The sequence below is a fragment of the Urocampus carinirostris genome, chromosome 16 (assembly GCF_059441175.1).
Source record: "Urocampus carinirostris isolate Australia breed hairy pipefish chromosome 16, RoL_Ucar_1.0, whole genome shotgun sequence".
Lineage (NCBI taxonomy): Eukaryota > Metazoa > Chordata > Actinopteri > Syngnathiformes > Syngnathidae > Urocampus > Urocampus carinirostris.
In genome coordinates this window covers 23,586,700-23,848,865 of record NC_142364.1, presented here as the reverse complement: position 1 = coordinate 23,848,865, position 262,166 = coordinate 23,586,700, and the positions used below count along the sequence as shown (strand labels likewise).

At 38.7% G+C, this 262,166-nt stretch overlaps 1 protein-coding gene and 2 long non-coding RNA genes across 4 annotated transcripts; 2 read left to right on the top strand and 1 right to left on the bottom strand.

Annotated features, from left to right (window-relative positions):
- The first annotated feature begins 19,549 nt into the window (after positions 1-19,549).
- Positions 19,550-20,726, top strand: LOC148350747 (uncharacterized). Its single transcript, XR_015847107.1, has 2 exons — positions 19,550-19,932; positions 20,351-20,726. It is a non-coding gene; the product is annotated as an uncharacterized LOC148350747 (long non-coding RNA).
- An 83-nt stretch (positions 20,727-20,809) lies between these two features.
- On the bottom strand, positions 20,810-22,106 carry LOC148350746 (uncharacterized). The gene is made up of 2 exons (XR_015847106.1): positions 22,039-22,106; positions 20,810-21,276 (listed from the first exon to the last, which is right to left on the bottom strand). It is a non-coding gene; the product is annotated as an uncharacterized LOC148350746 (long non-coding RNA).
- Positions 22,107-29,682: 7,576 nt separating this feature from the next.
- rgs3a (regulator of G protein signaling 3a) lies at positions 29,683-212,815 on the top strand. Of its 2 annotated transcripts, XM_088320165.1 has the most exons (17): positions 29,683-29,852; positions 43,351-43,418; positions 63,075-63,156; positions 65,470-65,575; positions 68,535-68,955; positions 73,183-73,222; positions 73,335-73,645; positions 73,731-73,808; positions 74,754-74,865; positions 88,919-88,962; positions 123,724-123,858; positions 161,944-162,897; positions 185,427-185,497; positions 207,504-207,605; positions 209,418-209,479; positions 210,968-211,134; positions 211,207-212,815. In XM_088320165.1, exons 2-17 carry the CDS (start codon positions 43,404-43,406, stop codon positions 211,405-211,407), a joined length of 2,901 nt encoding a protein of 966 aa, XP_088176291.1. In that variant the 5' UTR covers positions 29,683-29,852; positions 43,351-43,403; the 3' UTR covers positions 211,408-212,815. The 2 variants fall into 2 exon arrangements, with proteins under 2 accessions (XP_088176291.1, XP_088176292.1); XM_088320166.1 differs by lacking the exons at positions 29,683-29,852; positions 43,351-43,418 and adding an exon at positions 55,758-56,163.
- The last annotated feature ends 49,351 nt before the right edge of the window (positions 212,816-262,166 follow it).

The following is a 262,166-nucleotide window of genomic DNA, read 5'->3' as shown; positions in this document are numbered from 1 at the left end:
GAAGGAATTATCCACAAATGTTGGAAAGAAGACTGTGACGAATTTGTTCAGTGACTTTATTCGGAAGATCGATCGTGCCGGGAAAGCGCTTTGCATTTGATGCCATGATACCATTGTCTATGGTGGGAGAGGTTTCAAAGCTCTTGAAAGTCACGCAAAGATCAAAAAACACGTGAAAGAACTCCAGTCAAGAACAACAAATTATTCCATCGCTGGTAGTTTCGGTGCCCAAACGAAAACTCCAAAACTTTAAGGCCTCCATCCCTTATTGACACCACAAACGGAAGCGGTAATAGAGAGACGTGATCCACCCCAAAAACCTGTACCAGTTGCTGATAGAGTCGTGAATTTTGAGGTAGGTGGTAAACTTTTCAAATTTATTTGACAGTTTTCCCCTTTTTTTCGAAAATATTATAACGTAATAAAAATGGCCATAAATATTTAACAATTACAATAATAGATTTTCATGTGTACATTACACCAACACTTTACTGTAGGGCCTATACTTATTGTACTTTCATTTATAGATAACATCTTCTGCTATAACAAAGACATTTGTGGTATGTTCTAATATGAGTTACTTTTCATTTGGTCATGATACAATTATTTCTTCATGAAATTTGAACATGATTTATGTGTTAACTTAGTAATCACATGAGTTAGATATGATGATATTCTCAGTGATAGTTTTTAAAAGCAAAGGCAGTCCAATGTTTTTTAATGTGACTGATTTTGAGTTGACTTAAACTGTAATTTTATATGGGATAGTTCAAAATACATTGAAAATTGATGCTGTTGTTTTGTCTATTTCTTTGTCATCTGAGTGCATTGAAAGTACTTAAAAAAACGTAAAACCCATGAGCTCCGGGGGGCTTCGCCCCACTTGTCCCCCCACCAGGGCACTGCCCTGGACCTAGCTGGGTGCCCGCGGCCCCCAGACCCCCGCCTAATTTTCAGATAATTTCACTTTGGTCAAATCACATCCCTGTTAATAGAAAATCTACTTTTAAATTGGTTGCGTATAAACAGTCGGTTATTCAGATATACTTTAAAACTTAAAGACATAATATATGCAAATTCCTGAAAATGACATATCGGTAATGGCTTGAAAGACTGAGAAATGTAATATATTGTAAACAATGACCTACCCTGGGTAAGTTCATTTATACTTGACTTAATGCTTTTAAGTGGTACAAACACTGCTGTTATTAAAAGATGGATTGATTTAAATAAAAGGCAAAAATACTCGTAGGTCGAGAAATTCATATTTATTTTACATAACATATGGCTTACCTATTGAGAGGGCGGACATGATTGTCCACCATCTTGCTGCTATAGGTACCCCTTGAATCCCAAAACTTTGTGAAAGTCTTAGCAAAAAAATGGAAATAAAAATGTGCGGTCTTGTCCCTTTGAGTCTCCGTAGTTCGTATTCTTACTTGTTCTATTCATCACTCGTTTTTGGTTGCATTAACGTAGTACAGGGATCAAATATTACACACTGTCCCTTGAAATACGAGGGCTGGGTTTCCTTTTCCTTCATTTTTGATGCGACTGCTGCCTATTTTGTTTTCAAGACATAATTTAAATCACACATTCAAAGAAAAACGACTTATTTTATCTATCTCTAGGGAAAGCTGTCGTATGACGATGACATCACAGTTGCTCAGGTTTTGCCAATCACTAAAATGGCCATCGCCTGATAAGGATAAAAACGGAAGGTGTTGTTTTTAACCCATATTCTGCTAATACAATAATATTAAAAATGTTGTCTTTGGACTAAAGAGTGACAACACATTATACAAATATGTTTGAACAGTTTTTGGAACATTTGAAGTCCCCATATTTCCTTCACTATGAATGGTAGTAAAACAAAAGTTGTGCCCTTTTAAAGCTATAAACATTAAATTTTTTATAAGGCAATTTACTTTTAATTTCTTTTCAGAACCATTAATAGTGTTCACTCAACCAGAAAAGGCATTGTGTGTGCTTGAATTGGCAAAATGAATCATGGACTGTGGTACAATGTTAATTTTGCTGGAAATTCGGAAAGGAGCCACTAGAAATCAACCACAAAGTGGGATGGCATGGTAAATTCATAACGGATGGATGCTTATGCCTAGCTAAAAGAATGAGATGCTCCTCAACTTTAAAAAATGTGATTGAACAAGTCCAAACTGCTTTTCGGCAGTTGCCCCGTAAATCTTATCACAATTGTGTCCTACAACAACTGTTTAGCGTGTCTTAAGAAGATGACTGCACTTTACGCCTTCCAAGCTACAATTAATCCAACAGTTGAATAACACTGATAAAACAGCTTGTCGTGGCTTTTGCATTGCAAGGCAAAAGAAGATGGAAGATGATGAATATGACGACCGGCTTGTTAGAGTTGAGGTAACTTACCACGTGAATGGCTAAATTGACAAGCATAACACTGGCATTTACTGAGAATCAACATGAAACCCCTTGAGCTTCAGCAGGATTCCCCCAAGGACGATTCTTCTTTGAAAAAGCAACAGTCAAAGGTGAGACGTACCCTGCACTGCAGGAAAACTGGTTAATGGCTATATTGAGCAAGACACGATGGGGCACCACCACACTGGAGCTTCAGGGTAAGACAGTTTCTGAACACAACACTGCCCAACAGATGACTTGGACAGTCTGTGCAGAATGATCACATCAAGCGATTTCTTTTTGTCGGGATTTGTGAAAGGATTGGTCCATGTGCCCCTCTTTTCCAACATGGGTGAGTTTAAGGCCCAAATAACAGTGAGTGTCGTGTGACCAATGGTGCTCACATTAAACACCTTTGACCATTCAATGTATTAATTGAGATCACAAGTTTTCTGAATTTACCAAATATTTAATGTCAAAATGTGCCCAGGACTTTTGGAACACCGTGTATTACGTATTTGAAATCCTTTAGCTCGGGTCGTTTGAATACGTAATTGTTTTGGATGTATTACCTCATTGAATATCAGTTACCTCAAAATAAATGGAATATTGTTGACAATCATATTGGATTCTTGCTGCGAGCAAGTGAGTGCTATCAAATCCCTGGCAGGTAACCATAGACACACACACACATAGCATGCATATAACTAGTATCAAATTTCTCAGAGAACTGTTGGCAGCGGTATTCCATCTATGATGTCTTTCAAAGTTTTCCTGCGAAGGCCGTCCGGGACATCGTCTAAAGCGCCGTCTTTCCTGCTAAGGACTCACGGTGAGGACATTCATGTGTAGGTTTTAGTTTATTTTATTCTAATAGTGATGTCTTCTTTTTCTGAAAAGGCATAATGGAGGCTTGGCCATTCAAGGAGCGCATCCTCGGGTGGCCTATTGAATCTTTTATAATGGGTAATATCTGCACCGGGGCTGTTTATCCAAAGAGCAAAACCTCATTCATTATCCAGTCTTAACTGTTGCCACTAATCAATATGGATGGGATCTTACAAGGGTGCGGCCGTATTTTTTCGATTTTGAGAAGTTATGACGGGCTGGCATCAAAGGCTTCTTTCTGTTTGAGAGGATTATAAAAATATAAATACAAGTGTACTAACGATTGTCAGTTAAGATACAACCGAACAGTAAAAAACTTCCTATTTGCTCAATGTTTTTGCACAATTGTATTACCTTTTGTTGTGCATGACTTTGGATTATTCCCCTCTTTTAATATTCTATACCATGCTGACTAAATTCGAATGAAGATGAATAAGAATGCAAAACTTTGGAAAACAATGTGTATCTTGAGCAAGTACAGGCTGGTGATGCCCATCCCTCTCCAAGCCCATATACAAAACACAAAATGAACTGATAGGCAAGCATTAATAAAAGAAATCGGATCAGTTCAAATATCAGCTTTTTTTTCAACATATTGGTACAACGGTGGGCAAAAAATAAAGTAGACTTGGGGGGGAAAATAAATGATGCATATATATATATATATATATATATATTTATTTTTATTTTTTTAATAGGGATTGATGAACACTGATACCACAAATCGTTATAAGTTTAAATATCAGTTTCACTTAAAGGTTTTGTACTCACGACTGGGGCTAAATCTGTGCTGGCTGCCCTGTTGTGGTTACTCTATAATCTGCAATCAGAAATTACAGATGTGTTTTTGGTAATACTTTCTCCCTTTAGTATAGTATTGCAATCCGTTTTGGTAAATAAATTATATTGGAATATTTTTTAAATGAATAGACATTTATTTTCTGCGCCATTTTTTTCAGACCATTATAATACCTGAATTTTGAATAATTAACAAAACTGTTGCCACATACTCAACGCTTTATTGCATAAAATTGTAATATTTTTGAAGTAATAGTTTTAAATGGCAGTATAGTAGTTTTTGTCAAATTTGAATTGATTCAAAGTCAAGATCTTAAGGTTTTTAAGTCTTTCCTTACCCTCACGTAGGTTCCTGAACAGGGGATGCGGTAATGCCGGTCTCTGCAGTCCTGTGAAAGCTTTAGTGATTAGGGGCTATGCAAATAAATGTGACTTGACCTAAAGGGACATTGTGTATTATTTGACCACTCAATGGTGCTGCATTGTGTCGTGCCACCGGAAACATGTGCTAAAATGCAAACGCAAGACTACAAACTACAGAGCCTCAAAGTGATCAAACCACTGTCTTTATTGTCATTTTTTAAACAAGGTTTTATTTTTTTCAGCTAGCAGCAAGATGGCGGAAAATGATGGAAATGATGTACTCTACGTGTTATGTAAAAACTCACGAGTATTTAAAAAAAAACTCCGCGTTTATATGATGGCTCAAGTTTTTTTTTTGCCCCTAATGAAATTAGTTTTTTTTTTATAAATTAAGGTGTTTTTTTATTATTATATATATATATATATATTATATATATTATAATTATAATGATCATGGACTGTTCACTCTGCTAGCCTCTGGGAAGAGGTACTGCAGTGTGCGGTGCAGGACCACCAGGCTCCGCAATAGTCTAGTCCCCCTGGCCATTAGACTGTTAAATGGTCAATCTAACATATAGTTAACTTAAATCTAAACAGCTGCTAATCTGACTTTTTGCACTACTGGCAATTTTTTTATAGCTTGCCACTCCTTGCACATTGCTCTCTGCACTATTGTAATTACAGCGTTATTGTTACAGTGTTAATGTTACTGTGTACCTGACTTGTTAACCTGACTGCCCATTTTGCACATCTGGTTAGCTACTCTTCTTGCACTATCGGCACTATGGTAAAATACTATACGTAGCCAAAATACAATACAACTTTATTATATCTGTACATTCAAGGAAACTGTAGGGGTCAGATGCATCGACATTTCGTTCTGTATACACGTGTACTAGAATGACAATAAAGTAGATCTGAATCTGAATCTGAGGCACTGACCATTACACACTGTCCCTTTGACACTCGCATTGGCTACCACAGTGTGGACAAATATCAAAAAACATTCTGGTTAAATCACCAATAAAAAAGAGAGAAATTGATTAGCACCTATAAAGTACCCATAAAAACCGTCAAAATGATATACTTTTTACGTTTTGGGGGGAATTCTTCTAAACAGCTTGGATGTCCAGATAACTTTTTCTTTTCCCGGGAAAAATCTTCACTCTCTAAAATGGATAGACAATGGAATGATTTCACTTTTTTAAAGTAATATATCAGTACCGCCATAATCACCATATTTCGACACTTGATGCAGTTGTACAAAGGACTTTATATGTTTTAATTAATATTACAAGAAATCCCCTTTGTGCCTCCCTTTAACTCCAACTTTGGATTCAACACAGAAATAAATTATGCAAAGTCCTTTAGGTTGAACTTCCCCAAATTAGTTTGGTTCTCACAGACAACACAGATGCAGCCCACTCTTTCTCGATGCTTCCGGCTGCTGAAAAGGCATTTTTTTCTGGTTTGTCACATAAAAGCTGTCAGTGTCTGCTCGGCATGGAGTTATTGGGTACCAGTAGGGAGCTTTCTTTTTAAATGTAAATGTGACAAATAAGCAGGAAAGGCAAATTAAAAGCCAAGGTGGAGAAAGAGGGGAAAAAGCACTCCCCCTTCTTTTTGTTGATGTAAATGGTTCATCCCATTTCCGACCGGCCCAATAAGAGAAACCACAGGTGGGCTGAGAAGAATTGCTCGTCCTTTAAGTTTTAAATTCATAGCTGGTCATTTAGTATTCATTTTATCCTATTTTTGGCAGTTCAAATTGAACATTTATGATCTGCTTGCACCACAGAATTTGTTGGTGTCTACCCTTGTTAATATTACCAAAACATTATATTTATATTTTGGGAGAAAATATTTCTTATTGATAGTTCAAATTCTTGTTTTCGTATATTTTACCTTAGCTGAAGTTAGAAACAATAGTTAAGTGATTGAATGAAAAACCCCGTGTTGTCTAGTGTATCATGAAAATGGTGAAAGTAATAAAAGGCCTGTTTCAAATACAGTCAAAACCCCAACCCAACAAAAAAAAAGATGAATAAAAAGAAGAGTTTATTTAAGTGAATGTATGAAAAGCACGTACTGCATGATACACAATAGGTGCTTGATAGAGGCTGCAATGATGATGCCAGAAGATGGCATCAGTGAGTAGAACATTTCCAAATTACGGAGTGTGCTTGGGCAATAAAATCAACTGACTTGTTAACAACTAATTTGATTTTCCACATGGCCTTTTTACTAACTTATCAGCAGTCTTTGAGGCAGTTTCCTAGCTTTAAAACGATCAAAAGTAGTCCACTTAAGCAATACTCGTTACTCACTAGTAATTAACCAGTTTTCTTTGCTACATAGCCATCTTGCTAACTTACTAGTAGTGTTGCAGGCAGCTTCCTACCTAAAAGTTGTCTGGTAAAGGAAAATTTGTGAATGACTGGTCAACGGCTTTTTTTCTTCATTACGTGGCCATTTTGTTTTGCTAGCTTACTAGCGGCATTGGCAGCTTCCTAACAAGAAAAAAAAGTTGTCAGCTTAAGCACGAAGAGTTACTGATTCATTAACAACTGATTTGATTTGCCACATAGCCCTTTTACAAATTTACTATCAGCCTTTGAGGCAGCTTCCTTGCTTCAAAAAATAAAGTTGTCCGCTGAAGCAATAATTGTAAATAACTGGTTAATAACAAGTTTGGTTCACTACTTAGCCATTTTGCTAGCTGATCAGCAGTCTTCGATGTAGATTCCTAAATTAAAGGGGTAAAAAGTAGTCGGTTATGAATATCCTTTGTGTTTTACGCTAACCTTTGTAAGCAAGTTAATTGTGACTGAGTCTACTCAGTCCTGACCACCAAAAAGAAAGGGGTATCGCTCATTGTAGTTAACTTAACAACATACTGTACTAACAAGTATATGTATATGCATCCATAATCACGTATTCCCATTGTAATTCTATTTTAGGGCCCCTGAGACACATCAGTTATTTCATTTTCTAACCTTGAAACAAACAGGTCACTGGAGACCCTAACACAACATAAGGGTTAGTTACTTACTCTTTATCAACTAGTTCGCTTCCCTACGTAGCAAATGGTCTTTGATTTGTCTTTGAGGCAACTTTAGCTTCCTTTTGTGTGGAGCAAGTTCAGATGTACCAGGAAGACATTTGAAACGGCGTCTCCGCATGCCAGAGTCAGTGTGGGAACGACAAACATATCCCGGACTCAGCGTGCTAGCCATGTTATCAGCGCTCCTCTTAGTGAAATACAAAGCGGCACAATAGCAAGTGTTAGCAGTAGACGACATAGTCAACATGGCTTGGAGCGGGAATTTTTTTTTTCAGTCACATTGGGCTAAAAAAAAAAATAAGAAAAGGTTCAGGGGGCCAATCCTGGAAACGTATGTATTTTTTCTTAATTGTGAATACATATACATGCATAAATCTACATATTGTATTCTTTTTTAAATTTGTTTTTAACAAGTATTATCAAATTGGTTTTGAAACCTTCTGAATTAAAGCATAAAATATTAATAAGGTCCCTGTTTTAAACAATCAATTTGATATTTAGTTTTGCAATATTACTGTAGTCATGTTTTTTTAGTATTTCTGTAGTATATCTGTATTATCTATCTATAATAAAACAATTGTTATAGTTTTTTTGCAGTATTCCAAGAGTAGTCAAGTCGAGTCATGTTTATTTGTATGGCTCTTAATCACAAAAAGCCTCGAAAGGATGCGGAGACCAGTAGTAATTTTGTAGTATTTATGTAATATTTTTTTCCAGTATTTCTGTTCTAGCATTTCTGTAGTAGTATTTATTTATTTCTGTAGTATTTCTAATTTAGTACCTTTTTGTTATAGTTTTACCTTAGTAATATTTTTGTAAGGGCAGCACGGCGGCGCAGTGGTTAACGCTTGTGCGGCACAGTTCATGTCATGGGAACCTGTCGTGGGTTCAAATCCAGCTCCAGACTTCCTGTGCGGAGTTTGGATGTTCTCCCCGTGGGTTTCCTCCGGGCACTCCGGTTTCCTCCCACGTTCCAAAAACATGCATTTCAGGTGAATTGGCCGGTCCAGATTGTCCCTAGGTGTGAATAAGCGAATGAGTTGTCTGTCCCTGTGTGCCCTGCGATTGGCTGGCAACCAATTCAGGGTGTCCCCTGCCCACTGCCCGGAGATGGCTGGGATGGGCTCCAGCCCCCCTGCGACCCTAATGAGGATAAGCGGTACGGCTGATGAGATGAGATGAGATATTTTTGTAACATTTCTGTGTTTTTTCATTTTCAGAGTGTAAGCAAAATAAAATTTTTGGTGCCTGTAAATATATTTTCAAATTTTTACCATTTTTGTTTGGCCGGATTAAAAAGTCTGCCAGGCAGCCAGTTGCCCGCGGGCCATTGTTTGCCTACCCCTGCGTTAGATAGTTATTAACAGTGCTGAGAGACTAACATAAGTAGGGTGAGATCTTTGACACGCTGGTTCGTTCCCTCACGGATTTTGAATTGAAATGATTTTGTCTTTATTGTCATTTATTTTATTGTATTGTGCATTGTGTTCTGTTAGACAGCAGGGACAGATCAGGGAGGGTGCTCTGTGTTGGGTGAGTTTGCGCGACTGTGATTCAAAGATTCAAAGTGTTTATTGTCATATGCACAGTAAAGAACCACAATTCCCTGCACAATGAAATTCTTACTTTGCTGTCCAAACAGTTGCCAGCGTAATAAATGTAAGAAACTATATACATGTATACATAAAATAATATTTTGAATATCAAAAGTTGAAAAGATAAAAATACAAGATTATAGGCTGGTGTGACTGTGTGCGTAACTGTGATAGGCGAATCATAGTGTATGCTGTGAGTCAAACGACGGGCAGGCACGGACTCCGTGAACAAACTGGGAAGCATTGTGACTGCTAGCTTTTAGCTGTTTTCTACCCTGAAAATAAATTAGTCAATCAAATTGGATTCTGGTGAAAGTCAGAAGAGTGCAACGGAATGGCCATCACCAGCACGTGCTCTGGGGATTATTATTGGGTTCCAGAAGCAACTGGGGTATCGTCTGTGAGAAGGCAAGAGCGGTGCTGCTGTTCAGGCCTATTACTGACAACTAGGTTAAACTTCTACAGAGCCACCAGTGAGGACCCTGTATCTTCCCAACGCAAGTTCCATCAGCCATGGAGCGAATGATCTGGAGCTACAATTCATGGGAAACAGCTACGTTCTGGATGGTTTTATTTTAATCATCATAGATCTGGCTCAACTCTAGGACACCCGTTGCTAGCGCGCAGCCAACCAGCCGGTCTTTTAATTGCTTTCTTACACTGAAGTGAGAAGCCATCCAATTTAGTATTACTTTTGTATAATGAAAATAAAACCATTCATTCACCTGCATCTCTGTGTTATGCGTTGTCATTTGTAGATCTAAGATTGTTATTTTGTAAGTCGTTTACTCTTAGTCAGCGTTGCCTCTAAGCTGCGCGTGTGTGCAATTGCGTACTGCTCGAATATTCTCAGCGCACAAGAAAATCTAGCCAGCGCACAAAAATGAGGGCTCAAAATTACTTATTAAGAAGCGACTTAAGTCAAAGTTACAGTGCATGAAGGTAAAAATACACGGATTCCCCTGACGTTGTGTCCTAAATGCGGTATTTTGAAGTCGAGTCGAAGTAGAACAAAGTTGAGTAAAGTTAGTAGAGTTTGTCGAGAACCGGCTTCTTCGGCTCGGCTCACTAAAAGGAACCGGCTCTTTTTGGGTCCTAAACGGCTCTTCAGGTTGTTTTTGCTTCTTTAATCCCAACATGACCAAATATTATGTAAAACTATGCACAAAATGGCTAAAAGGAAGGGGGAATAGAACAAAAAAGAAAAAAAAATACCAAAATGAAAAACTAGTGAAAAGCTGGGAAAAAAGGAAACAAAAGGAAGAGAAAAAAAGAAGGAAAAATTTAGAAAAAAAAACAGAAAAAAAGAAAAGGAAATTTAGGAAAAAAGTAAACAGAGAACAAAAAGAAAAAAGTAACAGCTCAACACAATGAGATTTTTTTTAAAGGAATTAAAAAAAAGTAGAAAAAAAAACACGGAAAAAAGAAGAAAAAGTTTGCGTTGCATTCAAATAATTTCCAATGATATCAAGTGAATCTTGTTGCCAACATTGTACTTCCACTAAAAAATGTGATTAAGTACAGTTCTGTATCTTACAACCGACTAAATAAGCCCCCAAAAATGTTAATATTATGCGACAAAATATATCAGGAAATAAAAAGAAATGGATATCTTGTGAAAGAATTGTAAGAACAAACGACATTTTTAGGCCGTACAACCTTTGCAATAGTAGATGAGTCGATTCATTCAAAAGAGAAAAATAATTTTGCATTGCCGGAAACTCAGCAAAATGTAACTTGAAGTTCAAGTTTTTGACATGTTTGACAATTAATTATCTTGCCACACTTGGGATTATGGTTGCTCACTGCTGTTTCAAGCGTTGCTCACCGACTTTCTTTCGCTCAGACCTGTGGAAAATTAGAGGGAACATTGCTCTTACTTGGTAATTACATCATCTCGAGGTAGGTTAAACCCTTTGAGGGCGTTTATGAAGGTCCAACGTTACTTCGCGTATTTTCACTTTTCATGGGTGCATGTTTCTGATCCCCAATAACCGCGAAAAATGAGAGATGTCTGTATAATGCATGCACGACAACACAAGTTCAAATAAATGACATTCATTAGGAGCCGGGGGTCTTCACACTCTCTTCTTGTTCTGCAGGTCAACTGAAGCTGTCAATCACCCAGGAAGAGGAAGTTCTTGCTGTAAGCGGTGAGGTTACAGTATATGGACTACACTAGGATGCTTTATGGCCTGGAAAAACGTGTCTTTGGGGCGGCAGTAGCTCAGGAGGTAGAGCGATCGTTTTAGGATTAAGGGATCCCAGTTCGAATCCCGGCTTGTCCGTGTTACATGTCGAAGTGTCCTTGGGTAAGACATTGAACCCCCAATTACCCCCAATAAGCAGGTTAGCGCCTTACATGGCTGCACACATCACGGCCGCTATTGGGAAATGTGAAGCACAATGTAAAGCGCTTTGGGAAGTCACTGACTTGAAAAGCGCTATATAAATGCAGATCATTTCATTTCATTTCATTTCATTTCATTTCATGTCTTCTTTGGCCACAACATAAGTCGCCTCTGCAGAATTTAATATGAAAGTAAAACAAGGTCATAATACAGCTCTATTTTTATTACCTTTTCTAACTTTATCATTTAATGGAGTTTAAAATGTTGCACATTGTTTTGAACGTTTACCCCTCATAAAAAAAATTCCCATAATTCATGTTTTTGGATTATTTCAAATTGAATAAGCCATATGTGACATGATTGCCCATTGCCCTCATCTGTGCCTGCTCGTTTGATGCTAGCTGCTGCTCGTTGCCTGATTGGTTCCCCTCCTATTTAAACTCAACGCTTCTATTCACTCCTTGTCAGTCCGTCAGCGAACCTCCGCACATGCAAAGCATGCACTATTTGACTCTGGCTCCCTTCTGTCCCGTCCTTACCTGTATCCTGCTCGTCTTCCCCTGGCTTCCCGATCGTCTCCGGCTCCCTGACTTTTTCTTTCCTTTGACCATGCTCCGATCTCCCGCCCCGGCTACTCGACCCGTGTTTGCCCACCGACCATGCTCTGATCTCCCATCCTGGCTACTCAACTCATTTCCGCCCATCGACCACGCTCCGATCGCCCGTCCCGGGTACTCAACTCGTTTCCGCCTTCCGACCCCACTCCGATCCCGTGAGCACCCTGCTCCTCCTGCCCAGCAATCACTGGACTGCTGGCACTTGCTTTCCTGTACCTGATTTATCAGCTTCCGCAATAAAGTTTGTTGTGAAACGTCTCGCGTTTGGGTCTATCATCTGTTCTGGTTGTGACAATATGACAATTTTTGCACGGGTTTTTGTTTTAAAATGTAATGCTAAGAATAATAAACAACACAAAATTTACTGCACGTGGGGAAATAACTCAGAAAGATTTATAAATAAATGTTTTGTTGTTTATTTGGTAAACAAATTAAACTTGTTTTGCAAAGATGGTCATTTTTATATTCAGTTATGTTTGTAAGGTGTATTATTGCTTAACAAGGGGAGATACGATCATTAATAAAGGGGAGGAATTGGCTGAGGTGGACAGGTATATTATAAAAACATTTTAACCATGCAGACTACGTTAAAAACATGCTTAAGGGGACATTGTGTATTATTTGACCACTAGATATCCCTTTACAGTCTAGTGCGATCAAAAATGAGTGCCATAAAGCACAAGGGAGGTTGTAAATAACAGAGACTCAAATGGCCAAAATGCTCCATTTGACTTCTCAGTTTATTCGGGTACCTTTAGCAGCAAGATGTTAGTGTCAGAAACCAGAACAGGACCCAAACGCGTGACGTATATATTTTATGGGAAATGGGGAGTCATGCATGTTAGATAGCGGTCTGGCGTGGAAAGACAGGAAGCCAGAGACGGCGAGATCAATACCAATTGCCAGAGTTGATATCGGACAGATGGGGTCGATACCGGACAGGACGGGACAAACAAGATAGATAATGAAACAGGATATCGAAAATAAACAGGACAAACGAGACGGGAACGAAAACTGGAGAAAATAATAAACAGGACGAAAATAGACGGAAACAAAGCTGGAAGCTGAAATTAAACAGGACAAAATAAATGGGAACAATACCGGACAGGAAATACCAACAGGAACAGGACCGAGTCGAAATCCAAGTCTTGCGGGGCAGAAGTTTGTTGACCGGCTGACAAAGGAAGCATGAAAGCGCAGCTGGCACCACACGGGCGGGGCCAATTGGGCGCCATGGCAACCGTGACAGTTAGACAATCATGTGAGCTCCCTCTAGGTGAGCCCCATGTTATATAAAATAAATTAAATATAATGTTTTTCACTTCTAGTCTCTAAATTATATATATATGATACAAAATATCCCTTTTAAGTTCCATGCTCTGGAAAAAAATGTATGAATTGTATACAATTTGTATAAAATTGATAGTGACTTGATGTTCTGTATCATTTTCTCAGACCTATACGTGTAAGAATATGCAACTCTTAAGTTTTTGCTAATATAATACCAAATGCATGTAGCACTTGTACATACAATTTCACCAAAAAATATTTAAATCAATCTTCAATAAAGACAAGAAAATGTTTTTACTCCGATCTTATTTTAAGGCATAGTTCCTAATGTTAAATAGCCACAAGGGGCCAATACTCTCGCATGAGTTGAAATACTTACTTTTCTCACAGTACTTCAATTAATGTTTGGGGGGTAAAAATGTAAAAATAATATTTCATAATTTTGGACTATTTTGTATTTACAGTTTTGGAGGCACGAGGTTTTTTGCATGATCACTCTGGGTCATGTAACTCCTATGTAAAGGTAAGCCATTGCTCAGTTTTAGAATTGTAAATCAAATAATATGTGGAGAGAATATCGCAATACAATAGACCCCTTATGTCCTTTTCACTTGGCAGTGCGAAATAAGACCTTTTTTTTTGGCATTTTCCCCACTTTTATGATATCAAGAAAAAAATGTTAATTGTACCCAGAAACTTGCAGCACGTGCGTTAGAGGTATGTATCTAAGATAGCTGTCTGCTTTTGGTCGGTGGCAGATAAAAAGCTGGTCTGTTATTAGTTTGCTTTACAGCACCATTAAAATGCTGATATGCTATTGGCTGAACTCTGTCCCACAATGCCTTTTCCGTTCATTTAGTTTCAAAACTTGTGAGATTTGTTAAGATGTTACTAGTTGAAGATACAATACTGTATCTCTTTGTACTGTATTAATTTGCTATGAGTCCAAGGCTTGCAGATATGCTCAAACAAGAAGAAAACCTTGATAACCATGGAAACGAAGCTTGGGATTATCACTAAGTGTGAAGGGGGATGCATTAAAGGCTACCCTTGCTAAGAATCGTGACCAGGACTGATTTTAAAAATAAAGAGACAAATAAAGTGAGGAAATCGTTTAAGGTCATGACAACCCCTCTCAAGTTCAAGTTTTAAAATCAGTCACCATTTTCTTCCCTCTGCATCCACCCGCTACTCAACTTAGCCAGCATAAGTCATGTCACACCAAAGTTATATTGAATGTATTTTTTTACATATCCATTCATTTAAAATAGTTTTTAATAATATGCATGTATATTATACAAAAGTAGTACTTACTGTATAGTATTTTATTATTTCATGTTTCTATCTGGCCTACTGGGAGTATGAAGCTAATTTATAGGTATTCATCTCTTCTGTATAGCAACTTTCACTTCAACTTTCACTTTACAATCCCCCTCAGAACGGATTGTTTTTTATTAGGCTACCACTATCACATTGTCAATCATATATTTGTGTTTTATGGCAGTTTCGATATTCAGAAATTTACAACTTATTAAGAATTTACTTTTACATTTATCAGGTGGGCATGTTTCCAGGTCGCGACCCTAAAGAGCGGCAAAAGACGGCAAAGGTCCCTCAATGCAAAAATCCTGTCTTTCTGCACACCTTTTACTTGTAAGCGCACAATCATTTTGTATAGGAACTTTTATGAAGGTAAAGATGAATTTCTGTTATTCAACAGTGAGATATGTGAAAAGGACCTTCACAAGCGACTACTCCTCACAGTGTGGAACTCAGACCGTGCCTACAGGTAGAGTATCTGCTCAGGTTACAAAAAAAGTGCAAGATCCGCAGTTTTTACTCATCATCACATTGAGATGTCATTTTTCAAAATATAACAACGTTACTCACATCTCTACGCACGGTTAAAAATGTAAAATTCCTGAATGTTCAAACTCACAATATACATGCATGTCGGAGCATGTGTGTGCTCTTGATGAATGAGATCCTTGATTTGGACTGTTTCTGGGGCACAGATTAAGAGCGATTTACTCATCTTTGGGACACTATTAAGCCCTATTTAGATCAAATGCCTGCTGCTATTTATTAGAAGAAGGAACAGCCAGCAATTCAAATAAGGAACATTTTCTTCTCTTTTTTGTAGGAATGTGTCATAATGTTTTTATAATGTATCTTTAATTGACAGAGTATATTTAGTGTTGCGGTGGTTCTAGTATTATCAAGTCATTTTTTAAAAATACCATTGAACAGTAGACCCCTAGGATACCACATTAACACTTGCCAAGGTGGCATTTGCAAAGTAAAATTGTTGTGTAGTAGGGGGATGGAAACATGTGGTAATGTGTAGCTAATGCGTTTCCAATCCTCCGGTACCCGAAATAAAACACTATGATAACAAAATAATACGGACTAAGCTAATTTAGGTTGAATATACCTCTATATCAATGGCTCCCAAACGTTTGCAGGCTGGCGCCCCCTTGGCTCCCCAGTGTATTACTAGCGCCTACGTGAAAGTAAATTCTGCAACGGGCGTTTTCTTCTGTTCCACGTTCGCTTTGTCAAAACCCAAATAGGTCCGAACAAGTGATGTACCGCCATTCTTCGGTGCAAGCTTCGTTTCCTTCACGTTTGTTGACTCTGGGACTATGTTTACGGAGTCCACCATGACACTCAATGAGCTCACACGGTAAGTGTGGCATAGTGCCGTGCTTGCAAACTTTGAATTGCGTTTATTGGCTTGTGCTATTATTAAAACTTGCCTCTGATTGGTCGGCGCTTTTAAAACTCGAACAGTAACAATTGTGGTTGGCCAAAACTCCATCACTCACTACAACACCTTGAAAAAAACGCAGTGCTTTGCGGTTTCACATCCACACTACGTTCAAACTTCTGACTTCGACTTCAGACTGCCGCCCCCCTACCGCCCCCTACCGCCTTCTTCTTCCTCACCGCCCCCTCAGCTCTTTCCACCGCCTACTTTGGGAACCACTGCTCTATATGAATAAATAACATGAGAAATAAATATACATGACAAGGGAAAATGTTTGCCCTTTGGTGTGATGTGTCTTAAATAAAACGGACTTTAAAGGATTGTCACGTCTTTAGAAAATTTCATTTATTTTCTCTCTTTTTTTTTTTTTAAACTACTTCCGATCAACAATTGGTTTTGGCCATGCAACCGACTGCGGGTATTGATATGTGCGCCTTCTATATATTCTTGAGAACCGCGAGCTAGTTTAGTTATTATATCTTGCTTCTTCTAGCATCACAGCACAGCAGTACATCCATGGCTAATAAGACAAAAATACAGTATTGTATTGCCGACTCGTTGAATCTTTACGAAGATTTTCAACTGAGATGAGCGACAGAAAAGGCATTGTGGGAGATAGGTCAGCCAATAGCACATCGGCATTTTGTTGTGCAAACCGATAACAGACCAGCTTTTATATGTCATCACACCGGTGTTTCAAAGACACATTTTAAAGTTTTGGGCAGACATAATAAGTTATTTTTGATGTTATGGGAAAAAAACTTTAAAGAGGGGCCGAAAAATGCCATCTTATTCCACACTGTAAGGTAAAAATGTTATAAGGCGTGGTTTCTGTATCCCGTGGGTCTGCTGTCATTTGAAGGCACTCTACGATCACGTCGTTGTTCGATTTTAATCAAATTAACTCGGCCTTTGAATGTGATATAACTTGTATGCTCTAGCAGGGAATGAAATAAGCATCATCCTAGATCGCCATTACTCTGCCACATTTAATAGAACACCAAATGGCAAAATTTGAGCATCACTAACAGTAACATTATTGAAATTGTAATCTTTATAAAGAAATTGGCGATGCATCAACTGTTACCTTTGGTATTTGATGTTGAATCTTGAATATGAGCTTACATATTCATATTTTACATCTATGACTTATTCATCGCTTACTCATAAGTAATAAATGTGCAAGCACTAAAGGTATGTAATAAAGGCTGTAATGCATTCAATAGAGACGTTTCCAAACAGAAAATTAATTGCCACCCTAAACAGAAAAGCATGATTCTACTTAATAGATTTTTTTTCTTCTTAAAGTAACAGTGTTTATTATCGGACTACTCCATGTCGCTGTAGTGACACTGAAAATAAGTACCACAATGCAAAAGGAAAAATACAAACTACATAGATTCAAAGTGACCAAAGCACACCATTTGTCTTCTCATCTTTTATCCCAAAGTTTTTAGGTAGCTCATTCTAGGTCAGGTTTATGTTATGTAAAATAGATACAAATTTCCTAACCTACGACTATTTTAAAAGACACACACTTTGACACGATAGTTCATGTATTTTTGCTTATTGTCTAAATCAAAATTGTTTTTTTTTAATAGATTACATTTCTTCAACACTACAAGCCGCTAAGTAATACTTACTGTCCAGTTAACAAACCAAAGAGAGGATAAAGGGGTGAAAAGGAGTAATTTCACTCATACAAGGATATCACATATAGACAAGCCACTTTGAAAATAAACTAAGATCTTCTCTCTGGTTGCATTTGGCACCCAAATATGCAGCTTTTCTTTGAGTGAATTCAATGGCACCAAGGTTTGTTTTAGGTATTCAAAGGAAAATGACACCATCCTTACTTTTCTAATCATATTCCTTATTTAAGTTCCTGAAAACATACTTCTTTGATAAATATGTTTTCTAAGAAGTTCCTGTGTTCGTTGTTTATCAGGGTGAGCACGCTTCTGGGATGTATGAGCTTCGGCATTCGCTCACTTTTACAACGGCAGCAGGTGGGCAAAATGATTACATTCTTATTTCTTTTAATTGAAATGAATATACGCATACGATATACAAGCATAACAATTTTGCTACGCTCATTCATTGTATTGCACTGCCAACTTATGACCAAATGTGACAAAGGTGACTATAAGCATTAAGAGATTCAGATTCAGATTCAGATATACTTTATTGTCATTCTTGTACACATGTATACAGAACGAAATGTCGATACATCTGACCCGCACAGTTTCCTTGAATGTACATATATAAATATGTAGTATTGAAAATACTAAATAATATACTAAATAATTATAGCTATGAGTACTATACAGTAGTGCAAAGGGTGCAAGAGGAGCAGCTGAACAGATGTGCAAAATGAGCAGTCAGGTAAACAAGTCACTATACAATAACAATGACAATGGAGTACAGTAGTGCAGAGGAGAACAGATGTGCAAAGGAGTGGCTAGGTACAAGAGAATTGCCATTCATTCATCATCTGCACCGCTTATCCTCAGTCAGGTCGGGGGGGTGCCAGAGCCCATCACAGCTATCTTCAGGCAGTGGGCAAGGGACACCCTAAACTGGTTGCCAGCCAGCTGCAGGGCACACCGGGACAGACTCACGCGCTCAATCAAAACTTAGGGACAATTTGCACCGTCCACTTAACCTGACATGCATGTTTTGGAACATGGGAGGAAACCGGAGTGCCTGGAGGAAACCCACGCAGGCACGGGGAGAACATGCAAAGTCCAAACGGAGAAGCTGCGGTACCTGCACGTGAACCCTGAACCTCTGCACCGTGGGGCTGCGCGCAAACGACCCAGCCGCCGTGCCGCCCATCATAATAATTATTTTAGGTATTCATAATGTAAAAAGTTGAAGGATTCTAAGTGTGAAAAAGCACATTTAGGAGACTGGGATGGAATCTCCCTTTTTTCCTTTGTTTAAGAGGAAAAATGATTTATAACGCTGATGTTTTGAGCTTTGATTTTGTCACAAAACGTAAAGCCCTACTGTTAAGTTTAATTAAACTTTAGTAGACACTCAAAATAAGAAGAGAAAACATCTATTATTTTAGAACTTGCAAGGAGGACCGGGAGAGGAGAGTTCAGTTATGAGAATCGGATCTCATCCAAAAACCCACATCGAATAGCGTTGATGATGTAATAGTAAAAACAATAAAAACGACAGTGGACAATAATCAAATAGTCAAAATAGGGAACTGGCATCATCAGAAATCTCTTTTGCAATATTAAATACAAAATCAAATTATCACCTACTATAAACGAAGATCATATTGTAAGTATGTAGCAGTCTCTAATTCTTGTCATCGTTCATATTTTACTGTTCTCGTATGCTAATAATGGGACTACTTTGACTTTGACCTTGACCTTGTCCTTCATGCTTGGAAGTCAAAGGCCCAATCCCATTTCTCTCACTCGGCCCTGAGGACCCTCCAGTGAGGTCCCTCGATAGAGGAGTGCCCTCCGCCGGTGGAGTGCAAAGCGGAGATGGTTTGGACAAGACTTGCAAGGTTCCACCCCTGTCCAGGAGATGGCGGTAATATTAATTGGCTGTAGACCTCAGTGACGTATTGGTCTACGTCACATGTAAACAACTCGAGTCTCAACCTGTAGTGTGTCAGTTGGAGAGTTCGTGCAACGTTAAAAATGCCCGCTACTGCTGTGTTATTACCGATTGCCTGAAAGCTAATCATCTTTTCCGTGTCTCCAATCAACGGAGGAGAAATGTGCTATACTGAAGACAGCTTCGGCGCTATGTAGTGCTGATTCATCTTTACAAGGTACGTACACTCATTAAAAAAAATTGACCCGTTCGGTCAAATACAGTAAGAGTTAACATACAATGCACGTTCACATAATACCCTATGTTTGTGTAGACATAAATGGCAATCTACTTATTAGTATCTTAATGCCATTTTATGACATATAGTAGGGGTCTTGAATCTGTGACATGACGAAACGTAAACAAACACAAGAACAGTCCACCTGACCCTTTAGCTGACATAATATCGTCACCAAACTTCCCTGTACGACCCAAAAACCTTAGTTCATAAGGAATTTAATTCAAAAGAGTTGTCATTGAATATAAAAAGGTCATTTCAACATTTTTTCATGATGCTTACATCACAGTTAAAGCGGTCTTTTTCTTTGCTATGCCCACATTTATGTCTAAATTGTTTGTTATCTATTGTGTTCCAGAGTGGCTGTCCCATAAGCGTGGACAGGTTGGACAGGAATGTTCCCATCCTGTGCTTATGGTTGGATGTGGAGTCAGAACTCATTCAGGACTTAAGGTTGAGCAAGAAGGTTATGTGGGCCCTGCAGGAGCTGCTAAAGAGGGAACAGGGCCGTGGCTGGAGGTCCTGATCTACGTGTACTGGCTGGCCCACGCTCTGTCCTACCGTGTGGTGTCACGGGTCTTCAGGGTTCCCAGGTCCACCGTACAAAGAATTGTCCACAGTTAATATGGAATAAATTGCCCAAAAGCCATATTTTAGGCTCTTTAAGTCAGACCCACATTTGCATTATGTGCTTTTCTGCATTACTATTCAATAAACATCTTCATTTTGAGTAACACCTTGGTGGTTTATTTCATAATGATGTGAGATACTGTGTGTGAACTATGTGACTGTTGGACAGAAAACAACTACAAATCACTCCAGCTTAAATAATAGTTTACTTTCAGAAAAACAAACTCACATTGGGCCAAAATACATAATAGTAAATAAATAATGTGTCACAAATTTTAACAAAAATATACCAATACTTCCATGAAGCTGGGAAACACAAACTGGAACTTCATTGAGTTCTTAATAAAAAAAAATATTTTCCTTTTATAAAACAAAGGGAAACATTGCAGAGATGTCACTGTTCTGGAAATTTGTCCACGAGCTTCCCAAAAAGGACAGGAACCGCTCAGTTTTGGCCACAGTTTCTTCGAGCCTTTTCCTCACTCCGGCAGACTCCACTTTCAAAAAGTCAAGGAGTGTATTGTGCTTCCTTTTTTTTCTGGGTGATTTGGGGTTTGGCGCCGGATTAGAAGGTGCCAACGACGTGCCCGGTGGTGTGGATGGCGTGGTAGCTGTGATGGTGACCAGCTCTTCCACGGGACGTTCTACAGTGGCCTTTAGGTTGGGTGGAAAAAACAAGAATTACTTAATGCTGATGTATTATACAAAAACAACTGTGTATAGGGTGCTCAACAAGTTGATGTGAGACAGGAAATTATAGGATGTGTTCTGGATAAGTATTTGATAGTGAATAGATACACAAAATTGACATGTTATTCTTATGGCTGTATGAGCCTTCTATTGGCCAGCATCACATATGCTTTAGAATTGTCTCCACATTTGGACAACATTTTGAGAAGGTAATTAATTTACTTAATATATGTTTACAGAGAAGGCAGTGGACTATGTGATAGTAGTTTGTTTCAACTGTATTTCCACGTGAAATTCGGAGACATTACTCATAATGCATGATGAAAACTAATGCATTCTGATCTCACATGAAAGAATCATATTGTAAATAAAACACGACACCCGAAATTGTGTGCAGTAAACAAGCGCTTATGTCCAGAACGGTATTCTGACTATGCTCCTTTAGCGACTGGCCATGTACAGTAGATGTAAAAGGACGACTCGTTTAAGATAAAAACAGGGATGGGCTGAACCGTGATTTTCTGCACAGTTATCCTACTTTACAGTTTGTAGCGTGAAGATTTTTTTGCCAGCTCCCTTGGTAGATTAGTGCACTTCGTAAAGTAGCGATTTTGCAATGTTCGTGTTTTAACGCGAAAATACGATTTTCTATTGCATTTACGTCTAACTAAGATATCTCAATACATTTTGTTGCAAATACATGCGTGGTTGTGGAAAACTACTTACATTTGTGCGGTTCCTTTTCGGGCATGTTTGTTGATATTGAGAATTCGCAAAGCCTTCTGGGTAGTCACAGTGAGGTCGAGAGCCCCCTCGGTCTTGAAGTGGCTACGACATGGTTTGAGGGCACTTCTGCCTCGGTCTTGAGAGTATCGGGACACACCCCATTTTCACGTGAACGCGCAAACCGAGTGACTAGGGCACATAGCGAGTGAAAGTGCGAAGAATGGGACTCAGCCAAAATTTATCTTGTTGTTGCCGCCTATGCTTAATGGCCCAAAATATAACTTCATCTTTTTTTTCTTTTTGATACAAGACACAAAAATAAAACTATATAAAATAATAATAGACATATTTTTGTAATAATTACTTACTGTCAAATCAAATAAAAAGACTTTAAAAGAAAAAAAAATGAAATACTAGACCAGAAAAAAGTATAAAAAAACTTGAAATAAATAAATATGAAAAAACTCCTTTGAATATCAGCCCTCTAAGATATCAAATCTAATATTTTATATCAACAGTGTCCAAACTACGGCCTGAGGTTTCTAATGTAGTCCCCTGACCATTTTTCAGTACCCTCAACTTATGCTGAAATGATACTGAAACTTCTTTTACACCACGTAACTTAAAAAACCTTTGAGAAATACATATATTGTTACAATTGATCATTTTGTAAGATTATAATCTGAGTACTGTACACTGAAAACTATTTGTTTTCTTTTTAGAAAATAAACAAATCTAAGAAAGGAGTTTTGTATGCTTGCTAAATTAATTACAATTAAAAAAACAGCGTCCATTGGAAAAAGAGCTCTACATTTGTAGCCAAAAAGGTCATATCTATCTATCTATCTATCTATCTATCTATCTATCTATCTATCTATCTATCTATCTATCTATCTATCTATCTATCTATCTATCTATCTATCTATCTATCTATCTATCTATCTATCTATCTATCTATCTATCTATCTATCTATCTATCTATCTATCTATCTATTATACATGCAATACATACATACGTACATATACTGTATATACATATTTGTTTTGAGGAAACACAACTGTCAGTGTCTAATACTTTAAAGGGAAAGTGTGTAATATTTGACCACCACATGTGGCTGTGTTGTGTCACTGAAAAGGAGTTCCACGAAGCACAAGAAGGAGTTCAAACTACAGAGATTCAAAATTACCAAAACGCAAGATCTTCTTTTTGCCCAGCCTTTTACGCCAAAAGTTGGAAAAAAGAAAAGGAAAAATAGTAAGAAAAAAGGGGAAGTATATTACTTGAAAAAAATCTTTGAATCTATCTATCTATCTATCTATCTATCTATCTATCTATCTATCTATCTATCTATCTATCTATCTATCTATCTATCTATCTATCTATCTATCTATTATATATATATATATATATATATATATATATATATATATATATACAGGGAGTGCAGAATTATTAGGCAAATGAGTATTTTGACCACATCATCCTCTTTATGCATGTTGTCTTACTCCAAGCTGTATAGGCTCGAAAGCCTACTACCAATTAAGCATATCAGGTGATGTGCATCTCTGTAATGAGAAGGGGTGTGGTCTAATGACATCAACACCCTATATCAGGTGTGCATAATTATTAGGCAACTTCCTTTCCTTTGGCAAAATGGGTCAGAAGAGGGACTTGACAGGCTCTGAAAAGTCAAAAATAGTGAGATATCTTGCAGAGGGATGCAGCACTCTTAAAATTGCCAAGCTTCTGAAGCGTGATCATCGAACAATCAAGCTTTACATTCAAAATAGTCAACAGGGTCGCAAGAAGCGTGTAGAAAAACCAAGGCGCAAAATAACTGCCCGTGAACTGAGAAAAGTCAAGCGTACAGCTGCCAAGATGCCACTTGCCACCAGTTTTGCCATATTTCAGAGCTGCGACATCACTGGAGTACCCAAAAGCACAAGGTGTGAAATACTCAGAGACATGGCCAAGGTAAGAAAGGCTGAAAAACGACCACCACTGAACAAGACACACAAGCTGAAACGTCAAGACTGGGCCAAGAAAAATCTCAAGACGGATTTTTCTAAGGTTTTATGGACTGATGAAATGAGAGTGAGTCTTGATGGGCCAGATGGATGGGCCCGTGGCTGGATCGGTAAAGGGCAGAGAGCTCCAGTCCGCCTCAGACGCCAGCAAGGTGGAGGTGGGGTACTGGTATGGGCTGGTATCATCAAAGATGAGCTTGTGGGGCCTTTTCGGGTTGAGGATGGACTCAAACTCAACTCCCAGTCCTACTGCCAGTTTCTGGAAGACACCTTCTTCAAGCAGTGGTACAGGAAGAAGTCCGCATCCTTCAAGAAAAACATGATTTTCATGCAGGACAACGCTTCATCACACGCATCCAAGTACTCCACAGCGTGGCTAGCAAGAAAGGGTCTAAAAGAAGAAAAACTAATGACATGGCCTCCTTGTTCACCTGATCTGAACCCCATAGAGAACCTGTGGTCCCTCATCAAATGTGAGATTTACAAGGAGGGAAAACAGTACACCTCTCTGAACAGTGTCTGGGAGGCTGTGGTTGCTGCTGCACGCAATGTTGATCGTGAACAGATCAAAGCACTGACAGAATCCATGGATGGCAGGCTTTTGAGTGTCCTTGCAGAGAAAGGTGGCTATATTGGTCACTGATTTGTTTTTGTTTTGTTTTTGAATGTCAGAAATGTATATTTGTGAATGTTGAGCTGTTATATTGGTTTCCCTGATGAAAATAAATAATTGAAATGGGTATACATTTGTTTTTTGTTAAGTTGCCTAATAATTATGCACAGTAATAGTCACCTGCACACACAGATATCCTCCTAAAATAGCTAAAACTAAAAAAGCCCCACTCCAACTTCCAAAATATTCAGCTTTGATATTAATGAGACTTTTGGGTTCATTAAAAACATGGTTGTTGTTCAATAATAAAATTAATCCTCAAAAATACAACTTGCCTAATAATTCTGCACTCCCTGTATATATATATATATATATATATATATATATATATATATATATATATATGCAAACATATATAAACTTCATTTGTTATATATTTTTTTGTTTAACTTAATATTTTTTTATTTCTATTTGAGTCATAATTAGTTTCAGTAATATAATACAAACAATACCTTGTTGAGAACAAAAAGTTAAATACCATAAATAATGAACGAAGAAAAAAGTTTGCCTCAGCAAGATATTTTTAGGTACCCATTAAAAAAACGTGATCTTAGATGAGCTTAAATCCTGATTCTCACTGAATACTGTACCGTTTCCTCCCCTCCCCCCTTACGCTGTGTCCCACTGCCTGCAGAAATCTGTCCACTCAGATAAGATGCTTTTAAAGCAGAGATTATTGTTACTGTCCACAGCATGACATTATTCAGTACAATAAGACTGTGCCCGAGCTTGTTTGTGTGTCCGTGTGTGTGTCCTGTCCATTTGTGTGTGAGTGTCAAATGGCGTATGCACTAGTGACGGCAATGTCCTTGTTTTTTGCATGAGTGTGTCCACATCATTCACATTACAAATCAGACGCCCACTGCCTCGGCCTGGCATAGCTTTATGTAACACGCACATAAACCATCTGGCTCACAGGGCAAAGTGCAGAAGGTAGATGTGGGGGGGTCGAGGGGTGGAGATCAGCTCCTGGAATAAGATAAAGTACAGTGGTTACTAGTGACTCTGTGGCCCTTTACGTATATGTAGAAATACAAATATAAATTAATACATGAATAAATAACTGCGAATAAATGCCATAAAAATAAAGATCAACACAAAAAGAAATCATGTAATACCTAAATGTATGATGTTAATGTAATTTCTTCATTTAGCTATGTGAATACGTCGTCAGTATTTATTTTGTCATGTATTTTGTCGTGTAACTTTAATGTTTTTTCATGAATTTTGTCTTGTATTATTTCGTGTATTATGTTCTGTACTTTTTCATGTATTTTCTTGAGTATTTGTTCATTTATTTTGTCGTATATGTTGTCGTGTTTTTTGTGGTTTTGTCATGAATTTTGCCATGTATTATGTTGTGTATTATGTTGTGTGTCACGATTACCCATTGCCCTCACCTGGTTCCGCTCGTTCGGTGCCAGCTGTTGCTCGTTGCCTGATTGGTTCCCCTCCTATCTAAACTCGGTACTGTACTCCATTCACTCCTAGTCAGTCCGTCAATGAACCTCTGCACTTGCAAGGCAAGCATTTTGACACAGTCCGGTATCCTGCTCGTGTATCCAGTATCCGGTATCGATCCTGTCTGTCCCATTCTGTCCGGTATCCTGCTCGTATATCCAGTATCCGGTATCGATCCTGTCTGTCTCGTCCTGTCCGGTGTCCTGCTCCTGTTTCCAGTATCAGGAATTGATCCCGTCTGTCCCATCCTGTCTGGTATCTTGCTCATGCATCCTGTATCCAGTATTGATCCTGTCTGTCCCGTCCTGTCCCGTATCTTGCTCTTGCATCGTGTATCCGGTGTCGGTCTCGTCTGCCCCTGGCTTCCTGTTTTCCCACGCCTTACTTCTCTGCCCCACTTCTTCTGCCCAGCAATCGCCGGATCGCTGCCGTTTGTGTTCCCGGACATGAATGCCCCGTTTCCGTAAAATAATGCTTGGTGTAATAACGTCATACGTTGGGTCCACCGTCTGTTGGGGTTCTGACACTTGTGTATTTTATGGTGTATTACGTCATGTATTACGTTGTGTATTTTATCGTGTATTTTGTTTTATATTTTCTTGTGTATTTTGTCACGTAGTTTGTCACGTTTTTTGTCATGTTTTTTTTTCATGTATTATGTTGTGTATTTTATCGTGTACTTTGTCATGTTTTGTATTGTGTATTTTATCCTGTATTTATTGCATATTTTGTTGAGTATTTTGTCGTGTATTTTGTCATACATTGTATTGTTTTTGCCCATTTTGCACATCTGGTTAGCTACTCTTCTTGCACTATCGGCACTATGGTAAAATACTATACGTAGCCAAAATACAATACAACATTATTTATATCTGTACATTCAAGGAAACTGTGGGGGTCAGATGCATCGACATTTCGTTCTGTATACACGTGTACTAGAATGACAATAAAGTAGATCTGAATCTGAATCTGAATCTGTTTTTGTTGTCTGTTTTTGTCATGTGTTTTGTTGCAAATTTTGTCACATATTTTTTGTGTGTATTTTGATGCGTATTGTGTCGCGTAATTTGTCATGTATTTTGCCATGTATTTTGTCATATATATGTCGTGTTTTTTGTTGTGTGATTTGTTGCCTGTTTTGTCATATACTTTGTCAATGCGTTTTTTGTGTATTTTTTCGCGTGTTTTTTCGCGTATTTTGTCTCATTATGTGTCATGTATTTTGTCATGTATTATGTTGTGTATTTCATCGTGTATTTTTTCATGTTTCATATTGTGTATTTTATCCTGTATTTTGTTGCATATTTTGTTGCATACATTGTGGTATTTTTTGTTGTCTTTTTGTCTTGTCGCAAATTTTGTTGCGTAATTCGTCATGTATTATGCCGTTTATTTTATTGTGTATTTTGTCATATATTCTGTTGTGTATTTATCATGTATTATGTTACATATTTTGTTGGGTATTTTGTCGTATCTGTCATGTTTTTGGTCATGTGTTTTGTGTGGTATTTTATCGGGTCGTTTGTTATTTATTTTGTTATGTATTTTGTCGAGTAGTTTGACATGTATTTGGTCATGGATTTTGTCATATATTTTTTTGTGGATTTTGTCTTGGATTCAACAAGGATTTTGTCGTGGATTTTGTCGTGGATTTTGATTTGTAATAGTTGTGCGTTTTGTCTGATATTTTTTTGCGTATTTAGTTGTGTCTTTAGTTGTGTATTATGGTTGCATTTTGTCTTGTGTTTTGTCACATAATTGGTGGTGTATTTTGTTCCTCCAAAATGTTTTTCAAATGAGGGAGCAGGTCAGCCGATTCGTTCATTACTGATCAACCAACAGGTGAAAGCTCAGGCAACTGTGCCGCCTCGTCCTTAAATAACATTTTGTTGTGACGAAATACTTGACAAAATACACGACATTACAAAATAAATGACAAAATAAATGACAAATAAAACACATAAGTAATAATTTGCATGTATATCATGTATGTGGGTATTACGTGATATATGTATGTGTTCATTAATTTGTATATCATATATTTATTGGTATTTGTTTCATTATACGTTTATTCTACATATGCAAGAATCAGTCCTTCATATTGGGTTAAATTCAACATCCGTGTGTGTTTCTATACATGTTTAATGCTTTGAATATTATAACATGTTGCTGACACAAGCGTTTTTCATATTTGCTGCTCTAGGAGATCCGAGGATGGTACTACTTGCTTGGGGAAGAAGTCGGCCTGCGCAAGCATCTTCGAGTGTCTGGAGTACAAAAGTCACAAAAATCTGGTAAGAGTTTTCCTTGTATTGAAATATACAGTTTGAGGAAAAAAAAGAAAATATATTTTAATAAATTTAGGCCACAGCAAGCAACACATACATTGGGAATTCCACTGACTTTAGCTTTTATTAAATTATTGTATTGTACTGATTTGAAGTATTACATTTTTATGATTTGCATCAGTTGTTGAGTTTATAGTTTAGTAGACACTCAAAATAAGGAAAGAAGACTTCAAATAATTTTGACCCTGGAGAACAGAAGGGATTTACTTATTACTTTTTAATTTGTATGACTATTCATATTATATTTTTACTCTTATCTTTACATAAGTTTTAGTTATTTGTAATTATTTTCATTTATTTTATTTTGTATCCATTTTCTTTTATAATTACAATAATATATTTCTTTATTATATTTCCATCCATCCATTATCTGCACCGCTTATCCTTAAATAATTGAATCTGTTGTCTATACCTTCTTAGAACATTAGAAAAACTATAAAGAAATAACGCCTTTGAAATTTTAAGGTGGTCTCCGTAAGTCGAAAAGTCTACTTGCTGTTGCTACCTTCTGGCTTAAATCATCATTGCAGCCTCTGTCAAGCTGCTTTTGTGGTGCTTTCACCTACGGGTCTCTCTTACACTTGCTTGAATAAATGCTTATTTTTTCTCATTTTGGGGGGTTTAGGTTGGCATTTGGACTGTATTTTAAACAGTCCTTTTCTTACTTTCACCATTTGCATCCTGGAATAAAAGAAAACCGGAACCACACGCGTGTACTCACTACCGCGCCCCCTGCCTCCTTTCTTCTAGCCTGATGTGTTTTGTGGCCTGAACACGATGAAACAAAGATAAAAGCCACTGTCAAAAAAAAATATATATAAAGGCTCTTTTAACCCAGTTGGGCATTGTTAACATATACTTGACATAAAAATATATGTGATTTTAAACTTTTTATGAATACCTGTAACTCTGCACCCCACTTTTAAACAATGTCAATAATATACAAAAAAAAATCCTTCGCACCATCAAAAAGATATACACATTCATAACAGGCACGTGTACAAATACCCCGATGCTTGTTTGTGTGCCGATCTTCTTTGCACTGTGTTTAAGCGAGGGATTAAACAGGGAAGAAAGCAAGGAAGCGTTTGGAGAGTGACATTCGAGAGAGAGTAAGCGAATGGGGAGGGGGAACGGAGGGCTTTCTGGACCCAAACGCACCTCCTTGTCACAATCGCCATCCAGACACAAGTCCCGTGCTTCTCCGATACTAGCGTGGATTTCTCTTTTTTGTATACCTTTATGTGGTTGCGTATGTATGTGTGTATGAAATGAGCCTCCACAGTGACGGCAGCCTACTCTAGGTGAGTACGGTTTGTGTTATCTCTTTTAGTTGCAAAGTCTTCTTAGATCTTCCTCCTGAGTCTTCCCCTTCATCCATCTTTTGTATTTCAATTATTTCCCTAAACGCGACCCCCGCTACCCTCTGTCCCTTTTTAAGAAGCTTAGCTTACCTATGCTCAATGGCTGCTGTCACAACATCTAGATAACTGCTTTCAGCAACAGTATCTTACCATAAAGAGACAGCGTGTAATAATTGACCCCTAAATGTCACTTTACTGTGTAGTGCTGGGGTGTGAAACTGATTTTAGCACAAGGGCCACATGGTAAAAAAAACATTATCTCGAGGGGGGCCAAACTTGTAAATTAATCGTGTAAGTGTGCCTTAACTAAAATGATGTGGGTCTTTTCTGAAGCATTACTAAATCATGATTCAGGGATGTAAAATTTGATTATACAGTTCTGTGTACATTGTTACAAAGAATGACAATACAAAGGAAATTATTATTATTATTATTATTTTTTTTTTCTTTTCTCAATATTTTCTTACCTTCACTGCGATCTATTCTTTTGAACTTTTTATCAACTGCACACAAAAACAAACGCATTTACAACAATACAATTCATATCTACAACAGTTATTTAACTCATGGAAGCTCATGTAGACTAGAAAAGGACATAAATAGCTTACAAACACCAATTTAAATGATTTATTATTGTTTTAAAAGCCTTTCTGATATGTATTTTTTATGAAAATGTTTACCTCATAATGGTATCTTCACTGTTAGATTTATATTATGAAAAGAAGCTAAAGCTTACAAAAACCTTTGCAAAGACACCCAGGTTCTATCATTTTTAGTTTTGTACTTTTTGTATTGCGTACAACAGTGCATCCGTGACTTATGTTTTAAGTAGAAGAACATCAGGATGGGTTTCCTGGATGTTCTCGGGTTGATTAATGGTAGTCAGAAAATACAGCTTTGGGGATTGGTGCTTAGCTTTGGTGAAACCCAGTGGATATATGAAAAACTGCAGGTCATTGTTTGTTGCTGTCTCTTTCTCTTGTGCTTCTCTCAGGATTGTCTCGCAGGCCACACAAAATGATGTTGCGGGCCACAGTTGGCCCGCGGGCCAATTAGTTCAAGATATGTGGTGTAGTGCAACCAAAAACGAGTTTCAAAAAGCAAAAGGGAAAAAAACAAACTAGAGAAACTTAAAGTGACCAAACTGCACCATTTGTCTTTTAAGTTTTTGGGGGTTCTAACTAAATGGTAGTTATTAATTTGAATGGTGATATGATTTGAAAAGACGTGACGTACACAACTTAGAGAAGAGCCAAGCTCAACGCTTTTGACTGTCTGTAACGGTAATGGCGAAAAAAAAACCTGTTACGTGACGGCGTTATTCCCAACATCTCCTATAGATACCTACTTACAGTTATTTCAGTACGTTCCTTACCATGCAGACTGTTTGTCTATCAGGACTGAATTGAAATAAGCGGAGCCACTTCGATCAGATGAGAGTCTGCTGCATTCGCTACTACAGTAGCTCAAAACTTTATTTGGGCGTAAGGTTTTCCAACTAAAAAGTTTTGAGGGTTAGAGTATTTGATACCAACAAAATATGAAAAAACTCCATATAAATACATCCCACCCGAGCATGACGAGAATTTGATATCCAACAAGAACTTTCCAAATTCTCTGATGACAATTTGGCCTCCTGCGATGCAATGATCAACTTTATGACATTTTCGAAGAAACATCTCCTTAAAGACTCATGTACTTAAGCGAATCAAACAACTGTCAAATATTATGCACTTTTGGCCTGACACTGGCAACTATTTCTACTTGTTATGTCGCCTGCATGAGCTACTCCCACGTCATGCAAGTTTAAAAGCAGTTCCCCTCCGTCCGCCTGTGGAGGACCGGACGAGGCAGAAACAGCAAACTGACTCGGCCACGCTAAGCCATTTTAAATAATGCAGGTTGCAATTGGTAGAGGAAGTCGTTTTTAGTCAATCGTGAGCACATCTGGCTCCGGATTGTGATCATCTCATGCAGTGGTAATACTTGCCCCACTACTGTCTCATCGGATTCATATGGCGCTGTGTTGTCTCTGTCTCTCTGTAGTGTCGAAGGGGGGGCTTTGCATGCTCATGCACTTGAATGTTGCCAGGCCAGCTGGCAGAATGTAGGCCAGGGCACTGCTGCACAATGACGTGCACAAACACGGCAATGATCAAAAGCCAGTTTAGTACGATGCAACTCTTTGAGTGAATGTGTGTACGCTCTCCTTGTTCATTTTTGGGATAACGCTCCCGGTAACATCAAGTCTGGTGCGTTCTTGTGACACTGTTTAGAGAAAAGCTATCAGTCTACCTCTGTCATGTTTATAAAAGTGACATTTTGGAGTCTAAACAGTTTAGCAACAGGAGAAAACTTATTCCAGAGCATATTTAGACAGTGTCGCAACAACACAAAATAAGTGTGGAATTTTTATCAAGATACATTGTCAAAAAATATTCCATTGCAATTACAAAAACACACATACAGTGCCTTGAAAAATATTTGGCCCCTTCCTAATTTCTGATTTTTTTTGCATATTTATCACTCACAAAGGTTCCAGATCATCAAACTAAATTTTAATATCACACAGAGCCTATCTACCCTGGTCATATCCTACGAGCAAGACAAACACATACGCAAAAACAAAGAAAAGAAAATAGGAAAAAAGTATCAAAAACACAAAAAAATTGACCATGGCCAACCCAAATGCCCAAACACCCAAAATAGGTAAAGCACCTCAGCACCCAAGTTGGTCATGCTTTCGTCCCTACAGAGCCAAAGCAAGGAAATAGAAAATGCGGTTTTTGGGTGGGTGATTAATAATGTGTTCTTTCATATCAATTCCAGTACTAAACATATTTCAGTATATCTCTTAATTTGACCCTTTTTTTGGATGTCAACTACTATTGAAATAAAAAGAAAACTACAGAAAATAAAATAATAAATTTTAAATAAAAATAAACGTAAAAATCAAATCATAATGAATATAATTGTCATTTATTATTATCGTTTCTCATTATGTCTTTTTCGACTCTGTTGTTGTTATCATTACTATTATTGTTGTTTATTTAATTTTTTTGTTATAATTATTAAATACGTTGGTGGGTGATCAATACCAAGTTCCTTCATATTGATACCAAACAGTTTAGTTTCCTGATGTGCTATATTCTAGTGAATGTCAAATAGTATTTTAATTGTAATTTAAAATGAGTAAACCAATTTAAAAATATGAATAAAAATACATATCATTATCATTATCAATTATTATCATTCTTTTTTGTCTTTTTCATTTCTGTCTTCCTTATTATTATACATATTGTTTAATTGATTCTAGGGTTGGTGATCAATACCCCATTCTTTCGTATTGATGCAGTTACTAAACTCTTTTGCAAACATCATTTTCAATATATGCTGCGTGCCATTGAAAATTGTTAACCTTTTTGCTTAAAACTTACGTTGGTATAACCACCGATACTGATACCAGTTTAAGTACCTGTGTTTGTTTAAGGTTGAAAATAAAGTAAAGTAGATAAACAGGAATAAAATATTTGCAGATACGATTTATATGCAGAGAACCAGTTAAGAGTGATTAAAATTGCATTTCTCAGAATGAGATATTTTTCAATGGATTTTTCAACTTAAGAAGGATGGAATTAAATATCATATTTTCACCCTGAATACACAGATGTTCATTGGGAAAAAAACATTTTTTTTTTATCCTTTGTCTCAGTCAAACTCATTCTGTCCACAAGGTTTCTTATCTTCCAGACGATGACAGTTAATTACACCCTTCAAGCCTTCTTACCGCCTATCAAGCTTGTGGCAAGAGGCGGAACCCTAAAAACGGAACTTGAGTGGCAGCCAAACATTCTTTAAAGCAGAAAATGACAAAGAGATTTTTTTCCTGGTCAAAAAAACGTTTTTTTTGTTTTTTAAAGAAAAGCTAACTCATAGCTGAATTTATTGGTGGATTTCTCACATTAAAATGAAGCTTTTGTACAGCAATGATGCATAGAAATAACAAGACACTTGATTTCACAGCGGTGACACGTATCAGTGGAGTGCTCTTTATAGTGTAAATAATTAATCGACCAGGTGCTCCCTTTACTTGCCAGTTTAGCGTGGGAACTTAAAGTACTCATCCGTGCTTTCCGCTGTGTGAGCAGATCTTCCCTCTTGTTGCTCCTGATATTAAAATGCCGTCACACTTTCTCAAATGGACAAATGCTTTCTTAGATGTATTATCCACGGTGTGAAATGGAATGCTGGGGCTGGGAAAACAGCATGATCACTTCAATTTTGTTTTGGTCAAGTGGAGCTAGTGGTGGTCTTTCTGTTTCGCGTTACAGTTTTGGCCTGGATTGCTGGTTTGGACTTAATGTCCTTGTTTTGTTTTCATGCTTTTTGGTGCACCCTCCTGGAACTCATCAGTTATGGTATACTCCTTGTTTTTATTACAGTCGTTTGTATGCTGCAAGGAAACATCTAGACTAGATTTTTGACCAACTAAAAGCAGGTCTAAGTTGTGGCTCAAGTGAGCGGCATAGTCCTGACTCTTTTCAATGACGTCCAACTCAGTTGCGGCATATAAGCAAGGGATACATCGTATATAAGCAAGCTTGTGGCTATTGAGATACCCTAAACCTGTTCTAGTGAATTTGATCACATAAATCATCATAAGTGTTGTTGTTTTTTTTTTTTTTACCTTTTTTTTTGTTTTTTTTTTAACCTTTTTTTGAGCCAAGCCACTTTTTTCATTAAAAAATCCACTGTATGTCAAAAATATCTAAAAATAAATTCATTTTAAACAATTATTAATAGCTTTAACTGACATTAAGTGTTTCCTATCATTTGTGTGCACCGTATCCCAGGAGGTAATACAGGTTATTCATTTTGGTTTATTATTTTGCTAATAAATTCCTAACCGGTTTTTCTAATTTTACTATAGTAGTATCTTGTTTTTCTGCAAAAATAACATACACTTAAAAATAAAAATGAAAAAGGTTTTATAACATTCATTTTCAGTTGTTTTCTTAATAACAAAATTATAATTAAAATTATTTGCAAGTTTTTTACTTTATTCTATTACTTATATTTTTTCGGCAATTTTAATCAGCTTCATCAAACTAAATGAGTTATTAAGTGTATGTCCTTGTAATACCTCCTGAGCAGATAATTAGTATCCATCAACCTTTTTTAAAAAGTAATGTGTTGCCACGTACTGATAAGGGTGAAAGTTATAGTTACTTGGTTGATCACTAGGAGAAAGCAATGGCATAGTTTATGTTTGCAAATATAAAATTGAGCGATTTCCTGGGTCATTAATTTACATGTAGATAACTTCTTACAGTTTACTTGATAAGTATTTTTTTTACCATATTCAACAGGGGTCACTTACCTTTTTGAAGCTGAGAGCTACTTTTTTGTTACTAACGATCACAAAGGCTACATGTTTCATATGCATTCCTTGAATAACTTATGACTTTATTACTTTGTCATTACTAAATTATAATTATGTTATTACCAGGTTGTAATTGTTTGTGGGTTTAAAATAGGCTGAGTCAACCACTAATACATCATGCCAGTTAGAAGTCAAAATTCCTAGAAAATCACACTGGTATATTGCTATTGAGCTATTTTCAAAACCAGTCAGTGGACTACCCAGGTGTTCTTGGGGCTTACCTGCATACACCACGCCAGTGACACATGATGTGGACTATCAAGACTCAATTTAAAAAAGCCATTTCCTTTGGATGGTAGTCAGCTGCATTCCTTGCCAAAATAGCTAACATGTCCACTTAATTTAGTTGAATTGTCTTTATTGTTATTGATAAAAAAATTGAAACATTGTATGCAGCAGGATTAGACATGGCAACAAGGTAAACATGTAATAAAGACTGAAATCAAGATAAAAGACTTTCATCATAATTAGGCAAGAATATTCACAACGTAGTGCTTACACACTGGTCCAAGTTAAAATAGAGTAATGAAAAAATAGTACTTTGAAATTACAAAAAAAAAGTCCCTCCAACCTCAAACACACATTAGTCACATATTTTGGCTTTAGTTGGGGCCATTATAAATACTATTCTGGGCTCTACATATCCTGCATGAGCTAAAAACATGTTTGAAGCTTCGCAGCAAGGTTTTAGGGCTAGGACCTTAGCTTGGCCTTTTGGCTGAGAGTAAGTGTTCCGGCTCCTAGGCTTTGTAGCGTATTATGAACTGACCGATAACGGATAATGGATAATGAATAACGAAGATAGATCAATAACCCTTAAAACCCCCCCCCCCTCATGTTCTTTGACTTTAATGATACTTTTAATTGTGTTTCTCTTTAACATTTGATCATCTATCCCTCTCCCAAAATTTAATGATATCCTTCTCAAATCTACCCAGAGCACACACATTGCCTTCGACTTGTTTTGTGAAACCCATCGTGACATGGTTGACATGATGCTCCCCGGCTGTCTCAGCACTGGAAGTGAAATGTGTGAAGCGTGGGCCGGCTGCACACGGCATGCCCGAGAGAGTCAAGGCGTCGTCATGTGATAAATGAGTCATTTGTGTAGTGGGCACTGGGGTCATACACAATTCAAGGCAACAAAACAACCGACAGACTGAATATGGGTTAACTTGTGGGTTCAGACCCAAGTCTGTATATTTTTGGGGGAATTTTGAAAAAGAAAGCTTAGACTTAACATCACGCATGTCCGTTCTCCTAAAAGTGCTCAGAAAGCTCGGTCAACTTGAGCCACTCCTCCTAAATATTAAAAGGTGTCAGCTGAGGTGGCACCGGAATATCTTTATGATGCCTCCTTTAGTCAGAAGGTTGGTTGTTGTCGTCTTAGTTAAGCAGCTGGTCCTCTATGTTTTGAGGTGCCGGTTAAGGCAGCTAGGGTATCTGTTTAGGATGCCTCACTAAATGCCATTCTGGGCTGGCTCCTCAAAGAGTGGGTCTGGTGGATCATGTCCTTTAGCTGGCTTAGGAACTATTCAGAGCAGTCTGATGAAATTGCAGGAAAGAATATTGGTTTGGGTTTCTTTTTCAAACATCTGCTGATCCCCCACCCTGACCCCAAGGTGCCATAAATTGATTTTATTGAATCCATGTCATATTGTATCCTTTTTTTGATTCTTAGTATTAATAAAGCATTAGCTTTCAAGTTTTTATATATTAAGTACTCACAAACCTGTTATTATTGAGTTGAAGTCGAACCACTGCTCCACTATGTTTAAAAGTGTCAACAGAGGTGTCTCGAGAATCTCTATAGGAGAGCTCATTTAGACACTTATGTGTCAGAAGCTCGGTCATCAATAGCTTAGCTGAGCAGCTGTTACTCTATGTAGAGAGTTGTCAGCTGAGGCGGCTTGGGCATCTGTTTAGGATGCCTCCCTAGATGCCCCTCCCTGCCCCCTCGGGAGTATGTCTGACGGATAAACCAGGAGAATCTTGAGAGATCATGCCCCTTAGCTGCCTTAAAAAATATTCAGAGCAGTCTGACAAAGTTGCAGGAAATAAAAATGTTTTGGGTTCTTCTCTCGAAGATTTGCTGATCCCACACTCTGACCCTAAGGTACCGTAAATAGATATCATTGCATCCGTCTCATGTTTGGTCTGTTCTTGTATTTTGAGTAATAATAAAGCATTAGCATAATGCTTTCAAGTTTTCACAAACCATGGGCATCATTGACTTAAAGTTGAGCCACTGCTCCTCCAGCCAAAGTGGCTCGGGAATCTCCTTATGGGCCCTCCTTTAGATAATTCTGGGTCAGAAGCTCGGTCATCAATAGCTCAGTCGAGCAGATGTTCCTCCATTACAAGAGTGGCCAGTTGAGGCTGCTTGGGCATGTTTTAGATGCCTCCCTAGACACCTCTATGGGCCGGTCCCACAGGGAGTTGATCTGATGGATAAACCAGGAGACCAGGATCATGTCCCTCAGTTAGCTCAGAAACTATTTAGAGCAGTCTGACATAGTGGCTGGGAAGAATAATGTTTTTTTTTTTTTTCCCCCCTCTAAGGTCGGTCACCAAGGCTGTTACAAATAGATACATTTTGTTGCATCCATGTCATGTTTTGAATGTTATTGTATTTTTAATAGTATAAATAAAGCATTAGATTTATATCACACAACTCCGTTTACCAGAAGTGCTCAAATCAGTGACTGGAATTCAAGCCACTACTCTTTGATGTTGAAAGGTGTCAGCTGAGGTGGCTCTGGAATATCTTCCGGAGGCCTTTTTAGACACTTCCTGGTTTTAAGCTTGCTCATCACTGACTTAGTCAAGAAGCAGCTCCTCTATATTGAGAGATGGCAGCTAAGGAAGTTCAGGCATTTGTTTAGGATGCCTCTCTAGAAGCTTTTCTGGGCCTATTCCCCAGGAAGCAGGTGTGACGGAAGGACTCAGCTGGCTTGGAAACCATTCTGACGAAGTGGATAGAAAGGTTTAGGGTTCCACCCTCAAAGAGCTGTTCATTCCACACCCTGACCCCAAGCCGTTGTAAACAGATTCCATTGCATCCATCCGATTATCTAGGGTCTGGTGGTAGGGGTAACAGCCTTAGGAAGGAAGCCTAGACCCCTCTGTCCCCAGCCACTTTGTTGACCTCACCCGATGGAATCTTGAGGAAGAAGAAGGCGGTACGGGCAGTCCTAAGTCGAAGTCAGAAGTTTGAACGTAGTACGGTTGTGAAACCGCAAAGCACTGCGTTTTTTTTCAAGGTTTTGTGGTGAGTGATGATGTTTTGGCCAACCACAATTGTTACTGTTTGAGTTTTAAAAACGCTGACCAATCAGAGGCAAGTTTTGATAATAGCAATAAGCCAATAAACGCGATTCAAAGTTTGCAAGCACCACACTATGCCACGCCTAACATTTGAGCCCATTGAGTGTTATGGCGTACTCCGCAAACATAGTCGCAGAGTTAACGAACATGAAGGAAACGAATCTTGCACCTAAGTCGGGTGGTACATCACTTGGTACACACCTATTTTAGTTTTGACGAAGCGGACGTGGAATGGAAGAAAACGAGTGTTGAAAAAATACACGTTGATACAATAATTGATGTATTCTTGCTTATTTAAATCTTTTTTTTAAATGCATTACTTACAAGTTGGGGGCAGCACGGCGGCACAGTGGTTAGCGCGTGTGCGGCACAGTTCTGAGGTCGTTGGAACCTCCTGCGTGGGTTCAAACCCAGCTCCAGACTTCCTGTGCGGAGTTTGTATGTTCTCCCCGTGCTTGCGTGGGTTTCCTCCGGGCACTCCGGTTTCCTCCCACATTCCAAAGACATGCATTTCAGTTGAATTGGCTGGTCCAAATTGTCCCTAGGTATGACTGAGCGAGTGAGTTGTCTGTCCCTGTGTGCCCTGCGATTGGCTGGCAACCAGTTCAGGGTGTCCCCTGCCCACTGCCCGATGATTGCTTGGATGGGCTCCAGCACCCCCGCGACCCTACTGAGGATAAGCGGTGCAGCTGATGAGATGAGAGATGAGACTTACAAGTAGGCACTAAATAATACACGTTGTACCTTTAAATTTATCTGTATTTTAAGACTGCATTTTTATCCCTGCCCCCTTGTTTGAAATTCAAGAGTTTAAATCACTCGTTTGCAATAATCCGCTAATTGATGTCAAACGGTGTCGTGCTACAAGCTTTCTCCCTCAAGTGTTTGTTTGTTTGTGGTTGCCGGAAGCTGAAAAGCTGATGCGGGTTCAAGTGGACGAGTGGTCTTGACAAGACTCGAGTCGACTTGTTCAAACTGAAAGACTGCCAGGGTCTTTTTCTTCCCCCTTTCTTTGTTTATCTTTCTCTAATCTTCCCTTTCCCCCCTTTATACCCTCCCGTGTATACTTTTCCCACTGGATGCTGCCTCCACCGTTTATTTTCTCTCTTTTTTTATGTCATTCACGCCTCCAGCTGCTTCCACGCCATCATGCCCGAAGTCCTGAACGGACAAAAGGTTTCACTCCTGGGCCTGACGCCAGCCAGGTTGCCCCCCTATGCTCTTCCCCTGCCGGACCCCTAAAGTTTTTTGATTCAGACGGAATCTTCTTATTTTTTTCTTGTTTAATCTTCTGCGTTTCCATGGGGACTGCAGCCCGGAGACCGGACCATGTACTGTGGACTTTGGCCAAAACATGTCAGAAAGTGATGGGTGTAATTTTCTTTTGTTAGTGTACACGACTTTTGAATTTAATATGTACTGCACAACTTAGTATTGGACCCCACTTTTATCTACTATATTGCCTTTTTTAAATTACTTACTGTATGTATATTAGATATGGTGACAAACTTGTTCTCATTAAGACAGTATATATATGCTATATATATCAGGGGTCAGGAGTCATAATAGCAATATGATTTTTTTTTGAGAGAGTGCCATACAATATATTTTAAGATACATTTCAGCAAAACTACCTAAATCACTATCTAGACAAATTAAATTTCCAGTGAATTTTATTTCACTGTGTGATCTTAGTTGATTTGATTCAAAACAAGGTGCAAGCAGAGTTCTTTTGTAAAAATGTCACAAAATACAGCTGAGGAAGCTACAGATGTATTTACCTTCGGTACAGATAGTGTGTGCATAGCTTCGCCCAACCCTACCGCTTGCCCAATCAAATTGCCTTGAGTGCTTGGCTGGCGTTACTAGCGGTTCACAGTTGTTCTGTAGGTTCTGATCATAAAGTGTCTCAACATTGAACCTAAATTGTTCAATTAGCTTCCATATAAAGGATTCCTGAGCGACATATAGCCAAAACGGTTTCTGTGGGTTTGACACCTTGACTGTTCTCCGAGCCATATGTATTCATGAAAGAGTCATATATGGCTCGTGAGGCATAGGTTTCCGACCCTTGCTTTATATGTTTTGATATATATATATATATATACGTTTTGATCTCCAGCTAAAGGATTTGGAGAAGTGGCAGAACAACCTTCTGCCTTCAAGACAGTTCGGATACATTGTACTGACCACCTCAGCTGGCATCATGGACCACGAAGAGGCCAGACGGAAACATACAGGAGGCAAAATCCTTGGATTCTTTTTCTCAAATGTCAACTGAAAATAAATAAAAATATGTGAAAAATATTCACACAGTAGTCCAATAAGAACATTTAAGAATATAATTGTCTTTATTGTCATTGATTACAACATAGAATAGCAGTATTGTGAGCCAGCAATGTCTTCCAGACTGGAAACAGGACAGATGATGATTTTCTGGACTATGTTGATGACTTTTTGTAAGTCAGGTTGATTCTGATAATTTTGTTTCTCTAAATTACTATTTATTTATTGTTTCCTATCTTTATATACTTTTTCTTACATTCTTATATTGTCCCCAGTGTCAATGAAATGTTTGCACTGAAAAAAATAAGAGAACAAGAAAACAAGTGAAACATATTCACTGTCAAATAACTATAATACGGTGTTCGATACCAATATTTCAAAGTACTTCAAATTTCAAATGACTTTGTCGCATCATTATTGTCAGAAATTGTTGCTCATTATAAATATTCTTTTTTGTCTTCTTGCAATTTTTCAAACTTGTTTTTCCTGCAAAATGAAAAAAAAATATACACAAAATATGCAAAGATAATTTTGCCTGTATAAAACCTTAATAATAATCAACAAAGATGTTTTTTAGGCGATATGAGCTAATTTTGTGTAAGGGTCATTTTTTTGTGGTCTTTTTCTCTTCTTAAAATGATCAAAAATATAAACCATCTATATCAGTTGGCTTATTTCAATGATGCTTTCAGTTTTATTTTACTATTGAAATAAATTGAAAATAATATCTTACAATCAGAAAAAGTGTACTTAAAATAAACAAGTTTGCGTGCCAATATATAAGATCTTTTTTTTGGTAAACTTTGAAGATTGATTATAATTAAGTATTAAACAGCATTTTGAATTCATTTGGACTAGAATTCAAATTTCAAAAGTTATATTAGGCTATGTCAAAATGGTCAGAATATAGAATATTTTTATAGCTAGTAAAGCAGTGTTTTTTAAAATTTATAATACATCTGAACTACCAAGCTTTTTAATTGTATTACTACTCATCTAAAAACATTAAAAAAGTTTGGCTGATCCTTTTTGCTCATTTTATGTACAATCTTTGTTATTTTTTCAGGAAATCATGACAAAATAAGCTGAAACATGGTAAACAAATTAAAAATATACCGTAGTAAAATTCAAAATTACATCCATTTTGTGCACCGCTTATCCTCAGGCTGGTCGCGGAGATGATGGAGCCCATCGCAGCTGTCTTCGAGTAGCGGGCAGGGGATACCCTGAACTGGTTTTTAGACAGTCACAGGACAAACCGACATAGGACCCACTCATTCATTCACAACTAGGTGACATTTGTACTTGCCAATCAACTTGACATGCATGTCTTTGGAATATTGGAGGAGTGCCCGGAGGAAACCCACGTAAGCACGGGGAGATCATGCAAACTCTGCATGGAGGCTGGTAACTGTAATTGAACATCAGACCTCCGCACCGTGGGGCTGCGCACTAACCACCCAGCGGCCGTGCTGCCCAAATTGCAGCAACATTTATTAAACACATTGAAAAGCCCTGTATTACCTCCATAGCCACGATGTCACCACACATGATAAGAAACACCTTATCGTGCCAATTTATGAAACATGATAATTTCACTTAAAAAAATACGAAAAACACTAAAAACCAAAACCTTTATTTTGAAAGATTTTCAGCGGATGGTGTGCATCGAGATTTTTTTTATGAAAAAATTGTACTTTGGCTCTAAAAAGGTTGGAAACAGTGCACTTTGACAAAATCAAAAGTTTGATGAGGAGTTTCAATCTTATCTGACTGTCACTGATGAAGCCTTGACCGAAAAAGGGCGTGGCACTTTTCGAAAGATGGTTCAAGTGGGTTTGCTTTTTTTTCTCGGGAAATCAACTCCAAGCTTCACGATGAGCCAGACAAAGCGTCGAGAAGGGCCGCAAACACGCGGAGGCCGAAAAAACACACATTGTTACCCGTGCGCTGAATGCAGCCATTATGAGCGTTCGTTAAAAGGGACACATGAGGCGGGAGTCTCCCGTAACCATGACAACTCTCCCAGGAGCCTGTGACGGACGGATAATAGAGTGAGAGAGGAGTTCCTTTTCTCTTCGTTTGCCTTCTCTCTCACTTGTTCTCCTTGCACTCCTCCTCTCTTGGTCACTTTAGTGAGATCTTCTCATCTTAGTGGATTTTCTAAAAGCAACTAAAGCAAACTTTTTGTTGTTGTTATTTTTAGAGCGCTGCTCGCAAGTTTCAATCCCAATCACCCTCTACTTTTCTCAGCCACTTTTTATGGACTCTGAGAACTGTTTAGGACTTTTGCGCTTTTGCATCCAGAAGGTGGTTTTGCGGGAGAGGGAATGTGCTCCAAAGGCACAGTGTCAGCCCGTGATTCCTTTGTCTACATTTCAGAGGCCGTGCTGTCGAACCATGGTGCTGCCCCTGATACACAGCGACCCGAGAATATGCAATGCCTAACGGTGAGTAAGCCAGTTTACCTACTTTTCTCCTCACTGTCTACACCACGGGTGTCAAATTCACATAGAAAAAGACTCTTGTGGGCATCAAAGGAGTACATTGATGGTAAAAAAGTGTGTCTTGCTGTTGGGGTGGGGATCTTTTAGAGGCTCACATTTAAGATTATGATTCAGAGGTGTCGGATATGATTAAAACGATTACTGAGGGTTTTTTTTTTAAATCACAGGTATGTTCATTTTCCTTCATTTCATCTCTTCTCATGTTTATCAACTGCATTTGTAGAAAAAGCAAGACAAGAATTGAATTAATTTCCACTAAAGTTTATTTGACTTTGGGAAACTCATGCAAACTGTAAAGTGACAAAAAAAGCACTCAAACACTAATTTAAGTGCAAATGATGATTAAATGATTGATTAAAAGGTAGGGTGCTTTGTTTGAGGTTTTTGAGTTCAAATATAATATTTTCTCTATTAATTATGTGTTAACAATGTCCAACTGAATTCAAAGAGCTTTTATCTTATTTTTTTCCACTGTGCCTATCTGCTTTTTATAATTTTAGCAAAATTGTTCCAGGGCACGCACTATTTGGTGAAGGGAAAACGGAGGAGGGAGGTTAAAGAATGACTTGCCCGTGATCACAAGTTTTTGTTAGTGTAGCTTGAAAAATGTAAAAGTAAGAAAACGCCAACCCGAACCCCAAAAAAATATGTTTTGAAAAGAAAGAAAGAGTTTATTCGAGTGTGTTTAATAATGCACCATGACATGGCGGCAGAGAGGAACAAAGTTTCAAATTCCGTACAGCACCTTTAAGGATTAAGCCTTTTTCTGCTTTTTTTTTATTTAATTCAAACAAAAATGTTTACCTGAATTTGGTACCTTCACTGTTAGATTTTATATTATAGAAATTAGAAATTATATAAAGTTTCTTTAAAGCACTGCAACACAGGTGCTATTTTTTAAAGTGTTTTTTTTTTTAAATCCAGGTGCCAACAATAATTTTCAATCACAGGGGATGGAGCGCAGTTTTTTTTTAGCAATTGTTGCAGACAAGAGAGACATCCACACATTGTAATGTATTGCCTTGTACAGCACATTAGTGACTTGTATTTTACATAAGATATAATTGGGGTTTCCTCTCGTTGATAAATGGTAGTCAGAAAAGACAGCGATTGAGTGGTTTGCTTTAGGAGTGGCACCTAGACTTGGCGACATCCAGTAGACATTCAAAACTGCTTGTCATTGTTTTACATGATGCGGCTCATTTTTCTCTTGTGCTCACCATTGTCTCCGTTAAATCTGTTGGCGGGCCTGATCTGATCTGCTTGAGGTCCGTTTGTTTGACACCACTAACACCCTCTAGTTTAACCCTGCACTGCTATGACAGGTGACCCCTGAGGGGGCTGCTTGTTCCACAAATTCATCATGCATAAACGCACCCTTACTAAGTTATATGTTGCGTGAGTTCCGTGTCGTACATTCCCAGCTGCCATGGCAAGTAATCGAATTGGGTCTGCGGGGCTTGAACTAAGAACGACAGAAAAAACAAGAAAAAAAAGAGAAAATGGGAAAAAAGATGAGTCTCCGTGCTTGACTTAAGATGTATGTCGAGATGCGTGTTTACATGTAAGTGAAGCGAAAAGCTGGCGTGTCATGGGAGAGAAGTTGAGTTCATGATGACGCTACAAAATTAAGCCCCATTTTTATTTGGATATATCGAAAAAGTTTCTGGGCAGACAACTATTCTTACTTTAAATGATGTGACGTGCATGTCAAGTAAACGATTCCTGGTTTATGGTTGCTGCAACATGTACAGCAAAAAAATATATATTAATAATTTTCTTGTGTACATTTTTAGTATTACATTTTTTATAAAACTATATTTAAACTTTTTTTGCTTTTACCTTTTTAATTTTTAGAATATTTTTCATTGAGGCATTTTGGGATATATTTTAAATTGCTTTCCCAAACAAAATAAGAAAAACAAATGCTAAAAGTAACACTATGAAATAAGCATTATTTTCTATATTTTAATAACAATAATTTCTCATTATTTAAATAACAAACAATATCTGCTACGCCGTTTTTTTCTCTATTTTTAAGTATTATTTTTTCTTATTTTTCTGGGAAAAAAGCTAAAAATAAAGTTCTATATCGGCTGCTATTCCAAAAAAGAAATAGCTCAATTTTTTTGTGGGTGTTTGCAATGAAAAATAGAGCAAAAAAAGCCCAACATTTATTTGGGATGAAAACAATTATAATGGTAGCAACAAGGTGTTAGCAAAAATAGGTAGCAAATAAATACAATAACTGATTATATACTTACAATAAGCAGAAATTTCTGATGATAGATCATTTTACACATTTTAAGATTTTTTTAGGCTATTCAGTCACCAGAAAAATAAGTTCAAAATATACCTAAATAAGAAAATCAATGGATGAAACAAGCAAAATTATCTTACCAATTAATTTTAGTGTGTGCAATAATTATACATGAACATAAGATTCATAAAATATACCTTAAAAATATTTTTTACCTCTCCTAAAAAAGTTTAAAATATTTTTCTTTAACAAATATTTCTAATTATTATCACTAGTTAGTGATTTCTAAGGTCTGACTTGCGGCCAGTAAATAACTAAAAATCACATTAGGATAAGTACAAAAATAGGAATTTACAAAATGCAATAATCGGTAAACATGTGATAAAGGCTTTAAGGAGAAAACTAGGATAAAAGACTGTCAGAATAAATAGGCAAAATATTTACAAAGTAGTGCTTAGAGACTAGCAGCATGGCGGCGCAGTGGTTAGCGCATGTGCGGCACAGTTCTGAGGTCATGAAATCGAAACTTCCTGTGTGGAGTTTGCATGTTCTCCCCATGCTTGGTGGGTTTCCTACGGGCACTCCGGTTTCCTCCCACATTCCCAAAATATGCATGTCAGGTTAATCGGCCGGTCCAAATTGTCCCTAGGTGTGAATCAGCGAGTGAGTTGTCTGTCTCTGTGTGCCCTGCAACTGGCTGGCAACCAGTTCAGGGTGTCCCCTGCCCACTGCTCGAAGATAGCTGGGATGGGCTCCAGCACCCTTGCGACCCTAATGAGGATAAGCGGTGCAGATAATGGATGTATGGATGGATGGATACCTAGAGACTGGCCTGACTTGTAATAATTGCCAGTGCAATGAAAGAAAATGGCATCGTATTGGCAGTCCAATGAAAAGTAGTGCAATAACATTTAGCAGCCGCCAAAATGGTCAAAAAAGTTGCAAGATATATATTTCAATATTTTGCTCGCTTGTTTAGGGTGGGTAAACTATTTACTACTATTTATGCTGGGACTGCCAAAATCAAACACACTGATTTTAATATTGTAACACAGAAACACAATCTTAACAATTTCAGAATTCAAAGATTCTGATACGGTTGTTTGTGTGAAATCACAATCAATGCATATATTATGTTCTTAGAGTTTTTGGTGATTTGACTAAAATTTTACTCTGTGATCCATTTTAGGTGCCTTACTTCAGATTGATTTTAGAAGTTTTACTGTTTAATTCATTTTTGACCCATTAACATGCAACACAGGTTAGACCCAGAGGACAAATGCTAAATGCCCTTCTGCTTGTTGTGGTTCTCCCTCCGGGTTTTTCCGTGTTCCAAAGACGATTGTATGTGGTTAATTGAATGGCATGCTTTCCAGAGAGCTTTAAACCCTATGGATGGTGGATCATTACGGTCAATCAGGCTGAAACTAACAAGCATTAGACCATTAGCGGCGTAAATCCGGTTGCCAGTACTCGACTTTAACCTTTGCACTATTAAGACTAACGTGCCTTGGATCCCGGGTCTTTTGTTGGTAACATTTAGACCTTAAGTACTTGGTCATAGATAATTTTTCATAGGGGTGATTGTTTGACCTATGAATCATTTATCTTAGCATTACTAAGTAAGCAGCTAATGCTAGTGACCCTTTATGTGAGAATGGAGGCTTTAACAGCAATTCAAACACACAACTTTAGAGTTGTGAAAAAAATAAGTATAAACCACTTAGCTACAGTGCTACCTCTGATTTTTACACCATTTTGATTTTTGACTATTTAAATCCTAAAAGTATTGAAGCCGTATTTGCAGGGATAAGCCACCTTCTTTAGTTATCTCTCCTTAATCACGTCCGTGCAACAGATGAGGGTGGCATTTGTGTCAGAATGGTCTCACGGGAGATTGGACCGAGGACCATGGCACCTTTATGAGCAAATTGAGGGAATGTAAAACTGTTTTTGAATTCCTGTCTGTGTTTTGTCTGTTTCCTTGTCCATTAACATCCAATGACTACTCAATGACTACTCTGTCCTTTTATTATTGAGGACGCCCAGTTATTTCAGAGATTCACCCAGCGCTTTGGGCACTTGAGATTTTGGTCTTGGTAGCCTTGAGTGTGCTTTGTAAAATCACAAGGTTTTTTATTTTTTCGTGGTTCTGATATGAAATGTGTGCATGTAGTTACAATCTATATTTTATAATTTTTTTGCAAATCCTACTTAAAATTATCTTAATAGCCTACTTGGATAAAAACAAAAAGTAGCATATATTTCAGTATATCAGTTGTTTGGGGGTATAAGTATTCAATAGAATTGACTTTTCTTTCTTGTCATTTATATAAATGTTGTAAAACATTGTATGCAATGAGATTAGACATGGCACCCCATGGTAAAAATGAAATAAGTACTTCAAAGAGAAAATATAAGACTGTCAAGATAAATATGCAAAAATATCTACATGACGGTGCTTAGGAACTTGCTTAAATTATAACAATAGTGCAATGAAAAGAATAGTGCATCGTAACAAGTGTTTAATGAAAATAAATGCAATAACACTTAGCAGTGACTGTAGACAACATAAAAAATTATATACTTATTTAACAAAGTGGCAAATCATGACAATAATCGAATGTAGAAAGGATAACGCCTATTTTCAGCATAAAATACGACAGTTACCATACCTGTCAACCTCCACGGCTCCATGCCCTTACAAACTGTCGTATTTTCCCTTACAAAATACAAAATAATCTTACACCATATTTTTTTTTTTCAAACGTGTTTATTTATGTAGTTTAACGTGTTATATTGTACATGTGTTTCGTTAAATCTTATATATTGTTAATTAACATTTTGTTGTGAGATACTGAGTTGCTCAACATGAATGAGGTTTATTATCAAAAAGTTCAAAAATGAAGTAGCTTGGTCGTTCATTGTAGAAGGGAAAAATACATGCAAATATAATCAAGTAGAATAATACATTTTCTCATTTAAATTATTAATTCATTTTCTGCATTAAATTATTGTTGGTAATATACTGATTAAAGGGATAACCACAAACCTGTCTTTTTTTCATTTTCACCTTTTATACATCCTATTTTTCTTAACTTCTTTATATAACATAATAATTCGTAATATAATGTATCACAGCAAGTGAGCCGTTTGAGAGCCGGCTCTCTTCAATGAGTTGAGCCGAAAAAGCTGGTTCTCTAAAAAGAGACGGACTTCCTTTCTCTCCACAACTACCACATGAAATCCGATGTTTTTTAAGACCACATGTATTTCAAATTTACTCAATCAACCACGCCTGTTGTTTTCAGATCAGAATAACTTACAGCATTTTAATTCAGGTTCGGCCATTGCGACTTGATGATTGTATCCAAAGAAAATTCAAAACTATGTTGTAATGTAGGCCTACTGTGTGATCGGAATGATGCATGATGGGAAATCCCCAGACGACAGACGCATGCGCACAGTAGCATCAAAATGCTCGCTTCGTTTGCAACGGAAAAAAAAAACGATACCGAGATAGAGGCTACCGCGGCGAACTGGTTTGACTCAATTTTTTTGCCGTTTCGTGATAGTCGGTGTATACCAGCTGGTACCCATAATTGACAAATTTGCGTTTTTCCGTACAGATTTTCTTGTACGTCGTACACGTCTTAAAATGCATAATAAACCTACTTTGTACGGCAAAAATGTACAGGTTGACAGTTATGAGTTACGGTCTCAAGACGACGCAAGAGAGACTAGTTTTTTCGTTTAGAAGGACACAACAGGATAGATCGTGCTTGTTTTTTGTTTTTTTTTTGCTTGGCTTTAAAAAACAGTTATGAAAGGAGGCAATGAGTTTTATCCGCCTTTTTCTTACCGCATCCCCTTGCATCTATTTGCTTGTCACCTAGCATTAGCTCCAAATCCGTCACTGTGATAATGTTTTTGACATCCGTGTCTGTTGGCCAAGTATCAACGCGAAGGGCGAAATCGGCTATCCCACTAAACGGGCACATTTTCTTTGTATCTGTTGGTGGTGTGAAACTCAAACAGATGATATATTTTACCTAATGCGTTTACAAATATTTATATTTTCTGAGACCTTGGACAGGTGTGATAGCAGATCTCCCCTTAAATAGAGTTCTTTGACCTCTATCCATCTTCTGATTTTGACAAAGACAGATAATCTTATTGTAGATATTTCTGTATTTCAAAAGGCTAATTTGAAGATTTAATATTAATCTTGCTTTTGTTCCTATTTCTCTATATATCCAGACTTCATTGCAACGAAACAATTCATGGTTTTGTTGGCATGCATGTTGGACAGGTGTCTGGCATCTTTCCTGTTTGGAACAACGTGACCTTCAAGATGTTAGAAATACAGTGCCGGCATGAATTCTCCTGAGGACGCCTCCTCCTTTGATAACTTCTTTTCTCTCCACGTCCTGGAGAGCGCGAACCCGCGACACTAAAGAGCAGATTGGCCTCATCTGGCTTGCAGACAAACATTTCAATCTCCTCTCCCCGAGACCTTCTTTTCTTCTCGCCGTCTAATCCGTCCTTCTGCCCATTCAGAGGTGAACGGCGCCGCGTGAAAGCGAGACAAAAGTGTTTTTTGTATGCTTGACGTGGTAACCCTAGCCCATTTTTTAAAAAAAAAGGAGAGAAAACAGGGAAAAGCCGCCATTACCTCGCCGATGAGGGGATCTCAGAAAAATAGGCCCTCTGCGGCCTCTTTATTAGCACTTTACAGACTTAGCCAATGTTCGTTCTATCTTTTTTTTTCTCCCGCTTTTCCTTCACTGTCAGTGTTTCATCACGCGAGACGGCCGATGTTAGTTGTGAAAAGACACAAACTGTTAATTAATGGGGTTGTTGCTCGCTTTGGCAGGGGGGCTAAATTGTGTGAGAGGGAAAATTGTACCAAGCGGGTCATGCGCAAGATGCACTTTTAGACCCTTGAAGAAACTTTGTCACATTTGCTTAACTATACATTACAAAAAGTATTATGAGAAAATTAGGAATAAAACATTCAGATTTATAAAAGGCATTCATTTTTTTTGTTCAACTGGCAGATGATCTAGATCAGGGGTGGGAACATTTTGGGAATTGCGGGCCCGATAGGGTTTTAGAATTTGGCAAAGATGCCGGTTTTGAAGACCTATCCAATATTTATATAAAGCCATTTACATGTGACCTTTATTTTTATGATTGTTTTTCATAAGATTAGTCCCATCAAATTGGTTTGAAACACTTATAACTAAGATATAAGATCCCTTTTTTAAGCACCAAGTTTGATATTTAGTTTTGTAGTATTTCATTTTAGTGTGTAGTATTTCTGTTGTAAGATTGTTGTATTACACCGGTAGTATTTTTTTCCGTAATATTTTTGTAGTATTTCTGTGGTATTTCTGTATTATCTCTCTATTACTTCTGTCGTATTTTTGTAGCTTTTCTGTAGTATTATTTCTGTATTATAGTATGACTGTAGTAGTATTTTTGACATACTTCTGTATTATTTTTTGCTTTTCAAGATGAAGCAATATAAAATACTATGTCCCTGTTTTTAAGAACTACATTTTATACTTAGTTTTAAGGTATTGTGTAGTATTTCTGTACCGATCATAGTATTTTTGTAGTAGGCTGACAAAGGGACAATCGGAGCAAAGCCCCCACCCAAAAAAAACTACATTTTCTTATTAGTAGTACTTTCTTTTACCATTTTTCGCGGGCCATAGTTGCCCACCCATGGTCTAGCTGATTTCAAACTAAATTGCTTATTCCACAAATTGGTCTTAAAATAGTAAATTAATCCTTCATACCTGAAAGGTGTTTTGCCGGTTACCAATATCAAATTTATAGTATTATTTCTCCTATTTTGGAGGAAGTTAAAATGATTACAAAGACATATTATTATATAAAGACGCACAAAAATATTTTTTGTTTGGGAAATATCATACCAAAATAAAGAAAATCATGTTGTTTTTGAGGAAAATTGTCTCATATACCTGATACATCGGACACCTTTTCTTTATTTTATAAAATTACAATATTATTGGCAGCACGTCGGTGCAGTGGTTAGCGCGTGTGCGGCACAGTTCATGTCTTGGGAACCTCCTGCGTGGGTTCAAATCCAGCTCCAGACTTCCTGTGCGGAGTTTGTATGTTCTCCCCGTGCTTGCGTGGGTTTCCTCCGGGCACTCCGGTTTCCTCCCACATTCAAAAAACATGCATTTCAGGTGAATTGGCCGGCCCAAATTGTCCTTAGGTGTGAGCGAGTGAGTTGTCTGTCCTCGTGTGCCCTGCGATTGGCTGGCAACCACTTCAGGGTGTTACCTGCCCACTGCCCGATGATTGCTGGGATGGGCTCCAGCACCCCCACGACCCTACTGAGGATAAGCGGTGTTGCTAATGAGATGAGACAAGAAGAAAATGTAATTGTAATTATTTTGTTTCTCATGCTACTAGTTTACTAAACAGGTTTTAAATATAGTGAAAAAGAAAAAGCCATTTTGTGTTCTTTCCCTGGCTTTATTTTCTAATTATTTTTTAGTGTAGCATGGACATGGGGGTTATGCCCCTTCCCCACAGAAACACCCCCAGCATTAGTGTGTTGAGCAGAGATATTTACCATATACACCCTTAGGGTAGACTGAGCTGAAAGTAAGAAAAATGCCAGTTTCAAGTTAAGTCCAAAAACCAACCTGAAACACCCAAAAAGATTAAAAAAAACAACAAACGTTTTTTTCGAGTGCAGCTAAGACATGTTCGTACTTGCAAATACATTATAAATGAGTTTGACAGAGGCTGTAATAATGACAAAAGCCAGGAGATGGCAGCAGCAAGTGAAAAACATTGTAGTTTGCATTCTTTGTTTTTACCTGCATGAAAAAAGGCAGCGACATCTAGTGGTCAAATTTCACACACTGTCTCTTTAATTAACCACTGAGGGACAATTTCTACAACTAGCAATCTAAAACAAATTTCCGATATCATTTTTACCCCATGCCAGCAACACATAAAATAATGGTTAAACATGTTTTGTAGAATAACACAACACAGAAATACAACTGTCAGGATTCTCCTAATTTATTTTTCAGTAAAGTGAGTTCACTGTTAATCATGTTTAACATATTTATAAAAATTTCTTCTCACATTTTTAAACATTTTAACAAAAACTTCTATTCCCCGTGCTATGCTGTTTAAAAGTACTATACCATTATTTGCATGCAATAGTAGGGGCTCAACCCTCTTGCTAATATGTATTATCTTAATGTCTCATTATCGCTACTTTCCCATGAGAGTCGATATCAAAAACAAAAACACATTTTTGCCAACTGGCAGAGGATTAGCGATTGTCAGGGATTCGCAGAACTGTGAATTTCCCTGTGGTGGGGGGAAGCGTTTTTGAAAGGAAAAGCGGAGGAAATATGGAAGGTGAAAACATAACAAACAAGTCTGGGTAGAGGTCGAGGGAAGCCTGCTTGCGTCACGCTCTTTGCTGCTATTGAGCGTTTTTTCTACTATTAAAAAAAAATTCATTCACACACTTGTTTCTCAGATGTTATATGTGCAAAAGGCAGTGTTGGGCGCATTACTGGAAATAAATTATTTATTACGGTTACAGTTACCCCCAAAATACTGACACCAACAAGTAGCTCTTCAAGTAGTTACAAATTACCGTAGATTTTCACATAGAAACTGATACCCTTAAACAGGGACAGTGTGTATTAGTTTTTTGCCACTAGATATGACATGCAACCAAAAGCGAGTGCTAAAATGCACAAGGAAAAATACAAGTTACAAAGACTAAACAAGGCTCACCATTTTTCTTCTTCTATGGAGCCAAGCCTTTTGCTAACTTTTTTTAGGGACCCTTAGCAGCAAGATATCAGACAAATATGTCAGCTTCCTCCAAGTGAGGCTCATGATGTAAGATGGATGCAATTTCCCCAGCTTATTAGTAGTTTTAATTAAATGGTTTTATGATAGTTTATGTATGTTTTCTCATTATCTAAATCCACATTGGTTTTTTTCTTCCATTTTTTCTTTTAGAATAAAACATGCACACGAGTCTTTGGAAGCAGTGATCCCTACCTATTTCTTTGCTCGTGCATTCTTGGGAAGTTGCAAACACACATGTAGCCGAGATACCCCATATCAATATTGTCTCTGGACTTCAAACCTCTCCAAGAGTTCCTTCTCTATTTCTGGATACTGTCCAAGACATGGTCTTTTTTTCTCCAGGCTAGGTCTATTGCAAAAAATAATTTTACGCAAAAAAAATCAACAAAATTCAGTACACTTTTACTATTAATTTTGTGCTTACGTTTGCCCCATTGATTTTGCTGTTCCTGTATAATCTACCATTCGCTTCTGGTGACACACAAGCTAATATGTGCATATACTGTAAGGAGACACCCTGATTTCAGCTATTTATTTTATAGTTGTACATTTGTCTTGGATTTGAATACATAAATACTCAATATATCTATATAAGAAAGGAAATATTAATTTGGGCTTATTTATATATATCTACATGAGAAGAAATTCGTTCTCACACTTTATGCTTGTAACGGAGGCCACCGTAATTATAGTCAGTTGTATTTTGTATGTATGTATAGACACTCTTCAGGCATTTCGTCAGTGGCTAAATGATGTGTGTGACATTGTAACGGAAGCAAGAATACCAACCAATCACAGAATGATTTGTGTGGTGCTGTAACGCGGTAATGCCGGAAAGTAATACCGATGGTAGAATCACAAAATTTTATTTATATTGCATTAGTCCCAACACTGTCAAAAAGGATTCAGTTGCACCTATGAGAAAGTAGTGTGGGCACCAGTGTTTGGAGCAACATATTACAAAGCAACATGTTCCTGGAACACAATTATTTTTCTCTGTAATGAGTACTGTAATGTGTTACTCTGATACTTATTGATAACAATTCACAAATTTCAACCCCATTAATCAGTACCTGCTCATTAATCAGTGCCTCCCCCCTCGCTCAGGATGAAATAATGCACCCTTAGTCCGCCAGCATCACACCTTCAACAATGTTGTCAAATTTGGGTAGACATCTTTATACGGCCATGCAAGGTACAAATCAATTCAAGCAGTTTCTTAAGCACAGAGTGCGATCATTTCTCACTACTGATATTCTCCCTACTGTACAATATATACTCAAATCCAAGCCAAAATTACAACTATAAGATGAAATACTAAAATCAGGTATTTAGCTTATACCCGCATATTTGGTTGTGAGTCACCAGTAGCGAATAGTAGGCAGCATGTGGGTAGGAGGCGTGACTTATAGAGAAACAACAATACAACGTGAGATCAATAGGGTAAACATGATCAAAGAATTTGCGATAAAAGTGTGCTTTTTTTTAATTTATGAAATTATTTTTGCAATACACAATACCTGGAGAGAAAAAAAAACGTATTGGACTGTAATCATCAATGGAGAAGGAAATCTTTAAATGGTTTGAAGCCCAGAGACAAAATAGATATAGAATGTCTTTGCCAATTGTTCTTTGCAAGCTCTCAATATTACACAAGAAATAGGAAGGCTTAGTGTGCACATTTTCTTCTATTTATCTTATTATGTGGCTGTTTCAAAGCAGTCCATGGGCAGCGACTTATTTGCGAGTATATCCAGTAATTTATAACTAATTACTTTCAGAGTAACGCTTTACTTTTTTGGTGTCACTAATCTGGGGTGGTAACTGAATAACTTTTTAAATAGAGTAAAAAGTAAATTAACTACCTCTTTTCAGTAACATGAGTGAAAAGTGATCTGAAGCACCTATGAGAAGCTGGTAGTGTGGGCACAGGAAGCAAATGGGCCTTATCGCGTGCAGACACGCAAATGTATGCGGGTTGTGGAGGTCGCCAAGGTATGCGTGGGTCCGTGTGTGTGGTGGGGGGGAATCGCTGCTGTTGGTGGTGGTGGGAGGAACTTCCTCCTATTCTTCTGCTACTGAAGAGTTCCCATGAGCGCTCCTGGCAGCAGCAACACTGTGGACCGAGCGGCAGTCTCGCCTCCGCGTCGCCGCAGGGAAGGCGGAGAAGACCCTCCAAAATCCTGCCACCTTGATGACATCTCCACGAATAAATGGATTGCACCTTCAGGGAATTTCATCATTGAGTTAGGTGAAGCTGAGATGATCCACAACACGCTAAAGAGCCCTCAGGATGAGGAGGCGGTCGAAGAGGGAGTGCAAAGTCCCACCCGAACTCATTCGGCGGCACAGAGGCGGCTGTGGAGGTATTCTGGCTGCAGGAGCAATGGGTCTCGGACCGAGAGCCAGCGCAGGAGCGTTTGCGTGCTAGCTGCAGACTTGAACGGGACAGTCGGAGGAAGAGGAGGTGCAGGGGGGCCCGTGATGCACACCATCCACGGACTGTGCCGCTTTTGCATCGGTTGTAGGCTGCCACAGGTGTGTGTCAGTGTGTAGAAATAGAGAGCCTCGGATACAGCTCCAAAACGAGACCAACATACTCATCCATACCACTGTTTAATGCGGTAGACTTCTTAATTCAAACGACAACAAAACAATCTGATTGGGGACTACTATTTTTGTCTACGGCTGCTTTATCTTGAAGCGAGACTAAATGTGTGTAAATAAGCCACCCCAACAATCCCATTGGAGTTCTGTTTTGGTAAAAGTTTGCAGGTGGACTGCATTATTTGAGCATTCCTTTAAAACTTAAGAGTAGAATATTTTCTCAATTATGTATTTTTTAAAAATGCCTAGCTGAGTTCAAAGAGCCCATATGCATTTATCTTACTTTTAGCTAAGTTGTTTGGGCTGCAAAACGCATTAGGTAGGACAAATGGGGGGATAGAGGTGGTCTGTAGAGTAACTTAATGCTCGTCATTGTGTTTTTTCTTTCTTTTTGTAAGTGTAGCATAAAAAGTGTCAAATTAAGAAGAGGACCATATCAAGTATAGTCCAAATACGTGTCTCAAAAGTCGACCCCTTTCGGAAAATGTTTTTTTTAAAGATGGGGTGACAAATGGGTATTTCTGTGGTATGAATCAGCAATTTGGGGCGAGTATCGATGCTAAGTATCGGTATAAGCGCAGACACCAGTCTTTTTAGGCCGTACCAATGATAGTTATTTGCACAGACACCGGCTTTCTATGAGTCATCCCGATGCCCAGTATCAATGATCAATGAAGACACCAGACTTTTTTAAGTCGTATTGATGCTAGGTATTGGTATCGTCGCAGTTATCAACTTTTTTTTATGGTATTGACTTGTGATAGTGGGTGATCCCAGAATCTGCTGCCCTCTACTATACATTTCAGGACCAAAAACCTGAAATTTAAGGGAAAATAAATTGAAATTATATGTATACAATGTTCAGGAAAATATGTTAGGTATTACTTTGCATTTTTTTCGTTTATTGAGGGGGAGGGAAATATTTTGTACGAGCTATATCAGTTTTTGTATTGGTATTAATTGCATCTGCTGAGTTGACTATCAGTCTGAATCAGAATTTGCTCATTTTGTTGAATATTTTCTACCTCGTTTCCCAAAAATTATATAATAAGGAAATCAATTTACCTGCTGTAATATGGGACCATTTTGCATATTTTAATTATCATTTTTTTGTTTTATTTTTTGTTTGAAAAACTACTTAATAAGTCCTAATACTAATCAGATAAGAATAATTGTTCTCGCGCTATTTTCAACACAAGTCCCTCCTTCTAATTTCCAGTTTCAAATAATGTGAAATTAAATAGAATTAAGAAACACTTTCTTTCATTCCACGTCCCCCTTCTGAACACAGCTAATTTGATGAACAAGGTTGTTATCTGATTTATACAGAGCTTTCCCATAAGATACAGCTATGTTGAAAGAGTGAAACATAGAAATGTTTGTGTTTAAGCTCTCACTGAGCGATAGCCAAAACTAATAATCACTGTTTGGAAAAAACATTGAAAAATTAATAGATTAATTCTCAGATGTGCTTAATTAAGGAGGTAAACTTGCAAAAAATTTTATGTTTTAATTTAGAATACTTCTACCTCTTCACGTGACACTAGCTCAATGCAAAATACAGTTTTTCTATCCTTTGTTTAGGATTTTTCTTTCAATAATGTTTTAAATTCATTATTTTCTGTGGTGCTAAGGCTAATGCAAAAGCGCTAAGCTAATCTGGAATCTTTGTTTTAAAACAGTCGCCATTAGCAAAGTGACGGCAAAGGTTGCTTATCACTATAGTTTTTTTTGTCATTCGTCAGCATAAAATTTTGTCACGTTCCAGCTGAATACATATACAAAAGTATTAGGTCACAGTCAAGGTCAAGTATTTCGACATTTAGAAATTCCTGTGACACTATGACAGGCGACAAAATCTTGTTATTCACTAAGACTCTAGTCCATAAATTCGACTCATGACTTGTGTTACAGCTAATCAAAACCAAAATGTATTGAATACTATACAAACTACGACCCGGGGGCCATTTATGGCACGTCGGAAATTTTTCTTCAGCCTGCAGCATAAAATTAGAATTTATCCTCAAAACGTTTTGTAGAATCCATTGTCCCCAAAATACAAATTAATTCTCCAATTTTGAAAATAATAGTAATATATCTTTGTATTTTTACTTACCTTATAAAAGGTTAGTTGTGTTAACATAAAAAATAAATGAAAATAAGAATGTATTTTTTTTGTTTTTACACTTGTTAAAACAATAAAAAAATAAACATGGCAATCGCATCTTTCAATTTTTTTGTAGGTGCCCCTTAGAGTAAAATTGTATCCACATCTAATTTGGCCTAAAAATCCTCACATGACCGAAACACAAAATGACATTAGTCGTTCCGTGGGCACGGGCCTGTGTGTGCTGAGCATACTGACCCAGATAACATTGTTTTACTGAGAGGAAGAGGAAAATGACTAGTTGACCAGGGGTTGTGTGTTTTTTGTGTGTGTGACATCCAACAATACAAGCGTAAAGTATTGTGATTAGCGACGGTTTCTCTGTGAGCAGTGGTGAGGCGTGAATGCTAAAAAGGGGAACGTAGCTCATGCAACACATCCTCAAGAAAATAACTTGCTCTTCAGTCTTGCGTCCGGAGTCAAAACCCCTGGTTTGGGTCCATTCATTACAACTATGCCCATTTGGCTGACATTTTAATCCTGCACTTTTCTCATTCATTTGGAATAGTCAAAAAGGGGAAAAAAATCAATAAATCATTTTACCTGCACATTAAGATATAGACATACTGATTTTTTTTCTCAGTCTCAGGGGTTTTCACTGATTTTCATAGTTCCACCTATTTTGTTTTAACACAATGAAGCATGCTCCAGGGCTTCTTTTTTTTCCCGAACTTCAGTATGCAATTTTTTTTTTGCTATTTCAAAGAGTTGAACATTATACATTTGTTTTTGTCTAGTTTTCTAAAATGTATCTAGTCCAAAAAAACAAAAAGAAAAAAAAGCAAGCTTGTTTGTAAAAAAAGAAAATGCTCATCACCAAAGGCCCACTCCTGTAGCCTTAGTACTCTGTTCGAGCTAAATTAATTGACACAAACTTTTTTTTTAATCACTTTTTGAGAAAAATAGTCTTCACTATTGAGTATTTATGGATACTGAGACCCAGTATAGACCCAGGTAATATGATTATCTAAAAATAATTTGGCAATTACAAAAAAAGGCACCATCTAGATGACAACTAATGAATTTTCAAAACAATAGTCGACAATTTCTTCTATGAGGGACTGCTGAACATTTCTTGGAAATTTTCAAGCAATAAAAAAACAACTTTTAACTGGTTAGGCCTGGAGATTGATCTGCTTTGAATTGACGCAATATTAAATATTTTTCAGAATAAAAACTCTGAAAAGTCGCAATTTGGCAAACTTTCTATATTTTCGGAACTTCTCAATATGGGTCTGCCCATAAGCATAGATAATACTTTATTGTTAAAGGACTTTTTGGTGGATCTCATCTCATCTCATCTCATTAGCTGCACCGCTTATCCTCAGTAGGGTCGCGGGGGTGCTGGAGCCCATCCCAGCAATCATCGGGCAGTGGGCAGGGGACACCCTGAACTGGTTGCCAGCCAATCGCAGGGCACACAGGGACAGACAACTCGCTCGCTCATTCACACCTAGGGACAATTTGGACCGGCCAATCCACCTGACATGCATGTTTTTGGAATGTGGGAGGAAACTGGAGTGCACGAGAACATACAAACTCCGTGCGGCCCCTGGTGGATCTCGTTAAACACTATTAATTTGGCTGAGCTTTTTAGGGAAGAAAATATTTGACAATTTTCTGTTATAACATTGGATAACCAGTAAGTAAACTATAACAGGTTTAAAAGGCTTTTGGTAGGATGTTCTTATTGATCAAGCAACAGAATAATTGTGAACTAATCGAACATTAAAGTAATCTACACGGCGTTGGTGATATTCTTACTCTAAGATTCTAGAAGAAATTATGAACTATCAATTAAATAAGCCCAAACTAATATTCCCTTTCTTAATACAAATGAATAAAGAAGCTGTGTCTTCTTAAAAAAGAAGATTATCATAAAATACAGAAAAAAGTTAATAATAGTTTTTCCTCCTTTTATTTATTCCTTTAGTTCTGCTTTCCAAAAATCAACTGATGGTCTTGACTTCCTAATGCCCATTATTGTAATTTTTGATACTTTCTTGAAATTTCTAATATAAATCCGTGTTTCATTTCATATTTTATTCGGTTCACATTATACCCGTCATGCCTCCCATTTGAAGTACTTCCATACGACCCCCTTCTGTCAGTCAGGTAGCGTTGTTCAGCAGTCCCTCATGGAAGCAATTTGTCCTTTTACACACCCAATCCTTTTCCGTCATTCTCATAAATTTGCAATCCTGGCTGACGTTTTGGGGTCGTCGTGAGTTTCAGGGCCCATGAAATGTTCCAACACCTTTGATGGGACGTGTAGTTCCGTATAAAGGCGAAATTGACATTTTAAAAATAATTTTAAAGTCACTATTCATGGGTAAGACTGCATAAAATTAATATGAAACTGGTGTCAGAGCTCAGAATTGTGTTATTGCTTCTGAAAAAATAAACACTTTTTATTTGTATAGAATTGAGCGGGGTCAATGTGCTTTTTCTTTTCTTTCTCTGCCTGAGGGTAAATCTGTCACATCACCTCCAGTCAGTTCAAACAACACATTACCGACGAAAAAAGAATCTGCCTGAAGCAATTAAAGTGTGGCATGCAATCAGCGGCTAAATCACCAATTTGACATCTAAAGGAGAGACGTAACCACAGAAAACACACGCGAGCTCCGCCTCTACTCATCATAAAACCAATGATGACTTATAGGAAATTATGTTTTATTAAGGTCCCATTAAAGAGCAGTTCTAAGTTTATGTTTGTGACTTTGAACTGATAAAATCTCTTTTTTTGAGCCACGTCACACCTTTTTTTTCACTGGAACCATCTCGAGGCACTCCTTCCATAGAAAAATTGTCTAAAAATGAATCCCTTTTATCAGTTTCACATTTAAAAAAAAAACCCAATTTTCACTGTCAAGTTTTCTTATCATTTGAGGTCACTCTGGGTCAGGATGCAATTCAAGTTTTTTTATTTGGAATTTATTACATTTTTAACCCATTTTTTTAGATTTACTATATTTTCATAATATTATTTTCTAGAACAATTGAAAAAAATACTTAAAATGGGTAGAAAATCTGCCAGTTTGAAAAAAAAAAATCTTATAACATTCAAACTGTTTTCTATTTTTATCATTGTAAAATAATATAACAATAATGATTATTTTTACTACCGGTAATTTGATTTTTTTATTAAGTTTAAGTGAAAAATAAGTTATTATATTTCCCTATATTATCTCAAGAGCAGATAATTGTACTTCAGAGAAAAAAATGTAATCCGCTACCACCTACTGATGAGGATGAATGTTACAGGTACGCGGCCAATCACCGGAAGAAATCAAGGATATTCAACAATGTGATAAGTTAAGGGTTTAGTAGACACTCAAAAAAGGGAAAAAAAACATCAATGGATTTTGGACTTGCAAAGGTTTGAGCCCAAACCACACGTTTCTCATTAAATCTCTTAGGTTGCAATAGCAGATCCGTTTGAAAAGGTGTTGTCATCAAAGAACAGCAACACGATTGGCCGATAGTGACAATCTTGTAAACAGTGCATAGGTACAACAACAAAAAAACGTACACTATAACAGTTAAACTAAGATCCCATTTAATCTCCTTCGCGTGTGAAAATGAGATAAAATCGGATGTCTTTTTGTAAGTCATCTGTAAAACTGGTAGTGAAGTGGTCAAATTTCTGTGCTCTTGTCGCCGGGTTAGATTTTATTGCACGTAATGATTTGTGATTTTGCTCAGCGATGAATTTTGATTGATAATTTTTTTGCACAAATATGGTAGTATACTGTAAAACCTCATGAGGGTAGTAACACACACGAATAAATACTGTATGCATTTGTAATTTTATCCAGCAGTATGTTGCGGTATTTAACGTGCTCGTTTACATTTCTGGCCAATTTGGGGCTTCTGGGTGCGCCTTATACAGTGTTCCTACAGCTTAAGGCAAGTACAATTTGGGCAAGACACCGAAACTTACGCCCCGATAAGTGTGAAGTACATTGTAGAGCGCTCGCTTGGGTCACAGGTTCGATCTTTGGCTCCTCTGAGTTAAATGTCGAAGTGTCCTTGGACAAGACACTGAAACTCTAATGCTCCAATAAGCTGGTTGGTGCCTTGCATGGCTCACGCCACTATCAGTGTGTAATTGGGTAAGTGTAAGTGTTGTAAAGCGCTTTGGGAGGTCTTCGGTAACTTAAAAAGCGCTATATAAATGCAGACCATATACATATATATACCATAGTAAAGTTATCACAATGGCAAAGGTAATATTGGGCATTTCTCTGTGGCACACTAGACAAGGTTTCACGGCACCATAGTGTGCTCTTGCACACTAGTTGAAAATTACTAGTCTCTGGAAAGCATCTCCTTGTACTGGATTACATTTAACTGGAATGGATCAATTGAAAGCCGGATTGTATGAATTTCAGTCCCGTATCTGTTTTTTTTTTAAGAGCAACACATTTGCCGTCCATTCGCCGAGCCCTTTTCACCAATCATGAACAAAAGAGAGTCAGTACTCCGTCTCTGGGAGTTGTTTCTTCTCTAATTGGCTTCCTGTAGGAAAAAAAAAACAACAGACAATACGTTTCACATAGGAAGTGGGCTCGGCAATCAAATCTGCTTTAATTTCTCCTGTCAGCAGGGAGCTGTTTTTCTTGACAGCCAGCCCATTTGAAATGATAATCTCTCTGTTTTTGTGTTGCAGGTGACCATCCTTCGAGGAAAAGATGGGTACGGATTCACGATCTGCTCAGATTCGCCTGTAAGGGTCCAGGCTGTTGATCCAGGCAAGACTCATCCTATTAAAAACCTTTCAAAATTGTCTATTTTCCAAGGTTTTCTCCTGGTATTGTTCGGAATTTATAAGTTTTTGGTTGGTTACTTTTGAATAGATTGTGGGAAATGATAGAATAAGTTTCACCTGGGATTTCACATGTACTTTTTGCAGTCATGTAAATAGTACTATGTCATATATATGGAGTAGAAGATAATTGTCTCTATTGCCATTGATTACAATGCAGTGTACATTGTTCTCAACAAGATTGAAAAAAGGATAGTATCATAGATAGGCATTATTTACAAGAGCCTACGTTGTAAGTGCATCAGAAAATAGTGCAATGACATTAGTAGTAACAATGTGCAAGAGTGAAGGCATAAAATATGAAAAGAAATGTTGCTAAACATGGGCAAGATATTTCTTTCCTTAGTTTTGTGTGCTTATTTAGGGCAGCAGTTGAGCTGAAACTGGTATGAATTTCAATGGTAAAACTCTTTTACTGTGAATATAAACACATTTATTATATATCATTCACATACTGCCTTGAACATTTTTTATAATTTTGCACATTTTACCCTATTGAATTTGTTTTACTTGCAATTAGAATAGAAGCCCTCCAATTTCGTTATGCTTGTATGATGACAATAAAGGCCATCCATTTTTCAACTGTTTGAATCCACTTTTGTTTAGAATTACTAGCTCTTTTAAAAGTCAGATGTTTTAATATCATTTTAATACGAATAAATGAATAAAAATATATAATAAGTATTTATTTAATTTCACATGAATGAATGTTTATTTTAAACATTATTTCATTTTAAAATTCATGAATAAAAAAAAAGTCTTTATTTTATTTTAAATTTTAAAAATGAAAAATTTGTATGTGTTTGGAGTTTTAATTTAATGAATGAATTGAGTAATTTCAATTAATAGTCAATATGTAATTGTTTTTTTAATAAATGTCTCTATTTGCAACCCAAGCTGCCTATTTTGGGATTTGATAATTAGTGTTTAGGGTTAGAGTTAGGGTTAGGATCAACTACAAAATCCTGCTCTACACCTTTATGGCCATTCATAACCTTGCCCCTCCCCACTTCTTCGACCTCCTTCACATTGCCACGCCCCACACCCACAGATCATCTTCCTCCCTCCATCTCACTATACCCCCTGCCTGCTTCAGGTCCTGGGGCAGAGCTCTCAGACGCTCTTCCCCCTAGCTCTGGAACTCATTGCCGCCTGACCCTGTCCACCTTCAAAACTTACCTCTTGAGACTTGCCTATTCTTGACCATATGCCTCGCACACCGCCCCTTTTAACTATGATGTGTTTTATTGGCTATTCATTAATTGCTTGTTTTACTCTTCGTTTATTGTTGCGTCCTACTCACATGTACAGCGACCCTGTGTGTCCTGAAAGGCCCTTCAAAATACAATGTATTGTTACTATTATTATTGTTTTATATTTTTATGTTGAAGGTAGAAGGCAAAAAAAAAACAACAACACTATTGCCAAATTCATTCACATTTGTATTAGAACACTCCTTCCGGGTTATACTTTGCACATTTTTAAAATTCCAAACCTTATATATTTTTGTATTCTATATTGATACATGTTTGACCTTTTTTGTTATTTGCTATTTGTATTTGTTTATTGTATGTTTCCACACGGGGTTGAGGAAGTAATTTCATCTGTATTGAAAGTTTAAGGTTTTAATTGCTAACTTTTTATCCCAGTGTATTAATTAGTCGACAAGATAATAGATTGTTATAACAGTTTTTTTTTTGCAACCCAAACCCAAGAAGACATAGGCAATAATCAGTGGCAAACATCCTGAATTATTGTTTTCCTTGCCTGTAAAAAGAGGACAAGGCGTGTCTGTTTGTATTCCATTCAGCTGGCTCGGGTTTGGAAGCGTAAACTATGACTTTCCCGGCGTTTCTACCCTGAAACAAAGCACAGGAAAAAGATAGTCACCCATGGAGGACATCCAAAATGTTTCCTGTTTGAAAATAACATGATTATGGTTTTAATTTTTATACCTCCACCGCCTCTTTATTCCCCCTATCCCGATCATCGATCCACTTTTGATGCCTCATGAATAATTCCCCCATCATCGAAGAATAATGTCACCTAAGGGTCTTCATTTTCTATTCTTTTTTTATCTCATCGCTTTGAGGATTACCGTGAGGATCAAGCCGAGCAGCGGGGTGTCGCAGTTAATAGGGGGATCCCGCATGGCTTTTCTCCTGGAATCCAATAAACAAAGCTGTGGGAATCAGACACACCCTCGAGTGACGGCTCTTTGTTGTCTTGTTTTCTGCAGGAGGTCCGGCAGACCAAGCGGGTCTGCAGCAGCTGGATACGCTCCTGCAGCTCAACGGTCAACCCGTGGAGCAGTGGAAATGTGCTGATTTGGCCCATGCCATCAGGTACAGACGGCCCACATTTTGTTTTGTTTTTATTTGCATGTCAAATCTTCAGAGCAGTTTCTTTTCTCCAAGATAGACCAAATGTCTGCACACTTTTACTTTCTTTGCCTATGTTTGCCTCATTGATTGGCAATTGGTTTGTTGTTCTTGTACAAACGTGCTGCCTACCATTCACTACTGGCGACACAACCAAATATGCACACATAAGGTGGCTCCCTGATTTAAGTATTTTTTATAGTGACAAATTCAGTTAGAAGCAAAAATATATGATAGGAAGAATATCTACATGAGGAGAAATTCTGCATATTCTGTGCTAAAGACCTTGCCACAATAGCTGTATTCATTTGTAAATATAAACATGCACACTCTTCCTAGAAGGTTCCTGGTGGAACAAGATATACATGAGGCATCGTGAATGATGCAGCATTTTGGAAATTGTATCTGCATTTAATGAGTAACGTGTTAAAGTACTCGTTTTCAAGAAAAGTAATTGCGTTCCAGGAACAAGTTCCTTTGTAGTACGTAAAAACACTACTACGACTTCTTTGCATGTTTGTAAACAAAGGCGATATAGTCAAGCTGCGCCAAATTGTTGAGACAGAAAGGTCGAATAATGTCAGTTTATAGGAGCCAATTGACAGAAAAACATAATTTATCGTAGACAGTAACATCTCAAATAGGCAGAAAGTATATGCTGTCACAAACCAGAACGGACACAGAACTCAATAGCGTACGTTTCTCAGTTTTTATTGAAAAGAGAGGAGAGTAAAGCTTGCTTGCTTGATCCGAGGACTGACGGAAAACAGGAGCGAGCGAGGCGGGAGTGACACTTCCGTGTCGGATGAAGACAGGCGGGAATAGTAAGTCGTTTGGCAGGGGCTGGAGATCAGAGGTGATGTCGAGTTCGTAATCAGGGTCGTAGGCAGGAGGCAGGCAGGTAACAAGGCAAAATGGGTCAGGTAACAGGGGCAGGCAGAACGGGCATTTCAGGTGCTGAAACGGGTCAAAAACGAAGATCAGGCAGGAGAAAAGTTTAGCAGAAACGGAGTTGGACGGGAATGCTCAATGAGTGGAATACAACAGCTCGCAACGATCTGACCATGACTGAGAGGAAGCCGGGGGTTTAAAAAGGGAGTGTCCACCAATCAGCTGTCCGGGCTGTTGGCGCCAATCAAGCTGCCGCAGGTGCGCTCAATCAGCAATCATGACATATGCAAGATAGCAACTTTATTATGGTCAAATTCAACAATTAAAACTGAGCTAAACAGATTGTGCAAGCCACTTAGAGGAGATTTTTCGTGTACGGTTTTATGACAGCAAGTTAAATGGATAAAGAATAGTGGCTTGGATGACCTCTTCATGTTTACGGTAGCTTAGTTCATACGTAAGTCAACCTTTAGAATAATTGACTTCCCTTGGCTTGCACTAGAGATGAGATCTTGGGCCCTGATCCAAACCCGACCTGAACTCGGCCCGAATATCTTTCTGCTTTCAGGCCAAATCGTTCACTATTTGCAGATTGTATTCTGGATAATTTGATTTTCTTTTCGACGCCATTTTGTTCGTGTTTACTTTTGCGGCAAATTAAAATTTAGGGTTTATTTCGAGTTCATTTATCAAATCGAGTTAATTCGTCGGGGCTGGGGCGAGTTCGGGTTCATAAACCCGCGACTCGGGTCGGGTCAGGCTGCATTTTTTAGGCTTGATCTTACCTCAAGCTTAAACCCACCTTAAATACATTGTTAGTGTTTGTGGGATCAATAATAATAATGTTTATGACAATTAATCAATAATAATTGCTATTAAAAATATAATAACGTATTAATTATATCCATTATTGTCACAAGCCAGAAACAGAGACCGGAACCAGTAGCGTTCGTTCACTCAGTTTTATTGATAAAGAGAGAGAGCAGTTCTTGCTTCCATGATCTGATGATCAACGGACACGGGTTGCAGGTGGCCGGAACGCGGAAGTGGCATTTCCGTGTCGAGCAAAGATAATTGTTGGCAGCAGGGAATTTGGTGGCTAGCAGGGACGGGAGAGCAAGGGCGGTATCGAGTCCAGAAAAGAGGTCGGCAACAGGTGTCAGGCAGGAGAAAACAGGGCAAAACAGGTCAATGGTCGGATTGGAAGAGCAGGGCAGAAACAGGTCCAGAAACAGGTCGACAACAGGTATCAGGCAGGAGAAAACAGGCCAGGAAAATGTTGGAAGGTATGGAGCTTGCCTAGCTGGGAGCATAGGTTCGCAAACGGTCTGACGGCTTCCTTTTGGAAGCAGGGGGTTTAAAAAGAGTCTTTGAACCAATCAGCGCTCTCGGCTGTTGGCGCCAATCGGGCAGTCACAGGTGCCCTGAATCAGCAATCATGACAATTATATATAAAATATACATAAATAACAATTGTTAATAATGTTGTTATTATTTTGGGTGTAAGTATTATTCTTATAAAAGATCTACTTGATCGCACCAGTAGTAGTAGTATAGTTGGCATTGGTAGAAAACACCCCGCCAGTTATCATACTTACACTGACTAAAGCATTCAGCATTCAAGTAAATCTAAATCAGATCACCACAACCCCTGACCAGATATGAAATGGTCATCGCATAAGCAGACATTCATGATATCCTCAGTCCAGTCAGCTATATTATTTGGATTACAGCCACTGGCTTCTACTGTGATTTTGTAATTACAAATAAACTGTGTTCCTTAATGTTTGATTTTTGCACCTGTACACGCAACAGCTAAGCATGTTGTTTTAAAACGCAACTCAACATACAAATCTTCTCTTGCTCCGGTCAAACTCTGAACCCACCACTTTGGGTCAACAATGGGCTCGCATCCTGTGGTGAGCTGGTGATAATGTATGCTGGAGAGGGGTCTGTTGATACTTGGGATTTTTGTATGTTATTTTATATTATTTTACAAATATTTTGACTCTGTGCTCTCACTCGACTTCAGAAACAGCGTAAACGAGATCACCGTGGTGGTGTGGCGCAGCGGCCCGTCAGTTAAACCCAACTTTGAGGGTCTAATTCACCGGCCCTCTTACAAGCAACCGAATCCCACCTACGAGACGCCCTCGCCACCCACTTGCCGCCGGGCCCCCGACCCGAGTGCGGCACGCAATCCTCCAGCCGTGCCGCCGCTCCCGGCACACCACCGCTCTACCGCGCGCCGGCTTCTCCTCAATGGCTCCATCGACGATGGTGGAGGCTTCGGTACCCTTCGCTGGGGGCCCCAGAGCGGCTCGGCGGAAGAGCTGGATGGCAATCCGCGGGTCCTACCGCACCCGCATACCGCCACGCTGAAGGGAACCCGGGTGAAGGCCTCCAACGGGGACAACTACATCATCCTGGCGCCCTTCAATCCCGGAAGCCAGGTACCGCAGACAGCTGATGGGCTACATCTTCATCATCTCCGCCCTCCTCATCCTCACATGGTGGCTCACGCTAGATATGTCTCCTTACCCTTCGTCCCCAGCGCTAATTGATCGAGTGACTTTACACCAGCGCTTCCTTCGTTGTTCCTTTTATTGTAAACACAGGAAGGGCATTCAGACCACAATACTGCAGTCCGCCGTCCTTATTTCCGGTCATACAAAGACTTCTGGCCAACAAAGCACAATTTTTTTAAAATTAATTTCATCAATGATCTCATGGGTATCTTAAAGAATTCGACCAAATGTAATCTTATATTCTCAAACGTGCAAAATGTGAGGAAATAATACGTGTCTTTATTTAATTATGTATATTTTATCAGTATATCCCAATTATTTCAGAGATCATACATTTTGAAGACAGCATGTCTTGTCTTTGTCATTCTGAGCTGTGACGTGATCGGAAGAACACCAGCACACTAGCTAGTTACAATATTGTTCGTTGAAAAGGGCTGCTCATTAAGTAGATTGCAATCCACTGGTGGATCACATTAGTAGTACTGAGGCGTGTTCAGGAGAGTGAGCGATTGCTATCGCTAGCTATCGCTAGCTTCTGAACGGCCAATGATTATTGAGCGCTCGCGTGCCCGAGTAATCACGGGAGAAAGACCGCTTACTTTGATTTCCAACATGGCGTCGACAGTGCAGAAGATGGAGGATCTCACCCTGACGAGTGCTGTTGGCGATGTAATATATCGTCTTACATTGCCTGGTAATGTTTGTGAACAATGCAAGACAGGTATGACCCTTCCACTGCGTTTAGGATAACCTTAACTGTGTCAATATGCGAACTGTCGCTCATATAAGCCAACTCGCTCAAAGCAAGCTGTAGAACGAAATCCATTGTACTGTCGTCGGCCATTTTGGATCAGTAAGGCAATCACAGTGAGCGATTACAAAACGTTCAGCAGTGCGCGGCAAGCGATTAACAAGCGACTACATGTCTGATTACTCTCCTGAACACGCCCCTGGTTGATCTCGGAAAGTGTAATGCCACCTATTAATCAACTGCAGCATGTGAGCTTCAACATCAACATTGCTCATGGTGCCGTAAAAAAATGGAGAAATACGAATTCTGTCGCTGAAAGGTGTATTTTGTGACGATTAGAAATGTTTTTAAAAGAGTATTGATTCATTTTTTTCATGATTTAAATGAGTGTTTAATGATTAAGAATTCAAATGTACTATTGACATCTATGTATCTTAAAATGTATGACAATGGGGATTATCAGAATGCCTTACAAATCAAAGTAAAATAATGCTATTTAATCTACTATATAAGTATTTATTGACATTTCTATTATCAACCACAAATGTAAGAACTTTATTTGCCTAGTTTGAGTACAGGGTATGATCTCTTTTTTTTACGATAATAGATTTGCACTAATGTAGTACAGTGTTACTTACTGGACAAAAATATTGGCGACAAAAAAAAAGACTGACCTGAATTGAGTCATGGAGTTGACACTTATTATATTTTGACTTTTTTTTTTAATTACATAGTTATTATGGTGTTCGTTGAAAACTTGTGAAAATTAAATTCCACTATTTGGGACACCTTATATAATCCTGGACAGCTTTTGAATCTCTTTTTTTTGAGGCATGTTGATAATTTTGATTTGGTCATTTTGTAAGTAGCTTGCATGCTGAAAAATGGCTAACTGCCCAACAAATACACATCAAGAGCAGACAACTGGGAGCTAACCAAGACAGATCGACAAAAGGCGGCCGCAGCCTTAGCGGAAAAACGCAAGGTCGGCTGACCAAAAAATATCTAATGGCTTACCAGGAACAACGAAAAGCACTAACGGCTATGGCGACAAACAAAAAACAGGCGTTAATGCAAGGCTAGCTGGCTAAACAACGCACTTTGGGCGTCCAACGATTGCCAACTGCGTAAAAACAAAAGAGGGAAGCCCTTGGCAGCCCCGACAGTTACGGGGAGCTAGCTGGACAAAATTGTACCAACTGCGACACACATGGCAAAAGACACAAGCAATAAAAACAATCGCCTACCTAAGAAAAGGCAAAGGCAAACAGAACCGAGGTGTAACGGCAGCAGGTAAACATAAACCACACAGCTTTGGAGGTTGAAGGACTCTGATAAAACAGTCACAAGGTTCCCAGCGATAGGATACGCAATGTTTACATTTCTCCAAGCAGAAAAGAGTGGTATGCAATTGCTGTTCACTGCAATCACTGTCTGTTTCGGAGCTGCCTCACATGTCTTGTTATTGGAATTCGCCATTTTAAAAGTGTTGTGTTACTTCAATTACATCACAGCTCTAGAGAAGACAAGCCACATCTGTCAACTTTGAGACTAAGTTTCTCGAGTCTTCTGACGCGTGAAATATTTCGTGACATATTTACATAATTGTGAAGAAAAACAATACACGTTCTGTGCCTGATTGAAAGATAACTCTGTTTGGTAATACCTTTTATTGCAACAGTTAATGGGTATCCTTCTTTTCGGAATTGTGTACACTATTGCATCAATAAAGCAAACTTGTTTTTGAAGAAAAGCCTGAATGAGTTCCTTAGTGAGCAACAGTGTAACATTACTAACATTACAGCGTAACTATCCACTGATATGCTCATCGACTAAAAAGGCTAACATTTATCTTCTTTACTGTACATTTTGAGACAAAACTGTCCTTTTGAGTCTCATTATCCTTAGGTACGCAAAAATAACACAGTAATAACAATATGCGAACACAACTTACTTATAGGTCTGACCAATACTCAATCTGTTCATTGTGAGACAAAAGCAGCAACTTTGTGTCTAATTGAAGTAAAGCTTATGTTAATATCACAGTAATAAGAATATGAAAATAAAACTGACATAATTCTCACTAATATTCTTTTCTCTGTATATTTCAAGACAAAAGCAGCATCTTTGTGTCTCGTTTAACTTAAGTTCACGTTTATAACACAGTAATAGCAATATGTGACAACTACTGACAATTAGTCAGCAAGTCCAATATTAAAAAAATATCCACTTTGTGTCTCACACCCCGTTAATTCATAGAATTACCACAGTAATAACATATGAACACAACTTACTTATAAATCTGAGTTGTATTTCTTTCACTAAGTAGTTTGAGAGAAAAAAACAGACATTTAACGTTATTATATTTTAATAACGCAGCTATGACAATATGTGAGCACAACTGACTAACAAGCTTAACAATTATATCTCCCGTTGTACATTTGGAGACAAAAGTAGTCCCTTTGTTTCTCATTTAGCTTTAGTTCAATGTATCTATTTATTTTTTCTTGTGAACTATGCCATCATAAATAGTTACCTATACAAAGCATCAGTTTACATTAATGAAATTGTAAAAAATTGTAACAAAACAGTAATAACAAAATAATAGCAGTTTCTGATAACAACCTACCTTTTAACGTCAGCCAACTGATCCCGTTATTGATTTTTGCAATTTCTCTTACTACCTTACTAAGTGATAATAATAATAATACATTACCGAGACAACATCCCACCTATTTACTCATAGCAAGACAGATTATGTAGAATAAAAACGAAGATAATTTGTGTAAACGAGTTTATTTATTTACCAAATAAACAACACAAGCAGTTCTTTCAGTATCTTTCTTAGTTGTTTACCCTCTTGGAGTAAATTCAAAGTGGCTCACCGTACGAATACATGTATTAAAAAAACATCCCAAATTGTTATACGGCGTACACAATTTGAAATGCTCAAAACAACACATAAAATACCGGTAAAAACGTACAAATTGGCAGGTATTTAACAACAATCTAAAACCCCATATGATCTCTCTCACTGTATATTTTGATTAGGAAAAAAACAAAAAACAAAGACAAAAATACTACCGCCCTTGAGCTTCGGTGGAGCGTGTGAAAAATCCATGTGCATGTGCTACATCACACCATAGATTTATAGTGCAAAAAAAGGAGATCATTCAATCAATACGAATGAATCACAGTCCCAATCCAAAAATAATAGCCTCATGGATGAATCATTGAAGCGGTTAGCATTGTCTACATGTGCAGGCTAAATTTACCTTGAAAGAACTACTGGAAACAGCAACACAATGCTAACCCGATATAGTTCTGGAAAGTGACGACAGGTTATGATGATTGATTGAAAATTAAGCCTCAAATGACCAATTTTTTGTTTTTGTTTTCAGATCTTAAGGCCAGTTTATCAGGACAATCAGGGCACGCTAGGTAAGCTAAATTAGGTTAGGCTAAGCTATCTCCATCTCAAAAACATATTGATCAAATATGTCTTTATAAATCTGAATTTGTGGTTTGTTTTATTATGGTTTTTTTTTTTCAGCCAGCAGGTTATACCCCAAACGGCAAGTTCCAGGTGCCCAGAGCCAGCCGACCGGCAGCGCCGGAGTTACCGGGAATCTTTCCGGTGCAAGCGGTCCATTCTCCAGCCGAACTGGTTTTCTGCGTCGCTCCAACAACGGAAAAACGTCAAAAAACCCGCCATTTGGTGCCGGAGGGATGGCATACCCACAAAAAAGTGCCAATATGGCCAACTACCAAAACTGCACTATCGTCCGTTCTCACGTCCCTCACGGGAACTACGGATACGTCTCGGCGGCCCCTAAAATCCTCATCTTCCCCATATTTGTACAAGTGAGCCATTTTGTCTATTTTTCATACATTTGTGTGGGCTGTGGTTGTTAGTTTGGAGGCATCTGACCTACTTGTGTGTGAGCAGCCTCTGGACCTGTGTAGCCGAGTGCTCATCATAACAGAAGAGATGATTTTACATGAGAGCAAGCATCACTCACTCAAGGTGAGTCCAAAGTGTTGCTTTAAAGACATTTTTCAGTATCATTTTCTGTCTTACCCAACCCTTTGAAGGAAAAAAAAATGCTTGAACCTACCATATATCTAATGAATTGTTTTAGGTACACCTCTGCAACACTTTTACACCGTATCCTTAAAATGTATTAGAAAATAAAGGAAATAAATACGGAAAAACTAACAAAAAACAATAGTTTTATTACTCACAATTTATTGGGGGAAGAAGAGGTGGGCGCACAATCGATCCGGGAATCGATGGTCGCAGGAGTGGATTAGAAATCCACTCAAAAGAAAAGAATGTCCAAAAACAAACGGATCAGGCCAAAAACAAAACAGGATCAAATACGGAAAGATTCACGGAACTAGGCATTTAACAGGATTTAACAGAAGTCTCACATAAGTCTCACAGAGTTTAACCAGGTTTAACAAACGTTCCAGCGAAGCAAAGTTCAAAAGAACGCATTTAAGTGTTCATGGGCGGGGCCAACTGGTCGCTGAGGCAACCGCGGCGGCAGAATCCGGCACCACCTGGCTGGAACCAACAGGGCGCCATGGCAACAGCGCCAGATGTGACAATTAGTACTTTAGGCCTCTGGGAGTGTTTTTAGCTAGGTTACGTGCCAAAGGACCCCCAATAAATACCAACAAAATTGATTAACATCTGATTTCATGTACAAGCAGCTCTGACGCAGTCATACTGCTCTTTGGCACTCCCTGGTGGCTCCCTGGGGCTTTTGCAACAAACCATGGCCCCAGCAATCTTGCTTAAGTAGAATGCCCGGCACCGCTATGGCTTTATGTTTGTTAATAAAAAGTCTCAGCTTAAAGCAAACATTCCATTTTAAGAGAGAAAAACACACACACACAATTTTCAATCAGTTTTCCATATTACACAGATATAATTGCCAATCTTTATTTGCACCGTCCACCGCAGGTGACTGTTTTCGTTTACACCGACTTGATGTTGGTGACGAGGGAAGATGAGCCCGGCAAGTGTAACGTCCTCCAGAGTCCTCTGTACCTGCGACACCTGCGACTACAGGACGGTAGGTTCAGTAGATTCAATAAAATGGGGTGCACCAGCGCACCACTACATGCTACACTATGAACAATCATAATGTTGATAGAAATAATAATGATAATAAAATGACTCCAAAATAATGATTAAAAAATTAGTAGGTAAAAATAAGATTTACATTTTTGTAATTTATTATTTAAAGGTGGTGTCCGTAATTTCAAAATATTCAACTTAGTGACACCTTTTTCTTTCTGAAATCATCATTGCAGCCTCTGTTGCTGTCAAAACCAGAACGAAAACGAGACCCAGTTGTGTTACGTTTTTCACAAGTTTTATAGAAGGGAAGCGGAAGGGTTGCGCCCACGATCCGGTGTCCAATGGACGCGGGAAGCAAGACGCTCTCGTACTCTGATTGTGATCCAAACACGGAAGTGGACCTTCCGTAGCGAGCGATGGCAGGGACGGGAAAACGGGTCGGTTGCTGGGACTTGGAGAGCAAGGCGTGGTCGGGGTCGAAAACGAGTCCTAAGCCAGAACTGAAGAGTAGACGCAGTCGGGGACAAAAAGAGGTCGTAAGCCGGGACCGGAGAGCAGACGTGGTCAGGATCAAAACGGGTCAAAAACGGGACAGGTGGGAGTCAGGGTCGAAAAAGGCTACTGAGGTTCGCAGACGAACTGACAACAGGGGACTGACAGGACAGGGTTCAAATAGTGACAGGGAGCCAATACGAACCCGCGCCGGTTGGCGCCAAATGAGCGGGCACAGGTGCGTCACATCAGTAATTATGACAGTTGCTGCACGTGCAAGCATCTTATATGCGCTTGAATAACTCTTGCTTTTTCACCTTTTTTAAGGTTTGGGTTAGCATGTAGACTTTTACTTTTACTGTTTTCATCCAGGAATTAAAACAATCCGTGACCACACTATCTACAACACTACTGGAATTATTGACCCAAAAAGTCAATAAACAAATATTTCAACAAGACAAACTCAGCTCGATTTCAATTTAGATTGGGAACATTCGGAAGGGAGTGTGTTTAAAGGGAAAGTGGTTCAAAAGGAGGTGTATCTACTGTGAAAGTTAAAATGGCTACTGAAAGAAACGATGAGAGATATCCTATTGCGTATTGTGACGCCAGCAACAAAAACTGTCGTTACCTTAGGGGGATTCTGGTGAGCTGGGACTCTTACTTTCAGGCGAGTTTTGGTTCAAGTGGCACGGACTTCTTGGAGAAGGTCTTAATGTACGGCACGAGCTCGACGGTCGAGTCAGGGAGGGAGAGAAAGAGGTAATAAGGGAGCGGGCTCGAGTTGAGTGACACTTAGCTTCTGAGTCTAAGAAAAGAGACCATGGTGGACTTTGCCGCCTTCTTTTTAATGCCTATTGTCGTCATTGACCCTCGAAAGTGTGTCATTGGAACCTGCTACGTGAGTTCCTGCCAAATAGGGGTTAGATCGGGCCTAAAAAATCCAGCCCAACCTGACCCCGCCTGCAGGTATATGAGCCGGAACCCACCGCAACCCGACCGAGTAACTTGACTTAAGTGACTTGGCCCGAAATAAACCTGAAACTTTATTTCGGCATCGGTTTAAGTATGCAGCTTCTGGTTTACTTCGGTCGGAGTCCCTTTAAATTGAAGTGCACTGTCCAAAGAGCGCTCTAACGCCGAAGTGCAGCGAAATGAAACTGAACAACAAGAAAATCATATACTGCAGATTCAGATTCAGATTCAGATTTACTTTATTGTCATTCGTATACACGTGTATACAGAACGAAATGTCGATACATCTGACCCGCACAGTTACTTTGAACGTCAGCCGGGATAGATAAGATTAACCATGTCTTCGTCAGAATTTTAGCGCAGCAGTTCGTCATCTCGCGGTTTGATGCCACTTCCAGTTGTTAAATGGTCCAGTTTATTGTCCAGAGAGCGTTTGTTGGAGAATGGATGGGAGAGGCGTTTAGCCTTTAGCCTAGCTGTTAGCACGGCCCGACAACCTCGCTTCCTCGTCCGGCGGTCACGCCCTGTCTTGCCACTCTGCTTCGCTGCTTTGTAGGCCGCTGGGTCTTGTTGACATAGCAGTCCGTGGCTAATAAACACTCCCGAGTGGTCGTAGCACCGAGCGCTTGATGTCTGGATGATCGCATATCCAGCAAAAAAAAAAACTGCGATCGTATCTTAATCTGCAGTTCGAGCCGACTTTGTGCGCCGTCAAAACTGAGTCGAAGACTGGGTCTTATGGCCGACGTGTAAAAAACTGTTGCGAGCCGATGCAGCCGCAGCCGAACAGGGGCGCCGCCATGATGTGATGACAAGATTACAAGATGCAAACAGTAAAATATTTGGCCAAAAAGCAGAAAGACAATTTATAAAGCTTGTAAGTTATTTGCGAGAAGATGGAATGACGTCTGACGTAAGCAATGTAGAGGCGGAAAGAGGAAGCGGGGCATCTTCTACCGTGCCACCAAGGATGAAAATGTCTTTGGATTTAGTGATTTAGAGTTAAACTGATAGTTTGGTAAGCATGTTGTTTATGATAGAGTTATCTGAATAATATAACTTAGAACGCTAAACAGCAGCGCCAAAGTGTGTCACTCAAGTCAAAGTAAAAAGCAGTCATCTAAATAATTACTTGAGTAAAAGTAAGTGCATGCTGTACAGATCCTCCATGAAAGAAAATGAATTAATAAATTAATAAATAAAACAGCGACAGACTCGCACGACCCGGCCCGACCTGGCCCGGCCCGACTTAATGATTGACATTTTATGCCCGAGGCCGGGTTTTGGCCCGGGCTCAAGATCTTACCTCTAGTTCCTAGCTTTGACAAAGTAAAGTTCTCTAGACCTAAAATGTGTCCGAGTTCATCAAACACCCCGTAAAATACTCAAGCATGAATCATGACTCAGCACGCAATAAATCAGCAATATTTTCATTACAATTAACACTTTGGCGATTTGAATCTTTATTATACATATGTAGATATCGGATAATGGATAATGAATAACGAAGATAGAACAATAACCCTTAAAAACCCTAAAATCCCCTTTTGGCTGAGAGTAAGATGGATAATGAGTAAAAATGATAGAACAATTACCCTCAACAACCCCCCTCCCTTCCCCGTCAGCGTAGTGACCTCGTCTTAATCCATTTTTATTTCTTGACATTTCTTTTCAAGATAATAAAATAAAAATGATGCCATAGCTTGAAATCTTGATTTTCACGGGACTGTGCTTAGAGCGTTTATGATTTCTACAGCCCGAGAAATGCATCCCTGCCGAGATTTGCATCTCCTCGCTACTCCAACCACTTTTACCTCGTTTTATCTCACTTTTAGGGAATGTAATGGCGAACATACAACCAAATCCACTTCGTCTTGCATTCGTTGGGAATGTAATACAACATAAACCATTCCGTCTTTGTGTTTGTTGTGAACGTAATCGAACGGTAAAACCTCCCCCCCTCGCGTGAACAAAGCGATCGTATTCTATATAAAACGCTTATTAAAACAATAAAGCGCGCAAATTATAATAATTGGGAGATCCTAGTCTATATAACGCGTTTATTTAAACAATAAAGTGCGATCGTATTTTACAAAATGCTTTTGTTAACGCGGATGAAAAGGTCAAAAGCGATCGCAGCAGAATGCGCGTTCACGCGAGGGTGTAGGGGGGTTGGTTGTGTTGCGTAGGAGTCGGATTTGGGCACAACACCCGCTCGGGAGCTTTTATACCCGTGGTCCACACGAGAAAATTACGCAGAAATTACGCGATGAGGGAGCGGAACAGTCGCCGGCGTGTTTTGCGGGCATACCACCGATGAACAGCGGGTTAGCCAATTTTGCGCATTTTCCATGGCGGGCAACCACGGGCAAAAAAAAAAACGCAAAATTTTAGCCGCGATTCAGCCGCAAATGTCTGTGTGACCGGCCCCTAAGCGGGTGTGGTTCTGTCCATCACAGTTGTGGGGAGATGAACTTAGGCTGGTTTATCAAGTTGCTTAGGTAGTCAAATAATCAGAGAAAAGGGGGTATCTTGGGGGACAAATAGTGAGTGATTTGAGGTTCTTTCTTTTTGATTGAGTCTGTAGCTGGAAAGGGGGGTGGTGTTTTCTGCGAAAAGGGGATCACCCTACAATTCCATCCATCCATCCATCCATTATCTGCACCGCTTATCCTCAGTAGGGTCGCGGGGGTGCTGGAGCCCATCCCAGCCGTCTTCAGGCAGTGGGCAGGGGACACCCTGAACTGGTTGCAAGCCAGTTGCAGGGCACACTGGGACAGACAATTCGCTCGCTCATTCACACCTAGGGACAATTTGGACCGGCCAAATAACCTGACATGCATGTTTTTGGAATGTGGGAGGAAACCAGAGTGCCCGGAGGAAACCCATGCAAGCATGGGGAGATCATGCAAGCTGGATTTGAACCTATGACCTCAGAACTGTGCCGCACACGCGCTGACCACCGCGTTTGCATTTATATAGCGCTTTTCAAGGCAACGAAGACCTCCCAAGCGCTTTACAATGTACTTCACACTTACCCATTCTCACACACACACACACAAATCAGCCATGCAAGGCTTATAGGGGGCATTAGGGATTCAGTGTCTTGCCCAAGGACACTTCGACATATAAAGAGGAATTGAACCTGCGACCGCTTGATCCCAAGACGAGCGCTCTACCTCCTGAGCTAATGCCGCTCTTAGTAGTATTTCGATAAAAGAAAACACAATTATTTTTTTGCATTTTTTTTTCAGAATGAATGCCTTTGTTTAGATTGTCAGCAAGAGGAAGAAAAAACCCAAACTTTATTTGTGGCGGCACATTAAGTAACAAACTGCAAGGCCTCCGGCAAGCAATAAACCTTGTCTTGACCTGACCTGGGGATATTTAGGGAGTTCCATCCCCGCTGAGTTCCTGCCGCTTTGTCTTTTGGTCAACCCCCGCTCTAAATATTTGTCTCCGCAATAGACATGCAGGGTGGTCACTAATATATTTGTAGGGCCTCCATCTCTTTTTTTTTTTTTCCTAAGCAGCGCATTGTTTCAAATGAATAATACAGGATGCTGTTGTGTGATTGTGTACTCTTTGTTTTGACTCCAACAATTATGAGTGGTGTACAGTCCAAAATCTTTGCTCCGTGAAATTTGGTTGTACTAAATGGAAGTGATAACAAATCTTGTGCAAGTGATATAATCGAAATACCGTAAAATTCAGACTACAGAGCGCACCCGATTATAAGCCGCACGCAGTACAAAAATATTTTGTACATTCAAAAGCCGCACCCGACTATAAGTCGCATGTGCCCACATTGAAACATGAGATATTTACAATGAAAGATGGTACACAGAAAGTTTAATAATATACGGTACCTTAACCCCGCTGTTGGTTGATAAAAAAAACATTTGTCTGTACGATGTCACGATTCACTGAAATATGTCATGCCACATATCATTGGAAAGCTTAAACTCTTAGGATTCAAAAGCATTTAAAATTATACTTATCAAAGAGACATCAGGATGTGTCTGAAACAAGATACAGACGCTGCCCTACTTACGAACGATCCGGACGAATTTGTTCATAAATTGCTTCAGTGCTATATTTTGTATAGAATGTATGTTTAAGGTTTGTAAAAGTATCTTTAAGGCTTGTATAAGTAACCTGTATTGTTTTGTACTAAAAAATAAACATTTAATAAAATAATATCTCATCTCATCTCATCTCATCAGCCGTACCGCTTATCCTCATTAGGGTCGCGGGGGGGCTGGAGCCCATCCCAGCCATCTCCGGGCATGCTCTATAAAAATAAATAAAGTTAAGTGTAATTTGTTTTGGAAGATAAGCTTTAAGAAGTCCTCCTCTGTGTTAGAAGGTGGCCGAAAAAAAGTGATTCAATAATTTTCTCAACCGCATCAAGCTTTCTTATTCCACTTTCATTTTTTTAACGTTTTTTTGTAAGTCGAATGGTCGTAAGTAGGGCCGAGGTTACTCACCATTACGTCCCCTGGTTGTTTTTAACTTCTTTGAGTGTCCAAGAAAATGGCTTTGTTACATCAAGGAAAATCCATAGACTTTGTACCTGATTGAACCGAGTAAATAGTTACACCAAAATACACTATACTGCCGACAGATAAATAGGAACCCGCCTAAAACATTTCTGCTTCGTTGGATGTTTCTTCTTGTAATCCGTTCTTTTCGTCGCATTATTTCCGTTAAATGAACAGACTCGTAACATTATTCCCCAATATGGTAGTTAGCTCTCCCTTTTGGTTGACACCTTTTCCATAATAAAGGTCTTTCATGCTAATTTTATTCATGCACAAAGCACAAAGTTACCTTAAACTTGTGTCTTCATCAACACATATATTCCAATTGTCTCACTTTTAACTTTACTGCTCGGGCGCCCCTGGCGACCATTCGAAAAAAATGCTTGAATTAGCCGCAGAGCTGAAAGCTTGGGAAAAAAGTTGCGGCTCATAGTCCTAATTTTACAGTATGTCAAATATTTAAAGAAATGAAAACATTTAAACATTTACAAGTAGGAATAAGTAGTGATACGTGTTAGTGCTTTCGGCGTTTAGTCTTTTAAAGCTATCAGTACATGCCGTTTGAATTAAAGTTGATAGATGAATAAAATTATGACTCACAACACATGGTAAGCTTTCTCTCCTGGCTTTGATTTCTTTGATCCCCGGCAAAACTAACATAAAATGCGACAGAAACAAAATGAAAATAAATCCAAACAGCTTGCCAACATCATTTTTGCCGTTCCATGTATTCCGTTACTCCCTAAGCCTGCACAAAATTTTGCAATTTTATTCATATTTAGTTTATTTTGTCTTTTATTAGCATATTTGGTATTGGAGTAATCCAAAAGTAATTGAAAGTAATCAAGTTAAAGTAACCCTACCCAACCCTGTATATAACAACGTAGTGAACACTGTTTACAACGAGAGCAGACGTGGCACTCCAGGATAAACATGTAATAAACGGTTAAAACAAGAAAATAAAAGAAAAGAAAATGTTAAGCTAAATAGGCCAATACATTTATGAGGTAGAAAGATGATATAATATTGGCTGTACAACATAATAATATTTGTCACAGTTTTACTTATAAAAGGAGAAAATGAAAAAAAGACAGATTTGTGGTTATCCATTTAATCAGTATATTACCAACAATAATCTAAAATGAATGAATGAAAATGAATTCATAATTTGAATAAGAAAATGTATTATTCTACTTAATTATATTTGCATGTGTTTTTCCTTTTACAGTGAACGTCCAAGCTACTTAATTTTTGAACTTTTTTTAATAATAAACCTCATTCATGTCAAGCAACGCAGTATCTCACAACAAAATGTTAATTAAACAATATAGTGATATAACAAAACACATGTACAATATAACATGTTAAACTACATTAAAAAAAAATACAACATTTTGTAAGGGCATGGAGCCGTGGAGGTTGACAGGTGTCACGAGACGTGGTGGCGAGGAAGGTGACCGGACCAGAACGGAGGCAGGAGGCATGAAGGGAGAACTCAAATGCGTTGACGATCCATAGGTTTTATTTAATAAAATAAAAGTCGCCCAATACTCCGAGGCAAAACAGAACAATACAGAGTTCCTCCGGCACGAACTCAACAGGACAAGGCATAACAGACTAAAACATGACAAGGCATAACAGACTAAAACAGGACAAGCATAACAGACCGGGATTGTGTATAAGAGTAATGAACCAGCACCCGCCAAAACCAAAATCCAGCCTTAAATAGCAGAACAGCAATCAGCTGATCTGCTTCAGCTTGAGTTCGGGGGCGTGGCATACTGGTCGTCATGGCGACCGTGACAGAGCCCCCCTCTTAAGGGACAGCTCCCGAGGTCCCAAAAAAGAAAAAATTACTACCTCGCGCCCCGGAATGTTGACGATCGCGATTGGGGCAACCCTGCTCCCTCCTCCGAACACGCAGGAACGGGGAGAGGCAGGCGCCATCTGCGTCGGGCGGATCGGAATCGGCGCTCGGCAGGGGGGGTCTGGTGGCCAACTGGACAGGGGATGACAGACAGATAAACAGGACAGGCGAGAACAGGACAGATAAACAGGACAGGCAAAATCAGGACAGATAAACAGGACAGGCAAAATCAGGACAGATAAACAGGACAGGCCGATGCAGAAGAGTCGCACTCAGGACAGGCCGATGCAGAAGAGTCGCACTCAGGGGGGTCAGATGCAGAAGAGTCGCACTCAGGGGGGTCAGATGCAGAAGAGTCGCACTCAGGGGGGTCAGATTCAGAAGAGTCGCACTCAGGGGGGTCAGATTCAGAAGAGTCGCACTCAGGGGGGTCAGATTCAGAAGAGTCGCACTCAGGGGGGTCAGATTCAGAAGAGTCGCACTCAGGGGGGTCAGATTCAGAAGAGTCGCACTCAGGGGGGTCAGATTCAGAAGAGTCGCACTCAGGGGGGTCAGATTCAGAAGAGTCAGGCTCAGGGGTTCAGGTTCAGAAGTGGCGATTCAGACAGGACAGGCGGAATCAGAAGAGTCGGACTCAGGGGGGATCAGATTCAGAAGAGTCAGACTCAGGGGGGATCAGATTCAGAAGAGTCAGACTCAGGGGGGAACAGATTCAGAAGAGTCAGACTCAGGGGGGATCAGATTCAGAAGAGTCAGACTCAGGGGGGATCAGATTCAGAAGAGTCAGACTCAGGGGGGAACAGATTCAGAAGAGTCAGACTCAGGGGGGAACAGATTCAGAAGAGTCAGACTCAGGGGGGAACAGATTCAGAAGAGTCAGACTCAGGGGGGAACAGATTCAGAAGAGTCAGACTCAGGGGGAACAGATTCAGAACAGACAAGACAGGACAGGAAAGACTGAACAAAATCAGTACAGGGAGACTCAAGGCAGGCATGGGAGTCGAACAGGCAGGCATGGGAGTCGAACAGGCAGGCATGGGAGTCGAACAGGCAGGCATGGGAGTCGAACAGGCAGGCATGGGAGTCGAACAGGCAGGCATGGGAGTCGAACAGGCAGGCATGGGAGTCGAACAGGCAGGCATGGGAGTCGAACAGGCAGGCATGGGAGTCGAACAGGCAGGCTTGGGAGTCGAACAGGCAGGCTTGGGAGTCGGAGTCGGGCTGGCACGCAGGGGAGACGGAATAGCAGGCAATCGGCACGGGAGTCGGGCAGGCAGGCATGAGAGTCGAACAGGCAGGCGTCAATTCTTCCCGGGACCCCATTCGAGGCACAGCAAGGGCCACGACGGGCGGGGCCGTGGTTCGAACGGGCAGGGAAGGCCAACTCAGTAGGCGCCTGCCGAACTGCGCTCTCCAGCTCTCCCCAAGTCGCGCTGGGATCGTTCGCTGAGTTCTATTTGTTGGCTGGTTCATTCTGTCACGAGACGTGGTGGCGAGGAAGGTGACCGGACCAGAACGGAGGCAGGAGGCATGAAGGGAGAACTCAAATGCGTTGACGATCCATAGGTTTTATTTAATAAAATAAAAGTCGCCCAATACTCCGAGGCAAAACAGAACAATACAGAGTTCCTCCGGCACGAACTCAACAGGACAAGGCATAACAGACTAAAACATGACAAGGCATAACAGACTAAAACAGGACAAGCATAACAGACCGGGATTGTGTATAAGAGTAATGAACCAGCACCCGCCAAAACCAAAATCCAGCCTTAAATAGCAGAACAGCAATCAGCTGATCTGCTTCAGCTTGAGTTCGGGGGCGTGGCATACTGGTCGTCATGGCGACCGTGACAGACAGGTATGTTTTTGTTGTCATAAACGAACTTTGGCAGACACACATGGCCACCCCGCTGGCTGCCTGTCATTGTATTTTTCTCTTGTTTTTTTCTTCTTCCGGCAGCGTCAGCCGGGAAAGAGGCGCCATTGAAGGACTGTTTCTAGTTTTTGTGTGAGCACAAAAAAAACATGATTGAGACAGTACAAGTTCAATACAAACAGCTGTCCCATGTTCCTGTCTACATCATATTTCAATGTTAAGGAGCGTGGGAAACGACCAGGCTCAGGCACAACCCGCAAACAGAACTGTCAGTCAGACAAGGCATAAGTGAGCTTAGTGGCTGCTTAGGGCCCCGCCACCACTAGGGGGCACCCAAGAGTGGTTAACTTTTTTGGTGCCAACATTGTCACTTTGTGTGTCCACTCAAAAATACTTCTCCATAAATACAACAAAAATACTACACAGTAACTACAAAACCAAATATCAAATATAGTGCTTATTTCGCTTACTTTCTGAAAAAAAAAAAAAATAGCATACCTGTCAACCTGTACGTTTTTGCCGTACAAAATACATTTATTATGCATTTTAAGACGTGTACGACGTACAAGAAAAACTGTACGGAAAAACGCCTCTATCTCGGTATATGTTTTTTTTTCCGTTGCAAACGAAGTGAGCGGTCTGATGCTACTGTGCGCATGCGTTTGCCGCCTCGGATTTCATGTAGTAGTTATGTGGTTAGCTTTTTCGGCTCAACTCATTAAAGAGAGCCGGCTCTCAAACGGTTCACTTGCTTTGATGCATTAAATTTCGAATCATTGTTGTTGTATAAAGAAGTTAAGAAAAAAAGAAGTATTAAAGGAGAAAATGAAAAAAGACAGGTTTGTGGTTATCCCTTTAATCAGTATATTACCAACAATAATCTAATGCAGAAAATAAAGGAATAATTTGAATATGATAATGTATTAATCTACTTAATTATATTTGCATGCATTTTTTTCCTTCTCCAGTGAACGTCCAAGCTACTTCATTTTTTAACTTTTTTATAATTAACCTCATTCATGTCAACTCGGTATCTAACAAAAAAATGTTAATTAACAATATATATGGTATTACGAAACACATGTACAATAAAACATGTTAAACTACATAAATAAACACGTTTGAAAAAAAAATATGGTGTAAGATTGTTTGCATTTTGTGAGGGAAAATACAACATTTTGTAAGGCATGGAGCCGTGGAGGTTGACAGGTATAGAAATGTTCCAAAAATACCATTACAGTACAACTATATTACAAAATCCTACAACGGAATTATTTATTACAAAAATACTACAAAAAGACAACTACAATAATATTACAAAAACACCCAAAAAATATGAAAAAAAATACTACTATGGAAATACTAAAAATAATCTACAAAAATACTTCTAAAATAGTGCTTTGGAAATACATCGATGGAACTTCTACTAAAATACTACATAAAAAAAATACTACATACAAATACCTAATGCTAAAATATATAAAAAGAAATACTGGAGAAATATTCCTACAAAAATACTGCTACAAGAGGTTTACAACAGAAATACTGCAAATTACACCAATAGCGATACTACAAAAATATCCCACATTTACTTCAAAAACAAAACCACAGTAACACTACAAAAACTACAGAACTGCAATAAAAATCCAACTTCAGAAATACAAAAAAGAAACATAACAAAAAACCTACAGTAATACTTCAAAACTAAATAACAAATAAAGTGCTTAAAACAGAGACCTAGTATACTATTTTGCTCTAATTGTGGACATTTCAAAACCAATTTGATGAAACTAATTTATTTTAAAAGAAGTATAAAATGTCACGCGCCCCCCAACTCCAAATAATTGCCCACCCCAGGTAGAACATGGAATGAGTCCTAGTCGGTATGCAAATGATCAAGTAATAGGGGGCCCAAAATCTAATTTTGCTTAGGGCCCCATGAAGGCTCGGGCCGGTCCTGCTGTCAGTCAATTGTTTTTTGACAGTGTCACTATTGAAACTGATTTGTGCATTTATATCAAATTGCTGAAATGTTCTAATAGTTTGCCTGGTCTGGAGAAGAATGGGCGCCACCAGGCTGTATTCGCCCAAGACACACTACAGGAAATAGTGCCCCTATGACCCAAGTGGTTGAGGGATCAAACTAAAATAGCTGTTGAAATATATCCAACACTGCCCTCTCCTGGTCTATTTAGCAAATGAGGACCAATTCCTCTTTTTCCTCTCCACATTAATTCCTTCTCTTTTTGTTTGTTTGTTTTTAAGGTGATTTCTCGTTTTTGCGTTTTATTCCTGTGTACAATCAAAACAGTCAGTCCCAGTCACTTATTCATTTAGACTGTTTAATGGGCAACAAAGTGTTCTTTTTTAAATTATGGGTATTGTTTATTCCACCACATAGTCCCCGTATTTGTCTCGCATAAAGAAACCAGTTTTGGAGTTTATTTTGTTTATTTTTGATAAGGCCTTAATTGTTTTCTCTGACACATGTTTGGTATTTAGAGACTTCATACTTGTCAGTTACAACGAGTCTTTAATGATTTATTGACCTAATTTGTTTTAGAGAAGACAACAAACAAAAAAGAACCAAACTAAATAAAAATAATAAATAAAATATAAACCAAGGTAAGAAAAAAATAAAATAAAATATAAAAAGAAGGCAGCACGGCGGCGCAGTGGTTAGCGCTTGTGCGGCACAGTTCATGTCATGGGAACCTGTCGTGGGTTCAAATCCAGCTCCAGACTTCCTGTGCGGAGTTTGTGAGTTCTCCCCGTGCTTGCGTGGGTTTCCTCCGGGCACTCCGGTTTCCTCCCACGTTCCAAAAACATGCATTTCAGGTGAATTGGTCGGTCCAAATTGTCCATAGGTGTGAATGAGCGAATGAGTTGTCTGTCCGTGTGTGCCCTGCGATTGGCTGGCAACCAGTTCAGGGTGTCCCCTGCCCACTGCCCGGAGATGGCTGGGATGGGCTCCAGCCCCCCGCGACCCTAATGAGGATAAGCGGTACGGCTAATGAGATGAGATGAGATATAAAAAGAAAACTTTCCCCCAACACAAAACAAAAATTAAACTAATAGAATGGATAATGGATTTAAAATAAGAGCAAAACAAAGATATCAACAACAACAAAAAGAAATAAAAACTAAAGTTGATACAAAAAATAACTACCAAGATAAAAATAAAACGTAAAAATATATAACAAAAGCATCACTATCCCCAAAAAATAAAGTTAAAGACAAATTCAAAAGATTAAAACAAAAATGAAGAAAACAACAAAAATAACAAAATGTCATGATAACTGATTTACTTCACCTGTGTCCGCTCGTTTGGCACCAGCTGCTTTGGGCTTCCTGATTGGTTCCCCTTCCTACTTAAGCTCAGTCCTTTCTCTCACCTGTTGTCAGTCCGCCAGCGAACCTCTGTTTCTACAAGGCAAGCACATTAACTCTGACTATCGTTGGTCCCGCTTTTTGCACCCGTTTTCCACCCGTCCCTTCCTGATTTCCCTGTTTGTCTCCGGCTACGACCCGTTTTTTGACCCTGACCACGTTCAGCTCTGCCGTCCTGGCTTACGACAAGTTTTTTTGCTCTCCTGTCCCGGCTATCGACCTGTTTTTTCTTTGTCTTCGACCCCGCGATCTCCCGCTCCGGGGAAGATTCACTTCACCTTCAGAACACTTTCCGGTTCTGTGAGCAGCTTGCTTCCTGCGTCCAGTGAGCACCGGATCGCGGGCGCTGCCTTTCCTCTTTATCTCAATAAACTTTTGGTTAACGTTACGCATCTGGGTCCTAATTCCGTTCTGGTCGTGACACAAAAGATAAAACAAAACAACTAATCACAAATACAAAATGAACCAAAAATATCGAAAACAAAAAAATAAATTAAAAAAATGAAAACAAAAGTTGCTACAAACATAATTTAAAGTAAGGCGAAAACGTATGATATAAAGGTAAACAAAAATGTCAAATATAAGACAAAGAAATATCAACAGTGACAAAAACAAAAATGTAAAACAATTCAACAAAAATAAAAAAACAAATTCAGTTAAAAACAAAAAAATAACAAAGAAACATGAAAACAAACAAAGCAGAAAAATAACAATACTGTACCTACACGGACAAAAAAGTAACAAAATGAAAAACAAAGGCAAAAAATATATAAATCCAAACAACAATAATACTTTTGGTTTGAAACATTGGTCCCGTTTCAAGTAAGCAATATTTGTAGTAATAATCCTCCTAATCAAAAAGGAATGACACTATTAAGATGTGTTTATTCATCTTTCGCAGACTACGCCGAAGAACTCCGGTTCTACCTGATACACATGACCGAGGTAAGACCGACATTTCCGGACATTGGTGCGTTTGTGTGCTTGCATGTTTGTGCCTTTGTGTAACCAACGTGGAGACACTGGAGTCTGCTGTTAATCACATTATAGAAACGAGACGCAGATTAGCAGCCGACTCTAATGAAAATGTCTTTTCCTCTTCCCTTCTGTCACGTCCGAAACATCTACACTGAGGGTCAAGAAGAAGTCAATTTCAGTATAAAACAGAAACAGCATTTATTTTACATTTTGGGATATTGTTTGGGCTGGAATTAATAATGTGTTAATAACACAGGCAGAAGATTTTGCTCGTTTTAAATGTAGTTGTTATTTGTTTGTTTTTCCCTCTTTATTTCTTATCTTTTTTACTCTTTCTTTTTTTTCTACTCTTTTCCATGTTTTGTTTTTGTTTTCTTCCTTTGTCTTTTCTGTGTCTTTGTTGTCCCTCTTTTTCCTTTTCCCCTCTTTTCCTTTTTTCTACTTGTTTTTTTTTTTCATTTTCATTTTCTTACTCCTTTAGTTTGTCCTGTCTTTACTTCCTCCTTTTGGATGTCCTTTTTCTTGTTTCTGCCTTTTATTCTTCATTCCAGTTCCTGTTTCTTCATTTTCTCTTTTATTTTTTATGTATTCTCATTTTTTCTTCACTTTCTTTTCTTTTTTCCTTTATTTTTGTTCTTCTTTTCTTTCTTGTTTCCCTCTTCCCAGACTTTCTTTTTCATGTTTCCCTTTTACCATCTTCTTTCTTTTTTTTTCATTTTCTTTTGTTTTTGTTCTCTCTTCCCTTTTTATTTTTTTTCTCACTGTGATTACTTTAATTGTTGTGTTTTTAAGATTTTACGTCTTGTTTCTCTAATTCAATAAAAATAAAATTAGCAGTTGGCGGATAATTTTGCTTATGGTACGGAATGTTGGAATTACATCGTTATAAAAAACAATGTTACATAACAGCATTATTTGTTTCAGTAAGGGAGTAATATAACTAATTGTACTGCCTGGTCCCTGCTGCACGCCTGGTTAACAGGTCCGACGGCAATGCTGCGCTCCGAACACAGTCCTCTTGGGGACTTCAGACTGATCGAGAGCAGGAGAGGGTAGGGAAAGGGTGAGGTGTGTTTTTTACTCTAAGGGCCCCACGCCAGTCTCTTGAAATTTAAGTTGAAAAAGTATGTATAAGCACAGGAAAATGGTTGGATAATTTAAAAAAAAAAAAAAAAACACAAAAAAGGCTGCGAGATAGAAACTCAGCCAGACCTGATCATGATTGACATTTTAGCCTTGACTGGCAGAAATTTGAATCAGATCAGAATTGAGTTATAAGATATTACCTCTACCTGAAAGTTGCAGACAAAACCTTTTCCGCTAGCTCGTTTTGGAGATGTCCAACAACTCACTATTAAATCAACACAACTGTATTATTTCTTTGTTTGACGGCTATTGGCCCTAAAACTTTGGTAGATAACCGCCCCCTACCCACGAAGCCAGTAACACTTGATGGAACTGGTGACATTGCTCAGCGCTCGATGGCTTCCATCAACTCGAAATCTGATTGGCTACACCCACTGCTCTCTCCAAGAAGGATCGCATGGGCCAGAACATGCAAATATTATCCTGAAGGCGTTCGGGTAGCCTAGCAACAAGTAATGGCGAAAATGGGATTGGTTAAATGCTTAAATTTGAAAGCAGATATTTGGAAGCAGCGAAAACCAGGCGAAAAGCAATGAAAGGAAGCTGACAGACAATTTGGAATTATTTCATAAGTATTGATGGACAAGAAATAATCAACATCACATGATTCAGAGCAGAGAAGGCTCACCACTGGTAACAACATAGTAATAACATGCAAGTTTATTTAATGTTAGAAATGCAAACTGGTAGCCTTTAGCGCTAATCAGTCACAAAATAAGTCGTTCTCGACTTCCCAAAGATTGGCGACCACTACTGTAGTAGAATCTGGTGAAGAATAAAAAAAACAATTCTAGTGGTCAAATTGGGAAAAAAAAGAAAAACAGTCGGTCTCCTGATTTAGCATTGAGTAGGAATTGTTTTGCCGCATTGTTTTCTGTGGTATCCATGAAAGGGATGATAGTCGCTAATGTAAGCTGGTTGCTAAGCGACAAAACAGGAAGTAGCGTGCTGTCTTTTGACGTAAAGCGGAATCGTTATACATAGGCAAGTTGTTGTTATCTACCACAGAAACACTAATAAAAACTTAGGGAAAACAACCTGTTTGAGATTTAGCTGCTAGCATTTTTAAAGTTTCCTGCTTGTGGAAAGTTGACCTTTCTAGCTTGAACAAAAGAAAACCATTCTATTGCTGTATAACTCTTTCTAACTCTTTTAGGGCAGCCTCATTAGCAGCTTATGAATATTTTAAAGACGCCTCCCCACTGGGCCCTAACACCTAGCCTCCCCGTTTTGGGGCTTAGGTTCCACACAGATCAAGAGTTTTGCTATCTTTCCCACAGGCGGGGGAAAAAAAGAGGAAGGAAATGGCTACATAGTTTTCACTCCGACCAATTAGGAAAGTGTATATAAATAGCAAGGTCTTTCGTAGGACAGCATTGGAAAGCTGGAACAAGCCAATGTCACAATTTGAATGTTGGTAAAAATGAAAGATTGTGAAATTGGAGCCCCACCTTGGAATTCACCCCTAAACGCCTGCCTAAATGGAAGTAATAATGTTTGATACCAATTCACAATACAGGTACGTGACTAGTTCTCAATAACAATACAAAAACAAAGACATACCGACAAGATTAGTACAGTATATACAATCCTTCTTCAGAAATGACTCAACTACTGTATTTTTACCTTTAATTCCCAGCAAAAATGTTTGCCTTTATATTAAAATAATTCAATGGCAATTATTTACTTTTCCTCCAATTGGTTAATTCCTTTCAGATGCAAACATAGATAATAATTTTAAATAAGATATTTTTATCTTTACATACCAACATAACAGTTTCTCTATTTTAATGGCTATTTACCATTCCTTTAACTTGGTCACTAGTTGGTATCAGCTACTATTACGAATACCTGAACAAGTCGGCAAAAAAACTAAAAAGGAAAAATATCATTAGTATCCAAACTCTTTAAAAAAAAGGAAATATAAAATCCTTTCCTTGGTATAACCAGTTTAAAGATTTGAGTATACACAATGTAAAAAAAATGTAGTGTATAAAACACAATTCTTAGGCTCAATTATAATTTTCAGTGCTTTTCTGTGCTCTAATCTGAACAGCATTGTTCATAATCTTAGCATGCCTTAGTAAACACATTTTGACTAAGAAAATTCACATGAATTAAAAGAAGAATCAGACTTAGCATGGACTCCTGTGGTATACCCTCATGCACAGCCATAGTATTATAGGATATAGTGCATATTAAAAATGATAACTGAGATTGTTTTTGGTTTAAACATTTTAGGAAAAAAAATTAGATAGGCGGGGTGTATTATTAGACGAGTAAATATTGCTGTTGAGTCGAGCCACTGAAAACAAGTGCTAAAAAACACAAGTAAGAATACAAACTATGGAGACTCACAATGACCTGCACTGTTTTTGTTCATTTATTCTTTTTGCCCAGTCTTTTGATTTTTTTTTTTCTATTTTTTTTGTGTTTTGTTCCCAAAGCAGCAATATACCAGACAAATATCTCAGCTCCTTCTAGGTATAGCTCGTGCCATTTCTTAACCTATCATTATTTTTAAAATGCACGTTTATATCATTTTTCATGTATGTTTGAGTGACTATTATTTCTTTTTAAAGAATGACGTTTTTTTTACCACTCGGGAGCACTAAACAATACACACTGTCTCCTCAAAAATGCTAACCATTTTTTTAAGGACCACTCTTTTTGCTATGAGCTAATGTGGTACTAATTCGAATTGGACGTCCCAATATAAAAGCCGGTGCTTTGTGGTCGATTCTATCTTAGTCTTTAAGATTACTTTGAAGCTGTTAAAATGGCTTCATAAACACAATATAGGTTTAAATTGTTTTTTATTGTGTATGCTAGTGCTGAAATTGAATTGAATTGGATTGAATTGGATCAAATTGTCTTTATTGTGATTCATATCAACATTGTGAAACATTGTATGCAATGAGATTTGACATGGTACTCCAGGGTAAACATGTAATAAAGACTTAAAAGAGAGAGAAAAAAAGACTGTCAGGATAATTAGTCAAACATATTTCCAAAATAGTACTTAGGACCTAGGCCAGGTTATAACAATAGTGCAATGAAAATCAGTGCAATAACACTTAGCAGCAACCAAAATCCTCAAACAAGTCACCAGGTATATATTTTTCACAGTTTCGTGCAATAACATTTAGCAACAACGATAGCAAACAACATATCGCTAGATATACAGTATGTTTTCAAAATTGTGTGTGCTTGTTTAGGGTGGTGATGGCCCCGGGAATGGAAGCTGTCTCTGAGCCTGTTTGTTCTTCTTTTGAGAGACCTGTAGCGCCTACCAGGGGCAACATGTCGAATAGGTGGTAGCAAAGGTGGGACGTGTCCTTTGCCCGTTTGCAAGCGTTACAGGATATTCTTTGAAATATTTTGCTGTTGCGACAAGTGACAATGAATGTTTTATGTTCTATTTATAGGATTGAGGCGTTGTTGCTGTCATGCATTTTCTGGACAGATTTTTTACATCTTACCTATGACTTTCTTATTGATGTTCACTATGTTTTGTGTATGGTTACCCAATGCAAAAAAATATATCACCCTATATCTTATTTTCCTCATGCTGAGGTTTTGAATTTGTCCTTGCCCACATGTCGGTTTAAGATCAGGGGATGGTGTAATTGTAACCTGTGCAGTCGTTTGAGACATTTTGTGATTAAGGGCTATACTAAAACATGTGATTTGACATGACTTGAATCATATTCGTGCGTGTACTTATTGAATGGATAAATCCGTCCATCTCAACGTTGCAAGTGTCTTTGAGAAGGCCTTTTTTATCTCGGCGCTCGGTTATCTGCAAGCGGTGACGGAATCTTTACAAGAGGGTTTGACAGATGGTATGCGAAGAGGAGCCGTGCGAGGCAAATATGTTGAGATAAAGTGAGACGGGTCTGTAAATAGGCAGTCCGTTTAGCAGAATGGAGATGGAAGTGTGCCTGACCTTCACCTTAAGCTTCTGTGATGACTCCAAGGTCGACTCGATTGCACTTTGTGACATGCAGATGGTAAACTGAGATAAGGTTTTAATTTTCAAGGGGTTTGCAAACAATAACCCAGAAGCATTTGTGGAACGTTGTCTCTTTTTTTAGCTACCTACAACAAATTCGGAATTATCTTACTTTGTTTTGCACTAATAAGACATTGTTCAGTAAATTATCTGTCATGATTACCAAAGGACAGACTGCCCTTACTTTTTCAGATTCTAATTTCTTAGGTTTTGGGCCTCTGGAAAACTCAAAAGTAAATATTATTTTAACTTGTTAATATATTGTGTTCATGGTTCACAGACCCCTTTACCGCCACGGTTGTCGGTGCATAACTTCCTGTGGTGTGTTTTGGGCAAGAACAGCCTTGCGGCGCACGTCCCTCTCCAGTCCGTTTTTTTTTTTTGAGGGGGGTGTTTGTCCTTCACATGAAACAGATAGTACTGGTTTCCATGGTTACCAGTATCAAGAAAAGCCTTCCAATCTGACTAAAATACAGCACCTTCATCATGTGGTTGCCATTGTTTTTCAGTGTAAAGCGGCATGCTGCTCTTCAGAGATGAGCTAGACTTCGGCATTGATGGGCAGCAGTGTGTTACTGATACAGTGTTTTTTTTAGCCACAAACGTTTGGGAATCAGTTTGGGAAACGCCTCACTCACCAAGTTATGATAACATTTTTGGCATTTCGTGTTCAATAGTTTGACTAGTAAGAGCTCTATTCCAGCAAATTATCAACCCTACTGCTTGTAAGGTGGGTTCCCAACAGTCCTCCCAAGAATTTAAACGTATCCTTGTTTAATTCACATTACCTGCTTGCTCAGACAGGACAGGAAGTTTTACAATCCCCTCCTGAATTTGGTATGATCGCCTTTATTTTTATATTTTGTGCTAAGCTACGCGAGAGGTCAGCCTATTTTAGCAGGCGCTCAAAACGGAACACATCTAACCCAGATTTACTTGTGAAAAATATCCTCATCTACCGGAAGGGAGCAGGCCGGTCCCTGGAAAGTCAAATGCAAGTGTGTCAGTGACGCAAAAGGAGAGGATGATGAGTAGGGTCGTGTAGGTAAATCGGAACGACAAGACTTCTACTTTGCTTGACATCATTGTCCAAATCCAAAGGGTCCTTTCTGGAGCAAGTGGTCATGGGAAACTTGGCTGAGTCTACATTGCCTAAAAAGTTGTGGTCCAGGGAAGGCAACTCTCTTGAGCAACAACTGATGCAAGCGGAAATTGTTGTGTTAAAAGGATGTTTGGGTTGCAGTGTTTTTTAAGAGTAAAGCTTAAAACTTGTATGATGTATTAGAGGTTAAATCACTAATAGAACAAGTCTCAGTGCTGCCTTTGACACTGTGGATCACAATATATTACTAGATCATCTGGAAAAATGTATCGGTCTCTCAGGAACCATCCTTTCATGGTTTTGGTCCTACCTTTCGGATAGGACGTATCGTGTTAGTTTCTGTAATATGACCTCTGAGCCATCTGCTGTGGCGTTCCACAGGGCTCAGTTCTTGGCCCCCCTCCTTTTCAGTATTTATATGTTCCCACTTGGTATTATTATTCGTAAGTATAAATTTTGTTTCTATTGACATGGAGATGACTTTCAACTGTGTCTGACAATGGAGGAAAAAGCTCAGCTAAATTGTGGAAATCTGTTGGCCTGCCTCACTGACATAAAAAGATGGATGTCATTTATGTCTTGGGTCCTAACCTCCAAAAAACTGAAATGTTAATAATCAGTCCAGTTCAATGTTGTGACTGCTCTGAACATTGACAATTACCCAGAGTTCTCATCTCATCTCATTAGCTGCACCGCTTATCCTCAGTATGGTCACGGGGGTGCTGGAGCTCATCCCAGCAATCATCGGGCAGTGGGCAGGGGACACCCTGAATTGGTTGCCAGCCAATTGCAGGGCACACAGGGAGAGACAACTCGCTCGCTCATTCACACCTAGGGACAATTTGGACCGGCCAATTCACCTGAAATGCATGTCTTTGGAATGTGGGAGGAAACCGGAGTGCCCGGAGGAAACCCATGCAAGCACTGGGAGAACATACAAACTCCTCACAGGTAGGCTGGTAGCTGGATTTGAACCCACACAGGAGGTTCCCAAGACCTTAGGACTGTGCCGCACACGCGCTAACCACTGCGCCGCCGTGCTGCCCATTATTACTTAGAGGTACTTAGTATAAAATGCTGGTGTCACATTTGACCCTAATCCGTCATTTTGGTAACAAGTTAAAAAATATTACATGCATAGCTTTTTTTCCATCTTCGCAACATTCATAAGCTTCACCCAATGTTGTCCCACTTTGATGCTGAAATCATGATTCATTTGTTTGTTTCCTCCGGTCTCGATTACTGTAGGTAAAAAAAACCTTGTGATGAACCTGAATCCATACAATGAAGAAAAACCTCCTGTTTTAAATTGTATTTTATTTTATTCTTTAATTAAAATTATATAAAAAGATTAAAACTTATACAACCCTGGTGAGAAGCAATAGCTTATCTGTGTTGGAGGCCCTTTTTTGTTAAGTAATACTTCTGTGCAAGCATATTCCCAGAAATCCCTACTGTTCAAATTGAACATATTACGTTCCTTCACATGCTTGCGTAAGTGGCCCTGTGGGATAGCTAATGCCTGAGGAAATGTAAAATGTTCCCCTTCATCACACACTACACTCATTGACTGAATGGAAGCTCATGCATTCTATAGTGACTTTGTTCGTCACCCCTTAACAATTCAAAGCGTTTTGAATTATGAATGTAAAACCAAATCATTGTACAGTGAATCACATTTTAGGTCTGGATACCTCTCTGATTTGCATCATCGTTGTGTTCTGCGTTCTGATTGGGTTAACTGTCTATCTCAAGGGTCGGGGACCTTTTTGACCCAAAACGCCATTATAACAAAATACCCCTACCGCTCACCCATTCAAATTGCTCTTAGTTCTAGGCTGGCGTTTTTGACTGATTACAGTTTTCTGTAGGTTTTTATCATTGAGTGCCTCAACAGTGAAACTAAATTGTTTAAAGAGCTTCCATATGAACAATTACTTAACGACATACAGCCAAAAAACTGTTGGTGTAAAACATCAACTGTAAACGATAGTTGGGTTATGTGCTTTATATACTTGAGTGAACCACTTAGCAGATTAGCATTGCAATAGACTTGCTTCCACTCTTGTCAGATATGAAATGAATGTGTCCAATTTTACCAACGAGTATTTGTATGAAAAGAGCCATATATGGCTCGTGAGCCATAGGTTGCTCGGTCTATCTGCTTCTTCTCTTCTTCTTTTGTGCTTTAATATGTACATGCCCGTATAACATCTTGCCATATTTATGATATGCTGTGTTCGTGTAAACTCTCTAGCGATTTCAAATTTCTTTAAAACTCATAATGTTAACAAAATCCAATTTTTAAACATAATCAACGTACAATTTAATCTATCATGGGTTCTTTTTGGAACGTAACACCTGTGATAAACGAGTGTTCACTGTACCGGGAAAATAATTATTTGTAAGAAACCTGAAACTCAATGTTTATTTCAAACTCTGCATTTGGGAAAACATTTCTATAAATAAATGGAAAATATGAATGAAAAACAAAATATAAACTGACAAACAAATCTTCAACCAACAAATCGGTCAATCAGTCAATCAATCAAGCGAGCGAGCGACCAACCAAGATATCAACCGACCGACCAACCAAAAGATCAACCAACCAACCAACCCTTCAATCCAAACAATCCAATCAATCAATCAATCCAGCCAGCCAGGAATCAAGGGACCAACCACCCAACCAACCAACCACCCAACCAACCAACCAACCAACCAACCAACCAACCAACCAACCAACCAACCAACCAACCACCCAACCAACCAACCAACCAACCAACCAAAACTAATTGCAATGTATGGTGTATAAGAATTTTCAGATTAATGTGAGAATAAATCGTAGCATATCGTCACTTTTAGCCATATCACAAGAATATTTTAACACCCTCCTATGATGGGACAAACACTCCAAGACTGGTATCTTCTGAGCTAGCTAGTAAAAGGCAACAAATATAAACAAACAAAAATAAACATCTGACTTCTTCTGTTTGCAAAGCAAGGGCCACAGGAAGTTATTTTTAACAAAAAAGTTGGAACTTTCAAGTAAGTTAACATGTTTAAACTAACATAACGTAGCTGGTTTAAGTGACCCCTTTGGGCTGTTTGTAAATAGATTTAATAGAATTGATATATCCTATTTCCTAAACAATATAATTCAAAAATGTGAAAACATCTCCTAAAAATGATGCGTTCATACTTATACAATAAATGTCACTGGCTCAATCAAGCAAAGAGATAAAATGGTCATACTAACGACTATTAAACACAAAAAAACAATGTCATTGATCAGAGGCAGTAACTGAAATAGCCATATCCCATGGGGTCAATCATGCGCTAATCATCCCTGCTGACGTCTATAGGAAGGGCCGAGGGCCAAACATTCCAGTCTACATGCTCCTTGGGTTTTTATTTAGGCCAACCGCAAAACAGCCGTGAAGTGGAAAGGCGGACAAACAAACTCGAAATAGATGAAAGAGTGTGGGAAAGACAGTGAGGCATATCACATTCTGTGCTTCTGCTTTGGAAATTGTTGGCGGGAAAGGCTTTGTTTTGTCCTGTCAGCTGCTCAGTGAAGTTATCAGTGTTTGACCCTTATGTTATTTGTTTGCTGTTTTTTCACTCTGTTGAATAGTTGCCAAATTGGAGATTTTCTGTGTTTTCTTACTCAAATTCAGCAATGCCTTGTCATAACCAAATACATACTTTGCTTTGTATAAGTATTTGTATTTTAATCGTATGCACCAAAAAATTGCAGACCTACCTGTCAAAACACTAGCGGCTAGTGACTAGCCTGTAATGATTATTTCAACCATTGTTTTTACCGGGATTTATTTCAAGGAATGCTTAAATTGCGCTGTGAGCAACAATTGGCTGGCAAACTATTCATCTCTTTAAAGTCTTTATATTACATGTTTTACCCTGGAGTGCCATGTCTAACCTCGTTGAATACAATGTTTCACAACGTTGATATCAATGAAAATAAAGACAATTCAATGCAATTCAATTAGCTAAACCCAAGCTACCATCTAACCTACTTTAAATGTAGCCATGCTAATTTATAATACTTATTTTAATCTAGTGTCCAACATGAACGCAAACAGACCTGTAAAAGCTGTTTGATAGTTTAAATGCTACCCAGTAGAAAATAACAATTAAACAAATCTTGTTTTACCATTATTTATTTTAAGGAAAGCTTTATCAAAAAGCTCTATGATTTATGGCAGGCTGGCTAGCTAATTAGCCAAACCTGAGCTGCCAACTAACCTTCTTTAAATGAAGCCCTGATAATTTATTTGCTAAGCTAACATCACAGAACCATGGTCTTGTACTGTGTCGCATTGCCATCTACCAAATGTTTTGAAACCGAGGGCTACTTTTTAAACATGAAATTTGATGATGATAATAATAGTAATAATAATAATAGTAATAATAATAGGCAGCACGGCGAGTGATTAGCGCATCCACAACACAGTTCTGAGGTCATGGAATCAAACCTTCCTGTGTGGAGTTGCGTGGGTTTCCTCCGGGCACTCCGGTTTCCTCCCACATTCCAAATTTATGCATATCAGGTTAATTAGACGATCCAAATTGTCCCTAGTTGTAGATAGATAGATAAACTTGACTGGACACTCAAAAACGCATCACCGAGAGTACTTTATTTATTCACACCTTTTGTTTGTGATGAGCGTGAAGACCTCCCGGTGTCCTATACATTGATAAAATAACTCATGTTATGCCTCTGTTGTTCAAATGTAATTACCATATTGTAATAATAAGAAATAGGGTTAAACTAGTCTCAGACGACCACTAAAACATGCGTGATTTATGTATATAAATCAATAAGTACATTACTAAACAATTTTTTTCAGACTGTATTAAGGTGGGGCGTGTCTGAAGTGTCCTTAAAAATTTGAAAGGTAGAACATTTTCCCTATTAATGATGTGTTAACAATGCCCAACTGAGTTCAAACAGCCCTTAATAATATATTTTTTTTAAATCCCAACACACCTATCTGCTTTTATCTAACTTTTAGCAAAGCTGTTTGGGCCGTGTACTACATTAGGTAGGAGAAATGGGGGAGTGTTTTGATGAGTGACTTTATACTCATCACTGCAGTTTTTGTTAGTGTAGCATTACAATGGTAAAACTAAGAAAAAGTCCTGTTTTGAGTACAGTACAGTCTAAAAGCCACCCCCAGCACCCAAAAGATGGAAAAAAGACGATTTCATACGAGAGCATCTACTTACTTCCATGTGCAACATAAGGAGCTTGACAGAGGCTGCAAATAAGCCACAAGTCTGAGAAATGATGTCAGTGAGTAGAAAATTTCCAGATTCCGTATATCCTATCCATACCTACAGTATGTCACAATATTGAGTACACCCCTCACATTTCTGCAGAGATTTCATTAAAACACTTAATAGAACATCACTGAAGAAACATCACTTTGACACAATGAAAATAAGTATGTAAACAAAGACGTTGGCTTACTGAAAATATATCCTCTGGTCTGATAAGACAAAGATTAATTTATTTGGCTTAGATGGTGTGAAGCATGTGTGGTGGCAACCAGGTGAGGAGCGCAAACATGTTTGTGTAGTCCCTCAAGTCAAGCATGGTGTTGGGAGTTGCATTTCATTAAGGGAAACAAATACTCAAGTTCATATTGTGAAATAGTGGAGCAGAGAATGATCCCCTCTCTCCAGAAACTGGGGCGCAGGGCAATGTTCCAGCCTGTCAATGATCCTAAATACAAATATAAGATGACCAAAGTTTTTCTAAAGGGGGCTAAGTGTAAAGTGAATGGACTGGGCAAGCATGTCTCCAAATCTCACGCCAATAGCATATCTTTGGGCCATTCTCGTCTCAAAGATCTCAATATCCCCTAGCTTTGTCATGTTTCATGGAGAAGTGGAAGAGCATTCCAGTAGCAATCTTGTGAAATCGATGGCCAGGAGGATTAAACTGGTTTTGCAAACGCATGGTGGCCACACAAAATACTGAACTTCAGGAACTTTTTACAAAAGGGTGTATTCACTTTTGTTACCAGGTTATTACTAATGGCTATATTCAGAGATTTTTTAGAGGAAAAATACATTTACACTGCTATAAAAGCTTTACACAGTCTACCTTTCTTTGCGTCATAGCGATGTTTTTTCAGTGTTGTTCAATTAAAAATTATGATGCGAAAAACTCTGCCGAAATGTGAGGCGTGTACTCAATTTTGTGAAATACTCTATGAAGACCCTGATCAAGTCAGTCGAAGATCAAATTTCATAGATAATCACAATCACCAATCGTTGGTGAGCTATTTCCAGAACCGATCGGTGGGATACCAGGTGTTCACAGAGGGTACCTTGTTGCTGACCCCTGATATCATATATCCTAAGTTGGCAATCTCAGATTCAATTACTTTCCAAATAAAATTCAGGTAACAGCGATTTGTTTGAGGGCTCAAGATTATGAGATTTGATCTCTACATTATTCTTGTAATATATATTTAAATATCAATAAACATGTTATCTTACTGGGCAGCATGGCGGCGCAGTGGTTAGCGCGTGTGCGGCACAGTTCTAAGGTCTTGGGAACCTCCTGTGTGGGTTCAAATCCAGCTACCAGCCTACCTGTGCGGAGTTTGTATGTTCTCCCAGTGCTTGCATGGGTTTCCTCCGGGCACTCCGGTTTCCTCCCACATTCCAAAGACATGCATTTCAGGTGGATTGGCCGGTCCAAATTGTCCCTAGGTGTGAATGAGCGAGCGAGTTGTCTCTCCCTGTGTGCCCTGCAATTGGCTGGCAACCAATTCAGGGTGTCCCACTGCCCGATGATTGCTGGGATGAGCTCCAGCACCCCCGTGACCATACTGAGGATAAACATGTCCAATTACCGATTATATTGTGTATAACAATAATTTTTGTACCCCAAAAATAATTCAAAGTTTGGGTGCGCGTTGTACACAAGGTTTAACTATATATGTGCAAGCGCCAAATCCTAACCACTACACAGCCATTGATTACAGATGACGTGTAAAAAGGGATTAGACTTTATCTCATTACAAAACTATTTTTATGGGGCCATTTGCCTCTCAATGTGATCATGAGATGAAATCTGATGCCTTTTAATGTGTAATGTATATCACTGAAGGTTCAGTGGTCAGGATTTGGCACGCTTACCCCTGCCACCTTGGTTCGTTTTAAAAAAAAATAACTCAGTCTTTCCGGCGTGCAAACATGTAATAAGAAAGGCACAATACAAATAACAAATAGCAGCAAGGAAAAAAATAACAGCAATTTGTCTTTTTTGTTGAAAAAATAAAACTATTTTAAAAATATCCAAATTAAAATATATAAGTTTCAATTAAAAATTAGTATAGCCGGAATCCTAAGGGAGCCGTTTTGAATTGATTTGGCCGAAGGCAGAGGGGTTGGAGTGTAGGGCAGGGAGAGAGTTCAGAGTCCTGACTGCCTGATGGAAGAAGCTAGTGATGGCAAAATGAAGCCCCATAATGAAGCAGTGAAGCGACAAAGAAAGTAAAAGGGATATAAATAGCAAAAAAAAAAAAAAAACAAAAAAAAAAAAAACACAATAATATTTGGACCATCGCCAACCCAATTGCCCAAACACCCAAACAAGTTAGGCACCTTGGCACCCAAGTTGGTCATGCTTTCGTCCCTCCAGATGAAATGGGACACCAGAAAGCGGCCATGTCACTCGGGTCAGGGTGACACAACACACTCTTTTGTTCAACAGCAGGCCCGACAGCTTTCACTGGTTTACCCCTGCCGCATCATACGGGTGCCCAGCCCATCCTTAAGAACGCGTCTACAATCCCACTATCCTTTCACAACACCTCTCCACTCCTTTCTATCACCAACAAGAGCTCTAGCTTCCATTGGAGTGTATTAATGAGTATTAGAGTAAGAGTGTATCATGAATTATTCTGTGCTACGTTGTGCTTCTGCAACAAGTTTTCTTTTTTCGGTAGTGAATTTTACCTACTTTTAAAAAAAACTTTCACAGGGTACAGATGAAGCAGGGGTGCATAGATGTGTGATAGCAAGTTTGTAAAGAATTTACACCTTGTATTGGGTAATTATTGCATTTTATAGCTCTTATTTTATTTTCTAACACAAGGATACTGATAGAAATGTGAATTTCCCTAGAGGGATGAATAAAGTATATCTACCTATCTATCTGTCTGTCGGCCGGTCGGTCGGTCGGTCGGTGATTCGCAGTACCGAAGGGTACTTTCAACTCCGGGGACATTTCTTTGCTTTCATTTTGAACTACACTCAAAGCTAGCAAATAATTTCCTGAATCAGTGGGATGCTACACCCACTTTGTGGGCCTTCAAACGTCACCGCTTACATAATCAACACACACCTTGATTCGCAGTTCATGAACCTAAACCACCTAAAATACTCAGCACACGCTTCAGGGTCGTAAGCCGAGCAGTACATCACAAGAAGAAGCTGTCTTTCAGCCTGCTGGTTCTGACTCTGAGCGACTGCAGTCTTTTCCCTGACGATAGCCTGTTGAAGAGGCTATGAGATGGGCCGTCTGCAATCCTAGTGACTTCGCGATTGAAGGGGAGTTGATTGATGTCCAAAAGGGGCAGGTGGGACACCAATTACCTTTTTTCGGCTAACCTCACGATGCGCTGCAGGGTCTTTCGGCACGTCACGTGAAGACGCCATACCATACGGTGATGCAGCTGGTCAGGATCCTCTCGATAGTGGGAGCATGATGGGGGTCAGGGCATTTGCTCTCTTAAGAAAGCATAGGCGTTGATGGGCTTATTGAGCCAGGGATGTGGGATATTATTGCTCCAGGTCCTCGCTTATATGCACACCCAGGAACTTGGTACTGCTCATCCTCTCCACTGCAGCACTGTTGATAGTGAGTGAGGCATTTTGAGGAAAGATCAATTGCCGTTTTTACAAAACAGAAAATGCCGTTTACAAGGATGATCCTGATTAAACAGTGGAACAACATCTGGCGACATTGGCGAGGGCTACGAGAGGCCAACGGCTTCTTTAGCGTCATTAGCTCTCGTTAACATGACACTCGAGTTGAAGCCGCCGCTTAAACCCGTTGAGTGGCATTGCTCCCAGACACATTAAATACCCCGCTGTCTCCGAAGCCAAAAAAGGACATTTATTTGGTTTATATGCTTTGCTACACAAAACCGTTTGATTCTGTATGACGACGAGGCATCGGGACATCGTTGTGCTGTAACTAAGCCGATTGTGATGGAGCGACAAGTCATCATGCTGTGACTAATGGGCAATGACGCCTCTTCGTGTGACCATGTGTTGTTTTTTTTTTGCCAAGCTTTTTTCAGTCTTTTTTTTTTATCCTTTGAAGCCTGGCGGAGAGAGAATACAAGAACGCAGCAAATCTAGAGTACAGCCAGTGCTTTTGCAGAAATTCCCGTCGGTCGCTTTCATTCGAACATTTTCCTCCTTTCATTCTTACATTTTCACGAGTTCTTAGGAGTTTGTTCTTTTGACGTGTCTTTAAAATTGACTTGGGTGGAGATGCACAGCTTGTGATTGGCTTGTTTAGTTATTTACTAGGAATGTCCCCCAAGTTTGGGTAATTTTTTAATGGAAACACTAACAATAAAGACTCCATGATCAAAAACCTTCTTATATAGTGCATGTATTTGTGTATGACGCACTTTTTCATTTACCTAATAATAAAAGGTTTTACGGTAATATATTACCGTAATTGAGCAATAATTGATCAGTCAAAAAATATTGCTGATTTATTTTCACACCTACATGTTTTCACAACCTGGGGAAAATTTGAGCTCTTCAATGCTATTTTTGATTGAAAATTCGAAAAAAAGTGAAAATGTACTTGACATGTATCCTGATGCCACAAGGGTTAAAGCTAATAGTCAGCCTAAGTTAAAGCCTTAATTTGTCAAGGAGATTTCCTTCTTCTGGCCGTAACTCCGGGATTAAAACGTTTTGCTGTTTTCCTTAACTCAAAAGTTAAAGCAACTTGAATAAACTAACATATTCAAAACCATTCTATTCCTCTTGTTTAACTCAAGAATAAAAACAGGTTTAATGCTTTATATCAAAAATAAAAACAGGTTCAATGCTTTAACTAAAAAGTTAGAGCAGTGTTAATGCTTAACTTTAGAGGTAAAGCTTTGTTTTGACCAAACACATGTCAAGTCATTCCCTTTTTCCCTTGCTTTAATGCTTAACTCTAAAGGGACAGTGTGTAATATTTAGTGCCACCTAGTCCTCCAAAAAAACCATTCATCCAGTAAAAAAAAACACAAAAAAAAAATATTTATCTGAATACAAGGTAAAATACACAAACCAATGGTCTTGTCTATTAAAAAAAAAATCACAGATTGAGAAATATGTGTTTCTTTTCCATTGTGTAATCCCTTCTTAGATCTGCGCCATGTTCTTCAGGCATCCTCACTTGATGCTTTGTTTTTTCTCGCCACCTTGGACTGTGATTATTTAATTCTACAATTCTTATTATATTTCTCATATGAATGCTTCTTCCGCCAGATGACCCCTTGCCAAATCTGGAATCCACCGACATGGTCATGCCACATTAGTAGTTGAATGTAGGATCGTTGTCTTTAATCCCTTCATAACAAATTTAGCTCTTGAAAACAACTCATCCAAATTTCAAAAAAGTTGTTTACTTATTGATTTACAGTATATCTTGAGACAATTTTTCAGAAAAACTTTTTCTCTTCGAAATGCTAAGATTATACCGTACGATTAAGTTTTCCCGACTGCCTTCTTTTGATGTTCTTCTTTTTAGTGAAGAAGTTGTAGTCCAGGGTAGAACAAAGACAGTTATGTAACTATTGGTATTGCCTTTTTAGGCCTGCACTGATTTTAAGGCTGTTGGTCGAACCTTTAAGAAATGTAAACCCTCAACAGTTTGCTGGACTGTTCATAAACAATTATATGTCTATACGATGTCAACATTGACTGGCACATATCTTTGGAAAGACTCTTGTGATTTAAGATGACAATTCAAAATGTGCTCATCACAGAAACATCACAATGAGTCTGAAACAGGATACATGAAAACTATAAATCCGGGGTAGCTCACTACAAGTCTCCTGGAAGGCAGCTCATGAGATCATTTTTTGCAAACTTGGAGTCGTTGCATCCAGGACTATCCATAGAATCCAACTGTGTGCAATATGTACTCCAAACCCTTGATATTGCTGACCAATTAAAAAATAAATCCACCCAGAAGCATTTTTGCAACGTTAGACGTTCCTTGTGTAATCTGTTTGGTCGCATAATTTCCATTTACAAACAAACAGACCCATGAAATTATTTTTAATATGGCCGTTAGCCTTTGAACTTTTTTCACTGTCCACAGCCTGCATTAGCCTATAAGGACTGATAAAAGGGAGATCGCCTTCTTTAGCTTAGAATATCTTTAGCCAGTAGTAACCAATCCAAATGATGATTAACACTCTGGTTAGCCAGTGAAATTCGCAACATAAAAATATACACATTTACGTTGTGTATTCAAATTAGATCCCAAAATATACATGCACAACCCACTCATGATTCATTTTTACCTACCATTACTATGCGCACGTGTCCAGAATCATTGATTCACTACTTAGACGAGAAGTAAAACGTTTACAACTCTTTCAAAATGTCTAAAATACCGTTTCTATAGCTGTAAACTTGTCGTCTTTAAATGCCCAAATTTGGAAACAGCTTGACCTAGCCTTAGAAAAATATTTAAAATACAATAATTTGTTTTTCAGATAGTGATCAAATTTGACAAGGTACCTAGTAAAGCTTCAAGCTTTTGTCTCACCTGTTGTTCAGCTGAGATGCCCATGCAGGCATTTGTTTGCAAAAAGTTAAAAATAAGCAAATATAAAAACCTTCTGTTTCTGTGTGTTCCAACTCAGATCAATATTAGTAGCACTTGCAGTGATTATTTCAGTTTGGGACCAAACTTGAGTCTTACCTTTCAAAAGAGACCAGAACCGTCTATATTGTCCAAGCGGTTCAAGAACAGCATTAAATTTAGTTTAGGTACATCTTGGATTGGGACTTTAGGCTAACTTTACAGAACGTTAAGGGGTTAAAAGTTCTGCACCATCGTTTCCGTCTGAACGACTGACTTCATGCATGCCAACAAATTTCAGTTTGTTGACTGGTTGTGGGGCTTTTTCCTACTTTCCCTGCAATTTTCAATCATGTTTTATAGCAAACAGACCCTCCTTACTGAATGAGCTAAAACCTTGGCTCCTGCTGATGACTAGCACCACATGAAGTGGGAAAGATGTTGTCATTCCCCTCCTCAGGCTGTTATTTTACTCTAAAAACGGGTCAAAAATAATCCAAGTTTGGGCAAAAAAATGGACCAACCCAAATATAAAACATTTTTTTCTATTTAAAAAAAAATGAAATAGTACATAAGTGTATTCATTTTACACTAAATAGTCAGGGTAGTTTTGTTTAGAAGAATCCAAACAATTGAGGTTTTTGTGAAAAAACTCCAAAAATATGTTGAATTGAATATTTGGGTGGTTCCCATTTTTGACCCAAGTGTTTTTAGAGTGTGAAGAAAGAAAACAGGCACAGGGGGAGATTGTTGTAAATAGGTCACAGCCAGTACCCTGTCTCAACGTTTTAGTTGGCCTCTTTGCTGCCTTGACTGGATTTCTGTTTTATTTTAGAGATATTGCTTGCTTCAGATAATAAACACACAGGGCAGAATTTAACTATAACTCCAAATAAGCATTTGAGTAATAAGTTCAACATGTCCCAGCAACAACAGTAAATTCTATAAATACCTGCGACAAATGCCAAAAACATCTGCGACACAAATGCAAAAATCATTGACGATGTGCATTTGATTGTTGAAAAGAAAGCCAACAATTATGTTTAACAGGTAAAATTAGCCACATTTTGGGGAATGGACCCAAGCGCAGACACACAAGCTGAATGACAAGTTTACTGAGAGAAAATAATTAACTAAAAGTGCTCTGCCCAGAGGAGAACAAGAAACCAAAAACACAGTCCAGAAAAAAACTATGACAGGCAACGTTGAGGCAGTCCAGGATCTATCAAAGACAGGTAACAAGTGGTCAAGAAACATACGGAGGCAGGAACATCAAAATGGCAAGTAAAGATCTGACAGCTTCTGCTGTCGGCACATTCCTTAAATACCACTTTTGATTCATGTTACGTGCGGGTATGAAGACTAGCCAATCTGCCAGTTCTTACACTCTGGAGGACGATTGCTTGTTGGATCCGAACATTTTTAAGCGACAGGCCATTCACTGACATCTTCTGGTTAAGAACCTGCTCGGGTTGGCACGAAAACACAATGCAGAAGCAAGGAGAAGGGCAACGATGGGTCATGTATTCTGTGCAGTTTTAGTACACAGAAAATCAAGGCAACAGTATCTTGATCACCACAGACAGTTGTCGCGGTCCAGAGGCAGGCAAGGTGTCAGTGATCCAGTGAACTCACGTTGGCAAGAATGACAGTCCAAATCTACAGCAGGCGGAATTTGTGGTCGGGTGTAGAGACAAAGGTTCAGTTCACTGAAAGTATACCGAGGCTGGGACAACGCTATAACAAGACCAGAGTGGCAACAAACTAGCAAACATACCCCAAAACAGGAGTGCCTAAATAGTGAGCAAGAGAGGTGGTAAGGGTGCAATTAAGGCAAGTGACACTAGGTGTGAGAGGATATCAGAGCCAAGGAGGAAGTGACCAAAAGAGAAAAAGGCAAAGCGAGAGCGGGAAACAGAGAAAACCAAACCTGACAGCCAGACTGTGACACTTCCAGAGCACAGCTCTAAACAAACATTTCTAACAGTACCACTGGTGCAACTGTTTTTTATTAGTTGTTTAACGCCTGATTTCATTTCTCATCTCATCTCATCAGCCGTACCGCTTATCCTCATTAGGGTCGCGGGGGGGCTGGAGCCCATCCCAGCCATCTCCGGGCAGTGGGCAGGGGACACCCTGAACTGGTTGCCAGCCAATCGCAGGGCACACAGGGACAGACAACTCATACGCTCATTCACACCTAGGGACAATTTGGACCGGCCAATTCACCTGAAATGCATGTTTTTGGAATGTGGGGGGAAACCGGAGTGCCCGGAGGAAACCCACGCAAGCACAAGGAGAACATACAAACTCCGCACAGGAAGTCTGGAGCTGCATTTGAACCCACGACAGGTTCCCATGACATGAACTGTGCCGCACAAGCGCTAACCACTGCGCCGCCGTGCTGCCCTGATTTCATTTATTTGTAGCATATTGGTAGTACAGTAATCCGTTGTTTTTTTTTACGGGGGTTGCCTTCCAAAATGTTCCTCGATAGCCAAAACTCACAAAGGATAAACATTTAATTATTCATTAGATTTCAGGAACATATATACAACTGTAACAAAATAACAACTACACATTACAAATAGAAACAGAGTACAAAATGGTAGTTCAATGACTGGATTGTAATCGTGCAACAAAATTGGAGAGCTTTTCCTTTTAGTGTAAGAAAGCGCTAGCTCTAAACTAGTTTCGGGATCCTCGGTATGAGCCAGGTATCTGTGATGAATAAAAAAACAAGAACCACAAATGTAGCAGTTTCTGTCAATTGTAGCTTCAGGTCATCCTTTTTATGGGTAATGGATCTGGCGTTGTTGAGTTATTGGCTCGGCAGGGGTGGCTTGTGAGAATTATTGCGTAGCTAAACTGAATGCCGGACTTGCAGCCCCGCTAGTGATTCCTCTCCTGATGCTGCCTCCTGAACCGTTAACAACCAATGGAGCAAATGGTGGTGATAAGCATTTCATTGAGCTCTTCTGACTTTCCCTTGAATCTGATTTATAAATTTATTTTCAAAGTAACGAGCCCCTAAAATACTACCATGCTTCGCTTTTTGTTATGCGAGACATTGACTTGTGCGCCCATCCAGCTGTTTGACTGACAGCATTCACCAACGTAACACAGTCACGCACACGGACAGTCATGCCCACCCAACACACACACAGCCCTCCAAACCTCGTGATAGCATTTGCTGTGTGTCTGCTTCAAAACAATATGCACCATTAAAATCCGCAAAATATCAAAATAAGTAAACCGTGATACAGGGATTATTATAAAAGATTGTTTAAGACGATACATTTTTTACCCGGAAGACACTATAAATTTGGCCACATTTGCAGGTTCACTAGTTGCACCTTCAAGCTCTTTATTAGTTGTGATTGCTTCAGCAAGGCACAACTACATTGCCAAGTGCTGTAAGCAAGCACAACTATTATAGTCCCCCGAGATATTATTATTATTATATCTATCTTCTTCCGCCGAATTTTAACGGGGAACTCCTCCCAGAGCTTTTCGAGTACCACATCGATTCATACACCAAAAATTCCGGCCTGACCAGGACTCTTGTGGCTTGTCTTTTGACAGTTGCGGGGCCCAGGGGACCAAAAAAAGTCCCCATCCGGAATAATGGGTTTTGAGATTCTCCCATCCAAAATACATGGGCCCATTCATTTCTATGGGTAGTCATGGAAACGAGGGCTTTTCCAGAGTGTAGTCATAGTAAGCAGGGACTGTCCAGGGTGGCTTGAGGGGGCCCGACCCACATTACCATTAGCCAGCCCAAACATTAGCGCAAGCTAGCTGTAAACACTGTTGGTGATTAGTTGGGCTGGCACAGCCAGCCCAAGTATTTGTGCAAGCTAGCTGTAACACTGTCGGCAATGCTAACTTCTTCATAGTAACATTTTTTTGTAACAGCTATATTTTAACGACTTCATATTTACAAATTATGCTAATGGCGTCATGTTAATGAGTTATGCTAACAGGCACGTTCTAAAAAGTGATGCTAACGGATAAATGCTAACTTCTTCATGCTAAAAAAATTTGGTAAAGGCAATATTTTAACGACTTCATATTTACAAATTATGCCAATGGTCTCATGTTGATGAGTTATGTTAATGGGTAACTGCTAAAGAGTGATGCTATCGGCTAAATGCTAACTTTTTAATGCTGAAAAATTATTCTAATGCTAACATGCTAACGACTCAGCAAATTGAATGGGCTCAATGCATTCCGGATCGGCCAATTCATTCAGAACCAAGTAAAAATGTACAAATACAGCTTTCCCAGTTAATAACTTTATGTTTTATTTCCATATCATCTTCCAGATCAATCACAACTCTTACAATTGACGCGGGAATTGTCTAGTGATTTATTTGCTGTTTTCCTTGTTTATTCAGAACTAGTTTTTTCCTCATATTTTCATAGAACCTTGGACCGTCTGCTAACTCCCCCCTGCTGATCTTCTCACAGTCACAATTCCAACCGATTTTAAGATATTCAAAAAATGTTAAAAACAACAAGCCCAATTCAACCAGCTCAACATCAAGCTGAAAACCGCTCGGAGTCACTTTCTATCAGCTACTGGCTACAGTTGGATTTGTTTACCACTGAGACCGAAATTGGTATCGATCGACTCCTCTGGCCGTTGTCGAGAAAGCAAACAAGGGCATTTAACGAACGTTCCTCCAGGGCACGGAGCTGATGTGGGATCAAACGGCATACAGCTGGCCTATTTGAGACCCAAATGTCGACGGGAAAGCGTAAGCATGCTAATCGCTGCTGACGCATGCTAGGTGAGCGGCGGTGACATGTTGGAAACTCATCCGGCAGATGGCTCGGGAAGAGGCCCTCAAACAGGGAGCACTTTCATCAATCTGATTATGCTGTTTTTATTTTTAGCCCCTCCGTGGCAGTTACCAGTAGCCATTCATTGAATTTTGCCCCATTAGCTTCTCATGTGGAGCTCTCGAACTGCTGCTGTGGGTACAAACACAATCTTAAGTTCATCTGTGGGAACAATCTTCTGCTGTAACTATTGGTAAAACACGTCTATCTTTAGGAGAGATGAGAAAAAGGGTAGTCGCTATAAAAGTGAAAGCATTGAACAAGCTTTGGTCGTTGCTGTTTTGAAGAAAAACATTTACTGACAAAGTCTGTCATCCCAATCAGGACTAACGAACCAGAAATTTATCAATTTGTTTTGGTGAGTATCTTCTATTTAGCTTCAACAGTTTCACAGAAACTTGAACTAATTTTATATCATTGGTAGGGCAGCAGACCACATTTGTACAAGAGAAGTTATTCTCAAAACATTAAATTTTTATAAGTGGAATTATGTTTAATTCAGTCCTGTCGGCTAAAAGTAGCATACTATTTAAAGATAATGAATCACATTTTGTTTTCGTGTTTTAGCTATGAGACTCCTTCTCCGGAAAGACTTATACGTGTTAACTAATTTAGTTTTTCTATTTTGGGAAATATCAAATTGCAAAAATTTTATTTCACAACATTTTTAATTGTCATTTTTTATTTACTCTTTAAAAGCAATACTACTTTTGAGTATTGAAGCAATACAGATGTAAAATTGTATTCATGCCTATGCTCACTTTGCACAGTGTTGACTATTTTGCACAATGTTGACTATTTTTGCACTAATACGATCCCAAAACTGTATGTAACATCCTACATGCCCACATTTCTTGTGTAAATATTGTGTAAATTATAACCTTTATCTTCTTTGTTCCCTTATATTGTGTAAACTATAACCTTATCTTCTTTATTTCTTTATCTTCTTTATTTTCTTTTATCCTCACTGTTAAATGTGAAACTGGAGTACCACGTCCTATTTCGTTGTTACAATATGTTTTTACCCATTTTGTAACAATGACAATAAAGGTATATTCTATTCTATTCTATTCTAAGTTGCTAGTTGATTTTTATTATTTTTTAAAATTTTAACTGAAATATCCATCCATCCATTATTTGCACTGTTTATCCTCAGTAGAGTCGCGGGGGTATTGGAGCCCATATCAGCTGTCCTTGGGCAGTGGGCAGGGGACACCCTGAACTGGTTGCCAACAGTCTCAAAGCTCACAGATACAGACAACTCACTTGCTCATTCAGACCTAGGGACAATTTGAACCGGCCAATTAACCTGACATGCATGTATTTGGAATGTGGGAAGAAACCAGAGTGCCCGGAGGAAACGCACGCAGGCACTGGGAGAGCATGCAAACTTACACGAGGAGGCTGCGGTAGCTGGACTTGAACCCTGAACATCTGCCCCGTGGGGCTGCGGTCTATTCACTCGGCCGCAGTGCCACCTTAAACTGAAACATTATCTTCAAAATAAAAATACTTCCGCAAAATGATTTGCTCCAACCTCCTGTGAACCTTAAATCAAAGGAATGGTTAAATATCTACTCAGGGGTGGGTAGAGAAGCCAAACTTTGTACTCAAGTAAAAGTACTGTTCCTTCAGAATAATATTACTCAAGTAGAAGTAAAAGTAGTTATCCAAATACTTACTTGAGTAAAAGTAAAAAAGTACTCGTTGAAAAAATAACTGCAGTACTGAGTAACTGTAACAACGTCTTATTTATTGATTTTTAAATCTTTTGATCTATCTACCTTGGTCATATCCCTTCAAAAGGGGTGACCGACAGCAAGACAAACACATACAATAACAAAGAAAATTAAAGGGAAAAAATAGCAAAAACACACACACACATTTTTGGACCTTGGCCAACCCAAATGCCCAAACACCCAAACAAGTTAGGCACCTCAGCACCTAAGTTGGTCATGCTTTAATCCCTCCAGATGAAACGGGACACAAGAAAGCGGCAATGTCACTCGGGTCAGGGTGACACAACACACTCTTTGTTCAACAGCAGGGCCCGACAGCTTTGAAATGAAATGAAATGATCAGCATTTTTATAGCGCTTTTCAAGTCAATGACTTCCCAAAGCGCTTTACAGTGTGCTCCACATTTCCCAATAGCGGCCTTGCAGCCATGTAAGGCGCTAACCTGCTTATTGGGGATATTAGGGGTTCAGTGTCTTACCCAAGGACACTTCGACATGTAACACGGACGAGCCGGGATTTGAACTGGGATCCCTTAATCCCAACACGATCGCTCTACCTTCTGAGCTACTGCCGCCCCAATGGGGTTTACTGTCACTGGTTTACCCCTGCCGAATCATACAGATGCCCTGCCCATCCCTTAGATTGCGCCCAAACATCCCACTATCCTTTTACAACACCTCTCCACTCATTCCTATCACCAACAAGAGATCTAGCTTTCACTAGATTTAGACCTCTTTCCTGCAGTGCATTCATAACACCATCCATCCACATTAATCGCGGCCTTCCTCTTGGTGTTCTTTCATTGACTTCTGCTCTGTAGATCCTCTTAACATTTGCTTCTTATCCATCCTCTCCATGTGTCCAAACCAACCGAGTACTCTCTTATCCACACGCTTGGTCAGTTCCACGACTACTCCAGTTCTGTCTCTCACAATTTCATTTCTCAATCTATCCGACCTTGTCACCCCTAACATACTCCTCAAACACTTCATCTCAAAAACATTTAATTTCCTTCTTAAATCTGCATTCAGGCTCTAAGTCCTTGGACCATACAACACAGTCGACACAATCACACTCTCATAAAGTCCCCTCTTAACATCCATACTCATACTCTTGTTGCTCATCACTCTCCTCAGAGCACCCAAAACCTTGCTTCCTTGAATACCTCGCACTCCATTCCACCAACTGCAGCCACATCACAACCCAAGTACCTAAAGCTTTCAACTTCTTCCAGCACCTGTCCATGCAACCTTATTTCTAAACGCCATGCCCACTCCATCATGTGAACACTTCATCACCTTACTCTTCCCAACATTCACACATAACTTACGCCTATCACATACTTTTCCAAACTCCGTTACCAACCTTCTCAATGTTTCCTCAGAATCAGCCACAAGCGCTGTGTCATCTGCAAACAACAACAGACTTACCTGCCACACCGTTCCACTGTTATCCATCATCTCTACAACTCTGCCAAATACTCTTGCATTCACCTCTCTCACCACGCCATCCATGTACACATTAAAGAGCCATGGTGACATCACAACCCCTGTCTCACACCAGTCAACACAAGGAACCACTCACTTGTCTCAGTCCCTACTCTTACACATGCTCTGCTGTTCACATAAAAACTCTCCAATGCTTCCAACAACTTTCCACCCACTCCATACATTACCATCACTTGCCACAACACCTCTCTATCAACTCTGTCATACACCTTTTTAAATAATACACGTAAATTCAAGTGCTTTAATAAACAATAAAATAGAAATAGTAGAAATCAAATAAGTAAATTAATCACATGTAGCACCAAGTAGCACATTTAACGCCCCAAATTGAATAGGCTCTGAAAGCAGAGCAACAAGCTAGCCCATGAACTCGAACAAAGGAGACATTGCATATTGTAGCTGGTGTTTGGAACCCTTTTTAAGGGGAACATGCTTTTGATGTGATGCCAGAGGTGATCCTCCTCTTCTGTGTTTTCATAGTCGGTACTGCTAAGCAACATTTTCCATCTGTTTCCTCCGTAAACAACTTTTCCCTGCTGAAGTTCAATAGGGTCATGTGACGAGGCTGCTATGTTTGATTGGTTGAACATGGTAGAGGCTAGTGGAGTTCTGCGTCAAAATCAAAGCGCCTTAGTGGAGACAGACAGATGTGTACCTATGTAAAGCGAATTCTTAAGTAACGACATCAATGTTGCCTAATGTAGAAAATGTCCTGTTCCTTTCTTCAAAATTTTATTCAAACACAAGTAAAAGTATAGGGATTTAAAAATACTCCTAGAAGTTCATGATTTCCCAAAACTTACTCAAGTAAATGTAACTGAGTAAATGTACTCCATTAATACCAACCTCTATATATTTTTACGGTTCACAGATCCCTTAACTGCCTGGGTCATTGGGGCACCAATGAGTAAGCAATTCTGGACAGCCTTCTCCACTGTTGTCCGGACCAAACCAAACCTGACCTGACTTGACAAAGTCCAAATCTGAAACAGACTCAAACTGTAAAAGGAAACTGAGGAGAACAAACAAATCAGAAACAAACCTGGCATGGTGGTTGAAATGACAATGGCCTGATGACATGTTATGCTCAAAATATCATTATGAAGGGTACAGGATAACTGGCTGAAGGTGTGTGGTGATTGGAAACACCTGTTCTAATTCTAGGTTGTGGCCCCCTGGTGGTAAGAGGTGTACAAGAGCCTAACAATTACATCATTAAAATAAAGAATGGTTTTGAAATTTACCATCAACCATGTTTGATTTCAGCATCTGAGAAGCAACGAGTGTACGTTGTAAGTTTATGCTATCCACATTTACAAGCCTCTCTAGAATTGTGACAATCACGAACCGGCTTGCGCTAAATGATGGATTCCATAGAACATTGACTCTGATCTCTGTCTGCTTTGCCAACGCCGATGATTCATCATCTCCCCGTGACGTCATTAACTACCTTCTCGTCTGTTTCAACACGATCCCCACAAGATCCTTTTGTTTTTGTGACTTCTGCAGACCGTTTGTTCCACTTAGTGAATATGCTCTTGGATGAAACATTGAGGGTGATTGAAAAAGACAGGGAGCAACCAGGCGGGACGTGATGAATCCCACAATGTCGGGGAGAACATGAAAACAAGCAACAGTGTCGTGATCCTCTACTGAGCGGGGCCATGAGCGTAGAGGCATAACCCCTAAATTGATCTCAAGAGGACTGGAGCCAATTGGAACAACACAAACCCGGGCTATTTATATCCCGACTTATGTTAAAAAATGTCAGGACTCTAATGTTATTGCCAGAAGCTGGACAGTAAAAGCACTTTTCCATATAAAAACATAGGATTAACAGTTTTTCTGTTTTTATGTGTAGTATTTTTCCTATTAAGCCCAGACACATTGTTGGGTGCTTTACTGAAAAACAGTAATTAGTTACCTATAGTTACTATATTTAAAAAGTAATTCCGTTACTCCCAAATAACTGCCTCTCAAAAGACCCCCTTACACTTCTTTAAAATGGCAAAATAGATAAAAGAAATAGAAGAAAACATGTACAACCTGTGTGAGAGGTGAAGCCGTAATATTCCTCGAGAGCCTGCAAACAAAAACTGAGACTCTCCATAGCAGTTTTCTCTCTCTCTGGGTTTCAAACCATTCCAAGATCTCCATCTTCATTTCTGGATACTGTCCAAGATGTTTTTTTTTCTCCAGGCATGGTGTTTTTCCAAAAATGTTTACAATTAAAAGAACAAAATTAAGCACACTTTAATCGTACATTTTATGCCTACTTCCCCAAATGCTGCCTACCATTGATGACACACAACTAAATATAAGCTAACCTCGATTTGTGTATTTCATTTTACAGTGAAAAATGTGGCTTAGTTGCGAGTATACACGGCAGGGAGAATATCTGTCTTAGGGGAAATTTGTACTCTGTGCCCATCCGTTGATACTGGCGGTTAAGGAGGTGTAGGTGACAATATAAGTGATACAGAATTATTCTGCAGTTGGAGATCATTGCAGATCATTATCTGCATTTAATGAGTTATGCTCCATTTAGTAACGACAGTTGAGTTACTAATTTTGTCGATAACTCGTTACAGTACTTGTTACAGAGAAAAGTATTGGCGTGCCAGGAATGCATTCCTTTGTAACACATCAGTCCCATACTATCTGTCAACCTCAACCCCATACTAATGATTTCCTTCATTAAGCAAAAATAATCCTTATAAAACAACACAGTACCTATTTATTCACAGCAAGGCAGACTATTTACCATAAAACAATGCAAGCATTCCTCCAATATCTTTCTTAGTTCTTTGCCCACTTGCAGAATGAGTAGTCTTGTTTAGTTTATGTAGCAGTGTATTTCATTTTATTTGTCAAGTCAAGTTTATTTGTATAGCCCTTAATCACAAGGAGCCTCACAGAACTGCACTATTGCAAACTACAGAGTACACCATCCCCTGATCTAAAACATACATGAGGGCAAGGAAAAACTCAAAAACCTCAGCATGAGGAAAATAAAGAAACCTCGAGAAGGTACCGCACATGAGGTAATGCCCCTTCCAGGATGACCAAGCTGCAATGGATGTTGCATTAACAAATGATACGATTAAAAATTAAATATAAGACATTTTAAGTATAATATAAAATTAAAATTATATCAAAAGTATGACCAGTTTGCAATTGGTGTAGCATTATTAAACGATACATAGATATTGTCAACATGAAATATAGGTAATTCATAAGCTTTGTGTTGTAAGCTTAGATTTAAACCTTTCCGCTGAGGTTGCAGATCAAATCTCAAGGGGGAAGGGCATTCCACAGCACCCGGGCCTGAATGGAGAACGCTCTTGGCTCTTGGGATCACTTGTAGACCTGCATTTTCAGAGTGAAGGCTCCGAACCGGAACATAGGGGGACATTAAATCTTAAAGTTAAGAGGGAGCATGCCCATGTTAAAATCTAACACCTCCTTGTGGCAAAATATGTCATTTATTCATTTAAAAAAACACATAAGTGATTTATCTTTCTCCCTCTTTGTCCCATACAAAAAAACATCATACGGCCTACACAGATTCAAATGATCAAAAAACATACAAAATTTGGGGATAATGTTTAATTGAACAGGTGTACAAAAATATCAGGATTCAAATGTTTTGCCAGAAGCTGTGACAATTGCCCTCACTCGAGCCCGCTCGTTTGGCGCCACCTGTTTATCTTTGCCTGTTTGGCTCCCCTCCTATTTAAACTCAGTGCTCTCACTCCCTGTCAGTCCGTCAACGAACTTCTGCACTTACAAGACTTGTATTTTGACTCTGTCCGGTATCCTGCTTGTGTATCCAGTATGAAATGAAATGAAATGATCTGCATTTATTTAGCGCTTTTCAAGTCAATGACTTCCCAAAGCTCTTTACATTGTGCTTCACATTTCCCAATAGCAGCCTTGCAGCCATGTAAGGCGCTAACCTGCTTATTGGGAGTATTGGGGGTTCAGTGTCTTACCCAAGGACACTTCGGCATGTAACACGGACAAGCCGGGATTCGAACTAGGATCCCTTAATCCTAAAACGATCGCTCTACCTCCTGAGCTACTGCCGCCCCGTATCTGGAATCAGTCCCGCCTGTCTTGTCCTATCCGGTATCTTGCTTTAGTCTCCAGTATCCGGTATCGGTCTCATCCTGTCTGGTATATTGCTCCAGTCTCCAGTATCCGGTATCGGTCTCATCCTGTCCGGTATCTTGCTCCAGTCTTCAGTATACGGTATCGATCCCGTCTGTCTCGTCTTGTCCGGTATCTTGCTCCAGTATCCGGTATTTATCCCGCCTGTCTCGTCCTGTCCGGTATCTAGCTCCAGTTTCCAGTATCTGGTATCAATTCCGTCTGTCTCGTCCTGTCCGGTATCTTGCTCCAGTCATCAGCATCCGGTATTGATCCCGTCTGTCCCGTCCTGTATATTGCTCGTGTATCCGGTATCGATTCCATCTGTCTTACCTTGTACAGTATTTTGCTCCAGTATCCAGTCTCAATCATGTCAGTCCCGTCCTGTCCGGTGTCTTGCTCGTGTATTCAGTATCCAGTATTGATTCCGTCTGTCCTACCCTGTCCGGTATCTTGCTCGTGTATCGACTCCGTCTGTCCTGCCCTGTCCGGTATCTTGTTCGTGTATCGATCCCGTCCTGTTCGGTATCTCGCTCGTGTATTCTGTATCTGGTATTGATCCCGTCTGTCCTGTTCGGTTTCGATCTCATCTGCATCTGGCTTCCCGCGACTGACTACTCCGTCTCACTTCTTCCGCCCAGCGATCGCCGAATCACTGGCGTTTTTGTTCACGTGCATGACTGCCCCATTCTCGTAAAATAAAGCTTGTGTGAAAATGTTACGCGTCTGGGTCCTCCGTCTGTTCGGGTTCTGACAGAAGCTAAACAGTGAGGGGACAGCTCCACAAAAACGAGGTATTAACAATGACTGTTGTTATGTTTAAGCTTAGCATTTTTCTCGTTAGGGCAGTAAGCCATTTTAAATGTGCTACAAAAGAACACTAAATGGCACTTTTGGTTGGACGTGGTGACATCATTGTGAAAACAAAACAGTGAACGTAATTCGTAATGCCAACCACGAGGAGGATCAAAATCCTCATGGATGAAAAGCTCTCAAACCACCAACTCCCCCATTTTGACCGCTGATTGTCAAATACACGTGCCTTTTCCCCAGCAGGACTTTATCGATTTGTTGGTCTACATATCAAATTCTGTCTCAAGTGTGGTCTGGCTGTGATCTAATTTCGCTAATGCTTGCACATTTTGCCCCGGCCAAAGCCACAACCAAAAATGCTGCGTCATAAAAACTCAGGCCAAATGGACATCCGATGGGATACGAATTGCACTACAATGTCGGATTCGAACAGATATATTTTTTAAGGGACATTGTGTATTGTGTAGCATCCTGTACAGCCTGGTGGCGCCTATCCCTCTCCAGGCCGGCAAAACCTCTATCTATATCTCTGTCTCTCTCTCTCTTTATCTTTCGTTCAATTTTTTCACATTTTTTTTGTCTGTTTTTTCCCTCTATGTTTCTCTTTTTCTCTCTATGGATCTTTTTTGCTGTAAATACATCCTACCCTTTGCTTAGGGGCCGGTCACACAGCCATTTGCGGCTGAATCACGGCTAAAATTTTGCGTTTTTTTTTTTGCCCGTGGTTGCCCGCGATGGAAAATGCGCAAAATTGGCCAACCCGCTGTTCATCGGTGGTATGCCCGCAAAACAGACCGCGGCGACTGTTCCGCTTCCTCATCGCGTCATTTCTGCGTCATTTTCTCGTGTGGACCACGGGTATAAAAGCTCCCGAGCCGGTGTTGTGCCCAAATCCGACTCCTACGCAACACTCACACCCCCCCACCCCCTCGCGTGAACGCGCATTCTGCTGCGATCGCTTTTGTTGTAAGCGTGCATTGACGTCGGTGACCTTTTCATCCGCGTTAACAAACGCATTTTGTAGAATACGATCGCACTTTATTGTTTAAATAAACGCGTTATATAGACTAGGATCTCCCAATTGTTATAATTAGCTCGCTTTATAGTTTTAATAAGCGTTTTATATAGAATACGATCGCTTTCGTTGGAAGCGCAGCAGAATGCGCGTTCACGCGAGGGGGGGAGGATTTACCGTTCGATTACCTTCACAACAAAAACAAAGACGGAATGGTTTAAGTTGTATTACATTTCCAACAAATGCAAGACGAAGTGGTTTTGGTTATATGTTCGCCATTACATTCCCTAAAAGTGAGATAAAACGAGGTAAAAGTGGTTGTAGTAGCGAGGGGATGCAAATCTCGGCAGGGATGCATTTCTCGGATAACACCGGGCTGTAGAAATCATAACCACTCAAGACACAGTCCCGTGAAGATCAAGATTTCAAGCTATGGCATCATTTTTATTTTATTATCTTGAAAAGAAATGTCAAGAAATAAAAATGGATTAAGACGAGGTCACTACGCTGACGGGGATCCATGTTCACCCCCTTGACCCCAACTGACGTGTGCTCGGCAAATCGCGCTGTATATACGCGGAAAAAGGCGTTTGACTGTCACACGCATAACACGCTAATTTCACATAATAACACCGCGATACAGGCGCAGAACATGCTATTACCATGCTCCACCCACGATTACCCGCTGAAATTTCCCGTCCTACCCATGTGTAACCACGCCCTGGCCGCGGCCAGAGCACGTCGTTCCGCGTCATTTCCGCGTCATTACCTCGTGTTGACCACGTGTGCGGCACGCGGTTTAACACGTGCTCAAACTTTTGAGCAGCTCAAAAGTTTTGCGCGCGGCCAACCACGTGTGAATTTCCGACCGCGAGTAAAGCACTGCTGTATCTCGTCTATATGGCGGTCTCAAAACGTCCAACAGCGCCCAACAGCATCCGCTTCACGAAATTTCTGGCCGTGGTTCAGCCTTGATACGCTCGTGAAAGGCTGTGTACCCGCGCTCTGAAGAATTGAGCAGCGCCAAACTTTTTCGCGCTGCCACCCGCGCGCGAATTTCCGACCGCGTGTTAAGCACTGCTGTATCTCGTCTGCATTGCGATCTCAAAGCGTCCAATAGCGTCCGCCTCACAGGCAGAAATTTCTGGCCGTGATTCAGCCGCAAATGTCTGTGTGACCGGCCCCTTACCTACCTTTTTCTTTGTCTCTCTTGTTCATCTCTTTTTCTTATTGTCACTATTTCTCTCTCCCTCAATTTTCTCTCTCTTTCTATTTTCTCTCTCTCTTTCTCTCTCTCTCTCTCTCTCTCTCTCTCTCTCTCTCTCTCTCTCTCTCTCTCTCTCTCTCTCTTTCTCTCTCTCCACTCTATTTAAATATCCTTATTTTTCTATCTTTCTCACTCTGTCTGTTTTCATCTCTATATTTTCCTTTCTCTATGGTTCTATCTTTTTTGTTATAAATACATCCCAGCCTTCTCCTTATCTCTCTCTTTCTTTTTGATTCTCTCTCTCATCTGTATTTCTTGCTGTCACTATTTCTCTCTCTATTTTTCTCTCAGTTTCTCTTTTTCTCTCCCTCTTTCGCTGTCTCTCATTCTCTCTCTCTCTCACTTGTGCTCTCTCACTCTCTGTAGCTATCTTTCTATGAATATCTTCCTCTCCCGCTTGCTTTCTCTACCACCATTTCTCTCTCTTTCTATCTTTCTCCTTTGTCTCTGCGTAGCTTCTATTCTTATGCTTTTTAGCATATTTTTAAAAATTTGACTTTTTTATGTTTTAGCTTTTTATCACTATACAACGCGGAAAAGCTTAGTTGTCAAATATTACATAGTGTCTCTTAATAGTGTAATATATTTTAGAGCTAATAGTTCCAATTATATTACACTTTTTATGATATTTTGCTTTTGCTAACTTCTTCCGCTAGCCATTCTTGTTGAATGAGCTCATACTGGCTGGGTTGTTAGTTCCAAGTTATAATTGGTAGTGAAGGTGCAACAACTAATTTTGAAATAAACTTGTGATTTTTGTTGTATTCGACGAATCTTTAAAGTAATTATTGGTACACAAAGGTACATATCCGAAGAATTTCAACATCTCAATTGTAAATTTTAATTAATTTTTACTTCCCCTTGTTATTTTTAAGTGTTATATAGTCACTTATATGCTATGTAAGCTAATATGTGAGTATATACTTTTACATTGTTGTTTTGGTTTTGCTGTTTTTTTCTTAAAGATGAATATATTCTACTATCTCTGCTTTAACCTACACAATCATTTTTCATTAGGGTGGAATGATGAGTACTAAAGTCGAACCAGTTGAGAACCATTGATTTAGATGCATAAAATGTGTAGTACTTTCATGTGTAATATATTTGATAGCACCTATCAAACACAACCAATCAGTTTTGACTTCATCCTCAGATTCAAAAAACATTTTCTTTATCTCCAAAATGCTTCCCGTCTTAATCCTTGGCCCGCCTTGTCGCTTACCTCTCTCTCTCTTTGTGTCTTCCCCTCAGAAGTGCGACTGCCTGCTCAGCTTGGAAGCGTACTCTTGCGAGCAGAAGCATCGCGTGTGCCAGTGCCTCAAGGATAACATCGATAAGCAGCTCCACATTCAAAGGAGGGAGCCCGCCGTTCAACATTTCGACCAGGTATGGACAATGCCCTCTCTTGTTCAGTGATTTGCATGTACTCTCACTCATTGTTACCTCAATAAGCGATGTGTTGGCCGCCTTCTTTGGTCAAAGCTGCGTCTTTCCTGTCTCTTTTTTCTTGTCTTGATATTGACCCAAGATTGGTTCATGATATTTACATTCTATGCCAGAATCCTTACCAGTGATGGGTCATTGTGATTTTCCTGGAAATTTGATTTGTAACTGGCATAATGTTTTAGTGGTTGATTTTTTTAAAGCTTACTTTTAATAATTACAACCTGATAATAACATACTAATAACATATTAACAACATAGTAATAACATTAGTTTTGTCTGATTTACTTTGATACTGTGGCAGAATTTAAACTGATTGTTTTTTTCTAAATAACATCAGGGTTTTAAACAGCAGCATTTTCTATTTATGATGAAATAAAAGTGTATTTATGTGAATAGAACATGAAGTTTGAATATCTTGTGGAAAATAAAAACAACAAACAAAAAAAGGAACATTGGATCTCTTAAAGGCACAGGGTGTATTATTTGACCACTTGCTGTCGCTGTTTTGTTTCGAGCAAATGAAAAGAAGGAATAAAAGCACAAGCAAGAATATAATCTACGGACAATCAAAGTGGCCTAAACACACCATTTCACTTCTTATTTTTTGCCCCCTTTTTGAGTTGTTGGGGTATTCGTAGCAGCAAGATGTCATATAATTATGGAAGATCCCTCTGGGTGAGGCTCATCTTATGGAAAATACATATACATTTCTTGATCTACAAGTATCTGTTAAAACAAATATTCAATAAAATAAAAATGCACGATCACAAGATCATAAGTTCATGTATTTTTGCTTATCATTCAAATCAATATTATTTTCATTTTAATAAATGGGCTTGTTACCACCAGTAGGCACTAAATAATTCACCTTCTCCCTTTAGGAACGTTAAGCGAAACCGAGCACAAATATTCCAATTTCAATGACAAAAGTTCAAGTTCAAAACAATGATAAAAAATATACAATATCAATTTTAACAAGTTTTTTTTTTCCCGTGGCAGATAATTGAGCTCATTTGAATTATAATTACGGTAACTTCATTAATTTTGTGTGTTTACTTGTTTTTTATTTTACTATTTGTTCCTCCTTTATTGAATCTCCACACTGAATAAATTTAATGTAAAATTTAGAAAAATACATTAAAAAATAATATACGTATTGTCACTGCTAGTTTTATAATATTTCTTCTTTTCCGGCCATTTTTTAGTTCAGCAATATCTTTTTATGTATTGAAGTTTTAAAATATATGTAAAAAAATGAGAAGAAGACAAACAATAAACACATACATTTATTTCTTATTTTCTTTCTTCTCAGAACTGTGTTTTTGTTTTGTTTTGTTTGTTTCATTTAATTTTGTTTTATTATTTTAGTATGTAAAAATTGCAATTATTTTATATTACGGTACTTTGATTTAAATCTCATCTTAATGAATTTGATTTAGTTGAATTCAAATGAATTATTTTAACTTTCAGTGTTTTAGTTTAATATAACTTGAAATGTATTTATCATAAAGTTTAATATTTCATAAGGTTTTTACAAGTGACAGTATATGAAGATGTATAAATTCATTTCTGCTGTTTGCAAATTTATGATGCCATTTTTTTCCAGACTGATACTGATATTGATACTTTACAGCCTGAATGTTTGGTTTTTGAAACCAAACAAGACACCAATGCCAATAATTAAAACATAAATAAATACATTTTCCCCCTCCCTTTCCCCCATAAAAATAAATATTTTTTCTTAGAAAGAAGTTAAACGGTGTATATTTAAAAATAATAATTATTTTATTTTATTCTATTTTATTTGTCACTCTTGATTGTAAAACGGCCTCTAGAGAGCAGTTGCTGCTGGTATTGAACACAGTCAAGAGTGTGGATGCCATTAAATAAGGCTTTAAGAAATACAAATAAATAAAAGGCTGGTAACAGGAATAATACTAATATTTAATAACAGTATGCACCCAACTCTATTGTTACTCATTCTTAGCACATATCATGGACCAAAATCTAGTATGTAAGAACGTCCACTAAAACTTAGTCACTTTATTTATTCATGTGTTCTTTTTTATAAACAAGTTTATAGTTAAGTAGACACTCAAAATAATGAGAGAAGATATTAATGGTTTTTTAACATGCAAAGAGAACAGGAGAAAGCCCAAACCACAGATAACAAATTCCAACCTGTTTTAAGCCCTTCCTTTTTTATTAAATCTCCTAAGTTACAACAGTGGTTCAGCCCTTAAGGGTGCGGAAATTAAAGGACATCCACATGATTGGCTGATAGTGACTGAAAGGGGGATTACCACTTGTGAGGCTCCTTCTCAAGGTTTCTTGGTTTCCTCATACTGAGGTTTTTGAGTTTTCCGTTGCCCGCATGTTGGTTTAAGATCAGGGGATGGTGCAATTGTAACCTGTGCAATCCTTTGACACACTTTCTCATTCGGGACTATACAAATAAATGTGACTTGACTTAAATTGGAAATTATGTAAATAGTGCATATTGTAATAGTCAAAATAACGAACTGGCATCCTATGCAAACTCCTTTGCAGGTGTCCAATACTAAAAGCAGAATAAATGTATCAAACATCCTGTAATTTAAAAGGTTAAAACACACTTTTGAGTGTTGTTGACGGGTCTAGACGTCAAAGTGTTTGACTTGGCCGGCGGTAAACGGGACGATGTGAATTTGCTCGAATCTTCTGACCATTTCCACACAATTGCGAGTGACTCAACATGCACAATCAGCTGACATACACATAAGCTGTTTTGCCTTTGGCTAACACTCGTAGCCACAGTTCTACACAGCGCTAATCTATTTGCCTTGCATTCCCAGATTTTGACGCTTCCTTTCCCCATAAGTTCTTTTCATTAACGGATACAATGGGGGCACTTATCGCAGGGGTGGTTAACACTGAGCATGACTCGCTTGACGTTATTATCACATGAAAGGGCCGACCGGGTGCTAGTGGCGCTCTTCATCCCTAAACACTTTCACCTCGTTGTCGGGAGGTGGAAATAGCTTTAAACAACTCTTATCTCGCTAGGGAATTGCTTTACTCGGATTTTTTTGTCTGATTTACAGGATTCGCATGGGTCATATCATGAGATGTACAGTATATATAAACAGGTATGTGTAGGAGATTTTATTTTATTCTCCGAAGGAGGGTCATAAGTCATTTGTAGTACATAGTCACCCGTGACATACTTATTTCTACTAAATTGATGTGATTTGTTTTTTCTTCTTTTCTATTTTGCAAGACGGTCGATGTTATCAATAACTGATAAGAGGAGAATTTCAATTTTTAGTTGCTAATCATAACTAAAATCTTACAAAATATCTCTTCTAAAAATAATCTAGCAAACCAAGTGAACCGAGATTATTTGCCCTATTTTTGCTCCACAGAGGCTCCTGTCCTTTATCTGACTTTGCGTTGCTATTCATTAGATCCCCACATAAAGCTCCAAACACATCTGTTCTGCCCAATAATAAAATTGAAATGCATAATTTGCATGCTTCTTACTTCGTCTTTTTCCTCCCAGATGCAGACACACGTTCCTGCGCATTGTCCCTAATTAGATACGGGTGAATCGCATTTGGCTTTGCTTCACTCGTTTTTTTGCTCTTGGCTCCCTATTTTTGGGGCACGCCAGGTTTTGAATTTTTATGGAAGACCGACGATGCCTAAAAAGAAAAATGCTGGGATATTCTTATCTAAGTGTCTGCATCAATGAGTGTGTGATGTGATGAAGGGATGTTCCCTCTTGCTAATAATGACTGAGATGAACCAGATATAGTGACTATAATTAACTTGGGCTGCTAAATATTTCACGAAGGGTGAATAATACATTTTGTGAAAAAAAAAGGAATAAAAACTACGAACCAAGTAAAATGTTTTTATTCCCAAATGTAGGTGGTTTTTAAAATATAATACATATTATATTATTATTAGTTTTTTCTTCCAAACACACAGCTCCTCATTGCAAATTATCTAGTTAAAAAAAGGAAGAAAAATATATCATTATTTCAAAAATAGGTTTTTCAAATATTCTTTGGGGATTGCTGATAATTTAGCTTATTTTAAGTTTCAGTTTTCTTTTTGCTCTGTATTTAGTTTGTCTCATTATTTTTTGTTTGTGATTGAAGCTAAATTGAAAGAGTAAATAAATAAATAACTAAATAAATAACAGATACAATATAATGTACATTATAATAATGACTGACACGAAAAAATATTTTCTGTTGACAAAAAATTCATGTAATTCCAAAAATAATTTATCCCTCTTTTTCCACAATATGTTTTTTCATTTTACCTTTTTTCCCCCTCTCACAAAATATCCAATCAAAAAATTGTTAAAACTGTAAAATAACAAAAATGACAATTTTTTCAAACAAGTTATTCCTGTCTGTTTGGTTGAATTTATGATATTTTACTCTTTTTTATTTTTATAATTGTTTGAATTCAACGGTTGTAGTTCCACAATATAATAAATATAATTGAGAAATAAATAAAGTTAAATAAAAATAATTAAAATCATTTAAAAAAGACATGCCAAAGGAGAATAAGTTTAAATTCCAGAGTTTGATGAATCATCAATAAACTTGTCAAGTCATAGTCTTAATTGAATGCAAGATTTCAAAAACATTTGGCCACTGCAGCAACTTTTCATTTTCTCATTTCAGATTCAATCCATCACAGTTGTTTACAATTTGGCACGGTGGTTTTTGTTTGAATGTGCTATTAAGAAGACAAATGTCCAGGAAAGCAGTCCACTAAGTTTATTACAACTCGTACCCTCACACAACTCTGTTTATGCATAAATTGAAAACTCCACAAGTACCAGGAAACATACTTCAGATGGACAATATCAAAAACGGTTTAATAATAACAAATATAGAAATCTTAAAGTTCTACACACAAGCATAAGTATGTGAGAGGAACAAATACATACATTGGGAAGGAAACATTATAAGAAATGTACTTAATAAAAGATAAAATTACATAAAATAACTGAGAGGAAAGAGTAGAACTCTTTCAAAAATCAATTTCCTGCTACACAGAGTAATAAAAAAAAAAAGGAAAAATAATTCATATCGTGCCTTGAACTATGAATTTGATTAGTATATCACCAAGCTTGTAACTCAAAACCTGTTCCCTCCTAATTCATCAGGGAAATACTGTAATCCCTTTCCTTGCCAAAGGCCATCGTGATATACAAAATACAAAAAGTAGCCTCTGCCATTTTCAACATGAGCTCTGCCAGCCCCCGCTAGCAACAAAAGTTTTAATGTGCGTTTCAGTGGACCCAAATGCAGGAAGCAGTAAATGGCAAGATGCTCAAAAACAGGTACCGTCTAATACCAAACACATCCAAAAAGAAAAAAACAAATGGTTGGAAACAAGAATGGACAGGAAAATGGTAATGGTGGAAAAAGAAAGTGGAAAATGAAACTCACCTGACACTGAGTGCTGTCCAAATGACCCTATAAAGGATGGAGCTAAACAGGGACAGGTGTGGGAAGATTGGAAACACCTGTCCCAATTGCAAACTGATAAGGCGCCATCTGGTGGGCAGAGGTGCGCTAGACCCTAACACACCAATTGCCCATAAGAAATATAAATAAATTAGAGATGCTCTAGGAACGGGGCGGTTGAAGGTCCTTGCTGGTTCAGGTAGCCAAAGTGGCCACGGGCTCTTGTTGCAGCTGGGGCAGGGAGCGAAAGCGGCCAGGTCCCTGCCAGCAGCCGGGGCATGGAACCCAAGTGGTCAAGGCCTCTCCCCACTGCCGGGCAGGAAGCTGAAGCTGCCGGGAACGATCCTTTCAGCTGAGGACTCTCTTCGCAGCCGGGTTTTAAAGCCAAAGCGACCGGGGAATCTCCCCGGAGCCAGGCAAGGGGAGAGGCAGGTTGTCGAAGCGGCCGGGAACTCTACTTGCAGCTGGGACAGGGAGCCGAAGCTCTCCTCTCAGAGGGGTGCTTCCCACTGGGTCCTTTCATGGTCGAGTGATTGGACATACCTGGGAGTTAAAGCGGCTGGGAACTCTCCTCGCAGCCAGCGGTGGGCGTTAAAGCAGCCGGGGCTCTCCTTTCAAGGGGGTTTCTTCTCACTGGGTCCTTTCTTGGTCGGATGGTTGGACACACCTGTACCAATTACAAACTAATAAAGGGCCCTCTGGTTGATGGATGCGCACCGGACCCTAACAAGTCGACCGGGGATAATCAAGTTGGCTGCACTTATGTTGTTCATCTTAGGTGAAAAGAAGGGAAAATAAGAGCTGCAAATGACACAAATCTTTCCAGCTCTCATCAATAGCCAACTTGGGATAATGGAACACAGCCAAAACAGTGGAGTTCATTTTGAGCGGGCGAAAATGGCACACTTCAGCAGCCCAAACCAAGAATAAAAAGATCTTTGCCAACCCTTTGCTCTATGCAGTCACCAACTGGGGATAATATATAGCTGCCACTCTAAAGCATTTCATTTTAGGTGGGCCGGAATGCATCAATATGCGATTGGGAATAATGACATGAGTGTGGTTCTCTTCCCTGCTCACGGCAATATATAATTAGGGATAATTGATTGCGGAATACTTTTTAACTCGCGTTGATTTCTAAAATGACAACTTGTCATGTTATTACTATGTTGCTAGTATGTTATTATTGAGTTGTAATTATTAGAAGCTGAGTTAAAAAAAGGCTCAGCCAAGCACTAAAACATTATACAAAAGGAAAATAACAATGACCCGTCACAGGCTACTCAGATGTTGTTCAGGGGCTAACTGGAACATCTGGGCATCATGTTTGTGACCTTTGATTTAGCGCTTCTTAGTGGTAAAAAAAAACAACCAATACTGATATGAAATAAAAGCCAAAATACATACTACCATATGAGCATTTTATAGAATAATACTTGGTCGAGATATTTGCCTTTAATTCACATAGCATGAGTGTAACCTAGAGGGAGCTGACATAATTGTTGAAGATTTTGCTGCTACAAGAACCCGTAAAAATACAAAACCTTACAAAATGCTTGGCAAAAAAATGAGAATAAAAATAATGCTTTATGGTCACTCTGAGTCATCATAGTTTGTATTAATCCTTGCGTTTATTATCTTTTTCCCCTTTTTGCTTTCTACACCCGTTTTTGTGGTACTACACCATACATTGACAACGAGTCAGCAACTAATATGCACTGTGCCTTTAAGTAAGTCGGAAGCTACTGCGATAATCGACAAAATTGTGGCTTTCTGAATATATCTCCTCAGAAATCTTCACCTCCCTCGTTTGGCCCACTTACTCTCTCATCCTGTTTAGCTTTTCTTAAATATGGCCGCTCACAGTACAGCGATGTTCTTTTCCCGAGCAGTCGGCTGATTAATTCCATCAACCGTTTTCAAACATTGTCGTCCGTCGTTCGGCAGGCCTGCTTTGTCTTTGCTCGACTTTAACTATCCATACGTGTATTGTGTAACGGAACGGGTTCAAACGGGGGCCGAGAGGGCGTCGCCGTGCACAAGAAATGTTCTAATTACGCGCATTCCTCACATGAAGAAAACATGACGATTGTGAGCTGGAATAATTGAAACCGAGTCACTTTGGCGGAACGATATGTTTACATACAAGTATGTTATGTAAGAATAATTAGTGCGATGCTTTGGGGAATCTCGTAGGACGTCAGCTTTTTGGCAGGCTTTTTTGAAAAAGGAAAGTATAAATGTGACATTCTTAAAATATTTGTCCTCCGTACATTAAGAACTCCTCAAACAAATATCTAATTAAAATGTGAAACCGTGGACCCTGACATAACAGCTACATCCCTTTAAAAACTTGTGCTATTATCTGTGCCTATAACTAACTCTTTGAGCTTGTCATGTGAAACAGTTGGGCCCGTTGGCTCTTGGACGATTTGATCTGGCTCTCTTTAACTTTTAGGGAATGTCATTTCTATTAAAAGCTGATTTTTTTATTAAATGCCAAATGCTCTCTCATGCCGCTAGAGGGCAGTGTTAAGTTTGCATACAGGGTTTGTACAAGTGCTTGAAATCCTTAAAAATGCTTGAATTTTAATGTTGTGTTTTCAAGGTCAGGTAAATGCTGTGATTTGTGTAGTGCTTGAAAAGCCTTGAAATTGTTGCCGTTGTGCTGTTGTTGGCAGTCTGTCTCGAGAGAGCATGCAATAAATAAGGAAAAACTTTTCAAAAAAAGGTACGTTAAAATGACGGGGACACACCTGCCCTGGTGGCTTGTTATCATGGTGCTGTCATGTAAAAACTTCACCGCCTCCTACTGGTTGCACCCAAGAGGACAGCTCTATCTGGAAAACCGAGTCTTTTAGCTCCCAAACGATAGCTTAGATTTTTTTTTTTAATAATATAATACTATCAATAATAATAAAACACTATGCACAAAATTATTTAGTAATTAGTAATTCCATTTGTTTTTCAGGGGATCGCTGCAAAATACATGAAATATACAATAAAATATTAACCAATAAAAATTGTAAAGTAGAATATTAAATATTATTTTCAAAAATAATCATCAGCAAGTATTTAATATAATTAAATCAATCATTTAAATCCATGTTTGTATATTATTTTGGCACTTTCCACTCTACATGGGACTTCCTTGGTTAAATGGATTTTCGTGGAAATAAATGTATTTTTTTAAACAAATGCACGCTTGATAAACACTACAGGAGATTGAATACTAGGAGACAAATGTATAGAATATAACTCTCAATAATCGTTTTATTATCAATTCATTCCTGAATCATAATTTAATGGTGAGCCTCCTGAAAGACCCCTAGCCCTCTAGCGAAGGCACACCTTTTATGCCATTAATTTAGTAGTCTGACCCCATGAGACTGATTTTTCTACCGTGTGGCCCCTGAGCTAAAATGAGTTTGATGCCCCTGCACTAGTGAGGTGCAGGGGGGTCTCCAACTTTGTGCCTGGAGGCAACATGATGTCCCCTAAAGACAGCTGAGGTGCCTGCAGATCAGTTCTGGAAATAGCTCACCAATGCTGGGTCAATGTAATTTCTCAGTAAAATTTTAGTTTTTTGTGGTTGACGGAGTCTATTTTAGCCTACTTCAATTATTTAACATGGTAATAACACAGCAATAAGATTGTAATGATATGATAAGTTAAAATTTTAGAAATGCATTTCAAACTGGGTGCCATTTGCGCTAATTAGTAACAAAAAGTAGCTAGACACTTGAAAAAGGGTGGAATCCCCTGTGCTAAATATCACATACTGTCCCTTTAACTGCTTCTAATCTTTCTAGAAAAAACATGCGATTTGCTACATTTACAAAAGACTATCGCATGCAAGCACATTTTCTGATTAGATCAGGCCTGATGGGAGAGGGGGCGGGGGGGTCCCACACTCGCCTTATGGGGGCCTGCTTAACATCCCGGTTTTGATTCACGGCTTTGATTTGTAACTTCTAAAAATAGCGCGCCTAGAGCAATGCAGAGCGACGGTACGCGAAGGACACTTCTTCCGAGAGTTACTTTTTATGCGTTTTGATCTTTTAATAATGACCTCCGACCCCCTCCATCCGCTTGAGCATGTACGCTTACCTCATCAATGTGTTGTTTTTCATTCGTTCCCTCCTTCTGTCCTTCATTGATTCTCTTGTCCTTCTCCCCTCCTACCTTCCTGAAGCATTACTGCACTGTTTTGCTCTCTCACTATCGCCCGCGTGCACATTGGCGCGATCCCCTTTTTCAGAAGCGCATCAGAAAAGGACAGTACACGACAGGGATGGAGGATTAGCCAAACATCAGAGCGTGAGTCTGTTTGTGTGTACTTGTGTAAGTTTGTGTTTGTGCTTTGCACACCAGCCAGCTGTGCATCCAGATGCCTGTGTCTAAGGTAATGTCTTAGCTTCCGCGCCGGTGAATCAGTTTTATTCCAGCGTATGGGATTATAATGTACATTGAAGCTTTGATTGTTTTTGTTTTTTTTTTTCAAATTGTTTTCTTTAAAACTCATTAAGTGCCAGGCTCTTTTTTTTCAAGTTCGGAGAGCCAGTGCCGGCCAATGTTTGCCATTTTGACTCGTTTTTAAAGCCAGACAGAAAATTTAGTTTTATAGCTATATAGGCATAGGAGATATCAAAATAAAACTTCAGACTTCTTTCATTAGAAAAAAATGTGTTTCCAGCTATTACCATTGTTTATTAAACAACAGTTGAATATTGTTAAGTTACTTGAAAAAATATATTTCCAAAGATTTTTTTGTTTTTTGTTTTTGCGTATTCGTCATACCTGCAGAGTCTGAACAATGCCTTTCACAATGGCACTCTATTTGCAAAATCACATTTTATTGCAAGAACACTGAACATATGCATGAACTTTGCAAAAACCTTTGAGCGCCTGATGTTTCCAGTGACATGCTCACTAAATTCTGGTCAACATGGCGATGCACGAACGTTCATCCCTCTCAGTTCAGACAATAACAAATGGACTTTGTCATCTTTAAGAACAGAAAAGCTTGAAGCGTTAACTTATGTGCGCTATTCTGACCCTACTGCTTCACTCTACTAATACTACTACTACTACTACTGCCTATACTCTGCTGCACCACCTGAGGCTACAGGTCCGTCACGCCATCGACCCACTGCAATTTGCTTACCAGGAGAAGGTGGGAGTGGAGGATTTTTTTTTGTGAATTTCCCTTCAGGGATGAATAAAGTATCTATCTATCTATCTATCTATCTATCTATCTATCTATCTATCTATCTATCTATCTATCTATCTATCTATCTATCTATCTATCTATCTATCTATCTATCTATCTATCTATCTATCTATCTATCTATCTATCTATCTATCTATCTATCTATCTATCTATCTATCTATCTATCTATCTATCTATCTATCTATCTATCTATCTATCTATCTATCTATCTATACTGGCCTTACGGGGACACCTACACAAGCAAGACTAGGCCTTCACAATGTGTGGAAAAATATCTGATCAACGCCATTTCTGCCACATAATGGTGATTTAATATATTAAAATCATTCCCAACAGCTCGATAATTACTGATAAACTATGCCAAACAATTTGAAATCTTTCAGGGACAATGCTTCTGAAAAAGCAGTTACATGTTATGGCACTGAATGAGTTGGGGATCAATTAGGGCAGATGTTCTATGATAGGGGTACATGAATCAATAGGGGTCTGTGAGGGTACAATAATCCGACGCTACTTTACGTTTCATCTTTCGCCCATTTTTGTATGGCCTGGTGGCTCCTTATTGCCGTTATTTCCACTATCCCTGATCGCATAGGGCTGCAAGCAGGGACTTGAAGAGAACACTTTTGTAAGACTTAACGGCTATTTATTTTTTCGTATTTCCGTCAGAAATAAAGTGCACCCATGCGGCCTTGATCTATTATCCCATATTGCTGCGAGCCGGGATCAGCGGAAGGCATTTTTTAGGGAGGCATGCCATACTGGTCTGCCTAAAATAAAATGCACGGTCGTGGCCGTGATCCATTTTCCCCTGTCGACCATTGCTGCTTACGAGTGCAGAGAAAATTAGTGCCATGCTGGCGGCTCTTTTTTTCGTTCTTTACGCCTAAAATGAACTGCACTCGTGCCGCTGTGATCCATTATCCCCAGTCAACTATTGCTGCGAGCGAGGGCATAATAGAAATTGGTAAGGGGGGTGTGTTGTTGTTTTTTCATGGATTTTCACATATCACATAGGGGTCTTGGGCCCTTTAGACTGGGATAAACAAGTAGATTTAAAAAAAAGATCTTCAATCTAATCTAAAAGAACCAATCACATTTTTTATTTTGAGAGAGGTGCGATATTTTTCTTTTACCTTACGAATTTCCCTACGGGGATGAATAAAGTATCTAAGTATCTATCTATCTATCTATCTATCTATCTATCTATCTATCTATCTATCTATCTATCTATCTATCTATCTATCTATCTATCTATCTATCTATCTATCTATCTATCTATCTATCTATCTATCTATCTATCTATCTATCTATCTATCTATCTATCTATCTATCTATCTATCTATCTATCTATCTATCTATCTATCTATCTATCTATCTATCTATCTATCTACTAGTCATTCGGAGTGTGTAGTTCTTGTCTAGTCTTTCACATAGAAAAGTCCTGATTCTCGCTTTGACTTTTTTGTGTTAAGGTAGTTCTAAATAATAACTTTCAAACCGTTCGGTTGAGTTGTGGGTTATTTGTGTATGCTGGTAGAGTGCAAATAAATAATTTATAGTGTAGTGTTGTGTCACTTAGTTGACCTTTGAATATCATTTTTATTTTAGCTTGGCACCTTTCCCTTCCATATATCTAGCACAGTAATGTAGCTTACTCTTTGCTTACACTTTACTTCCATGACCATGAGACTTGTTCAAAGAAGTAACTATTTTGCTCTGGGTCCACATAATGCAATATTGCTTATTGGCATTTTTGTTGATATAGACCATGAGTCACAGGCCCTTTTAAAGCTGAGGGCTATTTGTCTGTTATTGACTAACACAGAAGGCTTTCATTTTGATATGTATTTCAAAGATAAAAAAATTATCATCTTATTACTATGTTGCTACTATGTAATCATAATGTTATTACCAGGTTTACTTATTAAAAGAAGGGTTAAAGTACCGGTATGCTCATTCAACCACTGAACAAGGGCATCAATCATGTATTTAATGAGACTGGTCATGTCAATGGCTTCTCATGCCAGTTATAAATCTTTTTTCCTAGGAAATCAGAAAGACCCATCACTGGTAAGCTATTTCCAGAACCGGTCAACAAGCTACTCAGGTGTTCGTAGGCAGCATGTTGGTGACCCTTTGCAAGATATAGTAAATATTGGACATTATATTTTTCACTGCTATGGCAACTGACAATATGTTTTGTTGTAGATCAACAAGGATATTAGCTTCCTTACAATTTGGTGGTACATCTTTGCATAGTTTTACAAATATTAAGTCAATTGCCAACTATTTCTGCACTGATTGACACAACAGAGTGTTGCATGAATATAATCATGACAACGCCTCTGTTGTCACATCTCGAGATTCCGTCTGGGCTGCAACAAGAGATCAAACCACTCGTTTCTCATTTTAACGTGGCGAGTTCTCATCTGGATCCGGTGTCATTTCCGGCAAGCTGGATTTTGGAACCATCTGCAACACGATGCATACAATTTGCATAGGGACATAAGTGTCGCAAAGCCCGTCAAAAATCTCTGTTTACATTTAATCAGAACGGGCCATTGGTGTCAGGAATATGGTGGTAACCTCTAACTCAGTGTAATTATGGTGTGCAAACATGTCTAAATACAGTGTCTCAATGTATAGAGTACGCACCGTGGCCTAGGTGACAGAAGGAGCAATAAGTAGGCGTACGTTAGCATGTTCTCCAGGATGCTGTAAGGCGACATGAGATGATGTGATCTGGTTACACGGTGTCCTTTTGTCACAACATAATAAAAACTTTATACAGTAGGCTATATGGAGTAAAGGGATATTAATATAATTAAGACCATAAAACTGAATGCTAGCATAAAAACACATTATTATACTACAGTGGTGCCTCTGGTAAGTAGGGACGCATTTCAAATGAAAATGCGCTAGTCCGTTTGAAGCCTTGTAAAAATACAGTATGATATTATTTAATAAACTATAAAAGAGCATCAGAAAATGATGCAAATACAATTTAGGATTATATTACCGCACAATAGACACATAATAAGAGCCACACAATGTTAAAAAACATAGAAAAAAGGAAATAATGAGTATATGAAGTTACCTTCTTTTTTAAAACTGATCCAATTCCGATACTTTTTGGAATTTTGCTAAAATATTTTTTATTTGGGCTGAATGAATGAGAGCTGCCTCCTCCTCCCCTCCATCTTGCCGGAACCCCTCTTCCTCCATGTCTCTGAACTCTGAACTTTGACGGTGACACTAAGAGCATGCTGAGCACGTTTGCTCACGTTTGAAAAGCTCTGGAAGCGACTAATAGCAGCGTACAATGTATGGTATTTTTGACTCTGTGTCCTGAAAAGCATTTGTAACTAGAGGCAATGATTACCAGTTCAGCTACTTTGTAACCTGAAACATTCGTATGTAGAAACATTCGTAAGTAGAGGTACCACTGTATTCTTATTGTCACCAATTGTTTTGGATCCATTATTCCTGAGACTTTATTTTAAAATTGTTTTTGAATAAAAGGCCAAGACTAAAAGGAAAAAAATCCCTTAACAATAGTATGTGCTCTTTTCTAATAGTTACATTTTTTTTCTTCTCTAGCAAATTTTGATTTGATTTAACTTAAACTTTAACTTAGCTAAGAACATGGTAAAAATTCCACTGAAAATTCTTCTCACCAGCTTTAAAGGTTAAAAGACGGCTGCAGCGCTCTTGCTTCTAGCGGTAGAAACACGATGTTGCACACCCGGCCTCAATGCTTTAAACTAGGGAATTTTATCTCAGAGCCAGATGTACTCATGAAAAGAGACGCAACTGTCTCATAAACTATATGCTCTCGACCCCATTTTCTATCAAATATGGTTCTAATAACCGTTAAAGGGGCATAAAAATTGATAGGAGCATTTAACAATGCTGCTATTGTAAAACTCGTAAACAGCAGTGAGGGGGAAACCTCCGATGGCTCTAATCATGTTTTGCTTAGTGATGCATCCGCCTAGTTTATTATGGACCAGTTGACATCAAAACATGAAGATTAAAAAATAAAAACCTCCTAGCTTTCTCCTTTTGGTGCTCGAATGTCTTTTCTTGTTACCAAGACTCGAGAGTCCACCTTCTTCTCCTCCAGGGCACTCGCATCCCTCCTCCCTCTGATTCCCCCCTCCTTTTTCCCCGTTCTCCTCTCTCCATCCTTCTCCTCTCACACATTCGCCGAGCCCACACCGACACAATTGCTCCTTCACTCACTTTGACGGGGGAAAGGAAGTAGGTTACTCAGATGGGGACGCGCAGCGCGCTTTTCGTCAACCTTTAGCGGGAAACTTGGGACAACTTCCACTAGCCAGGTAGGAAGAACGTCCTTCCAATTACTTTTTTCTAGTCTGTAGGGAAAAAAAGTGTCTGTGTCTCTGCCGGGCAGGGAGTGGCTTACTCATATGACCCAACGGATGTGCAGAAAGGATAAGGGAAAAGCAATAAAACGGGGTCATTTTCATTGAAAAACAAGCTCCTACTTTTCTACTTTTTATTTGTTTAACATAGGTACATTCCTCATGTTGAGATAAACAAGCTGTTTAATTTGACTGAAAAGTCTAACAGACTAAAGAGACAGCACTCCAAACCACGAGAGAGAGGGGCAAATAAATGAAGATAAGGGTGAAGAAGGAGAAGAAAGCTCACTCGGGTGTAATTGCCTTCCTGGTGTCCTCACCGGGGGGGAAGATGGGGATTATTTCTTTATTTGAGGAGGCACAGTCAACAACGGGGTATGTTTGTTCTGCGATGAGCGTTACATGAGAGGTTTGCATGCCAGATGATGGCTTCAACCCCCTCATGTCTTGCTTGTCCTTGATCGATTGGAGACACCGTTCGCTGTAAGCACACACATGAACGCTCACAGAGCGCGATTTCTCAGCTTCGCCTCACTCGCTTGTACAAACGAGCTGTTTGTTGCGCACTAACCTTGGAGCAAAGTGCTTTGGAGCTTGTCACCGGGCCCTATTTTACACGCACAAAACATTTGTCCCGTTGTGTCTTTGTATTGTGCTTTACAAGTCAATTGACACCTGCAAGTGCCACCTGCTGGCACGGCAGTTTTTATTAGAAATGTTGGTAATGGCGGCACGGCAGATGAGTGGTGGCCGTGTTTGTGGCAAAGTTCTGAGGTCATGGGTTCAAATCCAGCTTCCAGAATTTTGTGGAGGTTGCATGTTTTCCTCGTGTCTGCGTGGGTTTCCCCTGGGCACACAGGTTTCCTCCCAAATTCCAAAAACATGCATGTCAGGTTAATTGGCCGGTCCAAATTGTCCCTTAGTGTGACTGAGCCAGTGTTTTGTCTGTCTATATGTGCCCTGCGACTGGCTGGCAACCAGATCAGGGTGTCCCCTGCCCTCTGCCAGAAAATAACCGGGATGGTTTCCAGCAACCCAGCAACCCTACTGAGGATAAGCGGTGCAGATAATGGATTGATCCATGTATATTAGAAATGGCTTGCCTGGTGCCAAGTGGCCTGTCTATAGCAGGGTGCTCACACTTTTTCAGCATGCGAGCTACTTAGTAAATTACCGTGTCATAAAGCCTACCCTCCACCAAATATGCATAGGATTCTGTAAAAAAATGTCTTGCCCAGTGCCACGTGACCCGTCTGAAGCAGGGGTTCTCACTTTTTTTAAGCATGCAAGCTACTTAAAAAAATGACATTGTCAAATGGATATACCCTCCACAAAAATGCAAAGGACTTCATCCCATTATTTTTTAAAATATTTGTATTCTTTTACGCAACTGTGAAACTTAAATACATAATATACAATAATGACAATCAGAAGGAAAAAATAACAACCAAACAAGTTCAATGTCAGAGGTTCACTGTAGAATTTACAATAAAAGCTGCAAGCTAGTTTTAGCATTATGTCTTTGTTTTCAGTTATTTGACTCAATAAATACTACTGTTTGATGTTGTGAAATGCTTCAACTTTATAACGCAAATATGTTTTCTGTTGGACAAAGGAAGACAAAATAATAAAACAGTAAGAACGTTCAACCCCAAATATGTTTTATCCGTAGTGTGATTTTTATTTATTTCAAAAATATTTTTAAACTATTTGTTAAGTATAGTCAAGTTACTTTTAAAAGTAGTTTTTTTCTATATACCATTTGGTTGTAACTTTCTGCACTTAAGAGAAACAATAATTCCTAGAATTCAAGTTTACAACTGGTTCTTATATTGTATTATTTTCGAGTAAATAAAAATACAGTGTGTTGTTGTATAGTGTTTCAGTAGTGGTGGAGAATATTGGTCCAGAAAATTAAAATCATTTTTTCCTGAATAAACTACTCAATATTGTTATCATGGCATAACCTTCTAGACTTCATTTGTAACACAAAATATAATTAGGTAATTCTCTTTTTTTTTTATTTGTTACAATTTGATTTGGTTTGATCTTTTAAATTCGATAAAAAAAAATGCTTAAAACAGTTTTTTGGGTGACACCGCCAAATAAGACTACTATTGAAACTTTTTCGTCGTGTTAGTACCTTTTTTTGTTACATAAATCATTTACAATCTGATTCCGAAATACGGTTCCTCTTTGGAATCCAAATATAGAGCAAAATATGGAAGAGTTTGCATATTTTAATGCCAAAGAAAAGTGTGTGACTATGAACATGAATCAAAAACCCATTTACTTTACTCATTTCTCCATTGATTATCAAAAAATTAATGTCAGTAGAAAATTCTATAAGGCAATGATAACTAGCCGTAGCTCCCTAATTAAATCGAAGTAATCCAAGTATTTTTTCATTCTTTTGAAATAGACTTGCATCATTATTTGTCCATATATGCTTAATTATACAACTCAAACCCCAATCGACCTTTATGACGGTCATAATAAAGTAAGAACAAGAGGCCTTAGATGACCAGTCTCCGTTTGATGTCACTCTAAAAATCAATGCATTGGAGTCAAAAGAGCACTTCATTGAAAGCACACACACATTTAGTGTAGCTCTCTTTTTCCAAGCAGCTCTTTTCCCGGCGAGCTCTGTAGTCACATTGTCCTCATCTGCCTGGCGCCACACAGTAAAACAAGTTACGTCAAAGGCAGTGATTCTTCAGTGTCCCATCAATGAAGACTTTCCCAACAAACCTGAGAACGACGGGACAAACCGCCGCAAAACTCTCGTGTAATCCTCCGAGCCTTGAAGCCCGTCTTCAATAATGCTAGCGCCTCCTTGTTTTCATTGATTCATCGACCCATTCACCACTTGTTCCCTTGCACCCTGCTTCCGTTGCGTGTCATATCCTCTTCTCTAAGCGCCATCTAAATGGACGCCTGAGATGGATAAATGACGGTGATTGCCTCATCGCTCTTCCGTCCGTGAAAATCAAGGGGCAGAAGAGGCCAATGCATTGCCGTGCATGTAATAAACCCATTCCGAGATGGATCTGCTATACGGATCTTCTATATGGGCACATCCTAGTGTGTATTCGCTATTACGTACAGCGGTAATGGCTTTCAAATCACCAGAGTGCAAAATGTTGTTGACATGCAGTTTCCGACCATTGATGACAAACCCAGCGGAATATTTATTTAAGAATATGCAACATATTAATATACAGTACATGGCCTGCGATGACGAAATGCTCTCATTAGATTATGATTATAGATTTTTTTCCCTGACTGTACTTGCATAGCGGCAACGTAGCATCCTCAAACCAGTGTCGAACACTATTTCCCATTCTGATCTCAAGGGTCACTTGTTCTATTATAACTTCCATTTGAGTACGACACTGTTAATCCTTTACCTTAAAGATCCATCTTCTGACATTTTCCTTCAGAATTTTTGAAAAGCGCCAACCTTGAGAGACCATCCATCACAGAGAACCTCTCTGTAATTATTTTTTTTTCTCACCCTTTCCTGGGCTATGTATCCCTAAGGGTTCTTCTAATAAGACACTTCACATTTTGTCTCAAGCTGACAGATTTCTCTTTTAACACCATTTGCCACAGAACTCTGAAGAATAATAACTTCAGCCAACATCAAGTAGATTGAATGTGGCAGCATTTTGATTGGTACAGGTGGCCAATTTCTAATAAGATAAAATAGAATAAACAGAATTGTGAAATCACTAGCTATACTTTTTAATAATTCAATGCCATAACACACAAATGCATTTTTAGAAGAATGATCCTTGAGTGCCAAATCTTAAAAATATATTTTCATGTTTCATTATAAAGAACTATTATAAAGGGTTTGGCGCTGCATATCAGTATGTAGATGGCATGAGTGGCTTTGTTAAGATCTTTGTCCACACATTGAGGGAGCCCCCACTTCTTAGTGTTGGTTCTTTTTCCCGGCGAGTGGGCGTGTGTGTGCGGCCCCATGTAACAAGTAGGTGTTCGGAGTAGAGTGGTGAGAATAGCAAATATGTGGATGAATAGTAATAGTTACTTAACTCCTCAACAGAGAATATTCCTTTAAAAAAAAGACAATATCTTATTGTCGGATCTGGATCGATCTCATCACTAAAAGAATACACCAAGCACTTTGTCTCATTTTTCACAACTAGCTAGTTGGAGAGGGAAAAGCGGACCTCGTCCCCTGGCCGTGCTTTTTACTCTGAGGTCAGTCCCGCCCAACTGCGTTTATTAAGAGAAAACAAAGACAAAGAAAGAAAGAAATATTTGAAAAGGAAACATGTTACCATCTGGTTACAAATACACATTCTCCTCTGAGAAATTCCACCCTACACTAATCATCATCTGGTCAAAAAAGGATGACGTTTTGTACACGGCCACATGAACGCGTCCACCCGAGGGAATGTGATCTCCATGGTTACCAAATTTTTCAACTGTCGTTTACTAAACAATGGTAAAAATTGGAAAGATGAAGATTTCCTTTGATATGGTCTATGCCTATATAGCTACAGAACTACATTTTTTGAAGGGCTATAAATATTTGTCAAAATGGAAAAAAATGTCTGCCACCGGCTCTTCCGATTTGAGAAAGGCGTTTGGCATCGAATGAGTTAGAGCAAAACTAAAAAAACTATTGACTCAAAAAAACCTTAAACTGTGTAAAAAAAATCTTAAAACTCAATTTGAACATTTCTAGTTTATTTTGTACAAAATTAATACATGAACATATAAATAGATAATAAATAAATGCATTAAATAAAAAATATAGAAAATTTAATGCATGAACAAATTAGAAAATGAAAATGAAATCAGTTGCTGACTTGCACCAAACAAAATGGTTCTTCTGAAAAAAAAGACACAATTTTGGAAGTTTACCATAAGATACTTGTTTTGTTTGTGATATTAAAGGGACACTGTGTAATATTTGACCACTACATGACGCTGCATTGTGTAATACAACGGTAAACGAGTGCCACAAAGCTCAAGGAAGAATACAAACTACGGAGACTCAAAGTGACCACATAGCGCCATTTTTTTATTTTCTTTTTTTTTTTTGCCCAGCCTTTCTCAAGGTTTTTTTTTTTGGGGTACCCGTAGAAGCAAGATGGCAGACAATCATGTTAGCTCCTTTTTGGTGAGCCTTATGTTATGTGAAATAAATACATTGAATAAAAATAATATAAAATCAAATAACAAATTAAAGCAAATTTCTCGACCCACGAGTATCTTTAAAAATGCATAATCCTAATTGTTCTCCTCTTTTTGCTTACTATCAAGATCAATATTTTTTTTTTTTAATAATTTTCATTTTTTATCACAAAACAAACCACTGAGGGACAATTTTAATAAACAATGTAGAAAACCAAATTTGGAAGAGTTGAAGTCCCTTTTAAAAAAATTATACATATTTTGGGTTTGGATCAAACTGACCCAATTTAGATTTAGAGTTAGTTTATTGGTCCCCCTTTGGGAAATTCACTTTCACAGGGGGAAACATGCATAACACTAAATTACACCCTCAAAAATGAGGGCAGACTTGTTGGATTGGTCAGCGGGGCCTGTTGTTTAGAAAAGTAATGACAGAGGGATCAAGCTTTTCCCAAAATGGACCCTCCTCAATCATAATGTTCTGTATCTGTGCCCTGACAGATAAACTATTGGTGTAGAGGGTGAGTGGTATCCTGGACTATTGTGTTTGTAAGTCAGATGAGGGAGCTGTTACAGTCATATGTGCATATATCTTTTACTTACATCTAAAAATTTGGGGAATTAAAAACAGAATGTTTAATCTTCTTTAAATATTGACTCAATTTAATATATATTTTTTGATAATATTCAACAAGGACTGTTGTTTTAAATTGTTAAATCTCAAGTACCAACTGGAGTTCCTTGCCCGCAAGGGTAAACCTACCTTGATTTGAAAACCACTCACCTATAGGGATGCACACCTGTGACCTTTCATGCCCTTGCCATTAAAAAGACTCAACACTTTGGTGTTGGAATCAAATCTAAACATCCTGAAATCCAACTTGGCATCGCATGAATCCAGCTGGGAGTCATGTGAAGGGAAGACGGGATTATGGGAGCAAGAACTGCACAGAAGAAACCTTAACGGCTGAGAGGAAATGAAAGGAGCGTTTGGCAGCGGACTCTATTTCAAACAGCTCTGCTAATCGAGTTTAGTCAAATTTATGGAGACGATGCACTGATTTGGCGTGCAGCAACATTAAAGCTTTACTGTTGCTGTAAGTAAAGAACCTGCACAGATGTACATTCTATCGTCCTATGTTCCAAAACAACCACAGGAAATTGGAGGCAGCACTGGAGGTGTTGCACCACAAAATGAGGAGAAAGGTGGAATGACAAAGTTCATAGGTGAGGATGTAACATTTGGAGACGGCACAGTAGAGCGCAGGTGCACCCCTGGGATTGGTCTCTCATTGTCATGGTAACGAGGACAGAGTTCACACGATTGTCCCTCAGTGACCGTCCATGACTCTCAGGGTGTGCTTGCCCCTACGGTTCTATTTTTGTTAGCGGTAGTTGACCTTTTGGAAAATGCTATTTGGATATTGCATTATCAACTCTTAAAATAAGAAGATCAATAAGAATGATTCCAACAATAAAATATGAATACGTTACAATAGTTTATGGACATACCTAAAAACTAATTTGGCCAGAAATTAAAATTGCGCTTTATAATCCTGTGAGCTTTGTATACCGCAAAATACTGTATGTACGATTGGAAATGCATACAGTATATATCAAACCTGGGTAGCAGCCCCTTACACTTAACCACTAGCCCACCAGTGATACAGATGATATTTAAAACACATTCGATTTTATATCATTATCACACCAAATTTACAGCGGAGGAAACAAATGGAGATAACATGATGTCGTCCTGAAAAATACAAACAAACGCAAAGTCTGATTCATCATCAGATACGTCAAAGGTTTATTTCCCTCGTCTTGCTCTTTTGTTTTTATTTCTAATTATATGTTTTTTTTTTGTTTTTTGTTTTTCAATTCCGATCAAATACTTCGAAGCTGCGCAGTCAAATTATAATCAAACGTTTAGGTCATCTTCAGGTTATAAACTGTAACACTTGGGAGAGAGACTAAGTCAGTTTCGAAACCGGTGATATTTAAATTTTGCCTTTTTCAGATTTGAGAGAAAAATGTAGTTCAGGTATGTAGCATTTTAAAGTATTATAACTCTAAAAAATACAGATTATTGTAAAATAATAAAGATTATGTACTTCAAATTTGTGGATGACCATCCGATATTCATCACAATTAATTCGATGATGTCGAGCTGTTCATTTAAAAGTATCAACATTCATAAAAATACAAATGATTACATTTAATATTAGCTAACAAGCCGGGGTTATCTGCCAAAATGTGCCTGTTATCTAATTTAGTAATCCTAAAATTACCGATTACAAATTCTAAAATTTAGGATGATTAGCAGGTATTTTTCATGAATAGTTTCAAGATCACATGCTGCTCTTCTTATAATTATTACGCTGGTTATTTTAAACAGGGTTGGGTAGGGTTACTTTAACTGGATTACTTTCAATTACTTTTGGATTACTCCAATACCAAATATGCTTATAAAAGACAAAAGAAACTAAATATGAATAAAATTACTAAATTTTGTGCAGGCTTGGGGAGTAACGGAATACATGGAACGATAAAAATGATGTTGGCAAGCTGTTTGGATTTATTTTCATTTTGTTTCTGTCGCATTTTATGTTAGTTTTGCCGGAGATCAAAGAGATCAAAGCCAGGAGAGAAAGCTTACCACGTGTTGTGAGTCATAATTTTATTCATATTTAGTTTCTTTTGTCTTTTATTAGCATATTTGGTATTGGAGTAATCCAAAAGTAATTGAAAGTAATCCAGTTAAAGTAACCCTACCCAACCCTGATTTTAAACTATTGAAACCCAACAATACAAATGATAATAAACATTTTAGCCGATGAGTTAGATCTTCCTTTGATTTTAGTTAGTGATGCTAAAACTACTGATATCATAAACTTTAAATTTAGGGATAATCATCAGATTTTCATCACGGTTCAATTGACTCACGAGCAGATCCTCCTCTAATTATTATGGTCAAAATCTGCCTGTTTTTTACTTTGGTGTCCTTAAATTGCTTAAGATTACAAACTCCAAATTTAGGGATGATCAGCAGATATTCATCGCGATTAATTTGATGACCACGAGCTCCTTGTATTCTTATTATTATGGTCAAAATCTGATTGTTATCATACTTAGTGACAATAAAACCACAAAGATGATAAGCCGATATCCATCGCAATCAGTTTGACGATCACGAGCTGCTCGTCTTCTGATTACAAATCTTAAAATCAAATTACATTTGCGTGGGTTTCCTCCGGGCACTCCGGTTTCCTCCCACATTCCAAAAACATGCATTCCAGGTGAATTGGCCGGTCCAAATTGTCCATAGGTGTGAATGAGCGAGTGAGTTGTCTGTCCCTGTGTGCCCTGCAATTGGCTGGCAACCAATTCAGAGTGTCCCCTGCCCACGGCCCGGAGATGGCTGGGATGGGCTCCAGCCCCCCCGCGACCCTAATGAGGATAAGCGGTACGGCTGATGAGATGAGATGAGGTGTGTCGTCTTCGCAAGCAACTTGAGTCTACTTATATCATCATGTCCAAGTGAAATCTTTAGCAGGAGTTAACTCAAGTTAACTCAAGGCAGGACAGAGTTAACTCGAGTTGAAGCTTTTGCTTTGACAGCACTAATGTTGCATGGTTATTATATACTGTGATAAAACTTGATACTTCTTTATGCTGTACTCTCATGCATTCAACAATTGTGGCGAGGGCATTAATTTAATAAGCGACATTATTTGCAAGCATGTCAGGAATGCTTGCTTGAGCTGCAGCAGAAACTATTTTAGTAGTGTAGCGTCATGTTATTGCAAACCAACCCTTAATTCTTTCAAGCTACAAGCTAGTAATGGTGATATAAAAGCAGCTAATTACTGGTGTGATGACCCGCAATTTACACATGATCCTATGAGTTGTTAATCACGACACAAATTAACGGTTAGTCTTATGAAAATTGAAATTAAATAGAGCTATAAATAATGATGAGGAAACACACACTTGGGAGTAATGTTTCATATCCTTACCAAGCACCATTAGATTTGCTAACTATCTTCAAACAAAGTTCATTCAAGCAACCCATTCTCACACCTGGCAAATGAATAACATGCTTACAGGAGACGAGATAAATGTCGTCATTTCCTAATGGACTGATCCTGACCCGTGTTTCCCGATTCCTATCCGGAGGCGCATCATCGGACCATTACCCCCTTGAGTGCGGGAGTTTGTGTGAATAACCTTCATCCTCTAAATAGTCCATCATCATACATTCGGAACCCCCTACGTTTTAAAAGCGTCTCTTTGACATCCTCCATTGTCGATGGGGCTATTCATCAATTAGCTCTCTAACCAAAAATCACCTTGTTGTTAATGACTGACAGATTGATTTGTATAAATAAAAAGGGTGAGCAATTCTTCATTCTCATTGTTAACTTTCAGGGCTTTCCTAAGAGGGGTATCAATTTAAAACAACTCTTAACCAGATACAAAATATGTTCTAAATCTAACAGTTAGCCTATGTTATGTAGTTTTCTATCTTATCCGACTTTTTAGTCTGATATAAACAAGGAAGTGGTGCTGTAAGAACATTCATTGATTTAACAGGTCATAAAAATGTGGATTTTATGAGCGAGACGGGAGTTGAGAGCCGAGCGAACGACATAACTGCGTTTCCTATTCCACGGTTTACCAGCCGACTAGCTTGATATATTAGCAGCTGACTGTATCTGTATCTGTATCTGTGAATGTGAATGTGTGAAACTGGAGTGTCATGCCCAATTTCGTTGTCACAATATGTTAACCCATTTTGTAACAATGACAATAAAGGTATATTCTATTCTTTTCTATTCTATCTCATTTACTACCATAAACAGCTTTATATATCAAATATTTATCATTTTTCTTCATTAAAATACCCAGATACAATACAGTGCAGTGTTACATATAGTTTTTACAATGTTCTTTTTCACGGTTTACAAGGCGAATAGCTTGATATAGTAGCAGCTGACCATGACTTATTCATTACCTTAGATGGCTTTAAATGTCAAAGATCTGTTGTCTTATTATGTTAAAATATCAACACGGTTCACGGATTCCTCAACTGCCTGAGTTGTCAGGGCACAACTGAGGATGCACCTCTGGACAGCTATCTCCACTACTGATGGTTCCTGGCCTGTTTTTGGCTTGTGGCACCAGTCCATTCCTTGATGTTGTCAGCCCAGTTCTTCTTTGGTCTTTGGTCGTGTGATGTGACCATACAACTGCAGTTTTCGTCCTTGCAGAGTTGACAACAGTTCTTCATAGGTTCTAATGTGCTCACTGATGGTGTTGCACACAGTTTGTCACAATGGCTATATAGGTGATGCCTAGAAGTTCTCTGCGGCATCACATCTCCATTGCCTGAATTTTTCTTTCCACCTTTGCTGTGTGAGTCCTTGTCTTGCTGGATTAGAGAAAGATAAATGTAACCAGCACTTGCATGAGTCTGATCTTTAATTTCACTGCTATGTTCTTGTCCCTCAGACGGGTTTAAGTCTGGTAATTGCAACGGTGGTTCTAGCTATCAAGGCCATGATTTTTGGTCCTGACCTCTTTTCTGGTATGACAGACATTTAAATTTGGTGACAACTTCAAGCTGTCAGTGGTTGATGGTGATGTTTGTAATAATACCTTGGGGACTGTTTTGTTTTTTCTATGCTGATTTCAATCCCATACTAGACTGATGTTTTGACCAGATGTCATAGTTCCTGTTCTTCTTCTGCCAGTCTGGCAATATCATCAGCAAAACGTAGGTTGGTGATATTGTGTCCCTCAATGCTAACTGTACCTTCATGTTGATCCTCCCGAGGAAGATGTTGGATAAAGTTGGAGGATCCCGCCTTGTCTTACATAGACTGTTGTTTGAAACCATGTTCCAATGGTATCGTTGATCAGTACCGCATTGGTATACAGCTGTATGAATTTGTTGCTGACCCATGTTTTGCGTCCTTATGGTGGCTCACAAAGCAGCTTGCCATAGTATGTCAACATAGTGAGTGGGTAAGTGGCTAAATCCCTTAACCACTTGAGTCGTAGGGGCACCATTTCCTGTGCTGTGTCTTGGACAAGTACAGCCTATAATTGTATACTATAGTTGTATACACAGCAAGCATATTTCTGTTTTTACACAAATAACTTCCCAAACATATCTCTAAAAAAGTTCAACTATGAATTGTACAACCACAAACCTCGTCTTATAAAACTTGCAAGCATACGTGACTTTGTTGTGTGATTTGTACGAGTCCAGTGTCGAGCGTGTGCATGAGGGGACGAGTGTTTCTGACAGGTGGCTCCATTGTGTCTCCGTCCATAACTTCAACCGTCGAGGCCGCTAACAAAAAGTGAAATGTCAGTGAGGTGGTAGGAGGATATGTACATTTTCTCTTGTTAATAGGGAGGGAAGGTTCATGTTAATTAACGCTGGCACAATGCCGTCATCAAGTCAGAATATGTAAAGCAGCAAACCTGTCAAGGAAGCAAGGTTGGTTTCCATTTATGCAGTTTATTTTTAACAAGGTGTCTCTTGGCCCCCTATGTTTAACGCCTATGCTAATCACCTAATAAGGCGAAACACAACACCTTTAAGTTGCTTACCTGAACATAAAGCAAAATCTACAATGTAATTGTTTAAAACTAACAATACAATAGTCTTAGAATGGCCAAACCAGACCTCAATCCTCAATTTGTAGAAAGATCGGAAAAAATATGTCACAAAATCACTGTCAGACCTTAAGGAACTTGAGCTGTTTTGCAAGGAATAATGGGAAATATATCTATTTCAGGAGGTGCAAAACTCATAGAGACATACTGAAAAAGATTAGTGTTTGTGTTCGCTGTGGTTCTACAAAGTATTAACTCAAAGGGGGCCAATATTTTTGCAACATCTACTTTTCAATATTTTAATTGTTAGCACCATTTAAAATGTTGAATATGTATGGTTTCTTTTCTGATACAAATGTTACTGATACGTAGCAAATATTATAAATATAGTTTTGAAGCCTGATACATGGCAAAATGTCAAAACCTTTGCAAGGCACTGTATTTATATTTATTCACAGATACCTAATTTGCATCTGTTGTGCTATGTATTACTTAAAAAAACAGCAATATTCCCTTCTATGCCAAAAACTAGCTTCATCTGGTTTTATGCCAAAAATTACTGCTGTCTTTGTCAAAAACATGCATTGTACTCTTCTACCTCAAAAGCTAGCTTCTTCTTTTTTCCCTAAAACTGCAATTGTCTTCTTCAGTGGAAAGATTTAGTCAAAAACTAGCCTCTTTTTAACGCCACAGCTGGAGTCGTACTGCTATGCAAACTTGCATGTTTTTCCCTTCTATGGCGAAAACTAGCATTGTCTTGTTTTATGCCAGAAACTAATTTTTGGTGCGTCCTTCCCACTAAATCATAATAATATTGTCTGGCGAGGTTTTTACTATCAGTAACTTGTGGACCTCTCACTTTGCGTTAATGCTTTGTCACGGATACATTCTACTCTATACAACCCAGAACAAAATTGGAGAAGGGTTTACATCATGGCCGTCATTTCAACTACGAAGCAAAAGGCCAGTGAGCGAAATGGCCGATTTTCCTCGCTCAAGTTCCCCTCGAGGAACCTTTTGTTCTTTTCTGCCATTGCACTTCATTGTTAATATACATCTCCATGCATCAATTGTAACATCACAATGGAGCTTTTAAGTGTAGTCACAAGGGTGCTTTAAGTAGAGCGCTGAGGAGGAAGAAAGATCCGGATAACCTTTAGGCGAAACAGAGGGGGGAAAAAAAGGATCTGCTTATGCTTCTGTTTTTTAGAAGCACACTGGCAACGCATGCAATTATCGTTTGGCTTTTATTTGTTAGAGTAATCGCGTTACTTCCCTAGCAGACTTGTTAGTGCTTTTCTTTGCTTTAAAAATCATGTGAGTCTTTACATTTGTGTCCAACAAGCTTCCAAGTTGTAACATTCCTTCCCACCAATGTTCCCTGTAATTTTCCACGGGTCTGAGCGTTCACACAAAGTCGGTTAGCAACGCTTGAAACAACAGTGAGCCACCATAATCCCAAGTGTGGCAAGATAATCAATTATCAAACATGTCCAAAACTTGACATCAAGTTACATTTTGGTGAGTTTTCGGCAACGCAAAAAAAATTGCAAAGGTTGTAAGGCCTACAAACGTCATTTGTTTTTACAATTCTTTCACAAGATTTCCATTTCTTTTTTTTCCTGGTATATTTTGTCACATAATACTAACAATTTTGGGGTCTTGTTTAGTCGGTTGCACGATACACAACTGTTTTTAATCACATTTTTGAGTGGAAGTGCAATGTTGGCAACAAGATTGACTTGGTATAATTGAAAAATTATTTGAATGCAACACAAACTTTTTATTCTTTTTTCGGTGTTTTTTTTTTACTTTTTTTTAAAATTCCTTCAAAAAAAATCTCATTGTGTCTATTTTTTCTGAGCTGTTACTTTTTTCTTTTTGTTCTCTAGTTACTATTTTTCCTACATTTCTTTCTTTTCTTTTTTCTGGCTTTTTTCTAAATTTTTCCTTCGTTTTTTTCTCTTCCTTTTGTTTCTTTTTTTCTCAGCTTTTCACTACTTTTTCATTTTGGTATTTTTTTCTATTTTGTTCTATTCCCCCTTCCTTTTAGTCATTTTGTGCATAATTTTACTTAATATTTGGTCATGTTGGGATTAAAGAAGCAAAAGCAACCTGAAGAGCCGTTTAGGACCCGAAAGAGCCAGTTTCTTTTAGTGAGCCGAGCCGAAGAAGCCGGTTCTCGACATACTCCACTAACTTTACTCAACTTTGTTCGACTTCAAAATACCGCATTTAGGACACAACGTCAGGGGAACCCGTGTATTTTTACCTTCATGCACTGTAACTTTGACTTAAGTCGCTTCTTAATAAGTAATTTTGAGCCCTCATTTTTGTGCGCTGGATAGATTTTCTTGTGCGCTGAGAATGTGCGAACAGTGCGCAATTGCGCACGCGGGCAGCTTAAAGGGAACACCGCTTTCCACCTCTTAAATCTCGGCCACTGCCGTGCGGAAAACCTTTCATTTTAGGGACATGATTGGTAAGGGTGGGCTTATCGATTCAAATACCGATACTATCTATAGTGAGCGTTACTTGGATCGGATCAATACTATTGTCTTGGAATGGATACTGTCTCCACATTGTATCTATAATATTCTAACTCCAGTTTTATTTACACTTAATTTGCGTTACTGACTTTGTTTTACAAACATTGCACAATGGAAGAGATTTTAGTTTTCTCGTTGATATTATTATACAGTATTTGTATTTACTTCACTACTCCTACTCGCCATATGGAGCCGCCTGCACACACTCATTTCCCAGATACAGGAAGCATCACTAGAAAGTTGGTCCTTCTCTATGTGGGGAAAAAGATCTAATCATAGCCACCCGTGCCATCTAATGATGATTTATCAGACTAATATAATCACCAGAGGGTTTATAATTACTGATAAAGACAATGCTTCTAAAAAGGTATTCATACATTATGGCCTTTTATGAGTTAATAACAAATCGATGTGTCCCTGTAACAGGGGCATGACCCTACATCTGTATATAAATACATTTTGATTATATTATTTAACTAAAAAAATAAAAAATGATCAATATTTAGTACCACAAACTGTATAAGGATGGACTACCAATACTAATATTGGCCATTTATCCAATGCAGAGAGGGAAATGTGAAGTTGAATCAGTCTTTAAAAATAAGTAAATAATAATCCACGCCATCTTGTTACTTGAGGCAAACTCAACAGAGGGGCGTTAAACAGCCGGCACGGTCTCATGAAAGGACATCCTTCATCGCAATTAAAGCCGAGCGTCTTGTGACCTGCGTGGCGCCATGGGGGGGTCGGCCCGACCGGCACAATGCGGGCTCCCACAAGACAGAATTGATTTGTGCAAGACTTATTAATTCATACTTCCCCTCATGAGTCCAGTAAATAACAAGTGTACTTTAATGGACCTCAATGGAGCTGGCGGGCATATTTCTTTTGGACTGTATTTGCCTCTACTTGGCTTGGACTATAGTTAGGTTTAAAGACAGTTTGATATTCAAAATATGTCACCAGTTTACTGAAATATTGTTGTTTTGTTTGATTTTACAGAAGTTGTAGTCCCAGACAATAAAGTACGTCCCTAGGATACGAAATTAAACTGTTCTGAGGTGGGAACTGCAAGGTGAAATTGTCGTAGAGTGGGGATAGAAACTTAACAAAATTTGCTCCAATCCCCTGGTACCCCTGGAAATAACAGTATCAATAAGAATACATGTAAAGGAAAAAATAAATTGCTTTACCTTACGTGTTACTTGACTTAAGCTGGTAGAGTGTAGTAGCGGGTGGATCCAAAGGAGTGGAGGAGACAGTGAGGATGGATTAAAAATTAATCATATTTTAAAAATTCAACTTTCCTTGCTTTTAGTGTCTCATTTTTAATAATTGTCCCGAAGGTAAATTAATCAAAACCATGTAACTTAGCAAGGTAAGCAATTCACACGCCTTCTTTGTATATTTATTGATAATCATGAGCTTTGTTTCTTTTGTTATCAGGCTTTTGCTTCTACCTTTAGCATCACTTTACATTTTAGGACCCAAAAAGTACAAAAAAATACAGTATTGTATCGCCGACTCCCTAAGTCATTAAAATGCAGACGAGGTTCTGAACTGTCTAAAGAGAAAGGCATTGTGAGTGGTCGTTCAGCCAATAACATCAGCATTTTCATCATGACGTAACAAAATACAATAGCAAACAAGGATTTTATATGACGTTGACCAATTGCAGACAGGCATCTTAGGGACATAACTCGTCATGAGAACACACAGCTCAAAGTTGACATGTTTTCTTCGGGAGGCAAAATGATTTATTGTGAATGCTGTATAGGGGCCGGTCACACAGACATTTGCGGCTGAATCACGGCTAAAATTTTGCGTTTTTTTTTTGCCCGTGGTTGCCCGGGATGGAAAATGCGCAAAATTTGACAACCCGCCGTTCGTCTGTGGTATGGCCGGAAAAAAGACGCCGGCGACTGTTCCGCTTCCTCATCGCGTCATTTCTGCGTCATTTTCTCGTATGGACCACGGGTATAAAAGCTCCCGAGCCGGTGTTGTGCCCAAATCCGACTCCTACGCAACACACCCACCCCCCCACACCCTCGCGTGAACGCGCATTCTGCTGCGATCGCTCTTGACCTTTTCATCTGCGTTAACAAACGCATTTTGTAGAATACGATCGCACTTTATTGTTTAAATAAATGCGTTATATAGACTAGGATCTCCCAATTATTATAATTAGCTCGCTTTGTTGTTTTAATAAGCGTTTAATATAGAATACGATCGCTTCTGATGAAAGCGCAGCAGAATGCGCGTTCACGCGAGGGGGGAAGGATTTACTGTTCGATTAGGTTCACAACAAAAATAAAGATGGAATGGATTATGTTGTATTGCATTCCCAACGAATGCAAGACGAGGTGGATTTGGTTATATGTTCGCCATTACATTCCCTATAAGTGAGATACGCTGACGGGGAGGAGTTTATTGGGGTTATTTGTTTTATCTATTTTGCTAATTATTCATTATCGTTATTAACACGCTATAAAGCTTAGGAGCCGGGATTCTTACTCTCGGCCAAAAGGCCAAGCTAAGGACCTAGCATCAAAGCCTTGCTACGACCATTGATAATGCACCGAAAGATTTATTCGAAATGAAGAGAAACTACGCTGACGGTGATCCATGTTCACCCCCTTGACGTCACGAGCACAATGGTGTGCTCGGCATTCGCGCTGTTTATACGCGGAGAAAGGCGTTTGACTGTCACACGCGTAACACGCTAATTTCACGTAATAACACCGCGATACAGGCGCAGAACATGCTATTACCATGCTCCGCCCACGATTACCCGCTGAAATTTCCCGTCCTACCCATGTGTAACTACGCCCTGGCCGCGGCCAGAGCACGTCGTTCCGCGTCATTTCCGCGTCATTACCTCGTGTTGACCACGTGTGCGGCACGCGGTTTAACACGTGCTCAAACTTTTGAGCAGCTCAAAAGTTTTGAACGCGGCCAACCACGTGAAAATTTCCGACCGCGAGTAAAGCACTGCTCTATCTCGTCTATATGGCGGTCTCAAAACGTCCAATAGCGCCCAACGACATCTGCTTCACGGCCAGAAGTTTACGGCCGCGGTCCAGCCTCGATAAACCCGTGAAAGGCTGTGTCCACGCGCTCTCAAGAATTGAACAGCGCAAATTTTTTTCGCGCTGCCACTTGTGCGCGAATTTCCGACCTCGTGTTATGCACTGCGTCTGAATGGCGATCTCAATGCGTCCTATAGCGTCCGCCTTTAAGTCAGAAATTTCTGGCCGTGATTCAGCCGCAAATGTCTGTGTGACCGGCCCATAGTGGGGAAAATGCTGTAAGGAGAGGCTGAACAACTTTAAATTCAGAAAGCCGTATGTTGGGGACACCATATCCCAAGGGTCTACTGCAGAGTCCAAATTAGCTGAAAACAGTGATTTTATATAATATGTCCCCGTTAAAGCAACTAAGAGAGTTTACTGTTGCACTTTCAACCCACGCCGTCCATATTTTATTATTTTTCATACGCTCTGTATTTTAACATCTTAAAAGTTATGCTGACTTTGTTGGAGTTGCAGCTGCCTCCTGGACATGTGCCAACTCACTTGAATATTCCAATCCAAACCATAACTCTAAGTACACGGATGCTCTGCCACTTGGTTTTTCATTTTAATAGCTGCACGTTCTCACTGTTCACGTTATGAGCAAGTGAGCAATAAAGTTGAAAAAAAACACGCCATGTTTGCCATCTCATTTCCTGCCACGATGATGAGTCAAAGTACTTTAGTAAAGCCACCTTGTTGAATCGGCAGCATATTCATGTTTTTAAAAAATGCAGAATTCTTAACATTGTTTTTCACAACGTGGGTGTGGAATTTTGTTGGGCTGCTCAAAGATGCAACCGCTGACACTTCTGTGGGCTGGGATGAGGTTAAAGGCGTGAACATCAGAAGGATGGATGGTGTGTGTGTGCATGTGCCAGGTTTTGGCTGAGGTTTTCAGGTTAAATTTACAGCTCTCCTCGAGCCAATCAAACAAAAAGATGGATGGTGTATGACTTTGACCATTTATCACTCTTGAAACGTTATACGTAGCTTGTCTTATTTAATTCACATGCCTGCTTCGAAAATACATGATGTTCAAGATTATTCCAAATTTTTTGGGTGATTATTGCATGTCAATGATCCCCGAAACAACACAATATTCTTATTCAAACAACATTTGGAATTGAATATCCAACTCTGACGTGCTTTAGGAAGACATGCGCACCATTGACAGTGTTATTAGCTCTGTTCTAACATATATGTAACCTAAAAGTGAGGTTTGCATAATCAGGTAAACATTTTTAGGATAAAATAAAAGTCAAAAATATTTTTATAATATTAAGTCAATGGTTCCACCTCGTGTTTGCATGCTATTTTTATCACTATACAGTTTACATCAGTTTCCACAAGTTACATAAACTGTAGAATTAATGAATTCAATTGCTGTTTTTTTTTTTTCTTATAAATGGAAAGCCAATAAACACTAGAACGGATTAAATCTTACTGAAATAAAAATATTGAGGAAAATATAACCCTCACAATTTGTTTTATAATTAAAGTTCACATCCCTGAATCATAATTTAATTGTGAGCCTCCGAAAAGACCTCCAGCCCTCCAAATTAGGCATACTTTTTATGCCATTAATTTCCTAGTGCAGCCCTCATGAGAATCTTGAATTTGACACCCATGCTTTAAGATATGACTCCATGACATCACTTCTGCCCAGAAAACATGCTCACCATTGGCAAAGAGCCTCATTTCTCATTCTAGTTTACAATATAGAATAAAATAAAATCGTCTCAGACGCTGCCCTACTTACGAACTAGATTTCGGACGATCATTTGTAAGTTGAATTTTTCCGTAAGTTGCTTCAGTGCTATATTTTGTATGGAATGTATGTTTAAGGTTTATACAAGTATGTTCAAGGTGTGTTTAAGTAACCTGTATTGTGTTCTCCTAAAAAATTTAAAAAATAATTATATGCTCTATAAAGATAAATAAAGTTAAGGTTAACTTACTTTTGGAAGATGAGCTTCAAGAGTTAGCCGACTTCCTCCTCGGTGGTAGAAAGTGGCCAACAAAAGCGATCCAACCATTTTCTCAACCACATCAAGCTTCCTTATTCCACTTTCATTTCAAAAGAAACGGCTCGCCTCTTCTTTGCACTTTACACCAACCATATTGAATGGATGCACGAGATGTTAAACAATAAATATGTAAAAGTTCGTCGTAGCGGCGGAAAGAAGCACGATAGTACTGTCCTGTACTCGGAAAAAGGTGCACACAATACAAAATCTAATTTACAGCAATGTCCGGATATTTTTTGACATCCCAAAAAAAAGATTTGTATTTACCGTTTTTTGTAACCCGAATGTTTTCGAAAGTAGGGGAGCGTCTTTATTGTTATTGATTACAGAAAAGGGTACAATGCTTACAACAAGATGTAATAAAGATGAAATGAAATGAAATGATCTGCATTTATATAGCGCTTTTCAAGTCAAGACTTCCCAAAGCGCTTTACAGTGTGCTTCACATTTCCCAATAGCGGCCGTGCAGCCATGTAAGGCGCTAACCTGCTTATTGGGGGCATTAGGGGTTCAGTGTCTTACCCAAGGACACTTCGACATGTAACACAGGAGCCGGGATTCGAACTGCGATCTCTTGATCCCAAGACGAGCGCTCTACCTCCTGAGCTACTGCCGCCCGATTAAGATTTAAAAGTAGCCTGCTAAAAACAGCCATGTTTTAGCTGGATAAGACAACACAATTCGTACCTTCTCTAAATGTTCGCAATTTATGTTAGTTAATGTCCTCACAACTGTTGTGTTAACCTCTGATGTCAGTAATTATGAAGCCTATTAGTAGTCTTTGGGACCCTGTTGTGAAAGCATTTACTATATATATATATATTATGTGTGTGTGTGTATTTGTCTTCATCTTTGATTAAGATATATGAGCTTGTCAGCGATTAAACCCTTTAATTTTTAATTAGAGGCAAACATGAACTTAAAATGGAGAAGTAAAACTAAATCTGCGCCACTCGCCATGTCAGCAATTCTTCCATAGCTTCAAAGCATGAAACAAATGCACCGTGTGATCACAATATAGGGTGGGCGGTAATTGCTTACTCCTTATTCTTTACAATTATTGCTGGAATATACTGCACTCTCAATTATTCAGCCCTCATTTCAGACTCTCATAGTCACAATATGTGCCAGCAGACTTCAGATTTTCTAATTTGCTAATGGCGAATCTGCCGTTCGGAGACAGAAGTATAGCACCGTGCTAAACGATAGATGGAAGTCAGATTTCAAAACCAAACTATGTATCATTTTTGAGTTTTCTATTTAAACCTTATGTTGTTTCATGTTTTTTATTTATTAATTTATATTTATTCTTCTTTTTGTGATACGGGACTTAATTTGATTCGAAATGCACTACAGTTTGACTTCTTGTATTATTTGTGTCTTGTTTTATCTGTTTGTTTGTTGTTTTTTAAACAAGAATGAATCAAAATGTTTATGTTTTTATCGTGTTGTTGTTCATTCTCGTCATGCTGAAGGTTTTACGTTTTTCCTTGCCCTCATGAAGGTTTTAGATCGGGGTATGGTGTAGTCTGTAGTTCGTGCAGCCCTTTGAGACTCCTTGTGATTAAGGGCTATACAAATAAACATGACTTTACTTGACCTGTCTATATATTGTATACTGTCAGCAAATACTGAAAAACATTTTCTTAAATCATTAGCTGGTTGAGTACTCAAATTTTGAGGGGTCACAATACCAAATATGAAAGATATTTTCCTACATCCTAATTTTTCCAAATTGCATTGCGTTGAATGTATTTAGTTTTATGTTCCTTATCATATTATTAGCCAGTCCAATTCTTAAAGCGACATTTTTGTATTATTTAACACCTCCTACTTTGTTCCTTCGATGTTGAATTGAATAAAAAGCCAAAATACATGAACTATCATAAAAGTGCATGTTTCAATGATACCCGTTGGTTGAGGAACTTGTATTTTACATATCTTGATGTTCACCTACAGGGAGCTGATCTTGCTTCTATGAGTACCTAAAAACACTAAAACCTTGTGAAAGGCTGGGCAAAAACAATGAGATGAAAAATTATGCGATTCAGTCACTTTGAGTTTGTAATATTCCTTGTGCTTTGCAGCACTTAGATATGTTTGCACTACACAATGCAGCAATATTTTGTTGTTAAAATGTACACTGTGTCCCTTTAACTATTTTCACTCATGCAGTCAGCACTTACTGTGTTCTCCAGACTTAAGGCATCGACAAGAAACTCAAGTGGGACAGAAATGCAAAGCAATGGTGGCAACGCGGATCAAAATGGATGGCGTGGAGTCTGCCATTCCCATCCACTACTTGACCTCTAGGGAGAAAAACAACAACAAAAAAACATTCGATCTCAGTTTCATTATCACACTATTTTTAGTCACTGTACCAGATATGTAGGAGTAGAGTATGTTTTTCACTTTTTCTCAGCTCAAACTGGGCATTGTAAGTGGCAAGTATTTTGATTACACGCGGTTATGCGTTTATTTTTTTCATGGCGCCCACATTTCTTCCCACAATTCTGTTCTCTTCACGCCTCGCTGCAAAGTTCAAACAACGGAATTACTTCCCACAATGCCCTTAGCACCATTCAATTCGGACTCTCGTTTGCTTTGTTAAGACTTTGCAAGTTGGCTATACTAAAGATCGTATTTTTGTCTAACAATATTCTTGCGGGCAGCACGGTGGCGCAGTGGTTAGCGCTTGTGCGGCACAGTTCATGTCATGGGAACCTCCTGCGTGGGTTCGAATCCGGCTCCAGACTTCCTGTGCGGAGTTTGTATGTTCTCCCCGTGCTTGCGTGGGTTTCCTCTGGGCACTCCGGTTTCCTCCCACATTCCAAAAACATGCATTTCAGGTGAATTGGCCGGTCCAAATTGTCCCTAGGAGTGAATGAGCGAGTGAGTTGTCTGTCCCCGTGTGCCCTGCGATTGGCTGGCAACCAGTTCAGGGTGTACCCTGCCCACTGCCCGGAGATGGCTGGGATGGGCTCCAGCCCCCTCGCGACCCTAATGAGGATAAGCGGTACGGCTGATGAGAGATGAGAATATTCTTGCGGCCAGGCCCAATAACAGCATAAAAAAATTGGCAATAAGACACAATGCCTTTTCATGTGTCGCCTGCATCCCTAGGGTTCTTGAGGATGGGATCTGGTGCACTCCACGCTGTGTTATGAGTTTGATATCTGCTGAATTCAGAAGATATGCACTTGTGATCAGTAAAAATGCATATTTTCTGACTGATCAGACATTGCAAATACATACAGCACATTTTGTTCTTTAGTTTTAATTCCAGGCGCCTTATAGCCTGGTGCGCATTATGTATAAAATGATAAATTACAAACAGACTATTTTTGGGGAGTGCGTGTAATAATCCGGTGCACCATATGGTGTGGAAAATGACCAAAATGTCTAACTATGCTCAGTTTAGTTTTCAAATTTGGTTTTCTGACGTGAACGTTCTCCCTTTTGTGTGCCCTTGCAGATGTTGGAACCGAATGTGGACGTGCCCTCCTGTGAGTTGGGCGGAGACAGCGGTGACCGAGGGGGGGTGTGCCTCCACCTGCCGCCCCGGGCTTCCGAGGAGGGGGAGGACAGTAGCCTGTATCCATCCAGTCCATCTGAACCTTTAACCCTGAGCAGCCCTCACCCCTCGGAGCCCCTCAGCCCTCTAAACGAAGTCTATCTACCCCTTGGGAGCCTGTGCAGGTCGGAGAAACACCACAAGGTGCCCCCAACGCCTCCGCCCTCCACTGAGGGCGAGGACTGGAAGAGCGTGGAGGGACACGAATTGGACATCTGGAGGGAGGCCATCCGGGGAGATGGAGACTACGAAGAAGAGGAGGGCTCCAGCAGGAAGAGTGAGTTAGAGGAGCTGGCAGAGGAAGTCCAACTCCATCTCCTGGTGTCCAATGCGGACGAAGACAACGCATCCGAGCCGCCTGACACCAACGCGCCTCCGTCGTCCTCCTCGTCCTCGTTTGTCATCCCCGAGCTGCGCCTGGACCGCTCCTTCAGCGCTGACGCCCTCTCCTCACCCAACACAGACGAAGACGAGTACGACGAGGACGAAGAGGAGGAGGACGAGGACGAAGACGACGACGACGAGTCGGATGAAGACGACAGCGACGATGCTTACCTGCAGCGAAGCGAAAGCAAACGGCGTTCCATGGTGGAGGGTGCCACCTGTGAGAAGCACGGCGGCGGAGGCCTCAGTGTGCAGAATTCGCTTCGCAGGCGTACCCACAGCGAAGGCAGTCTGCTGCAGGACCCTCGCACCCCTTGCTTCACCTCCGATAATGCCATCAACTGCTTGGAGACGGGCAGCGGGCGCCACAAGGGCGGCTGGACGCTCCCTTCGCCAAAAACTCTCAAGAAAGAGCTGACCAAGAACGGGGGATCCATGCATCAACTGTGCATGCTCTTCTCTGGGAGGAAGGTAAGCAAGAGTTTGATTCTGATTTAAACCTGATATAAAGAAATCAGTTCTCACCGGTGTTGCGCTCCAAAAAACCTGCGAAGTAGAAACATTTATTTATTTATTTATCTATCAAATACTGTATTACACGAAGCGGTATAAATTAAACATTCTCAAGGCCCTGCCCAATTATTAGTATAGTAATAATATCATAACACTAATAATAAGCCCTAATTCACTGTGCAATCACTAGACCACTAGGGATGTAAATTACATGGGAAGCAGCATTAGATTTGATCTCATCATCACATTATTTTTACTCACGGTACCAGTTGTTAGAGAATAGAGAAAACAGAAAGTACTCCTGAAAGATAAATAAATAAATGCAAAAAAGCACAATGAAGTAAACAACTTTTTGCGGTATGCAATGATAATTCAGACTTTGAAGGACATTAAATAAATACATTGTAGATTCTGTGTGTGTATAGTGTTGTAGAAAATATTTTAATCCTGGCCTCACGTATTCAACTATGCGGTACCGGGAGTAAAGTAGTGGGATGATGAGATAAAATTGAATACCTTTTCATATCTCACCTATATTCCTAGGGATCTTGTGGTTAAGATTATGCACTCTTACCGCTGTTATCAAGGTTCAAGTCCCGTTGCATGGAATGGATGTGCAAATGTGGTCTATGATATTTTTGTACTAATAATCATTGTTTTTGGGAACATACTACCGTAAAATCTTGTGTACAACACACACACACAATCTTTTAGCTATTTTATAGGTAAAAAAACAACACAAATATATATATATATATATATATATATATATATATATATATATATATATATATATATATATATATATATATATATATATATATATATATATATATATATATATATATATATATATATACATTATAAGCAAAACATAAAGCAACGTTGTATTCTTAAATAAGACAACTTTTATTTTTTTTGTGCGGTCCGGTACCAAACGACCCACAGCCTGGTTCTAGCCTGCGGCCCGGTAGTTGCGGACCACTACTTTATTATACAACTAAACAAAAAAACTCAACCCTTTTTACAGGCTCAAGCATTTGTCTAATATACAGAAGTACTGTATGTTTGAAATAATTTCTTTAAGTTCTGTACTGTCCAATTATGATTTTAAAAATAGTCTTGCTGCTATACTCAATTGAATTATCCAAAGTAGTCTGCAGTTAGTTTGCGAAATGATTAATTGATGAATAGTCAGACCCCAAATGCAAGCTGGCTCTGCACGCGAACCACTATGCTTTATGACAAATTTAGTCAAGGATGCAGATATCTGCAAGGACACTATCAAACAGCTAAAAAAAGAACTAACATATTTTTAGGGAAATTTGAAGGTGTGCCTTATAACCCAGTGCACCTTATATACTGCAATATATGGTGGACAAGATTGGAAATGCATAAAATAATGATATTTGTACGCAAGGTTTTGTGCAAAGATTGATCAGTCACCATCGGGTCACAAAACATTGTATGCAACAGGTTCAATATCCAGTTAGTGGCCGTCAGAACACTTCACCACTAGGCCACCAGTATACAAATGACAAAAGGAAAGGCATTAGATTTTGTCTTACATTCATAATATTTTTTGCTTTTAGAGAATGGAGAAAACAGAGTCTATAAATAATGCAAAGTTTGATTGTTCTTTAGTGCTCTGTTTTCTCCATCCTCTAATTTTAGCTTCTGACAAGAGAAAAAAATACCGTGATAATGAGATAAGATGTCATGTTTATTTGTATGTAGTCTGTATCACTAGTGGTTTAGTGGTTAGGTTTTCAGCACTCACATTGACACAACTTGGGTTCAAATCATGTTATACGCAACAAATTGAGATTAAGGTCAGCAACATATGTTGTCTGATCGATCATTGCACTAATACAGTTATTTAATTATGCACAATAGTAGCTCTTACTGTAGTTTTTATTCGGTCTTATACTTTAGTCTGCCATACATATGAAAAAGGTATTAAAAAACACAGTTTTTTTATGTGCACATTATAATATGAAGTACTGTAAAGTGTGGAAAATACAGTAATGTATTAATTGAGTCAATACTGAGCAAAATAAAAGTAGAACCTTCTCGCCATGAAAAAAAATAAACGTGCTTGATTTCACAACCACCTGCTTGAACTTGCCTTCACCACGGTCTCTTCACGTTTTATAAATGTATAGATTTAGCATGACTTCACACTTGCAGAGTGTAGTCAGTTTCGACAAAAATCTTGTGTGGCTGCTCAATAATAACTTCTCCGAAATATGTAAAAAGAGCGACATCATGCGGTAGCAGGGAGTAAGTGCAAGTTGAGGAAACGGGCTGTTCAATTTTATACTTTATACGTCCCTTAATATTCTCAACACTTGGTTCTATTATAACTACAATTAAAATAACTATGGTTGATTTACTAAGTAAGTAAATCGGCCTGACTTTCTGCATTATTAGTACAGGCACTGCAGAGGGCAGTATTCATCACATTATCTTAAGATATGAACATTGAGGGGGATGATAGTCTTTGAGACCTAAATCCTGTTAGTCACTAACATAATCCAACAGTTAGTTTTTATACACGTCTGCTGGGTTGCCAGTGAGAACTCGTAATCTCTATATGAAGTGTTTATAAAAATTTGAAACTTGATTGCATATGACGAGAATATTGTGTGAAGGGCATTCCATCAGGTTTAATCAGTCTGAAACTGTGAATGTTTTCCTTATCTGGCAGCCAGGTTCTTGATGCATCAGGCGACTTTAAAGGTATTCCCAAATTCTAAAACAAACAGAATGTGAGAAAATAGTACTGTACATGGTATTTGCGTTAAATCTATATATAGTTCATCGGTATACTCCAACTATTTTCCGAAGACAGCTTATGTTGGCTTTGACTTCCTAAACTGTGAGTCCATATGAGGAACACCGACATCGTAGTCTGACAGTCACCACATTGATTTACGTGTTAAGTAGTCAAAAATGTTCCAAGATAAGTTTTGGTAGGTTTTTTTTGGAGAATTCCTCAGTGTTGTGTCGCAGGTAAGGCAGTAATGAGACAACAAAAGGGAAGCAGACAAAAATGTGCTAACTGGAAAAAATTAAACGGAGAGCCAACAGGTGCTAACCTGGAGCGATCAACAAATGGTGGCAAAGGCTATGGCGACAAATGCAAAGCCAACTGGAAATTAACAAACCAATGAACATGGCAGAACCGGCCCTGACGCCTGGCTATCTGGCCAGACAACAAACCGTGGACAGTCTACATGCACCAACCAGGAGCAAACAAAACAGGAAGCCCTCGGCAGCCCTGACGCTAACGTGGAGATAGCCGGAGAAAATTTTATCAACCGCGACACTTGCGGTGACAAGCAAAAATCAAAGCCATAACCGCCTACCTAAAATGAGGCAAAGGCGAACAAGGAACACATGCCGTAACGGAGGCAGGTAAACTTACCCCACGGAGCTTTTGAAGGTCGAAGCACGCAACTCGGAAAAAAAAACGTTTACAAGGCCCACAGGGACAGGGCAAGCAGCAATGAGGTGTATGCAACCGCTGTTTCAGAGCTGGCCACACATGTTGTGTATTGGGGTTCACCATATTGAAAGTGTTGTTTTTCTTTAATGATGTCACAGCTCTAGACGATACAAGCCAGACTAAAACTTTCAAATATCCCGACACATGGAATAGTTTGCAATATATTTGCATAAGTGTGTAGGGAAACACTAAACATTCTGTGCCTAATTGAAAGATAAATCTGTTTGGGAATACCTTGAAGGGCAGAAAAGCAGTAGTCTAACGCATAAAGTGGTAGTGTTAGTGAGCATGAGCGTGTAGAAACGTCTGCCGATCTGTCAGTGAGAACTTCTTCGCCAATCTCCATCTGATTTTTATATTCAAAATCGAAACCTGTCACTCTTGCATTTGAGTATGAGGGACACTTCATCACTTTTTATGAGTCAGAAGCCGTGAATGTGAGTGTTCTTCTTTTTATCCGGCAGCCGGGCCCTGATGTATTGGGTGGCCTTAAATGGCATTGAGATGGTAAAAGTGTGAGCGTGGGCAAACAGCAGGACCCAAAGACGATTGGTCCGGCCTGAGTCGAGGCCGACAGGACAACCCCCGCCGGCGTCACGGCCACGTCCTTTGAGGAGTGTGTTTCCACTATTTAATATCCTCCGCCGCCCTCGCACGCATAACAACAGTACGTCTTGTGTTCTGACAAAAAGTAATTGTCCGTCCGCTGTATTTGTGTGTAAGCATGGAAACCTGCAGGCAGTAATACAAACAGTTTCATGTGAGTGTTTTTTTTTTTGGCCGACACTAAGAAATCTTAACTTGAACTTTAAATAAACACAATAAAATGTACTTTTTTTTCAAAGAGGTAGTTGTAATTTTATTACAAGAATTTGGATAAAATTAAATAAAAATAAGATGAATAGAATACAACAGAACACAATAGAATACAATAGTAGCTCAGTAGCATGGCTATAACCAATCAACAATCCGAAATATAATAATTATAAGAAAGTGATTATAGCAAAACACCTTCTCATGGCATTACAATCTCCTCTTTTCCTCTGCACTCACCTGCTAGTCAACTATACCAGCTCAAGTCAAGGCACACCAAAGACAAATACAATTTCATTTTCTATTAATCATGTATTTAGTATAATGTTATTTAATCTTATGCATGTATATTTAACGTGGCTACTACATGCTACATACTATTTTGTCAATTTAATGTTTTTTATCTGGGATACAGAAGGTTTGGAACGCCTTAGCTACGCATTGATGTGTGGCAGTTTCACTTTGCGATTCCCTTCTTAAAAAGGATTCATATTGTATCCCAGGGGTCCTCTGTACTGATATTTTCTGTAATTTACGCACTATGAGCTGCACTGAATTATAAAGTGCACCTTCCCATAATAGTCTTTTATGATATGTTTCTATATATAAGGCACATGGAAATAAAACAAAAAAAAATCAAAAAATAAATGCTTTAAAATTAAGATAATGTATTTCAAAGAACATAAATTAACATTATGACACCACCAATATGAATTTCAGTAATGTACAATTAACTATATCAACCACAAGAGGGCACTCAAAGACCACTATATATGTTTCTCAAAGACAGAACAGTTACCGTGTGCAGTATAATTTATCAACAATTCAAAAAGGGTACATAGTTTTGTATTAAATGTTACCATAAACACAAATCTTCATCCAGTTTATCACAATACGTGTCATACTTATGGACAATTATTGTCCAAAGCAAGAAAACAAAGAGGATTTGCAATGAGCATTCAAAAGTTGGCGTCTTAGCTGCTGTAGAAGTTTTGGGCTTCACTTTTGTTTCCTTTTAGCAACAAACAATTGATATTAATATGTTAGTCACAAAATAGCGTGCAAGACTGCTCTATATGTTTCTCAAAGGCAGAACATTTACCGTAAAGTATCATTTACTGTAATTACAACTAAGCATTTCCATCCGATTTATTTCCAGTACAGTATGCAAGACACACTTTCAAATTTTTGACCAATTTGTGAGTTTAAGTGTGCTTTAAGGTTTCAAAAATATGGTACTTGGGAATCAATAGCACTAGTATTTTTATTACTCTGTAATGTCATACTTACGTACATTTCTAAACGATCGAATGCAGATCAAGACATTTGTGCAATAATGATAAATTCTTTCCAAAGTTGCATTCGAATCAAAGACCATGACCTTTCCTTGCCAGGAGTAATCATTAGAAATCCGTTTGGACCCATACTCTTAGCAAAACAACGGGACCTTTTTGGCTAAACACAGCACTAAAACAAATGTGCTGTTCAAACTAAAGTGCCCTATGGTTACTATGCAACAAACCGCTGCACGTGAGTCTGGCCGAAAATAGTATTCAGACATCATTTCGGGAGATGTTTATGGAAGGTGTCGCAATTGCTCCTGATGATGAGTCGTAATGTTGTTTGGAGGATTAAAAAAAAAAACTCAAGCCAGTACTTGACAGTAACGGCACGTTCCAGGACCGTTGTTTTTCTTAGAACTCGGATGAATGTTCAAATCAATAAAGGGCAGCACAAAAATACTAAATGCAAAGGGGTAAATATTGACGGACGTGGACCAACTCTGCAGACGGTAAACCATGTTTCCCTTGAGGACTAAAACAGGAACAAACTGGATTGCATTGGGTCACCATTTATGGTGTTGAACTTCACAGCTTGCTATAAATTCAAGCAACGATTGTCTTCTCTGGTAAACATCTTAAGTGTATTTGTTCTCTTACTCTAGTATTGTCTCACTTTCCACATTATAACTAGGAGCTAAAATTGAGCAAGTATATTTATTATTACTCACTTATTTATTCTTCTTGGAACATTGTAAAGGAGGGAGTTTGCATAAGACAGAAACTAGGTTCTATTATCAATGCTATTTTTTAAGCCAGGGTCCAAAATCTTTTTGAAGCTAAAGCCTCCTTTCTTGGATTGGTTTGCATGAAAGGCTACCAGTTTAATATCATCATCATAAAAAATAACAACTTATTACTCTGCTCTTACGATGTTACCAACGTGTTATTACCTGGTAGTAATCATTAGAAGTAGGGTTGAAACAGGCTCAGTCAACCAGTAAAACATTGGCCGTGTATAAGGGCACTGAGGCCAATTTCCATATGGATTTTGAAAGAATTGATTATGTGTTGGAAGACCTTGATGAAATCAATGATTTTTCATGCAACTTAGAAATCCAATATATTGGAAATTCACTACGACCCATTACTGGTGAGCTATTTTGAGAACCAGTCCACAGCCTAATTATGTGTTCTTCGGGGGCTACCTGGTGCCCATTGGTGAACCCTGATGTAAACAGAACGATTAAGCCACGGGTGACCAACCCAGTCCTCTAGAGCCGCATGTCCTGTATGACTTTGGAGTTTCTCTGCTCCAAATGTATGTATTATATGTTTTTTAACCAGATTATCCATTTTTTTCCTGATACGATGTCTATGCCAAAACGACTTACACGACAACATTACGTTACTAGGTTGGGAGTCGTTTGAATTCAACACAAATCCTCTCATCAAAAATTACATGAAAAATATATGACATGGTAAGAACCAGAAGCGAATCGACTTCCCTTGTTCAAGGACGACATAATGATTGATGAAAAACCTGGAAAAATGTGGTACGAAGCAACCAGGAAATGTTTTTTTGTTCACAAATTAGTGCTAACAAACGAATGCATTTGAATAATTTTGTTTGTTATTGATCTGGCATTTAGGTATTAGAATATCTCGAAATAGGAGTTTAGTCAGAGATTATAGACAAATCATATTCTTCTTTTCTTTGGGTATGAGTGTTTTTTTGTTGGTTTTTTTTTGTTTAGGAATGGGAACAATGAACTTTCTAACCCTTGTGGCTTGCATTTTTTTTGTTACACAACGTGTGCCAGTGAAAATTATTGGGAAGTGTGATAACAGCCATTTATATATATATTTTTTTATTCTTAACCCCTCAAAATGTTCAGTGGCCTCAGGCCTATCCATACACATATAGCTTTTCATTTATTTATTCCTTCCCCGCCCTCTAGGACAGTATATATCCTAAAAGTGACTATAATATAAACTAACTGAACTGTATATACAGTACATCCATCCATCCATGCCAATTCCGGCTAAACTTAAAAATTGACATAGTTGCAGTGAACATTGGACGACCCAATACCTTGTCCCGCAGACTCTTTGTCGATTCTCCTTTTGACTTGTACATGACAGCTGAAATCAGAAGCCCAAAGTATGCACGGAGTTGCTGTGCGGTGACCATGTTCCAGCGGATTATTGTTCTCTCATTGCGCCTATGTGGTCAATAATTTTGTCGGTAAAAAATGAACTGAATGCGGTGCCTGGGCTACTGATGATTTTTTTTTGTTTTCGGATCGCCAAATGTTTGGTTTACTCATGTCTTCTTCCACATAATCTCATTACCCAGATCTTTCTTCATGTCGCCTTCCTCCAAATCGTCACCCGGTTCACCGTTGTCAGAACCCTCATTTGTCTCGCTTCTGCTGAGTTTTTAGGTTCTAAATCTTCATCGGAACCGTCCAAGGTGTCTGAGGAGCAAAAATTCTCTGGTTCAGATTCACCCTCCATAATGAAATGCAGTGCTTCTTTGGCTGAGTATTTCCTTTCCATCCTGCCCAAGACAGCGTTGGTAGGTAATGGCAATGGATTGAGTTAGCCCCCTACATACATTTTCCCAAAGAGGTCACGATCCAATCGGATTCAAAAAGCTGACCAATAATAGTTGAGAGTTCAACAAGTTTTTATTTGAATTGTTTACCATTTCAATGGGAATCTTTCAGATATTTCTCTTTCCCATGGCAATCAATCAGGTGTTTATCCTTTAGAGCAGCCCACAAGTGCTTTGGCTGTGCCAAGAGGTACACAAGCAAATCAAGTTTACGACACTTTATTTTGCAACAAGGTAGAAAGCGCAATATTTTTGTTGCATTGCTTTGCAGAAGTCTCTGCAAAGCAAGGTAAAAGAATAGTCGTATGCGGGATGCGCCACGGTCTGCAATACCAGCCTCATGGGGCCTGCAGTCAGTGGTTTGCAAGCAAAATCATTATCATCATTATTATTATTATCATATTTGGGCTTTGGCGCCACTCAACAATCTTTTGTCTTTGCATACAATTTACTGGATGGCACTAAAGGAAAAATACAAAAATTCTGGGAAATGCATTGAAATACACCAGGTTTATGATCAGTCAAAGATTATCAATTATAATGGATGTCTATACATCCCAATTGTGTACATAGCACTCTTTGTGTATACTATTTGGGTGGGTTCTAAATTTTAAAACACATATAAATCACAGCACAATGCAATTTCAAACATCTACATGTTCTCACAACCTGTGGGAATTTTGAGACCCTAAATGTTTACTTTTCAACACTTTCTCTTTGATTGAAAATACAAAAGCATGGAAATGTACATAATAGGTACCTGCACGCTACAAGGGTTTTAAATACAAAACCAAAATCAGATAAAAACATTCCTTCCAGGAAAGAAAGAGCTTTCTTTAAATATATGTTTTTGACGTAAATGAACACCGCCGTGTACTTTAGAACGGAACATGACTTTGTGTAATTTCCTGAAATAAACTCACGTTCCAATTTACGTAAGGGCTGGATTTGTTTTTGCTTTTCCATCTTAGCCTGACGTAGTCTGATCGTCTTCTTTTCACGTTGTTTACCTTTTGCAGGAGACGATCCAGACGGCCTCGTGCTCCGAGGTTGTGAACGCATCGCTTGTTGCCATAGCGTTAATATGGGTCAGTCAGTCATGCCATTGACAGTAAATGTTGTTCCCAAATCCGCGGACTGAAATCAAGAAGAAATGTTTCGTTCTCTGACTCAACCACTTCTAACGGATCGAACTTATTCAGATAATACTTTAGATGGGAAAAGGTTCTCAGTTTTAAGCTCTTGACTCCTTATATAAATATTTTTTACGTTAGAATCAGAATTGTCTTTATTTTCATTGACCACAACGTAAAGAACGTTTGTACATCGAGATTAGAAAGGGCATGCCACGATATACATGTAATAAAGAATAAAAAAGATGTAAGTTCTGCTGGTTCGAGAGCGTTCTCCATCCGGGCACCGGTGCTGTGGAATGCTCTTCCCCCCTGAGATCCGATCTGCAACCTCAGTGGAAATGTTTAAATCTAAACGTAAAACTCACTTCTACTCCATAGCATATGAATAACCTACTCTTCTCGTCGGCTGAAATATAGTGTAATAATCTGTGAAGCCCTTTGAGACTCTTCGTGATTTAGGGCTATACAAATAAAGATGACTTGACTTGACTTGACTTAAATTTTTGGGGGATGAATAGGCAAAAAAAATAGCTTAAGTTAGTACTTGGAGACTGGCCAAACAACATGTATTATAAATCATATCTGACCCTTACAGATGCAATCACTTCTCTGACAATGACATTTTGACATGAGGATAAGAAGCAATATATAACCTGGAGTGAGTATATATACCATGTTAATGTAAAATTGACTGTTATAGGCCTATTGACCTTTTATATAAATCACCATCGAACGCCCCACGATAAGTGAAAATTCCTGGATTTGTGTCGCACCTTCATAAAAGTCAATGGATCAAACTTATCTCAAGATGACATTCCTTACCGACTGAGAGTATACAATTATAACTAAATGACAACTACAGAGCTACAAATAAAAACACAAAACACAGAATTGCAGTTAAATTAATGGTCTTTATTGTTATTATACAAAAGTGCTACGAAATTTGAAGGCTTCTCCTTTCAGAGTAAAAAAGCGATTTAGAGAGCGGCTAGCAAGCTGCTGTTTGACTCACAGCATACACCAGCCTGTCACAGTGGCACACACAGAAAGTCACACCCACCCAACACAGAAAGCCCTCCCTACCTTGCCCCTGTGTAGGCAATTGCTGTCTGCTGGCTTCTCAGATCACAATGCACAATATGTTCTTATTGATTGACAATAAATACAATTAAATTAAAAATCTGCAAAGCAATAAACCAGCGATAACCGGAGCAGGAAGTAGCGAGAGGTCTTTGTTTTCTTTTTTTCTTAATTTTTTAAAAATATACTGCATATATACTACTTTTCAGCATATAAGGCGGGGTTAACTTCCCCCCATGGTAGTTTTTAAGGGAAAAAAATTGAAGGAAGAGCGAGCTTACGGCTATTCAGAAACAAAGAAAAAATCGGTAGTTTCTTGCACAAAACCAGATAAGACTGTTTTTTGGCATAGAAGAAAGAATAATGACAAAGCACAATGTAGTATGACACATGCAAATAGGCTATATTTCAATCACGTGACAACATAACCTGTTTAAAATAGTTCATAGGAACAAAATAAAATGCAATTCTTTTATTTTAGATTCTTGAATAAAACCATATTCTCACTCAAACTGACCTAGGTGTTTGATTCCATTTGCTAATAAATTGTGTTGTTTGATTAGATTGAATATGACTTAAGCCAAATTAATTAACTAACCCAATAATCCCATTCTAAATCGACACTAATCTCTCAGATATTTTCTTTGTGTTGTTTACATCCAGTGGAAGCTGAGCCTTTACATAAGCGAGTACTGGAGTGAATTGTCTGCGGTTGACGGCGTTCCCTGTACATTGCCTTACGTCTAAACCCAGCTCGATTTCCCAGAAGAGCGTGGACCCTTCCGAGATTCCTCATTTAGGCCCGGTGATTCTTTCGGATGTGACTGTAGCATCTTCACAACATTCTGCGGCCTTTATATATACCGCAGGTGACGCAACAGCACGCGTAAAACCTTTCACGGGGCCTCACGTTTGTGTAAACAATCCGTCTTTGCTTAGCTGATCAGTTTGTTTCGCAGTCCTTGAGCTACCCGACATATCTGGAGAAAGCCCTCCCCGGCATGCGAAAAACATGCAAATGTCACACCTGGTTTAAGTCTTGAACCCTGACCTAAATCTTGGATGTGAATTCACAAAAACGTAATGAAATTGGATGGCAGGGTTGCTGGAATTACACCATACCATGATTTATCTCATGAATTGTAATCTATAGAATGCACTTTGTACCATTTTAGGCTTTTTTTGATATTCAAACCAGCGAATCAAAAGAAACCACCAGAAAGGTTAAATTCTACAATGATATTTGGGTTTAAAATGGCAGCAGGTTATTGAAAATAGGTGTGATAGATTTATACTATCTAAATGTAAAAATGGCCAATTACGGGCACAATGACTCTTAATATTCATTTATCTATTTATTTTTAATATATTGAAAACCAGATGTGTCTTGAATAATTACTCTCTGTTACTTACATATTCACTTCTTTTACAACATGAAAATAGACATTAAAATGTCTTGAAGCCTGAGACTATTTAATGATTTTCATTAAAGTCATGGGAACAATGCGTCTGTCCAATTCGGTTTACATAAGAGACATTTAAACCATTTTGCCAAATCTTTCAGTATTAAGTTTCACTTATTATTAGTTATTATTGCCCTCATGAAAAAATGATATCTTCACTATACTATGTTTCCAAAAATATTTTTGGGGGAATACTATGTTTTTTTCATTCTTCTGAAAAAAAAACCTTGGTGCAATACTATACTATACTATACTATACTATACTATACTATACTATACTATACTATACTATACTATACTATACTATACTTTACTATACTATACTATACTATACTATACTATACTATACTATACTATACTATACTATACTATACTATACTAACATCAATAGCTAACATTCCGAGTAATATTTAAGTTTTGGTTTGATTTTTGTACAAATATTTGCATGTTCAGCAAATTTTTAAAAGGACAGTGTGTATTATCTAGTGCGTCCGATACTAACAAAATTATTATTTAATTTAAAGAATAGATTGATTTATATAACAGACAAAAATACATTAACTATTACCTAAATGTTTTTAAGTTCTCGTAGTTTCAAAAAATTGTATATTTTTTTACATAACTTGAGTCTCATCTAGAGGGAGTTGACGTGATTGTCTGACATTTTGCATCTAGGAGTACCTGAACAAAATAGAACCTTGGCAAAAGCTGGGCAGAAAAATAAGGAATTTTTTTTTTTTTTTTTGGTTTTGGTCTCAAACAGCATCAGGCCTATTAAAAAAAAAGATATCTGACGAGGGCGAGTGGTGCAAATCGCCCATAATAGTTTACAGGATGGCAGCAGTCAGTTCCGGAACAGGGCCTATTAACCCGATCACTTGTTAGAGGAGCTCAGAGAAGTGACGCACGAGAGTTTTATATCCTGTGACATGCAGGAAGCAGCCATCTCCTGATCAGAGACTGGAGAGAAAATTTGCAGACAATGCATCTTTTGTCTGCATGCTCACTGTGTGGCTTGATGGTTGAATGAGTCAATATTATGTCCAAGGTTTAATCACAAGTATTATTCAAATGCTACACGCTTTTTACCGCCTAGTGCGTTCCTGCATTTGTGTTTCTGTATACGTACCAGGACAATAAAGGTTCTTACAGCCCAAATGTTCCCGTTATTTGCAATACATTATTTGCACAAATATTTCCTGCGGAAGTGACAATGAAAGATGGTTACACAATCAAACTGGTGGCGCCCTCTCAAGGCTGAAAACATTTCCGGCGGGGTTCGCTATTTTTTGCTCTATCAACCCCTTTGTTTGTCTTCTGGTTTACGTAACAATTTTTAGTTTGTATTTTCAGGAAAACTTGAGCCAAGATCTACCGGGAAGATCTTACCGGTTGCCGCTACGATGATCCAAACATGATAGCTGCCTTCAATTGTTTATTTAGGTTTGCGATCAGCATATCCCCTTACGCAACAGGCATGCGGCCATAAAGTTACAAAACTTCGAGATAATATTATTGTAGTTACCAGGAGTCACATTTTTTAGATATTTTTTTCACTGCAGGGTTTTTCGACCACACGGACTAAGAGAGTCCAAACCTTTTACTAAAACATACTTTAGTCAACTTGGCCTTGTTTGGCGTCATTCACAGTTTGAATTAGAATACCTATATCCGTTAAACAATATTCCAAAAAAGAAACCAGTAGAAATATTGGCAATAAACTATACTTTTACTAGCTTTTTTTTCATGAAATGTTATTTGTGTGGCACAACGACTGGGTGGTTAGCACGCAGCCCCACGGTGCGTAAGTTTAGGGTTAAGGTCCAGCTACTAAAGCCAGTTTGCATGTTCTTGCATGTGTTGGCCTTTGTGGGTGTCCTCCGGGCACTCTGGTTTCTCCCCACATTCCCAAAAACATGTAAGTCAGGTTAATTGCCAGGTCAATTTGTCACTAGGTGTAAATGAGAGAGTGAGTTGCCTGCCTCTGTGTGCCCTGCAACTGGCTGGCAACCAGTTCAGGGTGTCCCCTGCCCACTGCCTGAAGACGGCTGGGATGGGCTCCAGTACCCCCGCGACCCTACTGAGGATAAGCGGTGCAGATGTTGGATGGATGTTATTTGTTTTTCTATTCTCCTTGTTATTTCTAGTTATCACAAAACTGTCACACAAGAGCGACCGAGACGACTTTATCTTTTTATCCGTATTTTAAGCATATGTTGTGGGTTATTTTTTAAACTACAGTAAAAAGATGAATAAATACCACAATAAAAATATATTAGTACTAAAAGCAATTACAAGCATTAAATGATAAGCTGTGTAACCTATGTTGCCTGCTGTGTTGTGTCTATGTTGGGACGGCGCCACACGATGTCACAATTCGGACAAACTCAAAGCTTTGTCACGGACCTTTTTCCATTATTTTGTCAAACATAAATGAGTGAATTAGGAGGAAGGAAGAGGAAGCGAGGAGACGTGTCTCGATTATTTGGGCTTCATTGAATCGGGATTGTTTCCCTAAACTAAAGAATGTAGTGTTTTGTTTCATCCCCCCCCCCTTTTTTCTTACAGGATTAAATGTGGCAGGCACCTTTCGATGACCTTTATGTTAGCTTAGCTAAAATTCTGTGTGGTTTAATGCCAGTGTCGGGCGCGTTGTTAAGTTTTGGTAGTTTATGGACCCACAGAACATGACACAAGTTACTGAAAAGAAGAAAAAAAAGTAGTTCCTTGCCTTTAATAGTTACTTAATTCATAAAGTAATTCCATAGCCGGATTACTGACACTCAAAAGTAGCGTGTTACTCTAAAGGTAACTTTGTAATTAATATTTACTTTATTTACACTAAGGCCTACAACCTAAAACTGTTTAAAACTAGCCACAAAATAAAACAAATAGAAAAAAACGTGTACATAAATCTGTGGAAGCGGCGAGGGTAAGGTAAGGGACGCTTAGCCGAGACACTCCATAGCCATTGTGTCTATGGGCTTCAAACTACTCAAGTATTTCCTCCTCCATTGCTAAATATTGCCCAAGACATTTTCTTTTTTCCATGCATCTTGTATTGCAAAAATGATTTTACAAATGAAAAGACAAAAATTCATAACATGTTTACATTCAATTCTGTGCTTATGTTTGCCCCATTGATTTTTCATTGGTGTGTTGTTCCTGTATAAGCTATGCCTCCTCCCCACGTTCTGCCTACGATTCGCTAAAGGTGACACACAACTTAACTTGTGTATTTAAGCTGCCCCCCTTATTTCAGTATTTTATATTATAGTTGTAAATAAGGCTTAGGTGCGAGTATATATGGTAGAGAGAATATCAGTGGGGATAAATTCTTGTACTCTATGCTTGAGACCGTGCCTCTGTATCAGTAGTGAGTTGTACTTAGTAGGGCGATATAAATACGCTGACTCCACTTGGGCGATGTGATTAGCAATGTGATGCTGGTGGAGTAAGGGTTCATTAATACGTTAACAAATAATAATAATCTGTCCTGAGCGAGGTGGTAACAGGTACTGATTAGTTGGCATTAGAATTCAAGAAATATTTTAAATACTGTAAGTAGCGAAGTAACACACCGTGTCGTAACGTCATTTGAGTAGGACATTTTTACTAACACATTAAATGCCATTGCGTATGAATATGTTTTCAGAAACATTGTCCCTGAGTGCCAAAAAAAGTAAAAACATGTTGGATTTTTTTTTTTTTATTTAAAAAAAAAAAGTACTATAAGGGTTTGGCGCTGCTCATCAGGAGCACCAAGCCTTTATGTGATAACTATTAGATGGCAGGAATGGCTATGATCACATCATTGTCAACACATCAAGGAAGCTGACACTTCCTAATGTTGCTTCCTTAATCCTGCATTGAGTGTGTGTCGGTGGCCCCATTTGACAAGTGAAGCAGTCCCATTATCATTGTCTGGTCAGAGAAGGATGCCGTTTCGTGCATGCCTGCAGGAACAGAGTTCCCTGGGGAACACAATTGTGTTCAAATAGCATTGTTTGATATTGCTGGTATCACAAATGCCCCTAAAAAGAACCAAAGTGAAGGTTCTGGTTGAAATGCATCCATTCGCAAAAAGCTGTTTTTCTTGGAAACGAGTACTCTCAAGAAACTTAGCAACTGTTGTTTGCTAAACCTTGGTAAAAGCTAGAAACATACTTCTTTCTAATGAAAAATGGGGGTTGAGTTGTGTCTTATGCCTTAAGAGATGCAAAACTAAATTATCTGTTGGCCCTCAAAAATGACTCCAATCTGAGAAAAATGTCTGGCATGGAATGAGTTAGTAACACGCTACAGTACGTGTTACAAAGAAAAGTAATTACTCTGTAACGCGTTACTCCCAACACTGGTCGATTTAAGCATGCAAATCTGCACTATGTGCACTACACACTGTAATGATTGACCATTCCCAATTCCTTTAGCCCCAAATTGACTAAATCTGCTGGATTTCACACGTGCACGTTTGCCGACATCGACACGTTTCGCACGCTTCCATGTTCAGGTGTGCGTATGCATTTGTTCAGGCGGTTATCTAGGACCTGGTATTGCAAGACCTAGCGGCTTGTTGGTATCTGCGCTAGGCGGCTTGGGGGAGGGTTGAGGTGAGGCGGGGGATCCTTTAAGCCGCCGCGTGAGCTTTGGAAGCATTTTGTGAGGCTCTTAAAAAAACAGAATGTGAGCTGACTGTAAAAATCAGCACGTATGCACAAAAACAAGCCGGCTATTTTTAGAAGAGTCTTAGCTTTAAGACACTTCACTGGTCAGTGTGTGTGTTGTGAGAGTTAAGGTATGAGTCATAGAAACTCATAAGACTAGTTTGTTTATGTATTTCTTTAAAATATAGCTAGCATTGCAAACTATAAATGATCAATGTTGGATGCGGTACTGAAAAACAGTAATTAGTTACAATAACCAGTTACTTCAAAGTAATTCCTCTAAGCGTGAATAAACCGTTCTAACAATGGTATTCGATTTCTGTTTTGGTAAAAGTTTCCGGTTTTAAACAAGTACATGTTGTTTATTTTTTAATATTCTGTATAGGAATTGTGTGGCGCACCCTGTAAATTTAAATCCCCAGCTTCCGGTAACACTTTATCCGATTGTACTATGCGATCTGTTGCCATCTGCTCAGAAAGCCGGTACCTCCGACTCTTTGCCTGCCTCCTGTTTTTCTACCTGATCTCCGTTGCCGACCCGTTTCCGAATTTGCCTACGACCTGCCCTGCCCCCCCGACTCCTGATCTCTCTTCCGAACACAACGACGCCCTTCTTCTCCAGCCCCAACCAACAACACGACGACTACGCCTGTCCGCGACCATTCCCGCCAAGCCTTCACCCGCCTGTCAAGTCTTGACAATCCGTCAAACAACGGATCGAAGATTCACGTCTTGTCATTCCTTCCTTCCAATAAAAACCAAGAAACGAGTGCAAGTGATCTCAGTTTTCCTTCCGTCCTGCCTGAGTTTGGGATGTATGAAAACGTGTACACCTGTGGAAGAAGTGAACTCTTTATATTTCTTGGCTTATACAATTTTTGAGAGCTTGCAAAAGAAGACTTAGCCGAGACACTCCAAATCCATGTTGTCTTCGGGCTTCAAACAATTCAAAGATCTCCTTCTCCATTTCTAGGTACTGACTAAAATGTTTTTTTTCTCCAGGCATGGTGTTTTGCAAAATCATTTCATAAATTAAAAGACAAAAAGTCAGTATACTTTTATCATAAATTTGGTGTTCACGTTTACCACATTGATTTTTGGTTGGTTTGTTGTTCTTGTACAAGCCACACCCCTTCCACATACCCTGCTTACTATTCGCTACAAACATGCGCATATAATCTGACCCCCTGATTTTAGTATTTTATTTTTCAATTTTAATTTTGGCTTGGATACAGGGGAATATCTCCATAAGACCGTGCCACCCTAACTGCCTTTGGTTGTACTTTGTAGGTAAATATAAACAAGGCTACCATTCAGACATGTTACTGGCGGATTGAGGGTTGTAGCTGACAACATGAGTAATGTGGTGGTATTCAACAATCAGAAAACACTGCAATTCATTGTCTGCATTTAACAAGTACCTGAGTAGGGCACCCTGTAGTACCAATAGCAGAGTTACAGTACTCGTCCCTGAGAAAAGTAATTGCGTTCCAGGTACTCGTTCCTTTGTAACGCTTTTGTCCCAACAATGCTTACTAGGGATTCATGCCAATATGTGAATTCAATGCTAATATGTTCTAACATGGCGCCTCAATTTTTCTTGAGATAGTTAGTAATAAAGACACAAAATGTATTATTTCTTTTGCAATCACCTCCAATAATGGTGTGTCCCTGACCCTGCAACATGCAACCTGCAATAAAGTACAAAATTGAGCAATTTTAATACAGGAGAATGAGGTCATCACCTCTGACACATTCTTGTAGTCTTTTATCCACTTTGGCCGGCATCCAGCTGGAACATAGCGCTACCATGTCAAGAGAGCGTTTCGTCTTTACATGCAGGCAGCCGGTGGAACGCGCGCTGACCTGAGTCGACTGCACCATTCTTCCTATTAAATCCCCCTTAACTATGGTCCTTCAGAGGCTTTCTATCTCACACAATATTTTAGCTGCTTTATTTCCTAGAGCAGGGGTGTCAAAGTCAAAAGGTCAGAGGTCCAAATAAAATATTTACCACAAGGCGAGGGTCAGATGGAATCCATTATCTGCACCCCTTATCCTCAGTTGGATCGCGAGGAAGCTGGAGCCCATCTCAGAAATAACTCCGGGTCATTCTTGGGAATAACTAGATACCTTTCCATTTGTTGAAACCAAAACGTTGAGAGCATGTCGTTCCCAAATAGTTGCTGTTGAACCTGTTTCTGCTGATTTTCAATGATTCCATCAAGGTGTTCATCATTGACTTTAGCTGCCTGAACATCAAACTTGAATGGCTGTCTTACACATGCTAGATAATGCATGAGACTCGTGCAGGAGAGTATCTGTCAAAAGACTTTGCAAGCTTATATAAGTGTGTGGCAATTGTTTATTTCAGTTCCATTGGTACAGAAATCTCACCAATTCCAGACTCATCTTTGATCTTCTTACACATTTGTGAAGACGAGGAAAGTTTGAGAGGTTATATCGAAAAACGTGTTTTACCACCGTTCACTAAGGAGTTTTTAGCATCTTAGTGTGAGTGATTGGTAAACTGCCCTCAAGTGGCAAATAAATACCATCCATTCTAGCGAATATGGAGGTGGATAATATAATCCATGTATTGCAGAAATGTTGGGAAATAGAATGAAAGCAAGGCCTTAATAGGGTTGGGTGGTTGGGGTGAAATGTCCTCTCGCTGTGAGGTTAATTTTAATAGATGCAAGAGTGTGTGCCAGGGATAGATGTGAATTGCGAAGGAGAGATATGAATGATTGATATTGACAGAGCTTGAACTGGCTTACCTGGGCTTCTTGGATGGCCGGCATGGGCTAGTGGGGGGGGAGGTGGTGGAATCAAATCATATGATGCTGAGGGTGTAAACCAGTGTATGCTGTTGGGCCTCTCTGGTGAAGAACGGCTGTATGACACAGCAACTCACCCATTGTTGTGCTGTGGGCTTAATGTTCGGTGTTGGAAGAGCGAAGCTTTATAAATATTTGGTGAACGTGAGCGTGTTCTTGTCTCTAGCCACCTTCCACTACGGGGATATGGCTTCGGTATATAAATAGATGGAGATAGACTACAAAAAGAAAAAAAATGTTGCACAATAGTTATCTTTTAAATCTTTAAATGACCTATATCGGATAGTTCTATTTATTTTCTGCAATACATTTCTTTGTATTTTGTAAAAAAAAAAAAAAAAGAGTTACATGTGTAATAACATAAGAGAAAATACAAAAATAAGCTATTTGGGCTTTGTTTAATGTTTACCTTAGGAAATAATTCTAGTAGAATAAAAAAATATAAACTTAAAATAATAAATAATATATTTACTATCTGCCATGGTAAAAAATGTGCCCATTTTCAGTATTGTTGTTAATACTTTACCAGAAAAAAACTGTAATGAAATAAGAAAATGGTTACTTAAAATAAGGGAACAATTTTAAAATGCTACTGCAGATAATTTTGCTTTTTTAACTTTTACCAGATTGTAAAATCAAAACGCTTGAAAATAAGTTTAAAACATAGCAGAACAAGAAAAACAATACTTAATATAAAAGATATATGCCAGTATTACATTGAAATGTTTTTGAAGGGTTTTTATTTATTCAAGGCAGAATAACAATTATTATAATTGTCTAAAGCACTTCGTGTTCTTATTATTCGTTTTTTTTCTTTTTTTAATTTGTGGGCATTGATATCTAAATTTCAAGACTCAATTTATTGTATTTATTTATTTATTTTACAGAGGGAAAAAAAAACACTTGAAGTCGTCAACTGCAGCAAACTAAAATTATGCAGCGGCAATGCCCGTCTTTATTTTTAGCCAGCTCCCTCAACAGCTACTCTCGCAGTCAAGTGCGACTTGAGTCTGAAAATCTTTTTCGAGCTTCAGTTAATGCGCCACTCAATCTTTTGAATAACTGTTACCTCCTAAATGTTTTACATTGTTTAACGGATTAAAACTTTGGGATTCTTTCTAAAAAATGCTGAAAGTCACTTTGTACAAAAATTACGCTCATGTAAATGCGCGAAATTGCCAAAATATGAATAATCCATGTATATATTAATATGCCAATAAAGAAAATTCACGCTGGATCGAGGCTTACTTTTTGCGGTTTTGCCGCTTCGCTGATTTTCAACCTGCATTTTGTTCTGCATTCTGATTGGCTAGTCAGACACCCCGCCCCTTTTCTGCCAGTGTCTGCCTGTTCGTTAATAACGTTGCGGTCTAAGATGTATACCTAATTTAAGAAGTTTCCTTCATAATCAAGTTAGTAACATTCTCTATATTACTGTATAAAAAGTAGGCATATTTCAGAACCTTGCAGTTTTAATAGTGACATTGCCAAGAAGTGGCCAGTCATGCATATTCCAACATATTCAGCAGTCTAAGCAGGTTTATGTGATCACATTAGTTTAATTCAATTTTAAAATTAACATTTCTCACATTTCAACAAGATTTCATGAACACGCTGGTTGAGCCTGCAGGGGGCTTAAAAGGCACCCATAAAAAGCATCAGCTTTCCCGCTAATGGAGAATAACAGCTGTTGTTAGCTGGGAGTCAAGATGTGTGCTGGTGAGAATTCAATGGAACGTTGGTTCAGTGGAGTAGGAGAGTTGCAGGCGGCAATCAATATTAAACACAGAGAAAGAAAACAAAAATAAATTTAGAAAAATAACTATCCTTACTTGTTGTGTTCTTTATTCATGGAATATATTTTATGCATTTTTTCTATTGGTTTTTTATAAAATGTTCTTGTATTTGAATTTTACTTCCCCAGTGTTTGCAGCTTAACACTGTAAAAAAGGCTAGTTAAAAAAATCTTACAATTGAGAGTATTCATGTATTTTTTTACCAGTAAATGTAATTGTTTACACATACAAAGAGATTTTAAGACTACGATGGCTGACCTTAGATTGGATTTGGCTGCTTGGAGTGGTCGGTGGTCAGGAACTGCAGTACCCAATTTGCCCGCCAATAGGCATCAAATACCCCATGAAAGCAGAAGAAACAAAGGCAGGTGTTTATCCATTTTGTCGTTGTTTTTGTGCCATTACACAAAACGTAGCTCCAGACACTTTCGGAGGCCTAAAGTACAATTGTGTAAATTCTCCTGAAAATTGGTTCAGTCACAGACAAACACAAAATATTTTGGATTTAGATGGAAGGATTAGATTAGATACAGTAGATTTAGATAGGTAGATTTTTAATGTTGTGACCCCTTGAACCACCTGTTTCCAATAAGTCACATTCTATGGAATTTTTCACTTTGCAGGCTTCAATCCTGTTATCTTTTTTTTTCTTTTTAAATCTTCTCATCTTTCACATGACTCACCAGGGTCCTTCCTACATGAATGTCCGACTGACTATGGGCTAAAAAAACACAAAAGCGGGAGATTCCCGAAACATGTCCCAAAAAAGGAAGCCCGATAACACTCATAACGTGTTGCACCAGCTGTGGCAAGGGGGGGTCTCACATTCAGGTTCCTGTAACACAATGGCTCATTATGTGTATCCACAACCCCCCCACCCCACACTCGTGCACAATAGAGCAGTTTCAGGTCATCAGATTAGCAGTGCCTGACCCCTTCCCCTTTCCTTTTCCCTTCCAAACCAATGGAAATGCACGCTAGGCGTAAAATGTAACGTGAAACCGGGAGGGTGGGCGGGGGGACCCTTCTTGGCACCATGCTCCAAACCTCAGGCGCAGGACGGGAGGGGTGCAGCAGAATCAACAGCCAACTCTCACCCGCAATTGCCCAAGTTTCGTCTTTGCAGTGTTTGCAAACAACGGAGACATGTAGACCTGATCGGTGCTTCTTCCAAACTCGGGATTTTCTAAACGGGGTCGTTTATCCCAACGTTTGTGGCGCTCTTTCTTCCTGTGCGGAGGTTTTCGGATGATGCAGTGTGTGCTCTCCTTCCTGTCCCCCCAGCTCAGCTCCGGATCCTCCTGCAGCTGCGAGGTCGGCCCTGACGGTACCAAGAAGAAAAAGTCCAAGAATCTGTGAGTAGTCCTATGACTTTTTGTTGTTACATATGTGCTTCTGTCTATTGGGGTTCTTCTGAAACTGTATCTGCACAGGCCACCATTTGATACATGTATTTATTTATTTTTGATACAGGTCATAGGATAGCTATGGCCTTAAACTCGTTGCCAACAATTGGCCATAAAGTTTCTAAGATATGTGAATCCCGATCAGGGGTCACCAATCTTTTTGAAGCTGTGAGCTTTTTGTATGATGGGCACCAGTTTGATATGCATTTCTAAGATAACAACTTTCTATCTTGTTACTATGTTATTACCAGGTTCTAATTATTACTGTAAGCTAAATCAACTACTAAAGCATCATGTCAGTTAGAAATCAAATTTCCTAGAAAATCACTGGTAAGCTATTTTCAGTACCTGTCCACAGGGTACTCAGGTGTTCTTATGAGGCTACCTTGTGCCCGCTGGCACCACACAGGAGACCCTGATGTAGAATATATAAACTCCTCCAAAAGAAAAGAAAATCTGCATGCAAAAAAATGAATAAATGAAACGCAATAAACTCTTACCCAATTGGCAAACAAAAAAGACAATTTCAGTGTGATTTTGGATATTTAATATAAAATTAAAGTTACAAAATATAGCTTGTATTTATTAATATTTCTATACACAAAGGGCACTTTGAAAAATAAATCATCACACAATAAATAAATTCTTACTTAATTTGCAGAGAGAAATATTTTAAGTGTGGTGTTTTATATGTACACATATATACATAAAATACTGATAAAATTGATATGACAATAGGTCAATCAAAAGAATAAAACATAAAAAATAATAATGATAGTAAATCACAAAAATAAAACAAGAAAACAATAATAAATAGTTTATTGGTAGCTAATACTGGCATTGGCTAACGTCAAAAAACTAAATGTGTTATACATAGCTACTCCTTCATGTAAAATGTACATTTTTTTACTTATTAAAGTCACAAACCTTACTGTTGCATTGAAAATATGTAGAAATACAAAAAAAATATATATATATATACTTAAAACCAAAACAAATAAAATATAAAGAAAATACACCCAAAAAGTAAAATTTATACATAAATAATATAAAACACACAAAGAAAATCCATATAAATAAGTCAATAATAAAATATGCAAATGGAAAAAAAAGATTTAAACAACAAAATGAATAGTACCTAAAGAAAAACAGAAAAGATTAGTAAAATAAATAAATAAATAAACTATAAAAACTGAAAAGTCATAGAAAATAAGTAAATAAGTCAAATAAGTTAATAAAAAAATAAGAAAAGCACATTTAAAAACACATGGATATGATAATTAAAAAAAAAAAGTAAAATAAATAAAATAAAAATAAAAAAATCTAATTAAAATAAGTCAATAGAAAATCTCATCTCATCTCATTAGCCGTACCGCTTATCCTCATTAGGGTCGCGGGGGGGCTGGAGCCCATCCCAGCCATCTCCGGGCAGTGGGCAGGGGACACCCTGAACTAGTTGCCAGCCAATCGCAGGGCACACAGGGACAGACAACTCATTCGCTCATTCACACCTAGGGACAATTTTGGACTGGCCAATTCACCTGAAATGCATGTTTTTGGAACGTGGGAGGAAACAGGAGTGCCCGGAGGAAACCCATGCAAGCACGGGGAGAACATACAAACTCCGCACAGGAAGTCTGGAGCTGGATTTGAACCCACGACAGGTTCCCATGACATGAACTGTGCCGCACAAGCGCTAACCACTGCGTCGCCGTGCTGCCATCATTAGAAAATGAATTAATGTATTAAAAAAAAAAAAGAAAATTCAACATTTTGGGGATAATTTATTCCTCATTTTCTCTCTTTGGCATTGCTGTAAAAACACTTCCATGTAGTTGTGTTGAGCTGTCACTTTCAGGTATATTTTAGTCGACAGGTATTTTTTGGTCAAAGCACTTTTTGACCCCCCTTTTTTATACAATAAGACATTTTAAACTTTTACGGGTAACTTTATATAATATGGTGGGCCACGTTTGGGCCGCGGGCTCTATTTGAGTGAACTTCTCTGATAAAATTTTGCTCTCTTTGAATTCAGTTAAACTTCATATAAATTGACTTTGACTTTTACTATGAATAAAGCAAGTGAAGCATGTGCAATGAAGGTGATAAAGGCTCCACTCCACAAACTTAATTAAGCGTTAAATGATGTGAAAAGATGTGTGAATCTGGCAAAGCGGCGCACGTATGCGTTTGTTGACGCCCCAGTGATTCGTCAGCTGTTGAATGAGCTTTTTCACACCTCACTTCATCAAGGCCGAGGCCTTTTTTACACTTCGGGCGGACAATAAAAGCTGCTCATAGTTGGCAGCTTTGTTGTATCGTGCGCTCGCCTTTTTGTCCGCAAGCTGTTGGTTAACCAGGAAGATTAAGTGATTACGATTCCACAACTTCCATGACTGCCCTAAAACTCGTGGGAGTCGGTCTTTTGCTGGTACGGTAGACCACAGGATCGAGATTAGGCCGTTCTGTTTTGAGGATAGCAAGGTGAAATTGTCTAATGATCGGGGAGAGAAACTTGTTGTAAATAGTATAGATCTATTGTACATGAAGTATATCGGCTTTTATTTTACAAAGATATATTCAATGCACCCCGTGACCCTACTGAGGATAAGCGGTGCAGATAATGGATGGATGGATGGATATTCAATGCAAACTACAAGTTCAAACTAATGTCAGGAACTTCAAGCAAGAGAACAAAGTTCAGCCTGATATCAAGAAACTAATAGACCAAGGTTCAAGCAGAGAACTGAAATAGCGATTTCCCGTTGACCCATACAATGCCTCAAAAAAACGAACTGAAACTTTGAGAATTGTCTAATAACACGAAAATGTGCAAACAGATAGCATGCAAAACACTGAAGTTGCGGTTTCCTGTTGACCTATACATCGCCTTAAAATGTCATAGAAAGACTACTGCTAAGTTTGTCCGGTTGAAGACTTGTATTGCGGTGGTCTCCAGAATATAGTCTACCAAAGAAAACATCTCTAGGAGCAGTTCATCTCCAGCATCTAAATTTACCAACATTCTCCTCACCCGAAATTCAACGAACACACGAAGGACAAGATCAGAATCCCCGATCCTTCTTCAATAGCTAATGTGCTCCTAAATCCCGGCACGCCAAATAAAAACAACAAAATCGTATGTACATATTAAGCAATAATCTATCCATCCATCCATCCATCCATCCATCTGCACCGCTTATCCTTAGTAGGGTTGCGGGGGTTCTGTAGCCCTTCCCAGCTATCTTTAGGCAGTGGGCAGGGGACACCCTGAACTGGTTGCCAGCCAATCGCAGGGCACACAGAGACATACAACTCACTTGCTCATTCACACCTAGGGACAATTTGGACCGGCCAATTAACCTGATATGCATGATTTTGAAATGTGGGAGGAAACCGGAGTGCCCGGAGGAAACCCACGTAAGCACGGAGAGAACACGCAAACTCCACACTGGAAGGTTTAATCTCATGACCTCAGAACTGTGCCGCACACGTGTTAACCACTGCGCTGCCGTGCTGCTCCAAGCAATAATCCAAAACTGGTAATCTTACATCGCTGATGATAAGATTATAGTTCAACACAGTGTTTCACAAGTGTATGTCAAGATCCAGGAGTGGGTCAAAGACCTGTTTTCAGGGAGCCGTGGGCCTTTGCCTTGGCAAAACAAAGAAAAATATAAAAAATAACTTAGGGTTTATTACATTCCCTAACATTCAATGGTGTTAATGCCCTTTAAATGAGAGATGACACTCCCCATTTCCCAACAAAAAGACTGGTCGGCTTTGTTCATTCATTTGTGAAACCTAGATACAGTCAAAATTGGTTGGTTGGAACTGATTACTGTCATAAGTATGACGTTAAATGTATAATCTATTGTATTGTACTATATTTAAATAGTGTTTCTCAAAGTTAGCTTGTTTTGTGTAATATTTTGCCATGCAAAATAATTTTATTAGATGATTTGCGTCAGTGAGGCCAACCGTTTTGCCTTTTTAATTACATAATAAATTCCATCTCCATCTCATTCCCCTGCAGGACTTTGTTTATCTCCGTCCAAATCTCGACCTTTATTCTTGGAGCGCTATTTTGAGCTCTGTTCTCTTCGCCCAGACTCGAGGCAAGCGATCGATGTTTCAGTACAAGCACTATATGTCGCTGCTATATATAGGCATATCTTCTAAAACCCGGGACTGGAGGAAATTAAATCCTTGAGATGTGCGTAAGAAGCACTGTGTCTAAAAATAGAAGCACAAATTAAATTGGTATACTGAGGCACGTGTATGTTTGAATTGGGGATGGAGGGGGTGTCTCGTTTGTTAACGCCTTTGTGAGGCCAATTACTTGTGTGAATACATTACATAGTGATGTTGATTATAACCTCATCTCGCCGGCTATTATTTCCAGTTGAATCGCTTCTATTGTGAAGGGCTTTGATGTTGAGTATTTTCCAGCTGGTTGAGCATTGATTGCGTTTGCTGTTCTCTTGTGTTTATTTTTAAGCGCCTTTGTGCATAAAGGGAGGCTATCGGGTGGATTTGTTTTCTAATGAGGAGAGGTGTCGTATTGATCTTGATGATCTCGTCATTGCGGGAGAGTGCATAAAAAAGATTACACTCAAAATGGGTGTCTCAGGGTTCCTACGAGTGCTTAAAAATAATTTAAAAAGCTTGAATTTAAATGTTTTGTTTTTAAGGATTGAAAGGTACTTGAATTTTTGGTTGAAGTGCTTTTAAATGCTGCAAATTGTTGCCATGTTTCTCAACAAGTCTGCTTAAAAATGATGCCAACACAGCTCTCTGGTGGTTTCGCTTTTCCATTGCATTTCTACCTTCCTTAAAATTTTCACCAGCTGGCATTCATTTGGATGGCATTGTCATATGAAGCGTCATTCATCCCTACGGGTCATGCCCAAGAGGACATGTGCATGTTACACTTAAACAAGGCAGTATGACATGGGAATTATTGCTAGGATGACTTATAATTTCTGGACATTTATTATGGGCCATGCACAAAATTAAGGTAGGTTTCCCATTGATACATTTTAATGGAAAGAACTTAATGGAACTGAATACGTAAGCCTTATATTACTGTCGTTTTTACCCAACCCTTATATGGGGAGACATTTTTCTCCAAAATATTTACACACTTAGGGTTCGGAAAAACAACCATATTTACGATTTTATCAAGATAAAAAAAATCTAATGTCTTGATAATTGTTCACGCAGGAAAATCAATTGCATATGTAAATCACAAATAAATATATACATATCTCATCTCATTAGCTGCACCGCTTATCCTCAGTAGGGTCGCGGGGGTGCTGGAGCCCATCCCAGCAATCATCGGGCAGTGGGCAGGGGACACCCTGAACTGGTTGCCAGCCAATCGCAGGGCACACAGGGACAGACAACTCGCTCGCTCAATCACACCTAGGGACAATTTGTACCGACCAATCCACCTGAAATGCATGTCTTTGGAATGTGGGAGGAAACCGGAGTGCCCGGAGGAAACCCTCGCAAGCACGGGGAAAACATACAAACTCCGCACAGTAAGTCCGGTAGCTGGATTTGAAGCCACACGGGAGGTTCCCAAGACCTTAGAACTGTGCCGCACACGCGCTAACCACTGCGCCGCTGTGCTGCCACAGATGTATATGGGGGTAAAGGGGATTAAAATGTAAGGCGCTAGCACAGGGAGGAAATGAAAAACATGAACAAAAAGCACAGTCCGAACAACTCACAGCATGAGGAATAATGCCAGTCTCATCCCTAGAACATTGAAAACAAAAAACAGCTTGATGATTGACAAATAGTAACAATGATGCAGCAGTGTAAAGGCTCTTAAATATAGTCAAAACAACAGTGCGCATTAGGAGAATCTTAAGCAAGGTTTTTTTCAGGTGTTTAGTCGTCAAAAATAAAACCCCATTCTTTATTGTCAGCAGGCAGAAATCAAACACATATAGATACAAATCTCTAAATATCAGAAATATGCACTCAAATGTTTGAATAATTTAACTGAAATGTGCATATATTTACGAATATATTTTTTACACGAAAAGAATAAGAACTTTAAAATGAATAATCTGATAATGTATAAAATATACACATGATTTCTTTATACACATTTTTAAATTTTACTATCAGGGAAATATGCATTCTTTTTTTACATATCTCAAGTCATAATATTGTTGAGATTTGAACTCAAATGTTTTAATTTTTGACACATAATGCGAAATAGTCAGTCAAATTTATACTTTAAAATTAAACTCAAAATTTATAATTTTTGAAATGATATAGGTAAAACAATCTTTTTATACCTTTCTAAATATAGAACTAATAAATTGTAAAAAGAGGAAATCAAATGTTCCTATTTCTTGACTCATAATGAATGTGAAACCATCTGCTTAAATATCTTTAATTTTCAATTCATGATAAACATTTCTCAAGTCATTTATATTTTCTTAAGTAGTAATTTACATGAAACATGCACTCAAAAATGAAACAATTCTCCTGTTACAAATTGTTAAATATACTCGAAATTTGTTTTGACTTCTCATTCTATACTACATGTGAATTATAGACGGGAAATCTTAAAAATGCTCGATGCATAATATATGAAATATTTAAAAAAAGGCTTGGGAATAATAAGAGTTAATTATGAACTTGAAATTCAAAAATTCCTCAATTCATAACATCTGAAACATTTACTCATTTTTTTCATCCCTTAACTTATCTGGAATATAAAATATTTTATTTAAATTTCTCAAATCATAATATCCTTAAAATAAACACTCAAAACCAAACAAAAACCTCAACGGATAATGTATGAGGAACAGCCCTTTAAAAATACTAAAAATCGTCCGGAGCACTGAAAACATGCCAACCTCCTTTTTGTAAAGCTGAGACAGAAAAATTTACTGATAATACCCGCTTAGCGTGTTACAAATAAAAATAAAAGAAATGTTTACATATTAGATGCTAACGTTAACCAGAGTCAGTAAAGGAGTCTCACTATGTTTCGAAAAGTGGATAATTGCTGTCTGTTCTATGGCAGCACCTATTTTACACCCTTCTTTTCCGAAGAGACTAAAGTAGGAAACACATTACGATAATTGGGCAATTTGAGCATTTTTCCAGCTGCAAAAGGTCAGATGTCTCCAAGAGTATTCCCGACCATTTTCCTTTGGTGAAGGATGTGTTTAGATTTTTGGGTTATTTTTCCTCGTAATTTTCGCTGGCCATCTTAAATGATGAAACTGTTCTATGATTTTGATAAATCCTTATATGTGAGGAAATAAGCTTAGCTCAACTAACTCAGTGTTTGTACAGTAAAATGAATTCCCCCCAAAAATCAAAACAAAAACAAAACGCTTAGCAACGGTTCATTGACCTTTTCAAAATTGACTACAAAACTATAACAGTATTTCCTCAATTCTTGCCCTTAATTTATATGTATAATAAACCAGTGTTGGGCACATTATTGAAGAAAGTAATTTGGTACAGTACCTAGTGACTTGATTTTAAAAGTAATTAAGTTACCCCCAAAATTTAATGACACTAAAGAGTAGCGCGTAACTGTGAATGTCTGGTTACAAATTACCGTGTATTTACATGCATACTGTTCGACTCCCTTAAACTGTTTTGCTATTGCCACATAATAAAAGAAATAGAATAAACTGTGTACTGTACTCTGACCTGTAGAAGCAGTGAACTCTTCATATTTATTTCCTTGTGCAATCTTGAGACCATTCAAACGAAGCAAGACACTCAACTTCAAATTTGTCCCTGGACTTCAAACCACTCGAAGATCGCCTTCTCAATTTCAGGCTAATGTCCAAGATGTTCTTCTTTTTTTTTGGGTTTGATTAATATTTGTGTGGGACAGCTCTGTTCAGCATCCTGTGGCACAATAACTTTCAAATGACTAGATACGCTACGGAATTAGCATCCACGAGGACTACGCAAAAAATGCATTGCGTGTGACGTCGTGTGTCCTCTTCTGCGCAAGCATGACATGGTGGCGTTCACACTGGATACGCATGGATGTCGCAATTAGTTGGAAATGTGAAAAATCTCGCAAAAATATCGGATTTCACCCAAAAATCAGAATTGAGCATTAGGCTCAGCAGTATGAACAGCAGCCTAATCGGTTCCTCAGCTAAGTCTGTTGCCTTACATCACACACAGGAACATCTGAGACTTATGTGCGCCTGATGGTCGTGAAAATGCGGTAATCAGTTTGGTTGTGCTCAATTTCCCTCATCCAGAATATCCTAATACTGCAAACCACCATGTACTTGTAATACTGATACCCAAAACTCTGGCTTACTTGCTAAATAAAGCCTCATGTGTACTGTATTGGTTTATTTTGCTCAGAAATTTCCATCTCAGTTTCTGCCCCCAATGGCGAAAATAATACTGTTATATTCATCCATAGATAGTGTAAGTCCATGCCTCCTGCAAGCAACGTACAAATACTTGGTAGTACAGGACACAGCAATCAAGCACACCTTTGGAGCAAACAAGCTCGATGCTTCCTTGATTCGGGAGTACAGAAAGCAGTTTTCTGATTTGTTTGAGTGTACTGGAGCTCATAAAGTGTCACTAGAATTATGTGAAATGCGTATTAATCCATGGAACCTACTAATGAAAAAAAATATGATGCACCAAGGATACAGAAGTCCAAAAACAAATTGGCGAGGGAAAACAGTACTGTATGTTGTATTTTCCCAGTCTCAGTTTTCATCTCATTGTTTCTTCAAACCCTCTCACTTTTTGGCATCATAGTGCAGCTGTTTTCTCAAAACCATCCCTGATACCTTAACCCCAGATTACCCTCCCCCTATTTTTGTGTTGACTCAAGCCAGGTGTTCTCCCCCCAAGCAATGTCAGTCAAACACACTTCATTTGAGTAGCAGCACCAAAGTGGGGTAATAAAAGAACCAAGACGCCCCAAAAACTAACAAGGAATGAGGTCGCTCGCATAAAACCCGTGTTGCTTTGGTTGCTTGTTTACCTTGTTGCTTAAACACAAGAACAGATCTTTTTTATTATTTGTATTAAAAACGTTACATAAACTTAAAAGGGTATCCAACATCCAACCATCTGGTTGTCCGTCCACAGCATCTGATTTCAATGGTACTAAAACACAATGCCGTGATGTAGTTTGTCGGATTTTAAAATATTGTGGTTTTTTAAGTATGAATCATCTTTTTTTTAGACCTCATAGCAACCTTTTTCTATATTTTTCCACCTTACACCCCAGGTTAACTTTTTCCCTTTTTTGATTTACATTGCCCAGGAAGTCACAATAGGGCAGCATGTACTTACATATTGTAAAGAAATGACCAGGGAGCCACAGTGGTTTTAGTTCTGTATTATTTGGGTAATCCTGAAGTACATTTCAGTAACAGAAACGGAGAAAACAAAAAAAATCCTCAACATACCATACACAGAAGGATTATTTATTTCATCGTTAATGTAGAACTGTTTAAGACGTTTAACATAAGCACTCATTTTATTTTTTATCAGTAGAATATTGGAGCCAGGGCACCTGTATAATCCGGCAGGGGTAAACCAGTGAAAGCTGTCGGGCCCTGCTGTTGAACAGAAGAGTGTGTTGTGTCACCCTGATCCGAGTGACCCAGCCCCTTTCTTGTGTCACGTTTCATCTGGAGGGACGAAAGCATGACCAAATTGGGTGCCGAGGTGCTTAACTTGTTTGGGTGTTTGGCCATGGTCAATTTTTTAGTGTTTTTTGCTACTTTTTCCATTTTTTATTTTCTTTGTTTTTGTATGTGTTTTCTTGCTGTTGGTCACCCCTCTCGAGGGATATGACCAGGGTAGATAGAAAGATAAATAGAATATTCCTGACACTGAAACAAAATTATTATAGTCCAAAATCAAGAGTTTTGATAAGGATTTACCTGAAAAACTTGCCTCTTCGGGCGGAATGGCAGCTTCGCAAAAAATATTTTTAGGATTGTATATTTAAATTGCTTAAAGGTAGTCCGTGGTGTCCTTCACAATTCTAAAATGAAATATATCCTCTATTAAGTATGCGTTAACAATGTCCAACTGAGTTCAAAGACACTTTATGCTTTATTTTCGAATGCGCCTACCTGCTTATATCTTACTTTTATCAGGCCCATTATGGTCGAAACAAACCCCCAAAAAGATTAAACAAAAGAAGACTTTATTCGTGCGTGTCTAAAAGATGGACGCAAAATATGTGTTACTCTGCCGCCATCTCCTGCTCTAAACTCATGATTGGAGTCTTACGTTTTAAAATTCCGCACCCCACCTTAAACACTAAAACACGATACAAAAATCAGAAAAGATTAACAACCTAATAGACCACTTTCATGTGACGTGATTGTTTAATGTTCCTCTACAGTCATTGGTGCAACAGCTCCCCTTGTATTTTTCCAGTAGTTGACAGAAAAATGCTGTCCGTACAGTTTGTGACAGCATGTTCGTGAAATGCTTTACAATCTACCTTGTCTATTTCAAATCTTGGTCTCTAGCAGCTCTGCGATGGTTCTGTAATTGGGAACGGACTTGAAAAAAATGAAAGATGATTTGTATTAAGAATGCCTACTTTTACCGAAGACTTCTTCGGCCTACTCACTAAAATATTTTGTGGTTATTGTCAGCATTTTACTCAATATTGCCACCTGTGGCGAAAAGAAGTAACTGCAGTCTTAGTGTCAATCTATGCACAGTTTTTTGTTGTCAAAATGTCTTAAAAATTGTAATCAAACAGGTTCATTGCAATCCCTAGACAGACTTTGAAGGTAGCAAAAATGTGTCCTCACGCTGCACAGTGCATAGTCAGAGTGTTCGTGAAGCACTTTAGAATCGAACTTGTTAATTAAGACTCTTGGTGAAAAAAGTTATGTGGACAGCCATTTTATTATGAACAGGTATTATTCAACTGTGTAGACAAGTCCTTTGGAAAAAAGAAATCCAGTAATCCCTCCATTTTTTAGGTTAATGGGGACCGCAACCACTTGTGGAAAAAGGAAAATCTGCAAAGTAGCGTTGCACCTTCATAAAAGCCCCCAAAGAATAAACTTAGCTCGATATGATGTATTTACCAACTGATAGTATACGAATGTAACAAAAAACAAATACAGTATAGATCTACAAACAATAACACACAACCAATAATACCAGTTGAATGAATGGTTTTATTGTCATTATACAAAAGTAAAAGAAGCTTGTGGGGCTTCTCTTTTCAGTGTAAGAAAGCAATTTACAAAGAAGCCGGCTAGCTGCACGCAAGGATCGGGTGTCCTTGAATGGAGACAGATCTCTGCGATGAATAAAATAAGACCGTCCCGAATGTAACGGTTTCCAGCAAACTGTGGCTTCAAGTCATCTGTTTCATAGCTATTGGACGTGGCTTGGCAAGATGTAGGGTCCGTGGCAGTTGCTTTGAAAAGTTGTTAGCACAGACCTTAGCAGTAGGCCAGACCAGCAGCACCTCTTATCCCCTCTTGCAGACACTGCCCGAGTCGCTTCCAGAACCCGATAATAATCCCACGAAGGACTCGCTGGTGATCACGATTTTGTTGCGCTCTTCTGACTCTACTTGGAGTCCAATTTAATTGATGAATTTATTTTCAATGTAACGAGCCGCTAAAACCTAGCTGTCGCTTTGCTCCCGCTGTTTCACTGAGAGTTTACACCAGCCTATCAGAGTCGCACAAACAGAAAATCACACCATCCTATCAGAGTTGCGCACACAGTCAAACCCACCTAACACAGAGCGCTAACCTTAATTTGTCCCCGCTGAACACAATTAAAAAAAGGGTTTTTACTTTGATTTAAATGCATTTTAGAGTGTGTAATGTGTAATTAAAAAAAGTAAAGGCTTCTACTTCACGGTTTTCCCCATCAAGGGTTCAATTTGGAACATAACCCCCGCAATAAACAAGGGGTCACTGTATTGCAGTGTTCTCGTTTGCCCGCGTCCCTGCATCCTAGACGCATCATTTTTGCTGGGGATGCATAGTGTCAAATCAACTTTTTTCGCACAAAATTGTCATTATTTCCCGATAATTTTTTTAACAAAGATTTTCCGCACTCCAAACTTGTCGTCAGGCAGATCCGCCATTGTTGTTTTGATCTCGCGGTTCGAGTTTTCGTCTGCACGCCAATCTCGGCAAACGAGATTTTGTTGCTTCGAGATTACGTCATTGTTGTGGTGCTTGTCGTTGAGTTAAGGTGAAAATCAACACAAAATTGGTAATTTCTTCAGTGTCAGTAATTAGTCGAAACATAATGCAGAAAGTGATAACAACGGCAATAATTCCGGCACGAAGAAACGGTGGAGAGATTCTTCAGAAGATCTCGAAGGCAAGGAAAACACGTGCGTTGAAGGGAAAGATTCGACAAAAGAAAATAAAAGAAAACTCCTAGCAAGAAAAAGACTTTTCTGGCGAAATGGCATGACAAAAAAACTGGATTGCATAAATCATTTTGCAATACGAACTTTCAGAAAATCACATTGGATCGGCACAACGACAATGAAAACCACAAATTAGCTATGGAAATTCTGTTGCTGCAAGAAGAGAGAGGCAAGTATGAACGGATACGACATCAAAAAGAAGACTTGGTCATGTTTTCAGTGCTAAAGATAGTTAAGTGGATGGCAGTATTTTCAGTATTTTGTATAATGTACAATATTGTGAACTGAAAAATCTGACGCGATAACTGCTTTGTATTACCAATTAACTGTGATGATTAAAACTGAATGAAAATATAGATTTTTATAATTATTTCAGCAATATTATTTTGTGTAATTTACAATATTATTCTGAACTTTAAAATTTTGAAGAAATAACTGATTTGTATTACCAATAAACTGTGATGATTAAAACTGAATGAATATATAGATTTATACAATATATTTGTTGCCGATATACAATTTCAACCTCGATAACACTAAATTTTGGGGACCCATAGATCTCTGTTGGGACCCATAGATTTTAGCGCATGCGAGTCCCCGGGACCCATCACTTTTCAGAGGTAAAATGAACACTGGTATTGTGGTGTTTGTTTGTGTTTTAATTATGACTGCCATCCCTAGCCATTAGGAGTAACTAAAGCCTTAGTGCCAAGTTAATGCACATTTTTTCAGTCCTCAATGCGTCCTAAAAAGCGTATTTAAAGCATTTGTAAAGATGTTTTTTTACTCGCTGCCGCCTTCTCCTGGCTTAAAGTAATCTTTGCAGTCTCTGTCAGCTTGTTCATGATGAGTGCAGGTATGTGTGTTTCGGAGATGCACAGGAATAATTTCCTTCCTGTTTGATCTTTCTCGCGGATTGGGTTGGCAATTGTCTGGACTTAAAGACAATTGCCAACTTTTCATGTGTGACACTTACAAATAGAAACAAAACAAAAACACTGGGACAAGCATGATGTGACTCTCCAACACTACCACCACCCACATTCCTTCTACCTAAATGTTTTCCCTCCCCGAAAAAAAACGTTTGCTAAGAGTAAGATAAAAGCACATAGGCGCAAGGTAAAATGAAGCATAAATACTCTTTGAACTCAGTTGAGCATTGTTAACACATACCGAATGGAGAAAATATTTAACTTTTAAGTTTTTTTAAGGACACCTCAAACGATGCACGCCACCTTTAGGAATGCTCTATGCAGTGAAGCATCGCAAAGACCTTTGCTAACATGCTGTTTTGCAATTACTTTTAAACACTGTTGTTTCAACATTGCTGTCTGTTGTTGCAACGTAGCAACAGCATGCTCTCATTACCCGACACTAAACCATTCATCTGACGTGAGATAAATTGAGAAGGTGTTTAAAACTCCTCTCAAGCTCGTTAATTTTCGCCCTGTAAATCATTTTCAATTGCAAATGATGTCGTACAGCCACGTTTCACACTTGCTAAACAGACTTTGAAGGCGGTAACAATTTGTTTACCAAAAGTGAGCAAAGCCATCCAGGCTCAGTGGAAGGAATCCATCCAACTGTAAACACGCGAAGGCGATAGGGTTTGGTGTAGGTCCGCCTACCGCCAACTGCGGGCACTATAAAGGGTCCAGCCGGGCGAAAGGAATGTAAAGGCAAATAAATTGTCACCCTAGGGACACGCGCTTACATGCCGTCAGGCCAAACAAACACGCGCCCATGTTTCACACGATGGTCGATTTCTCGGAGAAGTACCTTGAAAGGTAAGGAGTGTGTGTTTGTGTGTTTAAGCCTGCTGTCGGAATTCTAAGCTTGGGTATGCGAACCCAACACCATTCTCTCTTGACCGTCAGCCAGCCTGAGAATTCTCGATGGGGCCTCCACAGCTATTTTTTATGGGAGCCGTTAATTGTGAGAGGACATCTATTTTATATTAATATCATCAGACCAGCCTAGATTTTAATAATAGGCCTTGCACAGGGTCTGTGTGAGTGTGTGTGAGTCTCGAAAAATATGGCTCCTCCTTTTGGGTGTCAATCGAGGGAATGGTTGCAGCACATGACTAGGATATATTTAGATACAATTAAGGACAATTCCCCTTTTCATCGTTCTTCTAGGAATTTAGCGATGACCTTATTTCTGATGCCATTAGATTTCTCTCCAGATATCCAACTTTTTGCAGCTGCTGCAGACTGTGTTCAGAACAGAGCAGGACAAACAACAGTCATTTCAGAGTCACTGACCCAAACACAAACATGGACATGATTTGAACCCGAGGTCACATTTCCAGCCTTGTGTAAATAAAGGGTTGTGTTTACATGGCAACTAGTAACAACTGGAAAAATTTAGCTTTAAGGTTTTTGGAAAGTTTTACGAGAAGATACATTGAGGCTGTAATACACAATACAGACCAGTAGTAGGTGTTGTGCAAGGCACAGTTGGTGATGGAGAGCTCCTGGAATTAAAATGTATTTCTTTTTCTAACCAGTGTGTTTAATGCAGGCATGCCGGCCCATTGGATTATTTAAAATAATTCAGTTTGTCAAACAAAAGCAAAGTCATTTCTATCAAAAGTTATTATTTTTTTCGAATGTATGGAAACCAAATGCTCTTTCTGCCCGCCAGAGGGCAAGGTTGATTTTTATAGTGTGGTGAGTAGGTTCAGATGTAAAACTGCATTCTAAAATAAACCAGTTAAAATATTTGATGCCAAACATGACACATTTATTTCCTTGTTGCTTGTGTTGTGTTAAGAAAGGATCCCCTTGTAGGGTAGATTACTAATGTAGGCTGAATGATAAAGCATGATACTGGGAAAACAAAACTAAAAATTTGAACTTGACATTCTTTTACTGACCTGGCCTGCCTCCAAACAGAAAGTCTGGATTTTGCCATAGAGCCAAACTGAGTTTGACATCCCTGGTTTAAAGGGACATTGTGCATTATTTAGCGCATCCCAGTGGCAAAAAACCCCTTCATTCATTAAAGATTGAATAAATAATAATTTAAATAAAATATAAACATACATGAACCATCATATAAACGTGCCTTTTTTTTAAATACTCCTAGGTAGAGAAATAAGCATTCATTTGATCTAAGATATGCCTCACTTAAAAAAAAACGTACATAATGGCCATCTAACTTTCCGCTACGGGTACCTGAAAACCTCAAAAAACCTGGACAAATAAAGAGAAATAAAATAGTATGTTTTGGTCACTTTAACTATTTGTAGTTTGTGTTCTTTTGTGTGCTTTTTAGCACCTGTTTTTGGTTTCAATTAAAAATTCAAATTATACACACTGTCCCTTTAATGCAATAAAGCTGTGAAATTATTAATCTCGTTGTTTTGGGAAAAATAAGAGCATCTCTCTTATAAAAACTATGACAATATAACAATAAAACATCAATGTCTGAACAAATGATTATTTGATCAATCAAAAAATGACTTTGTCCGTTATTCAATTGCCTAAACAACCCAAATGTTTTGATTTCCCTGTATGATAGAAGAACCTTATTTCAAAATAACGTGATTTTTTTAGTTATTTGAGACCTTTTTCTTAGTACTATTATCTTATTTTGCTATATTTTTTACAAATTTTGTAAAATTAAAATGAGGAAAATAAACATTTTGCTTATATTTAACTCTAGTTTTCTCATTTTACTAAATATTTTTTTTCAACTACAAGAGAAAAAATATTTGTCATCTCTAAAATCACCTTCTTTCGCTAATGTAAGGTATAGTTTTTCATTTTTGTCATAAAAAATGATTTTGCCAGAACATAATACTCACAATTATCTAATTTGGTACACAGCAGATAATTTTGTTTATATCAAAAATATTTTATTTATATCACCAAAAACAATTCTTAGCATAAACCTAAAAAATAGGAATAAACAATGTACCTATAGAAAAAGAACATTTTACATGTTTTGGCATTCATTTTCTTACTAATTTTTTTTGTAAAGCTTCTAACTGAACTTTTTGCAGCATAAAGCTATGGCCGAAAATATACTCAATTAATTATTGAGATGTTAATGTCATGAGTGATCCATACATCATGAAGCCAATGTTTTTTTTTTAATCATAATTCTTCTGAAAACTTTTCTTACCTTACCGTTTATTCAAAACATATTGAAAAAAATTCCACTTTGAGCAGGCCATTGAAATGCCTGTTTTCCTATAAACAAGAGTCGTAAAGGACGGAAAGTTTCAATCTTAAGTTAAAAACGCTGTGGTGTAAACAAAGGCGCTCCGGCATTTGTCATTTTCGACCTCACCTCGGTGCTACGCCGTCATCTGCAGCATGCCTGTAGCCTCTCCCAGGGCGCTCGGCCTACTTTGCACACTGCGCAACTAATGTGAGTCAAGCAAGTAGGGAATACAGAGTTGCGGATAATTGCGGACACCCTACACCTTGAAATGTCAGGATGTACTAACGTGATCATCGTATTCCGGCCGCAGGGATGAATAAGCTAATTTCCTGAGCGTCGTTTAAAAGCAGACGACAATGCGGCTATTTCAGGCGACTCGGCTGGAGAGATGACGAAAACCCCAAACTTGGGGAATTGCCGTTTGTGTATTGAGAGTAGTCAATAAAAGTGCTTCAAGAAGTACTGGAACACAAAGCTTATTGTGCGTCCTTTTAGTTTGTGTGCTAGCATATCAGTGTAAAAAGAGACTTCTAACTAACTGCCGTTATGGTGTTACAGCTTTAAATGTTGAGGCAAGGGCTATTCCATAATACTTGTTGCAGCTTTAAATGTCTTTGAAAAATATTTCAAAATTAAATGTGTCAAACATGAACATGCATGCAGGTGAAAACAACTACTGGCTGTTCTTGCACATTTTTTCCTCTTGGTAGCACTGTTGAGCCATGCATGCATGGTCTACTCACTTTAAAGTTGGGGTGGGTCTCATGAGATTTCCTTAAAACGTTGAAAGTAGATAATTTCCCCTATTAAGTATGTGTTTTGCATTGCCCGATTGAGTTCGAATAGCAGGAAAAACAAGGGGGGAGATGTGGAGTGATTTAATTCTAATGCTAATGGTTTTCTGTTACTCTAGCATGAAAATTGTGAAAGTAATAAAAAAACACCGTCTCAGTTACAGTCAAAAAGCTAACCGAAACTCCCAAAAACACAAAAAAAGAAAAGAGTTTATTCAAATGCGTCTAAGAAATCCACCTACTTGCACGCGCCACACAAGCAGCTTGACAGAGGCTGCAATAATCATTTAAGCCAGAAGAAGGCATCAGCTGGGAGAAAATGTTTGAATTCGGAACAGCAGCTTTAAATTAAAAGACAAGAACATCCGTGGGAGAATATTATTTATGCGAAGACGGAAGACTCCAGACGTTGATGCTAATTCCAGGTTTTATATATTTGAATGCATTTGTCATTCTTATGTGTGTTGTTTAATGGTAAACTAAAGCTGGGACATCATTAAACAAGTTAAAGAAGCTTGTGGGAAAAAAAAGACATTGAATTGTTCCAGGCTAACAACAAGCATCATGGTGCATTCAATGAAGCAGGGAATTTGTACAAGCACCCTGTTTACGTTTTAAAGATCTCACAAATAATTAAAAAATCAAAGCAAGCAGACAAGACGCCAACAATTTTTCAAGGGACAGTATGTATTGTTAAGTGCCTCCTAGTGGATTAGAATTGGTTGTACATCAAATTGAGCAGCTGACACAATTGTCAGCCATCTTGCTTCTACAGGTACCCAAAAATCTCAAGAAAAGCTGGGCTTAAAAGTGAAAATTAAAATGGTGCGTTTTGGTCACTTTGAGTCTCCATAGTTTTTCCTTTTACCTCGTGCTTTTTTTGTTTTCAGTTGCACTACACAATACAGCGACATATAGTAGCAAAATGATAGTGTCCCCAATTAAGCAATTGCAGAATTTCTCCAAGCTAGCAACATGGTGCATTCAGGTCAACTGGGAATTTTATTAATGCACTGTGATGTTTCGCTAATTTGACAGTTTTTCTTTGAGTTTTATTTCTTAAAGATCCATTCATGTTTTTCAAAAATTAGACCGGATTCCGAGTATTGTTATGATTTGGTTCTGATTTGGAATTTAAAAATGAAATAACAACACAAAACACAGAGTCCTGTAGACGCCAGAAAGGCCCATTATTTATTATTGCAGATTTCTTTTTGAAAAATGTGCAGAATCAAAATAAAAACTTAGCAGTATCTATTGACAGCCACATGATGGCAGGACAAAGCTCAGATCAAAAGTCATTACATCATCCTCACTGCATTACCACACAGATACATACCATAATGAAGATTGAACCACAAAGTAATTTTTTTCTCTGAAATAAGAATTCATCCTCTGTTTGACCTGAACCGTATCCTCAAATTGAGGAAGATGTCAAGTAATTCGGTGTATCAACTCACCACCTTTAAAAAACTGTATGTGATTGGGATAATCTTATATCCTTAGGACTGTTCGCTTCGGAGTGCCCCGTTGTTTCCAAAAGCGAGGGCAGCGTTTCACATCTTCTTTTTGGCTAATTCGCACAGCGCCTTGAGAATCCTATTAATCAGACTATGAGTCATCGCTCGTGTGTGCCTGCGTGACTGAGTGTGCTACAGCATCCACATCGAGGTGTTTCGTCGCATAGGGAGAATCGGTTATGAAATTGCTCTCAAGGGAGGTTTGAGTACGCAATTGATTTTCCTCCAGAATGAACAATAAAGCAAAAATGATGTGTATTGTATGCACATGTGTTACTTGCATTATATACCTTAATTCATGAGGAATGTGAATAAAGACAATAGGTAAGCACAATTGCTTGGCGATGCTCTTCCAGCAACTCATTGTTAGAGCTTATTAAGGGTTCATGAATATGAATGACAATAATGTTAACGCTAGAAGAGTTGTTGTGAGTGTTTGCACCTGGAGAAGTGTCTTATAATGCCAATCTGAGTCCAGATCCACTTAACGTTCACGGTTCACGGATCCCTTAACCACCAGGGTTGTCGGGGCACCACTTCATGTGGTTTGTCTTGGGTTAAAGTACAGCCTTGCAGTGCGCATCCCACTCCAGGCTATTATTGGTAGGGGTCGCCGATGTACTTCAGGGAAAAGCGACATCTTTCTTAAGAGATGAGCCAGATGTGTGACAATACTGATACTATAACCTAAATCACTGGAGAAAAACTATTTTATTTCAAAATTTCGAGTAGTACATCAGTATTTAGCTCTAAAAATGCAGGACACTGAGTATCATTTGATCACTAAATGTCACTGTATTGTGTTGTGCACCTGAAAACAATCTTAAAAAGCGGAAAGAATACTACAAATGACGGAAACTTAAAATGACCAAACTGCACAATTTGTCATCATATTTTTTTGCCCAAGCTTTTGCAAGTTTCTTGGTCTTTCAGTTACCCGTAGCAGCAAGATGGTAGATAATTATGTGAGCACTCTCTAAGTGAGGCTCATGTTATACAAATGCAAGTTTTTCGACCTAAGAGTTTTTTTACAAATCTGTGTTTATATGATTGGTTATGTATATTTACTCATTATTTGTATAAATATATATGTTTTTTACCACTAAGGGGGGCTAAATAATACACAATGTTCTTTCAGGGAAATAACTATGTACAAATAATTTTTAAGTGCCCTTCGATTAGTGGATGGGCGGCACGGTGAATGAGTGGTTAGCGTGTCTGCGGCACAGTTCTGCGGTCATGGGATCAAATCCAGCTACCAGCCTTCCTTTGCGGAGGTTGCATATTCTCCCTGTGCCTGTGCGGGTTTCCCCTGGGCACTCCGGTTTCCTCCCACATTTTAAAAACATGCATGTCAGGTTAATTGGCCGGTCCAAATTGTCCCTAGGTGTGACTGAGCGAGTGAGTTGTCTGTCTCTGTGTGCCCTGCGACTGGCTGGCAACCGGTTCAGGGTGACCCCTGCCCACTGCCCAAAGATAGCTGAGATGGGCTCCAGCACCCCCGTGACCCTACTGAGAATAAGCGGTGCAGGTAATGGATGGATGGATAGATTAGTTGATGACATTTTATAGCGCTATATTAAGTATTGTGTTTGTTTATTTTTGTATTCACTTTTTGAGTCCAGTGTTAAAACAGAACAGTATGCATTTTTACTTGTGAGACTACAAAAAGACTTGACTCACTTTAAAGAGTTTAAATTAAGCAAAAACAACCGTTTAGCCTATGAACGTATTGCAAGCCAAGAGTGGCTTATTAAGGTTCGTGCATGTGCATTATTCTGGGAATTTGGCTCTTCCACTTTCTGTAAATAAGTATATTTAGTGTCATTTTGTAATAGGTCTTATATTGGAAGCTGTTAAAATGTTAGACCTACACAAACGACCGTATATAGTTGGATAGCTTGCCAACACAACAGACACGACGTTTTATTTTGAAATATTGCATAAGGATTTACCTCTAAGAAATGGTTTTGCATCTCTTCCACAAATGTTCTCGTAGAAAAATCTGTGTCCGCAAGAGATTATGACTATAAAACCTTATGTTCATCAGTCCTGATCGTAGACCAGATCTCGTACTTAACCAGTCAGATACTGCAATATTGGGCCTGTAATAGATCACGTGATCGAATTGAGAAACTGAACAAATATTCTATGTATTGACGTCAAAACCTCTTCCTCTTCTGCCCAAATATATATCCCACGCTAGCTTCTAATGTAAGATATCATCACACCTTATTATGATTCTGACTAGTTATGTGGATGTCTATTTCGGTCCCGTTCCTTAATTTTATCTCGCACCCCCCATGCCCCAAGACTTTGAATTGGGCTTTGGATCGACCCCCGGCAAAAGGACGGTCGTGCTATCGGTGAACTTGCCAACTCACAGTGGAAATCAAAAGCAGGGACTCAGGAAATGGGTGTTGAGTGAGGTCACATCCCAATTACGGCGCATGTGCTTTAGGTCGGGAAAAGCCAGGACATGCACCGTGGGATTAGGAGAATGTGCACATTTCCGTCGGAGGCCTCCGGGATCGTTACACCTTGTGACGAGCACGGCTCTCGCTATCTCTCTCACATTGTAGTCAGGGTGTGTGTTGTAGAGGGGTAAAAAGTTGAAGCAGGTATGCGTCACGGTCAGGAGAATTTTTGAAATGCTGCGAACGGATTCGGGGGGCCGCAGATGCCTTGGTCCTGGGGGTCGGCTCCCTCTCCATATTTCCTCTGGGAATGAACAAACTGGAGGAGTGAATATCGAGGCTGTCTCTTCCTCAAGCGACACTTTGGTTTAGTCCCTGCCAAGGGCACATCTACAGGAGAGTTTTTTGGGGGGGATAAGACGACTGGCATGAGAGAGTAAGAACAAGTGACAACACTCCTTTTCGGAATATCCCGTCTCCACGATCCCGCCCAATTGCCTCAAGACCTAGAAATGTATGAATGCTTTTATCTTTCTTCGTCTCTGCATGGAATGAATTAATGACATTGGACTCTGGATTTGTTGTCATGCTCAAGTTTTACGGACTAGCCTGATTCTTCTCTTACTCTCACAGGGCCAAAGACATGAAGAACCGCTTGGCTTTTCTGCGGCGGAGGAATGAATCTCCGGGAAGCAACCCAGCCGGAAAGCTGGACAAAACCATGAAGTCAGTCAAGTAAGTGGCCTCTTCCTGCCTGTGTGTGTGGGTGTGTTAGACACCTTTCCGGGTCTAGTTTAAGTCCGGGTGACCTGACGGCGGTCTCGGAAAGGCGGACATGTGCGCAGTTGAATGGGAGGCACTTACTGGCATTGTTTTAATTTGTAGCTCGAATTCCTAATGAAGAATTTCAGCCCAAGTATTGACTGAAGTTACCAGGAGTACTTTGTCAGTAAAGGTTTTTGGAGTAGAGGTATAGGGGCATATCTGGGTTGCATGATTCAGTCCTTTTTTGCCATTTGTTTTTTGCTTAGAAAAAATATACATCTTGTGAGACGATTAAGCAATTTCATTGACCATATTTTCACGACCATAAGGCACATATAAATTTCTCAGATTTTCTTCAAATTGTGCAGCGCACCCTAACGTACAGTGTTCCCTGTGTGATGTTAGACGTTTTTGTAGGATTTCCAACTAAATGAGACTTTAATGGCATCTCCTATGACTTCTAAGCTTCTCTTGTTTTAACGATAAAAGCTTCCCACTTGTGCTGTAGAAGACTCGTGACATCACTTGAAATGTTTGTGAATGTACTCATGAATGCTAACGCTTAGAGAATCTAGCAATTTGAAAGTTGTTGTGCTAATGGAGGCTGAACAGGGTTGTCCTCACAAATATTATTTTGATCCAAAACTTCACTTTACCTCCATTGAATGCTTTCCGTGTTTTCGTCTGTTATGGTGTCTTGTATTCTGCGCTACGCAGAAGATAATGAAAACCAAGGAGCCGCGAGAGATGTTGTTCCTAAATTTGACTCCCCTGTAAAATCTGAATCCCTGCGTGTGAATGCGCACAATGCCACTGACAGAATGTGTGTCTGGTTCATAGTCCATATAATGAGTTTATTAAGACATATGCAAACCTCATCAACACCACAGCACTGAGTAGCATAGTTCACATGAAAGGGAGTCAAAAATGGGCACAACAGCAGCAGCTGCATGAGGGCACCCATACTCTATCGTGCAGTGTTAAATACAGAAATAAGACCAGCTACAGAGACCATGCTCTTGAAAATTCTGAATTGACTCACACTAAAATTAAAGGAAGTTTTAGCCATGTATATACGTATATATATAAATATATATATATATATATATATATATATATAGAGAGAGAGAGAGAGAGAGAGAGAGAGAGAGAGAGATTGTGTCCCCTCGGGGAAATTTGTTTTCACAGACCCGCAAGATAAATATAAAACAAGGATAAATATGAACAATACACAGGACATAAACACCCATCTATTTTGCTGAACCTTGTTAATCAGCAAGGCTGTTGAAGTGAGATCAGTATTTCATAGCTTTCCAGACACAGGCAGCATGTAAATATCTCACCATTACAAGACAGATTGTCTGCTGAGTTCAAATGATAAGCTCCAAGCCTCCCCATTCAGTGGAGGGAGCATGAAAGGCGGTGCGTCTGGCAATGGAGATTGGAGACAGTTTCTCTTAAGGGGGAGGACGCTCAAACCATAACATCGCTCCATAGGCTGTTCCAAGCTCCTCCTATCCCTCCTCCCCGACTTCCATTCATTGGGATTATAAAAGCCTCCTCCTCCTTGGTGGTGTCATTCATGCTCCTCGGTGCCCTTGCTACTCACTAGCCTAAAACCAATAACTGAGTTTGAGACTCAGAATAGAGTAACTAGAAGGAAGGAAGGAAATATTAATTTTGGCTCAATCCCGTTGCCCGGTGCTTCTGGCGAATGGGTCACACCATGAGAAATCTGGCAGAGATGGGCTTACTGAAGAACCGCTCTGCTTTTATCTGCAGACCCACCCCGGAGGATGCACTTAAGTGGGGGGAATCGCTGGACAAGCTGCTGGCGCACAAATGTAAGTGCCTTGAATTATATCTCTTGGATTTACATTGTGCAAGTATCTTCACGCATGTCGTCGGGACGGAGTATTCAATGCACTTCTGCGGGTTGATGCGTCGTCATGGCAATTGCATGTAGACAGTCCTTGGTTGGCAAGTCAATTCCGGGCATACCGCAAAGATAATGAGTCTTCCTTGCGTCCCCTTCTGTCGCCATCTCCTTCAGTTTTGATCAAAACAGAGTAGCTGATTTAAATCTATTGCTACATCTGTCCCTAACTCCGCATTTACATTCCTCTCTTCCGCAGAGTGAGGTAAGACTTCCAGCCAGCCTTGGCTCATACTTATCAACCATGCTTCTAAAACTATGGGAACGGAAAGGCGAAGGCGGGGAAGTGTGGGCAGATTCGGCTTCCTGCCATTCTCTGTCGGACATTCGGTCTTCCTTAAATCATTAACTCGGCTCTGAAAAGTCCGACAGCTGCACGGGCTTCAGTCCCGTTGTTGTGAAACAGCCTCGGCTTTGTCAGAGTAGGCTGTGAAGAAAAAGTCACTGAAATTATTTTTGGGCTGAGATGCGGTTTGAGCAAATACTTGAGAATAACGCAGTGTTCTCCAAGACCCAGTTAGGTCAATGTTTCTTTCAGGGATTTTTCCATTTTCTCAAAACCAACAAGTAGTAGAACAGTTTTTCAAGACCCAGAACCATTACATTCACGAGTTCGCGGCTATCTTGAGGTAGTATATTGCACTAAATGTGCAAAATTAGGAATCTTTATCACCGTCTGAAATGGTCAACAGTTTTGAAAGCTCTTTAGTTAGAACATAAACAGTACCAACGACAAACAAGTACCAGTTGCATGTTTCCTTACTTTGAGTCATTAGTAACCAACCAAGCCGAAAGCTTCATTATTGGTATTGATTAGCTCAAAGGGCTACTAGCTTGATATGCATTTACAAGTTATTGTGTTGTTACCATATTACCATCATGTTTCAACTATTGGAAATAGGGTTACAATAGGTTAAAAATAAAACTTCCCAGAAACTCACAATTGGTGAGCTATTTTAAGAACCTATCCGAGTGCTACTTTGGTGTTCTTAGGGGAATACCACATCAGTGACCCCTGCTTTCGGTAGTACCGTTCCCCAAAATACAATACTAGCTCTGTTAGGTATAACATTTCTAATATATTTCAATGCTTCTGTTTAAAGAATATGGGAATCTAATACACAGGCCAAATTGTTTTTCTGTTCTAGGAGCTTTACAACCATTTCATAATGCGGGTTTTGGGGTTGCTTGTAAAAGATTCCGTGCGAGTATAAGATATTTAGTTAAGAAGAGTTCTTTCTTTTGCATGTCGCTTTATTCCTTCCACATGACTCAAAACGGCACATCTATTTTCGGGTTCACCAACTTTACAGAACGTTGTCATGACGCCCAAGTCAACGCTTGCTTTTGTTTATCCTCCTCATCATGGCTCCTCTAACACTCTGTTCGCCTTCAGATGGTCTGGCAGCCTTCCGAGCATTCTTGCGCACCGAGTTCAGCGAGGAAAATCTGGAATTTTGGCTGGCATGCGAGGAATACAAGAAGATTAAATCGCAGTCCAAGATGGCCTCCAAGGCAAAGAAGATCTTTGCAGAATATATTGCGATTCAGTCTTGTAAAGAGGTAAAGGAAGAACACACAGTCCCCTCTAAATATTTTCATCTTTTTTGTTTTAACAACGTTTTTCTGACCTAGGTGAACCTGGACTCGTACACGAGGGATCACACGAAAGAAAACTTGCAGAATGTGACTCGCTCGTGTTTTGAGCTAGCGCAAAGGCGGATATACGGGCTTATGGAGAAAGACTCGTACCCCCGATTCCTGCGCTCAGAACTCTACTTGGACTTGATCAACCAAAAAAAGGCCAGCTCGACATCGACGTCCTCGACGTCATAAGAGGACGGATGAGGATGGAGCGTGTTTGGGATGCCAAGTTTCTTCTGTCTTGCCTTTTTTTAAGTTGTGTCTGTCTATCATCCTGTGTTTAATTTGTTTTGGAGTGGATGCAGCAAAGCTAACGGCACTGCAAAGGAATGTAATTCACTCATTGAGTGGATGGACTGTTTGAAGCTGGGTGCTTGTCAAATCACTGTCTTGTAAGAAAGGAAAATTAAGGACGGAGTTTCGGAAAAAAAAAACTGAAGACAGTCCGGTACTGTTTGTCTATTTTATTTTCTTGCATTGTAGTCCATTTTTGTTTTCATTTTTTAATCACGGTGAAACCACTTGCAAACTGCTGGTACGACAACATAGACCCATCTTTGTTCCCTCAAAGTCTTGTAGAGAATTGTAGCTCTCTTCATGACCGTCTATGACCCTTCTGAACGACTGTGACGAAGACGGACAGAGAACGCATTGGATGGACTTCGTATGGAAGTCGTATTGACAGCGAGAACAAAGAGGACTTGGGACAGGAGAAGCCAAATGCCGTTTTCCTTCAAACACGTAGCTGATAAACAAGGAAGCGTCTCTCAGGACAAGTTTTTCTGACCGCTTCTTTACTTGCACTCCTTTACTTATGCTGAGCAATACACAACAAGTAACTTGGAAAACTTCATTTTTTTGCCTATTTATTTAGAGTAAAGGATAACTGGCTGGACACCTCCAAAAGCACTCAGCTCAAAGCTTTCCTCTTTACCACCTAACAGGTCCAACGCTGTCCTGAATTTAAGTGCAATATTTGTATTTTTCACGTATTGTTGATATTAATATTATTATTGGTTTGTTCAATTACTTAGACTTTTGAGGCAGAGAGCTTTAGATCTCAATTAACTTTATACGTTAGGAGAGGAACATTAGAGCTCTAAGTTTTACTTAACTGTTAAAACGCTCAACAATCCTATAAGTTGTTCCATGGATTCAGAGCAAATGATGATTTTAACTTGTGTGTTTGCCCCCCGGCAGCGGGCCGCCGGGAGCATTATGGTTGTGAATATATTTCTTTAAGAAAACGATGTGATTAAAGACGCAAAAAAACGTGACGGGAGTTTTCCCACTGGTTGTGACGTTGGGATTCATCTGTATTTATGTAAATACAAAGACTCTCAAAAACTATAAAAAGACATGTAATAACAAAATAGTTGACAAGAGAAGCGCACATTGCTGTCCCTTTTTTTTTCTCTATCATTCTCTATATCCCAGTCTTACGTAACAACACTGCTTGTAAGATTTTTTTTCTGAAGACATTTGATCATTTTCACTGTTTACAAAACAAAAGGCATCTTCTGTGATATCAAGTGAAAGCAACAGATTGCATCTGGTGTCAATGCTAACGATAAATAAAACAATCCGCTGATCAAGTCAACCTGTGTTGTTCCTGCATTATGTGTTTTTTTTACAATTACTGATGACAAAAACTACAGTGTCTTATCTGGGACAATTTTATTCCTGAATTTTAGAAACAGGACAAGCATTGAGAGAACATGTATTGACAAGGCTAGCTAATAAAGTTGTAGTTTTATTGAGCTAAAGCTTACAATAGCATGATATATATATATATATATATTTTAACACATTAACATTATGTTCATATTTATTTTAATACACGCATTGTGGGCAGTTAAACATTTAACGCTGACATAGGTTACTAAAAAAGCTAACTAGCCCAGTTCACACATGGTATCCGTATACAAACGCTAAGTTTTTTGAAATGGCGTATCCACCTGGAGTGTATGTTAATTTTTCTGCCATCAGAATCATATTATACCATATATGTTTGCTTTTTATCTAGCTCCTGAGGTTCATTCTGTTCACCCAGCTGTCAGTCTCAGGTATGAGTAGGGTTTATTAGTATGTTTTATTTCACAATTCATCAATGCCATGAGCCTATCACAGGCTGATAAGGTAAAATGAAATCATGTAGAGAGACTAAACATTAGAAAAGACAATATCAATATCCCCTGGGTGGAAGAGTCACTCTAGTTAGGAAAGATAGACAAAGTTTTTCTCCTCAGTTGTCGCAATCCTCTGAATGAAAATGGGCAAGATATTGCTAAACAGAACGCAACATTCTCCATTGTGAAACAAGAATAGAAATCACTGAGTAATATTGTAAGCTTGTGGTTACCAGATGCTATCGGCTAACATCAGCCATAAGGATTCAAAAGCTCATCTCATCTCATTAGCTGCACCGCTTATTCTCAGTAGGGTCGCGGGGGTGCTGGAGCCCATCCCAGCAATCATCGGGCAGTGGGCAGGGGACACCCTGAACTGGTTGCCAGCCAATCGCAGGGCACACAGGGACAGACCACCATTCATACACTCATCCATACCTAGTGACAATTTTGGAGTCACCAGTGTTTTTGGAATGTGGGAGGAAACCCACACAGACGCTGGAGAACATGCAAACTCCACACAGGAAGGTTGGTGGCTAGATTAGAACCATGACCTTAGAACTGTGTCGCAGACGCACTTACCACTCAGTAACTGTGTCGCCAATAAAGCGCATGTACTTGTTTAAAACCAAGTGGCAAACTTATACCAAAACAAATCCAATAGGATCGTTGGAGCGGTTTATTCATGTACAAAGACTTATGCTTGTGACAAATTAAAGCAGCCGTTTTCTAAAATATTAGTCTTGAGTCAATATTTTGTTGTAGTTTGAATTTTAAAAAGCGGTTAATTTAAAAAAAGAAAGAAAGTAGTAGGTGTTTTTAAAGGGTAAAAAAGCAGTATTTCACAGTGTAAAGCAGTTGTGTTGGTAGGTTTTGGATTTTGGGCTAAATCTGGTCTACTGTGTTTAAACAGGATTTAGTCCCAACATAAACATCTAAAATTGTGTTGTGTTTCACAAATTTAGTCCAAAAAAGTTGTAGTCGCGTTAAGCTTATTTAACATTGTCCAAATATTTGAAGACATATTAAAAATATTTTGACTGAATGAATATGTCTTTTGGAAGGAACTTTGAACTGTTTTTATTGTCTCGGGGTATATTGTATATGTACATAACTAAACATGATGTTGTGTATTACTAAAGTTTCCTGCTCAAGGGACCATTCCTTTGAATAGCATGCACAAAATAATTCTTCTATTCATGAATTGTGATGTTTGTCATGAATTATACAAATGAAATAAGTAAATGTAAAGGGCCCAACAGTGCCAAGTGAAAGTATTTGAATGCAAAACACGATGTTTGGCACAAGAGTCACACTTGAATTAGCCTGAAAACGCCAAACCCACTGTCAAACATGGCGGTGGCAGCATCATGCTCTGGAGTTCTGGAGTTCTATTCAGCAGGGACTGGGAAGATGTTAGAGTTGATGAGAAGATTGATGGAGCCAAACACAAGAGATTCTGGCAAAATATCTGTCGGAGTCTGCAAGAGACCTGAGAATGGGGTTTAGGTTCACTTTCCAACAGGAACACGCAAAATCTACATGGAATGGTTTAAAACGAACAATATGAATGTATTAAAACGGCCAAACCAAAGTCCAGACTTCAATCCTAGAGAGCAGTTGTGGAAAGATCTTGAAAATCTAGAGCTGTTTTATAAGACGCAATGCGCACATATTTCTATTTCAGGATGTGCAAAACCTATATAGGCATACCCAAAAAGACTTGGGACTGTGATCGCAGTAAAAGGAGGTACTACAACGTATTAACTCAAAGGGGGCCAATATTTTTGCTACATCTATTTTTCATTTTCTAAATTTATTTTCACAATATAAAATGTTGAATAAATTAGTTTTATTTTCACAATTGTATCACACATGTTTTTAAATCTTACCAAATATTTCCAGTTTTTTATCTATGAGTTTCCAGCTTTGAATATGGCCATATGTCAAAAAGTTCTGCGGAGGCCAATTTACAAGACACTCTAAAAGTTGATTTTACGCGACCTGCAGTCGGTCGAGAGGGTGTCGGGGTTTCGCCGGGGTGGGATTAGCAGGAACAGTTGGAGCTGTGTGCGGACGTCGCACGTGTTTTTGTGTGTTTGTCTTAAAACGAGGGGGGTTGCTCAATCTCAAATGGTGGCGTTGGTCCTAATCTCCTTCAGCAGCTGCCATCTGTTTTTAACACACTGTTTCTTTTTTGGCCCCTTTCCTTCTTTAATTTTGCTTTAATTGTCACACTCATGAGCCAGGAAAGCCCCCGTGTCAAAATTCTCTCGCAGAATCGTTTTCGTCCACGTTTCCTTCCTACTGCCGTCTGTGCAAACTCTATCGGACTATCTGCCAGTGTTTTGGAAAGCCAGCCGTCACGACTCTTTCCTTTCGTCTTTTTTTCCCAAATATGGCCGCATTGAGATTGCGCTTATCTTGGAAGCGCCGTTGTTCGATGCCATGACTTTGACTTTTAGTATCTCTTTCAACGTTGCGTAACTTTATATTGTGTTTGCCGGTGGAGGAAATCCTCTTTTTTTTTGGACCTGGGTGCTTTGTATCCACAACCTTGACAGGGACCTTGCATTTAAAAGAATAATGGGGACACTTTGTTTTATCAAAAAGGCTCTGGACTAAATCTAAGAATAACAACTGAATAGCATGTCTAACAATAAAAGAAGAGTCTAACTTTAAAGTCAGTATGTAAAAAAACGGTAATGGTAAACTCCAAATTGGTCACCAAACTTTCACACCTTTCTCTACACATATTAGCTGGCAAAAAATGTAGCATCACCCAACTGTTGAGGTCGGTCATTCACTTTCTTCCATGTGTTAAACTACATATTCAAACATGGGTATGTAGAATTTTAAGTCAATTCAAGTCATTTATTTGTATAGCCCTTAATCACAAGTCTCTTTCAAGGGACTGTCTCACTGCCTTGTCTCAAGGGACTGCACAGGTTACAATTACACCATCCCCTGTTCTTAAACCAACACGCGGGCAAGGAAAAACTCAGAACCTAAGCACGAGGAAAATAAGAAACCTTGAGAAGGGGCCTCACATATGAATGCAAACCGTTACGTTTGGCGTAAGAGTCACCCAGAAATCTGCCTGAAAACGCTGACCCCACCGTCAAACATGACGGTGGCCCCACGAGTGGTAATCCCCCCTTTCAGGATGTAAAAGAAACGGTATAAAAGATTTGGGTTTGAATATCATTTAGTTTTTCATATTGCCGCGTTCAGAGTGGGGAGAACTGTGGGTAATTTGGGACATTCAAGGGCATCGGTGTCTTCTACAACTGATTATTTTATTCTGTTATTGTGTATATCTAGTTTGACTTTATTTGTGTATCTATTTATTTTGAGCAATCTAATTTATGGCTAAACAAACCAAGGTCTGTTAAGATTTTGGTGCCACAATTTTTAAGTTGCCCACAGGATATATTAGATTTCATTTTTTTTTTTTAAATAATAAAATAAAATAATAATTAAAAAACAAATATATATATATATATATATATATATATATATATATATATATATATATATATATTGTATTGCATCTGCAACAAAAAAAAGTTTTAGGTATCTTTTTTTAAATTCTGCATTATTTTTAAACCTTTACTTGTTGAAAAGAAAATAATGATAGAATGTGTTAAAATTTTGACACATTTTTAGAATTTAGCTTTTCAATTATTCTTACTCTGCTCTTAAAATCTGAAAACAAATTGTATTTAAATTGAGGAAAGTTATCAACCATGTGCTATGATAAATCCTTTTTCTATTTTTTAATAATTTGGATTACAATTATTCTTATTTTACTAGAGAAGCAAGTAACAAGTATCTAAAAATAAAGAAAATATTGCTTAAAGTGAGGAGATTTTCCACCATTGAGGTAAGAATTGACATTTGACAATATTATAATAAAGAATGTTGCATCATGGACCCTTACGTAATAGACGAGTTTATTATATAACATTTTCATACATAAGGTGATCAATGATATGGAGTGAATTATCTTTCAGAAGCATTTTATTGCCACTGTCCAGTGAAAACAAATGAAATGTAATCTCAATTATGATTTTACAATGCAAACATTCCATTTATGCAAAAACAATTTTAAAATTAAGAAAAACAGAGATTGTTTTTGTTTTCCCTCACAACAGCGACAATTTTAGCAGGAACTGGAGGCAAGGGAGCTCAAAAACCAAGTAACAAACAAGGGGTCACAAAACAAATAAAGTATGCAATCAAGTTCAAACCTGACAATGTCTAAACCAGAAACCTAGACAAAACAGGAATTTGAAATTCAAGGAACAAAGTAACAAACAAGCAAGCAATCACAAACAATGTTCCATCTAAGCTGTGCATGTGCACAATTGTGCACTGGCCAGACCTTCTCAGCGACCCAAAAAAATCTATCCTGCACATAAATATCAGGGCTCGAAATTGCAAAATTAATTCCCTGGCAAATTCGGCCAGAAGTACAGTGCATGCAGGCAAAACCCACGCAGTTTCCCTCTGAGGTGTGTAAAGGGCGATATTTGGATATCTGGATGACAACACGCGATTGAGTAAATGAAAACAAGCTTGCATGTGAGCTCAGGTTCTTGTGCCAAGTGAGAGGTGGAGGGGGGCTAGAGAGGGAGTGGGGAGGAATAAAGAAGAACCCTTTTTTGAAAAATTGCTGTTATTGAATTATTATTTTTTTTATCACTAATACAATAAACTTTGGAGGGACACGTGTGGTTTGCTTTAACGAAAGCCAGCACCGTTAGACTACGTACCTACGTGACTTTTCCTACTTACGTGTCTCTGTCAATTTTGCCACAGAAGTTTTTTTTTAGAGAAGCAGCTCTTTTGGCTCGGCTTGCTAAAAAGAACCGGCTCTTTCGGCTCCTATTGTTTTTGTCATCCATATACTGTATTACAAACTATTATGTAACATTATGCACGAAATGACTTAAAAAGGGGAAATATAAAGCAAAACAAAAGAAAAAAAAGAAAAAAAGAGAACAAGAAAAACAATAGGAAAAATAGAAAAGAAAAGAGGAGAAAAACAAAAAGCAAGAAAAAAGAAGCAAAAAGCTGAGAAAAAAAGAGAAAAAGGTTAAAAAGAAAAGGGAAACTGGAGAAATGAAGAAGAAAAAGATGAAAAAAGAGTAAAGGTATTTATTGCTATAGTTATTGCAATTTTACAAAAAAAAGTAAAGCTAGGAAATAAAAAAGCTAGCAATCAAACAATAAAATACAAAAAAACCAAGGTTAAAAAAAAGCATAAAAAAGTGACTTTTTTGGGGGGTGTCTTTGATCGCTCTAGAGTTAAAATCAAATAATTTGCAAATGATTTCAATATATTGGTCAATTTTTTGCCAACGTTTTGCATCCAGTTCTGTATTTTGCCACGAACTAAAAAAATACAGAAAATGTTAGTAGTTTTTATCAAAAAAAAATTCGAAAAAATACGAAATTAGCCAATTAATTAAAACTGGAACTTACTAGTGTTGCTGGAAAGCCAGCAGAATATATCTGGGTTTGATTTCAGGTTTTGGACATTTTGATAATCATTTGGTTGCCACACTCGGGTTTGGGGTTCTCACTCTCACGATTCTGTCACTTTCGCGCTAATTGCCCTCACCTGCGCTCACTCTTTCAGCCCCAGCTGCCAATCGTTTCCTAATTACCCCTAACCCTATTTAAGCCCGTCATTCTCGTTTACTCCTGGTCAGTACGTCAGCGAACCTCACCACATGCAAGACAAGCACTTTTTGACTCCAGTTTTGACTCCGACCTGTTCTTGTATCCTGCCTGATTCCGTCCCCTGTGTCCTGTATCTATCCCCTATCCCTGGCTTCCCCATCATCTCCGGCTACCCGACTTGCTTCCGATCCCCAACCATTCTTTGTTCTCCTGTCTCGGCTACCCGAACTGCTTCCGCCCATGACCACGTTTCGTTCTCCTATCCTGGCTACCCGACTTGCTACCTGTCACCGGCCACGAGGGCTTCCTGCTCTTCCTGCCCAACGAGCACGAGATCGAGATCGTCTTTTTCCTCTGGCCTTGACTTCCTTGATCCCTTGATAAAGTGTTGTGTTACCGTTACGCATTTGGGTCCACTTCTTGTTCCGGCCGTGACAGCTCATTGTTGTTCCAAGTGACGTTCGCAGACTCTGTGTGATTACTCAGACCAATGGAAGCTTGGGCATAATATTCGTCACAAAATAAATAACATATCCAAACAAAATTGAAACTGGCAATATTCAACCCAGAAATGGAAGTACAATAAACAACGTATCAAACATCCATAAGGGTCACAAAATGAATTACATGTCCAAACACAATGTAATCTGAAATTGTACAAACCAGAAACAAATAAATGAAAAATCAAACAAGTCGATCCCTAATTGCTAACAAAACGTTCAAACAACAAATGCTGTGAACGGACCCAGTGTGCTGTCCCATCGGTCATTATAAAGTTTGAGGATAGTTAGGGACAGGATTTTAGAAATTAGGCTGTGTGTCTTGCTCCACTCCCAGTTGCTGCCCTCTCGGAAACGGGAGCATGCCATATCCTAACAGAAGATAATGTTGAATACTTATTGCAATTTTACAATATATTAGGTAATAATTCCATCAATACTGAAGGATTTTTTACATTTGACTATAAGGGATTTCATACGATTGAATACAAGTTACATTTGTTGAATGCAATGAAGATTTTCACAGAGAAGGCTTAAGTTCAATGACAGGTCACGCTGATCTGAATGTTTTGTTTAGTTCTGTTGACAACAGGACGCAGGACGGCAGGCATTGTTTGGAGAAGTTGTTTTGATAAGCGCTCTGCTGTTATGAGTTTTTCAGACATCGAGGCGAGGGGGCTTTCCTGGCATGCCCATGGGTGAGCCGGCACTCCTACTTGCAGAAAAACGTGGACCGAGGAAAGAAGCAGAATTTCGAGAGAGGAGGCTTGACGGAGACTCTAGCGACACTAATTCGGCTAATTCGATGGAGTTCACTTAGTTAAATTATTTAAGTAATTAAATCTGCCCCCGTGTGGAAATGCCAGTCTCTTGTCCATCTTTTCCTTTCAGAAACGAGTGCGCATTGTTAGGAGAATGTAGGTTGTGTTTGGTTAATGGAGTCAAATAACTAATTCAAACAATTTGGTAAACGGTACATTTTAATATTTTAAACCAAACAATACTATGGTAAGTTTGGATCGGACTTGATTCACTTTTTATTTATTTATTTGTATTTTGCAACTTTGAATGAAGAAGAATAACACTGCTTGCAGCTTTGGTATTTCCAGCTGAACATTTCGAAAGAAACATGGAGCTAGGCGATGTTTAAATCTCACCTAGCATGAGTCTGAGCCTCAGGTAAGCCCCCTGTAAAGGAGTTCAACTGTCAACTGGTGGATAAAATGCTGCCAAATTGCCTCGACGAGGCTCACGGGAGAAAAATCCATCTCTGCTAGAGCGAGCTGAGAGAGCCGTAACAACACCGACCTCAGATTTATTGTGGAATATTTTCAACTTGGCACGCTCGTCTCCAAAAGCGGCGCCAGGGTTTATTCGCTAGTTTCGACCGCTGGCGCAGAGTCGAGCAAAGCTTGTGCGGAAGTATTCGAGTCGGGTGTCCGGGGAGCTTTTGACTTTGACATCAGTTTTTGTCGAGAGCCGTGATAAAAATGTGGTAGGTTTTGACATCCAACCCACAGACATGGAAACGGCCCCCAAGGGGGATTTGGGGCTGTTTTTATAATCAGCAGGGCTATTTTTAGCACAAGCTTAGACAGGGAGAAGGGGTAAGAGGCCAGACGTAGTTTGCCTTCCAGCCAAACACTTATAATGATGAATGTTGATGGTCTTGAGCTCCAATAGTGGACTCTCTCAAATAGGAATGCAATCAACGGATTTGATCTGATGTTTTTTTTTACCCCTAACGTCCTTGAATAATGTTTTTTTGTGGTTAACTGTAGTAAAAGTACCTGCTTTTAAGCAGTTAGCAACTGAATTTATATTTAAATCCTTATTGGGAACACTTTAACATTCCCATTCCAATCTTATAGGTTGTGTGTTGCCCTGACAGCAACTGTTTTTCTTTAATAGGTACCTAAGGTTCCTGTAAAATTCAAATTCAAAACATACACAAAGTAAAGGGAATTCTGCCCTTGAACTATTAGGAGAACGTGGACTGTTTTTGTCTCTTTTAAAAGGTAAGAAGCTGTTTTTGTTTTGTGTCAAACTCAAATAGTCATGCAAATGCTACTAACATTGAGTGATCTGAGTTGGAACACACAGAACCAGAAGGTTTTTAATTTTTGCCTGGACCTTTGCAATCAAATGTCTGCAGATGAGTGTACCATGGGTATCTTAGCCAAAAGAAAGGTTTAGCCTTACCTGGTACCTTGTCAAAATTGATCCCAATCTGAAAAACTAAACATGGCATTTTTTTCCACATTTTTCTATGGGTAGGTCTAGGCGTTTCCAAAAGTGGCCATCCGTAGACAAGTTTACAGCTATAACAACTCTGCAACTGTGTATTTTACTTCGGCCAATTCCTTAGACATTTTAGTTGTAAATATTTGAATTATCTTTCCAGAAGTCAGTCAATGATTGTGCACACTTGTGCATAATAATTCGTGAAAATAAATCAAAAACAAAATAACTGGAGGTGGACCTCCGCAAACAAAGACTACTCCCCCCAACAATGGTGAACATTCAGGGAACGGATGTTGAGTGTTGAGAGGGTGAAATCATACGTGGGCGTTTACCTGAATGATAAACTGGACTGGAACCATAACACAACGGCTCTGTACAAAAAAGGAAGCTAAGGTCTTTTGGAGTGCATGGGGCACTCTAGAAGAACTTTTATGACACTGTGGTGGCATCAGGCATCTTCTACTGAGTGGTCTGCTGGCGGAGCAGTATTTCGACAGCTGACAGGAAAAGACTGGACAGTCTGATCAGGAAGGCCAGCTCTGTCCTGGGATGTACCCTCGACTCAGTGTAGGTGGTAGGGAAGAAGAGGATGATGGCTAAGCTGTCATCCATGACTAGGGACATTTCCCATCCCCTGCAGGACACAGTGTCTGCTCTGGAGAACTCCTTAAGTGTTAGGCTGATTCACCCCAAGTATGTGAAGGAGCGGTTCCCCAGGTCATTCCTTCCTGCAGCCATCAGGCTATAATAATAAATACTGCTCCCGATAGACTGCACACCCCCCATGACTTTTTCATATTTGCTCATTACTGTAGTGGCCACTTTACTTTTTGCACACCAGCCATTGAAAAAAAAAAAAAAAAAAAAAAAATATATATATATATATATATATATATATATATATATATATATATATATATATATATATATATATATATATATATATATATATATATATATATATATATATATTTTTTTTTTTTTTTTTTTTTTTGGTTAAGTCAAGTCAAGTCAAGTTTACTTTTTATATTTCTAGATACTTGTTTATACTGTTCATATTCTAACTATTCATTATTCACTGTCTTACTGCTGTAACAAAATAAATGTCCCCATTGTGGGACGATTAAACATTAAAGAAACTTATCTTATCTTATCATGAGTTTATTTTGAGCTCTTATATAAACAGTGCATATCTGCGTAATGTTCTTTTCAGATTTCATTGCCTAACCAATGTGTCAATCATCATAGATTTGGTTGCTACTGGCTAAACATATTTCTCTTTTTTTCAAACAGCTGTCGATAAAACTGATTTAGGTTCTTTAAGAAGAGTTATACTTATATATTTTATGTTTATTTGAGCTTTAAGTCGAAAAGTTTAGCAAAATGATACGACTTCTGGTTTTCCCATGTCACTTCCGGTTCCGCCCACTCAACATAAACAACATACACTCACCCATCCACCCATCTACATAAACTCACCCATCCATTATCTGCACCGCTTATCCTCAGTAGGGTTGCCGGGGTGCTGGAGCCCATCCAGGCTATCTTTGGGCAGTGGGCAGGGGACACCCTGAACCGGTTGCCTACCAGTTGCAGGGCACACAGAGACAGACAGGTCACTCGCTGGCTAAAAAGGGCTGTTGCCTGTCCAATTGATCCTCATCCATGTTGAAGAATTAAAGCAATGCTGTATGTTTTTACAAGTAAACTTATTGGCACTCGGTCTCAATGCATTTGATGGTACTTTTGCAGTTTTTACTGTCCAGGGAAGGGAATTCAAGTATCAATTACACGTCTTCTGTGTTCACGATCCATCTTTAGTAGTTTAGTCAGGTGTCATATCGGTGACACTACAGACTGAATAAGTATTAACCTTCTGGACTATAAGGTGCACCCAAAACCTCAATTTTGGTCAGAAATGTAAATGTACGCCTTTTAATGCAGTGAGCCTAGTGTGCGGAAAAAATTGCCTTATCATATTTGTGCCATTGCTCCTGAGTTGTTTGATTGCTAACAACAATTGCATTGCAATTGAAGCAACAAGATTATACTCCGATAGGAGAGTTAAGAGATCCAAATCCTATTTACCATGCCAATAGAACATAGACTACATGGGAAAGGCAATGGCTCTTATCTCATCATCATACTAATTACAGTCACGGCACCAGATACAAATTTTAGAGAAATGATAAAACAATACTGATTCAAAATCTGTGTAAAATTTGGTTGCTTCTTAGCTTAATTTAGGCATTGCAAGAGACAAGCTTTATTGAATACATGAGGTCATGTGTTTATTTTTGCAATTGTAAGCGATTTATTTTGACTGATCAATCAATGCACAAATATCATGCTTAATTATCTTTTTACTTCAACCTTAACCCTCAGTTCAAATTCTATGCGTGTTGTAGTTCGGTGTGTCTATTATAAGAAAACATATCACAAAAAGACAAATTTTTGGCGTTGCGCCTTGTAGTGCAGAAAATCTTGTTTTAATATTTGTTTTTTACTTTTCACAGTCTTGATTAAATTGTATTATATTTGTAATTAAAAAGGGGTTACTTGTTGAAATTCTCCACTGTCATAATTTCCCTTAAAAGTTAATAAATGTTCATCAATCTTTACAGTTTTTTTTTTTTAAAGATGTTGCCAGTCCGTCAATATCAGCAGCAACATGGGGAGTAGTGGCATTGTGTCAACCAATCCTGACTGTACCTTTATGTTGGTCCAATGCTTTGGACACGGTCCTCTCCAAAAAGATTGTTGAATAAGGTTGGAGGGAGAATGCAGCCTTGTCTCAAACCAAATGTGGTTCGAAACCACGCTCCAATGATACCATTGATCAGTACCACACTGTTGGCATTGGCATATATGTGTTTAATGATCTGAACTAGTTTCTGGCCCATGATGTACTTCCACATAATAGCCCACAGGCGGTTTGTCATTCCCTGTCAAACGCTTTCTTGAAATACATGACGACGGATAATGACAAACTAAATAATAATCAAAAAATCCAAGTACGCGTCTAAATTTTTTTTATCCCTCCCCAACAAATAATTTGTCGGTATCAGCTTTGGGTTCGCACCAGTGAGTCGTTAGCAGCCCGAGTGATTAACCAGCGTCATGTGTCATCTCACGGGAGGAAGTACTTCAGTGGAAACGAATCAAGTGCCTACCATCTACGTACGTTATAACCGTGTTTGACTCACGGCAATATTAGATAACGATGTTATTCCGATGACGCTGCCGGTGCAGAAGAATGCACAACTGTCCAAGAGCTAACCGGAGGGAACGTACGTGCGACGCGGGTACAAAAGATGTTTGTATTTGGCTTCCGCTGTTTCCGCTCTTTCAAGAGGAATTAACTGAGAACCTTTTTACGGGCTGTGGTTACTTTTTTGCATAAAAGTCTTTTTAAAGGCGAAGATGGCAAAAAAAAACTAGCTCTCACGTTGTTTCTTGTGACTGCAGTCTTGTTTCTGGTTAATGGCCACTTAAGCCACTGAAAAAAATAAAACAAATGCGTCATCTTCCGAGAAGTAGTAAGTAAAGCCAACTAAAACAGAAAAAAAAACACTTGGTCTTCCCTTAGATAGGCAGCGGTTAAAAAGATAATTAATAGATTCGAGTAAAAGTAAAGCTTGTCTTCATAATGAGAGGAGCAGCAACCTGGTTATAAAGGTTGATCCAAAAATATTAATATTTGTGAGCTTATCTAACTTTTTTTCTTTATTTTTTAAGACGGTTGTGCTGGAGTTTAAACTGTGTCAGACCTCATCTTATTTTTATCATTTTCGTTTTTACATAGACATGTGTTAGCCTGAAATAGCAAGAAGAAACTCTTTGATTTGGTTAAGCTATCGTAAAGGGGTAACAAACACATTTTGGTTTTGGACCACACACACACACACACTTTTACTTTTAGTGTAACAAAAGCAATTTAGAGAGCGTTTGGCTAGCTGCACGCTAGAAACGAGTATGCTCAAGTTTGGAAAGGTCTCCATATGAATCAACTGCAACTGTCCAAAGTGTAGCTATTTCCCAAAAGTTGTAGCTCCAGATCATCTGTTTCATGAGTAATTGATCGGGCATTGATGAGATACAGGCTCGGCTGGTTTGGCTTCCTACGTAGCTGTAGCAGTAGGCCGCACTTGCAGCACTGCAATTGCTTTCTCTCCCAAAGTCGCCTCAGTCCCGATCACCATTTCTTCTTCTGATTTTCCTAAGAGTCCAGTTTAACATTGATTTTTACGCCCGCTTACCCCCACTGTTTCACTGACAGCATACACCAGCCTATCACAGACGAGCACACAGTCAGTCATGCCCAACGAACACACACACACACACACACACACGCCTGTATTAACATTTGCTGTGTGATGTCTGCTTTAGAACACAATGCCCTAAACGTTGATATAAATGACAAAAAAGACAATTCAATTCAAAATCTGCGAAACTGCGAAAAGGAAACCGCGATACAGCAAGTGACCACTGTATATTTATTCAAAGCAGAGCAGAGCATTGACCAAATCCATATAGGAGGAAATGGTGTCGTGGGCTTCATCTGCAGGTTTTCATCACAGCTCTGTGAAAGATCCCCATTTTCCGTTTTCCCCCTGTTAAAGCCTCATCGTTACGCAACTATTTTAACAATAAACAGACAGGCATGGCCTGTTTCTTCCTTTCCATTCACTCACAAATCCTTTCGATACTCAGTATAACACATCTCAGTGTGTAGTGTTTGAAGTTTGAGGGCCATGTGTTATAAAAAAGATGGTGCAAAAATAATGATATAAGGGGAGCTAAAGAAGCACTGCTCGAGGCGTGGAGTGCAATTTACAACATCGTTATATTTCGATTCAACTAAGTGTTGTAAAACAACCAGACCCTGGCAAAGGCGATGTATATGAGATACAGCTGGCAGAAACTTCACACCACAGTATGAAAAAATGAGAAACATTGGCCAGTGTGAAGGTACTGTCACGGTTGATGCTGCCGCATGAGTAATGATTGCATCTGGCAGCCAGGGCTTCCTTCAGGATTTGTGAATCATTTCGGCTTGTGACGCTTAACAAGAGGCAAAACAGAGGGGAGTGATTTACATGTCCGGCCCTTCTCGTAAATAACCGATTGGATTGGATTTGGCTTCAGCACTTTGGCATTATGAGTAGAGATTTCGGTAGGGGAATAAGCCTCGGAAGTTTACTGGTGTTTGCAATTATCAGATTTGGGCATATTTTGTCAGACATTAGTTACTGTCAATGTTCCCTCTAAGAATGTGCCTCCACATTCTCACTGCACGTGAAAATTTATTGAGCACAAAGAAATGGACAGGGAGAGAAAGAAAAACAAGGAGAATGAGAAAAATGAGAACAATTGAAAGACGTAGAGCGACAAGGGAAGAATGTTTTTGACCAGGAATTTTATTTGCTAGCTAATTCCTGGCTTCGTCCATGGCATACACGCATAAACTATAATTTGGTTTTAAATTGCTGAACGAAGCACTTCTTTTTTTGTAAATTAGCCTGAAAATATTTGATTTAAATTGAAACGTTTTTAGTTGGTAGGTGGGTGGGTGGCTGTATCCCTTAACCACTAGGGTAGTAGATTGCTCCAATTCCTGGCCAACAAATGTATCCATCTGGCCTCGAACGAGGGAACTTTTAATAATTTTTGTAGAGGAAAGGACCCTACAAATACTTGATTAATGAGCGGAATCTTATTTTGCAAATTAACCAAAACATATTCCAATTCAATGGTTATAGAAATGCAGAATGCAAGAAACAAAATGGGAGATTCAGGAAATAATCACAGCTGCTGAACTCATATTTAGAGGAGAGTAACCTTCGGTGAGTTTCTGCCTTTGTGCAAATTTGTTTAGCCTGTTTCTTTCTGCTTGACGTCCGTAAAAAAACGACTTAACACTTACTCCTTCTGTAGTGTTGTCAACGCCTTACACTGAAAATCAACAGCGGCTGGGTAATGAAGGTGCTGAATCTGAGTAAGATCGGAAGGCTTCCCTAGGCACTAGTAACCATGGAAATGAGGGTTATTTGTTTTATGCGGGAGAACATCCACCCACCCCCCGCAAAAAAAAAAAAAAACGGCCCGGGGAGGGATGGGCAACGCCTGGCTGTACTTGCCCAAGACGCACAACTGAAGGTGGTGCCTCGAGGACCCACGCAGTTAAGGGATCTGTGAACCGTAAAACGTAAGTGTCGTTAAAAGTTTTGTACATGTGTGAACATTTGAGGGGAACGATGCTTACTTTTTTTTTTTTTGTTTATTGTAATTTTAAGATAATTTCTGCCTCCCCCCACTTTACCAGTGATGACAACAAGGAATGATATGAGAATGACACATCTTTCTGTCTGGGCCACTCACATTCGGGAAAGGATATTTTGCTTATGCGGTTTTGATAGATCCCACTTTTATGCCACCCTTAAGCTCTCACGTTGTTTTAATTACACCTACACTCAGGATGACTCACTGAGGTTACATGTCCCTCAGGAATTAGCCTCGAGGTTTGTGTAAAATTTCAGCAATATGCTATGTCATCTTCAGGTGATGAAATGTATCTTAATTTTGTTTTTTCTATTTCTTTTTTTCTTTTGCATGTATCGCATGTATTTTCTCAAGAAATTGCTAATCTAAGTAACCCGGGAACAGTTATGTCCTATCTCCACACAACTGTACCTACAGCCCTCGTTGTCGGGTCTTTTTAATTTCCACTGTCATTGCTACCACTGATTTTGTTTCCTGTTTCTGATTTCTCGTGCCCACTTGTTTGGTTGTTACTTTGTTTGTTGCATCGCCATTTCCAGTTCGGTCTGTTTTCGGATTTGGATCATGTCAGATTTGGTTTTGTTGGGATGTTTTGTTGTTTTGTGAACCCTTGTTTGTTTGTCAATTAGCACCTTTTGTTAATAAATACCAACCCTCTTTGTGATATCTCCGTTCCTGCTTCCCACCATATGGGTCCACCGCTTAATAACAGGTCTCTTAAAACAAGGACTAAAAGGTCATCACCATCCTAAACAAGAACACAAGACTGTGAAAAAATATCATGCCTATATGTTGGAAAAATTCATATAAAAATTATTTTCTATACCCTTATATTTGGCAAAATGTTTACGCTAATATTCTTGCATTATTTTTAGTGCACTATTTTCTGATGTAATTGGAGCAGTCCTGTCACAGCTGCCACCTGGTGGGAAAGTAGCCAGGCCAGTCGCCTTTGCAAGTAAAACGCTCTCTCGCTCCCAGCTCACCCTGCACACCGGCTCGAATTTCTTGCCTTGAAATGGGCAGTATGTGATAAATTCAGCCATTGGTTGAAAGGAAGACACTTCACCACGTGGACTGGCAATAACCCGCTGACATACATTTTGACCAAACCAAGACTTGACGCGTGTGAACAGCAGTGGGTAGCGAAGCTAGCTGCATACAATTTTGACCTGAAGTACATTCCCGGCCCAAAGAACATCGAAGCCTACGCTCTGAGCCGGGAGCCATTTGTAGGTGATTTAGGGCTATACAAATAAAAATGACTTGACTTGACTTGACTTGACTTGATGTACAATTTAGACCAGTCTGAAGCAGTACCCCGCAAATATTGCCAGCCAAATTTTCCTTTAAATCTATTTTTTTATTTGATCCTTTTTAGTATGGAGTAACACATTTAATGTCATTGTAAACAATGTTCACTATGTTGCTGACAACAAAGACAATTCTAATTCTTAACTTAACAAACTTCTTGAGTTATATTGTCAATAATCTCCATTTTTCCCCAAAATTGTTTATTATTTTAGTCCCTTCAAATTTGCCACTATTTGGTCAGAAATCAGAGAGTTGGTTTGGGGTCACTCAGACAATAGTGTGTTTTCCACGAATGGTCAAACTAATTTCTATCACTGGTAATTAAATGAGTTTCAAAATAATTAGAAAGTACAGTAATACGTTTAGATAGTTAGAAATTAATTTAATTTAAGAATAAATTATCTTTCGGTTTTGCTTCCGTCAAAGAATGTAAATTTCGAAGCGACTTCAAACTTTTTAACTGTGGTGTATATTCATCATACGCAGCAGTAATCCATTAGTGTTGGTATTTCTTTAACTAGGAGGTGAAGGACAAACTGACAGCCGTGTTTTCCTTTTTGTTTTTCTTTTTATAGGACATCCACTTGTATGCCTCTGTGATTGTTCGATTTGTCTGAGTGTTTGTGCGTTGTTGTGGCCACCCGCTGCTGATGTCCCTCTGTGACACCACTCAAAGCTCAGCAGCCAAACATCCTTTGATTGAACGTACTCTTTGAAACATAAAAATGGCAAGGTATTGTCGTTGGCTATGAATCACGGTTCCGGCATGCCTTGTCCACATGGGTCGTCAGGGCAGCATTTCCCCTGGTGTGTCTTGGACAAGTACACCCTAGGGCCCATGCCTCTCCAGGCCGTTTTTTGGGGGGGTAGGGGTTTGCTTCCTAACATGTAACTGTGCATACTAGTAGCAGGATCTGACTCAGATACAGCACCTTCATCATCTGGCTGCTGTTAATCTTAAGTGTAAAGCGGTGACAACACAACAGAAGCAATAAATGTGAAGTTGTTTTGTTACAGAGGTCAAGCAGGGAAAAAAACATGTCTCAACAGACATGGCACGAAAGCCAAAACTCACCAACCGACTCTTCGGAGATAAGCCGGATCTTGGTGGTGATGAAAAAAAGTCTTCATTTGAAAAAAACTAAACCAATAATCATACAAATGCTAAGTAAAAATACATGATGAAATCTATAATGCATTAAACTTCAATTTCTGTTCAGGAGATGTCGACGTAAGAAAATTCCTGAGAAAATCATATTGACTAAAATCCAGCTTTTGTCCGGTTTAACATAATACGATTGATTCCTTCATTAAAAGTTGAGCTGTTGGAGTAAAATTTCCCCAAAGATGGTAAGGCAGTCTACTCGTGCTCCACTCAACTGTGTCTTTGACTTATAATAGATTTTCGAACAGCTTGTGGACTGCCTTTTTTGTACAACAGTCATGGAAAAAGACATCAGCCAAAACACAAAATAAAACAAGCCTGCATTTTCTACAGTAAAAACATGCATCAATTGCATATAATCCATCTACTCATTATCTGCACCACTTATCCTCAGAAGAGTCATTGGGGTGCTGGAGCCCATCCCAGCTATCCTTGGGCAGTGGGCAGGGGACACCCTGAAATGGTTGCCGGCCAACTGCAGGGCACACAAAAACAGACAACACACTAGCTCATTCACACCTCGGGAAAATTTTAACATTGATTTGAATACGAAGCAAAACACATGAACTGTCACAAACCAGGAACGGAGACGGGACCCAAAAGCGCTCGTTTTCTCAGTTTTTATTGATAAAAGGGAGAGAAAGGCTTGCTTCCACGATCCGCGGATCGACGAACACGGGTAGCAGGTGGTGGGAACGCGGAAGTGGCACTTCCGTGTCTGGCGAGGAGGATCTGAGAGAGGCGAGAATAGCAAGTTGTTGGCCCGGGCTGGAGATCAAAGGCGGTGTCATTTGTCAGGTCGGTAGCAGGAGGCAGGCAGGTAACGGGGCAAAACAGGTCAGGTAACAGGCAGGCAGAAAGGGGCGTAGTCAGGTCCGGAGACAGGTTGGCAACAAAGATCAGGTAGAAGAAAGCAGGACAGGAACGGAGTCGGACGAAAAAGCTTACTGAGCTGAAGGCAACAGTTCGGGTAACGATCTGACGGCTTCCAAGAGGAAGCCAGGGGTTTAAAAAGAGAGTGTCCACCAACCAGCTGTCCGGGCTGTTGGCGCTAATTAAGCCGCCGCAGCTGCGCTCAATCGGCAATCATGACATGAACTATCATACCAATTTTAATGTCCTTGGATCAGCGCCTTGTTCTTCCGGCATCCTGCTTTACCGTGTATCACTGGTCCTCGCTCATACCAGACAACACTGTGCAATCTAGTGGTCAAATATTACACAAGAGAAACAATACATTTTTTATGCATACGCAAGATAATTTTTTAACAATGCTGTGTGCTTGTTTAGTGTCTCTGGGCCTTTTAGTTCGTCCTTTGAGGGACCTGTATCATCTGCCAGATGGCAACATTTCAAAAAAGAGAAGTCCTCAATAATGTTTTTGGCTCTGCTCCTGCAGCAATGACCTCCAAACTGAGGGGGGAGCAGCCGATGATTCTCTAGAGTGTGTTGATGGCTTACAGTAAGGTCCCCATCTTCAATTACACTTTTGCAAAAAAAAGTTATTTATTTTCATTATGTACCACCAAAAGGATTGTAAAAACTCTTCTGTAAATGTGAGTTGTTTTTCTAATTTAGTTAATGCGCATCTTGCAGTTTACCAAAAAACAAGGATAATGAAACATACCTAATATCACAAGGTTGGTATGCAATGCCTATTGTACAAAGTGAATCTGAAACAAACAGGCCTCCTCTTAATTTTGAAACCAAAGAGTTTTTCCCCAGTCATTCAGGATCTTATATCAGTACTGTCAAACGCTGCTGCCCGTCAATGCTAAGGTCTGGCTCATCTCTGTAGAGCCAGAGGATGCTTTATACATTCAAAAACGGCAACAAGATGATGAAGGTGCTGTATCTGAAACAGATCAAGGGGCTTCTCCTTCTACTGGTAAGCACAGAAACCAGTACTATACGTTTCATGTGGACACCACGGGGAGTGCCGCCCCAATGACTATGACGGTAAAGGAATCCATGAACCTCGAACCGTGAATGGCATGTACAGTATACAATAACTGATAAAACAGGTCAAAATTTGAATCATAAAGACCCTGCATGGTAGAAATAAGACCTCCTACTCTTTCTTGGAAAAATGTTTCCTTGAAGGTTTTATTGAAAAGCCATTACTGACCACAAGTGCCAGGAGTGACAATGCACGCACATATCTGTCAGAATCGTAGAACGGAAAAATACACTCTTGCTTTTCAGAACCTGATAGTTATATAATATGACTAAGGGGCTCCAGAATAAAGACTACATTTTGATTCCTAGTGATTGATTCGGTACAAAACTAATTTACCTGTAATTCAGTGGAATTGTTGCATTGGAACTGTCGGTGCATGACTTATGAATAAATCGTTGGCTGTCTCATTTGGTTGGTGGATGCCGGCCGTCGAGGATCAGAAGCTGACACACTGACAGTTACCCACTAATGGTGACGGGCAATGAGCTGTGATTGCAGCTATGCTGCTAATTTTCTTGTTATGCATTACGTCCAGACAGAAATGGATTTTTAACTTGTAAAAGAGACCAAAACAAAAAGTATATGCATGAGGTGTCAATTATCTAACAGAACATCTGAATGGAAGGAAACTGTTTTCACATTGTGAACAACTACGTTTGTGACTGGGACTCGATGTCGGATTTTTTGCCACTACTGTAATCCAATTACAACGGCGAAGCAGGAGCAACATTTCCACATTTAACTCATGACATTAAATAAAAGAAGATTTCATTCAAGCCACTCACCAAACTCATTGAAGTACCATGACTATTTCCTTGGCAATCAAAAGCAAGCTCCATTGCATACAAGGACTTATTGTACATGAAGTATATCAGCTTTTACTCTAAATGGATACCTTCAACGCAAACAACAAGTTCAACCTAATGACAGAAACTTTAGGCAAAAGAACAAAGTTCAGCGTGATGTCAAGAAACCACGACACAAAGGTGCGAATTGAACTGAAACATTGACAATTAGCTGCTAACACAAAAATGTGCGAACGCTGGCAAGCAGAAAACTGAAGTTGTGGTTTTCTGTTGACCTATACAACGCCTCAAAAAAAACAAACTCTAACTTTCAGAATAAGCCCATAACACAAAAATGAGCACACAGGTAGCAAAGAGAAAACTGTAGTTGACTCCTGTTGACCTATACAACCTCTCGAAAAATCTTGCTTCAAAATGTCATAGAGTGACTATTGCTAATATTGTCCGATTGAAGACTCGTATTGCGTTGGTCTGAAGAATATGTTCTGACAATAAATACTTCTCTAGAAGCAGTTAATCTCCAGCCTCCTAATATACCATCATTCCCCTCACCTGAAATTGAACGAACAGGCGAAGGTCAAGATCAGAATCCACAATCCTTCTTCAATGGTTAGCATAAAGCATAGACTTACACCATATATAGATGGATACAACTCTGACATCCACTATTTGTAGATGGGTACACCGTTTACATTTTTTTTTAAATAGAAAGGAAATATTTCAGATAAATAAACAAATACACATTAAGCTCTTTAGTGACCAAACCGCAGTTTGCTTATATCATTTGTAACTAAAAAATAATTCCCACAGTGCTTAAAGGTATACTTAATCACTCAGATCGCTTAAATGCATATACATACACAAGTAACCGTAAAAGGAAATTACTAATGAAAACATCCTTGTTTTTTCTGTAAATAATTATATAATTTGTTTTCCGAGTGCACGAACACACAAAGGTATCTTTTATGATTAAATAATGAAATATTTTCCCTTAGGGCACATATTTTGCGTGTATTTCTTTGAAACACAAGTGCTATTGCAGATAATGTAATTTATCAAATACAATTACTTGGTTAAATTCATGCACTATTAATACATCCAATGTGGAAAAATCTTGATAATCCAGAACAGGAGCACAATGATTCCTCTGTTGACTCCCAAAACTGAGATGGCAGGCATGCAATCCAGCTGCGGGCCTCTTTACTCACACAATATTTATTACACATTTGTTTTCAGTTTAGTTTTGTCCTGGAATTCATTCACTAAACCTCCCTGAAAGTCCAAATAAAAAAATGCTTGATTTCTTGTCAACATTGTTTATATTTCATCCTCATTGTGTGGCCTTGGTTGATTGCAGTTCACTTTGCCCTGAAAGTGATAGATTGAACACTCCTGGTTACATCACCTACGTGTAAATACTTGAAAATGGATGCATGAAGTACTCGGAAGTTATCGTTGCTGAGATTATGTTGTATTCATGCATTTCCCTGCAGCGTTTTGTCTCCTGGAATTTTGATTCTGATCATGAGAAGTAGCTCCACAAAGTCAAAAAACATTTCTATTTTTTTAAAGTATAGTGTGAAATCCTATTAAAATCCTCCGAAACTGGATACATTCCTTGACAAAAAGTTAACTTTGAAAAATGAATGGAAACTGTTGTAAAATAAGTAAAGTGGTATTTTCAAGATGATCATTTATTCTGTTTTACATATTGGACACCTACAAAGCATATTGCGTCGTTATTTTGACTATTATACCCCGCTGTTGTTCGTTGTTTTGACTATAATGCATCGTTTACATCGTCAGTATTTTCCAATCATGTTGCTGTTCTTTGATTTACACATTCTTTGGCGTTGATCTTCTTTTTAAACCTAGGAGATTTAATAAAACTAAAGGGCTCAGGGGAAGGCTTTTAGAACGGGTTGAATTTTTTTTATCTAAGGTTTCAGGTATAGCCTTGCAAGTTCAAAATCCACTGATGTCTTCTCTCCTTATTTTGAGTGTCTACTAAACTATAAACGTATCATAAGGAGAACTGTTTTGTTTGCTTGGTTCACTTTTGTAAAACTGTTTATTTAAGTATTCTTTTCCTATTTTTAAAAAGAACAAGTTAAATAATTATCAAGTACACTTTAATAAAGTCTTACCAGGTTGGTAAAAGATTGTGTTCATTTTGAGTGTGCATATATGTTTTTAATAAAGCATATGTAAGTCTTGGGGTAGGGTATGAAATATATAATATAAATGAATGTAAAAGTGTCCTTGGGCAAGACACTGAACCCCTGAGGCCCCCGATGAGCACATGGCCACCTTTCAAACTACAGTATATTGGGAAAAATATACTTAAAATGATTAAAATGATGTACCATCTTGCCTATTTTGAGAATAGATTTTACAAGTTAAAATGTCTTAAAAGAGGAAAAAATAGACTGAAAACAAGCAATTTTTTCAGACAATGCACAGTATCTACTATCAGCCGTATGAGAAAATTTAGCTTATTTTGAATATATTTGTTCTCATTGTCATGATTACCAATGGGAATCACTTGTGCCCGCTCCTTTGGTGCCAACTGCCTCGGACTCTGATTGGCTCCCTGTCCCTATTTAAACCCACTCCTATCTGTCCCCGTTTTGTCATTCCGTCTGCGAATCTCCGTGTATACAAGGCAAGCCTTTTTCTACCCTGTCCCCCGCATGTCCCGTTTTGCTCCCGTTTGTCTCAGTTTTGATCCCGATCACGTCTGCTCTTACGTCTTGGCTTATGACTCGTTTCCGACCCCGATCACGCCTGCTCTCCCATTCTGGCTTACGACTCACTTCCGACCCCGACCAGATTTTTGCTCAACTGTCCCAGCTACCGACCCGTTTTTTCCGTTCCCGACACCGCCATCGCTCGCCACGGAAGATCCACTTCCGTGTTCAAATCACAAGCCGATTACGAGAGCGAACACCGGATCGTGGGCGCAGCCCTTCTTCGTTCCTTCAATAAAACATGTGGTAAACGTTACGCAGGTGGGTCCTGTTTCCGTTCTGGTCCTGACACTTATTTTATTAAGGATAAAAGAAAAAAAATTGAATACATTAGTATGTACTTAAATGAGCAAACTTTCCTAACAAGTTTATTTGATGGTTATTTCTTACTATACAGGAAAACAACAACCACAAAAGAGGGGATTTGGGGGAAGTGTAACTGAAAACTGAAAATAAGAGGCTGGCAACAAAACACTAAAATCAATACAACAAAAATGCAATCAACAGTAAATTCAGAAAATGTTGAAAAAAGAAAAACAACAATATAAAGAAATCATAAAACACATTTAAAGTGTGCCAACCTCCCTCCAAAGATGTATGCATTTTAATTTTAGTGAAGGAATATTATTTTAAAAAGGAAAATATTACTAAGGATATTAAGGATTAAGGATCTGTATGGAATTTTTTTACTATCTGCCGCCATCTCCTGGCTTATGCTATCTGCTCATTCATGTTGCGAGTACACGTACGTGTATTTCTTAGACGTGCTCGAAGAACCTGTCCTTTATTTGTCATTTGTAATTTAGTTTGGTGTTTGGACTTAACTTGGAACAGGGCATTTTCTTACCTTCACCATTTTTATGCTACACTAACAAACAAAAAGTTGCAGGGAGGAGCATGATGTCACTCTTCAGCAGTCCCTCCAACCCCATTCCTTCTGCCAAATGTGTTCCGCCCGAACAGCTTTGCTAAAATGAAGATCAAAGCAGATAGGCAGAGTCGCACATAAAGCATAAGGGCTCTTTGAGCTCAGTCTGTTACATTGTTAACACTCTTAATAAAGAAAATGTTCACTTTCAACTTTTTAAAAGACACCTCAAACGACTCACCTTTAACATGAGCACATTTTTTCAAAATGTTCCCCCAGTTTGAAATTCTATTTCCAGGATTTGCTTGCTTCGAATATGTGTATCCCTTTTTTGCAATGTAAGAAAAACAAACAACCTTCATCATCATTCATTTGGGTAATTGGACATGTTGGTGAGTGTGATTCCGATGTAAGAGCGTAAGACCAACAGTTTCTCCCTTTGAGCGCAAATGTCAAGAGCTGAGTGCAGATTCAGCTGACGCCGCTCACCCTTACAGGGGCAAACATCCGGCGTTCGCCCACAATTGTGTTACCTAATACTACACTGCTTAATGTCAGCCTGTACCTGCGAAAAAAAAAAACAGATAAAGTTCAGTCAAGCCATAAAAGAGCGTGACGTAAAGAGGGATAATCTGAACCGATCATCAGAAGGAAAAAACATTTCTAATTTTTTTCCGATAAAAGAACCAATCTTTCTAGTACATTTGAGGGAAATATATTTTATACATGCTGTAAAATTTCATTATTAGTGGGGATTAGCACGTCACATTGGGTATTTGTATATTGTACATTATATTATATTATTATATTATATTATTATTATATTATATTATATTGTATTCCTTTTGCTTTATTATTGTATTGTTCTCAGCGAAGGGATGCTGCTGGAAATGTGAATTTCCCTGCGGGGATGAATAAAGTATCTATCTATCTATCTATCTATCTATCTATCTATCTATCTATCTATCTATCTATCTATCTATCTATCTATCTATCTATCTATCTATCTATCTATCTATCTATCTATCTATCTATCTATCTATCTATCTATCTATCTATCTATCTATCTATCTATCTATCTATCTATCTATCTATCTATCTATCTATCTATCTATTAAAAGTTTTTTTTTTCCTGCTCCAATGACCTCACTGAAGATGCATACAAGCTAATTTTAGAAAGTATCAAACTAGTTTCCAACGTTTCCACTGAGATTTGGTATTGGTTCCTCTTTCTTATTTTGCTGGTGTTTTTTTTAGGAACACAGTTTCTCTAACGGTCAGTGAGTCACTCCTGCCATTCCTCTCAATTCATGACTTTCCATTAGTCTCTTAGCAACCAGGTTTCGATCTCTTCGGACAGGGTTATGGAATCTCCTTCATTAGCTTTTTTTTTGTTTTGTTTTCCCCGCCTAATAAGAAATCAGGAAACCTATGTTTCTTTTCAGGGGATTAATTTGAGGCAGCAGGATGGAAACTACTCAAAGACAGAACACAGAAAAGTAATTCACTGAATAAAAAACGCGTTTAAATCAGAAAAGGCGTTTTGTTATCAGGGAGGCAGGATAACAGGGATTAAAACATGCTTGAATCAGAATGTGTAATACTCTATCACTAAACTCTGCTAATGTCGGAATAAGTTACCGTATTTCCCGTGCTCTAAAGCGCACCTGATTATAAGTCGGACCCTCAAAAACAAGTCTTTTGTGATATTTTTTATATACAAGGCGCACTGGATTACAAAGCGGAAGGAATTACAACTAGAGTAAGAACTAAGGTTGCACAAAATTTATAAGAGTTGTTGTTGATGTTAATGTAATATATTCATTCTGAATATGCATCACAAGCAGTGCAACATTTCCTGATTATTGTCAAAACATTTCGGAAAATGAAAAGATGTAAAAATGGAAAAAAAAAACGAGGATGCTACATAAACCTCAAAGAGTGTCGGATTTGTGCATTAATAGATCAGATGGATTATATCAATAATGACAAGTGTAATGTGCAAGATCCCATCCAGTAGACCTGTAGGGATACAAACGACATATGAAAAGGCATTAGGTCTTATCTCATCATCACACTAGACATTAAACTGGTCAGTAACACAGCCGACTCGCAAAGCCATTACAAAGTGCACAAGATTCTGAACTCAATGAAGATAAGCGCATTGTGGAAAGTAATTCGGTCGTTCTCAAATATATAAATAATAGCGTGGCCATGCATATTCAAAATGTTTGTCACTTTCAATGCACTTACACTGCCGTGATTCGGGTTCTTTTCCCATTGCATTCAATTTCATACAAGTGTGAACAACCATTGGTAGCAGTCTGGTGGGTAAGAATCAGTGCTCTCACCTTTGCTGGTGCTAAAATGTATTGGTCGATTAAAACGTAATGAGTGGTAATAATGGTTGCAAAAATAAGCTGACACATTGCACCAGCGGTCGGAAATATGTGGCTCACGAGTCAGGTTTGGCTCTTTTCATGAGGACATTTAAGCTCAGAGATAAAATTACGTATTTACCGCATTTAGGGCGGGAGTGCAACACACTTTTCCACCACCAGCTGCAGCAGCACGACACCTTTAAGACTGGTAATGAGAAATGACCATGCAATTTTTTTCGTGTCTCTCAGCCAAGGAGATGCATCAGAATACACAAGCCAGTGTGACATCTATGCATCTAAAAAATGGAATAAGAGTCTAGAACTGTGACCACGTCACGTAGCTGAAGGTTAAAGCATTAGTACCCTTCTTGGCTGCAGTATTTATCACATTTTTACAAAACAACTCTGTCGCACCTTGGTAAGAAATCATTATTTACAAGAAAAATTATGGTAAAAATAGCACCAACGATATTAAGTAATTGCGGGAGGGAGAGAATTTAAAGCGGGATATTTGTTGATCTGGGACACAGGCTCTGGCATAGTCATTACTTCATGAAAGAAATTGCTTTGGTTTGGAGGTAAGGTTTGGTGGCTTTGTTTAATTTTGCCCTCAAATATATTGCGTGGCTATCACTGCAAAAAACAAAAAACAAAATCTAAATAGTTGCTTTGATGGCTCTTTGAATCAAAAGGGTTCCTGACTCCTCCTGTTTTTAAAGTGACGTTTACTCAAAAAGTAAGCGCTTTTAAGCCGCTTCAATGCTTGAGATAAAGCTTAAAAACAGGATCAAGCCATGAATTAAATCTTTTTAACTTTGTCGTTAGGTGAATCTTGCCGTTTAGTTTTAGCTTAGTGGCTCTGAACTATGATTATTTTTCCTCGATATATACATATATATATATATATATATATATATATATATATATATATATATGTATATACAACCAGTTCAGGGTGCCCCCTGCCCACTGCCCGATGATTGCTGGGATGGGCTCCAGCACCCCCGCGACCCTACTGAGGATAAGCGGTGCAGCTGATGAGATGAGATGAGATGAGATGAGATGAGATATATATATATATATATATATATATATATATATATATATATACACACACATAATTGTTTTCAGCACTTTTTTGTTCACATTTGTGCTCCTGTGATCTTCAATAGATTATTTTTTAAGCATACTCTTCTGCACTGCTGTGTAAAGTAACTAAAGTACCTAAATTGTAACTAAGAGTATTAGAATACTTTCAGATTTTGAATCAAAACATTTTTATAAAACATACAAAAACGTTTTAATTCTTTCCAAAACAATTAATTATTAATTTAACCCCAGATGAAATAAGGCTATTTATCAAATCGATTCACTTTGTTTTATTTTTCTGCACAATACAGCCCTACAACACAGGCAAGGATGCAAGTGTGCATATTTAAAAATACAGCGCAGTAGGGAAACTGAGTTTGGTTGTGTTTTATTTAAGTATTGATTGTAAAGTAAAACATAAAGATAAAAACTTGTTTTTCAGCTTTCTCTACTTGCGAACCTTCAATTCATTAATCTTTAAGTCTGTCGTGGTGTCATGAGCTCTCTCTCTACCGGTAACCAGCACCAATCACCTCCCTGCTCTGTCACTGCACCCTGATCTGTTCCACATGTCTGTTCTCGTTTACCACCAGCTGTTATGAATCCCCTGCCAATCAAGCTCTGTATTTAAAGCCCTGCCTTACAGCCTACCTTTGTCAGATCGCCTGCAAAGCCTACACCCGGAACCTGTTTGTCTGCGCTTCTGACTCTGAACCTGGACCTGTTTGACCCTTTTGCCCTCTCTTCTGCCCCGGTCTTCCAGACTCGTGTTGTACCTACTCCAAGACCAACCACACCAACCTTGTTGCTCACTTTCCTCTTTGTTCCATCTTTCAAGCCATCTTCCTTCAAGGTAGTTCCAAATCTCCACTTCAACATTTAGCTTCACTCCAAGACCCTCTCTCCCGTTTCCCCCATCCCTAAATAAACTTTCTTAATGTGACGCAATTGTGGTCCTCTCCTGTCTGATCCATGAAACACAGCTGCTCAGTTTCCTAGTTCTCTGTGTAGTGTAGAAATCAACACACTGACAAAAACACAGAAATAATTCAATGGAGGGAAATTAAAGTTTTTTTGGGCGGAGGAACATTGTTCATTCTCCGGTAGCACAATAAATCAAATCGCTAGATATGTTACGGCGTTAGCATCCATGAGTACTTACCCAAACAATGCATTGCCTGTGACTTCACATGTCCTCATTTGCACAAGCGGGACATACTGGCATTCAAAAAAAAAAAAGTCACAGGCAATCGTACACAAGTCGGATTTACCCCAGAATCGGAATTAATTTAGCCTCATTGTGTCCTCAGCTACGTTCTACATTTTACATCACTGCACAATTTGTAGAAAATGTGTGACTTTTATGTGCAGCTCATAGTCGTGAAAATACAGTAGTTATTTTTAACTCACTATATTCTCTGAATGTATTTAGCAATTAACTGATAGTTTTGCCACACAGAGAATTAATTTTTACCACAAAACCTATTTTGAAAATCAAATGTATATTTCATATTGCACCGGTAATTTTTCATTCCTTTTCTAGTTTCCTCAAAATCTATCATCTATTGGACAGATGCAATTTCTTTATGTAATTTTTTTTTTTTTTTAACGACACAAGGGGTGTTTGTCATAAGACGCTGCTGCTGTTAGCTTTATCAGGAGGTATCTCATCTTTAAATCGGACATTTTCTCTAGGTTGTGACGTATTATGAAATAATAAGAAATAATTGGCGGAAACGATGCGTAACACGTCACTCATATGCAGTGATTGTGTTAGAGCACAAAGTTAACGATTGTATCCCTCGATTTAAAATATGTTAAACGCAAATCTGACCTCTGAAGCCGAATGTTGAAATAAATCTGGAAAGACTTCCGAGGTGTTTCACATCCTGAGGCCGAAGCTAAAATTGCTGAGCTGACTATGTCATGCAGCATTTTTGAAGGGTGAGTAATTTGCATGCTCCACAAAAGACAGTTCAGCATGGAAAACCGATCATTTTTCCTTCCTTGTCATTCTGAAAGCACTGGTCAAATGAGGCCTTCATGTTGTGTACAAAGTAGTATGCGTTTATATAATTTATGTATTTATATCTTAATTTTTTTATGTACCGTGTTTTTCAGAGTATAAGTCGCAGTTTCATAGTTTGACCAGAGTTGCGACTTATACACTGGTGCGAGTTATGTGTCAAATTATTAACACATGTATATATCACTGAGATTTAACTTTTTATCACCGGTATATCCTTTTACATGTTATTTTCACACTAAACCGCAAGAGGGCGCTCAAGGCCTGAGTTGATGTTTTCAATTTTGCTGTGTTATGCCAAAAATCGTCCCCCCGCCTGCATACGTCACTCATGCAAATGTCACTAAAATGACTTTTTTGTTTGGGGAATGTAACAGAACAGTAAAACACAGATCATTTGCAGCTTGTATAGAATCACTTTTGACGCCTTATCTTCCGAACATTCGTTTCCCGATTGGTATGAAAAGGTGGTGTCATTTCTCAAAAGTAAATATTTTCAACTTGCTTAAAAATGATAATACATTCTCCAAAAATGAGATATGAGGTTGTTTTAGTATTGTTTTGGCAGGCGACATAAGGCGAGAGTTTTTTTACGTTGGGGGCATTTTTCGGCACAACATCAATAATTTAAAAAAACAACTGAGAGGAGCTGAACAAAAACGGCACCGAAACAAAAATCATATTCCGCAGATTACAAGCTGCAAACAGTGAGATATGCAGCTGAAAATTGTAATTGAGCGGCAGAAAAAAAACTTTGGAGTTAGCGTGAAACATTTTAGAGACTGGCAAAAAGCAGATGTGAGGTCTGTCATAAGCGACGTCGAAATGGCAGGAGGAAGCGGTGCATCGTCTACCGTGACACCGAGGATGAAGATTTCATTAGTTTTAGTGATTTGTAGTAAAACTGATAGTTTGGTAAGCACTATTATAAAGTTATCTGAAAAACTTGTAATATGTTAGATCATTGCTGATATTACAAGGCATGTCAATCATGTCAGGTTAGTATGCCAGGTACCTTTTCAGCCTGCTGTTTTCTATTTTGTTTTTTTGTTTTAAACTGCCTTTCAAGATTAAATATATACTGGACTGTCTCAGAAAATTAGAATATTGTGATAAAGTTCTTTATTTTCTGTAATGTAATTAAAAAAACAAAAATGTCATACATTCTGGATTCATTACACATCAACTGAACTATTTCAAGCCTTTTATTATTTGAATATTGCTGATTTTGGCTTACAGCTGAAAAAAACTCAAAAATCCTATCTCAAAATATTAGAATACTTCCTCAGACCAAGTAAAAAAATAATTTTATAACAGCAAAACTAAATCAAACATTTGAAAATGTCCATTGATGCACTCAGTACTTGGTTGGGAATCCTTTTGCACGGATTACTGCATCAATCCGGCGTGGCATGGAGGCAATCAGCCTGTGGCATTGCTGAGGTGTTATTGATGCCCAGGATGCTTCGATAGCGGCCTTCAGCTCATTTGCATTTGTAGGTCTGGTGTCTTTCATCTTCTTCTTAACTATACCCCACAAATTCTCAATGGGGTTCAGGTCAGGGGAATTAGCAGGCCAATCAAGGACAGTGATGCAATGGTCAGTGCACCAGTTACTGGTGGTTTTGGCACTGTGGGCAGGTGCCAGATCATGCTGGAAAATGAAATCCTCATCTCCATAGAGCTTTTCAGCAGATGGAAGCATGTAGTGCTCTAAAATCTCTTGGTACACAGTTGCATTTACTCTGGACTTGATGAAACACAGTGGACCAACACCAGCAGCTGACATGGCTCCCCAAACCATTGCTGACTGTGGGAACTTCACACTGGATTTCAAGCAACTTGGATTTTGCTCCTCTCCAGCCTTTCTCCAGACTCTGGCGCCTTGACTTCCAAATGAAATGCAAAACTTGCTTTCGTCTGAAAAGAGGACTTTGGACCACTCTGCAACTGTCCAGTGCTTCTTCTCCATAGCCCAAGTCAGACGCTTCTTCCGTTGTCTTGAGTTCAGAAGTGGCTTGACCATGGGAATACGGCTATTGTAGCCCATTTCCCGGACACGTCTGTGAACTGTGGCCTTTGATACCTGGACTCCAGCTTCAGCCCACTGTCTTTGAAGCTCCCCCAAATTCTGGAAGCGGCTCTTTTTCACAATTTTGTTAAGGCTGCGGTCATCTCTCTTGGTTGTGCAGCGTTTCCGGCCACATTTTTCCCTTCCAACAGACTTTTTGTGGATATGCTTTGAAACTGCACTCTGTGAACAGCCTGCTCTTTGAGAAATTTCTTTTTGTGTCTTACCCACCTGATGGAGGGTATCAATGATGGTCCTCTGGACAGCAGTCAGATCAGCAGTCTTCCCCATACTTGTGATTTAGTTTACTGAACCAAGCTTAGTGTTTTTAAGGCTCAGGAAACCTCGCAAGGTGTTTCGAGTTAATTAGATGATTCAGGTGATTAGTTGAATAGCCTACTTGTATACTTTTTCATGATATTCTAATATTTTGAGATAGGATTTTTGAGTTTTCTTAAGCTGTAAGCCAAATTCAGCAATATTAAAATAATAAAAGGCTTGAAATAGTTCAGTTGATGTGTAATGAATCCAGAATGTATGACATTTTTGTTTTTTTAATTGCATTACAGAAAATAAAGAACTTTATCACAATATTCTAATTTTCTGAGACAGTCCAGTATGTTTTTGATGCTGCATTTCATCAAATGCATTTCCACGCAAAATGCGACTTATACTCCAGGTGCGACTTGTACATGTTTTTTTCCTTCTTAATGATGCTTTTTTTCTTCTGGTGTGACTTAGAAAATATGGTATTCTCCTATTTATACATTTATTTATTGGCTTTGAGATTTGTAATGGAGTTCTTTTGTGTTGTTCCTCTCATTCTCAATTTGAGAATATATATTTTTTTATTTTTTCCTTGTAGGGCACTTCACTCAACAGGGAAGTGCTAACTTTTCTTTAATGACTCGGATCTTTTTACCATATGGAATTGCTCTGTAATTTTGAGAGAGCTTTTTGACCTTTGTTTGAAAAATTTGGTAGCCCAGGCAATGCAAAATAAATACACAATATATAGAGTACAATACTTCCCGGTGACCCTAGCTCCTCGTGAATTAGATAAAGATGTCTGACTCTAATTGTGGAAGAGACCATCCTGCAAAAAGTTAACATTTCTGAATGGTTGATACGAGACGAATGGAGATTAGATCATCTATTCTCTTCTTTTTAATGATGTTTCCTCGGTGATTTTTTTTTTCTTTTGTTTTTTTTTTTAGGTAAAAAGCGTTAAATAAAGATAAACATTTTCAGCCAGATGGAATAAAATAATTAAACTAGATAAAAAATTAGGGTAATCAGAGATACTTCCTTATTTAATCCATTAATTAATTCATCTTGCCATCCACGGCACGAAATGTGTGATATAAGTTGATTGTTGTGCTTTGCACAGTAGACGCAAATAGATAATCAGCAAAATGTCTGGACCAGAACGGAGACAGGGGCCACTTACGTTCCGTTTCTCACGAATTTTATTGGAAGAAAGAGAAAGTGTTGCGCCCACGATCCGGTGATTGCTGGACGCGGGAAGCAGGTCGCTCTGAACGCAGAAGTGAATCTTCTGTGGTGAGCGACGGCGGTGTCGGGAACGGAAAACTGGTCAGTAGCTGGGACAGGAGAGCAAAAACGTGGTCGGTAGCAAGTTGTAAGCCAGGAAAGGAGAGTAGAGGTGGTCGGGGACAAAAAGAGGTCGAAAGCCGGGACAAGAGAGTAAACGTGGTCAGGATCAAAAACGGGTCGAAGCCGGGGGACAAACAGGAGCAAAAAACAGGTGGGAGTCAGGGTCGAAAAAGGCTTGCCTAGAGTAACTGAGGTTCACAGACGGCCTGACAAAAGGGGACTGATAGGAGTGGGTATAAATGGGGACAGGGAGCCAATCAGAGTCCGAGGCAGTTGGCGCCAAGGAGCGGGCACAGATGATTCCTATCTGTAATCATGACACAAAAAATATTGTTAATCTATACTATTTAGAAATGATCTCATCTCATCAGCTGCACCGCTTATCCTCAGTAGGGTCGCGGGGGTGCTGGAGCCCATCCCAGCAATCTTCGGGCAGTGGGCAGGGGACACCCTGAACTGGTTGCCAGCCAATCGCAGGGCAAACAGGGACAGACAACTCGCTCGTTCATTCACACCTAGGGACAATTTGGACCGGCCAATCCACCTGAAATGCATGTCTTTGGAATGTAGGAGGAAACCTGCCCTTAGAAATGATAATCAAATAAAAATGATTTATATTTTGTAACGTCGTTGACTTGAGTTTACAGATTTTTGTGATTCTAGGAAGATCAGCAGTCCAAAAAACAAATGATAAAGACATGAAAACTAAATATGTTTAACCTGCTTTGAGGATGCCAAACTTTCCAGGAGACGCATGAATCAATTCCATGTTAATTCCATCATCCCTGAAGAGTTTATCTCCTGAAAACACATCAATCTAAATCTTTTGGGAAAATTCCTGTTACATAACTTCCTGACTGAGCGGATGATGTCAAAAACTTTATTCTTGAGAGAAGACCAACCCCCATCTTCAATCCCCCAGAAAAGAAAGTAAGGAAAAAATGTTATTATATTTTTCATTATTTTTGCTACTAGAGGTGAATTTTTAGTCAATAAAATACTAAAACTGATAATTTTATGTGTAAAACCTCACCGGAAGCAACATTTAGGTCAGAGCTCAACATTTTTGTTACTCATAAATTAGATAAGAGGGGCCTGATCCTCGATTTGAGCTCACGTTTATTTAGCATAATCCTCAGAGAAAGCGGTGTCAACAAAGAATTATGATCAGGGGCGATGAACCATTGGATTCGTGTAAAGCGGCATTTATAACCTGCCCGCGTCGGCACAGGGAAGAATGAGGTGGGAGGGTCCATTAGGGTAATTTGGTTTTCTATTTTTAGCAGAAGGTATCAAAACAAAGTGATGAATTATGTCACAATTGCAATTGAATCAGTAGTTTTTTTTTTGCTTCAGACTGAGTTTTCAGACTTATAGAGCTGGAGAAAAGTAATGCAGTTGAGAACATTCATTACAAAGTTTCAAAATAAAGACAAAATCGGAGTGCACTTAGGACCAGTCGATGGGAAGCACCCTCCCACCAAGATATTGGGCAGGGTTGTGCTCCCTCCAAAAGGCCAGGAAATATGTTTCGGCCCCTGTCATATAGGGAAAAGGCGTGGATTTACCAAAACGTAAAATGAAACTCTAACAGGCTCTCCTTGGAAATCACATTACAAGATAAGATAGGATAACTTCCTATGAAAGATTTAGTACTGCACATTCCTGAGATGTTAAAGATTGTATGATAAAATAAGGGCGGAGGACCATTGCTGAGAAAGTATTGATAAGAAAGGATACAGCAAGTAAATACTGTACTTCATTAAAATATGTAGAAAAAAACGACTTGCATTTATAAAAAGCAAATAAATAATGTGACGGGCAGCACAGCGGCGCAGTGGTTAGCACGTGTGCAACACAGTTCTGAGGTCATGAGATCGAACCTTCCTGTCTGGAGTTTGCATGTTCTCCCCGCGCTTGCGTGGGTTTCCCCCGGGCACTCCGGTTTATTCCCACATTCCAAAAACATGCACATCAGGTTAATTGGCTGGTCCAAATTGTTCCTAGGTATGAATGAGCTAACGAGTTGTCTGTCTCTGTGTGCCTTGCGATTGGCTGGCAACCAGGTCGGTGTGTCCCATGCCCACTGCCTGAAGATAGCAAGGATGGGCTCCAGCACCCCCGCGACCCTACTGAGGATAAGCGGTGCATAATGAATGAATGACTAAACAATGTGACCATCAAAGCGATGTTGTAAGACCGTCAAGATAAACGTTTAAAGGAGCTTATATATATATATAAATGCGCGTCCAAGGTAATGTGCGGAGCTGCATGTTTTCCAGTTTCCTCCCACATTCCAAAGACATGCATGTGAGGTAAATTGGCCAAATCAATGATTACCTAGGTGTGAATGAGCATGTGAATGGTTGTTCTGTGTGCCCTTCTACTGGCTGGCAGCCAGTTCAGGGTGTCCCCTGCCCACTGCCGGAAAATACTTGGAATTGTCTCGAGCATCCCCACGACCCTACTGATGATAAACACAAAAACCAAATAAAGGTTATTGGTATCGACCCAATTTGATACTCTTTTACATGACTTTTAACACTTTTATCAATTGATCTGCTCTATTGTTGACTATTGTTCTTTGTATCAACACGATAGTAATGGCAACGTTAAGTCATGGAGACAGAAAAAGCTCTGAATCAAGGACAGGAAATTGTCCTGGAACAAGCAGCTCATTCCCCCTTGCTACCAAACGCGCTATACCTGGCTGTGGGTCAGTTGCATAATTTTCCTGACAATTGGAGCATGTGCACGAAAAGCTTTTTCAGTCCCTGCAGTGACGTAAATGGCCGACCCGTTGATAAAAGACGCTTAGACATGGCGACAGAGCTGCAGGCTGATGTTGTCAGTCGCAGTATCACAAGGTTAGCACATGCAAGTTTTTGCCTTGGCTCAAATTCCTCCGGTAAATTTAGAAGATGTGAGGTCAATTTAGACCGGGACATACTTTTCAGTTGTGTTTATCAGAAGACTCATAAAATATTTTTTTAGGTTTTGGGCATTTTTTCCTCACTTTTTTATGTTTCCTTTGTTCAAAATCTTAGGAAAGCAATAAGCAAAGAATAATAATAATTATATTTAACCATAGAAAAAGGAGGATTTTCTTTTTGGACTAAAAAATAACAGATATAAATACATTACAATAAGAAAATAAATGCTTAGTATAGTCAAGTCAAGTCAAGTCATTTTTATTTGTATAGCCCTAAATCACGAAGAGTCTCAAAGGGCTTCACAGATTGTTACACTATATTACACAAACTATTTTCAACCGACAAGAGGAGTAGGTTATTCGTATGCAATGGAGTAGAAGTGAGTTTTAAGTTTAGATTTAAACATTTCCACTGAGGTTGCATATCGAATCTCAGGGGGAAGAGCATTCCACAGCACCGGTGCCCGGATGGAGAACGCTCTCGAACCAGCAGAAGACTTCTTTGCTCTCGGGATCATCAGAAGACCAGCACTCTCAGATCGTAGGCTTCGGACCGGGACATAGTGGCAGATCAGATCTGCCCCGGAAACAGCGTCCGGTCGTCTACGTTCTCGCTCGGTCTCCTCTTTGGCTCCCCGAAGCTTCTCTTCCCCACTGGAGCACATTTTCTCCGCCTTTGAAGATAGTTTTAAGTTGACTACAGGACTTTTGATGGTTATAGATAAGTATAGAGTAAAATAATTTGCTAATGATAGGAATTTGTTTGTCTTTACCTACACCATTAAGATGCCATATTGTTATTGCCAATATAATGTATTTAAGAATGTTTGCGGGTCAAAACATACATTCTAGCTTTCTATTTATTTTAGGTATCATACTTCCCCCTTTAAAATCTTTATTCTTGTTTCTCCAAAAAGAAAATGATTTAATTAAGCAATAGTAATCCAATTTTGTTTAATCATCTATTTAAACGTTATTATAAATTCAAATAAATGCAGTATTATTAATTTTTTCAATTATTTTGATAGTTTGATTTTTTTCTTTTTAGGTAATTTTTCCTATTCTTGAATATTTTATAGATAAAATAAAATCATCAAAATGTATTACTTGTGTCATTTTTTAATCATTCATTTTATTGTAATTTATTTATTGTAAAAAATATCTTAATGATTTAACAATTTGTTTCATGTGTCATGTTTTATATTTTAAAATATATTTTCTTCCTTCTGTAATAAGAAAATAATTGCTATAAGATTTTTATTTTTATTTATTTAAATTGTATAGTTGTTGTGTTAGGGAATCATTTTTTTTTAAAAGTTATTTGTCGTTTTTATTTAGGTATCATATTTCTAATTTAGAATATATATATTTTTCCAATCAAGAGAATGACTTAGATAAGATGCACTTCTTAAAAGTTTTTTTTTTATTATTGATTTTTATTTTATGACAAATTGTGAAAAATTTAGTACCGTTAAAATATTTTAATAATTTTACAATGTGCTCATTTTGCTGAACAGTTATTTTATACAGAGCTGGAAAGAATAGGATGCGTTCTCCATCCGGGCCCCGGTGCTCTGGAATGCTCTGCCCCCGGAGATAGGATCTGCAACCTCAGTGGAAGTTCTTATAACTAGAATTAAGACAAACTTCTATTCAATAGCTTATGATTGATGCCCACCTCATACTTTTCTTTTCCTGTCTTTTTCCGACTGACTGCTGGTGGTGATACGAGGAAGAAAGATGATTTGAGATGAGTCAGCGGACCGGCTTCTGGACCTGAAGCATGGCAACGCCTGCATCAATCTGCCGGCAGAGATGGGAAGCTGCGTCGTTGCTGAAATTGACTTTTTTTGGACTATTTTACAGGCTTGAGGCATCGCCATTGTTATGCACTTTCTGGACAAATTTCAACATATTACCTATTATTTTCTTTTATTGATGTTTACTATGTTTTTTACACTGTTACCCAATGCTAAATCTATTGCACCCTGGTCATCCTGGAAGGGGGATTACCACTTGTGAGGCCCCTTCTCAAGGTTTCTTATTTTCCTCGTGCTGAGGTTTTGAGGTTTTCCTTTTCCGCATGTTGGTTTAAGCTCAGGCGATGGTGTCATTGTAACCTGTGCAGTCGTTTGAGACATTTTGTGATTAAGGGCTATACAAATAAATGTGACTTGAATAGGAGGCACAATCTGCTAGATTAGACAATTTAAAGTCTTGCGTTTTTACTATAAAATATTTAAAAATATTAAGACATTTCGGAAAGCTTATAGGGTAAGATGATAGTTTTTTTTATCCTTTTTTCCCCAACCAATTTTCTTTATTTACAGTAGTGTAAAATATTGACAACTCAATACCCTCAATTAATTGATCATTATTGTCCCAAAAAGCCACATTGTGATAAATATACTGCTTCTTGTACCCCCAAGTCACTATGAGCTTGTTTATCTTTTATAGAATGGGCATCTTGACAGGCTCCTTGTGAAACACCAGGGTTCACATTTAGTGGAATCACTTCCAGTAAAAGAAAAAGCTCCAGGCGATCGTCTGGATCTTTTATATTCAAGCCCGTGTTGCAAGCATTTTGTGCAATTAGACTGTTGCAATCTGGCAGGTTCAGGTAGGGTAAGCTCACGTATACTGTACGTGCAGATAAAGTAGGACGTTGCTGCATTGTTGGGTAACAGCAGCGAGAAAAAGGTCCCAAGAGTTCACAGCCTGGACCGTTTTCATTCACAAGTGAGGCTGTCGGAGGCGGGACAAATACTGATGAGGAATGTCATACGCAAACAGGGAGGAAAGGCCGAAAATAGACGGTCAGATGATGAGACAATCATGCAGAAGTCATCAGACCATTTAAAAGATGAGTGACACTAAAGACCAGTATGGAAAAGCTTCTGTCCAAGCTGCACTGCATCCCCTTTTTTGTGTGTTGGGTTTCACAAAATGCAAACTTAACAGCATCTGTCGGTTGGCTGCTCCCCAGCAGTGGAAAGCAGGGATAAAAATAGAAGCTGCTGACATCAGCGAATGATTTCCCCTCCAAAACTTTGGAAAAGGTCCACATTTCTATGCTAACTTCATACAGTTTAATATATGTAATATGAATAATTTTGCTGATGAAACCTAATAACAATAGCTGGTCTGCGGAAATATTAAGAGGCATTATCTACACGTATATAAAAAGATGTAAGGGGGGGCCTTTTTGTCACTTCTAGAAACTGAAATCAAAGTCTCAAAAGACTCACCTATTCATTATGATTTGTCACAACAAAATTGGGATTCTGTATGGTCACATTAACTCTACAGATGTGACAAAATGGCTGCTCCCCAAATGAAAATTCACCAGTATGTTGTCTGGATTTTATTAATGTGAAAACAGCATCTACGCTTTCGTGTGAGCAATACTACGTTTAAGAACTGAATGTTGTGGTTTTGTAAGGCTATGTAAACACAATCTCAAATTGATTATTTTCGTATTTCAGTTTCTAACACAGAGGCTGCAAAGAAAATGGAATTGGCATTTAATGTTAACAACAATAAAGAGAATCATGAATCTTGAATCTAAATACCGGTAGTTTGGAGTTTTGACTTACTCTTGTCTAGTCATACATGTTATTCTTGTCCAACCAGTTTGGTTTAAAACTCAATTTTGTCTTCTGCTATTTTTTTGGTGTCGCCACAAAGAAGAGTAAGGGTTAAGGGATAGGTTTAAGGATAGGGGGTAAGGGGTGAAGATTAAAGTTAGGGTTAAGGCTTGGTGAGTCAGGGTTAGTGTTAGGAAGACAGGGGGTTAAGAGTTATGGGTAAGGGGGTTTAGGTGAGGGCTAAAGGTTTGGGTTGTACATGCTAAATCAGGAAACAGGCTCCAAAAACCCTACGAGCATATCATTCATTTATTTGCTACATTTTCATTTTTTTCAGACGATGAAAAAAGCGTCAATGAAGCACAACTTAGAAGCAAGGCTTGAGCAGGCAATAATACGTTGAGGATCTGAACTTTCTGGTTTTGTAAGGCCATATAAATACAACTTTCAACTGATTATTTTCATATATGGGTTTCAAATACACCAACTAAGTGTTTGAGTTACTCGAGCCAAAAACATAATTATTGTTCAACCAATGGGCAGCACGGCGGTGCAGTAGTTAGCGCGTGTGCCGCACAGTTCTGAGGTCATGAGATCGAACCTTTGCATGTTCTCCCCGTGCTTGCGTGGGTTCCTTCTGGGCACTCCGGTTTCCTCCCAGATTCCAAAAAACATGCATGTCAGGTTAATTGGCCCATCCAAATTGTCCTTAGGTGTGAATAAGTGAGTGAGTTGTCTGTCTCTGTCTGCCGTACGACTGGCTGGCAACCAGTTCAGGGTGTCCCCTGCCCACTGCCTGATAATAGCTGGGATGGGCTCCAGCACCCCTGTGACCCTACTGAAAATAAGCGTTGCAAATAATGGATGGATGGATGGATGGATGTTTAACCAATTTGGTATAGTGCTCAATATATTCTTCTGCTTTGTTTTTCCTTCTTTGTTGTCGGCTCTTTTAAGGGTTACGGTTCATGGTTAAGGGTTAGGGGATTAGGTTTAGGGGTTTGAGGTTAGGGTTATACACTGTCTAACAGGTTCAACAAAGCTTATGTGAAAATGTTTATTTCTTTACATTTTCATTTTTTTGTACTATGGAAAAAAGCTCCAATGAAGCACAAGTTTGAGCAAGGCACAAGCAAGCAATATTACGTTTAGGATCTGGATCTTTCAGTTTGGCAAGGCCATGTCAACATGATCTTAATAATTATTTTCATACTTGGGTGTCAAATAAACCAATTCAAGAGTATTGAATTGCTCCAATCACACAGGTAATTTTTGTTTAAGTAATGTTGTTTACCACTCAATTTCTTCTTTGGCTGTTTTCTTCTTCTGTGATTGGGGTTAGGGTTTAGAGATTAGAGGTAAAAATTAAGGGGTGAGGGATTTAGATTTATGGGGGTTAAATTTGGGGTTAGAATTTTGTGTTAAACACACTAGCTCCACACACTTTATATGAATTAATTGATTTCTTTGTGACCTTTTCATTTTTGTCCGTACTATCAGTAATAACTTCTATCAAGCCTTTTTTGGAGCAAGAATGAGACCGCAATAATATTTAATTGTATGGGTGACATGAGTTGTCATTATTTTTTCATGTATTCTTCACAAGGAAATATAATCTTTTTCAGTAATGATGTCAGTCATGCTTCACCCCATTTGAATGCAATGTATATCCCCCATTAATAACCCAAAAAATGGTTTATTCAGATTGGTCGAGAAACCTGAAATCTTGTTTTGAATATTGCCTGCATGTGAACGTAGATGGTTAAGATAATAATAATAATTTCTCAACAAACACAAAAAGGAAAAAGAATACTTGAAACAACAAATTTTGATGACTAGGGTTCAAAGTTTCAAAAAACCCATATGCAAAAATTTAAATTTTTAACATGAATGAATAATAAAGATTCCTATGGACATAACTTTTAACAGAAACTCCTTGACCCTGGATAAAAAATAAAAAATACATGATCTGAACCAGATGTCACAATGCCGTTTGCCTCCATCAGTTGGCTTGAGATGAAAGGGTAATAACGGGTTTATAAAACAATAATTACACCATGAAGCCCTCAGAGGACGAATTAAAAGCGTTACATCACTGGCACGATCCGTCCTTGAGACACGCTCAACCTCTTTTATAACGTAGACACTTGCTTAATGAGCTGCCTATTATAGACTGTTCATTTCTGCGAGGCCAAGGAATAGGTCCAGTAAATATAAGCGCGAACCTGCGTACCAACCTTGAAGTCATTAAGACCTGTCTCAAAGGAGAACGCTGCTAATAGCTTTAAGAGAGTTATAAACACCTTGAGAAGACTCATTTCTTATTCATTAGTCCAATAATTGATGTCAGGGAATCCTCTCGTCCTGGAATATTTCCGTCATGCAACATCTTTTAGTATTTTTTTAGTTTAAAAATCAAGATTTCACTATTTAACTGCATTATGTTTCTCACAGAGAGGCACTTTTTTGCCATTTTGAGTCTTTTTTGAAGGACCTAGAGAAAAGGTAATGTTGTAGTTTACTAGGGACAGTGCACATCAAAAGGAAGCTTCATCTTTCATTACAAAACAAGCTGTACTCAGCTTATACCATTGTTTATCGAGTGACAGTTGAACATTGTTTCTTGAATATACTCCCAAAAACTTTTGAGAAAAAAAAATGGTTTTCTGCGAAAGGTTGTATTTCAAGCAAAACTTTCACTTCTTTTTGCATTTTTGTTACCTAAAACATCTAAACAACACTTTCCCTAAACACAATGGCACTTTGCTTGCAACATAACATTTTATTGCAAGAACACTGAAGTTATGCATGAACTCTGCATGAATGATGCATGAAAATTGCAAGACCTTTTCAGCGTTTGATTTTTTTCAGTAAATGATCACACAGTTCCGGTCACCCTGGTGAATGCATTACCTCAAGCATACACAAAACGTCATCCCTCTCTGACCAGATGATGACGAGGGGACTTTGTCATCTTTTTAAGTTGGGGCTTCCTTTATTTGTGGACAAAGCCACTTCTGCCATCTAATAGTGATTTATTATACTCAAATCATTCACAGAGGCATGATACTCCCTAATGAGCAGAGCCAAAGTCTTCATGATTTTGTTTTGGGATAAAACAAGGAAAAACATATTTTTACATTTTGGCATTCAGGTACAATGCTTCTGAAAATCTTTTCATTCATTATGGCATCAAATGATTTAATGACCCGAAGTGAAGACATTATCCTTTGAGGTATTTTTGAGAAATAAGAATAACCTTAAGCGAACCCAAACCCTTCTTGGGATCAAGTGAACTAATACTAAGAAAGACTTTCCAGTGAAGATTCTTTGAAAAAAATCCTTCCATTTAATTTCCTCTGTGCGTCTTTCAGAAATGTGTTGAAGGAAAGAGGGTTATAAATCATCCACAACTATTTCCTTTGTGTTGTCCGTCACCTGAGAAATATTGAGTGTCTGGGCTAAACAGATTTTTTATATAGTTTTAAAGATAATCTTTGTTTTATTTATACAGTATTCCCTTGTTTAACGCGGTTAATAAGGAACAGAACTCCCGTGAAAAGTGTAGGTCCATGAATTAGTGTTGCACCTCCATAAAAGACCCTAAGGGTCAAACTTACCTTGAGATGATGTCCTTACTGACAGAGTGTATATGACTGTAACAAAATAAGAAGTATAGATCTACAAATAAAACACGGAATTTCAATTGAATGAATGGTCTTTATTGTCATTATGTAAAACTACAAAGACATTGGAGGGCTTCTTCTTTCAGAGCAAGAAAGTGATTTAAAGAGTGTCTGTTTAGCTGCATGCTAGTATCAGGTAACCTTGGATTGAGCCAGGTCTCCATGATGATTAAAATACAACCGTCCTGAATGTAGTGATCTTCCACGAGTTATAGTTCAAGGTCATCCGTTTCATGGGTAATGGATGTGGCGTTGGTGAGATACAGGGACGGCAGGGGTGGTTTGTGAGGGTAGTTACTTAGATTAGCCGTGGCAGAAAGCTGGACCTGCAGCCTTGCTATTGGTTTCTGTGCCTCAGTAGCCACAAGGGTAAAAGGTACATAGTGAATTATTTAGCGCCTATTTGCGCTAAAATAAAACATGCATTGATAAAAAACAATATTAATTAGAATGATACGCAAAAATAAATGAACTATCGCATGAACATGCATTTTTTTAATACTCGTAGGCAGAGAAAAATGTACTAATTTTATATAACATAAGGCTCACTGAGAAGGAGCTGACATGAATGTCCGCCACATTGCTGCTCTGGGTACCCCCCAAAAACAAGAGCCTTGTGAGAGGCAAGGCAGAAAAATAAGATAAGTAGCGCAGTTTGGCTGCTTTAACTTTAAAATTTTTAGTTATACAGCACAGATTACATTACTAGCTGTTTCCCGCATGCAGGTTGAAGAGGCTGATGCACTTAGAGTCTCTGTAGTTTGATAGATTCCTTCTGCTTTTTAGCATTTGTTTTCGGTTGCAGTACAAAATACAGTGACATCTAGTGGTCAAATGTTACACAGTGTCTCTTCAACTAATTTGCAATGAAACTTATATGTCGAACGAAGAAAACACATAAATCCTTTTTATCCATGTTATGGAGGAAAATACTTTTGTCCGCGATTCCCTTGTTACCACAATATCATCGACAGGATGCTGGGCCATCCAAGCTCGAGTTTCGGCCTCGTTTGACCATCTGCTGATTCTGGCTGGGATTTTTTTGTTTTTCCACTTCATACTTGGGATGCTTCATAATCAGTCTTCAGTTTCCTGGCTTTGTTCTCCCAGATGTCGGTAAACCCATTGTAGGTCAAACTGAACAGAATTGAAAGTATTTTTAATAAACATTCATATTAGATTTACTGAAAAGTACTCTTACTTTGGGCTAGGCAGACATCTTAGATAACTTACTCATTTTAATCAACCGTGCATTTTTTTTGAAAGGTTAGAGAGGTGAGAAAAAGGGAGTTTGGCGTGGAAATGAGTCATCGCTGACTCGGGTGACCGAAGAATGACTCTGATGATACAAAATGAGACATGCGCATGCACAGAAGAGAACTGAACATGACGATTTCACGTTGGTAACTTGCTGATACTAAACATCACTCTTTGATAAGAAACTGTCCCGAATGTGCCCTGCTTGTTGAATTTGTTTTCTCACGCCCTGACATTGCAAACATTTGGAGTTTAGCCCAGGATATATGGATGGCGTGCTTCTGAATTCACAAAAGACTTTTGTTGTTCAAACTTTGTCATTTACGAGGTCACCCAACACCTTTTCCCATGTTAAACATACTGTTAAATGATTCGATCAGTCCTGCTAAAAACTTCTGAGTACGTCAAAAAAAAAAAAAAAGGGGAGCCCCGGTCAATTCTATTGAAAGTTATGTTGTTGTTGTTTTTTTTTTCCAATAAATGCAAACCAAAGCTCTCTTCGGCCGCTAGAGGACAGTGTTGACTTTGTATAGCGTGGTGAGTTGGCTCAGATGTAAAACTACATCCACTCAACTGTTAAAATAACCAATTAACACATTCAATGCCAAACATGAAAATTTGTTTCCACATTGTTTTTGAATGATTGTGTCGTGTTAGGAATAGATCCTTTGTCCATTATGATATAGAGGGTAGTTTACTAATTTTGGCTGATTTCTAAGCATAAAACTGAAAGGTGTTGTGTTTAGAAAATATCCCTACCCATCTGTAATTATACTATGATGGGTAGGTTATGAATATAGGTTGAATGATAAAGCATAATACTGAAAAGCAAAGCTAAAATGTTGGAAGTAACATTTTTTTACTGATCTGGCTCAACTAATAACAGAAAGTCTGGATCCAGCCCCAGAGCCAAACTGAGTATGACGTCCCTGGGTTATACAAAACGTAACAACGTGATTATCAATTGATTTTCTTTCCTCTCAATCAAATTTTCTCCACCCTTCTCAGATATTGATTTGATCCAATCGATGAACGAATTCAACTGTGATTAAAAAAAAATCAAAGTCTCTATCAATTATATTGTTCAATGTTTTTTAAATGATTATAATTATAAAGTAATTTCTTCTATTTACAAAAGACCAGACTTTTAGCGCTTTAACACAGTTCTTGAGCCTTCATTCATTTACATTTAATGTATTAATTTCAGGCTGTTACATTCTTTGTGTACACATGTAAATATCACTTCAATGCATTACTATATAAGTGACTTTTTTCCTCCTTTTTTTGAGGTTGTAAGACGGTCCAAATAAAAGCTGAGAAGACCAGTTTTTTTTAAGTTTTATTATAGAATATACCGGGCACGATTTAGCACGATGGCAGTAGGATTTACAAGGGTATCATAGGTATTTATTTTGTTTATATTTTTCTTACAATAATGTTCAGGTGTCTCACCTGCAGGGTGCCACAAAGTGCAGCGGGTCAATTAGCTTTATTCGCTCTTTTTGAGCATGCTGAGGTACTTCTTGTTGGTTTGTTTTGGTTCTGTCCTCTTGGGTCTTTTATGATATTTGTTGTTTTTGTGCATATAATGGGTAGATTTGTTTTATGTTATATTGTCACCTTGGGTGCTATAAAATCACTGTAAAAACTTAAGTAGTTTTCTGTTTGTATTGATAAAATGCATAAAAACACAAATTCAAGAGATCTGATTCAAAATTCAAATGACTTAAAGATTTAAAATTCTTGATTTTTTTTTTCTTTTTTTATGAAAATGTTTACCTGAATATGCAAATCTACGTGGTTATATCTCGTATCTATTACTGAAAGGCGCTCAATCTTCTTCAAACTTCAGCAAAGACAACTCGGTGCTATCTCTTTGAAAATTTTGGATTTTCGTATTGCCTACAACAACGTGTCGCTGACTTTTATGTAAAATAACAACTTCATGTGTTTCCTTGATGTTCTCTGATTGATTAATAATCGTCAAATAGAACTACAGAGGGTGATTTGTGATTGGCACGTAGATTTGGCAACATCCAGTGGACATATTTAAAACTGCATTATGGTTCATTATCCTCAACAAGAAATTATAAGGCGGGCCATTTTTGGCCCATGGGCCTTGAGTTTGGCACATATGTTGGGTGGCCTTTTTTCCACTATTCGACATCAACAACAAATTGTTTATGTATGCCCAAAAACTAAAATTCAAACTTTTGCTTTTTGCTCAAGTTACATTACTTAGATGACTGTGTGCCATTAGTTGAGTTCATATCAGGGCAACATGCAAATCCTGATATGCTATTGGTTTAAGTACCTCTCACAATGCCTTTTTGTCCTTTCATTCAGTTCAGAATCTTGTGTGCTTCTTGAAGACATTGCACGTCAGCAATAAGATACTGTATTTTTTTTGTACTGTATATATTAGCCCTGGGTCCCAAGGCTTGTATTCATGCTAAAGAGTGAATCAAACACATGACCATGCAAACAAAGCTTGCGATTATCAAAACATACAAAGAAGACACATTAATGGCCACCCTTGCTATGTTGCATGGCTGTAACCAAATCGACAATTGGGACTATTATTATGTAGAAAAAGGCGATTAGAGCAAGAGACATTTTAAGGTCATGACAATTCTTGAAAGGGGAAGTTTTAAAGTCAGTTTCATCAACTCCTCCCCTCTCTCTGCATCCACCCGCATCTCCACTAGACCAGCTCAACTTACGAAGGCAGATAAAATTACATCTTACAATACATACATATTTCACATGTACCTTAGATTTATTCATAATCGTAATGTGATCAAATGCGTGAGTATTGTATCTAAGTACTTACTTACTTACTTACTTACTTACTTACTTACTTACTTACTTACTTACTTACTTACTTACTTACTTACTTACTTACTGTATACCATTATGCTATTTTAATGTTTTTATCTGGAATACTGGTGCATTTGAGTTAATTAAGTAGGTTTCAATCCCGCTGTACGCCAATTTCACTTTGCAATCCCCACCTCTGAACAGATTAACCCGGGTCTACTGTACTCAAAAACTGATGACCAAATCCCGCCCCGATTTCCATTCGCCTTACAGATAAGCCTCACATTAACCAGGTTTGGACAAACATTTTAAAATGCTCATCACAATTTAATTTTTTTAAAGATTTTTTTTTTAACATGTCCTTCAATATGTTCCTATTTCAGGGGTACATTTGCTAAACAAATAGCAATAAGCGTGGCTTCTATGTCACAAAATTTAAAGTTTTTCAAAATGTAAACTCACTACACAATGGGCAACATCACTTTTTTAAACGAAAAAAAAAAATAATTCAAAAGTTTACTTTTCCAGAGGGTAAAAGCTCTGGCACCACCTAGTGTCCAACTGTGTATGTCACTGCATAGGATTGTTATTATTTCTATTATTATGATTATTAAATGCTTTATTGCACAGAAACGCATATACACTTGCATAGAACAATTTCACAGCAATGTTTTGATATACATGCTTATTATTATCTTCCAATCATTTATTTTCTACCTTTGTAGAAAATAAAAACATAGTTTTTTTTATAAAAAGGCCAAGGAAAAAAAAAAAATAAATAAAAAATGCATCTGGACTTGACTGTTTTTCAGGTATGACATGATGTTTCAGTGTTTTGTTTTTCCCTTCGTAATGGAACCAATGGCAGCAAATGTTATTATTACATTAGTCGTTATTTTATTTGTTATTTTTACCTTATTTTTTGTTTAAAGGTACTCTATGTAATATTTGACCACTAGGTGTCACTCTATTGTAAAGTAAGTCCTACAAAGCAGAAGGAAGACAAACTTTTCAGGACTAGAACGGAAACAGGACCCAATTATGTAACGTTTATCACAAGTTTTATTGAAAGAAAGAGGAAAGGCTGCGCCCACGATCCGGTGTTCGTTGGACGCGGGAAGCAAGTCGCTCTCGCACTCGGATTGTGATCCGAATACGGAAGTGGATCTCCTGTAACAAGTGATGGCGGTGTCAGGGACGAAAAAACAGGTCGGTCGCCGGGACAAGGAGAGCAAAAATGTGGTCGGGGTCGAAAACGAGTTGTAAGCCAGGACAGGAGAGTATACGTAGTTGGGATCAAAAATGTGTTGAAAGCTGGGACGGGAGAGCAGACGTGGATCAAAACAGGTTGCAGCCGGAGACAAACGGGAGCAAAAACGGGACAGGCGGGAGTCAGGGTCGAAAAAGGATTGCCTTGTATAAACAGGGGTTCGCAGATGGACTGACAACAGGGGAGACACAGGACTGGGATTAAAAAAGGACAGGGAGCCAATCAGAGCCCACAGAGGTTGGCGCCAAAAGAGCGGGCACAGGTGATTCACATCGGTAATCATGACAGAACTAACTACGGCGAGTCCATTGACCAAACAGTAGCATTCTCCCTTTAATTTCAAAGGCTTGTTAGCTTAGCCTTGTTGAGATGTTCGCTAGGCTAATTTCATCACACTTGACTTTAGTATTCCCTCAAGTATTGATGTAAGTCGATTATATTTGTTGCACATTCATTCATTACTCATTCATCCCTAGAGAAAGTGAGTCATATACATTAAGACCAGT

Coding starts and splice junctions, on each gene's coding strand:
- rgs3a (XM_088320166.1), top strand. CDS start 55,888: ATGATCCACAACACGCTAAAGAGCCCTCAGGATGAGGAGGCGGTCGAA. Junction 73,646..73,730: donor TCTTCCCCATATTTGTACAA/GTGAGCCATTTT, acceptor GTGTGTGAGCAG/CCTCTGGACCTGTGTAGCCG. Junction 74,866..88,918: donor ACACCTGCGACTACAGGACG/GTAGGTTCAGTA, acceptor CATCTTTCGCAG/ACTACGCCGAAGAACTCCGG.